The 277755-nt window shown below is 37.9% G+C and overlaps 40 protein-coding genes and 1 long non-coding RNA gene across 69 annotated transcripts in view; 21 read left to right on the forward strand and 20 right to left on the reverse strand.

Moving 5' to 3' along the window:
- The window catches only part of LOC111598630, a 2903-nt gene extending 937 nt beyond the window's left edge, over window positions 1-1966 (forward strand). Inside the window, exons 2-4 of the mRNA XM_023313971.2 lie at window positions 1010-1372; window positions 1428-1579; window positions 1648-1966. Of these exons, the coding sequence (XP_023169739.1) occupies window positions 1010-1372; window positions 1428-1579; window positions 1648-1814 (682 nt within the window). The 3' untranslated portion in view covers window positions 1815-1966. The remainder of the gene's footprint in view (window positions 1-1009; window positions 1373-1427; window positions 1580-1647) is intronic.
- A 1504-nt stretch (window positions 1967-3470) lies between these two features.
- Window positions 3471-13919, forward strand: LOC111598627 (flocculation protein FLO11). The gene is made up of 6 exons (XM_023313967.2): window positions 3471-3663; window positions 5137-5332; window positions 10799-10888; window positions 10952-11102; window positions 11179-11300; window positions 11365-13919. The coding sequence occupies exons 2-6, from the start codon at window positions 5258-5260 to the stop codon at window positions 12826-12828; spliced, it is 1902 nt and encodes a 633-aa protein (XP_023169735.2). The 5' UTR covers window positions 3471-3663; window positions 5137-5257; the 3' UTR covers window positions 12829-13919.
- On the reverse strand, window positions 13737-46237 carry LOC111598626 (centrosome-associated protein CEP250-like). 7 transcript variants are annotated; one of them, XM_023313965.2, is made up of 13 exons: window positions 44581-45121; window positions 42261-42967; window positions 42140-42186; window positions 40728-40962; window positions 37839-37952; window positions 36972-37232; window positions 29274-29486; window positions 28804-28905; window positions 28477-28749; window positions 25791-25955; window positions 23850-25556; window positions 23412-23510; window positions 19247-19343 (listed from the first exon to the last, which is right to left on the reverse strand). In XM_023313965.2, the coding sequence occupies exons 2-13, from the start codon at window positions 42732-42734 to the stop codon at window positions 19329-19331; spliced, it is 3705 nt and encodes a 1234-aa protein (XP_023169733.2). In that variant the 5' UTR covers window positions 42735-42967; window positions 44581-45121; the 3' UTR covers window positions 19247-19328. The 7 variants fall into 7 exon arrangements, with proteins under 7 accessions (XP_030081639.1, XP_030081638.1, XP_023169733.2 ...); XM_023313966.2 differs by lacking the exon at window positions 23412-23510; XM_023313963.2 differs by lacking the exons at window positions 19247-19343; window positions 44581-45121 and adding an exon at window positions 46019-46237 and having other exon boundaries at window positions 22062-23510.
- LOC111598631 lies at window positions 21214-22081 on the reverse strand. Its single transcript, XM_023313973.2, has one exon. The coding sequence runs from the start codon at window positions 22060-22062 to the stop codon at window positions 21463-21465; it is 600 nt and encodes a 199-aa protein (XP_023169741.2). The 5' UTR covers window positions 22063-22081; the 3' UTR covers window positions 21214-21462.
- Window positions 35450-40710, forward strand: LOC111598629. 3 transcript variants are annotated; one of them, XM_023313969.2, is made up of 3 exons: window positions 35450-35697; window positions 38850-39670; window positions 39866-40710. In XM_023313969.2, exons 2-3 carry the CDS (start codon window positions 38896-38898, stop codon window positions 40654-40656), a joined length of 1566 nt encoding a protein of 521 aa, XP_023169737.2. In that variant the 5' UTR covers window positions 35450-35697; window positions 38850-38895; the 3' UTR covers window positions 40657-40710. The 3 variants fall into 3 exon arrangements, 2 of the variants coding, with proteins under 2 accessions (XP_023169737.2, XP_023169738.2); XM_023313970.2 differs by lacking the exon at window positions 35450-35697 and adding an exon at window positions 38217-38501; XR_002751387.2 differs by lacking the exons at window positions 38850-39670; window positions 39866-40710 and adding an exon at window positions 37233-37280.
- A 437-nt stretch (window positions 46238-46674) lies between the features above and the next one.
- Window positions 46675-52721, forward strand: LOC111598549 (T-complex protein 1 subunit eta). The gene is made up of 5 exons (XM_023313841.2): window positions 46675-46848; window positions 47202-47462; window positions 47518-48337; window positions 48393-48716; window positions 52252-52721. The coding sequence occupies exons 1-5, from the start codon at window positions 46846-46848 to the stop codon at window positions 52476-52478; spliced, it is 1635 nt and encodes a 544-aa protein (XP_023169609.1). The 5' UTR covers window positions 46675-46845; the 3' UTR covers window positions 52479-52721.
- LOC111598548 lies at window positions 49334-51969 on the reverse strand. Its single transcript, XM_023313840.2, has 2 exons — window positions 51534-51969; window positions 49334-51074 (listed from the first exon to the last, which is right to left on the reverse strand). Exons 1-2 carry the CDS (start codon window positions 51871-51873, stop codon window positions 49444-49446), a joined length of 1971 nt encoding a protein of 656 aa, XP_023169608.2. The 5' UTR covers window positions 51874-51969; the 3' UTR covers window positions 49334-49443.
- Window positions 52722-52881: 160 nt separating the features above from the next.
- On the forward strand, window positions 52882-53905 carry LOC111598550 (transcription factor Adf-1). Its single transcript, XM_023313842.2, has 2 exons — window positions 52882-53220; window positions 53286-53905. The coding sequence occupies exons 1-2, from the start codon at window positions 53007-53009 to the stop codon at window positions 53831-53833; spliced, it is 762 nt and encodes a 253-aa protein (XP_023169610.2). The 5' UTR covers window positions 52882-53006; the 3' UTR covers window positions 53834-53905.
- A 1601-nt stretch (window positions 53906-55506) lies between these two features.
- On the reverse strand, window positions 55507-56477 carry LOC111598575. Its single transcript, XM_023313879.2, has 2 exons — window positions 56385-56477; window positions 55507-56310 (listed from the first exon to the last, which is right to left on the reverse strand). Exons 1-2 carry the CDS (start codon window positions 56433-56435, stop codon window positions 55768-55770), a joined length of 594 nt encoding a protein of 197 aa, XP_023169647.2. The 5' UTR covers window positions 56436-56477; the 3' UTR covers window positions 55507-55767.
- Window positions 56478-66125: 9648 nt separating this feature from the next.
- On the reverse strand, window positions 66126-69051 carry LOC111598596. 2 transcript variants are annotated; one of them, XM_030225751.1, is made up of 3 exons: window positions 68945-69051; window positions 68179-68452; window positions 66126-67737 (listed from the first exon to the last, which is right to left on the reverse strand). In XM_030225751.1, exon 3 carries the CDS (start codon window positions 67061-67063, stop codon window positions 66155-66157), a length of 909 nt encoding a protein of 302 aa, XP_030081611.1. In that variant the 5' UTR covers window positions 67064-67737; window positions 68179-68452; window positions 68945-69051; the 3' UTR covers window positions 66126-66154. The 2 variants fall into 2 exon arrangements, with proteins under 2 accessions (XP_030081611.1, XP_023169679.2); XM_023313911.2 differs by lacking the exon at window positions 68945-69051 and having other exon boundaries at window positions 68179-68934.
- A 1133-nt stretch (window positions 69052-70184) lies between these two features.
- On the reverse strand, window positions 70185-73663 carry LOC111598508. Its single transcript, XM_023313779.2, has 6 exons — window positions 73393-73663; window positions 73115-73298; window positions 71690-73058; window positions 71428-71632; window positions 71195-71367; window positions 70185-71123 (listed from the first exon to the last, which is right to left on the reverse strand). The coding sequence occupies exons 1-6, from the start codon at window positions 73514-73516 to the stop codon at window positions 70221-70223; spliced, it is 2958 nt and encodes a 985-aa protein (XP_023169547.2). The 5' UTR covers window positions 73517-73663; the 3' UTR covers window positions 70185-70220.
- A 341-nt stretch (window positions 73664-74004) lies between these two features.
- LOC111598522 (TBC1 domain family member 22B) lies at window positions 74005-77535 on the forward strand. The gene is made up of 6 exons (XM_023313805.2): window positions 74005-74505; window positions 74563-74770; window positions 75124-75292; window positions 75359-75890; window positions 76833-77056; window positions 77267-77535. Exons 1-6 carry the CDS (start codon window positions 74109-74111, stop codon window positions 77399-77401), a joined length of 1665 nt encoding a protein of 554 aa, XP_023169573.2. The 5' UTR covers window positions 74005-74108; the 3' UTR covers window positions 77402-77535.
- Window positions 77536-78466: 931 nt separating this feature from the next.
- LOC111598497 (exocyst complex component 6) lies at window positions 78467-81107 on the reverse strand. Its single transcript, XM_023313756.2, has 3 exons — window positions 80845-81107; window positions 79670-80766; window positions 78467-79610 (listed from the first exon to the last, which is right to left on the reverse strand). Exons 1-3 carry the CDS (start codon window positions 80918-80920, stop codon window positions 78504-78506), a joined length of 2280 nt encoding a protein of 759 aa, XP_023169524.2. The 5' UTR covers window positions 80921-81107; the 3' UTR covers window positions 78467-78503.
- A 124-nt stretch (window positions 81108-81231) lies between these two features.
- LOC111598498 (major facilitator superfamily domain-containing protein 10) lies at window positions 81232-83867 on the forward strand. The gene is made up of 5 exons (XM_023313757.2): window positions 81232-81893; window positions 81962-82309; window positions 82374-82447; window positions 83009-83490; window positions 83570-83867. Exons 1-5 carry the CDS (start codon window positions 81465-81467, stop codon window positions 83659-83661), a joined length of 1425 nt encoding a protein of 474 aa, XP_023169525.2. The 5' UTR covers window positions 81232-81464; the 3' UTR covers window positions 83662-83867.
- A 68-nt stretch (window positions 83868-83935) lies between these two features.
- Window positions 83936-92084, forward strand: LOC111598499 (ras-related protein Rab-11A). 2 transcript variants are annotated; one of them, XM_023313758.1, is made up of 5 exons: window positions 83936-84033; window positions 84236-84431; window positions 86484-86605; window positions 91361-91709; window positions 91767-92084. In XM_023313758.1, the coding sequence occupies exons 2-5, from the start codon at window positions 84392-84394 to the stop codon at window positions 91898-91900; spliced, it is 645 nt and encodes a 214-aa protein (XP_023169526.1). In that variant the 5' UTR covers window positions 83936-84033; window positions 84236-84391; the 3' UTR covers window positions 91901-92084. The 2 variants fall into 2 exon arrangements, with proteins under 2 accessions (XP_023169526.1, XP_023169527.1); XM_023313759.1 differs by lacking the exon at window positions 83936-84033 and having other exon boundaries at window positions 84059-84431.
- A 1028-nt stretch (window positions 92085-93112) lies between these two features.
- On the forward strand, window positions 93113-94665 carry LOC111598592 (protein Peter pan). The gene is made up of 4 exons (XM_023313908.1): window positions 93113-93533; window positions 93599-93963; window positions 94031-94458; window positions 94524-94665. Exons 1-4 carry the CDS (start codon window positions 93201-93203, stop codon window positions 94643-94645), a joined length of 1248 nt encoding a protein of 415 aa, XP_023169676.1. The 5' UTR covers window positions 93113-93200; the 3' UTR covers window positions 94646-94665.
- Window positions 94665-95645, reverse strand: LOC111598595 (peptidyl-prolyl cis-trans isomerase D). Its single transcript, XM_023313910.2, has one exon. The coding sequence runs from the start codon at window positions 95554-95556 to the stop codon at window positions 94711-94713; it is 846 nt and encodes a 281-aa protein (XP_023169678.1). The 5' UTR covers window positions 95557-95645; the 3' UTR covers window positions 94665-94710.
- Window positions 95646-95678: 33 nt separating this feature from the next.
- LOC111598593 (glyoxylate reductase/hydroxypyruvate reductase) lies at window positions 95679-96894 on the forward strand. The gene is made up of 2 exons (XM_023313909.2): window positions 95679-95865; window positions 95927-96894. The coding sequence occupies exons 1-2, from the start codon at window positions 95723-95725 to the stop codon at window positions 96825-96827; spliced, it is 1044 nt and encodes a 347-aa protein (XP_023169677.2). The 5' UTR covers window positions 95679-95722; the 3' UTR covers window positions 96828-96894.
- A 2965-nt stretch (window positions 96895-99859) lies between these two features.
- LOC111598513 (translationally-controlled tumor protein homolog) lies at window positions 99860-100554 on the forward strand. The gene has a single exon (XM_023313787.1). It carries the CDS (start codon window positions 99949-99951, stop codon window positions 100465-100467), a length of 519 nt encoding a protein of 172 aa, XP_023169555.1. The 5' UTR covers window positions 99860-99948; the 3' UTR covers window positions 100468-100554.
- A 1960-nt stretch (window positions 100555-102514) lies between these two features.
- On the reverse strand, window positions 102515-104293 carry LOC111598533 (zinc transporter 7). 2 transcript variants are annotated; one of them, XM_023313821.2, is made up of 4 exons: window positions 103957-104293; window positions 103677-103882; window positions 103172-103603; window positions 102515-103055 (listed from the first exon to the last, which is right to left on the reverse strand). In XM_023313821.2, the coding sequence occupies exons 2-4, from the start codon at window positions 103855-103857 to the stop codon at window positions 102553-102555; spliced, it is 1116 nt and encodes a 371-aa protein (XP_023169589.1). In that variant the 5' UTR covers window positions 103858-103882; window positions 103957-104293; the 3' UTR covers window positions 102515-102552. The 2 variants fall into 2 exon arrangements, with proteins under 2 accessions (XP_023169589.1, XP_023169588.1); XM_023313820.2 differs by having other exon boundaries at window positions 102516-103055; window positions 103986-104293.
- Window positions 104294-104528: 235 nt separating this feature from the next.
- LOC111598518 (40S ribosomal protein S25) lies at window positions 104529-105397 on the reverse strand. Its single transcript, XM_023313794.1, has 3 exons — window positions 105346-105397; window positions 104786-105062; window positions 104529-104728 (listed from the first exon to the last, which is right to left on the reverse strand). The coding sequence occupies exons 1-3, from the start codon at window positions 105346-105348 to the stop codon at window positions 104655-104657; spliced, it is 354 nt and encodes a 117-aa protein (XP_023169562.1). The 5' UTR covers window positions 105349-105397; the 3' UTR covers window positions 104529-104654.
- A 69-nt stretch (window positions 105398-105466) lies between these two features.
- On the forward strand, window positions 105467-110015 carry LOC111598620 (flocculation protein FLO11). Its single transcript, XM_023313954.2, has 6 exons — window positions 105467-105554; window positions 105624-105718; window positions 105786-105980; window positions 106038-106455; window positions 106528-109050; window positions 109090-110015. The coding sequence occupies exons 2-6, from the start codon at window positions 105633-105635 to the stop codon at window positions 109840-109842; spliced, it is 3975 nt and encodes a 1324-aa protein (XP_023169722.2). The 5' UTR covers window positions 105467-105554; window positions 105624-105632; the 3' UTR covers window positions 109843-110015.
- Window positions 110016-110120: 105 nt separating this feature from the next.
- LOC111598606 lies at window positions 110121-110944 on the reverse strand. Its single transcript, XM_023313938.2, has 3 exons — window positions 110812-110944; window positions 110583-110735; window positions 110121-110500 (listed from the first exon to the last, which is right to left on the reverse strand). Exons 1-3 carry the CDS (start codon window positions 110902-110904, stop codon window positions 110162-110164), a joined length of 585 nt encoding a protein of 194 aa, XP_023169706.2. The 5' UTR covers window positions 110905-110944; the 3' UTR covers window positions 110121-110161.
- Window positions 110945-113084: 2140 nt separating this feature from the next.
- On the reverse strand, window positions 113085-129775 carry LOC111598516 (probable serine/threonine-protein kinase cdc7). The gene is made up of 10 exons (XM_023313791.2): window positions 129589-129775; window positions 124060-125002; window positions 116392-116972; window positions 115238-115932; window positions 114575-114794; window positions 114244-114512; window positions 114011-114172; window positions 113741-113936; window positions 113500-113586; window positions 113085-113441 (listed from the first exon to the last, which is right to left on the reverse strand). Exons 2-10 carry the CDS (start codon window positions 124964-124966, stop codon window positions 113265-113267), a joined length of 3294 nt encoding a protein of 1097 aa, XP_023169559.2. The 5' UTR covers window positions 124967-125002; window positions 129589-129775; the 3' UTR covers window positions 113085-113264.
- A 4466-nt stretch (window positions 129776-134241) lies between these two features.
- LOC111598633 (PAX3- and PAX7-binding protein 1) lies at window positions 134242-138541 on the forward strand. Of its 2 annotated transcripts, XM_023313976.2 has the most exons (10): window positions 134242-134311; window positions 134371-134641; window positions 134698-135050; window positions 135567-135801; window positions 135884-136066; window positions 136185-136850; window positions 136911-137459; window positions 137525-137717; window positions 137789-138112; window positions 138191-138541. In XM_023313976.2, the coding sequence occupies exons 2-10, from the start codon at window positions 134386-134388 to the stop codon at window positions 138240-138242; spliced, it is 2811 nt and encodes a 936-aa protein (XP_023169744.2). In that variant the 5' UTR covers window positions 134242-134311; window positions 134371-134385; the 3' UTR covers window positions 138243-138541. The 2 variants fall into 2 exon arrangements, with proteins under 2 accessions (XP_023169744.2, XP_023169745.2); XM_023313977.2 differs by lacking the exons at window positions 135884-136066; window positions 136185-136850; window positions 136911-137459; ... (1 more) ...; window positions 137789-138112; window positions 138191-138541 and having other exon boundaries at window positions 134698-135055; window positions 135567-135684.
- A 1168-nt stretch (window positions 138542-139709) lies between these two features.
- LOC115483699 (PAX3- and PAX7-binding protein 1-like) lies at window positions 139710-141975 on the forward strand. Its single transcript, XM_030225761.1, has 6 exons — window positions 139710-139734; window positions 139793-140284; window positions 140345-140893; window positions 140959-141151; window positions 141223-141546; window positions 141625-141975. The coding sequence occupies exons 1-6, from the start codon at window positions 139710-139712 to the stop codon at window positions 141674-141676; spliced, it is 1635 nt and encodes a 544-aa protein (XP_030081621.1). The 3' UTR covers window positions 141677-141975.
- A 244-nt stretch (window positions 141976-142219) lies between these two features.
- LOC111598634 (E3 UFM1-protein ligase 1 homolog) lies at window positions 142220-145067 on the reverse strand. The gene is made up of 6 exons (XM_023313978.2): window positions 144910-145067; window positions 143847-144847; window positions 143322-143793; window positions 142953-143263; window positions 142534-142881; window positions 142220-142424 (listed from the first exon to the last, which is right to left on the reverse strand). The coding sequence occupies exons 1-6, from the start codon at window positions 144984-144986 to the stop codon at window positions 142282-142284; spliced, it is 2352 nt and encodes a 783-aa protein (XP_023169746.2). The 5' UTR covers window positions 144987-145067; the 3' UTR covers window positions 142220-142281.
- Window positions 145068-145356: 289 nt separating this feature from the next.
- LOC111598632 (E3 ubiquitin-protein ligase RNF123) lies at window positions 145357-150713 on the forward strand. 2 transcript variants are annotated; one of them, XM_023313974.2, is made up of 11 exons: window positions 145357-145627; window positions 145693-145939; window positions 146109-146254; window positions 146312-147052; window positions 147317-147599; window positions 147662-147977; window positions 148034-148443; window positions 148571-148684; window positions 148773-149423; window positions 149491-150097; window positions 150164-150713. In XM_023313974.2, the coding sequence occupies exons 1-11, from the start codon at window positions 145464-145466 to the stop codon at window positions 150472-150474; spliced, it is 3990 nt and encodes a 1329-aa protein (XP_023169742.2). In that variant the 5' UTR covers window positions 145357-145463; the 3' UTR covers window positions 150475-150713. The 2 variants fall into 2 exon arrangements, with proteins under 2 accessions (XP_023169742.2, XP_023169743.2); XM_023313975.2 differs by having other exon boundaries at window positions 148055-148443.
- A 1343-nt stretch (window positions 150714-152056) lies between these two features.
- Window positions 152057-161624, reverse strand: LOC111598603 (soluble guanylate cyclase 88E). Of its 5 annotated transcripts, none has more exons than XM_023313921.2 (11): window positions 161355-161624; window positions 156178-156427; window positions 155491-155978; window positions 155291-155414; window positions 155096-155228; window positions 154492-154823; window positions 154129-154426; window positions 153075-154053; window positions 152747-153025; window positions 152410-152688; window positions 152057-152355 (listed from the first exon to the last, which is right to left on the reverse strand). In XM_023313921.2, the coding sequence occupies exons 2-11, from the start codon at window positions 156343-156345 to the stop codon at window positions 152175-152177; spliced, it is 3261 nt and encodes a 1086-aa protein (XP_023169689.2). In that variant the 5' UTR covers window positions 156346-156427; window positions 161355-161624; the 3' UTR covers window positions 152057-152174. The 5 variants fall into 5 exon arrangements, with proteins under 5 accessions (XP_023169689.2, XP_023169692.2, XP_023169691.2 ...); XM_023313924.2 differs by lacking the exon at window positions 161355-161624 and adding an exon at window positions 159055-159341; XM_023313923.2 differs by lacking the exon at window positions 161355-161624 and adding an exon at window positions 157863-157882.
- Window positions 161625-164571: 2947 nt separating this feature from the next.
- LOC111598605 lies at window positions 164572-173981 on the forward strand. Of its 9 annotated transcripts, XR_003944568.1 has the most exons (9): window positions 164572-164668; window positions 165826-165973; window positions 166526-166735; window positions 168461-168530; window positions 168839-168948; window positions 171691-171897; window positions 172812-173042; window positions 173364-173545; window positions 173890-173981. XR_003944568.1 is itself a non-coding variant. In XM_023313937.2 (8 exons), exons 2-8 carry the CDS (start codon window positions 165883-165885, stop codon window positions 173907-173909), a joined length of 1101 nt encoding a protein of 366 aa, XP_023169705.1. In that variant the 5' UTR covers window positions 164572-164668; window positions 165826-165882; the 3' UTR covers window positions 173910-173981. The 9 variants fall into 9 exon arrangements, 8 of the variants coding, with proteins under 8 accessions (XP_023169705.1, XP_023169700.1, XP_023169701.1 ...); XM_023313937.2 differs by lacking the exon at window positions 173364-173545 and having other exon boundaries at window positions 171691-172059; XM_023313932.2 differs by lacking the exon at window positions 173364-173545.
- Window positions 173982-206948: 32967 nt separating this feature from the next.
- Window positions 206949-212466, forward strand: LOC111598527 (glycogen [starch] synthase). 4 transcript variants are annotated; one of them, XM_023313810.2, is made up of 5 exons: window positions 206949-207029; window positions 209664-210637; window positions 210732-211599; window positions 211669-211804; window positions 212088-212466. In XM_023313810.2, exons 2-5 carry the CDS (start codon window positions 209664-209666, stop codon window positions 212177-212179), a joined length of 2070 nt encoding a protein of 689 aa, XP_023169578.1. In that variant the 5' UTR covers window positions 206949-207029; the 3' UTR covers window positions 212180-212466. The 4 variants fall into 4 exon arrangements, with proteins under 4 accessions (XP_023169578.1, XP_023169579.1, XP_023169580.1 ...); XM_023313811.2 differs by lacking the exon at window positions 206949-207029 and adding an exon at window positions 209445-209491; XM_023313812.2 differs by lacking the exon at window positions 206949-207029 and adding an exon at window positions 209465-209482.
- A 1439-nt stretch (window positions 212467-213905) lies between these two features.
- On the reverse strand, window positions 213906-215351 carry LOC111598542. The gene is made up of 2 exons (XM_023313832.2): window positions 215248-215351; window positions 213906-215151 (listed from the first exon to the last, which is right to left on the reverse strand). The coding sequence occupies exons 1-2, from the start codon at window positions 215251-215253 to the stop codon at window positions 213934-213936; spliced, it is 1224 nt and encodes a 407-aa protein (XP_023169600.2). The 5' UTR covers window positions 215254-215351; the 3' UTR covers window positions 213906-213933.
- Window positions 215352-216343: 992 nt separating this feature from the next.
- On the reverse strand, window positions 216344-218341 carry LOC111598621 (protein transport protein SEC31). Its single transcript, XM_030225763.1, has 3 exons — window positions 218197-218341; window positions 216873-218132; window positions 216344-216611 (listed from the first exon to the last, which is right to left on the reverse strand). Exons 1-3 carry the CDS (start codon window positions 218339-218341, stop codon window positions 216436-216438), a joined length of 1581 nt encoding a protein of 526 aa, XP_030081623.1. The 3' UTR covers window positions 216344-216435.
- A 170-nt stretch (window positions 218342-218511) lies between these two features.
- Window positions 218512-219965, forward strand: LOC111598643. The gene is made up of 4 exons (XM_023313991.2): window positions 218512-218615; window positions 218669-218738; window positions 218806-219597; window positions 219661-219965. The coding sequence occupies exons 1-4, from the start codon at window positions 218547-218549 to the stop codon at window positions 219837-219839; spliced, it is 1110 nt and encodes a 369-aa protein (XP_023169759.1). The 5' UTR covers window positions 218512-218546; the 3' UTR covers window positions 219840-219965.
- Window positions 219966-220381: 416 nt separating this feature from the next.
- Window positions 220382-251558, forward strand: LOC111598642. The gene is made up of 10 exons (XM_023313990.2): window positions 220382-220777; window positions 243321-243866; window positions 245611-245727; window positions 245789-246224; window positions 246292-246540; window positions 246849-247108; window positions 247178-247319; window positions 248287-248436; window positions 248504-248681; window positions 248737-251558. Exons 2-10 carry the CDS (start codon window positions 243334-243336, stop codon window positions 251253-251255), a joined length of 4584 nt encoding a protein of 1527 aa, XP_023169758.2. The 5' UTR covers window positions 220382-220777; window positions 243321-243333; the 3' UTR covers window positions 251256-251558.
- LOC111598644 lies at window positions 226924-238471 on the reverse strand. The gene is made up of 3 exons (XR_002751388.2): window positions 238185-238471; window positions 227607-227889; window positions 226924-227055 (listed from the first exon to the last, which is right to left on the reverse strand). It is a non-coding gene; the product is annotated as an uncharacterized LOC111598644 (long non-coding RNA).
- A 1773-nt stretch (window positions 251559-253331) lies between the features above and the next one.
- Window positions 253332-254741, forward strand: LOC111598599 (protein bag-of-marbles). Its single transcript, XM_023313915.2, has 3 exons — window positions 253332-253715; window positions 253787-254157; window positions 254219-254741. The coding sequence occupies exons 1-3, from the start codon at window positions 253351-253353 to the stop codon at window positions 254734-254736; spliced, it is 1254 nt and encodes a 417-aa protein (XP_023169683.2). The 5' UTR covers window positions 253332-253350; the 3' UTR covers window positions 254737-254741.
- A 311-nt stretch (window positions 254742-255052) lies between these two features.
- Window positions 255053-256165, reverse strand: LOC111598579 (protein takeout). Its single transcript, XM_023313884.2, has 4 exons — window positions 256049-256165; window positions 255745-255982; window positions 255532-255671; window positions 255053-255476 (listed from the first exon to the last, which is right to left on the reverse strand). Exons 1-4 carry the CDS (start codon window positions 256122-256124, stop codon window positions 255169-255171), a joined length of 762 nt encoding a protein of 253 aa, XP_023169652.2. The 5' UTR covers window positions 256125-256165; the 3' UTR covers window positions 255053-255168.
- Window positions 256166-260484: 4319 nt separating this feature from the next.
- LOC111598581 (protein takeout) lies at window positions 260485-262176 on the reverse strand. Its single transcript, XM_023313886.2, has 4 exons — window positions 262069-262176; window positions 261771-262008; window positions 261578-261717; window positions 260485-260824 (listed from the first exon to the last, which is right to left on the reverse strand). Exons 1-4 carry the CDS (start codon window positions 262133-262135, stop codon window positions 260523-260525), a joined length of 747 nt encoding a protein of 248 aa, XP_023169654.2. The 5' UTR covers window positions 262136-262176; the 3' UTR covers window positions 260485-260522.
- Window positions 262177-264995: 2819 nt separating this feature from the next.
- On the reverse strand, window positions 264996-266267 carry LOC111598580 (protein takeout). Its single transcript, XM_023313885.2, has 4 exons — window positions 266067-266267; window positions 265773-266010; window positions 265459-265704; window positions 264996-265400 (listed from the first exon to the last, which is right to left on the reverse strand). The coding sequence occupies exons 1-4, from the start codon at window positions 266140-266142 to the stop codon at window positions 265199-265201; spliced, it is 762 nt and encodes a 253-aa protein (XP_023169653.1). The 5' UTR covers window positions 266143-266267; the 3' UTR covers window positions 264996-265198.
- A 3713-nt stretch (window positions 266268-269980) lies between these two features.
- On the forward strand, window positions 269981-271697 carry LOC111598517 (nucleotide exchange factor SIL1). The gene is made up of 2 exons (XM_023313793.2): window positions 269981-270233; window positions 270296-271697. Exons 1-2 carry the CDS (start codon window positions 270098-270100, stop codon window positions 271426-271428), a joined length of 1269 nt encoding a protein of 422 aa, XP_023169561.2. The 5' UTR covers window positions 269981-270097; the 3' UTR covers window positions 271429-271697.
- The last annotated feature ends 6058 nt before the right edge of the window (window positions 271698-277755 follow it).

A 277755-nucleotide genomic window follows, 5' to 3' on the forward strand; every position in this document is an offset into this window, starting at 1 on the left:
CTGCTGCTGCTGGTGCTGCCACTACTGTCACTACTGCTGGTCTCCTCACTGCTGCTATTGCTGGTGTTGTTGCTGCTGGTGCTGATGATGATGATACCGATGATAATGGCGATGACGCTGCCGCTGATAACCATAATTTTGATGCTTCTGCTAGTCATTGCTCACCCAATTTCAAAAGATATTAACACGAACAAGAGCACTCACATACGTACGCATATGTACGGCTGAGCAAATGTGTCTTATATCAACTTAAGAGCATGTGGGCATCCAGTTTCAGTAAATCCCTGCAGAGACAATTCAACACATTTCAGCGGCATTCAAAGTACGTTTCGAATTTCTCGGCTAAGCAACAAATTCCGATTTCATTTTCGATTTTTGATTTCTGATTTTGATTGCCACAGCGAAGGTTAAGCTGTACATTCAATTCAAATATGAATTACATTTACATTTGTTTATTGTCTGTAATTGCTAACGAACTGAAGATGCGGCCCTTTGAAAGACGTAACCGTGCCAAAGCCGTGGCGTAGCCAAAGAGTACATGGTATTACAATTACAAATTACGATGGAATATTTCTTTTGTTTTATTAAACAAATATAAATAGCTTCTGAATGATATTTGAGTGCTTTACCTTGCTATGCAACAGTCGGTAGACAGTAGGCAGACGGACAGACAGATAGACAGACAGACAGACAGACAGACTCACTCGTAAAACAAGCACTTGCGTTGCCTTTGACGATCTCATTACATACTTTGATTTCGATACCCCAACACAGATGCTCATGCCCAGTGTCTGCCCATAGTAAAGCGATCGTTAGGTATAGCACCCAATTTATTCGAATTTAATTGAAACTCAGCAATCGTTGAGTACATAAGTAATTTTAATCTGTATTCTGTGCATAGTATTTACTCACAATCTAGATTTGTTGTAGCTGTTTTAGTTCTCACATTTGAAAGAAAAACTTTACATAAAAAGTTTGAAGAAATTTCTTTTATATTTAATATGAATAGCAAAGAGACAAAGTCTGACGCGAGTTGCAATCAGAGCTATGAGGAAGAAAACGGCTGCAACAATAGCTACTCCGAAACCTCCCAACTAAGTGCACAGCCAGAATTAGAAGCTACTGTACGAGAAGAGCCGCCCATACGCGTGCGCGATATGATTAATTTATATAATTTTGCGACGCAAAAGAACCAGGAATTGGCGCATGCCAAGTCCATATATTTCGGTGGCAACCTTAAGAGTGCAACGTCAATGGAGCTCAGAGACTTGGAACTGGCACAGCAACAACAGGCGGAACAGGAGTTCTGTGACGGCATTTGCCTTAAAATTCCAACAATGGATGGTATGGGGCACGCCAGCAGCAATAGCAGGTAGTGATATACACGATTCTAAAGCTCTCGACTACAGCCTATGTCTATCGAGTAGCCGTCTACACAGTAAGAAAACGGGCAACTTTCGTGTGACCACAGCCAATGACCAGACATCACTGCGACAGTCGCTGCAGGCGGATGCCGCCCCCGGCGCGTCCGTTGAGAAATCATATCAGAGCAAGACAACTATTAGGCGCACCGAACAGGGTGGGTATGCATTTGAATATGAAATTTCCCCCATTAACAATGTGCACAACGTTCCAATCGATTTCTAGGCGTTCGCATTATAATTGACATCTTCTTTGACAAGAACGAGAGTGATATTGACATCGTAGGCAGTCGTGTGGAGACGGACATTCCAGAGAGCCGTATTTTGGCCGATTTCCAGCAACACTCGTTGGCCATGCGCTCACAGCAAGTCAAGCAACAACACAATGTTTAACGCGTTTTAATCAATTCCATATATATACATTTTCACTTTGTAGGATAGGACGTCACAAAATTTTTTGTTATGTATACGTATCGTTGTACAGTTTGTTTGTTCGACAACACGCATTTAGTTTATTCAATTGTAGTAGTTTCTATTTATACGAATATCACCTTCTTGTTTTGTGTTTTGTTTTGTTTTGGAAATTTTTGATTGTTTCCCCCTCCCAACGACAGCGCATTCACACAACTTCCTGCCCAGCTGCAGCATCACGACCCAAGCGCAGAAAAAGCCAAATAATAAACGCTGCTGCCGCCATATGAATATATAAACCTAGAAATGCAATGAGGCAACACCAAAGTAAAACAACTAGACAGCGCAGCAAATAGCCCCAGTTGATCCCCACCCTATCCCCCATCTCTCTATCTTTCTCTCTATTGCGGTTCTCAATTTTTTTCCTTAGCTCTTCGCTGCACGACAAAGGGCTTTGAAAGGCGGCAAAACAAGTATATAAACGGCATGAATTCAAAATGGAAATCTCATCTTACAAAAGTCACTGAAAACTGAAAACTGAAAACTGTAAACTGAAAACTGAAATCTGAAATCTGAAGACGGCGACGCCAACGCTCGAGACAAGCAGCTTTGCAACGAGTACTAGATAGTTGCTGCCTTTCGTAATCCCTGCAGCCTAATCTGACTCAGATCTTGCGCCGCAGTTGCTGTTTCGATCGCTCTATTTAGCCAACAACTGTATGATGATCCAGTAAATTAGACAAATAAACATTTGGTAAACGGTAGCATGCATACTCGATGCTAATAGCCCGGATCCCAAGCATTGAAAATGAAAATCAAATTGTAGCTGCAATGTTAACGCTTTGTTGACTGCCCTCTGCCTGAGCTATGTGGGCCCTGACTCTAGCTCTGGCGCTAACTGTGCCTCTGACTCGGACTCCAACTCGATCGGCTACCCACATCGGCTACATTTAGACGATCTTTAAAGCAGCTTCGTTTATTAACGAAGCTTCGTTCATTAACAGTGGTCGGCAGCTGTGTGCTTTACCCAAATAATTTCATAAAAATTTAGTTTACTCTGTTTTATTTTGCATTTAATTTATTTTTTAGAAATTAATACTTTTGATAACAAATTTATTAAAATGACTAAATCAATTCAAATATTACATAACTAATGAAATCCCACCTAAATTTGTGGCTTCAATTTGTAAGCCATTTTGAACAGGTTTGTGCCACTGTGCATTGTGTCGGCGTTGATGACGATCGTTTGGCGCTTCTTTTGTGCTGCGTCTAGCGGGCGGACTCTGCCAGCGGCCTAATGTGAATTTTAAGCCAAGTCGAATGCATTCGCAGCCATCAGTTCTGTACGAGACACTGTGCGGTGCGGTTGACGCAGCGGCTAAAACGACAACGACATCAAACGTTACATAGATGCAAAGTACTGAGATACAAAGATTGAGATAGACGATTGAGACGAAGACGCGCGTCTTTTGAAGTGCAATTTGCAGTTGTGCATTAACCGATAGGCATTAAGTGTTAAGTGGCGTACCGTAATAAATATATAATTTATGCCAGCTGAGTCTTGCGGATGGATGGATCTTTTTAGCGGCAACGATCGAACGTGATTGTATCTCAAGTTGCAAATTTGGCGCGTGTGCTCTTGACTTTGTTTCCACATTCGATCAGTCAGACAGCCACTGACATTTGATCTTTTCAAAAGATCGGCGAACGGGCGACTCGTGTGAACCGCGATGTGTGTTTAGTGCGGTACTCAACTTAGACCACATGGAATACCATCGAAAGCACCACCTACGTGTAGCACAGCAATTTGTTTGTTCACTTTAAGACTCAGGTGAGCCATAAACCAACTCTGATCTCTGATGGGTTCCCGCCCATTGCCAGATGCTCGTAATTCCTTCCACTCAGCTTCTACAATTAGAAAAAAAATGCCACAGTCGTAATCAACCTGTAATGCCAGCTAATTGGAATAATTGTTGTTGTTGTAGCTGTTGTTGCTGTTGCTGATGCTGCTTCTGCTGCTCTTTCTGTGGAAATTGCTGGCAAAAATGTCAAATAGGCTTCGAGTTTGGCTCGTTTCTCTCAAATTTTTTTCATGTTGCGCTGCAAGGCACAAAACTGCAATAAAAAAAGAAACAATAACAAAACCAGCATCACGAGCTGAGGATAAAGTTGCAAATATTTTGTTGCTAGTTGCCGTTTATTGTCAAAAAGGTCAAACCAAAAACAAAAAACTCCCAAAACAGAAATCAACCGGGGAAAAGCAAACTCTGCCAAATTTTTGCATGTTTTGTTGTTGAGCATAAAGTGATCTGTTAATAGCTTGAAGGAATACTTTAAATAACAAAAAAGATTTAAATTGATTTTCAGTGTTGAGAACACAATTACTTATCTCAAATGAATGTTGTTTAATTTGTGTATTCTTGTTGAGATATTTCAAGGATTAGTCCAAATTTATATGTAGAAATAAAGAATAACAAAAATATTTTATTTTAATGGCCACATTGGTTGCTTTTGAAAGTGTTAGGTGCTCAGGATATCAATCAAGGCCCAGACTTGATCACTAAAATACTCAGCGAACATTATCGAGTATTTCAGCATTGACTGGAAGCACTCAAGCAATTTAGTAATCAAATGTAGATTAAGAACAGAAAACTCGAAATGCATCTGTGCGAAGACGATTTACAGACTTGTAGATTGTTTTAAAATGGCTCGATTTATGTGACTTCAAGGAAAGCAAGTAAATAAAATTGAAAATTAAAAACAAAAAACAGCGTAAAATAGTTCAAAGTTCAAATTGACAAATTTGGAAAGCTTGGAAAGCAATCAGATACAGCACGACAAGCAACTTACTCAGAGTGTATATATGTGTGTGTGTGTGTGTGTAACTGAGTGTGTATGTGTAGTCTGAAACTGCAAGGTTGCAAATTGAATTGTAGGTGGAGGTCGAGGCAGAGGCAGAAGCAATGCGTTGCTAATTCTGCCAGCCATAAAATGGCAACAATTTATGCCGCTTGTTGGCATCAACATCAACAACAGCAACAAATACAGCAACTAAACTGCAAATGTTTTTTAAATTACAATTAATTACGAACTTAAAATCGAAAATTGTTTTCACCCTGGCTGCTGCCCTAGCCCCATTGTTGTTCGTTCCAACAAAGCTGAAGCTGAAGCTGAAGAAAGTTTGTTTCGAGCATCTTTAGTAAGCCTTAAGGTAGACACAATTGAAGTTATAATAGTAATGTAAAAGCCAATTAGTGAACACTTTCGAGCACTTGCATTTACAATATTTATTTAACACTTTCAGCCCCAACAAAACGTCCACTAAGCTGGCCCATTGATTAGGCAATTCGAGACAGCAGTAGAAAGGAAAAAGCATAATAAATAACACATAAATCGAGTACAAAGACGCCAAGCCGTTGACGAAAATGCCAGCAAATATGAAAGATTTTCATCTTGAAGCATTCGCAATATGCTGTTTCATCATGCTTATGGCCAGTGAGGTAAGTTTTCGATAATGAGCACATATCAATCACATCATGGCTATATTAAAACTATCATATTTTATCTTCTTTCGTATTTCATCTATTCTTTACTGAATATCATTTTCTTTGCATATCTCAAATATATAGATACTGACATAAGAAGTATCTTAAAGTTCAAAGTATAAATTTGCATATATTTTCATTTTATTTTACTGTTTTTTGGCGTATCTTAAACATGTGAGAATTGTTTTAAAGATATATTATTGATTTATTATTTTATTATATTTTTAGTGATTATCAATATTCTATTTTTGTTTAATCTGTTTTTAATTGCAGTAGTATTGGTGTTAGAAGTATCTTAAAGAAGTTTTTACTAAATCTGTTTCTTATTTAAAGTCAATTTTTAAAATATTTAATTTAATAAAATTGCTTGCGAAGTGTGTTAAAATATATACTATTTATATACATTTATTTGAAGTCTCGAGAATATTGTTTTCTACATTGAGTATACTCAGTCATAAATTGAAAAGAGTATATTCGTTTTGTAAACTGACCTCTTCCCTTTAATAAATAACTATTTTGAAAGCGTTAACATAAATGTTCTGACAAGTAAAATTTTACTGAAAATATATTTTAGTGATCTGAAAATAATTTATTTATTGTCTGTTCTTTATCAATCAATCTTTATGTGTATATCATTAAAGATAGCTAAATTATCTCAGACATATGGAGTTTGAGTTAAGTCTATTCTATCTATCTTCAAAATATGGCTGTACGTTATTGCATGAAATTGAAAACATCTTTAATATATGTTTATATGTATGTATAGATGTATATTTATAAATATATGATATATATATTTATATACTTATTAGCTAGGCAGATTAATTCTGAATCAATTACATGAAGAATTCAAGTTTGCATTATGCACATATCTATTGAATTCTTGAATTTATATATATAAGAAACATATATAAATATAACTATGTATATTTATTTATTGATTTACATTTATATACATTTTTAGAATAATATTTTAAAAATGATTATATAAATATTACATATTTGAATAATATATATATACATACAAATATGTAAATGGCTATACATATCTAGAAATCATCATTAACATTCCTAAGATTTTACTGTACAATGTATAAATTAACAGTCGAGTTATAGCACATTCGCTATTCAAATGGCTCATCAAATATTTTTATAGTATGTCTTAGCTATTGTATTTAGTAATTACCGCATTGGTATCCATTCATTAGTTCGTTTTACTAGCTAGATTTATCAAAAATTGATGTTCATTTGCACAGTTTAATTGATTTCAATTATTTGGAAGATTTTTGAACTTTTTTATTGAAACTAATCTTTTGAAAGATATTAAAATTACATGGTGGCATATTAAAGCCAATCTGAAAAACTATTCTTATTCTTATAGATTTATTCTTATAGATTTATTCTTATAGATTTATTCTTATAGATTTTGGAACGCTATGCATTGTTGTTGAGAATAGGGCTCGTAATACCAATTACCTAGTCAACTAGTAAATATCTGCAGTTAAGCAAGCAAATAGACATCTCGACGATAACTTAATAAAAAATTTGATTTAACATATATCGTGATAACATGTATTCTTTACACTTCCTAGTTATAGATTGAAAAATTGAGATAGCTGTCTATTCAAACGCAGTTCTATTGTAGAGAAATGCAATGTTTTTATATGTTAAGCAAGACAGCAACGACAACAATAAGAATATATTATTTCTTAATCATTTCCATTTAAAGTACAGAATTGAATAATACATCCGATTTGCTCAAATAAAATAATTATTGGAATATTAAATTCACAATTTAAATAGACAAAAAGAGAGTTAATTCTTAAATAACTATAATTAAAATGATTAAGCTTTTACCTGCGGTTCTAGCAACATTTTACTCTTGCAAGCGCAATATTTAAAACAAATTCTAATATAAATTGGATGCTAATCATTTTTGCAAAAATTTACCGCTCTACCAACTGGAAATAGCCTTTGGCTTAGGCTCTGACAGCTATTTCGTCTTGAGCTTCTTCTTATGGTTTTTCGCTTGTGGCGTTGCTTCCCAAGTGCTTTTAAGCAACGGCGGAAAGTGTTGTAATTCTGCGCTCTTTACGCTTTGTTTCATTTTTAATTTATTCTATGGTCTGTCTATGTGAGTACACCTTCTGATATGGGTATTCATTCACACACATGCCACAAAAACAAACGGCAAAGGTCTTCAAGCATATTAAAACAAAGACGTCGCTGGCCAAGTGACCTTTTTACTGACACTTTTGCAGCACAGCAAGAAAAAGAGTAGAAAAAGCAGCAGCGAAAAAATGGAACAAAATACGTAACAAAAATGTTCGTTTTCTGCCTTTTTTTTAGCCATGAAAATAAAGCGAAGATGAAGTTGAAGTTAAAGCTGAGGCTAAACTTACAGTTATGAAATGGTTGTCTTAAGAAACATCTCTCCACAGTATCCACCACTTAAAGCTATTTAAATCAAACTCCGAAAACATCAACAGTAAATGAAATGCATTTATCTATGAAATTAAATACAACTATTCGCAGCGTGTGATCAAATTGCAAATTACATAAATTAGCCCCGAGTCAAGTATTTGGTTAGTTGACTAACCATTTGCTATGCCAAATTGCTAGCCAGCCACATCTTCGAGATCTTCACAGTTTCCGAGTTGAACAATGTCTCGGTGCCCTTATAAGGCGAATGCAAAACAATTTTGTCAGCCCACAGTGTCGCAAATTAATGCTAATCACAGCACCTTATAAGCCAACGGGAAGCCTAATCAAATAACCACCAATGTAAAAGTGTTGAGAACTTTTGCTTGAAAACAATCCAAATGTGGGCTAGTTATGAGAGCGCGACTTCAAGATACCCAGTAAATAACGTAAATATTAAATAAATGCTGTCTCTCTCTCTCTCTCTCTGTTTCTTCCCCTCTCTCTGTCTGTCTCTCTCTCTCTCTCTCTCTCCATCTCTATCTCTATCTCTCATTTTAAATTTAACCTCTACAAAATAATATACCCTACCACTATAAAATAAATGGTATTGAGGCCAACAAATCTAGTTCACACTATAAATGTAGAGCTTAAGTGACGCCTCATAATAAATAATAAGTTGATTGAATTTAACCTGGGCATAAATACACCGAAAGTCAAAATGTCAGCAAATGTCTTTTATCTATTTAATGGAGCCTAAGTTTAGTCACAGTCGTCGAATCAACTGTGACACGTTAACTCAGGAATTTGAAGGGTTCAGCAAAAAGCGAACGTCCAACGAATTTATTCGTACAAAAAAATTGTTGTCCAGCACATACATATTTTATTTTTCTTGTTTTTTCCTTATTTTTTGTTAGGTTTATATAAGATTTTGTAGGGCTGCGCGGCGGGCCTCACGTGGTTTATTATATTGTTTCGAGGCAGCTGGGAAAATAATTTTTCACGGACTTTGCAGACTTGGCTACGGAAGCTTATTCGCATATTCACACGTAGCTGAAGAGGCCCAGTGGCAGATTTCGATAAGTCATTGGGCTATAATTTGCGAGAGACACATGAAGACTTTTTCTATATAATTAAACAAAAAAACACAAAAACTATGAAAAACACAACACACAAAGTTGACATTTCACACAGCAGCAGGTCGCCGCATTGGGCTCATCGACTGTTGCAAGCAGCCGTGGCACCATGTGCCAAGTTATGACATCACTTCAATTCATCAACTGGTGGACCATAGCCCAAAGCTGTGGCATACACATACAAGCCAGCCAGTCAGCCAGCTACAATAGCATATGGTCTTGGTCTTGGCACGAGTACTCAGCCCGACTATGAATAGATCTTGATCAGACAGCAGGGTACTCGCTATCATTTGTTTAGCTTCACTAATAGCTTTTGGCTTGGGAAAGCGCCGCAAGCCGTTTTCATACAGCGACTATGCATCTAAAGATATATTGCAAATCTATATTTATCTCTATATCCATATTTATCTCTGCATACCTTTACCATGATCTTCTGGCTACCATTAAGTCACATACTTTGTCTAAAATTTAGGATCATCCTGCGTTTCCTTATTATTGATAATATTGACTTTTTACTACTTTTACTTCGACTTCTACTTTTACCCTAAAGACTCCACTAACGCATAAACAGATTCATTCTTTCCCTTATTCTTATGTATACAAGAAGCCTTGAATAATCGAAACTGAAGGTCTGAGCAGGGTTCAGTAAATCTTCCGACAGAGCAGTTCTGATTATACTTGATTCGGGCCACACACTGATTCGATCTGGCCCTGGCTGTCTATCCGGGTATATGAACACGTCGATCTCCCTCTATAGCACGCGCAAATCAAGTCTCTTTCAAATAATCGCTAACTATTCTCGTTTCAATGTGATAATCTCAAGTATTTAATTACATCTTGAACAAATTTGGAATTAGATTCTCCCGATTTTGGCCGCAGTTTCATGTATTTTGTATACAGCTTTATTTTTTTTTAAATAAAAAAAACTTTACTGACATTCGTTAAGTACTACAGAAGCCAGTTGTTAAATAAAATGCTTGGTAAATTGGCAGAACCTCGTGGCAAGTGTTCCTAATGGCAACGCACTGTAGATCTTCTGCCCGCAAAAAAAAACGAAAAAATATTACTCCATTTTCCTATTGAATGGAAAAGCCTGTTTTATTTAAGAATCTTCTATATTTTAAAAGCTTAATTAATTTGGATTTGTTAGCGATGTATTGGGTATTCTAAAGGAAGGCAGCGTCTATCAGGCATACCTCATTTTGGCTGCCCGTTTTGAATATTTATACGCGGAACGAGTTTTTTTGTAGCTAAACATTTTATATTTTTTCATTTATTTTATTTTTATACATATATACAAATTATGGGGTATATTTAATTTAATATCAGTCGAGGGTAGGCTACTGTGCGGTTGTGAAGTTAGTTGTAGTTGGTTATGAAGTTAATAATTGACTTATTGAATAAATTAAGATTCGTATTTAGAACAATTTATTTTTAAATTTGAGGTAGAGTTAACAAACAAATTTGGTGTCCTTTGAGGTTCGAAAATCTTTGCAAATCCAATCTTATATTTAAGTATAAGCAGCCATTACAAAATCTAATATTTAAGTATAAGCTAATATAAAATTTAATATTTAATAATAGTAAAACTAATAATGTATAAACTAATAAAAAATCGAATGTAATATTTAATAATTAATAATTACATATAAAATAAATAAAAATATATATATATATATAAAAAAAAAATATATATATATACATATATATATATGTATATATACATATATACATATATATATGTATATTATATATATATACATATATATATGTATATATATATAATAATAAAATATAATAATTACAAAATCTAATATTTAAGTATAAGAACCTATTACATTATTAACATCTATGTTTTTTCCAGTACCAAGCTGCATTGAACGCACAAAAGACATCCTTCTCTTGCACAGGACGACCAGCGGGCTACTATGCAGACGTAGAAACTGGCTGTCAAGTGAGTGTCAATATTAAGTTTACTGTTTTATTTTTGTTATATTGTTATGCTTACCATGCTTAGGTCTATCACATGTGCGATGGCTTGGGCCGACAATTCAGCTATACCTGTCCCAATACAACGCTCTTTCAGCAGCGCATGCTCATCTGCGATCATTGGTACATGGTCAACTGTTCCAAGGCTGAGAGCAACTATGCGGCCAATCTTCTGATAGGTAAGTGTCAGTCTGAGTTTAGTTAGTCTACTCTAAGCTCAGTAAATATTATATTCCCTTCAAAAATGTTCTACAGGTCAGCGAGATAAACCATTTGTGAATGATGAGGAGAATAATTTGCGAACGCCACGTCCCGATCTGCTAGACCGTCCCTATGCACCAGACTATTCTGGCGAATCCTTTAGAAACCAATACAAGGTAAAACACCACAAATTACATAAATGTTTAAGGACACTGACCTGTTTCTGTCTTTTCTAAGCAGCAACTGACGCCAAGTCAAAATCAAATACGTGATGATTCCACAAAGAGCGCCGATAAATTTGAATCACAAATAGCACAAAATAGTCAAACACGCTGGCGGATTCCCCCACCCAGCCGTACTATCCTCCCGCCTGCCTTTGAGCCACAAATAGAGCTAGCCAGCAGCACGTTACCACCCCGACCCAGGGTAAGCAGCAGCAGCAGCAGCACCACCACCACCACCACAACCACTAGCACTCGCAGACCCGCCGCCATTACGCCTCCAGTGCTACACAAGCGTACGGAAGCTTTGTATCAACGTGCTGCGGATGCGGATGCGGATGACCTGGGCACGAGCCACAGCACACGCTACAATACCTCAGCGGACTTTAATTCCGCTGAGCTGGCAACGAATAAAAACTCCACCAAACTTGTCAAGTTCATCAAAGCGCCATCGAAAATCTATGAGCCTCCTTTCGTCTATCCCATTTACAATCAGGACGTTCAAGAGGTGCAGCCGGTCACAGAAGCATTGCGCACTTCGTCAGCTGTGCCTTTTAGCACCGCCTCGACTCAGACGCGTTTTTCAGTGGCAGTCGCCAGACCCAGCACCACTGCGAGACCACTCAGCCGTCCCACCACATACGCCGGACAGCCCTTCTCTCACAGCACGGTTGCCACCACGGCGAGCACGACGACCAATTATCGTCAAGCTGTGGCACATACAGAGCATCGAACACCCACGCCGGCGCAAGCATTTCGCCAGACCGCACCCACTTCCACAGTGGCTCCCAAAATAGGAGGCAAGGGCGAGCTGCCTTTTAATGATCTGCTGCCACCATTTGTGGACTTTGTGCCGCATGACATAGCCACAACTCAGGGACCGCCCATTTACTACGAGTGGAAGGTGCCCGCCAATGGGCTGGTACCGCCCAAACTGGATCCGCCCATAGGCGTTGACGGACGTGAGTACCCGGAGACTAAAGGTGACTACAATGTTAAGGTTAAACTGGAGAGCTTCAACTCGAAGTTGAATGACATTACCAGCCACAATGCTGTGGCAGTAGCTACTGGAGTTGCACCTAAGCGCTTGCCCATATCGCGTTCTATCAAGCCCAATGAACTGCCTCTAGGGGCCACCGAGAAGGCACAGCGACGTGCGGATGTGGTCAGCACCAGCTCCAGTTCCAGCTCCTCATTGACATCGGATATAACACAACTACGCAAACAGCTGCTCATACCGGAATACGCCTTTCCACTGGAGACTATCGGACGCACGGGCTATGCACCCGGCTCAAGTGTGGCCGGTGATCTTTACAACTCGTTTCAGCTGAAGATACCTGAGCGCAGTGCCGTAACTGGCAGCAGCAGCTCATTAGGCAGCAGTTCCACTCAAGACAGATGGTTCGGCGAGAATCCTAAGTGCCCCGAGTGCCATCCATCATTTGTTGTGCCCGGCACCTGCGAGCCCTGTCTGCGTAGATAGTTAACTTACTCTTAAGCTCCATATACCATATACCATATGCCGCACCGACGCACCTTCCTAGTATTAGATGACATAATATTCATAACCGCCCAAGAAAATCCGCCTTCGCATCTTTTCATGCATTTAAATGTTAATTTTATTGTATACACTCACAGTAAAAATAATGCGCATTAAATAAGTGAGTAAAAACTACGTATATTCAAACATGAACCACGGTTCACAATTGCTACGTTCCAGGTGGTAAGTAGTATTTGATAATTCAGTGTTATAGCGATGCAACAGTTATGCTTGCCTAAAACGGCAGACTAACCACATAGGTAACTTGATAAATTCAACAGAGATGGGCGCCGAGAAGCCTAAGAGTAATTTGTAATTTGCTGATGTAAAAGTCTTATCAATAGGCCTATATAAAATATATATGTATATAATTATTTGTGATGATATTGCCTGATATCGGTGCACAGTGACATGGTTCCGTCTGCAGTTGTTTTTTTCCTATGCAACTATTTAAGATTATCTACAATTTGACATTCAACAAGACTCAACTCACAGTCTCTCTGACTATGACTTGGTACCTTCAACAATAAAATTCAATAATGCAGTTTAAATAATTTGAATAACCTTTGAACAGTGTCATTCGGTGCTTGTGACTCATTAAGATCAGCTTCATCTATATCGTCGCGATTAACTGTAACTCTTGTGATTTTATATACAATATGCACTATGCAATTGTTGCTTTGTGACTCTGTTTAATTTCTCAACACAAATCATTTAATACAGCAAAGACTTTACTTGGAAATTTAGAAAAAAGTGTTCCAAAATATTATTTTAATAGTTAAAATCTGTTTTTCATATTTTGTCAAGACAGACAATTTCGAATTGTTACAATTTGTTCGCAATGCCTATCCATAATTTTGTTGATATGACATTCGAAAACATATATATACATATTAGTGTGTATAGAACGCGTGCAAACATTTAATTTGAAAGGCACATTTAGATAAATGCATGATGTGTGGGACTCTAATTCTTATGGTTGTTGGCATGAGGGAACACTTGGATGTCAGAGCGATGTTCCACAGTCGATCAAAGGGACAATCGATAAAACCATCGAGAGGAAACATTGAATAAGGGGAATTGGACAGAATTCGAATAGAAACTTTTGACTAGCACTTTGTTCAAGGCTCATAAAAAAAGACGCTCGGGGTCCAGGGTCGGACGGAGCCCACCAGCATTTCCGGATGGACATGCGCCATCTTAGTGTCGGGGCTACCAGGCTCATCGCCTGGGAACTCGTGACCCACCGCTTGAGCGCGCAAAATAATTTGATGCCGCTTGGTCACATCCACATTGGCCACGACGCCCGACTCGTGACGATAGCTATAAAAACGATTTGTCAAATGGCCATCCACATATATCTGATCGATTAGACAACAGCAACAGATTATTAAAGCAATCGGAGATGAATATAGAATCACTCACTTCGTAGCCACCAATGCCAGCACAGTCCTCCAATTCCCATCGGACATAGAGCGCACGACAGCCCAAACTGGAAACACTCGTAATGCTCACCGGAAAACTGTCACCCGGTGCATTGCCCATACACGGAGATGGTTGAGCGTTCTATAAGCGTCCACAAAAGTATTATAGAAATATGTATATATAAATGTACATGTGACATTATTTACCTTGGGGTTTATTTTATTCTTGGTCAACACATGATGCATGGCATGCAAGTCATAGATAATGGAGTCAATGAAAAATTTCTGCAAGAATCGAAAAAAATAAATGTTAAGAATAACTATATAGAGCTAGCGACATTTCACGTAATCGTCAAGTTGCGAAGCCGGTGTAGCAATCCGGTGTGCTCATGTCAAATGTACTCACCGTTTCAGCAACGGGATCACACGGAACTGCATCCAATATTTTAGAAACAGTCTGACACTGATTATCGCAGATGACCGCTCGACAATGACAGCACACGCAGGGGTCTCTTGGTCCATCGATGCACTCTGTGAGCTCCTCGTCCAGCCCTTGATCGTCTTCACACAATTCGCACATGCGCCGCATCATATATTCGCATAGCAGGCGCTCTCTTTCCGTAAGCGGACTCAATGCATCATCGAAATCAGTCTCGCCTAAGCAGGATGCTTTTTCCATGGCACCAGAATCTGCGGTAAGCTCTTTCGTTGATTCACATGGAAGACCTACACACTCTCCTTGGATCTTTAGTGGTGGTTCTTCCGGACAGTCACAGTCCACTTGTCTTATCAACAATGGTTCTTGAGGACAAACACACTCCCCTCGGTCTTCTCTTGATTGTTCTTCCTTACAGACACACTCTCCTCCATGGTTTTTTAGTGGTTGTTCTTTCGGACAGTCACACTCTACTTGTCCATCTAATAATGGTTCTTCATGACAGACACAGTCTCCTTGATCTTTCATTGATTGTTCTTCCTTACAGACACACTCTTCTTGGCCTTTTAATGATTGTTCTTCCTTGCAGATCAAATCTACTGGTTCTTTTACTAATTCTTCATCTGGACACACGCAATCTCCTTGTTCTTCTTCAGGACATACACACTCTCCGATGACTTCTTCAGGACACGCGCACTCTTGTTCTTCTTCAGGACATACACACTCACCTTGCTCTTCTTCAGGGCATACACGCTCTGCATATTCTTCAGGACACACATACTCTTCTTCAGGAAGGACACCCTCTTCAAATGGTTCTATTTTTAGTGATTCTTCATGAGGAATCAATTTTGATGACTCTTCTCCATAACTTATATAACTGCTCAGCTCTTCTTGGACTGGAAATAATGGACTATACTCTTCGAGAGCAATTTCCTGATCTGTTTGCTCTTCCGGTAACTTTGAAAGGACTTCTTCCTCTATCGGTATCGATATTGAAACGGATTTCCTATCACTTGTTGTTGTTGTTGTTGTTTTGCAACTACATGTTCCGAAATTGGAAATTTTGGTCTCCTCTGATTTGCAATCGCACTCTTTGTCACTTGATGGCTCAGGGGTTATGTAAGAAGTTCCGGTAACACAGGTACACACTGGAGACCTCGAGCTGGATTCAGTGTCCATTAAACAGGGCATGGGACATGGATCAAAAGTTGGATCATGTTGTAATACGACAATTTCCTTCAGTTCCTTAGGCATACATTTATTTTTATCGGGAAAACATTTTTCCACATATTTTTCCATTTGTTCCAGGCACTGCATACGCTCTACTTTATCCTTTGACCTGGGCGACTTACATGGGGGTATTCTGCCAGCAGTTACGGCCGCCATGCATTCTTCATAGCACCAAGACTTATCATCCTGAAGCTCGTCTTCCTCCTGTCGCAGCATCTGGGTTAATTCACGAAACAGTTGCTTTATAACAGCTTTGCGTTCCAGTCGACAATCGTTCACATCGTTCAATAAGTTTATTATATTTACTACATGATCATTTGATAGACCAGGACAGCATTTTTCAGATATACAGCTTCTGTAATTAGATATCTTTTCTGATGGGCACTCACAATACACATCTGGATATTGTTCACAGGGAGAAGTCCAGGTCTGTTCTTCTGATGCGCACTCACAGAACACATCTTGTCGCACCTGGCTTGGTTGTTGTGTACAGGGAGCAGTCCATCTAGTTTGAAATGATGCGCACTCAGAAGCGATTTTATTCTTCATCTGATTCAGTTGTTGTACACATGAAACACTTCGCGTCTGTTCTTCTGATACGCACTCACAAAATAAATCTTGTTGAATCAGATTCGGTTGTTTGCAAGGAGGCGCGGACCAGCCCTGATCTTGGGATATACATTCATAACAAATGTTGTAATCTTGTTGCATATCTAGTCCTTGGCGACAAGGAGGTTCCTGTTGCTGCTGTTGACTGCGTTCTTTCTGCTTCTGACTACATACGGTAAACCGTGAAGTCTGCAGCTTTCCACAGGATATTGACCTGAATGGTGTGCAAATCTTCTTTGTATCCTTGCCATGCTCCGAGGTGGTTATACAAGATTTTGAATCCTTAGCTTCGGCTAGATTGTTATGGGAACAGATTTTTGATCTGGCACTTAAGATCTTCGACATAGATGGACCCAAACACTTTAAGCAAACTGATGTTGATTGGGCTTTTGATCCGGCTATCCCATCCCCACTTTGTTGTGTTTTGTGGCCACAAGACGGAATGGTTTTAAAGTCCGACGCAGCTTGGCTCTTCCTAGCACAAAAGCATAGGGAAATTTCTGATGAAGAATAACAATCACTAAACTGTTCATTGCGATTCTGAAACACAACATCTGCACTCTGCGATACACTGCAGCTGGGAACGACTTTCGTATCCTCAATTCTTTTAAAGGGTGGGCCTTCTCGGCCTGGACATAGCTGCATCTTATCAATGGAGGAGCACAAGCACGTTACGTTGGCCATGAAAGACTGCGAACGGGACGAGGTCTTGTCCGTGTAGCCCATCGAAGATTTATGATAAGAGGGTGCTACATTTTCGTAAATTCTTGCATTGTCTTCTTTGTCTTGGCAAAGCTTACTACCCTTAATAGATGTCGTTATGTAACTGGTGTCTGCATTATAATACCGGTCACTTTGCATGCTCCTATTAATCATTTCAGACGGTAGCACATTTGAATACGTCGGATCTATCTCCAAATAGTCCTCATTTTTTATATATTGACTGTGAGCTTTAGGTGGTGGACACGGCTTTTTATCACCACGTTTCTCACCTTTTGTAGACATTTTATCAACTATGCTATCTGCGATACATTCCGATGGGGGCGGGCTTTGCCAATTTGCTACTGCGCTTGGTACATTGCAATTAGCAACCAGATCAAAGCTTTTACCGTAAGTAATTATAGTATTGACGGAGCCTGTTGGTATACCCATAGGGTTTGACTCGCAAGGGCAGCTTTGATCATCAGTAAGATCACAGAAGCCCGTTACTTGGTTACTGGTGCCCGATTTAAAACTGTTATAGCCACTGATTGCCTTCTCGCGGTTATCACCTGTTCGAGAACTTCTTTGTTGCGAGCTTCGTGGTACACCCAAAAGGTTTGACTCGCCAGGGCAGTTTTGATCATCGTTTAGATCAAAGAAACCGTTTAATTGATTATCAACCAGATTACTAGTGCCCGATTTAAAGCTGTTATAGCCAGTGATTTCCTTCTCGCGTTTACCAGCTGCCTGATAAAAGCTTTGTTGCGCGCTTTGAAAAGTTGACGCATTATCAAGTTGATTAAAGTCGCATGGCGTTTTGCTTTGCTCAGTTTTCATGTCATTGATGTCCATTCTTTTGGATGGACGAGTAGTGGCAAGGTCATCGGGTTTTGGCATTTTATTTAAGTTACAGTCCGAGCTCACGGAGTGGTACCGAATAGGAGCGTTTTGTGAATCAGGAGCATAAGACAGTTGTTCACCAACTCGTCCAATTGAACTTAGTTTATCCATGTCCAACTTTTCGACTTTGCTTGATCTCTGCGATGCAACTGTTGGAGATTTCGAGGGCTCAATACTCACTCTTTCAGGTGCGGGTTGAGCCACACTTGTTGCGAGGCAAAAATTGTCTGCCCCGATATGTGCATCGCCAGTATTAGTAGGTAAAATTGAACGGTTTGGGTCTAGGCAGTTGCAGCTTTGAGGGTCTTTGAAATCGACAGAGTTGAATTCGTCAGCAGAAAATGTAGCGCCAGGCTTAGGGATATCAGTCGGGTTACCTTCAGCCTTCGTATTGACATCCATGGCGTGGCAACTCGTTACTGGACAGTCGGATTCGACTTTTGATAGCAATAGCGATTGCAGATCCGCAGAGGGAGGAGGTGGACATAAGCATGGTAAGTGGCATACAGATTTTGAAATAGCGCTACAGTATCGTAGAGCATTATCTTTAGTTGCATTCTTACAGGAGGGGGGCTCTATGGCGGATACAAAACTTGGTTGTGATTTGGACAGACCACATTTATCTGTTTGCTGGTATTGTGGGCGAGACTCAGGCAGGAGTATTTGCCTCCAATTAGAGGATTTATCGCGAGTGGAACTTGCGCTGTCACGTTGATTTGGTTCGTCCTTACACTCACATTCATCATTCTCATCTATAATTCTGCATATGTATTGTTGTGTGGGGTAAATAATTTGATCCATGGCATTGAAATCATTCTGCAAATTCTTATTCAAGTCATTCGTCTGCGATGGCCGGTCCTGAAGAAAATTGCTACAGTGTGAATGCATATAGTGGTTATAAAGATAAGATGCATTTGTCTGAGATGGTTTGTTCGCCACAGCGGCACAAGGATTCAATTTCGGCAGTCGAGAATTTAAGGTTGGTGCATCCTCTGCATTTTCTAGCGGACTGGGCATATCGTAACAGGTGCATTGCCATTGGTTAGTAGCCCTTTGAGATTTAGTTTTCATATAGGATTGGTCGGTTTGAATTTGTTGGTTGTGGCAACTTCCGGGATCGCGGTGCTCATCCTGCATATACATCAGAGCTGGGCAGTCTGCAAGATTCATAATAGAGAAAAGAGTCTATTAGATGGCTGTTGGACATGATTTGCACATTTTATTTTGATGGGAAAGAACATTAAATTTAAAAATTAGGAAGCCATGGAACAAGGAACTGATTTATTAAGCGACAAAGCAGGGTAGGGTTGAGGGGGTATGTGTTTTAAAGACGGGATTGCGGCGGTATCTTAAGCTCCTGGATCTCTGTGAGCTGAACCTCGCGACCGCGTGTTATATTTGGAGAAGACCACATTTCACAATTGTACAATTCAAGAAACTTGGCCTCAGCCTTCTCCCGGCAAGGACAAAAATCAAAATAAGACGTCTGACTGCAGGTCTCGCGCTCATCAAAGTTCGTGAAGATGGTTCCACGCTGTACGCAGCGGCAGACCTTCACATTAACGCGTTCACGATTTTCATCTAAGGAACGTCGTTTCCATGGACACTGGCAGCATCCACAATTCCCTGGGCAAAACACATTGCCATCTTCGTCCATAAGGGGGCTGGGTTCAAAGCGGCAAGGTGAACAATTCGAGAACTCCTTATGCTGTGGTAACGCCAGAAAATATTTTTTAACTTCGCCCTCGGTTTTCGAAGGTTCTGGCGACTCCTCGAGCAGCGGTGTTACAGACCCTCGGTAAATCGATTCATCTGCTTTCTTCAATGGCTGCTCTGGTTCTGGAATTGGCTCGGGGGGAAGAACCGGCGGTGGCACGTATGACAGCGGTTCGACTGGCGGTGGTACGTCTGGCGGTGGTACTTCTGGCGGTGGTACGTCTGGCGGCGGTACGTCGACCGGCGGCGGTACTACTATAGGCACTGGTATGATCTGTCGAACTGGCTCTACTTTGGAACTTGGCACTGGCTCTGGAGGGGGTGCAGGTATTGGGACGGGTACTGGCACGAGGGGTGTTTGGTATGCAGGGCAACTGTAGTCTTTCGCAAAAGAACAGGAGCCCTTAATCAAAATGTTATCTTCAACATCTGATGCCTCTCTAAGGTTGACAAATGGTTGTTGGCAGGGATCCCTACCTTTGGACGTATACTTCGAACACACTGATGTTCCTGATTTGGCAACTGGCCGTGATGGACCAGTTGTAATCATTTGGCCCGAACACGGATCGAATTTTAATGGCATTTGCACTGTAACTGGCCTGCCCTGGAGACATTTTGGGGTGCTTTCCTTGGGATCGGTTAATAAACGTGCCGTTATCTCCAGAGTTGCATTGCAGTGACATTTACTATCGCCGCGATTCCTCTCAAAATGTCTAAGCAGCATTTGGGTCGCATTCTCAGCACGTATGAGGACAGCGCGTACAACTTCCGGATCATCATATTTGCTAGTGTTGGATGCCTGGCCACTGCATGTGGATTTACAGCTTATATTTATCGGATTAGTAAAGATGGGCTTGGCATTGGTTTGGTTGGACGGTTGCGATGTAAGGTTATCAAAGTTTTTGCCTTTGTGACCCTCTCGAGGAATATCCGTGTCGCTTGTGCTCAAACAATCAAAAAATATATCCTCGTCGCTGCGATGCGCCTGAAAATTGGGTCCACGATAAAGGACTTGGGTGGAGGGATTGATATTCTGCTGCCGCAGACTACGCAAATGGATGCAGGTATCTGGCCTTTTACATCGTCGAGCAGGACCTGATGCTTTCTTATCAGCAGTTGTTTTATTTCTGTCCTTGTCCATGGCTAAATGGACCAAAGCATCAAATGTATTCCAACTAATTTATGAATTTACATAAAATTTGTTATACGATGTTGCTCCTTGAAATAATTAAAATTAACTGACCACAAATTAAATTGTCAGGCTCAGCAACAAAAACGCTGCCTACTACTCAATTTTATTTGTTCTCTTCTATTTTCTTTATTGTATTCAAAGTACAATAAAAATCATTTCAAATATGAACGAAGTACCATTGGATAAGTAATTCAAAACGTTCACATAACTTATTTGCAGACAATTACATATCTCCGTTAACCAGAAGCTTCGGCTTTCGTAGCTTCTGTGAACATCTCGACACGCACTTGTACCTCAGAGACAGCTGAAGCTCGCAAGCGAGAGGATGTGCACATAGTTGTAATCTGCTGCTCCTTTGATCGGATTTCCTATACTTCCCAGCGAACTTTCCGCGCCGCTTTCCGGGCGCTGCCGCTACGGTAACACGGCCGCCGTATACTATTTTGAGCTAGACCATAAGATCGCCTATCACCAGCGCCCATAGCAATGCATTCGGCGGCAGTAGCCAATGTGGCGGGTGCCGGCTGAAATATGTTGACCTTGACCTGACCGCTTTGCGGATTCAACTCAATGGGGAGATTTAATGTGACCGGACTGCCGCGTAGTATGCACTGGCTTTGGGGTGGACAGCCACATGTTGATTCCGCGTGAACTCGTGCGGTTATCGCTAACGTCGCCGGATAAAAGAACTTGCATGAAGCTTGCGGCTCCTCTGCCTCAATGCATTCGCAGCTAACGCCTAGACCTCGCAATAATATTTGTGCATTATGAGCAGCACTTCTTAGTATATTCCGCATATCCATAGGTTTCTTGCATTTCTGAGGCTCGTCCTGCAAAACATCGCCATGACAAGTTTTCAATACGCCCTCGTGGACTTTATTAACAGTCTCGGGTTCATATTCACCCTCGCTGCGACAATCGTAGAAGATGTCATCCATGGTTTTTAAATCTTTACCTTTTTTTTGCATTATTTTTTTTTATTGTCTTATTTATACATACACACAGAATTTCGATAATACTATGATAATATATGGGGTTTTGAAGTGTAATCCAAGGTTTTGTACAAAAAACTAACTGAACGATTAAGATCAAAAAGAAAAAACGCGCACCGCCAGCTAAACTTAGGTAAAGCTGGGGATAGGTCCGATGAATTTAATAATCACATCTCCTCGCCAAATTTCAAGGTATTGTGCCGTTCCACCGGATAGTAGATAGTGCAATAGAACTCCGACTCCACTTTGTGATAGTGAAAATCGATCAAACGCTCATTGATGCGCTGCTCTAGCTGCTGCAGCAATTGCGAATTACCAGGCTTCAGAGCAAATTTCAGGGCACGCACGCAGCCCAACACTGCCACAAATACATCGTAACTCTCAGAGAGATTGGGTGATTGAGTCTGTTCAGTGCACAGATTCTGCAAAAGCTCAATGTGCTCTCGGAACTCTTCGCTGCCCTCCCACAGCTGCAACACACGTGCCCTGAACAGATCGCTCTCATTCTCACACTTAATGCTTTCCTGCAGCAGCCGCAGGAATGCACGCGTTCTACCCGGCAGCAGCAGGAGACGCGCTTCCACGCCAGCATTGTCAGCCTGTACGCCACAGTCCTGGGTGCTACTGCCATCCGTCTGCAACTGTTCGTCGCACATTTGAGGCGTCGCCTGTACTAGTTCACTGTGCCAGCAGATGGGTTCTGTTTGGGCATAACCATCGAATAGTGCCCGATCCCACTCTGGATCGACTATCTTCACGTACTGTGCTCGCGTCAGGTTCCCTGAGTCGCTCGAGTGTGCCGTATGCACAGAGGTGACCGAATGGAAACTGGACAGGGAACAGGTCTTGGGGAGTTTGCCATTAATTGGACGACAGGAGGCGCCAGTGCGTCGCACGCGACTGCGGAAAAGGTAACAACTTATGAAGCGTTTGCACTGCTTTCGCTTGTGAAGCAGATTCTTTCGCTGCGGTTCCTTGACTAATTTCCGCTTCTTCGTGGGCACTTCACTGATTTCTTTGATTTGCTTCAGCGGCTTGGCAATGTGGGATATTCTACGACGGTCCTTAACAGTCAAGCCGCCTCCACTCGTGCGTTGCGCGCTGCTTCTACTGCCCTCACTGCCCCTACTGGGCCTACTGCCTTTACTGCTCTTACTGCCCTTACTGCTCCGCGGTGCCTCCTCTTCCAGAGCGTCTGTGATATCTTCTGTCTTAGCACTGTCTAATTTCACGACTTTTTCTTTAGTTTCAATACCCTTAACTTCAAAGCTTCGACATACGATGGGCGGACGTTCTTCACTGGGCTCACATTCACAATCACTCACCGATGGCTTCTGAGCATGAAGTATGGTATCCGCCAGCTGCTTCACACTGCAAGCTATGGTCTGGAAGTCCTTGTGCGTGGGTAGCTCACGCTCCCGCCTCTGCAGGGAAATGAGAGGAAAGGAGCAAATCAGATACCAAATCAATATCAATTTTCATTTCGCCTGATCGACGTTCAGTTAACCCTCAAACTTTAGAAAATTTTACTGGCTATAAATTTTTGAATACATCATATACCAAATATATATATTTTTGCATTCGAATAAAGCCTCGCGTACTTAAATTCTAAAAAACAATCAAAAAAAAATATTTTACTTTTGATTTAAATGAATCACATAATAGAAAATAAAGCCATCAATCGGAATCGGAATGTTTTCAAAGCACCCTTTTTAGTTTATATGATCGAAAAGTGCACAGTATTAAAAGAGAAAGAAACCCACCTCCAAATCCCTTAGAGCACAGCCAAGACCTTGGCTTGCCGTCTCCAGATTATCGATTTCCTCTCGCTTGATACGCTTCTCGGGACTGTCGTAGAGTTCTTGGGCTAGGCTAAAGCCTTCGGGGCAAACCCCAAGCTTCTTTTCCAACCGCTGGACCAGCTCATCCTTGGTACGCAGCTCGTCCTCCAGACAGCAGGCGTGCTCCCCGCATGCCTTCAGCTGCTTTTCCATTTCGGCAATTTTGGTTTCAAGCGTATTCACCTCTTCCTTGAGCTCACCATTGGTCACCTCGGTGTTCATGAAATCCTTCTTTAAGTCGTAGATCTGCTGACGCAGGCAATCTGTTTCCGCTTTCAGCTGCTCCTCCATGCTCTGCTGCAACTTCTTGGTAAAGTTTAGATCTTCGGTCAGCGTTTGATTACGTCGTCTCTCGCTCTCCAGTTCAGTGGCCAGCGGCTGCTGCTTCTGCTCATCTGCGGCACGACTCTCAACTTCCTTAGCCAACGCAACTTTCTGTTCCATTAAATCACGATGCTCCTTGGTTAGGCGAACCAAGCACAGCTTCAGTCTGTGCTCCGATTCCTCCAGCTGTTGTATTTTCTCAGCAGCAGCACGCGAATCATCGCGCAAACAATCTTGCAGTTGGTTGATCTTTTGCTTCAAGCACAACTCTTTGGTACGGTAAGCCTGCTCTTTCGCTTTGTATTCGCGCTCTAGTTCGACCCAGTGCGAATCGGCGGTCTCCATGGCATCATAGTGTTGCGTATTAAGTTCCTTGAGGGAACTACGCAAAGTCTTGATCTCTTCCTTAAGATAGCTAATCTCACGTGCAGCATTTTCATCAAACGGGACATTCGGCCCTTTATTGCTGTCCTTACAGCTCTGTTTAATGATCTGCTTAGCTTCGTCGGAGCAGCAGGGCCGGCAGTTCGATTTGCAGGCGCCCGTCGCCCCAGCATGTGCCCGTCGTGGCAAAGACTCCTCATTGCCCATGTTACTGCTGGTGCTGCGGTTGCCACCAGCGCTGATCCTAGCCAGCTGCAGCAGTCGGCAAATGAGCAGCAAAGGCAGGGAACGGTATAAACTCTCCAGCTGCTGCTTGACACGCTGTCGCTCCGCCTGCAAATGCTCTAGCTGCCTTTCAGCTGCACAGAGATCGTCCCGCAATATTAGGCACTCGGCACGGCAGTCCCGGTATTTGGCGGCCAGTGCGTCCTTGCCAAATTCGAGCTCCACGTTACGTTGTCGCAGTATTTCCAGCTCCTCCTCGTTGCGTTGTAAATGGAAGCGTGTGTCGTTCTCAGCTTCCTCGAATTCACACTTGGCCTCGTCCAGTAGAGCGTTCTGTTCGACAAGCAGTTCGACACGTTCACTCAGCTCCTTCACCTGCTTATTCAGCTGCAACTCACGCTGCAGACGCTCGGCCAAATGCTTGGCTTGAGTCTCGCCGCTGCTTTCGTAAACGAGCAGCTTGCTCTCCAGCTGTATGAGACGCTCTTGATAGTATTGCAGGTGAGGATGTTCCGCTATTGATGTTGTTGTCGAGAGATCGCATTCGACAAAGACGCCGCTCTCGGTGAGGCTGCTATTTTGCAGTCTCTGCAATTGCTTACTGGGTGTTGTTGGTGCAGTGGGCGTGGCACTATTGCTATACGGCTGAACGGTGGCTACAATGCGACTGTGCCTGGACCGAGGTTCCGCTTTCGTCTGAAAAAAACAAGCCAGACGCAGCACTTGAATTTATGTTTATGTTATATATGTACATATATATAAGAACTGATTTATTAAAGGCTAAAAAACTGTTTTGCCTCTGCTACAGGTAAAATGTAATCTGGTCGCTTACAAAATTTTTTTTCTAACTACTGATCGACTTCTGACAACTTGTGAACAAATACACTTTATATTATATTTACATATATAGTTTGTTTATAATATACACACCGTTGCCTGCCAAGTGTCCGGCTCCACGATCGCCTCCAGATCGAGCTGCTGCACGCACAGCAGCAACTGTTGCAAGCAACGTTTGTCCTTCTCCTCCAATTGATGTGAAGTCTTGCGCAACAGATTTTCCAAGCGCAGACAATGATCCGCACATGTTCCATCCATCTGATGTGGAATAATAGAATAAAATCATGTCTTTAATTACAACTTGAAACTTAAGCGATTTCTAATTGAAGAGCAAAAGACCACAGTCCTAACACAATTATCATAATAATATCAATAATGATACTGATTAATTCTCAAATAATGGTCAGGATAATGCTAATAATATTATTCACATTTTATTATATTATAATGGGAACATCAACAATAATCATAGTCTATGAATTACTGTTGCTCCTCCTGAGCTGCTCTGATCTGAGTATAGGTGAAAGATTGCCAATCCAATTGGGTTACAATATATTTTGATTTTCTGTTGAGGTGAGTCATGCGGACAAAATACTTCAACAGGAGCGCCGCTCATGAGCTTGGGCATGAGTGAACACCTGGATATCTTGTTTATATACACACAATTGAATTGTTTATGCAGCTGCAGATTGCCTATCGAACACACAAACAAATGCTCTGCTTATATAATCACTTAAGAGCTTTTCAAGCAACAAGAATATAAGTGCAAATAGTTTAACTATTGAAATTTGAAACAGTTGCAAAATGTCTTAAAAATGTATATATTTTTAATACATTTTACAAAAGTAAACGGTTTTAAATTGTTTTTTATTTTTTTATACACTTTTTAAACTTTCTTATTTAGTTTATTTAATTTATTTTGTTTTTATTTAATTTTTATTTATTTATTTTTGGGTTTTATCAATTTTGCTTTTTATTTTATAATATAATATATTTAAAAATGTTGCTTATTAATTTTAAGCAATTTGTTAGGCACTTCTCTTGCAAACTTTGAATACAGGTGAAACTTACACGAGCTCGCAGCAAACTCTGTAAAACTGTTTTAATTGTAATGTGAGCAACTGCCTTGATTAGCATTCGCTTGATGCACCACTGATTAACAAAGCTTCATAAGTTATTTTCACTTTGCAGACAAGCCTATTCACTGAACTAAGTATACAAACAGTATGTATACTTATATTTATATATGTACCTATATATAAGGAGTAATTAGTTTTGCTTATTGCAATTAAGCAAACGAATTAGATTTTCAAGCTGAACGACTTCGCAGCTTTGGCGTTCGGCTCTAAAAATTTAAAGAAACGAAAAAAGGTGTGTAACAAAGTCATGACTAATATATGGACTCTATATTAATATATACATGCATATATATTCACAAATACTGTTTGACACATGCCTGACGAGTAGACCCTTATATAAACAAAAAAAGGCAACAGCAATTTGAACTTGTCCAAAAATGAAAAATTGAACAGCGCAAAGCCTTTTTGGCAATAGATGTGGGCTTTAAGTTATTTATCAACTTATAAAGAAATCAAAAATATAAATATTTGTATTTAGTGCCCAGTTGAGCTATGTGCATATAAGGCAATCAATCTTAACATTTGGTCAACACTCGGCAATTGCTGCACTAGTTTTTGTTGTTTGTTTATATAAATGTCCAATCATAATAATTATGTGAATGCTCATTGTTATTATTATTATTAAAGTTGCTTGAAGTATGTTTGCTCCAGTAAAAATGGATCCAGTTTTTAATCGCAATTACCGTTGTCCGTTAATCAAAATAATTTCCGCACTCTTTAAGACGCCAAACAAAACTAAACCATTGTTAAGGCACGAAGCTAGCAGCTGAAGCAGCTCAGCCAGCTGTAGCTGACACACACACACACATACACACTCTCAGTGTACACTCAATTCATTCATAAAACTCGAACAGTCTTGTGAGTCTCTGTTTTGAGTGCTTTTTGTGTAAACTGGCTTCTGAGTGTTTTTTAATACATGCATTAAATTTGTTCGGTTATTTGAGTTAGTTTTTTGAGCACTTTTTTGCAGTGCAGTTCTGAGTGTTTTTCAATGCCATAAACTCGTTGGGTTATTTGAGTTAGTTTTTGAGCGCTTTTTTGCAGACAATATCATTTTTTTGTTTGTTTGGCTTCTGAGTGTTTTTCAATGCTTGCACTAAGCTCGTTCGGTTATTTGACTTATTTTTTTGATCACTTTTTGCAGACAGTATTACATTTGTTTGTTTGGCTTCTGAGTGTTTTTCAATGCATGCATTAAACGCGTTCGTTTGAGTTAGTTTTTTGAGCACTTTTTTGCAGACAATATTCTTATTTTGTCAAGATAGTTTTTATCCCATAATATTTATAAATATTATTATATATGTATAGGATAAAAACAGACGTATATATATATTTATATATAATGGAGACTTAGAAGTAATTAATTCATTAAAATTGCGTAGTCTATTGAGTTGAGGCATTATGATATTTTTGTTAACTCATGAGACCTATTTGTCTGTGTACTGTAAATTTGGTAGAATTTCCAGTTCAACTGCAACTATATGTCTTCAATATTTATCCAATAACAATCCAGATGGTTATATGCACTAATCAATTGATTTATCATTGAGCTTCCCAGTTAATTATATATATGTCTTATGATATTCTTGATAGTATGCCGAAAACCAATTTGTCTCTACTTGTACTTTGTTTCTGTTCACCTTATCATCCTCCAGCTCGAGTATGCGAAACTCGAGCAGCTCATTCTGTTCGCGCAGCTCGCTAGCTTCAGTGTTTAGCTGCACTTGCTCCTCCTCCAAGTCCTTGATTCGTTGCAGAAGCTCATTGATATGTGTGTGATTATTGCTTGCCGACAGGGCGGCCTTTTCAGCTGTTACCAATTCCTGTTTGATCAGCTGCAATTCGGTTTGCAGACGCTGGTTCTCCTTGTGATAGATTTCAACTTCCTTTTGTAACTTGTCCAAGTCCTGCAGCTGTAAGAGAATGACATTTAATATATGTGTATGCACAGCTGCCAATATACTCACTGCTTGCCACATGACGCCGCTGTCGGCGCCACTAGAAGGCGGCTGAGGACTGATCGATGGCGGCGCTGAAGACAACGCTGAGTCCGTGTCCGAGTTGTGATCCTGCAAAATTCAAAAGTCATCAAATTGGAATTTTTCAATATGCATATGCATAATGGTATCGATCAGAAACATATTTCAATGTAATATTAATACATTCATTTAATTTTTAACATTAAATTCTCAATCATTTTCCATTTCGTAATCAAGAAACCCAAGCTGCTTTAAGTCAGTTTCCAAAGAACTTGATTACAACTTGCATAATATAGTTTTCATACGTGGAAGACGAATGAAAACAAAACCAAATCAAAGACAAAGCTTTAAAATGTAACTACTTTAATTGGTATTTAATTGTTGTTCAACAGTTTTCCACTCATTTTTCGGTTCTGACTGTAGATTTGTAAATTTGTATTTAATTGACATTTTCTCACCTTTGTTCTGTATTCCATTGTTGCTGCCTTTGGTGGCAGCGCTTCCATCCATGTTGTTGCTGTTGTTCCCTTTCCAGTCATGATTTGTTGATGATTCATCTGTTGCTGTTGCATTTGTTGTTGGCTTGTTGCTTTTGTTGTACGCATCTCTGGCTTTGATTTATGCGCATTCTTCGTGTTATTGATTAGCTCAATATTCTTGAGTTGGGTTATCTAAAGCAAAGAAAGCGAATGCGAAGGAACATGAGATGCGGTCTTTCTACAAGTTTTAGTCAAGAAGAGAAATTAATTTAGAAGCGACTTGTCGGCCGAAACCGATTGCATAATACTCGTTCACAATCTCAAGAATATGTGAATTCATATAAAATGAACATTAAGACTTTGATCTCTTTTGATTTGTTACATCGTGTTTGTATAGACCTGTAGCCTGTAGAATCAGTCAAAAGCGATATTAACTTCTTATTAATTTCTAGCGACTACATATTCAAAATTGAAAGTCTCTCGCTTCAATAGCGACCACCAATATACCCTCTTTTCATTTCGCGAGCGCGTATAAAAAGCGTGCAACATGTTGCCGTCGTCGTATACAGTTATCACTTGATTTCGTGCCCCCGAAAAATGAAACGAAATTGCCAATTCATTGTTATAGAAGGTTTACTGCTTGGTACACTTAAACGCCAACGGCAGGTCATTGACCCTCACGAATGATGCCCAAAGCAAAAGATCTATAGAACACTCGGACAGACAAAAGCACATCTAGAACTTATTGTTATACCCAGCGTATTGTTCGTGGCTAACAACATAAAAATAGGCACAGATAGACAAAGTCTGTCGCTGCCCTTCAAAGGATTGGACGGAAAACTATTTAGTTTTGGAGCTCAACCAAATCTTACAAATAGTTTTTACCTCAATTACTTATATGTATCATCTTGATTCTTTCTCTGCGCTTAATGAACGTCTACAAATGATTATAAATTTAATTAAACTGAATTTACTTTATAGTTTAATATATATAAATAAATTTGTAATAAAACAAATTTATTACGATACTCTGTGTATATTATTAAATATTATTTTAATTTAAAATTAATAAAAATTTATTTGCTAAATGTTTTGCTTAACTTAACTTTAAAAACGACTTTGTTTTGTTTGCTAAACTATGTGATACGTCCCACTGTGCCATATATATTTTACAGTTGTACGTATATGAGTATGCGTGTATATGTGTATATGTGTGTGTGTGAGAGTGTGTCTGCTCATGTGTTTATTACAATTGCACGTGTATGCACATGTGTATTTCGTGATTCCTTTCAATCGGTGGCTACACGCATGTTTAGGCACTTTTATAGTCAAGCATTTGGTACACAATCACTGTATGTATATATATATACATTTATATATATATCTATATATATATATATATATATATATATACAATATATACTATGCACCATTCGCTGTTTATCTTTGGAGCATGTCACGAATTTCACGGTCACGAATCGTGTTGGCCAAAGCTAAGAGCCCGACTCCTAGAGCCCCAACATAAATATACCATAGCATTGGTCGGACAGGCTAATTGACCCCACAAAAGTAATAAAAGTTTGAAATCACTTTCGAATCAAACACGCCCATTTTCGTATCAATTTTCCAAAGTGGCGTGGTATATGTACATATGTATGTCTATCTCTCACTTTCATATCAAATTGATTTTTATATAACACCGATTATGGTCATGTTATACGCATATAGCCAGGCATTATGCTAATTTGCAGCGCTCAATTGGAAATGGGTATGCGCCACAGTGAAATCATTAATCAATTGTGAAATGAGGTGGGCTACACCCAAAAAGAAAAACTAGTTAAGGGTCCGACTGTGAGATACCCTGAACCCAGTTTCAACTCTTTTAGCTTGTCTATGTATACACAGAAATTTCTTCATTTTTATATGAAGGGCAAACTTACAATATTGAGTAGAAATCACTTAAAACCAACTTGTGTGAGCGTTGTTACTGGTCCTGTTGCTGGTCAATAATATATATACTTCATGGCTTCGGCCACTCCTCAAAAAGATAATACCTTGCTTACACATTTTCAATGGGTTCAGGGTATAAAAGTAGCGAAGTGCAGTGCAATGACCAATCGCCTCGCATATCGTATTGTTGTTTCACAAGTGACCGACCCATTGGGCCGTTGAAAGAGCCATGAATACCTAAACAGGCCCGAAGTTCCAGGCACCAAGTAAAGTCGCGCCTGAATGCCTGCACGTCTTGCTGACTCTTGCCTCGGTACTTGGCTCACAATTGAAATGATCGGCGATGGGGCTAACCGTTATGGTAATTTCTTGAATTGATTCCAAAAGAACATTTTGCGTAACGGCACAAGTTAACGAACGATCCCAATCGAATCAACGTGGCGAGCAAATTAAGCAATTGCCTCAGACATGGCACGGATTTTACAACTCTATCTCTAGCATGCTGCTTGAATCAGAATACTACTAAAAATTGCACCCATAATCCAAACACATTAAGGCTATTTGACAGAGAATATAACTGAATATTAAGATACTAATAAACACATCCATCGCTATTTCGGAATCTGTCAGTATTGGAATAGAAAAAGTTTATTCGAAATAAATTATTTTCCCTATTTATAAATCATTTTAAATATTATTTATAGTTTTATAAATTAATAACGCCAATCTGTACATACATACATTGTTCTATATATAAACTCAAATATTCTCTTAACTGCTAGAAATGAGCCAAGCTATGAGCTGTTGCACTCCGCATGCAACACATAGCTGAGACATCTAGAACTAACTCTGTTGATAGAGTGATCAACACACCCTCATCACAGCTGCTTACTTTCACGAGTTTCTTATTCGCTTACGCACGCATCCCGATCGAGCTAGCAGCTCTCTCTCTCTCTCTCTCTCTGTCTATTCACCTGTCACACCACATGACATGTCTGCTCTCTCCCTCTCTCTTACTATTTCACTCCATGAATCGCTCGCTCTCTGCACATTTCTGCACATTTCTTCCCTTCTGAGCGACGAGTGTTGCAAAAATAGTAAAAGCATTCGCCAAGCTCATGTAAAATATGTATTCCTCAATGATTATTTTTGGAAAGAGTATCAAAGCGCAGACGAGCTTCAAATCAGTTTTTTTCGGAGCAAGCACATTGGGTGTATGAGCGGCAATGCAAGGCAATGCACAAGTGTTTGCTGGTCTTGCGGTTTGTGCTGCTCGTGTTTGTTGTGAGAGAGTCTGTTGTATGTGTTTTGTTTGTCTCGACGTCAGTTTTGTTGTTTATTTGTTTGCTTGTTTGCACTAGCCACAAGGGGCCGTTGCGGCAGTGATTGTTGGTGTGAAAGATTTTCCTTTCTGCCACACAGCGGACAGGTTTCATTCGATCGAATGCAGTTTTTGGTAGCGTTCCGGGTTCGAACCCCCGTCCCGCTGAACGATTACGTGTCAAGAGCTGCAGCTACAGCGATGCTTTATATCCAAATACAAACATATATGCGGACGCTCATATGTCTGATAAGTTTTTATGTACGTATTTGCATTTGGCATTGTAATACAGGTTTGTCTGCATAAGAAAAAAACTTCGAAAAACATATATACATATATATAAGCATTGCTTTGATTTGATCTTGCGAAAGCGAAAGTTTTATATGCGCTAATGAATTATATTGTTTATCAGTTGCCACTCGATCGCTGTAACCGAAAACCAACCTTACAACAAGCTAATTGAACTAATGAATGGGTACAGGGTATATCTGTTGACATGATGCTCATTAATTTGTATTGATAGACCTTTCCCCTGCGGTTAATCCCAATGTTTTAATCGTCTTCTGTTTGCCGTTTCACTCCAAAAACAAACTCTCAAACATCTATAATTTCTCCCGCGCTCGCTTGACGAATGAGCGTCAAAATATTATTAATCACACGTCAAGTTTTCGGATTGTTAGCGTTTAATCCGAAAGAAAAATGTGATGAATGCAAAGTCAACAAATCCATCTAATATATAGATATTAATAATAGTGCTTCTTAATATATGAAATTAAAGGTAAACGAGGTCATGGAACACATATGATTACATACATGCAACGAGAGGTAACCTTAGGTCTAACAGGAGCAATCGTTCATGGTGAAACATCGCTTTGTACCGAAGACTCATATCAATGAATGAATAAAGATTATTTAGGGACTTTGTGATTAAAAACTTCAAAATTTCAGGTCTCCTTCAACAGCAAGAAAATGCTTTTTGCTCATAGAGACTGACAGACGTACGCTAGCTGAGCGAGCATTGCAATAAGCCAATATACTCTCTTTTAATTATAAATATTAAAGATAAAAAATTAAACAAGTGTTGCCAAAATAATTTTGCAAATAATGTTAATTGGCATTCAGAACGCATCCATATCTATGTGAATATGAATTTATAGAAATAGGCAAAGAATGTGACGAAAATGATCTAACAAATTGGGTAACCAAATGGCTCTATAGCCAAGTGAGGAAACGCAAATACAGATTTCTCATCTATTCAGTAGTAAGAGCTTGTGCACACACAGATAGCGAAGCCTCTTTTAAAATTCAGCATATCCCCAGCTATTGTATGCGTAATGAGCATGAATGGGTATGAATGAATGCATGAGTAATGCCGAACAATGGGGCGGTAGTCGGATAGTTAGGGTTTATTCTCCATAGACAAAGTTTAACACTTTCAAGAATAAATTTGAATGATATTTTATTTGATTTTATTTTACCTTCACGTCTCGACACTCGTAAAAGTAATCCATTGTTCGATTGATTTGGTTATTCATCTCAAGAAAATTACGTATTTGATGCGTTTTACAACATTGTTTTCACCACCGTTATTTGCACTACAATAAAAACACGTTAAATTATGGACGAAAACACTTTTGCCAAAAGTAGAAAAAAAAATTTTGTTCAGAAAAGAAAAAAGGCAATTCACAGCGATTTGCATATGGTTCACATTTCACACACCCCGTTTATTTTCTAATATATGTTGTAGTTACTTTGCATATTGGAAACTTGGATGCCAGCTTGTTTTTTGTATTTTTTAGCAACATCATCAGCATCATCATCATCATCATCGTCTTGATCGTTAGCATTACAGCTTCACTTTTCGGAGGGGGCTACGCTTTTACTGTCGTTCGACGATGATGCTGAAGATGGCTACAGCAATTTTTTGCAGTGTGTGTGTGTGTGTATCATATTTAAAATAGCGTTAACATTTAAAAAGATTTTCACTGACCCCAATTGGAGGTACACACACTCCCCACTCGCACACACACACATACTCAGACACACATTTTTATATTGATGCTGTTGCTAGTTGACATCTTTGCTGCAGTTGTTTTTGCTGTTGTGGCTGCACTTAGTCTATGCAAATTGATTGATCCAGCTAGCGGAAAGCCCGCCTAACAACTGCCCAAAGAACTGTTAAGCAGTTAATAAAATGTAAATCGCAAGCTTCGCCATGCTTCGATAACGCGAATCGAGCAAAAGAAGGCATCAATAACACAAACAGTAACAGGCGGGCGCGATTAATGAACTGTAAAATTGAATTCAATCAGTGGAACGAAACGAAACGGAACGCTGCATAGACAATTAATTTTTCCCAATGTTTTGTTTTCAGCTTTAGCTTAACTGTGCTGCAAATTTGGTGAAATTATGAGTGCTCCCTCCCCTACCCCCTATCCCCTGCCTCCTTTCACACTCCCCTTGCCTCGTCCCCCTTCGCCCACATGGCCCATAGTGCGTTAAACTTAACAGTTTGCAAAACAATGGGAAAAAGTGAAAGACAAACTGTAAATATGTACAATGTTTTGTTGAGCGATTCAAAGGTTCAAAGCAACAGCAACAGCAACAGCAACAGCACAGTTCCAGCGATTGTTGTGTGTATTGAATGATGTACAAAAGGTGTTTTATGTGTATGTGATAGATATGTAAGTGTATTTGATTTCGGCGCGCAAACACAACCACACACAATGCACTTGATTTACTCTTTCACATTTTGCGGCACTTTTGAAAAGGCCAAACAAATTTCACCTAATTATTAACAATGGCAAAGAAGCACACGCGTTGGGCCCACAGTTGACAGTAGAATAATTTTATTTTTGATTTCATTTACTTTGCATGGGCTGTCTTATTTTTAGATGACTCCAACTTCGTCTCCAAAACATAAATAAATACTCAGTACACTTGACACTTGGCTGCAGCGCGAAAGGCGACGGACGACAGCGACGCACTGGAAAACGGGCCATGCGCACCTGCGTTGCCTGCGTACCAAAACGAAACTGAACTGAACTGAAGCTGAAGCTGAAGCCGCTTGCTTGCGGCTTAGACTTGGGCGAGCAGCGGCGAAGCGTTAACACTCTCATCACTCGCTCTCAGGTAAGAGAAAGTGAGTGTGAGTGAGTGCGACTGCAGCTGTTGTTGTTGTTGTTGTTGGTTTCGTGGTTTATGCTTATTTTTCTTTCTCTCTCTCTCTCTCTCTCTCTGTATGTGTGTGCGTGAATGCAAAACCGGCTTTTGTATGGCGCTCTCTTTTGGTGCGCCTCCCGCGCTCTCTGCAGCTCACTCTCTTGTTCGATCGACTTGCAACACTTGCGCTGCAATGCAGTTGCCTGCAGCGTGTTTGTCGTGCGTTTTTTTTCCTTTCCATGCCCTGAACCTAATGGAAATGTGTGCACAGGGTATGATGGTTGAGCCCAAGTCAATGTTATAGACAGACAGAAACTTTATATGATACACATATGTTTATTCTGTATCAGCATCAATAGCCGCGTAGCGTGCAATAAGACTAATCCCTCTAGGTGTGTAAGTATGCCTGCAGCTGATGCTCGACATGGATCTCAGGGTATCTCCTCGCCGAGCACTCACTCAGCAGAGTACTCTTGATTTTTTTATCGGTCTCACGTTTCAGCCGCGTAGCAGGTTTTCATCGCGAGACGGCGATTGTTGTCTTCGGCCGTTCTCATAACTAACGCAAAATTATATCATAGATCATGCCAATCGCGCATAACCGAGAGCAGAAAAAATGAGACACATACAAATGCATATGCCTTTATGAAGCTATCTGCAGGTAGATCTTAACATTTAACCCGCGATGTTTCACTGAAAGTGTTTTTATTTCGTACCAAGTTCAAGTACCTGGACTTAGCCACAAGAGTTCAAATGGCACTCAGCTAAAGTAGCAATTACACTTGCAGTTTATACAATAAAAACGTTGTTAAAAGGGACTGATATATCCAGTTGTGGGGGCCAGTCTAGCTTTCAGTTCAATCCAATTTCTCAAGCCAATATAATTAAGCTTGCTTAAAGCCGTCACAGCTAATAAAAAGATCTGTTATAGGAGGAGATATAAATGTTAAGCTAGTTGTCAGGATATAATCTGGATATAGGCAGCATATAGAAGTAGCTCTTAGCCGTTTCTAAATATTACTGTTAATCTTGAAGCAGTGCTGACAAATATCCCTAACAACATCACGAACCGATTGAAACTTTGGAGAACCCAACACCTTCCCCAGTTGACAGAAGTATATATAATTTTACAAAAAACGATGTACATGAATATTTGTATATGTATGCATTCAAATGTGTGTGGCGAGTTACGCAGACAGTCAGGTTGACAACCCTGCAATGTGGAATATTTGTTACCAACTCACCTCAGTTGTAACTTGAGCCAGGTGTAGGGGATTTGGTGGTAGAGTATCTTTGATGTCTGTTTCGTTTTTAGCAGTTGTTGCTATTGTTATTGTGGTTGTTGTAGCTGTTGCTGTTTTCGTAGTTGGCTTCTTAAGCTTTTGGCTTGATTCGTTCGTTTTGGGTTTCGTTCTGGCTTCACAATGTTTCTTGCCATTTTGCAGTGTCTGCAAATCCTTCTGCAGTTGTCCTATATTACGTTCTTTGGTTTTGATTTCCTCTAGCTGCAATAACACACAGGGAGGCACAAGTTAAGTTAACATCGAGACCCAGTTCAATGAGGTATATATATACTAGATATGTATAAAGTATGGCTATAAAAAATATGTGATAAACAAGAAAGACTGCTCTAGTCGAAAGTGCCCGACTGGCAGATACCCTGAACTCTGAACTTTAAAAAATGCTCAGCCTATGTACCAAAACTTTGTTTCTTTACGGAAATGAGCGAGGATTCAATTGGCTTAAATGGTATGCAAGTAATGCTGGAGAGAACAAGTAAACTCTCATCGATAATATTTTTACTTTTACTCCCTGCTTTCATGGCTTTAGCGCTTGCAGCTTTCGGAATTGCATCAATTAAACAGATGAAAAGATTAGCAAATAGACAGACAAAGCTAAGTTGAGTCAGCATAGTGATTCAAGGCGGGGGCATTTATATTCATTATTCATTACTCTTTCTGCCAGCTGCATTCATCTTAAGCAAATAGCATATACCCCGCTCGGTCACTTTCAATGGGTGTAGGGTATAAAAAGTTGCCCATCCGCTTCGACGGCATCGACGAATTGCGTTTGGGTTCCAAATTTCTCGCCGTCGTCTGTGCGTAACTTACCAAACGTGTTATTTCAATTTTGGCTGACTTTTGTAACTGAGTCAATCGGTTTTCATATGCAGTTTTCAATTGGCGCATATCAGCTGCCTTTCGTCTATCAGCTTGCCCAATGATCTGCAAGAAATCGTCACGTATACGATGTATCTCTGTTATATCTTTGCGAATGTGGAGCCAGCTTATCAGGCATCGAAAGAACTAAAACAAAAAGCTCATTTGGCATGCTGTTAGTTGCACTTAGTCGCAATTTCCATTAGCAAAACGTGACATATAACAAACAATGTAATCCAAACAAGCAAAAAATAATATTTGTCCGCTGTCAGATAGGAGAAGCATTAATTAAAGTGCACCTGGCGGCTATAAAAGGCAGGATATGTGTCCCAAATATTCGCACTAGTTCACAATGGCAGCTACGCTCAACTTGTTGTGTTTGTTTGTGCTGCTCTTCTTCCTGAAGGGCATACTCCAGCTAAGCGCAGCTGCTAATCCTATGCTATTGCCCTGGGATGAAGAGGACTCGGATCTTATGGTGGAGGTGGGCAAAATTCTATGTCGCGCCCGAATCAAAGTGCTCTTCGTGTACTTTGAAAATCAATCGACACATGATCATTCCGGCGAAATATTGCGTGAGGTTACCAAATGCGACACATCCTATATATCAATTCGGTATGCTATAAAGCGTTATTCAGTGAACCCATAAAGCAAATGTCTTAACCTCTCAATCATTCAGTATTCGTTGCTAGTTTAAATTCAAGATTAAATCCGCTTCTCGTGTGGTTCAAAGTCAAAACAAATAATAGAAGACTTTGCTATTCTACAGTTTGCTTTGCCTCTAATTTTTGCGAGTCTCAATTTATTTATTCACAATCGCAAAATTATTATAATTTTTGTGCTTTGCTAATCATTGGAATATAACAACTTCAATGTATATTTTATATGAATTTAAAATTATTTTATATATTTGTATACCCTTTTCTTATACATCCTTTAGTTAAAGTTGTATTTTCTTAACAGAAATAAATTTCTTCCGCTCGAGGCAGTCAAAGATGATGGCATATTGATGTACATGGTTATGATAATCAAGGACATATCGCAGCCGCTAAAGTTATCTTTGATCAACAAGAAGTCGGCGGCCAAGCATCTGTCCCATGTTCTGCTGCTAGTGCGAAATGCAGAGAATCTTTCAGTGAACTGGATGCGTGCGAGCTTTCGTCAGTTCTGGAGCATTTGGTTGTTGAACATAGTTATAATCTTCCATCGGGATGGCCGCCTCCACATCTATCGCTATAACCCATTCACGGATAACTTTCTGCTGCCTGTGGACGTGGCGCCGCATGAGTTGCCAACCCTACAGCAGCTGTTCCCAAAGAATGTCCCGAATATGCATCGCAAGCCGTTGCGCATATGCCTCTACATGGACGAAGTGCGTGCGATTTATGGTCCAAACGGCAAGCTCATGGGCACAGATGGACTGCTCGCCAGCTACATAGCGCAGCGTATGAATGCGACCAGGATAATCACACGCCCGTTGTTCTACAACCAAAGCACGGATATATGCTACAAGGAGATAGCCAATGAGTTTGATGACTTGGCCATGAATATACGTTTCCTTGCACCGGACACGTTCAAGAAGCGCATCGAAGCGACCATCGCGCACAATCGCGATGATCTGTGCGTGATCGTTCCCAAAGCCAAGGCGGAACTATTGTTTTGGAACATATTTCGTTCATTTGGAGGCTGGGTTTGGCTTGCCATAGGCAGCTCCATGGTGCTGTCCTATTTTTTCTGCCGGCTGCTCCTCTCCTGCACCTCATCGCTGCCCGTACACGGACGACGTGAGTGTTCTATCTTCTCCTTTTTATCTTTTTTCTTTTCTCTTCTCGTCCATTGGCTTCACTGCCCTCTTTCCAGATCACAAATTCCTTTCAACTACTGCCTCGTCCACAATTCAATTTCCCTTTCAACGATTCCCTTTCCCTGCTGCTTAGACTGAACATTAATCCTCTCTTCTACATCCTACCAACTTCTAGTCAGACATCGGCTTGGTCAGGGAGCAGCTTTTGAGCTGTACTCCTGCACCTTGGCGCAGCCCATGGCGCACGTGCCCCGTAACAGTTCTGTCTGCGTGTTCCTCATCTTGTGGCTGTATTTTGGCATGCTGATTAGCACCGCATTTCGTGGCAATTTGACGAGCATCATCGTCTATCGGAAGCCACTGCCGGACATCAATGATCTGAGCGAGCTAGCTGCTTCGTCGTACAAGATACTCATGCGACGGCGTCATAAGAAGCACATACGCCAGTTCTTGAGCATTGGCCATGAGAATGAGGCGAGGATTAAGCAACATATGCGGGAGGTGCCCGACACGGAGCTCACCGACTATTTCAATCAGAACGATCAGTCGTATGCTTATTTGGAGAAACATCACATTGGCTCGTTTCAGGTGAATGCCAGGCAGCACATGCATCTGGGTCGGCCGTTATTTCACCTCATGGACAGCTGTCTGGTGCCCTTCCATGCCGTCTACACGGTGCCCTATGGCTCGCCCTATTTGGGCTTTATCAATCAGCTAATTCGTGGAGCCCATGAATTTGGCTTCGAGCGCTATTGGGATCGCATTATGAACACGGCGTTTATTAAGTCTGGTACTAAGGTGCAAAACAATCGACGGCACAACAACAGCGACGATCCGGTCGTACTCAAACTGGAACACTTTCACGCCGTATTCTTTCTATGGGCCATTGGCCTGGCTCTGGCGTTCTTGATATACTTATGGGAGTTGCTGCAACATAACTGGGCCAAAACAAAGCGCAATCGCTAGACAGCAGCATGCATGCAAGCTTTATACATATTTATAGACAACATATACATATATAGGCAGTAGATATATACCTGGGTTTTCTCCTCTTTGGTTTTGTTTGCTTCCTTTAGCATGGCAATTTCATTAGTCAGTCTTTGGATTTCATAGTTGATTAGGCCATCGGCGGCCACATGGCCGCTGCCTGCCTCTGCGGAGGCCAGCTCGTTGGGTTTCTTTGTTCCATTTGATTTTCTGGTTGTCTCCAGAGTCTGCTGCAGCTTCTTCACTTCGGTTCGCCACTTTCGGCTGTCAGCATCATTCTGTGCCCTGCAAGCAAATCAAAATATCGTTCAGTTTGAGTCATTCTGCTGGAATGGCACGTTCCATACTCTATGAACTTTGTAATGCTAAATGAAGCCTAATTTTGATTCGCTAGACACCTTTTACTTACTAAGAAATTTTGTTGTACAAATAAAATGATTGCTTATTAGAGTATATTTCGTCATACTATAACAATGCACACAGTCCCATTAAGTGTCATTTCGCATGATTCAGCACACTTAAGCAGAACATCTAGAATAAGCTAAGCAATTGACACCCCCATCTCAGCTTCAGTGCAATCTGATTAGTCTAGTGCATGATCGAGGCAATTGAGAGATGGCCACTTCATATTAATCGGCCTCACAGCATAACATATATTTGGTTACTCTCAACTGGCCTACCTCTCTCTATCCATCTCTATTTTTCTATCTATATTTCTTTCTTTATTTCTCTGTATTTTTCTCTCTCTCTCTCTCTCTCTGTCTCTTTCTACCTCTTTTACTCTCTGTCGTTTTCTACCTCTTTTACTCTTTTTGTCTCTATCTCTCTCTCTCTCTCTCTCTCTCTCTCTCTCTCTCTCTCTTTCTCTCTCTCTCTCTCTCTCTCTCTCTCTCTCTCTCTCTCTCTCTCTCTTTCGTTCTCTCTCTCTCTCTCTCTTTCTCTCTCTCTCTCTCTCTCTCTTTCTCTCTCTCTCTCTCTGTGTCTCTGTCTCTCCCTCTCTTTTTCTCTCTTTCTATCTCTCCCTCTCTCTCTCTCTCTCTCTCTCTCTCTCTCTCTCTCTCTCTCTCTCTCTCTCTCTCCCTCTCTCTCTGCCGCTTTTTACCTCTTTCTCTCTCTATCTATATATATATATATATATCTCTTTCTGTCTCTCTAAATTTCACTCTCTCTTTCTATCTCTCTATGTCATTTTCTTCCTCTTTCTCTTTATTTCTATATCTCTCTCTCTTTGTCTCATTCTTTCTCTCTCTATCGCTTTCACTTTCTCATTCGCTCGCGCTCTCTCTTTCTCTTTCTCTCTATTTCTCTGTCTCTCTCTCTCTCTCTCTCTTTCTCTCATTTTCTCTCTCTCCCTCTCTCTTTCTTTCCCTGTCTCTCTCTCTCTTTACTTAGTGATACATGAAATATTTGTGTAGAAACAAAGAAAGTAGCAAGTGTCATCCCAGTATTGAACGGTGCATACCTCAAAGCGCGCACAGCACCACGTTCTGTTATCAGGCTGGACTTTAGCTGAAAATAGAAAATAAATAAATAAATGAAACTAAGTAGCGCAACTAATTATTTGCTATATATTATGTACGTACCTCATTCACTTCCAAACGCAGCTGCTCGGCGAGTGCGTTTAGCTTTTGTATTGTGTCCAGATTCTCTTGAAGTTTGCGCTTGAAGCGCTGCGGCGCAGCGGAGAGCACGTTGATGCCGCCGATGATAACGGGCCGCTCCACCTTGCTGGGCGGCCTGGCTGCTGCCGGCTTAGCGCCACTTAAGTCGTCTGTGCCGTTATGGTCCTTGTAACGGGGTTTAATATTCAAATTGATGCCTTCGATGCGTGTGCGTTTCTCCTGGTTGACGGCATCCCCAACGGAGGTGAGCGATGCGCTCAGCTTCTTCTTTCTCTTCAGTTTATTTTTGCCCATATCTTCATGGAAGCTCTGTTTCTCACTGGATTTCCTTTCGTGCTCCAGTTTACGCACTGCCCCATTATGGGGCAACAGGATGTGTGCGTTTCTCTCATTTAACCCTTTGCTAGAGGTCGTTATCATTTGATTTTCAGCCATTTTATCTGGTGTATTTACGTATAAACTCTATAAAAAATATAGCTGTCGTTTGTTTTTTTTTCTTTAAATATATTTTTATATATTTTTAATATATATGCTGCATATACGGTGTGGTCCGACCTACAGGAAAGTCTCCACAGACTTTACGCGATTCATGTCATATATGTATATACATATGCTAATACATATATATTGCTCAAGTCTGCACCCGCTGAGTACCATTTAGGATTTATCTGCAAGAAAATTGGAAAAGTATTTGAGAGGCTTCCTTAACATTTGCTCACAGCTAAGCGCCTTGTGCTCTTTGCTCATTTTCCTACTCGTTCCTCAAATATATATAAGAGGAATATATTGGTTCCACCTTGATGTGTATTTATACATATATTTATACTCCCATATCAGGATTATATCCTTCTATAGCCAGCTCAAAATTGAGTCAACAGTAACCCACTCGCCCCTATACCATAAACAATATAGAAAAACTCTCCAACTAGAACTCTAAACATTTAAAAAGTTACTGATGATTTCTCAGACAGATTAATTATGATAAATCGGAAAACAAAAATATAATAATTAAAGCTAACTGTATTTCAAAAGTGAACGAGTATTAAGCAGTCGGTTGCATTCGTTCTCTTTTGTACTTGTTTTTTGTTATATTTATCAACAAGTTTAGACCCCTTTTATTGATTTATACAGCAAGCGATGTGGCAAGTGCCATTGCTATTGTGTGGCATGTGGCATGTGGCACACATGCAAGTGCATAGATAAACCTACTAGTTAGCGTTACTAAGTAAGTTCTTACTACATCTAAAATGACGTCAAGCGGCACGCCTTATAACATGATATATGTGGAACCACCCGCTGGGGCGTTGCTGTACCACGCACATGAAAATTGTATTTTATGATGGGCAAATGGAACACCACACAAAATTCTTTACATTGTTCATGCATCCGCTTAATGCTAACAATACTGAAATATATATATATATATAGACTATATAGTATATATAGCAGATTGAGAGCGGTTCATAAGGCACACGCTCTCGAGCAAAATTTTAAACGATCATCTTTATCAAGGCCACCGATCTACATATGCTTCACATACTACATACTTATACATATTTGCATTGATACTAGTATATAGTAGTAGTATACATGCACTCTCGTGTGCTTTGAGTATATATAGTCGATAAGGCTGAGTCTCTATAAATTCTGCTTAAGTAACTTCTAGTTGAAAAACAAAGTAAATTTAATTAAATTTTTAATTTAATTAAAAAAGTGAGACGAAATGAATGAAGTGTTATTCGGGTTGAAACACACGACATGGTGACATCAACATCAAGCGGCAAGTCAGGCCGCCTACAACAGCCGACAACCACGGACACGTAAAATTTCCCTGCTTTGGATGTGCACGACTAAAATATACCCAGCAAGCACTTACTATGACTTAGGAAATTTTCTTCAAAATGGTATTTAACAACGTGAAACAGAGTATGATATGAAATTAAAACTATGTCTCTACAACTTACATATTCGATAATAATGGATGTACGATCAAATAAAGTATCTCTCCCAATAGAATGAAGAGTAGTATAAGAATGATAAGCGAATGACAATATTTATTGTAAGTTTAACATAAGTCATATAGCCAGCTTTAGCCATTTACAGGGTATTTTCGAAATGAACAAAAATGATTGCAAATTTTTGTTTAATTTCGAAACAACTTTTCAGTTCAAAATGAGCTGAAGATTTCGAAATGATGAGTCGTTAAAATACTTCTACAATATATCTATAGATAATTCCAATGCTGATTCATTCAAGATCATACACATATATATATACGCACCATTAGTGTTGAAAACCTTGGATATCTATTAACTAGAACAAACAGTTCGTTTTTGGTTTTGGCGCTGCTTTTGCTGGCATCTCGTAATTAACATAAAAGAAATTGTTGCTCTCACTCCACGAAAGTTTCGTAACAAAAAAACACACACGAAAATGTTTATTTACTTGTCGGTCTCTTCTGTTTCTCGCAGTGTATTTCGCAATGACGTCAATATCTATACTAAAGTTTATTTTAGTATAGAACGCGCCGCGTACTAGCCAAAGAAAATATACATATACTGAAATTGAAATTGTAATTGTTTCAATAAATCATCCTTCGAATATATTTTCGCACTTTTCACACAATTCGTTGCGCGTTCATTTCCCTTCTTCTGGGAGTTCGTAACAAGTTCAAAAATATTTTAGCTGCTGTCGAGTATCTAATGAGTATTATTCTATGTTTTAATCAATTGAGTTCCTTAATTACTTAAAACGTTCTATTCTAGTTTCGTTTTGCTTAGCGGTTGCGGAGATCTTTCGTTTCGGTCGGACACCGATTGACTAACTCGACAGAAAGCTTTTCTGTAGCTTTTCACATTTTGTTCCATTTAATTAAAGAAAGCTTTGGCATTTGTATATCTCTCTGTGTGTGAGTGTATGGGGACTGGGGTCAATCGCCGTCTGGAGGGGTGTAAAGCTCTTGGGCCAAACCAACGTAAGTGCTCAGCAGGAACCAGGCGCTGCCGGAAACACCAAATTGTTTAAATCTTAAGTTTTTGTTTTGACTGCATTCATAACAAAAAACATCAAGACAGACAACAACACAGACCGGACTACTCGACGAACTGATACCCTGCAATTTTTTTTTTGTTGGTTGCATTCGAAAAAACCAAAACAAACCTAGAGTGCCGAAGAGATGATAGTCTATAAGTTCCGCCTTTCTCCCAATATCTTTCAAATAGAACATCATTCAGGCGTGTAAATCACTGGAGCAGCTGGACATAATCGATATTTAATGCCAGCTAAGGTCGTAAATATTTATCGATAATATTCCACAATAGCTCAGAAGCACTAATCAATTTTGCGAATTGGAGCAATTACGCATAAGATAAGTATATATTTATAGATATTTGAATTTAAAAGATATTGCTTTTAAGTTGCGTGTATAAATAGTGTAATTTCAGCTCAATGAACACAGAATTTTTGGGCAGGTCACACGCTTTCTTAACATCTTTATTAGACCCCATTTCTGACAGTTTTTAATGGGTATACACGCCATGAAAACTATTTGATGCCGGCAACAGCAGCTGGAGCTTTACAAATGACACATAAATTTTTGACAACGACTTAACGACATGTTGAATGATGGACACAATTAGGACAGCCAGATTTTACATAAATAGAACTCTTAGCCAAAATCCTATGCAATCGAGTATTATTATATATCTAGAAATACTTACTTCTTGAATGCAATTACATTTCGTTATCCAAGTTCGGTGTCGTAATCAGTTTAATTTGCAAATTCACTTGACATATTTCGTTCTTTATTCGATTTAGTTAACGTTAAGCAACTAAAATTCCAATTCCATTTTACCGAATTAGACTTAGGTGAAAACTATTTGAACATCGTTTATACATCAATTGGCTTTAGTTTTTCTTTTTCTTTATTTATTTCTTTTTTTATCAGCTCCTCTGCTCGAAACGAACAACTCACTCAAGTTGAGCGGTCGGAACAAACTAAAAAGTCGCAACACATTCTAAAATGGAATATGTTGTGTGGAAGATCGCAATATTATAAAAATAGCTAGAAATAACGCAGCTATATTTGAAGTTTGTGCAAAAGGGGACAGATACAATAGCAGAGCTGCACAATTTATCTATAAAAGGATATATAAAATATTCCCTTTAATCATTTCCTTCTAATTACAAACATAGGCATATCGTAGTTATTTGAAATTTTAAATGCTCTTGTAACGGTCCCATTTAAATTATCGTGCTGGTCAGTACATACTTCACAGTTCTACACTCGATGTACAATTATTAACGATAAATATAACGCATAGTATTTTTGTTCGATACATCCAAAAAATACTCCTTTTTGACTAGTCGTCATTTTAAATGAGTTAGCAGCTCTACTTGAATATCGTTACTGCTATCGATAGCACGCTGGTCTGCCGCTTACTCATTGCGGAAAACGTGAAAGAAAATCGTATTGCCGCCTGTCTGCTACCAAAATTGATTGTTTTAGCTAGTATAAACGTATAACGGCAAATTCCATCACTCAAATATGGTTAGTTAACATGTAAATTAATATGTAAAATGCAAATGCAGCAAATTGATTAATTTATTTCAAAGAAATGACAAACATTAATTGTTAAAACACCATGTGCGCCGCGTGACTCCAGTTAATTTTTATAATTTTCGAATAAGTCTAATAAACTAATAATGTAATATACTAAAAGTACTTATTAAACTGCATTCAAATGCAGCTGTCTATCATGCGGCACACAAAACATAACCTTCAAAGAAGCTTCTCGTAAACCGACAACCCCTGCAGTGCCTTCTCTTTCGCTCTTGCTGCAAGCTGTGTGGAATGACGGAACGGCTGACTAACTTACTGTTACATTTTATTTCGTTCTACAGCAACCACAAATTGTGCTCCTGAAGGAAGGCACCGACACGTCGCAAGGCAAGCCGCAGTTGATATCAAATATCAATGCCTGTCAATCGATTGTGGATGCCGTCCGCACTACGTTGGGGCCGCGCGGCATGGATAAGTTGATTGTGAATTCACAGGGCAAGGCAACAATCTCGAATGATGGCGCCACCATCATGAAACTTTTGGATATTGTGCACCCCGCCGCTAAAACATTGGTAGACATTGCCAAGTCACAGGACGCCGAGGTAAGATTGAAGTCAAACAATTTGTTAGTCACGTGACTTAAAAATCAATCAACAGGTGGGCGATGGCACCACCTCGGTTGTACTGCTGGCTGGGGAGTTCCTCAAGCAAGTAAAACCCTTTGTTGAGGAAGGCGTCCATCCACGTATTGTGATCAAAGCCATACGCAAAGCACTGCAGCTCTGCATGGAGAAAATCAACGAGATGGCGGTTCGCATTGAGAAGCAATCGAAGGAGGAGCAGCGTGCTCTACTGGAGAAATGCGCTGCAACGGCGATGTCTTCAAAGCTTATACATCAGCAAAAGGATTTTTTTTCGAAAATCGTTGTGGACGCAGTCCTGTCGTTGGATGAGCTGTTGCCACTGAATATGATTGGAATCAAGAAGGTTGCAGGCGGCTCGCTAGAGGAATCGCAGCTGGTCTCCGGTGTTGCCTTTAAGAAGACATTTTCCTATGCTGGCTTCGAGATGGCACCCAAATCCTATGAGCAGTGCAAGATAGCTTTGCTCAACATCGAACTGGAACTGAAGGCCGAACGTGATAATGCTGAGATTCGTGTGGACAATGTCAAAGAGTATCAGAAAATCGTAGATGCCGAATGGCAAATATTGTACAATAAATTGGCCAAAATCCACGAATCTGGCGCAAATGTGGTGCTCTCCAAGCTGCCTATTGGCGATGTGGCCACACAGTATTTTGCCGATCGCAACATTTTCTGCGCTGGCCGCGTCCCTGAGGAGGATCTCAAGCGTACAATGAAAGCCTGCGGCGGCGCCGTTATGACTACGGCCAATGACATTAAATCTAATGTACTTGGTTTGTGTGACCGTTTCGAGGAGCGACAAGTGGGCGGCGAACGTTTTAACTTATTCCAAGGTACGCATCAGTTATTATTACTTATGATGCAGATCTAATCATATATCATTTGCAGGCTGTCCCAATGCTAAGACCAGCACACTGATCCTACGTGGCGGAGCCGAGCAGTTCCTCGAGGAGACGGAGCGCTCTTTACATGATGCCATTATGATTGTGCGGCGTACCATTAAACACGATTCGGTTGTTGCTGGCGGCGGTGCCATAGAAATGGAATTGTCCAAGGTTCTGCGTGACTATTCACGCACCATTGCGGGCAAGGAGCAATTGCTGATTGCCGCCATTGCCAAGGGCTTGGAAGTGATTCCACGACAGCTGTGTGACAATGCTGGCTTCGATGCCACAAACATTCTCAACAAGCTGCGCCAGAAACATGCCCAAGGTAAGTGAAATTCCTATAAAAATCTGATAGTTATTTGCAGCTTTATTTTGCTAACTATTTCAATAATAATCATGCCAAAGTTAAATATATCTTAAACTAATTTATGTTGTTGAAGAACAAGTGCTAAATAATTACATATTTTATTATAATTATTTATATTAATATTAGATATATTCTTATCAGATTGATTACTCTATTATTTTGCTTTTACTATTGAACCCATCCATAGATGTTTTTCGCAAAAAGGAGTTTAAAATGAAATCCATATGGCTCATTCCTATATGTTCGCAATTTCAAACGAAATAGGCTGAAATGCAAATTTGCAATTTATTTCTTGCCATAAATCGAATATTTGAATCACGTTTCGATAGACACCAATTTTAATGCTTATAGAACTTGTTACAGAAACCTTACATCTAGCTTGGACTTTGAGAATTTAAATATTTCAACGGAGAAATACTATTATATAAAAATATTGTTGACTTTAAATATTTTCAATGAACCGGTATACATATATGCACAGGTATATATATAATATACATTTTAATTTTTGGAAATAACAATAATAACCAGTGTTTAGTTTAGTTTTTTAACAAACCTGAAGTCAAGAATCTGGTAATAGGCATATGATTCAAAAATTTATCCATGTCTTGTCTTGATAAGATTGAAACTAGTTTTCGGCTAAAATTTGTATACGTCAAAACGGTTCATTATGTTTTTATTCGTCTTAAATTGAATGTGAAATAGTCGGACTTTTCTGTTGCTGCTGCAGTAACTCGTGCCACAGGCGAAAGCACGGATTTAGACAGAGACCCGGCATATCCGGGCAGAGTTTGCACATGTACTTAGTGAACTGTAACATTCCACCTTTGTGGCAATGCCTGCAGTTCTTGCGCGTTGGTTTCCCATTTCGCTGAATAAGTATCAATTCGTGTTTGGCTTCGGCTTCAGGCTGTGCGCTTGCTGCTGTCGTTCCTCGCTGATGGGCTCTCTTCGAATGTTGTTGCTCCTGTCGCTTGCTGTTCGCATGAGGCGTTGTTGGTGATGTTGGCGGTGCAGCAGCAGCTGGCGACGCCTGATCCTCCTTGAGCAGAGATTTAATGATGCTTACCCGAAACTCAGCGTATGTCTTCAACTTGGTGGCATCGAAGCCGCGCGTCGGCTGCGCATTGGTCACGTAGAGCACATGTGCATTAAAGACCAGCAGATTAAGCAGAAAGATTGCCAACTGCTGCTGCTGCCGCAAACCCGCACAGCTCGGCTGGCAGCTGATCAGCTGCTGTCGTGTAGACTGAGCGGTGGGTCGCAGCTGAAAGTCCAGCTCTTGTATGAGCTTTGGTCGTGCATTTATCTTCTGCATGGACATCTCCTTAGCGTAGATAGCCAGGCAATCGGAGCTGTAGAAATAGACGCATTTTTCTCGGCGTCGCCGCCACTTGGCCATCATTAGGGGCGTGGCATATCTAGTAGCTATGCTATTTGGCGATAGCTGCTGATAGATGAGTGCCTTGCTATTCCCATATCGATTTCTGTCCAGCAGTCCGCTGCAATAGGTGCCCATCTTGGCCAGCTCATGAGCCAGTCCATAGCTGCCATAATATTTACACACATAGACGCTGTGCCCGCGCTGCCCATGCGACTGGAGCAACTGTAGCGCCAGCTCGCAACGATGTGCCACCAGTTGCCGAGAATTACGCGCCAACTGTGGCGGCGGCTCCACTCGTTCCGGCAGCATACGTATAATCAATCCACTCTGCTCGCTAAGCAGGTGCAACATTAGTGCATTGCTGCGATGCTTCAAGGGCAGCTCGTTGTGGTAGTTAAATTTTCCCTTCCAGTGGACAATGGGCTCATTGAGCACCAGCTGCTGTCCGCTAGCATATAACTCCGACATACGCGCATTGTAGAAGTTCAGCAATTTGCCCGCATCTCCAGCAGCTTTACTTTCGTTTGTGCCCGCTCCTTGTAGCTTGGCAAAGCTGATCGACTGCAGCAGATCTAGATAGCGCTGTTGCCCCATTTTTGACGTGAATCCCGCGAATCCTTGAAATGTCTGCTCGCTCCAATAGTCGCTCAGTTGCGGTAATTTCATGTCACATATCAGCAAGCTCAGGCCCATAAATGTTTCCAGCTCCTCAGCGCTGGCCTTCAGTGTGGCATTGCGGCCATTGCAACCACCTGCTAGCTGGCCAAAGAACTCAACGCGATTGCCCAGCAGCTGGTTAAAGTAATACAAAGGACAAGTCAATTTCCTCAGTGCCCTGAATCCCGTTTGTCCAGGAGACGCGTAGAACTTGAATATCAATCGTGGCGTTGTTTGCTGTGCTGTCCACTCCGGGTCGTAGTCATCCACTTCATCTAAAGCAAGTGAGATCGATTAGAAGTGGGAATTATAGAAGCAGTATATAGTGTGTTTAGTAAATTACTAAATGATTAGGAGCGTAATCTGACAAACTTCTGAACTTTAATGGTTTTGGAGGAATAGTTCATTAACATTACACCTTTATTTCAATTTAGAGTGACGATTTTGATATGTATTCCATCGTAAATGTTTTTAATTACCCTCGTAAATATCACCTAGACACAAACTAAATTTTCAAATTAACTTAACTGTTCATTATAACCTCACTTATCTTATCAATAACGGCCTATATCATACATATATTATATAAATAAATATATAGTACATTTATATATTATTTATATATAATTATCATAACGCCATTTGACAAACTCAAATACGAATTGCTCTTTTGACCATATTTAATAGCTGTAAAGCCCCCGAGTATTGTTTTTCTATTGTTGTAAAATTGTTACCATCACAAAAAACATCGTGCGCTGCACCAAAGTTAATTTCCGAATAACCATCCTCGTCTGAATCGCTTTGCTGATCCAACTCCGGTTTTTCATCCTCAATTACAGATGGCACAACTGTTTCTGTTGGTGTTGTCACTTCATTATGACTTGCCACTGCGAGCTGTAGCTGGAGTTCTGTCAGATCGGGTTTTATGTCCACACAGTCGTAGTCGGCCAGGGGATAGCTGCTGGTTAGCAGAGGTTCCGTTTTAACATCCAAACTCTGACGCTTAACCGGCGAGCGGTGCACGTCCTCGCGCGGCTTTAGTTGCTGTTTACGTTTGCGCCCCGATGTTGACATTTTATTTTATTTGCGTCTATTTGTTTGTAAATTATAATATAGAATTTTCTGCTCGAAATAAGCGCGTGTCTGTCTTGGCAGCTCTTTCGTTCGGCATTTCTTGTATATAGTGTGTGCTCTTTCGCTCCAATTGCTAGCCATTGTGTGCTCTTTCGCACCAATTGCCACCATCTGCATATTTGCTGCTCTGTCTTGCGCGCGGTCGTTTTTACAGCGGCGATGCCAACTTGCTCTAAATTCTAGTTGCTTCGTTAGGGAAAGTTTAAAGATGAGCGAGTCAAGAGCGAATCAGCACGAGTAATTGAATTGTTCGATATATTTGTGAGTTGATTTTTAAAATAATTTATTTATTCATTTTATTTCCTTTTTTATTTTAAGGTGGCCAATGGTTCGGCGTTGATATAACCAAGGAAGACATTTCCGATAACTTCGAGCAGTGTGTGTGGGAACCATCAATTATTAAGATAAATGCCCTCACCGCTGCTGCAGAAGCCGCGTGCATGATACTGTCCGTGGATGAGACAATAAAAAGTCCCAAAGCCGGTGAGCCACCTATGGCTGGTGGGGGCATGGGTATGGGTCGTGGAATGGGCAGGCCCATGTAAAACAAAAAATACAATTTAAAAAGGAAAAACAGTTGAAATCAACACAAAGCTAATCATCAACCACAACACTCAATCAATGCGTTTCAAACATTCACTTGCACCGCTCGCCTAACTTAACACTCTATCACATGTATTAGTTGTCATAAAACGCAGGCTTTCTTTGTTGCACTTATTGAACAATCTATGTAATAGCTGACCTATGTCTAATAAACAAAAATAAAACATTATTTTTCATAACACAAATACAAATCTAAATTATTGCTTAATCTAAAATCAACCTGATTTCTTTATTATTAGGCTTCTGTAATAAAGTAGAGAAATAAAACTATTTAAAAGTTGACTATCTTTTTTCAACTATCTGGCAACACCATTGGCGATTGTCGTGCGCTTTGCTAGCGTTTTCATACGCGTCTCGCATCAGTTCTTAGCTGTTTTTGTAGCCAGCACGTTCTATACGCGCGCGTTTTACCCACAATCACACATACAAACACAGCCATTTGCCGCATAAACAAGAGCATTTTTATAGCGATGGGCAATCACAAGGTGTTAAAAACGGCTGGAATCAATCTGAGATACTCCATGTACGATTTTATTGAAGCTGTGAAGAAACATCACATCATTTGGGATCGAGAGCATGAAAATTTCCACAACCGCGAACTGCGCGATCTGGCCTGGCAGCAGATTGGCCAACAGCTGTGCAAGAATTTCGAAGTGGCGAGCAGTGCGGAGAAGCAGGAAATCGGTAAATTATGCTATAATTGGTCAAAAATAGAATCATCGTAAATTTGTTTAATACAATTTTTCTAGCAAAAACTTTGCTCAAACGTTGGAAAAACACGCGCGACAGCTATTTGCGCGTAAATCGGCTGCGACAAAGCGGCGAAGAGATCTGCCGCGCCTCTTACATTTACGAAAAGGAACTAAGCTTTCTACTTGATGTTAAACCAGAGGAGGAGACAGATACGCTAAAAGAAGAACCGAAGAAACGAAAACAATTTCGCATATCGCGCACCCCAGTTAAGCGCCGTCGTGCATCCGAGAATCCTGTCCTAGAGCAAGATAATAAAGCGACATTAGCGGAGGATGGTCAACACTCGGTGCTGGATCACTTGAATTACACAACAGATACCAACTCACCCCTGCCTGCCGCTAAAGGAACCGAAACGAGTAGTTCCTACACTGCGGAACTCAATAATTCATCTGCGATTCCTGCACCGGCAATCGCTGCTGACCCTGATCCAGATCAGGCATTTTTCGATAGTATAAAGCCGCATATGCAGCGCATGAGCAGCGATCAAAAATTAGACTTTCAAATCCACGTGCTGAAAATTCTTCGACATTTTAAACCAAATTAATAAGCTTAAGTACCAACTATAACTTTAAGATTAGTTATAAGCATTCCTAAAAGAGTTTCACTGTATTTATTGAAGCCAGTCATTCTTTGGCCTATCCATGTTATTTTTTTAAATATTAAAAGGAAAAAAATTGCAACAGCAAAATGAAGCTTTACATCGATATATTACAACTATCGATACATACGGGCCAGGCCTGACTATCGCCATATGATCGTAGTGGTAAATAATTATCATATCAAAATCAAACCAATAATAACAAATTTAAAAAAAAAAAACACTGATTAGTCCACAAGTTGTGGCACCGTTGTTGTGCAGCACGATTTGGTGCTGTCAACGACAGATCCCTATATATCGTCTTATGCTGTTAATGTTAACGGCGAATTGTTCTGTTATGACCCTGATCTGAATTCTAATTTATGAACAGTTTAATAGTGTTTAATGATATTCCAAGCAGGAGATTAAATATTTTTCTGAAACGTTCCGTTCTATCATCATACCCAGATCAGATATTTTTTAAGAATTTAACTGAGCTGGTTCTACCAAATATATAAGGCAACCCTCGCATATGTTGCTTAAAGTGGTTCGATCAGTTTTGGCTTAAACCTGTATTTAGATACAACTTTGGCCAGTCGAGTTATTTATATACATTTACAAATGTACCAATTTATGATTTCGCCAATGCTCAGCAGATCTTTTATATGTATACAACGAAATACAAATTCACAAAATACAATTGTCCTTATTGACATATTGAATTGACATATTGAAGCGTTAAGGGAAACTGCAAGCAGACAAGTACACCAAATGTTGTAAGTGATTGAGTATCACATATTTGAGATAAGAGTTCCACTATACATATTTAAGTACGTACCCGCATAATTACATACATATGCAGCAGTGTTGTCAAGCTAATTTGACGCTCCCGCTAAAAATGGCATTTTAATTGCGCAAACAGCGGGATTTTTAGCCTTTTTATATTATTAACTCACTGTTTCTATTCTTTCTTCCCTCTGCAGTTAACTGCTTAACGTAGCATATTGAGTGAGCTGCTCTGATATTCACAATACATACGAACGTATGTGGTGGTTGGTTTCAGGTTTCGGGAATATCAAAACTGAGGAATGGTGAGAAACCCCTATTGCACAGTCTGTTCTCTTCATGCCCATTAGCAACGGCTCTGGCAGCTGCTCGGCGCACTTTATGTGTGGCTGTCTTTGTCTGCGACTACCTGAGGTCCTCCACTTATAACGTATTCCCAGCGTGCGTAACGTATTTTCCAAGGGACCAACCCTGGGGAGATTTAGGTCAGATGAACGACGCTCTCTCCCTCTCTCGCTCTCTGTATGGCAACGTCTTCTACCTGTAGCAATGCCGAGCACTGAAGTGGAACACCAAAATGCAACGACAGGAAGTCCTTTTTTCTGAATGCCACCTTTACTTATTGTTTCACTTAATAGAATTCGGCTTTGTTCGGCCCGTTCCTTGGAATATATGAGTATGGCTATGTATTCGGCTATTAAGCTGAATTTAATTTTTTAAAAACCCTAGCAGAGAGTATTTTCATTAATACTGTTAAGCCAATACCACCTATGTATTCTTGATCCGCTTGCTAGGCAAGTAGGTTTCTAGAGCCCAATAAAAGTTACTTGCATCGATGCCATATAACTACATATATTTCAATCGAGTTCAAATTGATTGTCTCTGATATTTTGTGTTCTTAAACATAAACTTAGCTTACGCATTGTCCATCATATATTTATAATTTATATATACATCTTAAGATTGTTTAGCTATAGTAGATTCCACTCTCTGATGCTAGATGGAATTCCCTTGGCTATTCGCGTTAAGGCAATTTAGGAGCAAAATCCCAAAGGAAAATGGAGCAATCTAGAAATCTATTTGTGAAGGGTTTCTTAACTGTGGCGATGCTACTTTTAGCTTTCTGCTAGAACGATCTGTGTATTTTTATATGTGGTCCACGCGGCGTCCGCCCGCTGCAGATACTCGGCGACCTGCTGATGCTTTGCTGGCAATTGATACTTGTCCAGGGCCAGCTTGAGCAGCACAAACTCCAATGTGCGCACCCCGCCCGTGTTGTTTGGCAATTTTAGGGTATCAACAAGTGTCAGATACTTGCGCAGCTGCTCCACCTGCTGGCCGAAATGGCCATTCTCTAGACAGGCATCCACATCGTTTACATAGCGCATGGTTTGTTTGAGGCGAGCAGCCAGTTCATTGCTTCGCCCCACTAGGGGCGAGAGCTCGGCATTAAGTTCTTGCACCACGCGCTTAGTATCGATCAATAGGCTGAACGCTTCCTCAGTATATCGATCCTGCTCCAGCCACGATGAGTTTACTTTACTATCCTGTATGAAAACCTGATTGCGATCCACCAAAATGGTTTTATCTATAGGTTCAGTTGAGTTTTCCGGCTGTTTTACATTGAAATCCAGCGAAAAGTGAAATATAACATTTGCCTAAGATGCAAAATAAATTATAAGCATTTCGAATTTCTCCAATATATAATAGTTCGATTAGTTAATTCTCTTGCCTGGCTTAGATGTATGGCACCGATGCACAGTATTAACCAAGTGGGAGACATCTTGCAACGTAGCTGGAAACAGTTCAACTGGAATCTCAGTTTCGATGAGCGACTGATCACACCATTTATTATTGAACCCTCCGCTTATCGCCCCAAACACAGCGAGTTCCAGTGAACTGATAACAATTTTTACTACTCAATGAATGGCAGGCAGCAGTCAACCCACAGGTTCAAATCTCGCTGACCTCTCTGTCGGAGCCGATCGCCAAGTCACGTGGATTACATTCGTATTCCAAATTCAAAATTCTGCTGTGAAAACTGCAAGTTCTTGACCTTAAAACTCAACATATTGATTTTGAGCAGAGCCAGTTCGAGTCGGAAATGTCTTATTTGTGAATTAAGCCGAACAGAGACGAATCTAAGCCTCAAATAATATAAATTAGTCTACATATTAAATTTTATTTTATATTCTTCATCGAATAATATTTCAAACCAGATTATTTCTTATCAATGAATTCAATATCTGCATAATTTCGAGTTAAGGTATTTATATCTGAGTCACGCTGTCGACCAACATTATTTAAATATCCCGAAGTGTACTTATTTACGTATGTACATATGTATATATCTATTCATATATATAAATATATGTGTGTATGTGTGCGCTTAAAGTTTGTTTTGAATATAGAATTCACTCAAAGCCGTACATAAATGAATACCGTAAAAGCTTTTTATAACTGTGCTTAAGTATGTATGAGTGCGTACACTTATGCAAGCGCCAGTCTGTGGGCTCACAAATATGAAATGCAATAAATAGGATAAGCCGCATGACTTGGACCAATTTAACCATCGAAACAAAAGTAAATACATATTTTTTTATGTACATATGCATGAGTATAAATAAATATTTTACATACATGTGTACATATATTGTGAGTATTTGATTGTTTTAAATACGATTATGGTGGTTTTGCTTTGTCTTGCCGCAAGTCACGTAGGCCATCTGAAGTCGCTGTTTTTAATATACATTTAGAAACCGAAATTTAAATATGACCCTATATATACAAAACATACATACACAAAACGTAAATGGAAATGGTTAATATAATTTCCTGTTAGTTTGCATTTAATTAGACCACCTATATTTTTAAATTATGTTTCTTATTTTGTCGGTGTATTTCATTTGCAATTTGATTTACTTAGCTTGAGTGTCTCTTGTAGACGAAACACAACTGTACATAAATACGTACATAGTTATATATAACATGCATGCATACGTATGTAATCACATATAATGTACATAGATTCACAATATGTAAACTACATACATGTATGTACATATATATGTAAGTTCAAACATTTGTTCATACAGTGCTTTAAGCAACTACATACACACTTACACGCATTTGCATCAGACAGAGACGTTGGCTGCAATGCCAACAGCGCTGCGCTCGCAACTTTAAGCAAACAGCAAAACAAAAAAAAAAAACAAAACAAAACAAAACAAAAAAACCAGCGGGCAAATCAATAGTAGAAATTGCGCAGTAAAATAAAATAATTCCATAGCTTGAAAAGCCGTTGGCAAACGCGTCTGCAAGCAAACGTACATGCCTACATACGCATAAACAAAATACATACGTATACACATATGTATACGTATACGTATACGAGTATACGAGTATTTGTGTTCCAAAAATTATTTTTATATTTTTCAATGCTTACGTATTATGTATGTATGTACATATGTCACACCTATGTATACACTTGCACACATATGTCATACTAAGTTTGATTGTATTGCCGGAGCGTCAGAGACCAACGCAGAAAGCTTGTAATAATGAACGACGTTCGACTGCGTGCGTAAATGTGTGTGCGTGCGCGTGTGAGGGCATATTAATGGTTACATACAGACACACTTACAAAAATACGATTGTATATAAATAAATATATACACATATAAAGATATGGGTATATTTTGGTATGTGCGTATGCCTTTATTTATCTCACAGATACAAACTGCGTAGACAAAACTACGGACCACCGTTTTGCTCCCGTCATGTTGTTTTGAGTTAAAGTTTTTTCTAGGTTTTTTTACATGAACTCGTATTCGCTATCATCGCTACAACTATGGACAATGGGGCGGGAGGTGGAATTCGTGGTAGTTTGGAGGAAGGCGCTCCGTAGACGTAAACATTTGCGAGTTAACGTCAACGTCGCGCTATTTCTTAATACACATGCCTTCATATATTTGTGTACATACAGTCTGTCAAGAAACACTTTACACAGTGGAAAAAATCTCAATTTTTTGACTTTATGTAAAAAAATAAAGAGTTTTTGTTTAATTTAACTAATTTTTTTTAATGGTTAACTGTTTAATAGGTATTTTTAAATCAAATTATAGAAAACAGAAACAAAAACAATAATGGTGAAACTTAAAAAACAACAAAAACTTAGATTACTCATATTTTACACTGTCAAGAAACTCTTTACACACTTCTTATATATTGTTCTAAATTTAAAATGTAAAACTAATTATAACTAATTTTGAAATACTTAATATTTAGTATGGCCCCCCTTAGCATTCTGTACATGTTGGAGTCTTCTTTTCATTGAGTTGACCAAGTTTTGAATATACTCTAGGGGTATCTTCTGCCACTCTTCCAGTACGAAAGCTTTTAGCTGTCCACGGTTGGTTGGATTCCTTTTTCCAACCTTTTTCTTTAAATAAGACCACGCATGTTCGATTGGGTTGAGATCTGGGCTTTGGGGTGGTGTATCCAAGACCTTTCCGCAGTTGTAAAGCAACCAATTACGTACATTATACTCCTTATGTTTTGGATCGTTGTCTTGGTAAAATTTAAAAGTTGGCCGATTTTCACTAATAAAGCCAAATTTGGTTGCGCTTTGGTGTAAATTTGTCTTCAAAATTTGAAAATATTGCTCGGCATTCATTGTGTTTTCAATGAATACCAAATCACCGACTCCTTGGCTGGAAATGCAGGCCCAAACCATAACCGACAGCTTTCCAAATTTGACTGTTGGAATGATATTCGCTTTGTCGTAAGCTTTAGAGACCTTTCGCCATACTTTGGGCGGACCTTCGTTGTAATACAACATTATTTTGGTCTCGTCGCAAAATATAACGTCCTTCCAATACTCCTCTGGGTGCCTAAGCATAGTAAGAGCAAAACAGAAGCGCTTTTCCACATTTGTCGACGACAGCAAGGGTTTCTTACGTGCCACTTTCGAAGAATACCCATGCCGTAGAATAGCCTGACGGATCGTTTCGTGGGACACATCCACACCACACTCTTCTTTGAGCTCCTTGGCAAGAGTTCTGGTCGAGATTTGGGGATTTGATTTGATCTTTCGCATCATAAGGCGGCTTGCCCGATCAGATATCTTTTTTTTTCGGCCACCCACACCCTTTGCCTCAAGTCTTCCCTCATTTTCCGCGCGACTGAGAACGTTGTATATGGTTTTTCTTGACACAGAAAACATTTCCACTAATTCTGGAACTGATTTGCCCAACTGCCGATTGTAGAAGATCAATTGGACAACATCGAAGCTTAATCTCTTTCCGGGCATTATTAATCAAAATTTGTATTGCTTTTATATGTGTACTCAGCCAAATTTCGCACAAAGTGAAAAATAAACACAAAAATAGAGATGCATAGACAGATTCTAAAGGCATAGTTAACGGTAAAGCCCCGTTATTTCTTAGAATCAGAGCAAAACAGATGAAGAGAACAAAATGTGTAAAGAGTTTCTTGACAGTGTAAAATATGAGTAATCTAAGTTTTTGTTGTTTTTTAAGTTTCACCATTATTGTTTTTGTTTCTGTTTTCTATAATTTGATTTAAAAATACCTATTAAACAGTTAACCATTAAAAAAAATTAGTTAAATTAAACAAAAACTCTTTATTTTTTTACATAAAGTCAAAAAATTGAGATTTTTTCCACTGTGTAAAGTGTTTCTTGACAGACTGTATATGTATGTGTGTGTCGCGGCTATTCGTTCCACTGTATTTATCTGCACGGTTGCTGTTTGATTGTAATTATCGCAAGCAGAACCCATAAAAGAAAAAACCAACAAAACATATGTATGTTGTTTACGTGTTTTCTTCAAAACAACTTACATATGAGCTCGGTATATATGTATTTGCATATGCATACATGTATATACGTATGCTTACTTATGCATTAAATGTAAGTGCGTTTACATATTCGTTAGCATGTACATACATAATATACGTATAGAGTATTAAGCATAAAAATATATGTACAGTGAAAGCTCTACTAACAGCTTTCTAGTTACCATATGTTTTAGTTACAGGATAAACAATCGGGCTTAAGGAGTTTGGCTAAGTATACGCGTACTTACGTACATAAATACATATATATACATATTGAAATAGATTTTACGCATAAACACATACATAAGCGTGTCTGTGTATATTTCCACAGGGCATGAAATTCGTTTGTTGTTCAGCAATATTTTTTGATGTTTCTGTTTTTGTAGCATGGAGTGATTTCGCATGTTGAAACTAATGGGACATACATATGCTCGTGAATATATACGTGTGTGTATGTCGACATGTCTGCCTGCTCATACACACATATATATATATATATATATATATATATATATATATATATATATATATATTTATATATATATATATGAGCATACATGCGTATATACAAACACGCATACATCTACGCTGTAAATCCAGTTTTTATTTTGCGACAACGTTTAATAAACAACTCTTCGAAGCGATCAATTCTTCCTCTTCTTTACAGTAGGCTGCGCTTATTTCTTTAACCATGTCGCCGAGGCGAAGCTGCTGCTTGGCACGTTTACTGTTTGTTTGTTTTTCTTTTGATACATATGAATGTATATGTATATGAATATGTGTCTTTGTTCAAATAGACGACAAGCAACCACCAATGGTTTTCACAAGCACCGATGCAAATTCGCAAATGTGTGCACATATATATGCATGCATATGTATGTATGAATGTGCGTACATACATTTGTATGCAAGCCAGCTAATACTAGTTCAAAGAAACCGTGTGAAATGAGTCATATTCAAACATTTATATTTATGTACGTAAATACTTATATATGTATGAATTCATGTTAATATTTGGAGCGTAGTAGACTAGTTTTTCTATTTTTTTGTATTTTTGTTTTAATTTGACATTGGGCTTTTAAGGGGTATTACCCACTTACCATTAAGTCAAAATTCAATGATGTTTGCATAACCTCCATCGAGTCAAATCACATCACATCCGTAAAGTTGTCGTCTTGAGGAGTATTGAAAAATTTCAGTCTTTGTATCACTGTTTTGGAGGGGATTGGGTTTTGGGAATGGCTTAAATATAGTTGATATGCCTGTGCGTAGGCTGGTTAGCTTTAATTACGTTTACAATTACACCCTTGCATAATTTGTTGGGATATTTATTTATATTTACCGATAACGAAATTGAAGATCGCAATGATCGTAGATTTAAGGCGAGCAGTTAGAAGAGATTATTACTTATTTGGTTCATACTTTTCTTGTACGGATAAGAGGAAGGAAGGAAATTGTTCCGTTAGCAGCCTTTTCGCTTTATATCCACGAATAGTTTAAAATACGCAATGTTGATTATTTGTTGAAGGGTATTTTATTGTTCTTCCCTCCCAAAAATAAAGCTATACTCTTCTGCATTACAATACCATATCCGTCGTCTTCATATTCACATACATATACAGATATGTATGTACATATATGAATATGCTAAAAAAGAGAATTTGCGTTCCCCAGCAGAGCGTCGAACAAGTGAACGTGTATAACGCACGTGGAAGCTATGCGTCGTCCCATTGCAGAATGTGGGAAATGTACCACTATATATACTGTTTTGCAGGGAGCAGTGAGGAGCGAGGGTTGCTACAAATTAATCAAATAAAAACACAAATATACAGTTTTTTTTTGTTAATTATACAAAGCTTTAATAAATTTCTTTACGAAAGCAATGTACAATTGTTTATTTTTTTGTTTTTTTTTTTTTCTATTGTTTTTTGTTGGTTGGGTTGTTCTCTCTCTCATTTCGTTTCTTTTTTCTTTTGATTTGATTTTAACACAATTCCAAGTATTGCTTTTACAAATGTTTTTTCAATCGTTTCTTTACAAAGCTTTTCTTCAGTTGGTACAGTGGTCCATTTACGGTAATTGTGTATGTGGGTGAGGTTTATTTTTATCATTTTTTAATTACAATATATATATATATATATATATATATATATATATATATATATATATATATATACATATATATAAATTGTGTTTAAAATTATATAGCAAAGTATCACAAAAAATTGCAAATTAAATTGTAAATTAGATCAATGAAGAAATTAAAATATATATATAGGTAAGACCGACAAATCTCTGCTTAAAATGGTAAAATTAATATTCGAACTCCAATACAAATATTTTTATTGCTGATTTTACATTTCAAAACGTCATTAAGTAAAAAAATAAAAAAACAACGATTTTCTTAAAACTTTTTCATTTTTTTCTTTTTTTATTTAGCTTCGAATCGTGGGGCGACAGACTATGCACTGGGTGCCTGGCTCTTAAAGGCTCCCAAACTTTAAAATGGAAATTAATTTGTACTGATTGGTGTTTTTTTGTATTTAAAAAGTTATCAAAGTTTGGCGCTCGTACGACTCGAAGGTAAGTAAAAAAAATGCACACTCTAAATGTGCGCCATTTTGGTTCGGGTACAGTTTCTCTTTATAGAATTTGTTTTTTTTTTTTATTATAGGTTGTTTCAGTTTGCTTTTGGTTTTTTTCTTTTTATCGTATTTATCAAATGTACGTTTTGTTAAATTGACGTCCAGTAACAAATGATTTTATTTTTCTTCTTCTATTTTTTAATAGCTTACACTCTTAAAAAAATGCAAAATTCTGCGCGACAAGTTCTTGAGTTCGTCTCTGTTCCTACTACCTCAAACTGTACGTATGTGTAGATGTAGATGTATATGTATATATACATATACATATATACATATATATATATATATATATATATATATATATATATATATATATGTATATATATATGCATGCGAGTGAGTGTATGTGTATGTGTGTGCTTTTGTTTAGTTTTCAGTTTATTGGCTAGCGTTGAGCGCTGCTCAAACGTTGTTGCTTCATAAAATACTCTTAGTAGTACAATGTAAATATGGGTATGTATGGTACATGCATATATATGTGTGTGTATGTATGTGTGTATAGTAACTTGAAGAATACAAGCCTTAAACTTACAAGTGTTCGAATGATACATGTCTGAGTTATGTGTGTGTTGGTGTATGTATGTGTGTGTTTGTATGTATAGTAACTTGAAGAATACAAGCTTTAAAGCTACCAATATGACAACTTGCTCTCAAGTAAACCTAATCAATAGTGCATGACTTTTTTGGCTTTTCTTTTCAACACTAAAAACTAACATCATATTTTCTCTTCTCTTCTCAAAAATTTAGCTGTAGCGAAAAGTAAAATAAACTATTTATATGTTTAAAAAAATTCAAATTGTGCGGGGTTTTTCTTTCTTTTGGCTTATCACCCAAAAAGCCAACACAAACGAAAAAAAAAGAAAAGAAAATATTTGAACAACAAAACTCACGCTGCTTTAGACATTTTCTTTTGCTGTTGTCTCTTCAACTTCATTTACGCAAAATACAATTAACTTTGGGATATTTGTGGAGCGGGGTATGGGTGGGGTATACATAGACATAGGTTAGGTTGGGCACTTTATGCTTAAATAATTTACATACATATTAATTATTAACAATTAATATTAAATGCTAATAATGAAAATAAGGTACTGGGTTCAAGTGTTTTTTTATCATCTTTCATCTTCTTTCTTTTTCGTAATTTTTCTCTCTGTCTCTCGTTATTTTTAGTTATTTTCAATATATGAGCATAGTTTTACACAGAAAGTAGTATTGTTTTTATGTTTGTTTTATCACCCTCCTCTCTAACTCTAAGCATATCTTTAATCTTACATAAAGCGTATTTTTTCGGGGGGTGGAGAATTGCAACAAAGTTTCAACTTTTCGAAATTGTTAATTTATAATTATTTTTAGCTGGGGCGCAAAAACAATTTATTTGTTCAATTGAAATAAAATGTTTGCGCCTGCGCTAAAAAATGGCTCATAAAATATAAATTGTATTTAAACATAGGCAATTTCGTTTAAAATATATTTTGGTTTTTTTACAATTACATTATTTACAATTCAAGAATGTTTAAATTATAATTTTAAAGCCATTTGTTTTTGTTTAAATCATTTTACAATGTTTTCGTTTTTAAAACTAAAATTAATGGAAGTATTTATGCTATAAACATATATAAATATATATGTTTGTATGTGAGGCTGGCGGTTGAGTGTATATATATGTGTGTGTGAACACATATATATATATTTATTTATATATATGCACTTGGATATACCCAGTGAGGCTGGCGCTAGTGTGTGGTGATTGTATTATATGATATCTTAAGGTAGAGAGGCCGTTGAGTTTTCTGTTTGTGTGTGAGTGTGTGTGTACGTGTTTATATTAGGCAAGTTGAATGCATTTTGCGCCGCTGGTGCTGCAGCGCTGAGTTTGTCGTCTCTTTTCTTTACTTTCTCTTTCTCTTCTCTTCTTTTTCATTTTCTTTTTCTTTTTTGTTGAATTAGTCTTTTGTGATTTGGTGGGTGGTATTATTATCATTTTATTATTATCGTTATAAATGTTTTCCTTTTATTTTTAAGATTTTGAATTTACTTTTTATCCATACTCCTCTTCGCTGTTCTCTATGTTTGTGTGTGTGCTCATCTCTCAACAGTTACTCTTTCTTTTTTAAGGTACGTTGCACATGTTGTCCGCTTGGGGAATCTATATATATGTAAACATAAGCTGTACTTATGCGAATGCGCTTCTAGCGTCAATTGTTTAATTACTCATAAATACATTCGTACATATTTTATATAATTTATAATTTTACTTATTAATTACATTTACATTTTTCAAGTCTATTTGCGTATCACGTTTAAAAACAATGTTCAGTTGTGTGTTGCTGTTGTTGTATCCGTTATACATACATATAGAGCCATTCTCTTCTATCAAAAATTCCAACTAGCCAAGCGTCCATATATTAAATTTAATTTGGGTTTCTTTTCGTTTATTTTGTTTGCATCTTTTTTAGGTTAAGGTTTTCATTTTTTAAATCGTCGATTGGCTTTCCAAAGTTTACATATTGAAGTTTAGAGCTGAATTTTGTTGCAGTGTATTGTTGTTGTCAACGGGGAATTTTGCATCTTTTTTGTTGTGTACTTTTTGTCGTTGTTGTTTTTCATTTGTTTACTTTCCATTTGAAATTTTTCCTTTTTTTTCGTTTTTTATTTTTAGTTTCCCAATTTTGTTGCTGTTTTATGATACATTTGAGATCACAAACATTACTCATCGTTTTTTAAATTATTGTGTTTTTTTGTATTTTTTTTTTGTTTTTTTTTTTTTTTTGTTTAAAAAAGTTCAAATTTTCAGTTAAATGATTTGTAGTTTTGTTTTGTTTTTTTTTTTTTTGGTTTTTTCTTGTAGTGTAGTTTTTACAATTTTTATATTTTTTGATTTTTTCATTCTTTTATTTTTTTCGTATCCTTTTCTTTCTCATTTCCAAGTCTGACGGGTTCGCGTTGTTGGGTCCTCCATGTTCAGTTTATTGTAGTAGTAGTAATTGTTCTTCCTGTGTTACGACTGCACATTCAGCAACAGTTTCAGATTGTGCGTATCAAAGTCATCGAGTAGATTGCGCTTGGATGACTTCACCATGTATCCGCCAATGCCACCATGACCTAGCTGCAATTTCGACGCACTGCATCTGTCGCCACCGCGCAATAAACTTTGCAAGGCGGTGCCAGCACTGCTGGCCACCAGTTTCTCCTCGGACTTGGACAATGTTGTCCAGTGCTGCGGCGGCTTGGGCAATGCTGTTGGTGCTGGTGCATCAAAGCATTTGCTGCCAGCAAAATGCGTCAAGGCGGTGGGTATCAGGGGATGCTGTGGGGATATTTTCCCGCCTACACCAAAGCTGTTCGTTGGCGTTGTTGTTGGACTGCGCCGCTGCTTACGCGCGGAACCAAATGCAGCCGGCGAGAAGCCACCACCCAAAATGGTAGCCGGTGATTGACGCACATAGCAGTTGCTGCTGCCGGTTGTTACTGCTGCGGACTGTGGCGATCGGCCACCGCCTCCATTACGTCGATTATTGTTCGCAAAGAAGAAACCACCGCCGCCCATTTGCTGAGGCGATTGTCGCTGTTGGCGACTGCGTTGATTGGCGCCTGCGGATTGGCTTTGCAGACGTTGTTGTTGTTGTTGTTGCTGCTGTTGCATGCGATTGTTTGGCGTAATGGGGGCGCAGTGGATGGGCGATGTGCTTAAAACTTGCTGCTGGAAGTGCTGGTTGTTGTAGTTTGTACTGCTGGCAATACTGTTGGAATGTGCATTTACCGTGGGTGTCGCTGTTTCTATTGCTGTTGTGGTTGTTGTTGGTGGCGGTGTTGGGGTCGTGGCGCCCTTTTTCAAGCGTATGGACTTTGTTGCTGATGCTGTTGTCATTTTAATGTTGTTTCTAACACTATTGTGCGAGTATGTCATAGTAATTTCTTGCTTGTCGTTGCTTTCACTATCAAAAGCTTCTGCCAACACTGCTGCTGTTATTACTTTAATTTGAACTGAGCTTAACCCAAAGCGCGCTCTCCTTTCTCTTCTTACTTCGATCAATCTTTCTGATTGTTAAAATTTCTGCTTTTTTGCCTTTTTTGTTTTTGGTTATTTGCTAAATTAATGCTTAACGTTAAATATCACACGCACTTAAAATCAATTTTTATTTTATGTTTTGTTTTCATTTATCGATAACAAACGCGAACCTGCTGCTACGTCGCTTCCTGCAATCTCCCCGTCTCCGTTGTTTTCGTCGTCTCTTTGGTTCACTTTGACGATGCTACTGCGCGCTGTCTTCCACTCCTACTCCTCTCGCTCTATCTGACAGTAGCGGCTAACGGGTTTACGGCTGCTCACGTTGTTCCCTTTTTATATATATTTTATTTATTTATTTATTTGTTTGTAGCTGCGTTCGGTTTGTGTCTCGCTATATATGTACAGCTTTAGTTAATATACTTTATATAGTTTAACTTTATATATTGTTTATCAGTCTGTTGATTTATCTCTTTTTTGTTAGGCTATCCTTCTTAGCGCTAATTTTCCAAACTCTCTTACTTTTCTTTTTTTTGCCTCTGTTGTAGCTGTCATCCAAGCCGGGGTCCCGGGTCCTGTTCGTTGGTGTAAGTAGAAATGGAAAGAAAACAAACGGAAAAAATGGTTGAGCAAAAACGTAACGAGGGCGCACATGAATACATAATTAAAATTAAAACCCACATTATCCACATACATATAAATGCATAATAGCTCACTGCGTCCCGCATTTTATATACATGTATTTATGTGTATAAATGTGTACCATGAATGTTCTATTTACGTCCATGGTTGACACTTAAAAAACAGTTTTAGGTTTTCGAACCGTTTAAACAATGTGTCGACCTCATTTATGTCAAATAATAAACTTTTACTTATTTGGCTATGCAAACAAGTATATTGTTTTTTCTGATTGTCTATCGAAATAAAACATTTATGTGACGTCTGCAACGACGTCTAAACATGTATTAATGAATCAACACATGTAAAAGAAGTACACTAATACATTTGCGACTTACTTTGAGTTGTAAACCTTTTCACACGAATATTGTTGTTGCTTTTGCTGCAGTCTCGCTTGCTCGCACACTCACAGATTTTGGTATCGCGGTGTGAGAGTGAAGAAGACGACTGTATGTGTGTCGCAGTTACTGAATGCTTTATAGCTGCGGGGGGTTTTTTCTTTGCCACTTCTGTTATACTGATTATTACAAATTATTTGAATTTGAATTTATATTTAAGAGTTGCCTTGTTTTCACTGTTTGTTCAATTAATTTTGCTTTTGCGATAGTTATTCTATAGGGGGAATTGGGAATAGTTTTTGTTGTTGATTTACTCTGTTGGTTATGTGTATGTGTGTACATATATATATTTATATTTGTATGTATGTAAAATCACTTTCAAAATGGCGACGGGATGTTTGCTTAAAGGGATTCCGCTTAAAGCTTTCTCCTCTCACTTACAGACAAAGGTTCAAAAAATCACACTATTAACTGATTCTGATTCGGTTCTGTTTAACGTTGTATCCTTTACAATTATTTTAATTATTTTCGCAAAGTACACGGCGACCACTCGCAATCTTACTTTTGTAGTTGTACCACACACAAGAAATGTTTTTGCTTTTGCGTTAATTTTTCTTTATATATTTTATTGGTGCTTTTGCTTCTTGTTTTCTTTGTGTGCATTTAGCTTCACTCGTTGTACTTTGACGCGTATTAAAATATTAAATGTTACACAAATATTTGATTTATATCACTTAAATTAAAGACATTTACAATATATAATTACATATATATTTTTTTGCAGAAATTTTAATCAATATTCAACTTTTTTCTTCTTAGCTTATTCTTGCGCATAGGTACGCTCTCCTCGAATTTTCCACCATGACTAACTGTCTGTCAAACAGTGTGACCGGACCATGGCATGTTGAAAATACAGGGATGGAACCGTGTCACACATTACGGATATTTCAAATATCGCATGTTGAGCAAACTATTTAATTAACATTAAATTCTCATAATTGTATTCTTATTTGCTTTTTAATTTTGAAACTGAGAAATATATTATTTAGACAATCAATTAATGGTTTCGTAATATTTCAACCACATAACACCCTTAAGTTATTGCTCAGTTATTACTTGTAGATAAATCATATTCAAACTGTCAAGGATCGGAAATTTTAGTATACTTCAGTGGTATTCCTAGTCCGTTTGCTTAAAAATTGGTATTGCCTTCGTTGCTTTTTATATTTAACGAATAAATATTGAATAACAGTACCAAATGAGTAATTTATAAGAAATTCGCGGTAAAAATCTTCTGGACTTTAAGATTGACTTCTTAGTACCGATAACGAATCTTGATATTTATCGTTCATTGCAATGATGCAAAAGATTGCGATTGAAATGAATTTTGGTTTGACTTAAGTATTAGTAGGATGTACATTACATTTTTGCTTTTTGTTTTATCTTACATAAAATGTTAATAAATATAATTATAACATTAGAATGCACATAATGTATTATGTTACTGAAACAGAATATTCTAATAAAAAAATAAATATCTGTTAAGCATATACATATAAACGTCAATTTTTTCATTGAAATAAATCTGGGTAAAAAATCACGAGGTACATAATTAATGCAATTATATTGCAAGCATTTTAATTCAATTTGTGGTGGCGGCAGACTATCAATTTATCGAAATAAGAAATTCCCAGTAATGTTCTACTCATATTGGCACTGTAAGTTGAAAATGTCTTATTTGTTTAATTTTAATTAAATAGGCAGTTACGTAGTTTATTCCACCATCAGAAAGGAAGCCATCGAGCAATGCCCTGCATTTTTTACAGTTTTAATTATTTGAATTATCTTTAAGCGAAATACATAAGCAAACTTTCGAATACCTAACGTTGATTCTAAATACAATTTATAACAATAATCGATATGTGTATTGTTCTCAGAAATGGACCCCAATTAAAAAACCCCGTATTTTTAAAAAATAGTTTTTATTTTGAGAAATATAATTTTTCGCTTAAATAGATTAACATTTGAACACTTTGTCTGAATCAATAGCAATCAGATATCATATTATCATCACGTTTAATAGCATTCAGTATGTCATCCAAAAGACAAACCAAATTATCGGTGCAGTCAAACCACTCTTCCTGTTGTTTGACTAGCTTATCCAAATCAAATTTACTAATTTCCTGTTTCCATTCGCGCACAGAAACTGCAAACTGCTTATAATAGAACTCATCGATATGACGTTTCGAGGTATCCACATTATCAAAATGCATTTGCTTTTTAAATGTATTCTCCAAAAGTTGCATATCCTGTGCATTTAATATAGATTCGATAATATCGTCTGCTTGGTCAGCATTTGCACTTAGCTCAGCCTCATCCACACTTGGCTCAATTGACATCGGCTCTTCGATTGTTAATGAAGCGTTCGAACTGGCAGTGCTTACTGGCTGGGTTAGGGTTTCAATATCATTTAAAATGATCTCAAAATCATATTCATTCAGCTTATCATTCATCGCTTTGATGCCAGTCACAATTATATTTAGCACCTCTTTGGCATATTCCTCGTGAAGACACTTTAGTATTATGCCATAGTAACCATATTGCTGTACTTCAGCCAAAACTTTAGCCACACGCAGCTTAATCTCGCGTGTGGTCAGTGTAACAATCTTTTTGTGCTCCTTGGAAAAGGTAACGGTGGGAAAGGCGCCATCAATCATGCCCTGATTGTTTAGTTGACGATTAAATTCCATGCGCCAAAAGCAAAGTGCATTCACCTTTACTTCCCAATGATGATCGCCGACTACACAATAGTTGAGCGTTGAAAATAATGTGTTCTTATATTTGCTGGGTATCTTGCGATGATCATAGATCTTGCACAGCGTTAATATGGCCTCGGAGCGCACAATATCCTCATTTTCGCGATAAAGTACATAAAGCAAATGATCCTGCAATGCAAATAGAAGATTATTACATATGGCTAAATGCACGTAACTCGGTTTACAAATTCAACTTTTACCACCATATCCAATTGGCTAAGTCCGTTCTCCCATAGCGAATTGATCGGTACCATTTTCGACAGACATTTGTACGCAGAGGCACGCACATATGGCTCACTATCATGCTTAGCCATTTCATAAACAATTGTTGGCATTTTGCCGTCAATAAGAAATTGTTGGAATGCGGGAAACTCTGGTAAATATATGAATCGTAATTAGCCTATGGTTATTCAATAATGTCAAAATCATTTACTTATGCGAGAGATGCAGGCAATAGATGTGGTCAACTCCAATGCAGAGTCGCGAACTTCCCAGGCGGTATCGTGCATTCGTTTGACAATAATCGGACCCAGGCAAACCAATGCCGAACCCTGTAGGTTATCCACAAGCAGTGCCATATTGGGGGACAGAAAATGCTCCACAGACAATTGCACGAGCTTCAGAGCCTGTACGGTACACTGTAAGTAAATGAGACCTAATACCTAATGTGCTTCATATTGACTTGATCTACCCACGGTTGGATCCATGTTACAGTTCTCTAACACAAATGCCAAGCAGTTAACCAGACCAATTGTCTCAACAGACTCTTTCCACGTGATCTTAAAGCGTTCAATGAGCGTGCGCAGTCCAACCATAACGGAATGTAAGACTTTTGGATCTTTGATAATGACTTCCGAGCCACGTGGATATATATCTGAATAGTTATTCGATGTACTTGCACTATGGCAATCCTCTGGCTCTGTATGAGGACTGGCATGATTGAGTGCCACAACTTCACGTAAGGCATACAGCAAAGCCTGGCAGACAGTGACCGCCTGCTCCCGATCTAGTATATGCTCCAATGAGAGAATGCTGTGCACACATTTCCATGCCAATTCAGGCGTAAACAAGTTGCAATTAGTGCGTCCTTCAGGCGTGATGAAGGCATCTCTTAAGGAATAGCACAATCGTAACGTTTGCTCGCAAGACATCTCCAAAAGTTTCATAATATACGTATCGAATAATTCGCTTTTCGACTCATCGGCCATTTTCATGGCAAACTTCATCGAGAAAAGCAACGGCATCATATGAAAACAAATTAATTGATTCTCAAATGAAACACGTTCATCCTGTATAATGATTTCCTTGGGCACTCGATCGCCCAGCTTCTTCCAAAGTATGTGATGCAATTCTGCCATTTTAACAAAGTTAATGCCATCGTTGCGTTGTATACAGAATTTCATGAGATTAAAAAACGACAGTCCGAACTCGGTGAACTGCTCCGGAGGCTCTACACAATCGGGATTCAATATTTTCTCATGCACCAGCGTAGCAAAATGATAGCTACAAAGTGTACTGAGCATCTTTTCTGTGAAATAAGTATTGTGCGTCATTTCAACGAGCTTCCAGAGGTTTAACTCTATATTATGATGCTCCCGTAGCAACGAAACAAGTTTCGAGCGCTCTTCATTGATCAGTGTCTGCTGAAGCATATAGCATAGAAGATCCACAGTTGACGAGATCTTGTGCAACAGCTCATTATCATCCACACTAACATGTATGCGTTCCTCCTCCCCGCTGGCACTTTCACTGATATTATCAGTTATGTAGACATTATCGTGTATGGGCTTCATAATCTCTGCTAAAATTTCTAGGGTAACAGCCTCGTCTTGCATTTTGTCGCAAAATTTGTACAACATCTCGTAAAGCAGTTGTCGAGCTTCTCGAACCACATACAACGTATGCTCGTTGTTGCTGTAATGGATGAGCAACGTCCAGGTTCGTTGCATACGCAGAAACGCCAGACCCATGCTATATTTTGTGACGGCCTTCATCACGCGTATGCCGCTCAATTTAATCGAAGGACTAAAGTTGCGCTCCTGCGCCTGCATAAAGAACACAACCCTGCAAAAGTTTTTACATTGATGTCAACCAAGTTGTAGCTGATCATACGCTATTACCTATGCATAATATCCAGCTCTCGCAGCCGTAGTACCATCCACTCATTAGATGTCATGAAACTGATAAGATTCAGCATAAACGATATCACCTTGGGGTGTACTCGATGAAAATCAGCGCTGATTAGAGTCAGACACTTGTCCACCCAATCCGTGACGAAGGGCACCTGCAGTACAAAGGCATTCTCTATGGAAAAAAATACAAAATTAGAAATGCCGCCTGTTGCACACACGCACGCTCACGCACACACGCGTTCACATGCGCGCACATACTAACTTACCCTTTGCTTGCAAGTGCGTTATGAGCTTTTCAAAGTAAACACTGTCGGTTGTCGAAAAGTTGTCGCGCAGAAATAAATCGAAGATCTTTTTGAGGCGCGTTGTGATCTCCTCTTGTTTTTGCATTTTTCGGTTGGAATTATCTTCGCTGCTTATTCGTTAAGAGCATAGTTCGGTACGCAATTTTACAAAGAATAATGAAATTTGCCTCCTTATCACACACAATAATACTCGTTTCAATAGCAGTGTGACCGAATGACAAGTAGCGCTTAATACTATTAATTCCGGTGACAGCTTCAGTAATTATCATATTGCAACAAAACTGATTTATTAAAAACATTAAATATAAAAAATTATTTATTACTAAGTTAAGCTCTTTAAAATATGAAAGTTAATTAGTGCAAGTCATTGTAGACATTGAGAGTATCAATAAAGAAGTATGTGATACAAGGTGGAACAACTACATAAAATCGTACTTGTAATTAAATTTAATAACAATTCATATATTTTATATTTTATTTTCATACACTAGTTTTATTGCAATGGCAAAAAATTTTTTTAACGTTTTAGATTAATGCTCAGTGCTACCCATTCACCAAAAATAACACAAATAATAGGCAATTTAGAGTAAGCACTGTATTTTAATACTCTTACATAGCTGGTCACACCGCTACAAATGCAATGACGCTGACACTGACATCGGACTTAGGTATTTATTATGGACAATAATGTAGGACAAATAGAAGAAAAACCTAAAATTGCAACGACAACAGCAAATTCAAACGAATTAATTGCGGCGTCACATAGCGCTACTATTGGCGCCAAGTCAGCCACAAACATTCTAACCAACTCAACATCGTTCTGGAAGAACAGCGGCCGAGCAGTGCCCGGGCGGCCCAGTCCAAAACGCGATTTTCTCGACAAGACAAACACAAACAACAGCAAGTCGGGCGCTGAAGGTGGCACAGGGGTGCAGCGTGCAGATCGTGGCGCCGCTGGCGGAATGGTGTCAACCTTTCGGGACTATCAGCAGTCGGTGAGCGATGCCTGGGACACCGGTGACGATGAATTTTGCATAATTAGTAGCAATGAAGCAGCCGCAGCAGCAGCTGGAGGTAAACAACAAATATACAAAAGCGGAGTTATTAATTGCTGAACGTATACTTTCTCAGATGCCACACGTATATCGCGCCAAGTGTCACAAACTGTAGCCCTTAATGTCATCGAAACGCATTCGCGTAGCAATCAAAATCACATCGCAACCAGCAGTGAATCTATGGAAGTGCAGGCTAGCGATGCGGATCTCATTGCAGGCGCTGCTAGCTATGCGGAAGATAACAAGCAGGATCGCAGATCATCGCATGACAGCAACGAAAACAGGTGGGCGTTCATAAGTCAACATTCAACAGTCAACAGTCTTTAGCAGTTGTGTAAACAACGTATATTTAAATCATAACTGCAACCCGAACGATATTGATAAAAATATTACGTTAAATTTTCAAAAGCATGTTACGGGTTTCTTTGCAAACCTTCTGTATCCGTGCCATCTAAATAACAGCGGATATCGTTCTGAGTTCAATATCTGTGCTGTATAGAGATTTAGTATTGTCTTAGCCGATGAATTTAGTAGCCAGATAGTTTGTACCTACATCTTAACCTTTAAATAATATGGTTATACAGTAGAGTTTTATTTTTATTTACTTTAATTTGCATTTATGTTCAAATACTTACAGATCTCGGTTGCGTAACTATCCTGGTCGGCCGCAACTGCAGAAAATCAGTACCAATTCGCAAGATGGGGAATATGAGACAAAGATAGAGAAATTTCAATTACTGCTTAACTCGCCGCAGCTGGATTTGGTAGCGCTTAAAAAACTCAGTTGGTCTGGCGTGCCGCGGAAGGTAAAATCGTGAAGTGGACCTAAAAAAATCTATTAATTGTAATACTTTTTTGAATTCCTCGGGCAGATGCGTGCTGTTAGCTGGCGTTTGCTCTCCAAGTATTTGCCACCATCGGGGGAGAGGCGGAACGCGGTGCTGCAGAGTAAACGGCAGGGATATCAGGACCTACGACACAACTATTTCAAGGTAGACAGCCAGGATGAAACGCAACAGGACACATACCGTCAGATACATATTGATGTGCCGCGGATGAATCCACAAATACCGCTCTTCCAGCAACAGCTCGTGCAGGAAATGTTCGAACGTGTTCTTTTCATATGGGCCATTCGTCACCCTGCCTCCGGCTATGTGCAGGGTATAAATGATCTGGTCACACCCTTTTTCATAGTCTTTCTGCAAGAGGCACTTTCGCCGGACACGGATCTTGAGAAATACGATATGTCACAACTGCCAGAGGAGACGCGCAACATTATTGAATCCGATTCCTTTTGGTGCCTATCCAAATTTCTTGACTGCATACAGGATAATTACATATTTGCCCAGCTGGGCATACAGGAAAAGGTTAATCAACTTAAGGATCTAATACAACGTATCGATGGTAAGTTCTATTATTCAAAAATATTACCGAAGCTCGAATACCCTGTCCGTTAAAAGCAGACCCAACCGTCAATTTCGTATTTGATATAATGTCTTTACCTTTCTTACGTTTTTTTTAGTTTGGTTAGTTTGATCCTTCACTCAAAATTAAGAATGTGCATAATATGCTCGTCATCAGGTTAGCGACTCATTGGTTTTTCTACTTTTTTTTCGTATTCTACGAAACTTCGCTTATCTCTGGGGGCAAAAGCAATGATTGAAGCTTACTTTGACTGTCGACTATATGGACCAATAATCGCTAAAAATAAAAAAATCTTAAAACTTCATAAGCGAACCACACTGAAAAAACATCTAATTTGCCCGACTTGTGTATGGGGTGTAAAGCCGAGTTTTTTAAAGATCCATTATTTATTTAAAAAACTGGATGGCATTTTCAGTACAATACTCCGATCCCCATTGCTAAGTCCGTGATGTCGTGGATTCAGATTCAAAGTGTCGAGATCTTTGAATGCGCCTCATATTGCCCCAACCTAAATATCGTTGGGAATGTGTACAAATGATATACATAGAAGATGTACGAGTCTGAAAAACAATATAATATATAAAAAAGTTAATTAAAGGCATCAAGCGAACTTGGTTCACTATTTCATTAAATTATATTGCTGATTTTTACAATTCCATTCCCAATCCAATATTCAAAGCCATTTCGAGAAACGACGGGCCGCCCACTGCCAATTTGCTTTAAAATATAATATATAATAAATAATTTCATAGTAAAAAAACAAACAAATTAAAATTTTCACACATGATGACCAAATTTTCAGTATGTTTTTTTTATACTTTTTCTAAAAATATTTTTTTTTATATAGATTTATATAGATTGTAGTGAAAACTGACTAACAAAATTAATATTATTTATTTTGTGGCTTTTTTTCCTTCACAGTTAACTTGCATCGTCATCTACAAGCTCATGGCGTTGACTATTTACAATTCTCATTTCGTTGGATGAACAATTTACTGACACGCGAGCTGCCCCTCCACTGCACAATCCGATTGTGGGACACGTATCTGGCCGAATCGGATGGGTTTGCGCTCTTCCATCTGTATGTGTGTGCGGCCTTTTTGCTGCACTGGAAAGAGCAGTTAATGCAACAGAATGATTTTCAGGTAACTATCTCTTTAGAATCCAAGATGTGCTCAATGTCAGAGTTTTCATCAAATAGCTGGCATAGACGAAAGATAGCTTCGTTCCTCTTACCTCTAACTAAGCTGCTTCTATCTAAGTCAAAGGAACTCAAGCGTATTACTATTTTATCTTTTTATATATTTGTGTATCATACATGGTACACGCATATTAATATATTTTTTATTATTCAGGGTCTGATGTTGCTGCTACAAAATCTGCCAACGCATAATTGGTCCGATCGACAAATAAATGTGCTGCTCGCTGAGGCGTTTCGCTTAAAGTTTACTTATGCGGACGCGCCAAAGCATCTGGAGACGAAAAGTTGACAAAAGCAATCCGGGTCCGGAATGATGCATATACGATACGTAACATAGAAATTAGTTTACAAACTTTTGCTGGTATATATTCACACACACACACACCCAAACACAGACACACAGACGTAAACTTACATATACATTATAAATTATATATACAATTTGTTATTAGCTCTTGCTTTATTTTTTTTTTATGTTTGAGTGTTTCGTTTCTTCTTTTTTAGAGCTGAAAGTTTTAAATACGCATTTTCTGTATATAAATATAAAATTGCAAATTCCAAATTCCACATACGATTTTTCAACATTTAAATAGAATTCATATTCAAGCTAGAAAAGCTTCCATAAAGCAAAAGAAAATAACTAATACTAATGATTAATTTGTAAAAATTGAAATAACTCGCAAAGTCCAAATGAAAAATTATTAAATACTGTATTTAAAGCTCATATAAATAACAATAAAGTATAGTTAATCAAATTTATAAATTGAATATACCTTTGTGTATTCTATTTTTGAAATTACTACAAAAATGTAAAAAAATTGAAACCCTATTAAATCTTGCTAAAAACCCATATTAATTTGAGGGTTTCAGTTGATTTTTTAGAATTGCAATCTCAGTTATTATGCGACAGTTTTCCTTCATATTTTGCGACTAATAATGAAAACAGTAAGATTATAATAAAAATGGCCCTATTGTTTTTTAAATTATTATCTTTAGAAGTCAAATCACTTACTTTTGTATAAAGACTTCAACACCTTCATAATATAGTATTTGTTTGGAAACAAATTGAAATCATTGAGTGGGTGGGAGGGATCACATTAAGAATTAACTATCCTGTCACTTTAGTGGTCAGATTTTGAGACAACACAGTCGACGTTTTGCTTAGAGGCGCGTCTTGAAACACCCACTAAGGAGCTACCCTTGTAGATTAATTACTCAAGTTTTGGAGGTTTTAAAATGTTTAATACTTTATTGATTATTTCGTGCTTCCCTTTAGTATAGCGTACAACAATAAAAGCTATATATTTATTAAAGCCAAATTCTAATTTATAATGACGATCTAGTCTAATATAAAATGAGAAAAACCCAAAACAGTGTCATTTGAGGGCATCCTATGTCTGTCGCTCCGCTATGTGTCTCAGCTGTTTAAGAACTGTCTCAAGTAGCTTTTTCTTATCATTTTTACGGACGAGCGAGAAAATTGGCTTCTTGTCAGCTTCTCGTATTTTCTCCAGTATTGTAATTATAGACTGGGGTTCGACCAAATGGTAACGATTTTCCTGCTTGCCATAGTCATGGAAATATGTGCTCCATTCCTCCAATATAAGTAAGTCGAGGAGCTGACGGTTGCGTTGAAAATATTTGCTTAATTCGCCTTCGTGCAGCCCGGGCACTGGTTCCGAGGCGGCAAAAAATTCGCATTGCATCAAATCCAAATTGATTTGTGTGAGTGCACCCGTAGATATTTGCTTGACCTCTTCATCGAATAATATCAGATAGATTTTTTCGGCAATGTGTTCACAGGTGCGCCGACAGGCAGCCTGGGCGATATGTGGCAGCTTGTATGAGAAGTTGTCAAAGGTGCTCTTCAAATAGGAGATCATGTCTGTGATAAACGCGGAGGCTATGCCGGGCGGATCCACCAACAGCCAGTCATAGGCGCTCAGTTCGAAGAACTCGTCGATTTTAAAACATATACGTACCGCCACCTGCTTCTCGGCATCCTGCCGAGCCACATGAAACATGGCCGAAGGCGTTTGCGAAATGCTGCGCTCCGTATTTGTCATATGACAAACAAATTCATCAAGAAAAGGGCCGGCCTTATCCAAATATTGCGTGTCAATTATAATTTGTATTAGTTGAATGAGCGTAATGCTTGGCTGGCGAAAGACCACTGAAAGACAACCGCTAAAGCTGCGAGTGAGCAGCAAATTGGCTGCCTTTCTCACCATTGCGGCCACTTCGTTTGGTGACAGCGTGAGCTCCTCGGCAAATTTCATGCATGCATACATAAACTCCTTCGCTTGGTGATAAACCTCAGGCACCATGCGTGAGAATGGAAACTGTTTTGGGAAAGGCGCATTCTCCAACTGCTCGGAATGAAATGGAAAACGCTCGATAATGCATTCATACTCTTCTATATTTTCGACAACCATGGGCACAAATTGCTCTTTGTCCAAGATCTCACGGAAAACATGAACCCATCGTTGAAGCAGCACCTGTATGGCAAGGCAAGTATTATTTTACTGGCTATCAAAATCTAGTTTTATAAGTTTACCTCGTTGTAATGATCTCGCATATCGTGCAGTAGCTCCCATAGAATTTGTACCGTGTAGCCATAACACTTGAAGGTATTTATCGACAGCATAATGAGATTTTTGATGCGTAACAATATATTTGGATCTGTGCATGAGGAGGAGCTCATGCTAATCTCATTAACAAACTTGGTCAGCGATGTTGACCACAGCTCTTCGAGATAGCTGCTGGTGACCACATCGCCTGCCGTATTCTTCACATGATCCTCAACCACAAAGAAGCCCACAATTGCGCATATGTATGTTTTGTAGGCCTCCAAATTATCATGCATATTTGGGGGCGGTTGCAAAACCAACTTCGATTGATCGCGCCTCTGCTGGCGATAGTCCTTTTCGAAGTACTCTCGCTGACCAAGCACCATATAGATGTGCAGGCAGCGGTAAATGGGTGAGAAATCAATTAAATTCTGGGCGCTTACATTGGCACCATCATCATCACCACTACCACTATTGCTCTGTTGTTTGTGTTCCTGTATAATTGCATTAATGTCGCGTTTTTGAAGTTGTTTCGTGTGGGTGATGGCCAATTCACCAATACGCGGTGAAAATTTGCGTATGTTCTCCAAAAATTCACGAAAATCTGCCGCCGATGAGCGGCGAATGTTCTCCTTAATGATGGGTATCTGAGTTTGCATTTGTGTGGCAAAGCGATAGTTATTTCGCTGAAGTCGCGATAGGTGCTCCGATTCTAGGGTCTCTAGCGTTCGCAGTGCCTGGTAATATTGTTTGTTCTTGGCTTGTTGCGTAAATTTCATGTAGCATTCCAAAGCGGGTAGGCACGCCTTCAGCGCCTCAATGGCACTGGCCACATTTGATTCGATTTGACGGGCTCGCACCAGCTCATTTCCCTGCTGAATAAGTGATGCGCTTATGGTGCGAAGCGATGTGTCCAGCGAGTGCACTTCATCATGTAGTTGCTTGGCCTGCGTACGCACCTGCAGCAATTCTTGTATGGAGTCAATAAAGCCCTGATAATACAAGTTGCATATACGCTCGATCTCTTTATCATGGCTGCGTACGCGTTGGTCCAGCTGCTCACTGATTACTTTACTATTGTTACCTGGGCCGAGAGGAAGTGGGTGTTAATCATGCGATGATGTTAAAATGTCGGATTGAGACTTAGAAAATGTACACTTACCTTCGAGTATAGATCGAAATGTGGGCCCCCAATAATCATCTACGGCCTCAATATCCTGCACGGTCACTTTAGACATTATTTGTACTTGCCGTGCAACCAATATATTGTTACTTTTTAATATTTTGTTATATTCCAGTTGCTAGCCTGGGTGTTGGTCAATGCGCTCGGAACAGCTGTTTGCGGACGTTTTCCAACACCTATCTCGTGGAGCACGTAGACGTTACAGCTCTAAAACAACTTGTTGATTTAATTTGATGTTTTCAAAAATTGTACAGTGTAATATGATAGGATATATATCAAGTTTCTTTTATAAATTCCAATTTGGAATTGTTTTATTTTGATCATTTAAGACATTATTTTCAGCATAGCAAACCCAACACGAAATTGCACAATTGCAATGTTTATCATGCCGTCTGAACGTTGTTTGTATCTCAACACTCCTATTCAACTTTCACTTCTGTTGCTTCTTAGCGGGTTGCTTGGCGTACTGCTTTTTGTTTTTGCCAAGTTACTGGTTGGATGCATAAACAGTTATGCGGTCGACGCCGTGTCATCAGATTGAACAATAACATAATAAATTTATGTACACGCACGCAATTCAGCACTCACAATAGAATAACATGGCCACCGTTCGAAATCGCCAGAATACAACAACAATAACAACAACGGAAACGGAACAACCTTTTGAAAGCAAAGGCAACGATAACAACAATGGAAAGCCTGCTGCGGCAAAGGAGAAAACTGATCCAATGATATATATAATATTCGTATCACTCCTCTTTGATTTACTTGCATTTACCATTATCTTGCCATTGTTGCCCTCGCTCTTGGAATATTATCGTGTTAATGATAGTTCCGGTCTGTATGACTGGTTAACGACGCGCGTGCGTTGGTTCCAACAGCTCCTCGGTGCACCGGAACGCTATCTGTCGGTGCTATTTGGCGGATTCTTGGGCTCAATGTTCAGTTTTCTGCAATTTCTGGCAAGTCCCATTGTCGGCAGCCTCTCCGACTACTATGGACGGAAGCCTGTGTTGCTCATATGTGCTGTATGTTGGGAACCATTTAAGAAAGAACGTTTAATATTTCGATTACCAATTATTATTAACACTTTCAGTCTGGAATAGCACTCTCCTATCTTATATGGGCCTGCTCCCGCAACTTTGCTCTATTTGTGCTGGCGCGCATTGTCGGCGGCATCAGCAAAGGCAACATCTCCCTCTCTATGAGCGTTATCACAGATGTCTCCAGCCTGCGGACACGTGGTAAAGGCATGGCACTCGTTGGCGTGGCTTTTTCGCTTGGCTTTATTGTGGGTCCCATGATTGGTGCCATGTTTGCAATATTCTCGAATAAAAGCGCCAGCGGCGGCGCTTGGTTTGTTCTGCCCTCCCTCTTGGCTCTGAGCTTGGCTCTAGCTGATGTGCTACTCCTTGCTTTCTGTTTGCGGGAAACGCTACCCGAGGTACTTTATTTGTTCTTTAAATATGTATGTATAGTCAATTTCTTGTTTTTATTTCTGTGTCCAGGCAAAACGTGCTCACGAAATCTCGTCAGCACTGTCATATGGGCTGCAATTGCTCAACGTTTTTTCCATATTTAAGTGAGTATTATTATTATTAATTTATTGTGTATTTTTGTAATTAATTAGCGTGGCCGACGCACAAGACGTGTGACTTTTTATTTGCTTTGCCCAATTGCTAGTCCAACAGGTTATTTAGCTTTGATGGCCAATTTCGCTATCTTTGCCCTACTTGGTCATGTTTTCAACCGGAATTGATTTGATTTGACTTATCATTGTGCATCATAAAATGGGCTGACTAAACGAGCATTTATTAATCTACAATTTATTTTTATTTATAGTTTTCCACATATGTTCAACCTTGCTAAAAATCTAGACCTTATGAATTTTGAGATATCCATATTTGTATTTTACAATGGAATCAATATTCTAGAATTGCTATTCTCTAAATGACAACTCAAAGAAACTGGGCGTACGGACTTTGAAATTACAATATCTTCAACCCAAATTATTTGGCTACTTACTAATATTAAAAAGAATGCAAACAACAATTTTATTGAAGGTCGAAATTCGAACGCTTTAATTTTGTATGTTATTGTAATTGTGAAATTTATTTCCTAATATCCTTTCTGTTCTTTACAGATTTGCAGCTATCAAAAATGTGCCAAGAAAGGATATACAAGCACTACGCAGCATTGGTCTCATTTACTTTCTGTATCTCTTTCTCTATTCGGGACTGGAATTCACTGTTACGTTTCTAATGTATCATAAGTTTGGATACACATCGATGGATCAGGCTAAAATGTTTTTGACCACAGGTGTCGTTATGACTCTGCTTCAGGGGTCTGTGGTTCGCCGTCTACCAGAAGCAAAGATTAAAAGTTATGCCATATTCAGTCTGTATCTGATAGTGCCTGCATTCGTATTAGTTGGCTTAGCAGATAACAGTCGTATGCTCTATGCGGGCATGATACTATTTGCAGTCTCCACAGCGTTTGCAGTTACCTGTTTAACTACCTTAGTGTCCCGCTATGGCAACGATGATCAAAAGGGATCAGTATTGGGGATATTCCGGTCGTTAGGTGCACTGGCTCGTGCCCTGGGTCCAGTTGTGGGATCTATAGGTAAGGCGCATAGTCATATAGTCATATTTTTTATTTTCCATTCCATTTCACTTATATTAAATCTTAAAAATCTTTTTAGCATTTTGGTGTGTGGGCTCAAAGATCACATACATAGCCGGCGGACTGCTACTTGTCTATCCAGCAATTGCTTTGCAACATGCACGTATTTAAAAAGTATTTCAATCTGCTTTAAGTAGAATTAGAACAACATTTCACGTGCATATTTATATATGTATATTTACAGAACAATTAGCAACCACTAGTATTACTTGCCTTAAATACTTAAACCTTCTGTTTTTCTTGCATTTGTTTTATATATTTTAATAAACAATTTTTTATATCTTTTTCTAAGCAATGTGAGTTTAATTTAAGTGAACTTGATTAAATCAAATTCTAACGATTATGGTCTACACTGACGTCATCAAAATGGCGTTACAACTTGTGGGGTATCGAGTATCGAGTACTCATTGCTGTCACTTGCATTGTCATACATGCCGCAGCCTACTTCACGTCGCTGAATATATTGGGAGTGACTAAGTCTAAGTGAGTGTGTGTCGCGATTAAGAAAATTAATAATAAATGCATTAATAAGTCATACAAATAGGCAATTGTTATTGCAACAATAGTCGCACAACGGTTATCTTACGTCGAAACAAGATTAACAATCGAATAAAGCCCATTTTAAATCGAATTGATATAATTTTTCTTTTCTTTATATTGTCCCGATTACAACTACAAATAAAAGTGTACAAAGTGTGAGAGCAAAATACACGGATAAAGAAAAACGCATTAAGAAACGGCGGCGCGCAAGGATTATTGGATTTTACATTTACACAAACTTAGACGAAGTTATCCCAATCAGTAGGAGCAGGAGGAATAAGTCATTAAATCACACAACAAAATGGGTGCAAGGGAAGACGAATATGATTATCTTTTCAAAGGTAAAAATTATAAACATGGATTTTCGGTTACGCTTCTTGTGATTAATTATCTAGCCGGTTGTTAGTTGGTTTGACTGGTCGTGGGACTCGACAATTTCTAATAGGAACACGGTTTACAGTTTTACTGTGGCAACTATTACGCAGTAATTCAACGGCACTAATTAAAACTAATTGGCATAACAAATGCAGACATGGTATTCTAACGTATATACCCATATGCTTAAAAGTTCGTATGTTTCATTTATTATTTCCGATCGCATTATTTGGTGACAATGTTCAAGGCAATATCACACAATACGCCCCCTATCGTTGTTTAGCTGAATTCTACACGACTTGAAAAATTGTTTTGTGTTGTTGTTCTATGCCCTTTTGCTTGCTCGCGCTCTCTTTACACTATTACCGTGGCTCTCCACCGTTCCCTTTCTTTGTCTAAATACACCCGTAACTACTTTGCAGTTAAGTGCTGTCAGTTTGTCATTGCGTTTCCATTGCTGTTCGTTCTTCGCTTCTGCTGGCGGCTGCCAGCGTGACACGTTGCATAAATCGTAATAATAATCATGATAAAAGTAAAATAATAAAAGCAATTGTGTGTACTTTGATTAGATTTTAAGTTATTTTAATACTACAGAAAATATATGCATGTACATGTTTTTTGTTGCTATTTTTGCAATGGGCAGTGATTAAAAAGCAGCGTATAATAATTTTTTTCTGTTGGCTTTTGTATTGAATTTTCACAATTTCTTTTGCATATGCTTATTTCGCTCACATCTGTTGTGAGTTGGCGTTGCTTTTATTGGCGCTCTCTTGCTCTCTTTGGCCATTCGCTCAATGAACACTACAAGTTATTGCTGTTACAGAAAGTTCATATGAAGGTAAACATTTAGACGCTCAGCGGATACCCAAGCCGCTCTTTGGTGCAAGCACTGTGTGAGAAGATCAATTTATTCAAAGAAATCTCATTAACATTGTGCATTTGTATCCCTATAGTAAATTATTACTGAAAACGGGCAACCAATTGAAAAACCGGCACAAACTTCTCACTTATTCTTTGTTCGTCAGTTTGTTTCGGTATTTTGGGGTCAGCAGTTTCTCTCCCTACTCTCGTTTGCATAAGTACTTTGTATAAATTACTAATTCAAAATTCTTTATTCTCAATACAACATTTTGAGCTATTGTTTTAAGCGGAAGCGGTGTGTCTAATAAAATGAGATTGAATTTGTCCAATTATCAAAAAGTTTTTTTTAACATATTTTAAGTCTGACGCATAGTAAAAAATGCAAAAGAAACAAGATAAGCCATTAGTAGTTACTAACTAAAGATAATGACAGAAATCCAAAATTTGCAATACATTTTCACTTTGCGTAAACACGTTTAACTATTGGCATTTACGATATGAAAGAAAAACACATTAGAATCACCTCTTCTGCTTGAAATTATATGTTATTTTCATTTGCTTTTGGAGCCAGACCCCAGATCTATAAAAAAAAGAAACAAAGCTATGAATCACTGTTACTCGTGAGCAACTGCCAAGCATTCAAGAGCAATGCTGATAATTTCTGACTGAGCACTCACATTTACAACAGGAGAGCGAGAGTCAGAGAAAGAGCGGGAGAGAGGAAAGGAAAGATATAGGAAAAGAGAGATCAATTGAGAAAGAAAGTGAAACACAGGGAGTGATGAAAAGATGGAAAGAGAGAAAGAGTGAATGAGTACAGAGAAAATATTATAACACAAGATAAACAAAACACTGACATGGTGTCTATAGTAGAACTTGACAATAACAGTTATGCCGAATATTTTATCAATGTTTTCACAGTGTGGCCAAATGCAAATGTAAGAATCCACCAATTTTCCAAAAGGGGTAAGCCAGCCCACCATCATCAAAATCCCATGAGAGCATAGAAATTGGTTGACCTTCAGTCACGCACCAAGTTTTGCCAATAACTGAAACGAGAACATGACCCATGACCCTGTGTTCTCTCAACTAACATTAATTATGCATTAATTATTTTTTGCTTCAGTTAATGTTTTCTATAATCTCAATTTTTGCAGTTGTGCTGATCGGTGACTCTGGCGTTGGCAAAAGTAATTTACTGTCACGTTTTACGCGTAATGAATTCAATTTGGAGTCCAAGTCAACAATTGGTGTGGAGTTCGCCACACGGAGCATAGAGGTAAGTATCAGGTGCTTAATCTGCAAGTGGTACAAGTGGATTTCCGATGAAAAACTAAAAATGGATTACAAGTGTGGTTAACTGGAAATTAAATTCTACTTAGTAGTTGTTCAATTCCAGTTCAAATTTTAGACGAATATTATTTTACGTTTTATGTATAAGTTATTTATTTTAAGATTTCGAAATTATGTTAAGCGCGTACGGAGTATCGGCGTTAACACTTATTCGAAAAATGAGAAGACTTTGTGAATTCCGTGGCGATGACCGACGTTCTTTATTTCCAAAAATCAACTAACTCTATTTGACAATCGTTCTTATAGTAGAAGCTAGCCCTAAGCCCTGAAAACGCTGGCATTGCATACAGTACTAGGTCGCTGGTCAGCAACATTGTTGCGCGTGGACGCTTCCGCTGTTGTGCAATGTCCGCTTGAGACAGCTGGTGTCGTAAGCATTTATGCTGAGAATGCATGGTCAGCTTCAATATTTACGTTCTGCTGATCAATTGTGTTAACTCCTCCCCCACTTAGGTGAATGACGTCCTCGGAGTTCTTCAAACTGTTAATTACCGCTTGAAGATCAAGTTGACGTTTGCTCCTCTGATGTCTTTGATAAAGTTTCATTGAGGCGTGGCAGGAAAGTAGAATGATGACCACGGTTAGTCCAGATATTATTGGTCTTTTTACCAGTTGTTCTTCTATTTGAGCAATGTCCCGGATGTTTTTTATGCTTAGCTTCTGTAGGTACGGCAGGCTCGGTATTTCCTGATGATCCGTTATATTTAGAAGCGTGGATGCCGCTGGTCTCGGGGATTTCCTCACGTATTTTTTTGGATTTTTATATACGGTGCCGTTTACCTTTATCTCGTTGTCAAAGGTAAGGAGGAATGTCCCTTTCACCATTTTCTCGTCAACTATAGCCGCTCTGTCGTTGATGATGATAACGCCATCGTCGATGATGGTTAGAGGTTCAAGATGGCTGGGTCGAGTTGAGCAATGTGCAGTGCCACCTGAGTGCAGTTGTTGCGCGCACGTTGTATAGGGTAATTTCTTACAGAACGTTGTTGTGAGGGCTGTGCTACAATTTCCTATTGATATTACATGGTTGTCGCAAACAGCTATATCGTAGTCTTCGGCGAAATTGATTACAATGCCATCGTGTTGGACAGGGTATATTGTTAATTTTTTACATACTATGTTAGGCTTAGGGTATCTTATAATAAAGTGTAAAAAGTTATTATTTAGCAAGACTTTAACTTGAGATACTTCCATTAAGTCAGTAATAGTGATATTTATAGGGTGTTCATTAACAATATTTTTTAAGTCAGAAGAATCTAATATGGAGGGGTTTACAATTCCAACCTTTGCAAGTGTTACTGGTAGCATCAAGGTTTCTAGTTCTGAAATAATTATTCTGTTTCTTGAGAGCAGTGTCTCATACAAATGTTCTGTATCTATTTGCTTTGTTTTTGTTATGAGGTTTACTGTGTCGGTTAGCTTATTTATTTGTTCTTGCATTTTTGTGTTTATAGTTACTTGCCTGTTTTCTGATTCTACAAGTTCTTTCTGTGTAAATTTAAGATTTTCCAAGTCGTCGGAGTCTGGTGTGCCAGCTACGACTTTAAGAACGGAGCCTAGCATATTAATGCTCCTAGCATGTCTATGATGGATATTTACTGTGGCTATTAGTGCTTCTATATGTTGTATATCTGTGTCTAATAACTGTCTCATATGTGATCGTGGAAAGTTTTGTCTTAATTTCTTCGTGTCCTTTACTATTGCTGAGTATAGAGTAGGATTAGTTGAATGTTTAAAGATACAAAAAATAAAAAAGAAGTTTAATGTTTTGTTTACCTTTAGGTTGTCCTTGTGGACCACCCTCCCTTTTATTAAGACCGTTGTCCCCAAGTCTGCGTCAATTTTGTTTTCATTGTACAGAGATGTCAATTTGTTCCCTAAACGTCTGTTTGAATTTACAAGAACTGTATCGCCTACTTGGAATTGTCTATCGTGTCTTGTTTCATTTACCCTGTTTATTTGGAGCTGCTGTGCCTTTTGAATTTTATTCCTTATTTCAATTTCAAGTTCTGGGGAGGATGAGTGGATTATGTCGATTGGACGTTTGTCCGTTACCGAGTGAACTGTGTTGTTGTATTCAATAGGAGCCAAGTCTAAAAAATTGACCTGGTCATATTCGTCGAATTCGTCTTCAATGTCTTCTGCCTCATTTTCTGCGATAGTCCGATATTCACTACCGTCCTGTTCATATTCTGAATCTCTTGCTTCTAAATAGTTAACTCTTTGCTGCTTCGGTCCTGTGAGTCGTGCACTACTATTATTTGGTCTCTTGTTTGCTTGTCCCTGATTATTGTAACTTTCATATTTTGTGTTTTGTTGTTGAGTCGACCACTGAGTTTGCTTTGAGGGAGCCGTGTTTTGCTGGTATTGGGTCGTCTGTCCGAAGCGAGCGGATGTATCAACGTCCATTGGTTCAACTTGTTCTCGTCGTGGTGAGAATTCTTGTTTCTTATAATATGGGCTTTTCCCTGGCTGGTTGTATTTTGGGTCTTGAGTTAGGTTCCTATCTCTGCCTTGTTGTTTTTGTTCTGTTCTCTGAGCCTTTTCTTCTAAACTACGTGCAAAATTCGTGGCAAACATATACCGGTCATGATTAGACTCGACTTCTTGGGCTAATGCCAGTGCAGACGGAAGGTCAGTTGGTCTAGCTGAGAATAGGACATCACTTAAAGTTTTCCTGGTACCTGAGATGAATACTCGTAGAGCGTCTGCCCTGTATTTCTCATTTAACGAAGAGGCAACGTTGGCGTCATAGGTCATGATTGTCTTATTTATGAGTAAAGTCAGTTTCTTCTCCACTTCGTCATAGTACTGTAGTAGTGTCAGATTTCCTTGACGGAGTGTTGACAGCTCTTGTTCAATTAGGTATATCGGTCTTTTGTCTGCGTACGTGAAATCTAACCGATTTATAATGGCCCTAAAATTCAGAGGAGTGTCAAACGAAGAGAGTACCATATCGGCGGCGTTTTTAATTTTGTTTCTTAATATTCCTAAAGCTTGATAATGTTTCGAGCTACCATCATATTTTTCATATACTTTGTATGCGGTATGCGCAGCTTTCCTCCATGATACATAAGTCTCATTTTTTCCTTCAAATTCTGGAAGGGATTTCATTATGTCAAGGGTTTCATTGCAAATGACGCTTGCCCTGATCTCGGCCTCTCTAAATGTTTCTACTTCAGGAGTGCTAACTTGTACAGAACCAATACGTTGTTCTATGTCGCGTAATTTCTGATCAAAGTTTTCTTTTTGGGTTCTTAATGCGCTTGTAACTGCGCCTTCTACAATCGCTCTTAACTGTTCGTTAGATAAAGACATTTTTATTTTTTCACCTGTATCTATACTTTGAAATTTTTTTACTAAATCTTGTATCTCACTATCACTCATAACATGCAAATAAGATATGTGTAGTGTTTTTTATACAATTAAAATTTAGTTGAACAGTTGGAATTGTATTTTTACAATTTTTATTTATTATTATTCTTTTTTTTTTTTTTGAACACCCTACTTACATGTTCTTATATTATTTTCGTAGAGCTGATGGTTTGATGAATCCCTCGGTGAACTTTTTTTGTTGCGTATTAGTTGTAATTTATAATGTTTTTTTTCACAAATTATTTGTTGAATATTTGTTTAACTGAGTTCGGGTTTTTTTTTTTCACAAATTTTTTTTTAATAATTGTTTGATTGAGTTCGGGTTTTTTTCAAATTATTTGTTGGAAATTTTCTTAATAGAGTTCGGGTTTTTTTTTTTTTTTCACAAATTATTTCTTGAATATTTGTTTAACTGAGTTCGGGTTTTTTTCACAAATTATTTTTTGAATATTTGTTTAATTGAGTTCGGGTTTTTTTTCCGATTTCGTTGGGCGCCAGTTATTTATTTTAAGATTTCGAAATTATGTTAAGCGCGTACGGAGTATCGGCGTTAACACTTATTCGAAAAATGAGAAGACTTTGTGAATTCCGTGGCGATGACCGACGTTCTTTATTTCCAAAAATCAACTAACTCTATTTGACAATCGTTCTTATAGTAGAAGCTAGCCCTAAGCCCTGAAAACGCTGGCATTGCATACAGTACTAGGTCGCTGGTCAGCAACATTGTTGCGCGTGGACGCTTCCGCTGTTGTGCAATGTCCGCTTGAGACAGCTGGTGTCGTAAGCATTTATGCTGAGAATGCATGGTCAGCTTCAATATTTACGTTCTGCTGATCAATTGTGTTAACTTATATATATTTGCAGTTGTTCGTATCCATATAGAGTATAGAAATGGAGTTTGTAAATCAAAGAAAATTTGTTTATCTATGAATATTTTTCATATCCAAAACCCACTTTAGATTTTATTAAAACGCTAGTAACTGTCAAAAGCACGTTTGGCCAACCCAATAGACTATATATAATATATATATATATATATATATATATATATATATATATATATATATATATATATATAATATATATATTATTGGTGAATACCATAATCTAAGAAAGTTCAAATTTAAAATGTTACAATTTTTTATTCAACGGATATAGAAATCAAAAAGAGAGAGTGTCAGCAAAAGGGAGTAATTAGTAAATATAAATTAAGCGGCAGTGTGATTAATAATTAATAATTAGGCAAATCTTATCTACACCTTATTTTATTTTATAAATTAAATATATGTTTTTGCTTCATTCTTAGGTTGATGGTAAAACAATCAAGGCGCAAATTTGGGATACAGCCGGACAGGAGCGCTACCGAGCGATCACCTCTGCATATTATCGTGGTGCTGTTGGGGCTCTGCTCGTTTACGATATTGCCAAGCATTTGACATACGAGAATGTTGAGCGGTGGTTGCGGGAACTACGCGATCATGCTGATCAGAATATTGTAATAATGCTGGTTGGCAATAAATCTGATTTGCGGCACTTGCGCTCCGTGCCGACGGATGAAGCGAAACTGTTTGCGGAGCGCAACGGTTTAAGTTTCATAGAAACATCGGCCTTGGACTCGACGAACGTTGAAACCGCATTCCAAAATATACTCACAGGTGCGATATTCCACTTTTTGTAAAAAAAATTATTTCTGAACGAAATTTTATTCACAGAGATCTATCGCATTGTGTCGCAAAAACAAATTAGAGATCCTCCGGAAGGTGATGTTATTCGTCCCTCAAATGTGGAGCCCATCGATGTAAAGCCCACTGTTACAGCTGATGTTCGTAAGCAGTGCTGTCAGTGACCGCCCCAACGATTCACTGCGGCAGGAGCAACAACTGCCGTCTGTAACAGCCAGAACAGCAATAGCAAGAGCAAGAGTAACAACAATTACAACTATTACAATGGCATAAGATGTTATTTTTTAAACCACAGCCACAAGCAGTTTGTCATATATGCATAAAAAATATACCAACAACAAAACAAAATCAACAATCGCAACATCAACATCCGGCTGTAGTTAACAGCAGTTTAAACTGAAGTTTTAATATATATCGCATAATATATATCGCATAAAGCATCGATAACTTCGAGGTCTGATGAAAAAAAAATTACAAAAGCAAAAAGGGAAACACTAAAACACTCCAAATTCAGTTTAAGCTGTAGCTGTAACTATAATTTATATAAATATACATAAATGCTAATATTAAATATATTAATATTATTAATTTTCACAACATAAATACATAGTTGTAATTTTCAAAGAAAAAGTCAGACGACTACAATATTGCTATGTAAATTCTATTAGTTGTCGTATTGTTTTTCCAGCAAAATTAGGTATATTTAACATATACATTTATAATGAATACACTTTCGACCTGGCTTTCATTCATTATTGTCTATTTATTATTAAAACTCCAAGTTCCCCTTACCTCAACCGATTTTTCAGCGTCAAAGCTGCTTGCTTCGTTACAAACCCTTTTTTATTGGTTAATGTAATACATTTTTTACGTATGAAATAAAAGTGAAACTTAAACCTACAAAATTATAATTAGTTTTAACATTAAAAACATAAGTGCAGAAATTTTGAAAATTAAATTTAAAATTGACCACATGAATTCTTAAAAAACTAGCTGATAAAATAAAGAAGTAGTCCAACTTTAAATACAGAAACAGCAAAATAGAAAAAGTAAAAATCAGCATTTCCGTTTGCTATGTTGGTGAATATTTATAATGCAATAAAACACGCTTGCGTATCAACTGTTAACTTTAAGCTCTAGTTTTTGCGCCATTGATTTTGGCTGTAAACATAGTCGTGAAGGGGCACTCCAAATTGTGAAATAAAATTATCGATAAATTAAATTAAATATATGGTGGATATAACTTTTGTTTCGGAGTGCTCTTTTGTGTTAAATATTATATAAATATATATATTTATATATATATATTATAATTATAATAAAAAATATAGAAACCCCATCGATATATTTATAATTTTTGAATACATTTATCGATATATCGAGCTGACCAGCTGATGATACAACTGGGAGCACGTGTGGTCGTAGCGTTGATATTTGTTTAACTATTTTATTGAGAACAGGAAAATGGGAGGTGCTAAGAAGAAAGTGCATCCAAAAACGCGCACAGCAGCATTCAAAGCCAGTGAACCAAGTGAAATAGTTGAGGCCCCACACTCGTTCATTATACATCGTGGCCTGTCCTGTCCATATATCGCGGATTTAACAATTGATTTTCGTCGAATAATGGAACCGTTTACTGCATCCAATTTGCGTGAAAAGAAAATAAATCGCATAAAAGATTTCGTTAGTCTAAGCAGCTTCTTTCATGTCTCACATATGGCCATTTTCAACAAAGCATCCACACAGTTATCCTTCAAAGTGTTGCGCTTGCCGCGTGGACCATCTCTAACGTTCAAGGTAATTGAAATCAATTCGAATGTACCATGAAAAGTAATTCTTAGTATATATCGCGTGCTCAACAGGTGCATCAGTTTACACTTGCTCGTGATGTGATCTCTAGCAGTAAGAGGCAAATGTTTGACGTTGATTATTTCAAGCATCCACCTCTTGTGATCATGAATAACTTTAGTGGCGAAGGGAAACACTTAAAGTTGATGGCCACAACATTTCAGAACATGTTTCCATCTATCAATTTGGCCCAGGTTAACATTGATACCATTCGCCGCTGCCTTTTATTCTCTTACAATCCAGAAACAAAGCTTGTGGACATGCGTCACTATGCGGTGCAGGTGGTTCCAGTAGGCTTAAAGCGCGCAGTACAGAAAATTGTCAGCGGCAATGTGCCAAATCTCAACAAATGCGAAGAGCTTGTCGATTTCGTAATTAAGTAAGATCAATATCGCAAATGGTTTAATTTTGTTGACGCCTTCTTATTTACAATAACAACTTTGTAGGGATGGATATACCTCGGAAGCGGAGGCTGAGGATGATGAACAATCGCATGTGGTGTTGCCTCAAGCAGTTAAAGGCAAAGGAAATTTGGAAAACCACAAAAGCTCTGTAAAACTACACGAAATTGGACCACGTTTAACAATGCAGCTCATGAAGATCGAAGAGGGACTGCTTACCGGTGAAGTGCTTTATCACGATCATGTTATCAAAACTGAAGATGAGAAGGAAACATTACGCAAATTAATTGAAAAGAAACGGAAACTGAAAGAGCTCCGCAAAAAGCAACAGAACGAGAATCGTGAACGCAATTTACAATTGAAAAAAGAGCAAAAGAAAGAAATAAAGCGCAAGGAAGCTGAAGACAATGCTAGTGATGCAGATGATGATGCTCAATATTACAAAGATGAAGTTGGCGAGGAACCAGACGAGGGTGAGTGTTGCTATACTCATCTTATACATATATAAGATTGATCATTTATATATATCTTTTTACAGAGCTGTTTAAGTTAGACAATAAGATGTCGAGGAAACGACCCAGATTACCGTCCGGTATGAAGCACAAAAACAAGAAAGCAAAAGTAAACCAGAAGCCTTTAAAGAAATCTAAGGAAAAGTAACAAATGCAAAAGTTAAATATAAGTTATAAATAATGATTTTTTATTGCTATACGTCGTATCTGTATTTAGCTAAACATTCGCTGCACAAGCTGTTTGTAGTTGGCATTGCTGCTCTTCCAGCTTGTTGCTATATTGTCTCGCAATTTACTGAATTCACGTTTCTCTTCGTACTGGGGCACACGCTCGATCAACTTTTGCGCCTTTTCGAATTCCTTCAGGTAATAGTATGCCAATGCGCGTCGATAGATGCTCTTCTCGCTGGGTTGCTCCTGTGTTTCCACAAATTGTGTGTGGTATATGACGTGTTCGTAACGCTTCTCTAGTAGCATACAGGCAGCCAAATTTGTTTGTATCTGCACGAACAGCAACTCCAACGCATGGTTATCGATACCATTTTTCTCCTCATCCAGTTTGTCGAATGGTTTGTATGTAATTAATAATTTAGCTGCTCGTGAGAAATAGTCACAGGCAAACCTGGGATGTGCCTTATACATAGTCACACCTTTCTCTTTGTATTTTAATGACAGATTATAAATTTCCCCTGCGCTTAACTTGTCAATTTGAATATTGCTAACAATTCGATCTAGCTTTAGCTCGAACTGCAATCGCTCACCAGTTTTGGTGATGATGCTACAAGCCGAGGTTTCGCCGAGAACGAACTGTTGTAACAATATCTCTATATAGCAATCAATGGGGCTATCAGCGGTACCCATCTCCAATGTGTGTTGTGTCTCATTAGATGCCAAATATTTGCTAGGTCTGGTGCCCAAGTTCAGGCAGGGCTTTTTTACGGTGAATTCGACAGTGCTTATCAAAAGCGGCTTCTCAACTCTTTGGAATTCCAAACTTAGTACCTTCTTTTGCAGACCACGCGCTGTGTCGTTCCATTCCTTGCCAATGTACCAATCCATAACTAAATATTTCGGCAGGAAAATGCTTTTAGTTATTTCAGTTTTTTACAATCATCTGTTAAGCTCAAAAGAAACTGGAAAAACAGTGTGACCGCAGTGGGCAAATAAAATGCACACAATAAAGATAAAGTAGGTAACATTAATCCAGACCTGAGCTGAAGTTAACATGCATAAAATACAGTTACGGCATATTCAACAGGCCAAATGCCTTGTTCAACTGTTACACAAAGCAACAATGAGTTCCCTTCCAAGTGTTTTTGTAACTCGTCCAGATGTCGACAATAGTGGACTGGAATTGCTACGTAAGAGGTTGTTTATTGCCGGTGCTCATAAATTGATTTTAATTTCAATGTTTGTTGTTTTTGATTAGTTGCAATGTAACTAGCTGGTCGCAGACTATACCAGTGCCAAGAGACGAATTACTCCGCCAAGTTAAAGGCAAGGATGCTCTTTATTGCGCTCTCACAGATAAAATAGATGCCGATGTTCTGGATGCTGCTGGGGCGCAACTTAAATGTGTGGCCACCATTTCAGTGGGCTTCGAACACATTGATGTGCAGGAGTGCAAAAAACGTGGCATTCGCGTTGGGTACACACCCGATGTGCTGACCGATGCCACAGCCGAATTAACACTTGCTCTGTTGTTAGCCACCAATAGGCGTTTGTTCGAGGCCAACAAACAGGTTTACAATGGGGGTTGGAAATCATGGGCGCCAATGTGGATGTGCGGACAAGGATTAAAGAACTCGCGTGTTGGTTTATATGGATTTGGACGCATTGGTCAGGAGATTGCAGCGCGCATTCTTCCCTTTAAGCCATCTCAGATAACCTATACGACCCGCACGGCGAGGCCTGCAGAGGCTGCTAAGGTTAACGCTCAGCTTGTTGATTTTGACGAGATGCTTTGCTTATCGGATTTTATTGTGGTTTGTTGTTCTCTAACTCCTGATACTAAGGAAATATTTAATGCGTCGGCGTTTAAGAAAATGAAACCGAATTGCATTTTTATCAATACGGCGCGCGGTGGAGTTGTGGATCAAAATGCGCTTTATGACGCTCTCCTTTCCAAGCGTATACTTGCTGCAGGCTTGGATGTCACCACACCTGAGCCATTGCCACTAGACGACCCATTACTGAAACTAGAAAATATTGTTATATTGCCCCATATAGGCAGCGCAGACATTGAAACTCGAAAGGAGATGTCCCGCATAACAGCCAGAAATATTTTGGCTGCTTTGAATGGTTGCCAAATGGAGGCCGAGGTGATATAAATCAATGTTAAATGACTTAATGTCTATAAATAAAAAGCCCAATAAAAATTCACTAATAAAATATTATATCAGAAGAAATCAAATTGTTTTAGTTCCCGCAGATAAAGAAAGTTATAGTAAGTTGTAGTATTGGGTAAACCCATTTATAAGATAATCTTAATTCCGTTGACCGAGGCCAGTTTCATTGCATTGGTTAACAGTGAAACATCACTGTTAAAATCTTAAGATGAGTATATACTCGCTTATCGATTAATCAAAAATATCGTATAGTGGAATAATCTTAGAGACTTCGATTAAAAACTAGACGTTTGATTTTATTATCGGCGGTTTAATAAATCTATATTTTAGCTACCGTAACTCTTAGATTAACTAAAAAAACTATTTAGAATCGCCCGATACTAGTACTTTTCTTTTAGCTCGATCAGTATCATTAGCAAAGCCCATAGATATTACAATCATTACTTGTCGAACGTTCGGCCGAAGTAATCGAATTTCCTATAAAACCGCACAAAAATTGAGAAGCGGGTGGTTTAGCCGATTATTAAGGGAGTAGGACGTTTTAAGCGAATAATACGAGGTTTTGTTGAAAAATTTCGTAAAACGTTCAGTTATTGAGATCGTGGGCGAGTCGATGTTCTATGACCGTGAGCTTTGTACAAACATAGTCATAGCTTCTCTGAATTGACTTTGGAAATAATTTTGAAATACTTTTAAACGTTATTCAAAATAAAAGAGCAATAACAGTCTAAAGATCGTGAGTGAAGCAAAAAACCCTATATGGACCCTCTTTGATGAAAGTGTTCGACAAAATCTATGCAATTTCACAGAAGAGGTGCCAAACGTAGAATAATTGAGCTAAAGGCAGTATTCAGTGTATTTTCTAGCCGGCACTCCCAAGAAGACTGGTATTGGTTAAGACTTGACCTTGTGACTACGCGTAAGGTACAGACGGTTTAAAATGGTTCTATCTGTAAAATCGGCAACATCGAGTTCATTTTATTGACAGCCCAAGCCTCCACAGACATATTGGCATCTTTACCCGGGTATAGAATTATGTTGTTGCCATCAAAGCCGCACCTCGTAGGTATTATAATAGAGATCTACAATATCCGCAGTCACAATTGAGCCAATATCCTTGTCGAGGTATCATACATACATATATAAGGAGCTTACCACGCTAATTGATCAGTCTATTATCTTAAGTAGATGCAACAACTCATATCAAGTTTTCTTCAAATATTCGATAAAAATTCCCGTTTTATTGTTATAAATTAAAAATATATCTCGTACTGCTTAAGAGCTAGTCTCCACATTTTTTATTTTGTTTTATGTCTATTTTCTACAATTTTGATTTTTGTTATATTTTGGATATCGGCTTCAAATTTTCCCAAATTCTTAAGTTTCATTGAAATTATGGACAATATTTGAAGGGGTTTACCTTTTTGCTAAGCTGCCAAATAGTTCAATAGAATATGTTGATCATACACAGAAAATTTCATTAATTTCCATTAACACAGAAATTATTAAACAACACGTTTGGCCAATTTGCAAAAACACGTGGCAAAGGCAAAGTTGGTTCGAATCTTGGTGTCGTAATGTCGGTTTTTATTTGTAATTTTTTTTTAAGCTCGAACTATTAGAAACATTAAAAAACGCTGCTAGGAAAGGGATTATGGTATCTCCTTGTCGGGCACCCCGACGATTTATTTTTCAAAATAAAGTTTTTAGTTTTTGAAAAACAAATTAAGAACAATACAAATTCATCAAAATATGATTTTCAACAGCTTTAAAAAATGTTGAAATACGTTTAATCGACTAATTAACTATTCTTATTATTTCAATGTACGATGCATATGAGGATATGCTTTCGATGGTCAAAATAATTATCTTTTTATTTTTCTAAGAAATTCGGCCGTTATCCCGTTAAATTAAATAATTAAAATGTATTCAATCAAAATTACTAAATACGTCACATCTTGTTACTAAAAGTCATATAATGCAATATAATGGTGAAGCTCATTTATTCTTTTTGGATATAAATACCTTTTAAATACTCAAATTTATTTTTATTGAAAGGGATTGCATAGAGAAGATCCTAAAAGCTGTTGTTAAACTTAGACACTGTTTTTAAGCTTTTTTAATTATTTGGTCTATATATATAAAAAAAAAAGAAAAAACAAAATATATTTATATATATTATATAAAAGCCCTGATGGATCTAGAGACATCAAATTTGATACATGTATTTTTCTTTTGTAGACTATCGTAACAAAAAATAAATAAATTGGTCATTTAGCTACGATTGCACGGTATTCAATTAAGGGGAACTAAGTCAAAACACAACCAATACATAGTATAGAGATTTCAAAGGAAACTGATGAAAAGACATGTAAACGCACAATAGAACGTTCGTCGGATTGAGCATTACTATGTTATGTAAAGTGGTCTGTTAGCTTGACAGTGCGATGTTTCTGTTAATACACAGTAATGTTAAATATTATTTCTGTTGTGGAGTCACATTTTCGCTGTGTGTTCTGTTATCTCATCTGAAGTATGGCGGGCTCTTATGTATGTATATATGTACCACACGATACCTTATTAATTAAATATACATTTATAAGTGCAACTACATATTATGAAAACACAAAAAAAAATCAATCGCAGTCTCAAAACTAATTTCAATATAATCGATAACTACTAATCTTCAAATTTTGAAAACTTATCAGTATGCATTCCTAATTACTCATTTGACACTGTTTGTTATTACTCATTTGACACTGCTTATATTATTAATTTCTTAAATGATTGAATTAACAGGCTACAAAATATGTTTCGACCCCTGTATATTGAATCCCCATGGAAAACTACATAGATTTAGTTAAAGGAATCAATGGGAGTTGCAATATTTGCGAAAAGTAAATTAAACACTGTTTTCCCTCATTAACAGACTATTTTAACAACTGAGCAAAATGTTAAGTTAACAGCACACGCCATTTTTTTTTTGTCTCGTTCCTTCTTTTTACTGTTTCAGCGCGTGGCAGTTGTGGCCCCGGTTCAGTGCAGTTGTTAATTGCAATTTTGCCAGAAATTTGAACTCATATTTTGAAACACCGACGCCAAAATGAAAATCTACAAAGATATCATTACCAACGATGAGATGTTCGCTGACACCTACAAAATAAAACTGGTTGATGAGGTTATCTACGAAGTCTATGGAAAGTTAGTCACTCGCTCGGGTGATCAAATTCAACTTAGTGGTGCCAATCCGTCGGCCGAAGAAGCGGATGAGGGCACAGATGAAGCAGTTGAAACCGGTGTCGATGTGATTTTGAATCACCGCCTGGTTGAATCATTTGCCTTCGGAGATAAGAAATCCTACACTCTCTACTTAAAGGACTACATGAAGAATATTCTCGGAAAGTTGCAGGAGAGTGCACCCGACCAGGTCGACGTTTTCAAAACCAACATGAATAAAGCCATGAAGGACATTTTGGGCCGTTTCAAGGAGCTCCAATTCTTTACAGGAGAATCCATGGACGTCGAAGGCATGGTCGCCATGTGTGAATACCGTGATATCGATGGCCAGAGTACTCCAGTTCTAATGTTCTTCAAGCATGGGCTTGAAGAGGAAAAGGTTTAAACTGTCATCTCCTTTCTGTATGTTTCGATTTAGTGGCTAAATTGTGTTTACGGGAAGAACGAGCAACGCCCAATGCAGGCAGGACAAAAGCACCAGCCACCACCGAACATACACAAACTAACAAAAGCAAATAGGCAGACGGCGGACACACATACTCACGCATACATATAACCCATTTCAATCGGATTTTTTTAGTTACGGTTTTTTAATTTTTTGGCAGCAGTTCGATGCAATTTATGTTTATGTATAGAAAAATGAAAACAAATTGTCGAGTTAATTCCGTTATATTATTTAGAATCAATGAATGTAAATGTTATTTTATGAAATGAGCAAAATTCGTAGTTATAACAAGGAGAACCTCGAGGAAGAACAAGTTCACCAGGAGCCACACTCACACAGTAGCTAAAAATAACTAAATTATGGTAAAACTATTGTAATTGAAACAGCGTTATTTAATATTTTTATAGCAACAAAGCAATTTTGGTATTGTTTCGTTTGTTTTCAACACGGAATGTCAAAAATAAAAACGATAACCAGAAAAATTAAGAACATTTGTATGTATTAAAAACAATATATAAAACTGAAGCCATAACCAAAAACCCAAATCTGAAACATTTCTCTCCCATGGGTTCAGGTACGCACAGTTGAGATGTCATTGCAGCTGCTTTCACTGTTTTTTATGTGCACACGCTTTGTGCGGCATTGACTCAGACAAGGTCTCAGCAACCGAAAAGTTATTGACCTTTGACAGTGATACATACGAATGTACCATTGTTGTCATGCGCAATACACATTAAAATTGCACCGCCGTAAGTAAATTGTCCCATATTTTGCGTGATTGAGTAGCTGTGGAATGCATTCATACATATATAAAAAGACTAGCACATATGGGTGTTTGTGCGCTATCATTCGAGCGTATATAGTCTAGCTGCTTATCTCATACATTCACACTTTCACGGGCAAACGCTTACACATACACAGACGCACGTGTATACCTGTCAGATCGCGTGTGCCAGATGGTACAGTGCGCACTGCCTATGATAACTGCTACGCAAATATGCGAGGGATTTATTTAAAAAAAATTGTTTTATGTTAATTGATCATTTTAAATAATATTTTAATATCAATTATTATACTTCTTCAAAAAGTGAACATATTCCTTAAAGTTTAACAAGACAAATCACTAAATTTCATAGCTAAGCTACTTTTGAAATATCCAGGTTGGCAAAATTTTTTTTGTGCTCGTGAAAAAGCTATGTCCTCAACAACTTAGAGCTAGGATTTCCAAGTTATGCAGGAGAATTAATCATCACAGCCGATGAAATTAAAAAGAAAAAACAATATTTTATGCCAGCCGAAACTATTAACTAAACCACATCAAAATACCTGGAAACCCCCAAAACAATTTTGTAGCGTTCCACTAATGCTGCGTATAAAAACAATATTAACAAATTCTATTTTATTTCGTTCATAATTTTGATGCAGCAAAAACTGTGGCTTATTGCAATTTTGTTTCGCATTTCCATTAAAACAATGGAATTTGGGTAGATGTGTATTATTCAGTCAAATTTCATGAAATATGTATAGTTTGTAGGTTTGTTCTCTTGAATCGTAAAAAAGACTAAATAAATTCCATGTACTATTTAGAATGCACAAGTTTTGGACTTATATATTACAATTATGCTAAGTTTCTATAGACAGCAGTTGCTGCATTGTTGCACTACGCTCACTTTGTTTCGCTTTGATAATGTTGGAATGAATCATTTTAACAACTTTAAATAGAAAATAAATTAAAGTTTTCACAATTAATTAAGTTTACATTTTACAGCTCTGTTTTAGTTTTTGCTTTTGTTATTTTATAGCGCATTCAAGCTAGGAAACTAAAATTTGGGTAAATAAAAGCACATAATCATCATCGTACTACAAATACGCACACACAACACACGCGCTGCTCAATATACATCGTAATTATATATATCTAAATCTATATATGTATACATATATGTATATATACATATATTGCATATATATATATATATATATATATATATATATAGATATATGTATGGATAGGAGCCATTCGGATCACACATAGTCGAGCTGTATGTAGATCTGTTTCACACCCACCGCCTCAAAGATCATGCGCGTATGCGTTACTACATACGTAGGATCCACATTCTTGGATACCTCCAGCTTGATGGCACCCACATAGACATCTGAGCAGAGCGTCCAAAAGTGCGGCTCCTGCACCGAATAGACTCCAGCCAAGCCAGTTACCTTTTGGTAGCACTGCAGCAGCGAGCGATCCAATGCGTTTGGCTGCCGTTGCATCAGTATTAGTATGGATTCCTTAATCAAGCTAAGCACGCTTAGTGCAATAAGCAACGCTATGAATATGGAGCAAATTGGATCAGCTATCATCCAGCCAAACATTTGCATAAGCACTGCGGAAATAATGACGCCCACCGAGCCGAGCGTGTCGGCCAATATGTGCAAAAAGACGCCGCGCATAATTTGCGAATTGCTGCCACTACCAAGATCATGCGAATGTCCATGGCTCATACTATGATCATGTGAGTGTCCGTGGCCTGGAAAATAACAGTAGATGTAAATACAAGACAGATAGTGTTATTGCTGCGAATAACCGATCAGTATTAAAAAATCATTCAGTGGCTGTTAAACTAAGACTAGTAAAACTCCTTACCATTGTCCAACGAGATGGCCTGATGGTTGTGATTGCTGTGATCATCGTGGCTGTGTCCATGAGAGTGTCCATGGCTGGAGCCCCCACCGTGTGAGTGTCCATGTCCGCCGCCACCATGTGAGTGGCCATGTCCTCCATGATTAAAGGCGTAGATGCCCACAAGATTGACGAGGAGACCTAGCACAGATACCACAAAAAGTCGCTCATGTTTTACTTCAGGCGGCTCTATCAGACGTTCCACGCCCTCGGAAAGTATGAAGAAGGCAATGAAAAGCAGAAACAAGCTGTTCACAAAGCCTGCTAGTACCTCGGCACGCACATAGCCATAGGAGAACTTATCATTTGCTTTCCATTTCGTTATGACCGAGGCAGCCAGACCCGCCAGTAGCCCCGTGCAGTCGAAGAACATATGAAACGAGTCCGAGATCAACCCTAGTTATAAATATGTCAATCGATAGTAAATATCAATTATATATATAGGATAATATATGTGTGATATGCTAACCCAAGCTGTTTGTCCAGATTCCATAGAAGAGTTCGACGAAGGCAAAACTAAGGTTTAGCAGCAAAAAGAGAAACAAATTGCGCGAATTGCGATCAGCGAATATTAAGCGTTTCCAGCTGTTTAGTTTCTCCTTGACGCGATAGCCAAAGTTGCTGCGATCCTTGTGCGTTAACGGTATCATTATAGCGGTAAACGTGTAAAACGTGCTAAAAACCAGAGATATTAAACAACAAAAACAATTATTACTCTTGTTATCACGCAAACACACACACACACACACATAAATTTTGTTTGTAATTGTTTGCATACGTGGTATTATCGTTGGGCTAAGCCTGGGCCCACTTCACCTGCTGCTGCTTTAAACGCTTTAAGAATTTCTCTGCAGCGTCGGCGGCAACTTTTTGTGTAAATAGCCGCACGCAACGTTTCCTGCTACGTTAACGTGCCGCTCGGACAGCCGTTTATTTACACAGGTGTTGGCAGTACCGCTTTTGTTATTGAATTTTTTATTATTTTACTGAGGATTTGCAATTTAATTCATTTTATTTTTTTTTTAAATCAGTCGAAAAGACAAACCGCACCAATCTGCTGTGTTGTCATCAAAATAGACGTCTGGTTACCCAGTAAACATTTATGCCGTCAGCAGGGTTGCATAACTAATGAAATTGGCATTCACACAAAACTATCGAGCGCGCAGCCAAACTCAATATATGTATTATCGTAGTTTCAACGTATTTTTTTAAAATGCATTATATCGCCTAATCAGATTTTTATTGCTCAAAAACAATAGAAGCCCAATCCCAAAAACAAATAGTAACCTAAATGATAATACAATAAAATGTTACACTCATGTTCCTTACATCAAAAAGCAAGTTTATTCAACATTCTACTACATGCAGTAGAGCCTTGGTACCTTCATACAATCAATTGTTATATTGTAAATTTACGTGCGGCACTGTATGTGTGGTAAAGCTAAATTTACGCTTCATCACCCTTGGTGGCACGTGTGTAGATGACCTGGGAATGATGTTGCACGACCTGCTTAATGAGACCTAAAAATAACGCATGGCTTAAAAACATTGCTCCAATCACAATTTATGTTCAATTACCCTTTTCGCGCAGCTCAATCAGAGCACGCTTGGCCAATGAACCACGGATCTTCAAGCGCTCAGAGACAACCGAGGGAGTAATCAGTTTGTAAGCAGGCACTTCCTTGTACAATTTCTCATAGGTGGCCTTGTCGAACAGAACTTGGTTGTTCAGCTTATCCCTGACTTTGCCTTTGGACCACTTCTTCTTCTTGGCCTTGCCGCCACCGGAGCCCTCCTTTTTCTTCTGTGTTTTTTGCGGCTGCTTGGCCGACGACTTTGCGTCCTTCTTAGGCGGCTGTTACGAATAAACAAAAAAATAATATACTATTTGTATATAATTTCAACTTCAATTGTTTGAATTTTGGTATGTACACATGATTAAAGAACGTTCACTTTCGAGGTTATGGGCCTCTCATATTTATTTGCTTCATGCACTCGGAGTTTCTCGGTGAAATTCAAGAGTTTTTATAGCACAGCAGTTTATCAGCAGCTTGTTATAGTATATTCACCACTTAAATTTCATTATCATATTAAAAACCATCTAATAATTTAAAAAAAACTATAGCAGTCGAACCTACCATCGTGAAAACCCAATGCGGAAAGATGGAGGACGGAAATTGACAGAGTTACCATGCATTATCAAAATTGGCAGTGATGCAAGTTCCTGTTATCGTATTCAAGCTCTATTACTTATCGATAGTTAGTACAAAGGCGCAACTCATTAGAGCTGCTTCGCGTGTGTTTTGTTGTTTCACCAAGTAATGTAAAAACGTTTCATCCGACATCTGTAAGTTTTTAATTTTTCAAACATAATTGTTTAGTGATCAGATTAAATCAAATATAATTCATCCACAAGAACAAAATAATGGAACGTCGTCACAGTTACAGTTTGAGCAAGTCACCTTTATCTAAGCCCATGGCTGACTCCACATGGATTGGTGGCATGTCTGCGTATGTATAAATCAAGTATATTAATTTATTAATATACATTTTAACAAGGTTCAAATTGGGTTTTTAGGTCACAGAGATTAGTGACACAGGAAATGCAAAAGAATATTTTCTTGAAAGAGCCCAGCAACTCCAGCATTTGTTTAAGCAATAGCTACACAAATGGTTCACCGCAGAAAAAAAATCTGCATGCAATATCAAAAACATCGTCGAGTGTATCCAAAATTACGCGACAACGGCTAAATCTCAGTCAGCTGGATCCCAAGTAAGTGGTACAGGTTTTAAACGTAAAATTAATAATAATAATAATTCCAATATGCAGAACATTTGCGGACGTAAACAGCAGTGGATTAGCATCGCGCATTGTTGAATACCAGAGGGACAGCAGCGGTGATGGCCGTGGTCTGCACCGCAGCATCTCTTATAACAATGTTTATAGCCCGCTTACGCAGCCACGTCGTAGCAGCATAGCTTCATCGCCACTCTCTCATAAGCCAAGTCTACCATCGGTGTCCATGACACGTATTGCGCCACCTGAGCGAAGTTTTTACTGTGGCAATACGTTGACCAGTTTGTTGCGCTCGAATTCTTTAGTGGGCGTGGAGAAAAGAAGCGACCAACAGTTATTGAGAGAGAATCGTCCCATTATGCATCCACCTCCACTGCAGCACGAAAGCGAACCGACGCGCAGTGTCCTTGAAGAGCTAAAGGAGATTTCACGCAAGCGCATTAATAGCGGCGTAAGTCAGCGTCTAACCACTGTTGAGTGTGGTGGCATTTGCTTTGGCTTAAATAACATAAATTATTTACAGGAAATACAACCTAACGATTACAACAGCAAAAAAAGTTGTAATCGCATAACTGACTATGTGGATCATCATTCACATCAGCATCAGTATCATCAGCAACAACAGCAGCAGCAGCATCAGTTATCCATGTTGCAGCCACAGTCGAGCTTTAAGCGACAACGTGAATTGACTGTTACAGTTCCATTGCGTTCGCATCATCCGGCCATAGCGCTGACACAGCAACAACAACATCAGGCTTTACACATGTCTGCACATAATTTTCCTGCGAGCATTTCTCCACAGCAATCACCAGAGCAGTTGGCCAAGCGTCGTAATTGCAGCTACAGCAATGACATTGCAAGCTCCTTGAGTTCTAGTCAGCTGCATAGCAATAAGCGTAAGTTATACGACATGCGCTCAGCAAACAACACGTCTACACACAACGACAATGCCAGAAGACGCAGCAACAGTTGCAGCTCACCAGAGACTTCACCACGACCACAGGGGGCCAAGATACAGCGAAGTCAGCCGTCTACAACAGACTTACAACTGGAGCAATTGACTAGGACGCAGAGTACGCCAATCACTCCTCTACCGGCGACTCCAGCCCAACGTACGGTCTCCGACCCCCTAGTACATACAAACTACGAGTCGAAACCCAAATTGACACTGTTTAATGCACAACAACGACAACCGCAACAGCAGCAGCCGCAGCAGCAACACCAGCAACAAAAAGAACTGCAGCAGCAGCAGGTTGATTTAGATAGTCCCGATGTGGACGCCAACGAATATGCGGGTATACAGTTTGTGAAGCCCAAACAGGAGCACTCAATTGGCACTAGCAAGAACTCCCATTTGGAGCGTACACAGAAAACGAAACTGGCTTTAATGTTGAGTAGCCTGCGGGGTGAAATCTATCAAGACGAAACGTCAACTGATGTACTGGATGCTACTAAAGTTACAGCATCTGTTGAACTAACAACAACAAAAAATACAGCCATAGCAACAATTACAAATGTTACAACGAACACAACATCGACTAAGCCAACTATACTTGCGGCGACTACAGAACAAACAGCCCTAACTCAAAGAGTAACAGCTACAACAACAACAGAAACTACAATAGAACAAACGACATCAACATCAACAACAGCAATATCTACAATAACTGCGCCAACAACTAGCTGCAATAGCACATCTGTGCTACCATTAAACGATGCTACAAAAAAATTAAACGAAGATTCATCAACTGGAAAAGGTGCTCTTCTGGGTTTTACCCTGCCCGCTGCAACAAACAAGCAAATAACAACGGCACCTGTAACAACGGCACCTGTAACAACGGCACCATCAACAGCTATAACATTTATGAATTCGATGTCGACTGCTACAGCTACAACAGCATTCGCTGTATCGCCAGCGTTTGCTTTTAGCAAGCCAGCAGTTTCAACAGATACAAAACTGATTACAGCGACAGCAGAACCAACAGCAAAAACGGATCCAGCGAAAGCAACATTAACATTTGGAAATGTACAAGCTACAGAAACGGGATTAGGGGCACAAGCAGCAGCAACTACAGTACAAGCAGCACCAGCACCAAACCCCACGTTTAATTTTGGAAAGTCTGCAGTAGATGCAGTAACAAGTACTGCACCAATTGCAATATTGACACCTGTGCCAACTACAACAGCAGGCGTTCCAGTGGGTAGCTTAGGCAAAGCTCCAACTCAAACTATATCAGCAACAATTGAACCTGCTCCAGCAACAATCAAACCCATTTCATTTGGCAGCAGCAACACCAACAGCAATAGTGAAGCAGCAGCAGCAACTGTTGCTACAGGTACTCCTGCACCTCCGGTGAATAATATTTCATCTCTTGCTACAGGTACTCCTGCACCTCCGGTGAATAATATTTCATCTCAGCCCAAGGAACCGACGCACAGCTTTGACATCGCTGCTAAATCAGTTGCAGCACCTTCACCAGCACCATTTAGTTTCGGCAAAAGTCCTGCAGCACCAGCAACATTGCCCCTATTTAGTAGTGCAGGTGCCACAGGACAGCTCGCGTTTAACTTTGGTGGTGCCGGAGCTGTTGCTGCTAGTGAAACTCCTACTTTTGCAACTACAGCACCACCAGCAGCTGTTCCACCATCAGAAAATAGCCCGAATTTATTTGCATTTGGCGGTGCAAGCAAGCCCATTGCAAAGGCAACGCCTTTCACGCTGCCCAACAAAAGCGGTGGCAACAATCTGTTTAGCTTTGGCGCTGGTGGCGATGGACCCAAAATTGTAGGAACAACAACAGCAGCACCAGCAGGTGCGGTGGTCAACAGCTTCAACTTTAATGGAACAGCTCCCGTTGCACTCGGAGCAGAATTAGCTACAAACGCATTCAATTTCAATGCCACGCCCAAGCAGACCCCTTTATTCGGTAGTGGTAATACAACGGAAAGCAAATCATTTACCTTTGGTGGCACGGAAAATACGCAACAACAGCAGCAGCAACAACAGCAGCAGCAACAGCAGCAGCAACAGCAGCAGCAACAGCAACAGCAGCAGCAACAGCAGCAGCAACAGCAGCAGCAACAGCAGCAGCAACAGCAGCAACAGCAACAGCAGCAAGAACAGCAGCAACAACAACAGAGAACACCAGCAGTGGGCGGCTTTTCCTTTTCAACGGTGACTCCAAAAAGCGAGGCCACAAACCTATTTAAAACGCCGTTAGCCGTTGGAACTGGCGGACTGAAAACAGGTTTTAATTTTTCAGGCAACACAACTTCAGCAACAGCGGCAGCTCCTGCGGGAGCCATCGCGCCAGGCAACGGCTTTGGTGGTTTTGCGACACCGTCAGCAGCAGCAGCGCCTTCTAACGTTAACAATCAGAAACTCTTTACATTTGGCAGCAGTGCGACGGCCAGCAATGCCACAAATCCAGGTGGAAGTCTGTTTGGCAGCGCAGTGTCCGCAGTACAGAACCAACAACAGGCTAAGCCTGGCGGCTTCTCCTTCAGCGCTAGCAATCCCACCAACAGTAACACAACCAATGCCAATGTCCCATTTGCCTTTGGTGGCATCACATCGCCGCAGGCCAGCAGTAACAATGTAGCCAATAAGCCGTTCTCCTTTGGCACCAACGCCGGTAATTCAACCCCATCGATTGTCTTTGGCAGCCCAGCGCCGCCAACGAATGGCGCTGCGTTCAGTTTTGGTAGTGGTGCTAATGCTGCTGCCACGCCGACAACGGCTACTGGCATGCCTGGCCAGCAGATGAATGTATGTGCGCCGCCCAGCACACCGGAAAACCGCCCCATTAGACGAGCCACACGCCGTCTGCAAAAGTAGAACTGAATCCGACCGTCAATCTATGCACCGATTAAATTTAAGCCTTAAGTAATGCAACAGTTTCTTTGCATGAAGTTTAGTTATAACCTGCAACTATAATTAGTCACAATTAAGTTATTTGGCCAATGTTAAATGAAAATAAAAATCACAAAAAAAGTGTGTAAACGAATAAACAATCGCTCTTTTATAGTTTATTGGTAATTTGCCGATTATAGGTCCCATACATAAAGAATGTTATGTACAAATACAAAATATGTTCTTTAGTTTTTATTGCAATATTGAGGAAAAACTTAAAATAAATCTAGGGGAACGATCTTGTTCAATAAAATACCCGAAAAACTTTGAAAACAGCAATCAAAATGACCTCGATTTCGCCGTTAATCCGAACAAATATTTTATAGAAGCCATCGGGAAGAACATCCGGTGAGCCATCCCCCTTCGGCCGACATAGATTGAATGTATAAGTTGCTTTTTTCCAAGGGGTTTCCAATCTGTTTTTGAAAAGTGCTAAGTTTGAGCAGTTTCTAAAATTCGCATATATAATTTCATTGTAGTGCTTCTCCAAAAATTCGTTAAATGTGATCGATGGTATACTATATGGTAGCACTTTATAGTCATTCTCAGATCCACTGGTAGAACTATAAATGATCGTTTCCAACTGAAACACAGAAAGGTAAAGAAAGCAAAAATGGATTCGTCAATTGTTACCAAGTTAGTTTAGTAAAAGCCATATACATTACCATGGTAGTATCGTCTATATCATATTGCCAATCCCAAGTTCCATTTAGAACAGTTTCGCCACGAGAGATTCGTTCGACACGTAGATCTATTTTTCCTTTGCTTTCATCCGTAGAGTTTGCAGCTATAGACACAATTTCGACGTCATAATTGCGCTGTTAGGAAAATATCCTTGGACATAATTTTAGACCTTGTTTAATTAAAAAATTGTCGAAGATTGCATAGATTTACCTTGCTGATCGTACTGGCACATAATGATATCAATATGCCTACAAGTGCAATTGGAAACTTCATTTTGGATTGAATGTAACTTCGTTGTTGCATCGATGAGCTTTTATATAGCTAAGAACGGCATGGTATAATATTATCACATTAATCTTTAGTAGTAGGACGTGTTTGTAAAACGGAAATGTGTAATCAACCCATTTCATGTACTGAATATCACACGCCAATCTTTTGTCTTAATATCAGATCTATCAAATTTTTTCGAATTTCAAATTTCAAAGTTTTAAAGAAAACTATTAAGAGTGCTCTTGTCGATGCTGCTCGACTAGGAGATACTCTGAACCCTGCGAATAAATGATATTCCAAACATTCGACGCTTCTTTAATACACACATACAGCTACTGCGCTTGGGATCCAGTATAGGCTATGTGATGGGATGCAGAACTTCTCTTCTAAATGCTAATTTTTAATAAATTATATTTGTCTGTTTTTTACCAAAGCACAAGTCGATTTAAATACGATTTAAATGAATTTGGTTTGAATGGGATAGTTATCCAAAATCCAAAATACAAAATCCAAAATATACTAAATTCGCGTATTCATTACAAAAACCAACACAGTAGATCTGATATTTCTAGCTTTTACGGTATTCACTACACTCCCGCCCCTATTGAGGGCGAATACTTAATTGTTTGTCGATCTGTATATTTTAAGAGTAACTCACGTGTCAAACATTTGGGGTTCCAGTTCTAAATTTTTAAAATATACAGTTTAACCCAATTTCCCACGCCATAAAGTTCAAGAAAACTAAAATTTGTATAATTTTTCACTTTTATTAAAAGTTTTTATATTCATCTCAATCTGCAACTCCATTCCTTTAAATATTACGTGTTCGTGCGATTTTTGTGTAAAACTTTTGCGTTTTTTTTTTGCTAACTTAAAGTTTGTTTGACAAAAATTGTTGTGTATTAATTTTACTTAAGAGTTGTTGTTTTAAAAAAGTAATAACTTTAAATATAAAATAATTGTAAATTAAAGTGGACGTGTACGTGTGTGTCTGCGTGTGCAAAATAAAAGTAAGTATTAAAGCAAAATTGTACAAGTTTCTTATGAAACAAGAAACATAAAAAACACTAAAGATAAAACATAAAAGGTTAAGTATGTTGTATATTAATGTTAATAAATTACAATTTCTCTTAAGCATTTTATTTGCTGATTTGGATTTATGTATAGCAGATATATCAGCATATAAATATATATATAAATTTGCAAGAGATTCTATTATTATAAACAAATAGATAGACAAAACATTTGGGAGTTTTACATAGAAGAAACTTGCGCGTAATAATTTAAATTTATATTATTATTATGATTATTATACAATAAACATGCCACATAATATACTTAGTATGTTATTTAGAGTTTAATGTTTTCATAACTTTGTTGATTTTTAGGTGTAGTATTAATGTAATGCATATTTTCACAAGTGTTTGTTGTTTCTTGTTGTTGCTTTTAAGGACGCACAGCCCAAGCTGATAAAACATCGATTTTTTTCTCCAAATTTAATTTTTTACTTGAAGTTTTGTTTTTATAATTTTTGCTCATTTTTGATTAGATATACAAATGTAAATGTAACTAAATTTAACTAATTTGCAGGAGCTATTTACTTTTTATTATTTATACTGATAATGTAGTGGGTTCTTCATTTAGTAGTTCAGCAACTTATTACAAGTTTTTGTTTTTATCGCTCTAGAACATGTTTAACAGAAAGTATACACAACTCAACCTAAAATTTTGATTTACAAATAAGCTGAATAGGTAAAAACAAAAACTATAAACAATTTTATTAATCATATGTATGTGTATTCTATAACATAAAACATAGATTTATATATATATATATAAGAGAGTGATAGTAATGTAAATAATTAATTGAATTGGAGGGGCCAAACTATATAAATAGCAAACCTACAGTTAACACGAATATATATATATATATTTTTGTAATAGTAATAGTAAGCTACACAACGCTTTAAATGTGTTTATATGTATATATATACCGTTAGCTGCTAGCATAGCATCTCACTAACATTGCTTGATTGTGTTGGGTTTCCTTCGCTTAAGCTTACAAAAAACTTATCGTATAAATTATATATGTAAATAAATTGTTGTAAATTAGTTATATACGTCTAAATAATTACATATATATATATATATATATATATATATATATATATATATATATATATATATATATATATATATTTATATATATTGGTACGAAAAATTGTTGCGTTCAGTGTCAGTGTGTAAATTAAGCTTTCGTTCTGTCTTGGCGGATTTTCTTTTTTATTTTCCAGCCCTCAAATCAAAGTTTGTTTCAAACATAAATATCCATTAGTTGTTGAATTGATTTCTTTTATATCTCTAATGTTGTTGTTTTGGCTCTCGCCCGCCTCTCACGCTGTTGCATTGTTTAGCTGCTGCAACTTCACCTTTAGCTCCGCAAATGTTGGCCGTTTCACTGGATTCAAGTCCCACGCCTGACGCATCATCTCGTATATTTCCGCTGGACAACCCTCCGGTGCTTCCATTTTGTAGCCAACTTCTACATGCTTCACTACGTCCGCTAATGGCTAAAGGTTAAACCGGTTAGTGTATTTAACTTATAGATCATGGATCATATATTCTTACTATTCGGGGATAAGGCACACGTCCAAAGGAATAGATTTCCCACAGTAGTATGCCAAAGCTCCACATATCCGATTTATTGGAGAAGCGCTAAGGAATTATGAAAAATAATTAGCAAATTAGTAAGATGTTTTTGAAAACAATACTGAATCGAAGTCAAATTTGATTCAGACTAAACTTTAAGCATTATAATTTGTACACTACTATGACTTAAACTACATTTTTTAGCTTTAGACAAACTTACGCCATTTTTTAGTGCTTCGGGCGCTGTCCATTTGATGGGCAGTTTGCCAACGTCAAGATTATAGCATTCTTCGCGTGCCAGACCAAAATCGGATACCTTAGCTACACAATCCTCCGAGATAAGAACATTACGGGCAGCCAAATCTCGATGCACAACCTTTTTGGCCTCCAGATATTCCATGCCAGAGGCCGTGTCGCTGCAAATCCAAGTGCAAGATATATAACGCATGAGAAATATATATTATGACATTATATTATATTAGGGGCTTACAAGGCGAAATTGATTTGGTCCTTTTTGGTTATGTGCTGTCGTCCACGAGAACGCAAATAATCAACCAGCGATCCTTTGCTCATGTATTCGGTCACCAAGTACAGATGCTTGCTAGTGAAAACAAGGCCAATAAACTTGACTAAGTTCTCGTGTTCCAGCGTTCTATCAATGAAAATCATATGTTAATTAAGCAAGTTCTGTAGATTCTAAATATTTACAGATATATAACTTACGTCATTACCGACGCCTCAGCGAGAAATTTTTGCACAGCACCCTCATCTTTGAGCATCTTGACGGCGACTTTCTCGTTGCGTAGTATTCCTAGAAGGACATCGCCGAACTCGCCTTTGCCAATGCTTTCGCGCAGCTGGAGCTCCGATTCAGGTATAACCCAGCCCTTATCCACAAACTCTTTGGAGTTAATGCAAAACTCTTGTTTGCCCAATTTGGGCAAACACTTAATCAGTTGGGTGCATAGTCCATCCGCATCGGCCTCATAGTGCTAAAGGGTGGTCAACAGAGATTATTAATACTTATGGCTTCGGAAATTCTGTTTCGACTTACCGCAACCAGTTGTCCCAAATTCTCAAAGTATTCCTCATCGTCGATGGTTAACTTGTTCTCCAGATATTTGACACGATAATGCTCTACTTTGCCCTGAAAGCAAACGCACAGCGTGTAATCGCCGGGAAAATTGGTCGATTCACGGACTAGGAATAGCCCATCCTCGCGTGGCTGCAGCAAATGTTCCGCTTCATCCCGCGTTATGCTGCCATGAAACCAGCTAATGGAAGATAATGATTAACACAAGCATTTCAGAGTGATATAAGAGTAAAAACAGCCTTAAATTGACCTTGGTTAAGTTTTGTAAAGGCAAACCCTATCTCAGAATGTTTTGTTTTTCATTTATAGCAAGCAATATACCCTGAATTTTATGTTATATATCTGTATATCAAAGGGATGCTACAGGCGATCAAAACTCTTTCTGCAAATGCTGTAGATATAACTGGCGTTAAAAACTGAATAAATCTTATTTTTAAACTTGCATTCAGATACTTATCATATCTGTGATTTATGCTTTAAATGAAAGTAAAATAGAGACTATGAACTTTTTTACTACTTCATAGTTACTAGACCTCAGACACTCCCTTTTTATTTCGGAATCTACTATTTTTATGAATGTATGTAAATGTATATATTCTCAAGAAATTTCAATTCTCAACTTACGGCATTGCATTCAGTTTAACCTCACATTTGCGTAGGTGATGCTGCTGCGGTGCGCCCGTAGGCGATAGCGATGCGTGATTCATTGCAGTTGTGGATCCACTTGTCCACTTGTCCATGCTGCCGCCGCTGCCGTTTATATCGAAGCTATGCAGCGATGTGGACATGCCTGCAGTGCTGTTGGTGTTGCTACAGTTGCTGGTGGCGTTGTTGCTTGTATTGCTGTTGCTGGTGGTGCTCCCACTGTTAGCAACTATTGGCATGTTGTTACTGTTGCTGGTTGTGCTGTTGCTGCTACTGCTGCTCAGGACTAAGCTTTTTGGCGGCAATACGCCAACCGGCGCTTGTAGCGTTAGAGAGGAGGACATTAGATTATTGCTGGAAGCGCAGTTGGCTAGCATCTGCATATGTTGCTGCTGCTGTTGCTGTGTGACGGCGGCAACAGCTGCTGCCGTTACAGATGCAGCAGCCTGTTCGGCCTGGACATGTGGTGTTGCTGCTGTTGCGGGCGCAAACGTTGACAATATGCTATGTTGCTGTTGTTGCTGTTGCTGCTGTTGTATTGTCGTCGTCTGCTGCTGCTGCTGTTGTGTTTGATTGGGCGATTTTGGCGAATGATTGTTGATTAAATTATGACTATTTAGTGCATGCGATGACAGATGTAAAGCCGTTGCTGCGGCTGCTGATGCTGTTTGGTGCTGTAACAGAATGAGAACCGAGTTTTTTATCTATTAGTCGTGAATTTAATTCATTTGCCTATAAATTAGATTGATAATATTTATATTTTATCCCATAAACTGAATTAATTAATTCATTAGGCTTTACCTCTATTATGAGCTTAGAATAATTTAATATCTAACTGCACGTTAGATAAGATTGTTCCGCATGACGCACGTTTATATCTTATTTATAACCATTATCAATTTTATAACGCTCCATATCCATTTGAGCCCACTGCTAATATAGTGCTAGTCTAGGTGAGCATTTCTGTATCCACTTGAATTTAAAAAACAGACAATCACTTTCAACTGTAATGCACCTGCAATTATTGTGTTCTTCTCCTTCTGATTACCCCGAGTACTTTATAATTGAATTAAGAACTTAATTTAATTTAAATAGAATGTGCTTGCTGATCCAGCAATTAGCTTTTGACATACCGCATTGTTGTCGCGATGATGATGATGATGGTGCGGTGGTATGCTTGGCGGCATAATGTGTGGCTGGGATTGACTCAGCTGTTGCTGATGCAGTAGCGTTGCTGCAGCACCAACACCAACTCCAACGCCGACCACGCCCATGGAATTGGGCTGTGGTGCAGGTCGTTTATTGTGCCTCAGCGGAGCGGTTGGCGGCATTTGATGCCCAGTCGCTTGCAGATACCATGGATCGCCGGCTGTGCCGCCTGACGCGGCTGTCGCGGCAGCGGCAGCGATCGACGATGGCTGCGAGTACCCGCGATGATGACCAACGACCGTTGATTGTCCGTTCTGTGTGGCGGTCGCGTGACTGTTCATATCCTCGACCTTGCAGCTGCCAACGTTCGGTTCACCTGTTGGCGTTGTCACCTGTCCGCCTGCCCCAGCTGCTGCTGCTGCTGTTGCTATTTGGCGTTGTTTCTTTTGCTTTAGTTGTATTTGTTGGCGTTTCCCCTGCTTGATCTGAACGGTTATCAGCGCCTGGTTATTTGTTTTAGCTAAGCCTGCCTGTGTTTCCTTTGCTGATTCGCTTGCTTCTTCGTCTGTAAAAGTATTTATGTGAAAATTCATTAAGTCAATGGATAAATTCTTAGCACTTTACTGCTAATCTAATCACAACACAGCACAGCACACACCTTAGCGGCCATTATAAATTAATCTTTGACAGAGAGACCCTCAGTCACACTCACACACACGCCCGCTCGCGCAACACACATACATACACACACTGCCACAATGGCAAATATTCGCTCATTCAATTTTCAACTATTCAAGTATTACTCAAAAAATTCGCTAATAGGATTTCAAGTTCAAATTCATATTCAAGTGCAGCTCGGCATGAAGCAGATACATTTTTATTGGCAACTGAGTAACGCATGACAGGCAACGCCCTGGCCACCTACGGCATTACGAAAGTGATCTAAAAGAAGTCCCACCCAACAATAATTTACCCATATACACACACACACACACACACACACACACACACACACACACACACACACACACACACACACACACACACACACACACACACATATATATATATATATATATATATATATATATATATATATATATATATTGACACAAGTTAATAAACTATAATTTGTCTCTTTAGCTACTTTGCTTAATTAATTTAATTTAATTTTATCAGCATTGTTCACATTATCTTATATGTTAATTAGCTTTTATATCGTAATATCGTAATTCCAGCATACAAAAAAAAACAGCCCCATAGGACGAGGAAGCACTTTTTATTCATACAGAAAGAGCCTATAACAGAAAATACTCCTCAGATAATGAAAGAGAATAAAATATAAACACAGAATGCTGTATAATATGAATATATAATTATATTGAAGTGACTGATTAATGTGTATATGATATAATTTAATTTATCTAATTCATTTCTTAAAAATAATTGTGCTTGTATTTAGACACGCGCTGAGATATAGTCATTATCTTAAGTATATCAAAAACATAACTTAAATACAAGTGTTTATCAGTGTCATTGGGAAGTCGTATCACACATTTAGCTAATCCCATGCACGTTTATTTAAGCAGGTGAAATAACTTTGCTAAACAGTCGGCAACAGTTACGCAAAAAGCTAAAAAAACAACAAATATATATGTAATACACTTATATATATTTATATATATATATATATATATATTTATTTACACTAGCAAACTTAAATTGTTGGTGGAAACATTACACGCATATTAAACCAGCGATAATAAAGCGCAGCAGCAACGCCCTCGCACGCACGTAGAGAGAGAAAAAGCAGATCGAGTGAGAGCGAGATAGCGAATGAAGAGCGAGCGAGAAATATGGTAAGATTTTGGCAAATGTAAAACATTTGCATGTGACATGCACAACTGAAACTTTTACTGTGCGATTTTGTGAGTAACTTTCAGCTACTGTTCACATGTAGCCAAATACCCTGTAATCCTTGTGTATCATATAAAAAGGGTATATGACATGTTACTAATAGCCTTGAGACCTGCCAGCTAATAAAACCTTTTACATCAAGGCAATTTGAGACAATTCATATTTAGCTTAGCTTTAAGCTAATTAGCTTAAATTTACATTTAACTTAATATATATATATATATGAATTTAAAAAAAAAATATATATATATATATAGTTTTTTTTTTTTAAATTCAGTGGAGCGTTATTACTATGTAAATTTTTGCAATCGTAAAATGCTTTACATTTAATTATGCGATGAATCAGCAGTTGTCCAGGTGGGACATTCAAATACTCAAGGTATTTTTAAATGTATTTAGCCATAAATTCGCAGCATGACGAAACTTACATTTAGTTTCTGCCGTAGAACTTAAAATTTTCTAGTTATACTCGTTCAGGAAGTCAGAAAAGAGTATATTGGCTGTGACCAATGTTGCTCTTGTCTGTATTATGGCTAAGCAATATCAAAGTTTTGATGGGTTCTTTGCTGCTGAGTTCTGCTGCTGACTTACAAATTATATAAAATAATTTATTTATTGATCTATTTAGCTATTTCTAAACCGAAAGCAATTATTATACAGTTGGTTAAACTCGAGTGCATTCTTTCTTGTTTGTTTTTAGTCGTTTTTGCTTTTGTATTTCTGTTGTTAGTTCTCTGGATTCATTTGGTTCGCAATTGTGTCTGAAATCAGTTTGGGTTGGGCATGTTGTCTGTTGGCATTGCCTAATTTTCAAATTTTATGTAAATTTCATTGCGGAAACACTTTTAGCATATTTAATTTTCGATTCTTCTCATTGTGTGGCGAGACAGCGATTTATCGTGAGAGAATCGTCTTTCAAGCTGTTTACTACGTTTCAATTGTGTGAAAGGAGGTGCTGCAACTCCAATTGCTGGGGTAAAAGCCTATCAAATTAGCCAAGTTCAGCTTTGACCTTGCTCAATTCGAAATACAAATAGCATTTTTAAACCACATCCGTTGTACATGAGACTCATGCCATTTGCAATTATCCACACTTTTGTGTATGATTTATCACTCTTTTATTATTTCTTTTTGATGTTTTTGAAATTATTTTGTGCATGACTTCCCGAAAATAGGGTTTGCAGTCATCAGTCAACGTTATCATTAGTTTCCCGATCGAAAGTCACGCGAATCGATACAAAGTTACTTGTATCTGACAATACAACGAATTGCAATTACTCTAATGATCGAATTGAACAAATTTTTCGTTAAACGAAGCAGCACACACCTCAGAAGAAAAAAAAATATGTATACAAATATATGTATAAATCTTGTCAATAGACTTACTTTTTAAACTAATATATGTATATAGAAAGTCATATATGACAGATGTGTTATGATGGTCATTGAAGTCATTAGTCTCTGTGCAGTCCCATTATCTCAACTAAAATAATCTTTGTGCGTTATAATTTGTAGCTGTTGATATCATTTTCAAAATGTCACTGCAGTTAACCCCATGATAATATAAATTACGAACTTTATACGCGTTATACCCTGTAGTTAACGTCGTGTACAAGAGGACGCACCGAGCATGAACGAGCAAATACATCTCAAAAGAAATTGGGTCATTAGCTTGAGAGTGTGTTTAATGTTGTAATAATCAGTTAGAGCTAGATGTACAGGATATATATACTTATGATATATATTTATGATAAATTCTAGTCGGGTATTCTCGCCAGAGTACACTCGTTTATTTTTATCTTACTGTCTCAAAGGCTTAAAAGAATTGATGCTTGACCTTCAGCGTCATCTCGACTGTAGGATCTGAGAGAGCCTGCCCCAGCGCATCTCAATTTTAATAATTTTGCGTATTTCATTGTCGTGCATGACTCAGACGGATATATTTGTATACTCGAACAGATGCCATATGGATGCTATATATATATACATATATAAATATGTTGACGCTACAAAATTGACAAGCAAACAAAGCCAAGTCATTGTGATGCGAAGCTTAATGTAATTACACATTTACATATATGACACACGCACGATAACTGAGTTTTGGGTGGGCGGGGTAAAGAGTGTTATAACTGTCAACATAGAGCTGGCAACACCCGCTAGACTTGATGACATTATAGGTGTACCTACATTACATTGTATGTATCATGGGTACAAGTTCTCATTTGGACTCTGGCTTTTAATTAGTCATTCAACGTTTTCTATTTGCCAATTGGCACTTGAGTTTTATGCAAATTGATATGTCAGTTTCGCTGAAACAGCTGAAATGCCAATGCGTGTTATCGATATATATTTATCGAAGCATTGAGTTTGCTGCTCTGCCAAAGGCACGCACGCGCGAACTGTAAACATAAACCAAAATATATCTACCGTAACTCCAAGTCAAAAAGAGATTGTAAAAAGCAAGTAAACAAAAGGCAAATGCATAACCAAATAGTATAAAAAATATTGTACGCGTGTTTACAAAGTGTTCATTAGGTATACGTATAAAAAAACAAAGGAAGAATATGAAAAAAGCAAACAACAAACTCGAAAAGCTTCATTAAGTGCAAGTAAATTGCATGAAAAATGATCTCAAATATATTTATTGGCTGAAATTGTCGCCTGTCAGGCCGGCTGTTATTATAATTAAATGCTATATATATCGTGAGGAGTATTTGCATTGCAATTGTTGAGTGCACAAAATAATCATATATTTCGAAAGGGTTGGGGCTTTAAAAATAAAGTTAATGATCTGCCGGACATGAGTGCGAACGCATCCATAAACATCAATGATTCATGGACAATGGTTTGTTTTATTTATTTGCATACCCTATACCCATTTGAATGGGTAACACATTTGAAAGAAAGCTTATCAGATATACACACATATATTTACTATATGCACAATTGAATGTCTAGCGAGGAGCTTAACTACTCCCAGGGACTGCGGTATATCCTAGTCGACATACCTGACGATTACGTGAAAAAGGACTTTTGGGTATGTACTTGAAAGAAGTGAAAATTCATCGCACAGCTGCTCCATACAGTGTGTAGGGTATCTCTCATTCGGCACTTTTATTTTATTTTATTTTGTCACACACATACTTGAGTCAATCAATGTAGGAAGCGTGCTGTGGGTGTGTGTAAAATGCGCAGTATGCCAGGCCAGTCAACAGGCACTTGCTTATATGGCTATATTATCGGTTTAGCTATGGCTATGGATGAGGTAATTCTCATTAGGTTGCGCAAATTGCCAGACGACCACATAGCTAATTAAAAACTAAACAAATTCTAAATTAATTACGTAAGTTAAATGAGGAAGATTGCAATTGCTGCAAATAACACAATTTAATTATTATATCGCTTTTTCAAATATATATTAACTATCGATTTTCTCTTGGCGATTCTACAAAAGGAATTAACTTGCAACTAACACAAAAAAATAGATAGGAATTTTAAAAGAAAACAACTAAATATTACATGACATGCTGACGTTAGAAATATATATGTATCTGCACATATATCATTATAATCAAAGTAAATATAGTTCCACTAATAAACATAAAAAATTGCGATAAATGAAGTCACAAAAAGTACACTCAAGGAATACCAAAATGGTGGTTAGCCTATCCCTTATATTATTCAATAAAAGTACATTTACTGCTCCTAGCTCACCTATATGAAAGGATAAAAATAGTCAATAACAGACAGCCTAAGCCTAAAGAAAAAATATCTATAAAAAAATATATAAATATAATTGCAGATGTCTGTCGAACACGATATGAGAAAAATCCTTTTCAAGGACTTATTCACATTGAACAAACTCTAACCTCAAACTGATTCACAGCGGTACCCACTTGCAGGCTGATCGTCTGCCCACCTGACACACAGGTAGTACCCATGTAATTATTAATTATATAGGAGCTGATATGTGTGCATGAGTGTCTCTATATAGGTAAGTTTGCATGTTGTTTATATGTATGTAAATTGGCTTCCTTCTTCCTGCTGTCTGCTTGCGGTTTTTGCAACGTCCCGCTTTGCATGCAACACATATGTATGCAAATTGCTGGACAAAAAGGCAGCGGAGCAAGGCACTCCGTTCCCCAGTCTGCCAGTCTGCCTGACTGCCTGCCTTCTCAATGTGACTGTGGCACGCCATTCATACTATCATCATCATGTGGCCTCCGCTCGGTCCATTCCTCCATTCCTCCGCTCGTCCCATTCACACCTTTTGTTATGCCTCACTCAACTGACAGACTAACTGACTAAAGTTACTTCTTTCTTTCTTTTCATTATTATTTTACACTTTCCAGCTCGAAACTAAACAAAATTACTTTCTTGATTCCCTTACTCCCGCCCATGCTCTCTGCTTCAGCTCGGTTCCTTCCTTAACTCTGAATACAATGAGGAAGCAATACAAAAGATTCTCACGTACTTTTTACCTCTATATGTTAAGTGTTGAACTGCATATATATACTTGCTGTAGCATATACAATTTCCATCCCTCCCATTTGCTGTTGCGAGTTGCCTGTGGGGCATTCAGTCAGTTATTTAGTAAGTCGGCTAGCTTATTTTTCTTGGAAATATATTTGTATTTATCCATTAAATAACATAGAACTATAGGGTAGATTACGATGATTTTATAGTATATTTTTTTAAAGAAGGTAACCATAACTTTTTTATAAGATAAGATTAACACATTCTTTATGACCAATTTGGAATACCTCTTGTAGGAGTGTAAATAAACTACGATCCATTCACTTTCAAAATATTCACAAAAAAAAAACAACTTTAAATTTAAAATCCCAAAATAAAAAAATGTAATATTGGTTTATAGCCTCATTGGTTACTCGGCAAGCTCCCTGGAGTCGGCAACATCTTGCAATTGGACACTAACTCTTTTGGTTTTGTTAAATCCAAAGCCCAAAACTCAAAACCCGACATCAATGTCAACCAAAACAAGGCGCTGAATGTGTAGTTGGTGGGCTGTTGCCTTAGCTGTTGTCTGGTTTCGATGTTTGATGATTTACCAAGCGCAACGATGGTAACTTTATATCTTTATATGCAGCACAGCACTTGCGACATTGAGCACAGGGCTGTTTTTGTTTTGGCATGTTTTATAGAGACATAGATGTTACTTTGCGGCTTATGAAATTTCGTTGGCAAAATGCAACGCGAAGAAAAAAAATACCAAGGAGGAGGAACCACATAAACCGCAAATAAAATAGAATTTTGTATTTAAGGTGGCTTTGTTGTTGTACTTTTATGATTTATTCGTAAGCTGTTAATACATCATAATCGACTAAGACAACACCAGAACTATAGATTAGCCAGGAATTTAAACTATGTTCCTTGTGGCTCTGGTGTCTTGGTCGCTGAAATAACTATTAATAATAAATACTTCTCAAGTCAATTGGTCAATTGGTATATTTTTTCCAACCGTTGTCTGGCCAAAATAAAGCACTTAACAGCTAACAGAATTTTGATCATTTTTCTGTTATTAGAAATTAATAATTGATTAAGACACAGCTTGTGTTATTCCAGAAGTATATTGTCATATATATAGGTAGATATGTATATATATGAGAGATAACAATATACTTTTAATATAACTAAGCATGGTTACATACATTCATCTTTATATTTATTTTTAATATGTTATCCTATCGAATAATCTATTGTTATATACTAACCAAACCAATCATCGGTACTGATTATCAGCGGCAGAGAGCTGCTGTGGTTGTTGTTGCCGCTACTGGTGTTATTATTGTTGTTGCCCCAGTTCCTAGCTGAGGCACGTTCTTTGGTGTTGCTTCTGCTGTTGATTTCAGACTTTGGTTTAGTTGTTGTCGCTGATGCGGCTGCTGCTGTTGCTGCTGCGGCTGCTGCTGTTGTTACGGTTGTCGATGCTGATTGAAATCTGCGCTGTGCATTACGTAGAAAGTTCAGCAAACGCACATCGATTGGCTGCGCACTTGTGTTAGTTGCGGCTGTTGCCGTGTGCTTGACATTGCTACAGCTATTGCTATTGGTGGTGGAGTTGGAAGAGCCACCGGATGCATATTTATCACAAAAATAGAATTCCTTTCGTTTTGGCGGTGCATATGCGGCACTCAGGCTGCTGCACAGCTGCAGCGGACGGCGACGCGCCTTGGCAATTAGCTGGCCACCGTTACTAGTAGTGATTGTGGTGGTGCTATTGTTGGCTTCCCGGTGGCCCAGACTGCTGGCGCTACGCGTCAAGCTCTGTTTGCACCAATAGACATCCTTGCTGCCAAAATAATAGTAACGCCTGCGAGTATCCTGCGTGGCTGCCACGCCTCCACTTCGATGTCGACTGCAATTGGTGCGTGTGGATTTGGACTTGGTACTGTGACTGTTGTGGCTCTGGTTGGTGGCGCTTGCGGTTTGACTGCCACTACTTGTCTGCGAGTTGTCGCTGTCGTTGCTCAAACTGCTGCCAGTAGCAGTAGCAACTGCTGCTTCTGTTGCTGCAGCTGCAACAGTGGCTGCTGTTGATGCGTTCGTTTGCGTGGGCGTGAGATACGAATTGGATTGGATAAACACTCCATCGCAGGTTATTTTTATAGTTGTCACCATGTTCCACACGGCATTTCCTTTGCCCTTACCCACTCACTAGGCACATATATTTATACACATACAAAATATAAGTAATTTACAAACACACACTTAAGAACGTATGTATATTAAATATTTTTTTTTGTTTAAAACCTCATATTAATTACTTTTTTGGTGGCGCAAATTTTAATCTTCTCAAGTAGATTATCCTGGAATGTCACGGTTTTTGGAATCATCGATGACTACCTTAAATTGTTTCCAACACATTTAAACTTTAAATCGTATATAGCATTTGTAGCCAAATTTTTATATAATGCTATTAACAGTACAATACCATTTAGTATACATTTTGTTTCTCAATTTTGAAGTTTTGGCCTTTGATTTATCTTATAAAATACCTTCTATTTAAGGCACAATATTTATATATAAATATCATTAACCGTTTGCAATGTTTAGAAAACCCAATAGAAATGTTAAGTACTCTATGTTAACTGCTATAGCACAGACCATTGAACTCATCAAAATCATCATCAGAACCATTATCATCAGCATCATCATCATTATCGAAATCATTAGCAACAATGGAGAAGCTACTATAGAGACAAGCCCAAAAGAGCTCGTGTACCTGCCCCAGTTGAATCGAGGCTAATGCCTAAGGCAAACAAAGTGCACTGCAAAAATTGTATTTCTTTGTAATAATACTAATTAAACTTGGACTTTTTTTCGATTTACAAAAGAGGGGAACTAAAAAATCAATGGAGCACCGAGGCAATAAAGGAACTACAAATAATGATAATGCCCGCGACGCAGACAGTGCAGACAACAAAATGCGCAAATTAAAAATATCTATGGAGAAAATCCAAGCGAACAAGTAAAAAAAAGTGAAACAAAAAGCAGCAGCAGAAATTGTGCTCCATATTTGTCAACTAGTCGAGATCAAAGGGGCGGGGGGTTTATATAGAGCAGTAGTAAGAGTAATTGTGAAGTTGTTTTTCGTATTGGTATTTTAACTATAATTGAACTTAAGAAATAATGTATACTTGGATATCTAAGAAGTAATTGTTAGAAAAAAAATAGGGTTAATATCCTCAAATATCTTATGGTATATATATATTCTGTCTTATTCAACTTGGTGTATATATTATCGATAATTCGACTTGGTTTTAATAAGATTTCACATAGCTTTATATTGACAGTTTCTTATGTAGATTCCTGGTTATCATTAATATCATTTTATCCAAAAATTTAAAAAACATCTAGAACCAAAAATAATACTCAATAATTTCTCATAGTGGGTGCAGGGCATATAGTATCTCATACTTTAGTTTATTTTTCTATATTTGTTAATTTTTTATGGGATGGGAAAACACGCAGCACGAATTGAATTGGAATTTGCGGGAATAAATACATAAATAAATATATATATATTTATATATATATATTTACGTAGGCACATGTATTTTAGGCGTGGGAATGCAGACAACGCCCATTGTTACAGTTTTTGTTTATATAGTACATACGACATCTTAATCAAGGCAGTCAGAAATACGTTGGGAAAGTCCGCAAATAACAACCAGGTGAAATGTTTACAGTTATGTGCAAATGTCGACACACTCAATGTGCAGCTAAAAGTATTATACAAAAAAGAAAAGAAGCTCTATACGAATACGAATTGCATAGTTCACGTTGCTTTTCTATGAGCTGTTAATTGGGTGTGAATTAATGCATATTTGCATTGTTTTTTTTCTCAACTAGACAGTTGGTAGGTTAACAAAAAGAGAGAGAGAGATATGCAAAAAGTACAGTAAGTACTTTCAATAAGAGATAAAACTTTAGTTTAAAAATCGAACAGATTCAAAAATCAATTCAATCTATAATAGCGAAATAGAGTTTTGCAAGAGTCTTCTGTATTTAACGTTCATTACCAAGGCATGATTTTTCTTTAAAGATCTTTTCACTTTTTACATATGTTTTACTCTTTCTAGAAATTTAAGAACAAATGTCAATCGAGAGGGAACAATTAACTATGGAAATGAGTTGAAAGCCAACAGAATTGAGCACGTGGAAAGCGATTGCTTATCGAGAGACTCGAATTCTTTCTGGACAGGAAATAGACAACATAGAAACAGAAGAAGCAACCAAAAGAAGAATTCAAAATAAAAAGAAGCTAATTAAAAAAACAAAAACGGAAAAGCAACAAAACAGAAATATGACACAACAAGTTTTTGTTGTTGCCTTAACGAAATGCAAAATGAAAAGCGAAATCAAAATAAAAGCAAACTGACAAAAATAGAAAAAGAAAAAACCTGAACTTGAGTAAAAAACAAAGTGGGCAATAATATAAGACAATAAGGCTATAAAAACACAATAAAGCAAAAAGAAAAACAATGGGGATATCCTCAAGCGCCACTCAAATTATTATTATATTTAGATAGCCTGCAGCTTTACCTGTTGCATGAACATTCATATATATATATATATATATATATATATATAATAAATGTACAAATAGATATTCATATATTATACACATAAGAGTATATACATATATCTGCAATGCGCCTAAGTGAAAGTTGCGTTTTTTGTTTTTTACTTTGTTTTTGGTACACTGTACGTTTTGTAGGGCGTTGCAGTTAAGATTAATTAAGTATTGAAAAATTTACAATTAATTTGTAGCCAGGCAGGTACGCATAAAATAAAAACGTGTGGAAAATGTGAAAACTGTAGAAAACGTATAACACCGTCCTAATACCCTAAAGTGCGCATCACAAATAAATATTTGTAACAGGCAGCCACGCCGACAATATAAATGCGAATAGCCATGTTTATCTGTTTGCTTGTTCGTATGAATGAACGCATTGATCTTGAAACCTAGTAGAGCGAGCGACGCGAAGTTTTTTAAATATTCGTAAAACTAAAACTTATATTTTATATATTACTCTATATAATATATATATATTTATATTGAATATATAACATCATAAATAATAATAAAGAAACTTAAGAATAACCCAGCAAACAGTTTAACAAATTGCAAATGCCCCACGTACACTAAAAAAAAGAGTGTAAAAGAAAAATAAAAGCTACAAAAAGAGAAAAATAGAGGTGAAACAATAAAATGAAATGCAATTGGAAAATAAATGCGCCAATGGCCGTATGCTATTGGTTATTTGAGGGGATCGGTTCCGTTCCAATCGCTTTTTATTCATTTATTTTTTAATTTTTGTTTTATTATTTGGCGTCGTGTGCAGTGAATGGCAAATTGCCTAACTAGACAGAAAATATGTGCATAAAAGAAACAAAACGTAAATCGTAAAATAAAACTACTTAACGTGTTCGACTAGGAGATACCCTATGTTTCTATTTCTAAAACTCGATAGACGTATCTATACATACATAGTGGAAAATGCATTATTAAATGCATTGTGAAACAGCCGGAAAATTGAAGTTAACTAAGTCAAGTTTAAAATAGAGTTCATGGAAAAACCAACATGAACTCTAGCTCTTATTGGTCCACACATACTCATGGACGGAATGGACTATTGATCCTGAATAAAATATTATATACTATGGATCGTCTACTCTGAATGCTGCCTGTTACATAAATTCCATCAAAAGCAGTAGACTCTGTTTGCTTGGAGTAACCAATACGCTAAAAATTAATTCACGCGTCTGCAATCGTTGTTGTTGATATTTTGTCCACTTTCACTTGGGCAAGAGCAACTCTCTCAGGATGATGACGTTTTACGTGGATTAGCAGCATGAAAATTGTCAAAGAGGGACGTTTTAGGGGAGGGGGCAGACAGAGAAAAAGAGAGACATCAAGACAGATAGAGACGGCAAAACTAGTTACAGTTTAAGGCGAGACGGTGACTAATGCGCTGGAAAATTGAAAATGACTTTTCGCCAACGTTCAACGAGCCTCAAGCCCACGAGCTTTTTGTCAAAGACTCTCTTGCCTCTGATCTCGAGTGCCAGCACGTCGCCAAAATTAGCGTGGAAATCAATTGCGAAAAGCTAATGATTCATGCAATTGGAATAAGTTGAAGCAGAGGTTAACTATGGAGTGTGGGGTAAATAACTAAATTTCTAGGTAAACAACAGAAATAAAAATAAATTTAAAGAAGGTTGGCCATAAAGCATATGGTATGAGCGTTCAAATAGGCGTATAACAGAATATTCAAATTGGGTTGAGCCTGAGCAAAATTAAAACACATCTTTAGAGTGCCACATTTGCCAATTTATTATGCAAAAAAAAAAAAAAAAAAATATTTTAGATGCGGCCAAGGCCCACATGTAAGATTTATATAATGATCATAGATATTATTGAACAAATTTCCCTGTTTTCAATCAATATAAACAATTTCTGCTAATACGCAATAGAGTTGAAAACTAAAATTAAACAAAACACATCGAAAGCCTTTTAAACAAAAGGTTATTGCGCCACCAAAAAACTTGACTTCAATTTCATATCATATATTATATTTAATAATAACACATTTCAGAGTCAGAGTTTTGTTATTTTTTTTTTCAACAATTTAGTAATTTGCATATGGAAAGAGTTTAATCTTCCTTCAGGGCAAATAACAAATTTTTGCATGCATCTAATTAATTATTACAAAATTTTAAAATATATTTGTTACACAATCGTTTTTTGCATTATTAGGCATTTGTACACATTGCTGTTAACTTTAATTAATTGTTGCTAGTTATTGCAAAAAAGACAAAGCAATTGCAATTCGATAATTGGCAATAACGAAATCTGAACACGCGACGCGTCGCGAAAGCCGTTGCGCATAGGCGAAACGTTCCGAGCTGTTCCAACCGATCGGCTTGCTTGCAAGTCTCTAACTGACTTAAGTCTAACAGAGGTAACCGGCATCAAGTGGAAGTAGCAAGAGCAAGAGAGCCTACAGCGCAGTGAGCGACTGTTAAGTCAAGCTTAGATTGGCTGTACAAATGCGTATGCGTCTCATAGAGAGCGTAACAAGTGTAGCTCTCTTGAACACGGCCTGTGCATAGCTTTGCGTGTGTGTCTTAAATGCACTGCACGCAGACGAGAGCACAACGTGTTAAGTTCCTTGCTTAGGTTGTTTAACACTACACTAAACTCTTCAATGTTAAGTCTATAAGCAGTGCAAAAGCATAGCACTTGCTGTGGGGCTAGTCATGAAGAGAGTAACAAGTGCATCTCTCTTGAACACAGCATGCTGACGTGAGTGTGCATTGGTTTCTCGCATGGGAGACGTTCCAATTCATACCTCAGTATACATATGTGTTTTCATCAATTCACACGTGTCGCATGCTACTTAAAATTGTTACCGCTGCGCTCTGGTTAATTTTGGCTTTAAAATTAATTGCCAAAGCATAATTAACAATAACAAATGTTGCTCAATTTTCTGAGATTCTTTTTTTGGGCTTTTTGACCATATTTGTTGGCCGACAAACCAAGTTAGTCGCTTGATTTTGTTTCTGCTTGTTTTTTTTTTAACTTGTGTTAAATGACATTTACAAAAAAGCTAACGGTACGTTATGAGAGCTTAACTGTGTAATCAAGATAGTTAATATGTGCTACTCCAATTCCTTTAGATAAATATTTATGCACGCTCATCCCTTACTGGGTTCTTTCTGCAGCTGAATTTTGGGCTTTACTATAGGAAGTTAATTATTGAATAACATTTGCTCTATATACAATCTACACTTTTAGAACACAATAATGTCATCCAAATTTGCCAAATCACAAGTCTCAGGTATTTGCAGAATTTTTTTTTAATCTGGGTGAAAATTTTGGTTAAGTTAACTTGTCGTCCTGATCATTAATATACATGTGTACCTTTCGAGGTCTACTACTTCTCCTTCTGACTGTAGCTTACAATTTCACAAAGGCATTATACACTGATTTCAATTGGTTGAGAATATAATAATCATACAAATTGCAGTTAAACATAAAAACAAATGCGTTGTTTGTTATATTTGTTGATATTGTTACTGCAGTTCGTGATATTTTGCCAATTTTTGCAACTTTGCGTTTTATGTGTTTGTTCAGTTAACACAAGTGGACATGCACACACACGCACCTACCTCCACTCTCTCACGACCAACTTTAACTGTACAAGCTTAGCACTCAAATGCGAATAGAGAAATTGCATATAAAAATGAGCTGGAAGTGGGAGAGAGATATAGTCGTGCTGACGTCACTCGTGCTGGCTTGCATTGGAATTTGAAATGGAATTTAAGCAAGAGCAACATCGACATACTTGACTTTTAAATACACTTGTTACATTGTTGACACTTTTAAAACTGCAATAAAGCTGCGTATAGAAACATATAAATTGATAGATACATGTAGATACATATAAATTTTTAGTTTATATAGTTTTCAATAAATTTGTGGGGTATCTTCTATAAAAACGGATAGTAAGTTGTCTTGTACTTTTTTTTGGATATACCTAATTCAAGCCCTTTTTGAATACATGAACAATAAATACTTTCAACTTATCAGTTTTTCCGCAATCTAACTCTAAACAAGTCAAATTTGACGATGAAAAAAGTTTAACTAGCAATACTGAGACTATCACAAATTCACACACACATACACACAATTAAATAGGCATCAGCTAAATTGTGCTAAAAATAAGTCTGGTTGCAAATACACGTTAAACACAAACAAACGCCGCATACGAAGTAAACAAAGGAAACAGCGAAAAAGAAAAAAAAAAAACAAAAATCTCAGGTCAAATATGCAGCGAGAGCAATATACAAATAAATGAGAAAAATGAGCACAGCGAATATACACATTGAATTAAAAACACATCATAAACAACAATATTGCTGTTTTAACTTGCTCCGTGCTTTTACAGTAATGTGTGCGGCGATAACGACAACGATAGCGATAACGACAGGTACTCCAATGTAATTCCATGAAAACCCACGCGTCATAAAACTGATAATTAAAATATATAATGATAAGCACTTTTGCTTAAATATGCAAGCAATGTTAAATGTTTTGCTAAAAAATTCTTACTAGCTCAATTAAAAAATCAGCGAATTAAATTGTGTCTTACATAACCAAAACTTTCTGAGTGGAAGCCAGAAAGCGAATTAATCAAATGATAACTTGCTCTTTGATCAGCATTTATATGACATTTATATACGCATATGCGCATATAGAGACAGGAGTGTGTCTACAACGCCCACGCGCATTGCACTACACATAACGAAAGCTTTGGTGCAGTAGCAACAAAAACAAGAGCAGCAGATGCCGCCTTCAAAGGTGTGACGTCAGCGCTACGAACACTTTTGCCGACTGACCAGCAAAAGCAACAAAAAACAACAACAGCATCAAAGTTACGCACATATACTACAACGGAAACTACGATGCGCTACGCTTCGGTTATTGCCGTTAATTATTGCTCTGTGGTCGTTATTGTAGCTGTATTGAATTTGGTCATTCATGGAGCCGCTTGTTTTGCATGCGTGCATATATATATATAGTGTGCGTGTGAATGTGAAGCCTCGCTTGCTATTCACAATAAGCCTAAAAGGCAACAGCAGCAAAATTGCGCGCCATTGGAGCGCAGAGTTGTAAAACGTGTTTTTGTTTTGCTGTTGCTGTTTTTGTTGTTGAAATTGCGTAGTTTGTTGTTGTTTTTTTGCTTTCGTTTTTGACAGCGTCAAATACGGCAAAAACAAATATATACACACAAGCATATATGTTCCTGTGTGTATATTAGTGGATATATTTATTTCGAAGATTTCTCGCATCTTATGTATATACATAACAATAGTTTGACCTCAGACAACAAACATAAAAAGCTTGTTTTGATTTAATTTGATTTTTAGTAATAGATTTTGTTTGATTTCTTATGGGTTTTATCACTTCTGTGATAAATCACATACACATGTATGTTCGTGTATGTTTGTGCAATTTTGACATTGCAAAAATATTTTACGCAATGTTTAACAGTAAAATTATTCAAAAACACACTCATACGCACGAAAGCTGCGCTCATGTAACACATACAAAGAGAGAGAGAGCAAGAAAGAGAGAGACGACTGCCAAGACGCGCCCTGTGCGTGGAATGCGTATAGAAGGCAGATAGCAAAAAAATGAGAGCATGAAATTGCTTTAGTTCTTATTGGCACAGCAGCCTGGCTGATTGTGTTATCCTTTTTGCGCCAGCTTTCGTCACTTTCACCCACACTACGTCCTCAGGCTCACACACGCAGAATTAATGCCAGACAGACAGCACGACGCGTAAAAAGGGCGTTGGGATGTCCTTATGTCAAAACATCACCAAAATATGACATACACATACACGTTCACATTTACATTCACGTTCACATTTTAAGCCTTACCTGATTCCTATTGCTCAGCTGCGGCGGCTGCTGCTGTTGTCTAGCATTCCTCTACGCCTTCAATGCTGCTGCTGCTCCGCTTCTGCTGGCCGACCATCAAGCAGATATCGTACACATGCACATTTTGATTTTGAATATTATAAATTATTTATAAACATTTGCACACACACACACGTTAGCACACACTGATATATTTATATATATGGACATATATATATGGCCCAACTTGCTGCTGTTTTTTGTGTGGAATTTTCTACACTTTTCCTATTACCTGCCAAACAATAGCTATGTTGTTTTACTTTAAGCCGTGTGTCCGCGAAGTTGTTGGAGTTTAATTATTATTATTAACACGTATACACAAGCAACAATATTTTAACGCACGGAACGTACTAATTTTACAGCAACAAAAAATTCCATGAAAAATAAAGCAGCCATCTTTGCCCAGTACTAGGATTGTTGATATAATATCGATATCACGTCTGCGATAAATGCGATGTGTGTTTTTATTTTCTCATTTTTACAGTCTAATTTACATGATTTATCGAGTTACTAATTACGCCATTCGTAGCCATCGATACGCGATCGTGACGTCATAACTGAAATAAATTATTCTATTAGGTGTATTTATATATAATATATCTTTTAAGCCATCGATTAAATAAAGTAATCAAAAAAGTTAAGACAAAGCTAAAAGAGAACTTAGTTTTTTTGCACATACAAAGGGCGCCAAAGCTTATTAATTTAATAATTTTGAACTCGTAAAAGCTGAAGTTTTTAGTAATAACTTTAAGCTAATTATTTCCTTAACAACAAACTCGACCGTCTGTTATTATTTATTTAAATAAAATGGCTTTCATTAAAAAGAGTAGTAGGGACTGTTAACGAGTGGAGTAACATTTCATGATATGTTCTACTGCAACCCTTAATTAAATTCGATAGGCTACAATATATCGAGTCGGTGATATCGACTACAAAAGCGAAGAAGAAATTTTTTTGCGAAAACGTCTTGTAAGCTAAATTTGGATTTAGTTATTGTTAATTACTGCAATTTCCGATTAACTTAATAGGCACAAGTGTAGCAAATGTCGCTTTTTCGCAAGCCCAAGAAAATACAACGACGGGTCTTTTCCAGCAATGCAGATGAGGACGAGGATGTGTCGGCTGTGGATATTCATGGAGATTTGGAAACGCCCCCACCCCCGCCGCCAATAATTTCCGCATCCGGCAAACGTGACAAAGATAAAAACAAAAAAAAAATACAATCCGATGACAGTGGGGCAATCAGCGGATCCACCGTCCAACACAAGCCAAAGGCTCTTCTCAGCTTTGCTGACGATGGTTAGTGAAATTCCTTATTTTAAATTTTATATTGATTAATTCATTTGTTGATGCAGAGGACGATGGAGAAGTGTTTCAAGTGCGCAAATCATCGCACAGCAAGAAAGTAATGCGAATGCTGGACAAGGAACGTCGGAAAAAGAAGCGCGAGGAGCGAGCGGAAATAACGGGACACAGCGGACATTTTGGTTATGAGAATGGTAGTAATATGCAGCAATTAGAGTCGTCCAGTGCCACTTCGGCTTTGGCTTTGGCTCCGGCTTCGGGTTCTGGTGCTGCTGGGTCAGCCAATCTCTCTAGTAGATATAAATGTACATCGATAGCGAGCGACAATGCAAGCGTACAAAGTAAAAGTAAAAAGTGTGATAATGATATGATCCAAACCGAAATACGCACAGACGACTTTGTGGTAAGGTTATTATTATTCAATTTTTTACAAAAAAAGCAACAATTATTTATGATTTACGTATAAAATCAAATATGTATAAAAATAATATGGAGCAGTTTCCAGCATGAAAAAATTAAAAATAATATAATCTTGGATATGTCTTTGGCTTAATGTTGAATGTATAGATGAAATCATAAAATTGGAAATATCAAAATAAGAAAAAGCCATAAGACAAATCCTTGTCAGTAGTTTTATAATATATATTGTAAATAAGTTTACGCTTATTAGAGATTCCGAATGCATATTTAACTATAATACTTTAGCAAACCATTGCAACGTAACTAATTAATGCATGTTTTTTTTTACTAAAATTAAACACAGTTCGAGATTAGATTTGAGATGATGAGAGAGGCCTTGTTTAATCTTCTCTGTATATATAAAAGCAATCTTGGACTGTGTATAATATTTGTTTTAATGTGTTTTATCTTTTATATGCATTTAATAATATATTACTTTATTGTTGCTCCCAAAATTTAGCTTGTGGTCAAGAAGTCGGAAACTCCTGATGTGCTATTAAATGGCCGTGCTGCGCTTTGTGCTGGTCGCGACGATATGAGCGATGATGATGAATTAGATGATAGAGACCACGATAAGACGCGACACCGGTTCTCAAAGCCGGAGCACTTGAAGCAAATGCTAGAAAGTGGTTCCATACCAGATGCTGCAATGATACACGCAGCACGAAAACGTAGACAGCGTGCCAGGGAGCAAGGTAAATCCACAGTGTTATATTATTTATTGTAATATATATATATTATTATTAATAACTATAATAAAAAATATAAATTTTTCAGGAGCTGTTGACTACATACCCATCGAGGAGCCCAAGGAAACGCCAAAGCTCAGTACACGGTTACCAAGGGAGGATGTAGAGGGTGATCAGTCGGACGATGAAGAGCGCATGGATATGAACGACATAACAGGTCGCAAGGAGCGTGAAGAGCGTCGCGAACAATTCTATGCCGTTGAGAATGATTGTATGTAGTAGTCTAGATAGCTAGTACATTTTGTGCAAGACCTGACGACGTTTTTATGTTGTACTAATTGATCAGGATAAATTGTCTAATCTTTCAATACGTTCAATTCACACTTTAGTAACTGAGGAAGATTCCGATCGCGAAATGCACGAATGGGAGAATCAGCAAATACGAAAAGGCGTTACTGGTGCACAACTGGTTCACGCTCAGCATGAGACTGTGCTATCACGTTTCATGATCAAGCCGGCAGTGAACAGCGGATCAGATGATGGAGCTTTCGAATTGAATCTGGATCTAGTGCCGCCATCGACTGCGACGTTGCTGGAGCAGGCCTATGCTAAGACCAACTTAGACAAGAATAATGCAATGGCAGCCACTCTGCGTTCGACTCTCACCAAATCCAAGCGAGAGAAATCAAAGGCTACAGCTCTGCGTACACCGCAGGAGATGCGTTCCACGATTATAATGCGTCTCACAGAACTGCGAGAGCGGAATGATGAGCACAATGCGACCGTTGCGCGCATTGAGGCCGAGCTGAAATCTTTGAAGCTGCAACAAAACGAGTGCAAACAAAATGCGCCAACGGCGGCGGCTAAATATAAATTCTATCAGGAGATCAAATGTTATGTGAACGATTTGATCGATTGTCTGGCGGCCAAGTCATCGTTAATAAATGATTTGGAGAAACGCGCCCTGCAACTCTATAGTAAAAATCAACGCTATTTGGTTAATAGAAGGCGGCAAGATGTCCGCGATCAGGCAAAGGAAATGGCGGAGGCTGCAAGTAAGGGAACTGAAACAATTTTATTTTTTTACTCGGTTTATGTTTATTTAAAATTCGCAGAACCTGTGTTAGCAGCAGCACGTCGAACACCGGAATACGAGGAGCAAGTACGTCGAGCGGCTGAGCGGGAAGGTCGACGCACGCGTCGGCGTTGCGAACGTGAGCGAAATTATTTGTTAGCCACGCATCTGGATGGCATGTCCAGCGATGATGAGATAGCCGATCAACAACAGGAACAGTGCTTAGCAACGAAAGCGTTGATCGAGACGCAAGCAGCGGAGGCATTTGAAGACGTTAACGATGATTTCTGTAAAATTGATCTGATACTCATTAAGTTCTATGCATGGCGTAAAACGGATATGGGTTCGTATCAAGACGCGTTTGTCAGTCTTTGTCTGCCCAAGTTGCTTGCACCACTTGTACGTCACGAGCTGCTCCTCTGGTCACCGTTGCTGGAGGAATATACAGATATTGAGACGATGCATTGGTATCAAGCCTGTATGCTCTACGCTTGTCAGTCGAATGAATCGGTTGAACAACTCAAACAGGATCCGGATCTCAACCTTGTGCCTTCGCTTATAGAAAAGATTGTATTGCCTAAAGTGAATTGTAAGACATTATGACACTAGCATAATTTATAGTAACTTATTAAGTATTTTTTTTCAATATTTAAGCTCTGGTCGCGGAATGTTGGGATCCATTGTCCACGACGCAAACGCTACGTCTGGTTGGCTTCATCAACCGCCTGACTCGCGAATTCCCGCTCAACAGCAGCAATAAGCAATTGAAAAAGCTTTTTGAGACAATCATGGAACGCATGCGACTCGCACTCGAAAATGATGTTTTCATACCCATTTTTCCTAAACAGTATGTAGAGCACGTATTTATATCATAGAGATATAAATATATTTAAATTTATGCAAAAACCTAAATTCTAGGGTGCAAGAGGCGAAAGGCTCGTTCTTTCAACGTCAGTTTTGCAGTGGCCTTAAACTGTTTCGCAACTTTCTTAGCTGGCAGGGAATACTGGCAGACAAACCCCTAAGAGAACTAGCAATTGGAGCTCTATTGAATCGCTATCTACTAATGGCCATGCGGGTGTGCACACCAAATGATGCTATTAGCAAAGTCTCTATTATTGTGAATACATTACCAACAGTTTGGCTGCTGACGAACAGCGATACGCTAAAGAATTTGGAGGTATTCATTAGCTATATACGACAAACTTTGGACAATTGCGATGCCACCAATCCACTACTTATGTAAGTAAATGAAAAATGATAATTAACTTATAATTAATTATATATACATTATATACATATATATTAATTTATTTTTAGGCAATCCTGCGACAAGGCCAAGCAAATATTACAAAGACTACATAGCTTATAAAGTAAAATAATTAATACAACTTACACATTTATCAGAATTTATACTTAGCTCAATGATGGCTTGTGGTATGGTATTGGCTTTTGGTATGTCGAAGCATAAGCAAATAGTCCAGATAAACAAAATAGAGAGCATAGTATTAAACAACTCCCGCAATAACTGGCTGCTCTATTAAACGTCGCTCATACTTGACACGATTCGGTCTTTAAACTTATATGAGAACAGATTGTAAATACCTTTATAAGCATGTTTAATTATATAATTGAATTTTTATGAGTTTTTTAGGTAGACAGAATGGTTAAGACCAAATTTCAATTAGAAAATCTTGTCTAGCATATATATAAATTTGACCGTTTCAATTGGGACAAATCATACTGTTTCGATTGGAATGATACAAAAGTGATACAAAATGCAGAACTTTTTTATTTTAAAAAACTACTTTGATTGTATTTAGGACACTTCTGTGCATAGCAATAATAAAAACCATTTTTAAATTATATACACAATACTTAACAATTCCATAAGACCATAACCAATTAAAGTGAAATTCAATTTGAACATTTATCCAGAGTGGATTCCCGGGGTCTATTAGTTTATTGAATAAAAGGTTATTCAGCCTTGGATACGGATGCTCGGGAATAGTTCTGAGCGAGGTCCACAACCTCCCCTTGTAATGTTTGCAATTGTTCGTTAAGAGACTTGAATTCCTGACTGTCAGGCGTTGCTTGTTGCAGCATTTGCAGAACAAGATCTGCAAAAAAATTATGATGTATCAATATTAAAGTAAGAACATAAAAAGAAATAAGCCCGATATCTACGTGATCGAATATAAACCGGAAGCTTAAATGCTTCAGCCTTACCATGATAACGCAGGAGGAGCGCGTTTTGTGACTCATTTAGAGTAGCTCGAATGTGCTGCAGGATGGTCGAAACGAATTTGCCGGACGCATGCAGAATGCAGCCTGTGATTGTGGTGAAGAGTATTAGAGCTGCTAGATGAAGTAAAAGAGCGGGTTCATGACATTCTAAAAGCTGCTGCATGAGCTTCTCTTTGTGACTGATAATAAGAGCGCGATCCTTTTTCTTATCAGCCTTTTTTACGATCATACTGCAGGCTTTTAGCACCGCCTCCGTAGCGAGCTCGAAGTCCTCAATGTTCTTGTTTAGGGCTTTGTTTTGTTCAAGTAAAGCGTTGCGGTACTGTGCATCTGTTTTGTGAATGATTTTAAAAGATATTAATATATTTGAATTATTTATAAATAGATATTTTTTAATTTACCACACTCTTGTATTAGTTTAATGCGTTGATCGACGTTTAGATTGGTCGATTTGACCGACAGACTGCATTCGGCTGCCACATAGAGGGTCAGCTCATTGCAAATTTCGTTCCCTAGAGATTTGAGCAAATACTTGACCAATTGCGACTGCGTCTCCATATGGAATAGCTTTATACCCTTCTCATAGAGGCGTATGTCCACCAGCAGCGTGTTTACTCGTTCTTGAATGGCAGCATGTGTCTGGCGTCGATTCGTTTGCGGTGTTGCCTCATACAGCTCTAGTGCCGCCATCGACTGCGACGTTGCTGGAGCAGGCCTATGCTAAGACCAACTTAGACAAGAATAATGCAATGGCAGCCACTCTGCGTTCGACTCTCACCAAATCCAAGCGAGAGAAATCAAAGGCTACAGCTCTGCGTACACCGCAGGAGATGCGTTCCACGATTATAATGCGTCTCACAGAACTGCGAGAGCGGAATGATGAGCACAATGCGACCGTTGCGCGCATTGAGGCCGAGCTGAAATCTTTGAAGCTGCAACAAAACGAGTGCAAACAAAATGCGCCAACGGCGGCGGCTAAATATAAATTCTATCAGGAGATCAAATGTTATGTGAACGATTTGATCGATTGTCTGGCGGCCAAGTCATCGTTAATAAATGATTTGGAGAAACGCGCCCTGCAACTCTATAGTAAAAATCAACGCTATTTGGTTAATAGAAGGCGGCAAGATGTCCGCGATCAGGCAAAGGAAATGGCGGAGGCTGCAAGTAAGGGAACTGAAACAATTTTATTTTTTTACTCGGTTTATGTTTATTTAAAATTCGCAGAACCTGTGTTAGCAGCAGCACGTCGAACACCGGAATACGAGGAGCAAGTACGTCGAGCGGCTGAGCGGGAAGGTCGACGCACGCGTCGGCGTTGCGAACGTGAGCGAAATTATTTGTTAGCCACGCATCTGGATGGCATGTCCAGCGATGATGAGATAGCCGATCAACAACAGGAACAGTGCTTAGCAACGAAAGCGTTGATCGAGACGCAAGCAGCGGAGGCATTTGAAGACGTTAACGATGATTTCTGTAAAATTGATCTGATACTCATTAAGTTCTATGCATGGCGTAAAACGGATATGGGTTCGTATCAAGACGCGTTTGTCAGTCTTTGTCTGCCCAAGTTGCTTGCACCACTTGTACGTCACGAGCTGCTCCTCTGGTCACCGTTGCTGGAGGAATATACAGATATTGAGACGATGCATTGGTATCAAGCCTGTATGCTCTACGCTTGTCAGTCGAATGAATCGGTTGAACAACTCAAACAGGATCCGGATCTCAACCTTGTGCCTTCGCTTATAGAAAAGATTGTATTGCCTAAAGTGAATTGTAAGACATTATGACACTAGCATAATTTATAGTAACTTATTAAGTATTTTTTTTCAATATTTAAGCTCTGGTCGCGGAATGTTGGGATCCATTGTCCACGACGCAAACGCTACGTCTGGTTGGCTTCATCAACCGCCTGACTCGCGAATTCCCGCTCAACAGCAGCAATAAGCAATTGAAAAAGCTTTTTGAGACAATCATGGAACGCATGCGACTCGCACTCGAAAATGATGTTTTCATACCCATTTTTCCTAAACAGTATGTAGAGCACGTATTTATATCATAGAGATATAAATATATTTAAATTTATGCAAAAACCTAAATTCTAGGGTGCAAGAGGCGAAAGGCTCGTTCTTTCAACGTCAGTTTTGCAGTGGCCTTAAACTGTTTCGCAACTTTCTTAGCTGGCAGGGAATACTGGCAGACAAACCCCTAAGAGAACTAGCAATTGGAGCTCTATTGAATCGCTATCTACTAATGGCCATGCGGGTGTGCACACCAAATGATGCTATTAGCAAAGTCTCTATTATTGTGAATACATTACCAACAGTTTGGCTGCTGACGAACAGCGATACGCTAAAGAATTTGGAGGTATTCATTAGCTATATACGACAAACTTTGGACAATTGCGATGCCACCAATCCACTACTTATGTAAGTAAATGAAAAATGATAATTAACTTATAATTAATTATATATACATTATATACATATATATTAATTTATTTTTAGGCAATCCTGCGACAAGGCCAAGCAAATATTACAAAGACTACATAGCTTATAAAGTAAAATAATTAATACAACTTACACATTTATCAGAATTTATACTTAGCTCAATGATGGCTTGTGGTATGGTATTGGCTTTTGGTATGTCGAAGCATAAGCAAATAGTCCAGATAAACAAAATAGAGAGCATAGTATTAAACAACTCCCGCAATAACTGGCTGCTCTATTAAACGTCGCTCATACTTGACACGATTCGGTCTTTAAACTTATATGAGAACAGATTGTAAATACCTTTATAAGCATGTTTAATTATATAATTGAATTTTTATGAGTTTTTTAGGTAGACAGAATGGTTAAGACCAAATTTCAATTAGAAAATCTTGTCTAGCATATATATAAATTTGACCGTTTCAATTGGGACAAATCATACTGTTTCGATTGGAATGATACAAAAGTGATACAAAATGCAGAACTTTTTTATTTTAAAAAACTACTTTGATTGTATTTAGGACACTTCTGTGCATAGCAATAATAAAAACCATTTTTAAATTATATACACAATACTTAACAATTCCATAAGACCATAACCAATTAAAGTGAAATTCAATTTGAACATTTATCCAGAGTGGATTCCCGGGGTCTATTAGTTTATTGAATAAAAGGTTATTCAGCCTTGGATACGGATGCTCGGGAATAGTTCTGAGCGAGGTCCACAACCTCCCCTTGTAATGTTTGCAATTGTTCGTTAAGAGACTTGAATTCCTGACTGTCAGGCGTTGCTTGTTGCAGCATTTGCAGAACAAGATCTGCAAAAAAATTATGATGTATCAATATTAAAGTAAGAACATAAAAAGAAATAAGCCCGATATCTACGTGATCGAATATAAACCGGAAGCTTAAATGCTTCAGCCTTACCATGATAACGCAGGAGGAGCGCGTTTTGTGACTCATTTAGAGTAGCTCGAATGTGCTGCAGGATGGTCGAAACGAATTTGCCGGACGCATGCAGAATGCAGCCTGTGATTGTGGTGAAGAGTATTAGAGCTGCTAGATGAAGTAAAAGAGCGGGTTCATGACATTCTAAAAGCTGCTGCATGAGCTTCTCTTTGTGACTGATAATAAGAGCGCGATCCTTTTTCTTATCAGCCTTTTTTACGATCATACTGCAGGCTTTTAGCACCGCCTCCGTAGCGAGCTCGAAGTCCTCAATGTTCTTGTTTAGGGCTTTGTTTTGTTCAAGTAAAGCGTTGCGGTACTGTGCATCTGTTTTGTGAATGATTTTAAAAGATATTAATATATTTGAATTATTTATAAATAGATATTTTTTAATTTACCACACTCTTGTATTAGTTTAATGCGTTGATCGACGTTTAGATTGGTCGATTTGACCGACAGACTGCATTCGGCTGCCACATAGAGGGTCAGCTCATTGCAAATTTCGTTCCCTAGAGATTTGAGCAAATACTTGACCAATTGCGACTGCGTCTCCATATGGAATAGCTTTATACCCTTCTCATAGAGGCGTATGTCCACCAGCAGCGTGTTTACTCGTTCTTGAATGGCAGCATGTGTCTGGCGTCGATTCGTTTGCGGTGTTGCCTCATACAGCTCTTGCGCCTTAATTAAAGCCGCCTGATTCAATTGGCTGCAAATATATAAAATGCATTAATAATAAACTAAAAAAATGAATGTGCGTAGCATACTTAACGTAAAGTGCTGCAATTGGCTTGGCCAGATGCTCGAGTCCCTCCTCCTCTAGCGCGGTCTTGATTAGATTTATGATATCTGAATTCTTGACCAATTCTAATGCCCTAACGGACTTCCGCGAACTGCCTGTTGATTGTTGTGATGTCTCCTCATCATCCTCGCTGTCATGATTGTGAGCAGCCGCACGGCCACGCTGATGTTTCTTGGTTGATTTTGTTTTCGTCTCTCTGCCTTGCGCACCACCACCTGCCTTGCCAGAAGCGGCTTTTTTCCGACGCTCATCGCGCTTATCCACTTTGCCATCATCATCCGCATCATAGGTGGCTCCCGAAGCGCTACCTTTTTGCGCCAGCGTCTTTTCCACTATATATTGCTGATACACACCGTTGTCGATGGCTGCTTTGGCCAGGCCGTGGGCCATGTCCTGACAAGGTTGTATTAATTGCGTAAGATATGCCTGAGAGAAGACTACAAAAGGCAATATAGACTAAGTTAGCTAAGTTAACAATCGAATATTTTACCTATGCTCTCCAGGAAAACAAAATGACTCGGATTGCATTGCTTTTGGGCCATCACAGCGTCGAAGGCTTCCTCAATGTCATCCTCCGACAAATTCGATGGCAATATGGTAGCTAAATCAAGATATTGCTTTGTTGCACTGCATTCATTTAAAGCTGCTACAACCGTAAGCTCAATTATATGTGCACCGAGTGCCACACGTTTGAGGAATAGGAACTGCTCGTTGGGGAACTGTTTGCGAATGTAGGCTTTGGCATCGGATATACCCAACTTGTTGATAGCCTCATATTCCAGAAAGCTGTTCTGTTTGTAGAACGAGTTGACCCACTCGGCCTGCGTCTTTGCATAAATATGAGGCACATATTGTGCGTTGGCCTGCTTTGATGTCACCTGACCAGCGGGTAGGATCTCATCAAGCAACGAGTGAAAGATCTTTTCTTGCACATTGATCTGCTGCAGTATTATAGATACATTCGTGGGCTTGCTGATTGCCGCGAGTGCGCCGCGTATCTTCGCTTTACAGCGTTGAATGTACGCTTGGGTAAAGAATACACGCGGATTGGTGGTATCCTGGCGACCCTTAATGAGCTTTCCCAAATGCTTCTCCATAACATTATGCTGCAGAAACTCCGAGGGCAAATCAAACTGGGATGTTAAGTCCGATATGGAAATTTCGCCACGTTGCGCCAATTTTTCGTTGATCTCCTGCGCAATGTGCGTGATGTAGTCTTCATCGATTAGCTGTCCTAGCATCAGATGGATCTGTGGATCCTCTGCTGCAATGCGCTCTGCCAGTGTTTCAATCCGCGATAGATCCACATTAAGAGTTTTGCTGACCTCCACAAGATTGGCACGACCTCCATTTGCATAAAGTTCATCTTGTATTTCACGTTCAAGATGGTCGGGTGTTATATACTCTTTTCCATCATTCGTAAAAACAACATCCAGCAGCTGCTTTTCAAGCAGCAAGGTCACTATTTCAATACAATTCCGTTCCGAGAGTCTGACCAAAGATTAAAATATAAGACAGCTGTTAAGCCAATTTATTATTTGTCAGTCACTTACTTTTGCAGCGTAGACGTTAGCTGCGCCTTTTGGAAATCGGCGGCTAAGCGTTTTATCTCATCCCAGTCGCTACTCATTTTTTAATAATTTATTTTATATTTGTTTCAATTAATCTTATTGAAATAGATCAATCTGAAATGTGACGCGTCAACAATATTTTTTTCCTTTCGTTAGTTTATCGATAAGTCAATTTATCAGCTGTTTTCTGCCGATATAATGTTAGTATATTTTGCCTATTTTTTCGGACGGTTAATTTTAATTATGTTTTGAATTAGTTGTATGTAGTATTGTAACGCGTCAATCTTTTATAGTTTTTGTCAAACTCGTTGATTGCTATCCATAATTTATCGGCTTGCTGATTTGTAAGCAATCAGCTGTTCCACAATTGCTATAATTTTGGTATTTTTCGAACAGCCAGCATACGTTCACACCTCTCAAAAGGATTATTATATTTAAATCAAACTCGAGTCGGATTGTCGGACATAAAAATATGTAAATGGCTATGTATGTGTGCATAAAGCAAGCGATGTATTACAAACACTAACCCTGCAAAGATGTCGATTTCAAAATTATTCGTGAAAGTTTTCAATGAAGACATATTTGAGCAATTGGATCAGGATAACTACAACTCTGACTTGGAAGATGATTTGGAAGGAGCGAATTGTTCCACTATACCTGACCCGCGATCGCCAAAGCTTGAAGAGCTCTCCGTGACAAAGTGCGTTGCCACAGTTGTCAGTTATTTAGCGATACAGACAATATTATAAGCTATATCCTTTTCAGGCAAATGACAATTGTGCGGAACTGGCTGGACGATAAATTCCAGCAGATTCAAACGGACAGCAATGAGGAAATACGCAAACTTTATGTGGAGACAGAAGCGCGTATTGGTCCCGAATTGGCTATATTCGATGTAGACTATACGACAACTGTGCGTGTGTCTACTGACAGATTGGCCTTGCGCTCGCAAGGCAGTTTCAACACGGTGCGGGCTAATTGTTGCGTTTATGGCGGCCGTTGGATGTATGAGGTAATCATTAAGCCATTACTGTCTAATAGTTGGGCATGATTTGCTAGTGGTGGTTGCTTGGCCAACGGTCAATGACATGAAACAGTCGTAAACAGTTATAGGAGTTTGGGTTATTATCGATAAAAGCGCTATCGACATATTGTAATTGGAGCGTTATTTGCCTCCCTAGATTCAACTACACACCAAGGGTGTTATGCAAATGGGCTGGGCGGGCAGCACTTGTGGATTTAATGAGAATAGCGGTGTAGGTGACACTAAGCACAGCTATGGCTACGATGGCAGCAAACAACAGGTCTGGCACATCTCTACCAGAAAGTAAGATAAAATCTCCCTTAAAAAGAACTCTTGATAATAACAATAAATGTTTAATAGGTACGGCGACAAGTGGCAAATTGGTGATATTATCGGTGTCACCATTGACGTCGATAGGGAGGTAATTGAATACTATCGCAATGGACGCTCCATGGGTGTGGCATTTGACAAGATTCAGCGAGGACCAGGTATCACATTCTTTCCCGCTATCTCGCTAGGGTACACACAAGGTGTACAGGCGAACTTTGGCAATCGCCCGTTTGTCTATCCAGTCGCCGGCTTTCAGCCCCTGATGGCACGACCCATTCTCAAGCTTCGTCGTGCAAATTTAATTATGGACTATCTCCTCAATTTGGCGGGCATTTTCTCGCACTATAACGCTCAGGCCAGCAACAAAGACGACGTGGCAGGCGAAGTACGGGTGTCAACGAAGAAGACAGTCTATTGCATTTTTGCAACGCTACTTATTGAACGTTTCACGAACGAGGTATTCGATCCCTACATAATCGAGGACGTTTTGTTGTCGCGGATCACACACATGACCACTCTGCAGGCTGAGAAGGAAAATCCACATAGTGTATTAATGGGGTTATTGTCCTTGTTCTGGAACTTCATGGAGGCCGATGAAGTTAAGTTTGTGCTGCGCAAGCTAGTGAATGCCCTCTTGGCCACCTACTCACACACTGTGCAGGGCGTGGACTATGAGAAGCATCGGCAGACGTTAAGCACACTCCATTGTATCTGTTTGCATGAGCAATCGCGCAAATATTTGCTGGAGGGAAAACTGTTCAAGAAACACTGGTAATTTATCAAAGAATTTGTTAAATAATTCGTTCAATGTTTGTTTTAATTTTCTTCTTTTATTAAGTATTCAATTAGCATTCATTTAACTGTTTAAATTGAATTGAATTTAGAGCTTAAATTCCTTTTTAAGTTTTATTAATTCATTGATTGATATTTTATTTCGGTTTAAAAGATAAATTAGAGTTATTTTATTACGTTAAAAAGCTCAATAAATTGTAATTAATTTTTATTTATTATGAATTTAATTTATTATAATTTCAGCCTTGCGTTCTTTTTGTACATACATCCGCTGGAGTTTTATATAATGGAAGAGCTTCTGCCGGACTATATGACTTGGACGGAGGGAATTGATGGACCTAAGGATAAATATTTTAATGTTGTAGAAAAAGTACGCAAGATTACAGAAAGCTTGTACGCAGCTCAAAAGGACCTGCTCAACACGCTGATGATCAACTCAGATGGTGGATCCGATTCGCCTTCTAGTCGGAAGCTGTTTTTAAGCAAAATGCGACGCTATGTCATAGACCTAAGTATGGAGCAACGGGTAAGTGTTCGATGTTTACAGCCAGTTTAAACCTTGAATTACATCCTGTCCCAATTTTTCAGCCATTCCACGCCTTTTTCTTTATGCAATCCAGCATACAGCATCCGTTGGACCCGCCGGTGGCTCTAGCTTTTGTCTGTATCTTAATCGATCAGGTGCGAACGCTGTTTAAGGATGAGCTGCCCACTCATTCAATGGAGGTAAACTGCGATTATTTTTTGGATGGCACATTTGATTACATGCACTTTGATCGAGTTGGCGGCGTATTGTCGCATCTGCGTAAAGTCCATAGAGGGGACATTGACACATATTTGGGCTCAGAACGAGCTCAGCAAATTTATGATGAGGATCGTAACTCTATAAGAGTTAATGAAGTGGGTATGTATGGCGATTCGTTTATTTTCTTTCCATTTTGGTGATATACAACGTTTCAGATACTACGCTTTATCTATTAGGCGAGAATATCAACAATGTTGCGGTAATTGGACACACTCAGGGTGCTAATAATTCCACATTTACCCACTTTCTAAATCCGCGGACACCTCAATCTTTGGATGCAGCCCCCGGCAACTTGGTTTCTGAAGCTAGTGTGTGTGAGCTACTAGATATTTGCGTACTCTTCTACTATTCTGCCGGACACAAATATATAATTAAGGTAGCAGCTGTACGGGATGAAATAGCTACACTGAATGAAGTTCTCAAAGAGACAAAATACTATCGCGAGGATATTGAGCGTCGGCTCATAGCAATTGAACAGCATACGAATGTCTGTATGAATGAGAATCATCAGCATGTGATGTCGGAGTTACGCGCCAAATTTAGTCAGCGACAAAATGTGTTCGCGGTGAGTGCATTGGTTAAAATTGTCTTTCATTTGGTTATTAAATTATTAACAACTATTTTTCGAGAGATAGTCAATTTTAACGACAAATTTGGAGTTCCATTCATATTTTTACTGTTTATATCGACAGGCGCGCTCCATATCGCTGGCACGGAAACAAGTTTGGCTTCGAGCCGTAGCACTGAATAATCACCGACGATTGTTGTTGATATGGTTGCTGGAACGAATCCTGCGGTCATTAACGGTAGGCAGGCAGGCCACAGAGATTTTACTTTATTTATTTATACTTCTAATTGGTATTGCTGCATAATTTATAATTCATTACTTTACAGACCGCTTCGAGCATGGGTCCACTCTTTGCATTTGTGCCAGAGGTTTACATAAATACTTTGCCCATTTTGTTGGATAGTGTGATGGATTTTAGTCATCACGATATGCGTTCACAGTTTGACGTGTCGGATGCCGAATGTAGTTTGAATGCTGCGGCCGAATTTTTGGCAGTACATTCAGCGGATTCGCGAATTGTGCTTGCTTCTTGCAAGGATTCCTTGTTGCAAGCATTGGGCACCCTCACATGCCACAAGGCGGGCGTGCGTGCTCTCGAACGTAGCTCAAAGCGCGCTCAATCGTGTTTAGTACGCGCTCTCTTGCGGCCATACGAGAATCGAGCTTGGGGCCAGAGTAATTGGCTGCTACTGCGATTCTGGTTAGGGGAGGGCTATGCTTTCAAAGATGCACGCCAGCCCAGCGTTTGGCAAGGTGGTTCACAGCCCTTACATCAGGGTTTGTGCCGGAGTCGTTCGAGAAACGAAACGCATACTGGACTACTGCACAATGTGGCGCCGGCAAATCCATCCAAGCATTATCAACGACTAATTGGATCTAAGCTATATGAGGACGAGCCATTTGCTACGACTTTCCTCAATTCTGTGCTGAGTCAATTAAATTGGGCTTTCTCCGAATTTATTTTGCTTTTGCAAGAGGTAAACTTTTAACATCTATAAATTTCTTTTTTAATTACATTAACAGTACAACAATTCTTTGTTTTAGATACAAAATACTGCTCAGCGTCAGGAGAATACGCTATTTGAACCAAAACAATTAAAGATATGTTCCATGTGCTTTGAGCTTACTGTTTCGCTGATGCGTTGCCTGGAAATGATTATAACCGTTGCGCCGGACGTTGTGACCGATGAGTCGCGGCCAAATAGTGATTTGCTATTAAATCGTATTTGCCAGCTAATCAGTCAGGTACTCTCACGTGTCACTGTACCACCCGGCTGCTTTCAATTTGTGGTGGACATGTGTTCGGCCGATCTGAATGCAGTCACCCACTTTCCGATCATTAGTGCTGCTTTGGGCATATTGATGGCATTGCTGCGCCGTGAAATGGATAGTGATGTTACACCGCAGAAGGTGACTCGCATATCGCGTGCCTTTCTCACCGATCCCAGTTTTCAGTTTGCCACGCTGGAGTTTGCGCTGGGCGAGATACGAACGCCACTCTTGGAGCAAAAAGAGATACCACGTGGCAATTTTGATCCTTCGTCGCGACCGCACATTGATCCGCTAACCAATGATGTACGCTTGCCACATCTCAATAACTCGAAGCGCATACGCGCTGATCCACCGATCATTAAGTTTGCGCTTTCTGACTGTTAGTTGTAATCACTGTTTATACATAGTTTCTCTTTTAATTATCATTCCCCATCATCTATCTTAGATCCCACGCATGTCTCCCCGGCAGAGATCGAAGATGTTCGCCATCTAATCGAAAGTCTGCGCATCAAACAGAGTCTGCTCTCAGATATAACGCTGCCCTCGGAGGACTCGTTGTGTCCCATTTGCTGTGCCAAGCCAATCACTGCCGTTTTTACGCCCTGCAAACATCAATCCTGCAGCGACTGCATTATGCAACATATGATGAATTCGAAAGTGTGTTTCTATTGCAAGACCACCATACAGACAATCGAGCTGCTGGATGGCACCATCATCTACTCCAATGATGAAATGATTGCTACCGACAGTACTTAAGCCAAAAAACCCCACCGCAGGAAACAAAAAAATCTAGTCACCTTTAAGAAATTGCTACGCTCAACATGTGGTGATTTACACAGAAGTACATACATAGCTATATATTTTTAACTTTAGTTTCTTTTCATTTTGCATTTTGCATATTTAATGCTTGCAATTATTTGAGATGTGATATGCTAAAGTGCAATTTAGAACAGCTCTATTAACTAAAACAAAGTACACACTAAATTAAATAGTAGGCACATTAATATATATAGATATATATGTAATATGTGACCATTTTATGATCTTTGGTTTATACAATTATTTCAATAATTATTTAACGCAAACAAACTTCGAAATTCATATTTATAATTATTACATTGTAAGCAGAGTATCTATTTCTAAAATAGTATGCATTTCAAATTGATAACAAACAGTGGAACGTGTCTTTAAGTACATACAATATTTTTTCTCCTAAGTATGTTAAGATTGTTCGATTGACATTCATTTTAATTATGCTCTAGATGGTCGGGCTAGGTATGATTCATAGCAAACAAACTCCAGATGTAAACCGATTCTTAATTTTTAGACCTAACATATATATATATATATTGCTAAGAGCTGCCCATTAATAATAATTAAGCAACATTTAGCGTCGCTTTTGGCCTTGCTTTCAATTCTATATATGCTCGATTTCTAGAAAGTGCTTTTTTGAGGTTTTTATGTTAAGCCACAAAATTATGTATCCATTTCTGGATACACAAATATAAACTTTAAACTGAATTTTTAGAAAAATAATCAAGAGATTTGAGTCTTGATATTTCTAAAGCATTTACTTAAACTCGCACATTCATAGTTTAATACAATTTAATGTATCTTTTTAATACATATATATATGTGTAGAATTCAAGATATTTGAGCACATTTATGTCTACATTTATGTGTTAGGTGGTATCAGGATGTTTGAAGCCTTAATTTAAGAATTTCGTTTGTTTTGTTTTACTGGTTTTTGTATTGTCATTTTCGAGAGGTTCAGAAATTTGAATCTTGTGTTTAACATTGATTGAGGTACATTCACAAACATGTATTTAGCTATTGTATTTTAATAGTTTATACAGTGATTTTTAATCGACATGGACATAAAAGCCTTTCAACTAGCTACAGTTATTTATGTTTATGTATTTTTATTTATGACTTACATCAACTATATATATACGAAAGTAGTCTGAAACATTTCCAACCGTATAAATGAAAAGCTAAAAAAATTATTGAAAAAAAGAAAATGAAATGAAAAATTGATTTTCGTAGTAAAGTAAAGTTATTTCAATAAATATTATTTCAGACAAAAGAAGAAATTTCAATAATTAATTTTTTAATTAAATATACTGTAGATTTATATTATATTATAATATACGAGTCGTCTTAAAAATATAGTAGAAAATATAGGATTGGAAGAAAAATAGCTTAATTGAAGAACTAGAAAGTGGAATAAAAAAATATATGTTTTATATCAGTTATAGTATGAAGTATATATATTTGATTAAACAAATATACTAAGTCTAGTTACGCCTGAAATATTTCAAACTGCTCTCGTATATGAGAATCAACAGCTAACTACAGTTCAGGAGCTCAGAATTGCTGACTATACTCTATAAAAGCACATTGACGTACATATAGACGATATGACTTGGAACCAAAGATTTTCCGATTCGACGGGTCTATAGTAGGTTGCAGGCGTTGGAGTGCATGCGATGCGAGTGTCTTCCATTGCCATGACCTCCGAATCCGCTGCAGCACTGATGTGTAATGGGACCAGATCTGCGTGCATGCTGAAAGCTCTGGCTATTGCTCATCTTTGGATCGTGCAGTGAATGATGGCAGCTGGGCGCATGACTATGTCTACAAGGATTTACGTGAATCTAAGCTGTTGATGCGCACGGATCAGTATCTTACCCATGATTACAAATGCTCGAATCGGATATGGAGCTAGGCATAGTGCGACTCAGTGCCTGTGGTGGTGGGGGTGGCAGAAATAGTGGACAACCACCTGCAGCCAGATCATCGCCGCCACCGTCGTGCCCGAAAATGGCGAGACGTACATTGGCCGCTTTGGCCACCGACTGTGATTCTACTTCCTGCGCTTCCTCAATCATCTTGTCCAGCTTCTCCATGGCCTTTGTTTGTTTGGCTGCAAGAAACGCTTTGCGCGCTGCCTTGGACATGGAGTGGGGTCTGCAAAAAAATTTATTTTTATTACTAAGTTTAACTTAATTTTTTAAGAGAACCTAACCTTGCTGGCGCGGAATTGGAACGATGTGGTGGTGGTGAATGCAGAGAAATGGACGATATTGAATCCTTACTAACAGGTCGACTGTTGCTGCTGCTTGCTTGCACCACGGCTGGCGCTGTGCCCACCAAGGTCGGCGGCGACTTGCTGCGGTGCATGGGACAAGTTTTGGGCATTGAAGCCGCTTCAGCAGCAGCTGTAGCCACACATGCTTCCTTTGATGCCGTAGCAATGGGCAGATTGATCGCTTCCAGGGTGGTGCCGGTGGAAAATGTGATTTTTCTAATTAGAGTGGAGGTGGTGTCGCTCTATATTACATAGCCACACTTACTTCAGCTTATTGGCCTTGTCTCGCTCCAATGATGCGTGGGATGTGGAGGGCTTTACGCTTGCACTGCTGCATGTGGCTGATTCCCGTGCCGGCGCAGTTGAAGGAGGCGTCAATTGATCCATGGCGGCCAGCTCCTCGGGTGTAAACTTGTCCGGATTACTGGGACGTGGCTTGTGCGGAGCACTGCCAATGCGAAATGGTGGCGTAGGACTACTGAAGCCGCATGGCGATTCACAGTTGTTGTTGCTGCTGCTGGTTAATGGGCCTCGGGCGCTTTGCAAGTCTTCAAGGAACTCCTCAGTGTCCAGTATAAGTGAGCCGAAGATGTCGCTGGGCGAGCGCATGAAAACGTGACCAGTGGAATTGGAACGGGATTCGCGACGCTTATTCTGCTCTGGATAACAGGCGCTATTCCGCACTGGTGAATTGGCTATGCTTCTTCTGGCCACATCCTTGAAAGTAACCGGCGAGTAGATGCGACTGCTCCGCTCATCAGCTGTAGACGTTCCAGTGGCTCCAGCATGATGAGTCAGAGCTGTGGCCGCAACCAAAGCACCGCTAGCTCCCAACACCACATTCGACATAGCCGCCGGCGGTGGCTCAGATGGCGGCGGTGCCATGGGTGTTTGGGGCTTGGACGCCGGCAAAATGGCCTTAGGTATGGGTGTTAGCGGCGGTGCAGCTGACATGGGATGCAACTGCAGTCCAGAGGTGAGCTGCAGCGGCAAGCGATTCTCGCGTTCCTCCAGCCAGTAGGTCTTCATGGTGCCCTTGCCTTTGACATCGATTTCGCCACGCTCGAGTATTTTGTAGCTGGGTCCAATCAGCACCTTCGTTGACTCCGAAATGTGCACCTTCATGGCAATGCTGGTGGACTCCATTCTGGAAGCGGTATTGACGCTATCGCCAAATAAGCAATATCGCGGCATTTTAAGGCCCACAATGCCGGCGACAACGGCGCCCGAGTGAACGCCCACACCTGCTCCGAACATAAAGAAGAATGTGGGATATATATAGAACGTATGGAGCCTTATATAGGATTAGTTGGTCTTACGAATTCTCAAATGCTGCCCCGTTGAAGGATCCTTCAGATCGGTTATGGCATCGACCATATCCAGCGCCATATCACAGACTCTCTCGGCATGATTAGCATCCTTATCGGGCGCTCCAGCCACTACCATATATGCATCACCAATTGTTTCCACCTTGTAGACCGAATTGCGCTCGGTGAGTGTATCGAAAATTGAGTACATGGCATTCAGCATCGATACCACTTCCATGGGCGTAATACGACTGCAAATCTCAGTAAACGTGACTATGTCCGAGAATAATATGGACACACTGTCGAACATCTGCATGTTAAGTTCATAATTGTCTCTTTCAATCTGCAGATGTAAGGGAAGGTCAGGTGACTCACCTCACAGGTGTCTATGGGATTCTCGCCGCGTCTCAAACGATCCGCCACCTGCTTGGGTATCATCTGATATAGAAGCTCATCGGTGCGTCGCATTTCCTCGTCCAGCTTACGCATCGACTCCTCCAGTTTCTTGGACTTTTGCTGTTCCTGGTCCAAAGCCAATTTCAGTTCCACAGACTGCTGTGTGCCCGCCAGCATGAGGTCTCTGCTGAAGTCATGCATGGACAGATCGTTGATATAGAGACCGGTTGTGATCAAGGACGTCAGATCTGGCATTACTGGAGTGCCCAGGAACATGATCATCCGCCAGTTTTCCATATAAACCATTTGACCTGCAATACATTGCCTAAATTATTTAATTTCATAGAACATTTTAAATAATTTCTTGCTACGAACTGCAAGACTCCTATGGAAAAATAAATGTGGCTAGAAAAGGATAGTTAAAATATGTTAAATGGAATCATATTTAGGTAGTCGTGCATCTCGTTTGCCCCTCATGCTAAAGCTATTTTTGCTCTGCTATAGAAAAGTTAGTTTATTGGAAATATTTTCAAGATATTTTGCAGTATCTAGATTTGACAAGTTTTAATCTGTGCTGAGTTACCTTTCAGTCGTAGAGATTTCTCCGGCTCGCTGCCATCGTCATGCAGCAGCAGGTCCTCATTTTGCGCATCCAGACGCTCCGTAACCGGATCCACAGTAACCAGCTCGAATATGTTGTTGGTGCGATTGAGTATCTAATGAGGTACAGTTAATTAGAGGGTCAGTCAGAGCAAGGGAGAAGCTGGCAAGCACATACGGTTTGAAATTTGAATGCAATTAGCGGGCGCACCAGATCGAACCAGGCTGTAATCTTCTTGCCTAATAGCTCGGGCAATATGACCATCAAAGAGTTACCAATGCTGCGCACAACCATGTCGGCTCTGCAAGCAGGGATTAGAGTCAGTTGTAGCTAAAGCCCTTTGGAGATTTATGTAATATATGCACACAGTAGCTTACCCAAACACGATGCAAAACGGAAATATCTCAAAGAGCACGTGCGCACTGATGGGCAAGTGCTTCTCCTCACGGGTCATGGCCAGGGAGGCGAGTGTAAAGGCGCGATTATCGAATGTCAGTTGAAAGGTCACGTGCACTGTATCAAACAGAATCTCCTCACGGACCAGCTCAATGTGCATCTCCTTGTGGTAGAAGTAGCGTGCCACTTCACGTATCTGCCCCATCGTATAGTACACAAATCCCCGCCTCTTGGATCGATAGTGCAGCGTGAGACCCTGCTTGGTCTCATTCTCGCATATGAAACTGGGTGCGCGCATGCGTGGATATGAGAACTTTAGATACTCATGCAGATTATCCAGACCATTGAGAAAGTCACGCATGTGCCGGCCCAGCACAGACAACACCCGATCGTATCCATATTGACCCACAAAGCCTACAAAGTATACGCCCAAACGGTCCATAAACTCGCGCTCCGACACCCCTAGAACCTGGATATACATAGGGATATTAAATAAATTGTTTTAATTTAATAGGTAAATTTTAATATATAATAAATAATAATAATATAATAATAAATAATATAAATATAAATATATATATTTTATGTATATTTTATTTTCTTTTTTTTATTAAATTCATGTTTTTTTTTGCAAATTTTCATTTGTTTGTTTTTATTTTATTGCTAACCGTTTGCGCCTTCTTGGCCAGCTTTTGCAGCAGATTCTCGGGATACACCTGATGGACACTGAATGAAGGCGAATCGATGCCCGCCTGCCGCCTTATGTCCTCCCATTTCTCCTCGCCGTACACAGACTTGATGTACTCGGATAGATTTTCCAGCAGTAGGCCATACATCTTAGCAAAGACTCGATTTTGTTTTGCCTTCTTAGGTTTTCAACTTAGTTAGCGTTTGGCATAATTTTGCAATATTTATGGCCTGTGAATAAAGATTTCAGTAGTTAGCTAAGCTTTAAAGAATGACATTGTGCGAGTGTTGGATATATAGAGTAATGTTTTTATGCTTATAAAATTATATTTTTTGTTGGATGGAACATTATCTTTTAAACTGAATCAAATTGGATTCTAATTGGTCGCGCTTAAAGAGGAAACACCATTTACGAATTTTATCAAATTATTAGAATAGTTTATCTACATATTAAAGATAAAAATATATGTTCTCAATATTGTGCAGTTGTTTCTTAATTTTATTGGAAATTCTTTAAAATGAAATAAAGTCTTGTCTTTATTTTGGATTGCTACGTTATTTCATTTGATATTACTTCACAAAGAACTCGAATTGATTTGAACATTTCTCACATCAAGTATACGCCCCGTCGTGCGTTTCATGTAAATTGCATTCGAATTTGTGGTTAGCACCGGGTGGCTTCAGTTTTCATGGATAACTGTGCACATTGTGGGCAAATGCCCTGAAGCAAACGACCAATGTTGACATTTTGCAATGCGGCAGACACTTGGCGCCTCATAATTCATGCCAGCCGCAAAGCAAAATCAGTTGATTTTTTTCAGCTGCCTCTGGGGAAATATGTCAATAGATTGGCTCGTCTTTTGATGCGAAGTTTTCATCACTTTTTGGTTTAAATCAACAATCGGGCGGCCAAGTGAAAGAAAATTTGTGATTATTTGTCTAAAACTGTTGACATTTAATTTGCTATGGCACGTTTTCAAGATTCGCTTAGTCACGGTTCTTGAGGAAACAGCTAATAAAATTAACATGCTCAGCACCTTACCCAGACTCTTACACGCTTCAATGATGGATAACTTATGGAATCTGCAACTTTATAAGCTTAATAATATATATATTTATATATATATATCTGCTATAATGTATTATTATATATTTTAAAGTTCCGTTCTATATTTCAATCTCTGTACAAGTGGTAAAAGCAATTTATTTTGCTCGCCATTGTATTTTATTTTTATTTATTTAGCTAGTTAATTGATTTGTTAATAAAAAAGTGCATAAAATAATAAAGTTTGTAGTTGGCAGCAAATACAATTAAATTCTCCAGCAGACTGGCGAAACAATCTGAGCGAGCATATTCAATTATAACGCATACGCAGCGTACGCCGATACAGTTTGTATTGCAACGGATGGAATGCCTGTGTCTGTCAGCCATTTAAGTTAATTTGGGCTTAAATCAGGGAGAGAGCACTCGGCCGCCTTTTATTGCCTACGTAAGTGGCTGTTAATTGAGCCAAGCCAATTTATGTGTACATAGCCAACAATTAAGTGGAAATGCGCAGGACAATTGCTATTTATATAGTGTGGTATGCTTTGCTGGCACATTCGTTGGCAATCTGAGAAGTGGCTCGCCTCAAATCAACGCTAATTCAATTGCATTCAAAGGCACCTGTCGCTGCAGCTAACTAGAGACCGAGTAATTGGCCAGATATTCAAACTAACATCGCCTTGAAGACTCCTCAACACAAACTTGCATAATAAACAGCTGTGCCAGCCAGCCTGTTGGACACTAGGGTGACATTCGTTACTATTACTGTTGCAGTAGCATATGTTCGTGTCAATTGAATGTCATATATGCTTGCCATTAGTTGCTGTAAATTGAGTTATGCAAGCGAGACTCGAGACCAGAGACTCGAGACTGCAGTTGCTTACAATCTGCTGTAAATTAGGAGCAGACTGCGAAGTACATCCTGGCATAGCAGATGAGGCAAAGAGTTCAAATTGAATATATCACGTTGAAGGTGAATTCTGCAAATTATTTCAAGTGAATGCCGTCGAGAATTAGGGCACCGCGAAAGTTGCACAAAGAACATGCTCAATTACCGCTTCGCATATCCCGTAGAGAGTGGCTGGTTACATCAAAAATGAATTGCCCTTGCATAGCTTTCAGAAGACGACAAGTCACAAGGCAAATACTGAAAAAAGAAAAAAAGAAAAACAGGAAATAAAATCTGCCATTACTCTCACTTTGCATAGCTTTATTCACGCTTTACTGCCATTTGTTTTGTCATAAACATATTTCATTGTATGCTTTATTATTATCCTATCCATTCATAAATTTATCTCTCGGCGCAGAGCATAAAAATGCTAAGCTAAAAAAGCAAAAAGTATAAATAAACGAAAATAATAAATTTATGGAAAATCAAGCATTTGCATTTCCTCGCGCGTCATACTTCATTGCATTTAATGGAAATTGTGTTTCAGAAAAAGTGAAATTTATTATCATATAAATGCAATCATATTGATTTGCTTTGAACTTTATGCTTATGCTCCCTCAACTATGTGAAAGAAGTATACAGCTTTTTCACAAGGTTTATAATACATTATTGAACATCCGTTATTGAAGCCAGAGATTTTTAATTTTAAATACATATCCGTATATACTACTGCAAGAGAAAGAAGATAAGGTACTTTATCTTCTACTACTTTTAAGGCTACTTTTAAGCTTATATGCAGATTGATTTATAATTAAGAATCCACGACCAGTGGGACATGGCAAGTTGAAAAAATGTTGCATTCATATTCAGATCTATTTAGAAGTCAGATTGGTCTATGAATTCAGTTATTGTGCAGTCACTTACGGTCTTTGTCGTTTGTCTATTATTTTTGTCTATTGATCTCAGCAGTTGAATATAATTAAATTGCTCACAATATTTTAGCTAACCAAAAACATAATCCCTTGACGTCAGCTGTATAGAGGCGAAGGAAAACATTTTTTTTAGTATTTTCCTGTTCTGTTTTCAGAAATGTATTTGGGAAAACATTATTAAAAAAGCTGGCCTTAAGACATATAAATCTTTTCGATATATAGAAAACGATGCTATTTTTAAAACACAATGATGTGCAAGCCAAAGAAAATTTAAAAACAACAAAAATACATATTTAGACATGCTACTAGCAAAAATTAGACAACATTGTCAACACGGAATTGAGATAAATATAAATTAAACTAGAAACTATAATCATAACAACAACGTTCAATTTCTGCTCTAAGTTAAGCCATTTGGCATTGGGCATTGGGCATTGGGCATTGGGCATTTTGAAGACCCTCAAAACACTTGTGCCAAACGCCTCAAAACATTGTCCAAAATGCTGTCATACGTTTGTGAATTTTTCGGTTTTAATATTATTTATTTATTTTTTTATTACATTTTTGTTGTCTCGTTTTTATTGGCCAATTACGTCGCGGCATTTATTTATGAATGGAATACTCGACGGACATGCAAATATCTCTACATCTGCCCATTTGTTTATAGGTGTATGGTTGTGCTTTACATTTGGCGTGTTTAAAATGCCAACAAAATAAACAGGATGTGACTCTCTGCTGTGCGCTGTGACGTCAGCGCCCTATCAATAGAGTGCTAATCTAACTGTTAATCGAGGAAGTGTTTGCCCCTGAAAGGAAACACAGAGGGTTAGGGGGTGCACCTAAGGAGATACCAGCAAAGCTTTGCCATTTTCATCCAGAATAAGCCATTTATTTGTTTTTAGAGAAACGTGAGTATGAACGTTGCAGTTGGATATAACCGACTGCATAATACCAATTATAAAAATAATATAATTATTTGCTAATTAAAAAAAGCATAAAATAAAATATAAAAAACTACAAATTTTAGGAAAAAACAAGTAGCAAGTGGATCCGTCGATTTTAACGAGGATCTTTACAGTAGCTCAAATGCCAAATTTGGAAGTCTTAGCTCGCAAACTGTGAAAAATACAGTTTTACCAGATTTGCCAGTTCTGATTAGTCACGCGCCTATCGCTAATCCCCACTAATTAAGCTCAATAAAGTGCACCTGTCAGCAACCGTGTTTGAAAGTCCATAAAATGTGTCGATTTGACTGACAACAGAAAAGAAAACTAAACACTGAACACATCTGCCAGCGAAAAGCTGAAGGAAACGAAAAAATATTATTAAATGATAGAGATGTGAACTGTACTCGTTGCCAGCTTTTCGCGGCTTGTTATCATCAATCATGTCAAATTATGACTACATATTCCACTGACTGGCAAAAGTGCATCCAAAATTGGACATTTGCATGCTGACCTTAATGTCCTTGACCATCGTGTAACGCAGTAGATGGATGTGCAAATTTGTCATGGTCATTGACAGTGAGTGATGACGTGCTATAAGGTGCAAATTGTTTTGCACATTTTGATTTAGATAGAAAGAGTTTAATATAACTGAGTCAGTTCGCTGCTCGCTGAATTTGATTTTATGCCCGGTTAAAGCTTTAAGAGTCTCGTTTCAAGGTGTGCGCTGAATAAGCCTATTACTTTTCGGGCTTCCAAAGAACGCGCATCAGACGCAAAACGTTGGCAAAAACATTTTAATGAATTTATAAACAAACGAAATGTCTGAAAGGCAAATACATTATAGAAGCCAACACAACACCTACTTGGCAATGGGCACAATATCATCTGTATACATAGCTGGCTTATATACAGAGCTATGTACATCCATGTTCATGCATGATTGTAATTATGAGGCAAACAATTAATTTTCAAGTTCATTTGCGTGGGTAATGCCGAGAGATAGACCAAGACCAGCAGGGCATTGCTTATAGATATATTATACATATGAAAATAGAGCTACTGAGAGAAAGAGAGAGAGAGAGCGCGCGCGAAAGAGAGTGATAGACAGATACATATATGATCCGAGTGTCGTAAAATACATATATACATACAAGCACATATTTATTTTTATCATTCTTGAGTAAATGTATTTGAAAATTTTTGCGCTTTGAAGGTGGCTGCTATATGTTAAGGTTAAATATACATAGCATATAGGCTATACAATATACAATATCGAGAGCTTTTTAGTTTCGTTTAATTTTATATATTTTATTTTCCATATATACAAAATATATTCTTGCTTTACTTATCATAATGGCATGACTCAAACATTGATACGCTTTTGTCCCCTGTTTTCTTTTCTAGACAAGTTCACGTAATGTGGAAAATTGCTCATACGCCGCGTTGACATTGTTAATTTTCAGTCTCCTTTCGTTCCATTTCGCTCGACACTCGAACAGCAGTGTGCAATAATTTAGGGTACTCAAACGGATTTATTCTTTCTTTCACTGTATACAAATTACTGCAAATTTCGAATTAGTATAAGCCTATATATTATAAATATATCTATCTGTTAAGCTGGCAGTGAGGCATTTGGTCAATAGTTTATGGGAAATTATTTGGCAACAGCAAAATTACAGCTGGGATGCACTGCAACGACGAGAGTGTGCGCGAGAGAGCAAAGGCCAGAGCGAGAGCGATAGCGCGCTAAGAAATTAGCATAATAATTGACCTCATTTCTTAATTATTGCCTCTTATATATGTGAATTATTTATGGTAGGCACAGCGTGAAATTGTTAGCTTGCAAATAATTAGGAATTTTTTTATAAATAATTTATTCTGCTGACTTAAGCTCAGCTGGGTTAAGCCCGGAAGGTTACAAGTTTGCAAAAAAGAGCTAATACCATCCTGACTAATGGCTTTGAAGTGATGTTTGTCTGTTGTCGGCAGAACCAATTGGGAATTATAAGCCGTAGCTCGTGCTAAACACCTATGGGAATAGCGGCTTGTGTAACTGATGTGTTCTTATTGAAGCCCTTGAATGTATACTTTGTTTGCCTTGAAGTAAAATATTCGAACTTTAATGAGAAAGTATTGGCAGATAAATTGAATAATTTCAGGCTCAAATCCCCAGACAATCAATCAATGGTGTATGAAGCTGTATTACCCAAATTTACCAAATTTATTTAGAAATAACAGTTTTCAAACTATGTGCAATATTCTAATAATAACAATTGCAAAAATAACAGAAATATGGAAATTTAAGCCTTCTAAACTACGTTAAGAACCTCATGATCATACCATCTAAAAACACGAAAATTTATATACTCGAATAGTTTATTGTTAATATTGTGTTTATGTTCTTTTTACACGTACAGCAAATGTAAGCATTTCAAATGACGCTGAAAGATAGAGAAATTTGTTCATCATTGCTAGAAAGGCTTTTATTTGTAGTCTATAGAGAAGTGGGGCTATGCAGTCACATGAGTATTTCTATTCATTTCGTCTTCTAATGGGTTGGTTCTCTAATAGATGGCCATTTAAGGATATAAATGCAAAGCTATTTGCACTTGGCATTAAGATGAACATCAAAGCGAATAAACTACTTTTAGTTTCAATTTTCTCAGTTTTGTTGGTTTTGTTTTGGCTTTTTCAAAATGAAACCAAATTGTTTCGCTTGGCCAATTCGAATGTGTGCCAGAAAGTAAAAGTTGAAACGATTTTTAATACGAAACTTTTAGTAGGTGCAATTTTCATTTCGATTTGCCAAATCAGTTCTTTGCCAGGTATTTCCCAAGAGTTTTTCCTTTTTTCTGCGTTGTGGTTTTCGCCGAGTTGTTTTTGGCCACAAAGTCAAGATCAAGTCCACAAGTTTCGCTAGTCCCATTTGTGTATTTATTTGCTTAAGGGAAAAAGCTGATTACGTAACGTAAACAGACCGGGACAGAGTCCGTTGTAGTTGCAACAGTCTTGAAACCCTAAAAACCAGCGGAAATCAAATTTTCTAAGCCTAAGAACAAAATTAAAAACTCGTCATTATGTTGATATACTAATTCTAAGCAAATTAAGCAATGGGATAAATTAACTGAAGGGCAGCACTATAAATACAAGTATTTTTTCGCTAGGCAATTGTATAGAAACGGGCTAAGATATGCTTTTGTCTTTAGATCGGATGTCACATACGCCCACATTCAACTTGTTATATACGATTTTCCTGTTTATGTTTTCGGCGTATCTGCTTTGTTTATTTGAAATTGCGGACTTTTAGTTTACGCACGGGGCAATTTATTTATTTATTTACTGACCACATGGAGCCTTCGGCTCGCCATTCAAATTCCGATTTCAATTAGCGGGTACAGGTATTTTGCTTCATCAACAAAATGCACTCATGTAAAAATATCAAAAATGCTGTTGTAGCAATGGGAATATCATATACCCACGTAGTCTGAAAAATTGCTGACCTTAAAATTAAGACAAAACAAGATTGGAAAATAGAAAAATATAATTAAATATATATAAATAATAATAAAATGTTGGTAAAGTTTTTATTGATATAGAACTAAATATAGATTGAAATAGATAGTTAGAAATATTAAAATTATTTTATTAAATTAAATAAACCATATTGTTAGCTCAAAGTGCTCTAAGTCCCCTTCGTATATTCTTTTATTATTTATACATGTTTTTATTCTATATTTAAATTAACAAGAAGATAAAATAAGATAGAGAGATGAAAATGAAACGAGTTTCATAAATTGTATATAAATTTGATGTTAGGTCGAAGATCGAGCAGACCGCCCGGATGAGTGACTGGAAAAGCTTATTTCTTTATTTTCTAGATAGAAGTAAGCGTTTCCTTAAGAATGTTTATTGTTTTGTATTTTACTAGGCAATCTCAATCAGACCTCATATTTCCAAAGAAAATAGTCATTAATATATAATATATAAAAATATAATTTATAAAAATTATTTTAATGAATTTCAGAAAATGTTAACTAAATCGAAATTCGAATTGAAAATGAGTCAAAACCAAGTTCAATGCTCAGTTCAATATCACGATTGACGCAGTTGATACGGATAATGTTTGTTCTGAATGATTTAAGAGCGTAAATATGAATGGGACCATGTATGTAGACAATTGTACAAAAATAAAATAATATATAGACTCGTACAAAGAACAATTTAGAAGATATTACGATATGAAATGTGGTTGTGGTATGTGTGTATGGGTTAATATGGGACTTTCTTTTTGTGACCATCGCCGTCATCGCCTTCATTTGAATCCACAACAATGAGTGGGCGCTGACGCCCTCAACTGCCCACCGATATTGGCTGAAAGCTATAGCCGAACTTGCTGAGCTTTTGGCCATACACACGCACAGACTCACACACTCAATCACTGACACGCACACACACATACACACACGCATACTCGTCGAGGTATGGATATAGATATAGAGATCGGCTACCTACGCCGTAAAGGAATATCGTGCTTTTTTTCAGAAACAAATGGCAAATGTTGAAACGAGTAAAATTGGTGAGGCGAATTTCGAATGGTGTGCAGTTTGAAAAAATTCTTCGTTGAGGATAGATCGCTATTTTTTAGGAGTAAAGCAAATTGTAAGCCATAGCAAAAAACTTGAATAGAATATGAACAACAAACGCATACTTATAAATAAATATTAATTCAAATCAAAAATGGAACAATTGTATAACTGAACAATTATTGTGTAAATCAATCAACAAAGTGTATAACAAATATAAAATGTATTTTCGAATTCAAAAAGTGATCTGATCGCCTGATCATAAAACTGGGTTAATTTCAAAATGGAATTATGAAAAGATATGATTGCAAATGGCCGATTATATAAGAGCCAAAGACATTTGACACCAAGTGAACATTTATAAAGTTGATTGAAGATTAGCAAAGCAATTGTGAAGTGACCAACTCGATGCGAATGCTTGCATGGAATCTAAATTCTGAACACGGTTTTCCAATTGAATTCAAACTAGAATTTATAAACGTATATGAAAACGTATATACTCTTTTGAACAAGTCTTAACTACCGAAAGCTATTTTTTGAAAAAATAATCAAATTCGATTTAATTGAATTGAGAATTTTGGCGTCGTCTTCTTTGTCAGGAAAAATTCAACTCAAGGACATTTAAAAATAACGCAAATTTAGCTGCAGCTCGCGCCGATCTTCGTCACATAGACACACACACACGCCCAGATAGTCTGCATGTATATATAATTTTGCTAGTCAAAGATGTATGTATATTTAGAGAGTGTGAAAAATAAATGTATATAGATTTTATGATATGTATATACATACATGTGTATATATATTGCTGACGATATTTTTTGAGAAATACATTTATTTTTAGTGATTGATCTTGTTGTGGATATATATTATATATTTATATATATATACACGCACACAACTATTTTATAAAATTTTTTTGAATACTTTTCTCTGCCGTTAAGTAGCACACAGTCTGTTTATTTTCGAACTGAGCAAAACCGCCGAGTCAGCCAAGATTTGTACATCATCCACCTCTAGAGGAAAACAACTCTCTCGTGCGTGTTGACATTTGAACGATCGAATACAGAGCCAAAACGTGCGAGAAAAAATTCAGATTCGTAACTTTAGGCGTTGACAGAAAAAAAAACAAAGAAAAAAACATTTCAATTTTGGTGCAAAGTGCAAGCAACGCGAATAAACAATTGAAAAAAGTAATTGTTAATATAGTTGATAAACTTTTTGGTATTGCAGCGAACGAGTTCAACGAATATTTCTTGTGCTTGACAGACACAAAACAAATCGATCAAAATGTTCAAAAACCATTTGGAAATGATTGGGCGCAATGAGAGCCCCAGCAAGAAGGCCAAATTCTGGCAATCCTACATCAGATCCCTGAAGGGTAAGCACAATTATAATTTTACAGAAATAGATGTTAAGAAATTGAGCAGATATGAAAGAAGCAGCCTTTGAGCTACGAGTATCTCTTGCAGCTATTGTATTTTGAGAGAAGCATGCTATAAAAAGTATTATAGATTTGGTAGCTACATAAATAGCCCAGCAGCATATAGAATTTTGGTCTATTTTTTGGCAGGTGTCATTTAAAAAGCTACACTCACAGTCATATAAATGTGAAGAGCTTTTTTCGAAATCATATATAAAATATATACATATGTATCTCTTATATATGCATATTGAAAATATTTTAAATATGTGCTCATGAGCCAAACAAAACGAAAAAATGCGGCTGTTGCGCCAAGGCAAAATAACTAGGCGCTCATATAGAGAATACAAAAGAAAAGAAAATTCAAAATACGAAACACATAAATGAAATCAATTTTTTGGCAATGAGCCAAATAGCTAAAATAGCGCAAAAACCTAATGAAGTAAGGCAAACAATGGTAGTGTATATCAATTTGTATTAATATCTGATTCGCATCCAAATACTCCATAGGTTCCGAGGATATTCGCGCCCATGAAGCGCCCAGAGCTTCTCGCCCATACAGCTCGTACCTGGATTCGCCCACATACAGGAGCATCTACGATGAGCCCGCAACGGCCAACGAGCGCGTTCAGTCATCTGGCTACAGATACTTGCCAGTGAGCCGTGACACCTACGGCTACTCGCCACGTGCCATCTACGATCATCATTACAGCAGAACAAGTAAGTTGACCAGTTGGATCAACTGTTACTCTAAGTACTACTACTTTTCCTACAGCAACAGCAACCGTAACCCGCACAACTCTTATGCCTATGAGCTTTGATTGATTACTTTTCTTTTATTTTATGGCTCAATCATGCCATCAATCAGTGCATAACATATCGCAATCATGTATTTTGAACATCTTGCAGAGGACTTTCAATGATAAATGGTTGTCCCTTCACTCGTCAGCCAATCATGCCATCAATCAATCAATCAATGGACTCATTTTGTATTGTTCTTCAATCCATTAATTCAATCATTGCATATGTCCGTTATGCATTTCTATACGCCATGCCAGACTTCGCTTTGTCAAAGCTTTTGGTTTTATGACTCAGTCGGACAATCAACGCATTTCAATCATTGCATATGTCAATCATCCATTTGCATTTGCCCTGTAGCATACCTTGAATTGCTAACGGTCTGCCAAATTACGCTACATTTTTCTTTATGATTTCATAATTATATAAATAATAAAAGAGATGAAAATGAAAGAACTGCCTCACAGCCAAAATAGAATTACGTCAATGATTTTTAGTATTTAAAATTCTTTTTTTTGGCAAAGGCCCACAAAAGTTGTAGGCAAAATATACACATGTTCATAAGCTTTCTGCTGGTAAATACACACACATATACACTCATGGATATTTATATATACATACTATATAGCGGTATACATAAGGCTTGGGAGAACATTTTCTATTTGCTCATGCGTGCTTCGGATCAAATAACTGAGGCACATAATTTTAGATACACATTTTGTTTCTTTAACAATTTCGCGATTGTTGATAATTTGTCCATTTCCCTGCTCTATTTATTTAATACCCTACACACATCCCCTCTGGTGCCCCTACAGTCAAATGTACTTTTTGTTTTTCGAAACTAACCAATTTTTTCTTTCTTTCTTTTTTTTCTCACAAAATGTTTCAGAAAAAACATAAATGTTTATCGACAAAAAAATTTTAAGAAAATATATTTATAAAAGTATATATAACATACATATACATCTATATGTTTCAACGCAGCGACTACGAATTTTTTCTCTCTAGACAAAATCAACATTTTAGATATATATATTTAGTAAATACTAAAAGAAGAATCTGTAGCATTAGCTGTGTGTAGTATAATAATCAGAATGATTTATATCACTGTTTCTTATGTAGTTCCTCTGTTGGCTGAAATTCAATAAAATTATTAAATTTTTTTTAAACGATTTCTTTTGCTGTGGAAAACGTTTTTTAAATTATGCATTCAAAATTCATGAGAATCACAAGGTATTTTGTATCGCATTCCGAATTTAAGCTTCATTTGATTCCATATTCATGACTTTTTCCATTCCCAAGGCTTATTTATTTAGTTGAAATGCAACTTTTTTAATATTATACTTTCAATTTTTTCTTTTCTGCTGACTATTATTTGTTAAAACCCGCTTTTATTGGATAAATATCGTACGTATATCCAACTGCTTTCATTGACAAATGGGAATTAAATGCAAATGCAAATGCAAATGCAAACGCAAATGCAAACGCTTCGAGCCCCAATTTAACAGACTTTAATAAATTTTTGCTTTGCCTTCAAATGTAAGCATATTGAAATGTTTGTTTGAGTTACGTTTAATTTGGAATGCTTTTCACTGTGTTTTGTTTTTCGTACACTTAAATATTGACTGAAATACTTTCTTTTCACAGTTCCAGCTAATTACGATGCAGAGAAGGCATGGAATGATCATTTGAAGCGCATGCAAGAAATTGAGCGCAGGTGTGTAGACATACATTATATCATATATATTATAAAGCTGCAAATCTATTTAGCCTGAGCTAGCCTGAGCTGAAACTCAAACGAAAACACTTGCACTTATCTAACTTCAAATAGTATATCCAAGGTTGACGTATATGAATTTCATCTGATGAAATTTTCTAAAATATCTTATTTTTTTATATATCAGTAGTAGAGCCGAGTAACCAGGCTTTTGAATGTGGTTAGATTATAAAAACAACAAAATATTATTTATAAAATATAACCATACAATTGACTGCAATTATAATTATTCAACGTCTCCATTTCAGATACCCATCTCGCTATGGTCTCTACTTGAGAGACAAGCCACTCACACCAAACTCGTTGGTGCCTTTGGAATACGAGCCAGAGGATAAGCTGTTGGCTGAACTCAACAAGGGTAAGGATATCAAAGACATTTTCTAAATACGTCAAGTCAAAAAAAGAAGAAACAAACACACAAGAATATCAACACAAAGAGTAACCAATACAACAACAACATTTATATTAAAATCTACGAAATTTAAAATTTAATGAAGCGAATCAAAATAATTTGTAAAAATGTCAGCAAGTTACAAAATGTAAGCACGAAAAAATAGCAAAAATCAAGATCTATTCGAAACACAACGAAGCCAACAACATCTAGCAAACTCAACAGAATTTTTTCAAATTCAGTCAAAAAACAAATTACAGACAACAACAACAACATGAAAACACCAACTCGGAACTTGACGAGCAAATTTCTTAGCCTAAGAAATTCGCTTTGTTCAAGTTTCCATTTGACGATTTCTATATACGAGTATTTGCCTGATCGAACCACATGACTTTAACACTGTATCGTATATACTATATCTTGCAGCAATTAAAGTTTGAAGCGCTGAGCGTTTACATTCGAGAAAAGCTAACTGGTTAAAAGCTTTTGTTTTGGCTTAACTTTAGTAAATTGTAAAATTATGCAGAAATTGTTAAATCACAATTAATGATATAAATATGTCTGTAAAAAGAATCCAGCCCCAATATAGTAAATGAAAAAAAAAAACAAAAACAAAATAATTTCGTTAAATGTTTCATTGTATGATATGATGCTTTACTTAATTTTTATTTTTAACTTAATTATACAACATGAGAAAAAACAACGAAAGTAATAAAACCAAACAAAACATATATAAAATAAAAACAAATGCTAATTTTAATTTAGACATACTCAGCAGATATCATCGATTAAAATTTATATACACATATCTCTATATATATATTAAACATTTTAACTTCCCGTTGCATTCAAATCATGCGCCAGCTCATTCAGCTCCATTGTAGCCCGTCATTAAAACCCAAAATCCACATTCAACTACTTTAAGCCTTAACCATTTTTTCTAACAGCTGTACCATAGATAATTCCGAGCGCAATATATATATATATATATATATATATATATATATATATAAATATATATATATATGTTTATTCTCACGCTCTTGAACTGAACTGAACTGGCTTTTGATTACTCTGAGCGAAACTTTAGATTAATACAAAAGGAATTAATAAAAACAATTAAATAAAAACCAACTGTGTTTTGCATATAATTTTTTCGACAAACGAGTTTTTGTGTCGTATTTGTCTTGTGTTTGTCAAACTTTGATTAATTTTTTAAAATTGTTTACTTAATTTCTTTTTTTTTTAATTTTGTATTTTGAACTTTGGATTTAAAATCTTATTAATACTTTCTGTTGTTCCTCGTCCACTTTTCGATCGTCTATATCATCTCTTCGTCGCCCTCCCAGCTTCCAACTACTAAAAAAGAACATAGATACATACACTGTGCGGTGCCTGTAAATAAACTGCCAATACTTAAAAAACTAAACCTTAAAATCAAATGAAATATTTAACGAATCTTATGTTCAATGTATTCAACTTATTTGAAATTCTCTTTTGGCAGTATTCAGTTGACAAGAAATTTTAAAAACGAATATAAATCTTCCATAGAATTGCTGTATCAAATTCCAATTGTTTCGTGCCCACAGTTTTGTAATTTTGTACTATGTATTTTGTTTAGTGTGTTGCTTAGAGCTTTGATATATGTAAACGTCGTTGGGTTGCTTTGTTTCTTTTTATTTGGAACTTCTTCGGTAAGTACTAGCCTTCATTTAATATAAATATTACGACTGCAACTGCATAGAAGCGATGCATTTGATTAATGTGAAAGATTTAAAGAGCTCTAACACCAAGGCTAGTCGACCGAACGCAGCCACTCAACTGAATATTATCTTATTTGCTTCTAAGAAAAGGAGACACACAAACATTTCACTGACGTAGTCAAAAGACATGCGACTTTTCTTAGCTAGAAATGTTGCACATAAGCAAACATCTCAAGGAAATAGCCAAAGAGAATCCCTTATCAAATAGAGAATGCACATATTTATTCACGTCTCTATAAGCATGCGTGCCTTGCAGCTGCTTAGTATAAAGACTTGAATTTCACTCTCGTTTGACCTCTTTCGAGTGATTGAGAAGTGGTTGCAGCGGGACTCTATCCCTTTAGGTATTTGTGTATTAGTTATTTATATATTATAGCCGAGTTGGCTTATAAGTGCTGACATTTTACACATAGGTCTTCATATAGCACACGTTTCTGTGATCTTGAATTTTGACACTATGGTCATCTCATAGTTTGTTTAAAAATTGCATTAAATCCATTACAATCAATATCAATGCTTAGTTCTTTTAAGGCATCTGGTCGGGCTAAAGAGCTATAGTTACCAAATTTTGTATGTAAATGTGAATGAAGTTAATAAAATTAACTATAACTAGTTACTGCTGACATGCATTTTTTCAACACGGCGTTTAGGATATCTACTCGGAGACGAACTAGGCTGTTGATATTGAAAAGGATTATATGTATCGACATACATAGTAAACTTATATTGATTGACTTGTAAGCTGTAAGGTTTTATTAACTGGTATTCAATAAATTTGTAGCAATGCATAAGAAGAGAATAGCTTTAGAATCAATCAGAAGTGCGCATCTGACAGAGAAGCTAAACTTCAGTAATCGAATGACAGGGAACGTAATATTATTTTGGAAACCTGACCGCTGTCTAGTATTATAGCATTATATATTTGTGTTTAATTTTTAATTTGCAGCACGTCGCTCTGCCTCGCCGTTCCGTCCCAGCCGCACGAGCCGGGCTGGAAGCGAGCCTTATGTGCCACCACCAGTCTACTGGAACCGTGAGGGCAGCGTGCCACGTGGCGGACCATCTGTGTTCGATCGTGCCACAAGCCTGGCTCCGTTCACGCGGCCAAGCTTCCGTGCCAGCTCGCTGGAACCCTTGGATGAACTCTTTGAAAGTAAGTTGCCAGCAATTGCTGTGGCCGCGGCCGCAGCCGAGGCCGAGGTAGCAGCTGCCGTTAGGCCTTCGATTTTTGAGCGCGCCGGCTCGCCAAGTCCCACTCCTGTAAAAGCTGGTCGCTGGGGACCACGCCCCACCGAAGTCGCCTACGATGCTGAGGGTAAAAATCGAAATTCTTCTTATCTGTTTTCCTTTTATACAAGAAGAGACAAAATTTTCTCGTTGTTATTGTTTTTAATGGCAATGATGATAATGACGATACTGATGCTGATGTTGATGAACGTGTGGAAAAGTGTTGCCATATTTTTCGCGATGCGTTCGTATCTGTTTCAGTCACAGTGCCCGTCGCTAGAATTTGTCAAAATTTTATATATTTTTTTTGGCTGTTATCCAACATTTTTATTACGTACTGCCAACAGCCCCAGCAAAAAAATATATGTTAGCCCAGCAGTAAGCGGCGTGCTTAAAGTCTTTAATCTTGAATTCACTTAAACGCTTCTCCCCACCCACATTGCTTTTTGAATTGCTTTCCGTAGCGCCTGTTGCCTATCCTGTTGAAATTAAGTACTCTCTGTCCTATCAGCATATTCTCTTCTCCTACTTCTGTTTTTTGGTAATTTTTCGAACCTCACATACGCATGGAAAATATCAAGAAAAAAAATTGTTTATGTTGTCTTTTCTTGTTTTTTTTTGTTTAATTTTTGTATTTTAGTTTAAAAGCCAAGCCAAAAATATTTTTCTTTCTGCTCTTCTTGTATACATTACAATACAACAACAACAACAAAACAACAAACAACAATCAAATCTACAAATCTACAAATCTTATTGCATACCCTTTACCAACAACATGATGACTTTGCTACTTGACCATGAAACAACACATACCTAAATGCTATGTCGAACCACAAATAGGACTTCCGATCTTCCATCCACGCAACCGCTTCAGGGATATGCTGAGCCCCAGCCCCAAGCTGCCGATCTCATCGATTGTGCGCGATCCCTTCTGGTGGGATGTGGATGATCTGGTGCCCTTCCGTGCCACCTCGGTGCCCCGCGCCTCGAGCCCCGTGGCCCGTGATTCGTATTTGTCGCCGGTGAAGAACCGCTATCTATGGTCGAGACACCCAGCCAGACCTCTGACACGTAAGTAGTTGCAAGTCGATCTTAAAGTCCCAATATTTATCAATTTTGTATATACAATGCAAAGTACCCTGTATATATTTTTCTTTTGCTCTTCACTAGCAATACCACTATTTCGAAAATCATGAAAGCCATTTCAAATGCTGCTCAAAGAAAACTTATTCAAAGCATGAGCGAGTTGCATATGATAGATATGGTATCTTTAATGTAGAAAGACATATTTAGTCGAAATACAGTTCACTGAAACTCTCATTGTAATTTTATTCAAAATGAATATTTTAACATTATTATTTTTGTTTTATTTACTTTTTTTGCCAAACACAGCTGAGGCAGAGGATTTTTTCTAAAACATAAAAAAAAACATGAACATCAAAATAAAGCCAAATCACAACTCAAAATCGTTAGCTCTAATAACAACCGATGCTATATCATATAGCACTTCTGTAATTTTTTTGTACTTTAATTTACATAAATTACATGTAACGAAATGCAATACAAACAAATTGGTAAGAATATTATATACAAAAAACAAAACCCCGCAGCATGGCGAAAACTTGTTCGTGCAAACTACATTACCTGACGTGTAGTATATCCCATAGTTCCCCTAGAAGTACATTCTTGATATTCGTAGTACATTCACATACTTAACTAAATAGAAAGTAGTAGTGGTAACAATTTGACTATTTGAAGAACTTTACAAATTGTGATTAACAAACTAGAAATTACAAAATTTGTACAAAATTTGCACGCAAAATTTAAAAAAAAATATATTGTTGCTGATATTTGTTTTTTTCGATACTTTTATTAATAGATTTGATTAACGTTTATATATTTTCATAATTTCAAACAGCTCACCGCTCAATTTTGTAAACGAACGAAAACGAACTATGAAACAACAACAACAACATCTACAATAACAACGAATGCATCAATGGGGTCCCCAAAAACCAACAACGACTAGCTTTTTGGTTTCCAACTCAAGAACCGGAAATCAGTGAAAGTAGCAAAATACAAATATATCTATAGAAAGACTATAAATAGTCTTGAAATCCTCAACAACGATTGAATTTTTTCAAAACTGTCAGCCCCAGAAGAACCGGGGGCTGCCTCCATTTTAATATTTGCCATCAAGTGCCTATTTCCCGTAGTAAAAATAATATTAAACATAATAAATAACAAGAGAAGAAGAACCAAAGGGCTACCTTTTCTACAACAAAAACTCTCAATATCAATTTTTTATTTTCGATTTTATTTTTTTATTTTTAGCTCATGTCTTAGTAATAAGTGCAAGTATATGAAAAAACCAAAAAATCGATTTACATTTATTATAATAAAAGAAAAACCAAAATTCTTATGAGTCGCTCTTTAACAACCCGAGCGCCATAAATTGTTCCTTTTTTGTATATCTTAGATGCTATATATATTATAATTATTTGTATCAATAACATAAAAAATACTCGAATTTCAAGTATAAATCGTTTCAATTTCGAAGTTCATAATGAAATTAATGCTGTAAGAATAGATGAACCTTTCACTGCATATAAGAAAATAATCTGCCATATACATGAAAACAATCGAATATTGCGGCTTAGCATATTTACAATTTGTAATAAAACTACAACAAAATATGAAATTCTGGAAAAAAGATAATAAAAACTTCAAAAAGCCCACAGTGTTTTCGAATTACATATGCTTATATCCTGTATATCCTATATAAATTACAGCTCAAATAAAAACAATAAAATGGGGTTGACCGCATCAGTCGGACTCAACTGGCTGCACAATCCGTTCGCGGCTGTCTGAATGAATATAGTGTTCAAGTTTTTAGCTTTCATATTGTCTTAAATATAAATTGAAATATATAGTATATGTCGGATTAGTGTTACTTTCCATTGCGTTAGCGCAGTGAGTTTCGGTCGCACTCGAGTTTTAACAAAGACTGACTCGAGACGCACAATTCTTGTGCGTGTCTTCCACCGAACCACACTCGGCGACAGCGACAGAACGCTGTCGCCCCGCTAAAACGGGACTTTACCAAACTACAAAACTTAGGCAACCAATCACATAATGTTGCAGTTATGTTTCTACGAAAATGCTCGAAGACGCACCAATATATATGAAGTGTGACCTTCAAACATATTACCAGCACGCGCCGGCAAGGCGCCTATACATTTCTACTACCTACTCTCCGACACGGCCATCCTGACCATAACACGACCTCGTGTAATTCCCCAAAAATGTTTTACTGCAGAAATCGTTTTGTTCATAAATTATCGAATAGAATTTAACATTAACATTTTCCCTACAACTTTACTAATTACAACTACATCATTTTAGCTTCAACTTTTACTTTCTTCCAGAATTTTAATTTCATCTCTTTGTATCATTCTTAAATTTATAAAATTCTTCTTTAAATTAATTTAACTTTCTTGATTTTTTTTTTTTTTTTTTTTTTTTTTTTAATTTTTATTTATTTATTTACTTATTACCATAAACCCAACGGGTTTCGATTTTCATCATCTTATGCGCCACACGCCATGATCAAAACATTTGTTTTGCACTTGTGTTTGCATTATGACATTCTTTAAGTTTTATAACTAGCCTTTCAGGCATCCATACTGTCTCTTTCAACAGTTTCGATCATTCCATTACTGTCTCTTTCAACAGTTTCTTTTTCAATCATTCCATTACTGTCTCTTTCAACAGATTCTTTTCCAATCATTCCATTACTGTCTCTTTCAACAGATTCTTTTCTAATCATTCCATTACTGTCTCTTTCAACAGATTCTTTTCCAATCATTCCATTACTGTCTCTTTCAACAGATTCTTTTCCAATCATTCCATTACTGTCTCTTTCAACAGTTTCTTTTATATCAATACTGTCTCTTTCAACAGTTTCTTTTTCATTATCATTTAAAGCCTCTTCACTACTTTCTAGTTCAACTGGTACATACTCCTCTGGTAATTTTCGTATCTCTTCGTGAGCATACTTGTACTTTCTATTATTTGTCAATGATCTAAGGATATATCTATCTCCGTCTAACAATTCAGCTATTTGCAACGGTCCTCTAAACTTTGGGCTTAACTTTGTTTGATGCCTTTCTTCACTCTTCAACAACACAAAATCTCCTACTTTGTATCCAACAACCTTAGCCTTGGTTTTATCAAAGTGCGCTTAGTATATGCTGCCGCTGCTGATATATTTTGCACCGCTCAAGCTCTTGATTCTGCCAAATCAACCTCTTGTGTCATGTCGCATAGTGAAAGCAACCCCAACGGTCGAGCAATCTCATCCAATGCATCCTAAGACCCTTACATAAATTTCCGAAAATATGACGCCAATCCAATAAATTGTCTTAAAGCAGAGACCGACAGCACTAATATCGTAACCCAAAAATTGGACAGATGACTTTAAGAAGAAACACTTTGTAATGATAATCCAGCCTCCGTAGGAACATTTAACACAATGTGTGCCAGATCTCCTAAAGCCTATATAACTAATCGTTGAAAGACAGAAGGTTCGTTTCGAAGTCCGAATGGCATAGATAAAAATTCGTACTGTCCATCTGGTGTCACAACGCGGCATACTCAATAGAATCTGCATGTAGGGGAATTTGATAGTATCCGCTAGCCATATCCAAACATGTAAAATAATAAACTCCTTGAAGTCTATTTATTTGATCGTTTATAAGTGGAAACGGGTATCTATCAGCCACAGTGTTTGAGTTTAATTGTCTATAATCAACACAGAGCCTATCCGAACCATTTTTCTTTTTTTTTTTTTTTTTTTACCAATAATATGGGGCTAGCATAAGGTGAACAGCTGGGTCTAATTACGTTGCACGCAGTAGTTCGTCGACTTTATTTCGAACTAATTCTCGTTCACATGGACTCAGTCGATATGGTCTCCTGTTATAAAAGAATCTGAGTAGTTTGTCAACAGTGACTGCAACTTTATTTTCTCTGTCCCCTCAAGTTCAGTATCCATTTCGGCTGACTCATTGCCGGTACATAAATTAACTATTTTAGTTCTTACGATCTTAAATTGATTTGATGAGACGACAATATCAAAACCCTGATTTAGTATTTCTCGCCCAATAACAATTTCGCTTTGCATTTGAACTGTTGCCTATGCCTTTTAACATAACAATATTCGTAAATAAAATTTTTTTACTTATCTTTTCTTTCGTCAGTGAGCACTCCGCACCAGAATCGAAGGTTATTTCGAAAACTTGTCCTCTATGGTCCAGATATCCCTTGGGTACTGCAACCTACACTGTTCCACTCGTTTTTCCCGGTTGAATGTTATGTTCTTGTCAGCTTCCTTCCTTGTACACTGAGTGGATATGTGACCCAACTCTCCGCACTTGTAGCAAGTTACACTTGATTTCTCAAGATGATGGACGTCTTGCCTGCCATGTCGTTCCTTGCCATCTGTAAACGGGTTTCGTTGCGTCCTGAGTCGACAATCAATCATTTTATGGCCCAGTTTGCCGCAAAAATGGCACTCTATCGATGATTGTTTTTGTCTTTTTGGATGAATGTCAGTTTGTTGCTCCATAGGTCCACCTCTTCTTTTAGCAAAAGTGAACGCCTTCAGTTCGGACTGCAACTCGCTTCTGGTTCGAACATTTGATGTGAAGCTTAAACGCTGCAGGCGAGCATCAAAACTTGCCAGCAACGCAAGAGTCACAGACACGGCGATTTCTTCTGTTTCCATTTGGCGCCATTTCGTCGATAGTTCTGTAACCATGCGGCTTGCGTGAACTGCAAGATTCTCGCCGTCAGCCGGTCGACTTGACAACATGTTTAGAAACATGGCAGCTGGTGTTTCTATAGTGTCAAAACGCTGGATGAAAAGTTCTTTAAACTCGATCCAGGTGATATTTGCGTAGCACACATGAGAAAGCCATTGAGAAGCGCTTCCCTCTAGTGCTGTACTTAGGGCCACGACCAGTGCACCGCCTTTTAATGAATTTTCTTGTAGAATAATTTCTACAGTGGTACACCACGATGAAGCCTTGGCGCCTGCGATGTCTGGGTTAAATTTCGGCAGTTGCACCGATTTGCTCTGTCCTGCGTCAGATGCCGTTGTTTGTAAAGCTTGCACAAGTTCAATTAGATTTTTATTCTGCAACTCCATGATGGTACGCCATGGTCCATCTAATGTTGTAGGTGAAGGGCCAGATCCCACTTCTGATGTCGGATTAGTGTTACTTTCCATTGCGTTAGCGCAGTGAGTTTCGGTCGCACTCGAGTTTTAACAAAGACTGACTCGAGACGCACAATTCTTGTGCGTGTCTTCCACCGAACCACACTCGGCGACAGCGACAGAACGCTGTCGCCCCGCTAAAACGGGACTTTACCAAACTACAAAACTTAGGCAACCAATCACATAATGTTGCAGTTATGTTTCTACGAAAATGCTCGAAGACGCACCAATATATATGAAGTGTGACCTTCAAACATATTACCAGCACGCGCCGGCAAGGCGCCTATACATTTCTACTACCTACTCTCCGACATATACAGTCTGTCAAGAAACACTTTACACAGTGGAAAAAATCTCAATTTTTTGACTTTATGTAAAAAAATAAAGAGTTTTTGTTTAATTTAACTAATTTTTTTTAATGGTTACCTGTTTAATAGGTATTTTTAAATCAAATTATAGAAAACAGAAACAAAAACAATAATGGTGAAACTTAAAAAACAACAAAAACTTAGATTACTCATATTTTACACTGTCAAGAAACTCTTTACACATTTTGTTCTCTTCATCTGTTTTGCTCTGATTCTAAGAAATAACGGGGCTTTACCGTTAACTATGCCTTTAGAATCTGTCTATGCATCTCTATTTTTGTGTTTATTTTTCACTTTGTGCGAAATTTGGCTGAGTACACATATAAAAGCAATACAAATTTTGATTAATAATGCCCGGAAAGAGATTAAGCTTCGATGTTGTCCAATTGATCTTCTACAATCGGCAGTTGGGCAAATCAGTTCCAGAATTAGTGGAAATGTTTTCTGTGTCAAGAAAAACCATATACAACGTTCTCAGTCGCGCGGAAATGAGGGAAGACTTGAGGCAAAGGGTGTGGGTGGCCGAAAAAAAAAGATATCTGATCGGGCAAGCCGCCTTATGATGCGAAAGATCAAATCAAATCCCCAAATCTCGACCAGAACTCTTGCCAAGGAGCTCAAAGAAGAGTGTGGTGTGGATGTGTCCCACGAAACGATCCGTCAGGCTATTCTACGGCATGGGTATTCTTCGAAAGTGGCACGTAAGAAACCCTTGCTGTCGTCGACAAATGTGGAAAAGCGCTTCTGTTTTGCTCTTACTATGCTTAGGCACCCAGAGGAGTATTGAAAGGACGTTATATTTTGCGACGAGACCAAAATAATGTTGTATTACAACGAAGGTCCGCCCAAAGTATGGCGAAAGGTCTCTAAAGCTTACGACAAAGCGAATATCATTCCAACAGTCAAATTTGGAAAGCTGTCGGTTATGGTTTGGGCCTGCATTTCCAGCCAAGGAGTCGGTGAATTGGTATTCATTGAAAACACAATGAATGCCGAGCAATATTTTTTAACCAAATTTGGCTTTATTAGTGAAAATCGGCCAACTTTTAAATTTTACCAAGACAACGATCCAAAACATAAGGAGTATAATGTACGTAATTGGTTGCTTTACAACTGCGGAAAGGTCTTGGATACACCACCCCAAAGCCCAGATCTCAACCCAATCGAACATGCGTGGTCTTATTTAAAGCAAAAGGTTGGAAAAAGGAATCCAACCAACCGTGGACAGCTAAAAGCTTTCGTACTGGAAGAGTGGCAGAAGATACCCCTAGAGTATATTCAAAACTTGGTCAACTCAATGAAAAGAAGACTCCAACATGTACAGAATGCTAAGGGGGGCCATACTAAATATTAAGTATTTCAAAATTAGTTATAATTAGTTTTACATTTTAAATTTAGAACAATATATAAGAAGTGTGTAAAGAGTTTCTTGACAGTGTAAAATATGAGTAATCTAAGTTTTTGTTGTTTTTTAAGTTTCACCATTATTGTTTTTGTTTCTGTTTTCTATAATTTGATTTAAAAATACCTATTAAACAGTTAACCATTAAAAAAAATTAGTTAAATTAAACAAAAACTCTTTATTTTTTTACATAAAGTCAAAAAATTGAGATTTTTTCCACTGTGTAAAGTGTTTCTTGACAGACTGTATATAAACGTATAATTTTGTTAGCTAATGCACAAAGCCAATATATCTTTTCCTCGGAGATTTGCCCTTCTACGTACACCCACGGAGACTACACTTTGATCTGTTAATAAGCTGTGCGTCTTCTAATTGATGTTTCTGTTAGAAGCCCTGTTCTGTAATTTAAGTTTATCTTTATTTTTATTTGATCTTAGAGCAATATTAGAGTATTCTGCTCTATGTACATATAATTGTTTTCTTTGCCTGTCTTTTAAAAAATTTTCGTCAAGCGCGGAGCTGTTTTGTAATTTTTTCTCTCGATAAATTTACTTTTTTACAAGAACGCCACGGTCATGGCACTTAAATCAATGCAAATGAGTCAGCGTCGAAAAAGCTCGGCAGTTTCCAACACCATTTTACTTCGTAAACCACTATGATTAAGGACAAAGGACAAGGACAATACTAAAATGTTATGCAATTTATTTCGACTAAGAAACTTAGTGTTTAGTGCGAATTCAGCTAAAAAGGGATTCCTGCACATATTTATGAGTTTTATAAAAAAAAATAATATATAAAACATATAATAATATATATAATATATAATAATATAAAATACATAATAAATATGCTGTAAAAAAGGCTTTCCATATTTATTCAAATATTGTTTCCTTTATTTAGAAAAATTATATACATAGATAAATTGAGGAATTATGCAGTCCCACAGATCGAGCTTTTTTGATTAGCATTATGTGAAGACATGACTTCAGTTCATGTCAAATTTATCCGGCCAATAATGGAGACTTTGTCACGAACTTAAATTGATAAGTAATTTATCCGAATTCTGATCTATCAAAGGGTAGCGAGATATTTAAGTGAACATCAGCAAATATGAATGGAATTGTTTTGTACACGCAGCGTGTCTGACCTCTGACCTTAATTAATTTAAAACATCTAGAGCTTAGTCAACTAATGGACAGTGCTGTAAACATGTCATAGAACTGTCCATGTTTCCATTTCTTCTCTGCCAATGTCATTTATCTTTTCATTTGCTGTTGCTCTTACTATTTCCTTTTTCTTTTCCGTATATCTAACAATTTTTTGACTTTGACGTTTTTGGCGTTTAGCACGCAATTGTTTCGCACTTTTTGTTTGACCTGGTGTTGTTGTTGCTGTTGCTGTGCTGAGTCTGCAACGAGTCCTTCAGGTCCTTATGGACATATGCACACGCTCCGTTGTACTGGTGCGCCCTAATTTTCTTTTCTTTATTGTTTCTGGCCTTTGCCTAGAATGTTTTATTTTTTTTGGGTGCTTCGAATTTTTCTTCTATTTAATTATTGATTCACACCAGTTCTATTGGCAAAGGTCATTCAATGTCAATTATATTTCCTGCCTGTGTCATGTTCTTTGGAGATTTGGTCTTCATGTCGTTTTTTCTACAGTATTTCAATTACGTTTAACTGTTGTTTTGATGCGTCCCTCGATGATTTGCCAAGTGGCATACCGTTGATCCATGATGTGTTCCCCAAGCGTACGCCAAGTCATGTGGAGACCTCCTTTTCAATGTGTGCCCAAAGCGTTTAATTAAAAATTTAATCTCCATGTCAAATTGCCCGCATCCCCTTCTCCCACCCATCGGCAGTGCCACAAAGTTGTTAAAAGAAACTGTGGCACGCTTTTCGGAGCGCTTCTGTTGAAAAACATTTTGCGGCTGCTTTATTCGTTGAGGTGTAATAATTTTGCATAAAAAAACACATTTAAAAGCAAAGAAACATAAAACAAACATTGTATTACACTTGTTTATGAACTGGAAAGAGTATATTCGTTTTTTTTTTGTAATGCCTGCCATTCTGTTCGTCCGCCTTTTGACACTGACTCTGACACTGATGACTTAAAACTTCAAATATTAGCTCGTAGATACCTTCGAGATAAATATGTAAAGGTTCCATAGTAAAGGCTCTTTCACAGTTTTTGCGTCTACTGTTAACTAACCCTACTGGGTTGAAATTTCCATCTATTCAAATATAAGCGCTGTATATTTTTGTATATTTTACAATTTTATATAGCTAAAACCTGCCAGCCATCTGAACAGATGCCAGAATTTATATTAACTCGCTCGTGGAAGTATAGCAAATAAAATATTATTTATATTTCACAGCTTTAAATGAGTTACAATTCCTTAATAAATATAATTAATTCTGAATGAGTGTTATGCATAGCCATTCCGATCCAGCTATATCACAAATATAAAAACAAAAATATATAAAAATAAAATCTTAAATCAACTAACTACTGCATTTAATATTTAAAAAATTAAATTTTAATGAATTAACTAAAACTAAATTTTAATAAAATAAAATTAATAATTATTCCAAGCACTTTGCACACATTGACAATATATGGAATTTTATAGAAATTTCTGCAATCTCCATTAGAACTTAAGCTATAATTGGTTTTTGATTGATTTCATATCAAATGACTCATTTTCTACACTAACGTAGGCAAAAAGACTTTTACAAACTGAGCTTAAATAAATAAAATTAATAGATAAACATTTAACTTATAAATATAACCCGAGAGTTACACAAACCCAAGCCCTCACAGCTCTGGTGTATTACAAATATATTTGTAAACTATTTTTTGTTGGTATGCTAAATTCCGTTTCTAAGGCTGATGCTTAAATAAATTCCTTAAAGGGCCTGCTTGACAATGCCCTTGACAAAGCCCACTTATAAAGGAGTCTTTAATAATTGACATTATTCACATCTAATTTATTTCTGTGATTTACTCTGTATAAATAGTTTATTCTTCTATTTTCGATTTCTTCATATTTTTTATAATATTTCCGAATATAATTTTGGAGACTTTAGAAGGAGCATCGTTGAGATTGACTTAAATTATTTTTTCAAAAATTTCTAGCATATATATATTTATATATAGTAAGAAATACATGAAACAGTTTAGTCAAAAGGGCATTCCAAATTCTGTTGTAGCAATTATACTTTCCTCTTTGTGGTATTTGCTTGTCTTTTTCATTTGCGCCTGTTGCTGACGTCTGTACGGACAGCTTAAGATTTATATTTTGGCCAAAAGTTTCGACCACGCCAACTTTGGCCATCAGATGCATGTGCTGCTGTATCGTCGTCCTCAACTGACAGCGACTGTTGCTGCTAATTGGCATCAGTATAGGGGCGTGTGGGCGTGGTTGTTTCTTGACATGCCTGTCACATATTCGAGGCCAAAAGAATGAAGAAAAATGTTGCGAGCTTTTAGGCGCGCGTTTCCGCATCAGTTAAAAGGGTTTAATTGCTTTGCATTGTTAAAATGGAAACAATGCCAAGTCGTTTCCAGTCAAGCATTGAATTTCACATGGTTCACTGAGCTCTGGGTCGATTGCCGAATTAAAAATAACTAGAGTGCGCTAAAATTAAATCATCATTGATAATAATTGATGCATGTCAGCAGACGCCAAAAGCCGAAATGTCTGGCGAACAAAGACTGTCTGACAGCCCACAATTAAAAGTGCTTAATTGATACAAAGACGATTGGAGCTCAAATAGCAGCTACGAAAATATATTGACTGGTAGATACATATTTGAGCTGTCTGCAATGAAATTTCTATTTATTTAAACGTTGGTTCAACTTTAATTATTGCTCTGGGCGAATCGGCTGAAGCGATGGGCTAAGTGTTTTATTGAAGGTTAAATTAAAGTTAATGAAACAAAGTCGATGCTGGCAAAAGGTTTCCTGTGTAACTGGGTTAAGTTCCTGAGAGAGACACAGCTAGGGTTTCAGTTTTGGTAAGCTTTGAATCAGACGCAGTTTGTTTACTTTGTTTCTTGAGTTTGTTGAACACTTAAAAGCTTTTACTCTATGCTAACAAGGCTACACTGAGCAAAATGCATTGTTCAGCATTGGGGTAACAAATGTTAAATCTAGTGAATTTGCTTAGTTATTGCCGTATATTTCAGTATATGATTGATTTTCGAGCTGAGGGAGTTGGTGCCATTAATAGAAGACAGCTTGAACATTTATTAACGATTATATAGCCAGCAATCTACAATTAAAAAGGCGAAACTTACTAAAATTTATTTTAACCCATTTGGACTCAGATGTTCAACTAAGGGACTTATTTAATGCAACTGTCTGATTCAACTGCTCGTGGCCAACTTTTTTTCTTATTGCACTTACGCTTTATTTATATTTGCAGCATTGGTGCATTGCAACAGCTGTGTAACAATACAGGATTTGGCTTAGTTTAAAACTCAGTTGTGGTGTCTTTTATTCAGTCAGCTAATGGTGCACAAAACTTTAAGACAGGAAATAGAAGCACGAACAAACAACATTGACATTATTCGGTGCGCACCTGTAGCTATCCGCAAGTGGCAAAGTTCCAATACTTCGAAGCGAACTTTGGCTGTACTGCTCTTATCTGGCAGCTTACCAAGTTCCAGAAAGTAGAATGTAGTTTTTCAATCCGAACAGGGGATCAACTCGAACTAAGTTTATCTTAGTTTTCTCTTTCACTTCCTGTTCTCATTGAATAACGTGCAAAGGGGCATGCTGTTCTAATGCACATATGTGTAACAACTTAAGGCAAACTATATATATACGTAGTAGGATCATCTAGGCTTGCCTAGCAGCTATATTAAAGACAGCTCACTGCATGTAAGAGTTTTTGGTTTTTTTAGAATTGATTGATTAGCAAAAAGCTGACTAATGCAAGAGGCGCATAAAAAAGATGAGACGAATGCGAGGGACTATCTATCAGCCATAAGTGAAACTAGCTTGTGTCAGGACTAGAGTGGCACTTTAAGGCTGCCGCAAGAAAGTTTACAATCTATCTTAGGCATCTTCTTTTAACAATTTGCCAAGGCATTAGTGGGAAATTTACGCGTGGTCCAATGGCAACTGATGCGATGGCGACGGCTTTCATTGTCACAGCTGCCAAATCTGCATGAAACGAAGGTCAACTTTGTTTGGCTTCTGAGAATTTTGACAGTTTTGCGAGGCCAAAGCCAAAAAGCTGCAGAAAGGCTCGTGGAAGCGGAAGTGATTACAATCAGGACGCCATAACAAAGGCAATGGCAAGGGCGCCCATTTCGTTTGCAGGCTCGAACAAAAGCCCGTCTTGTGCCACGTGAATTATGACCGAGCTGCTCACACAGATGTTATGCGCCTTCTACGGCTGTCTGGCTATGCGAGTGAGCTACAGTGCTTTGTGTAATTCGAATTGGAAATTTAAAAATGTGGCCGCAACTTGTGCAAACTTGCAAATACTTCGAATTCTAACAAAGTTCAACAAATTCAGCAAACACGTAGACACGAGACTCAACGTAGTCTCGAGAAATTCCAATTACTTATTGTTTACCTATTATTAGCTTGCTCTAGTACCTGCTTGTTGTTAACAATACAAATCATTAAGAAAAAGGTAAGGTAACAGAAAACTAAAGCGCATGGGCTTGCTTGCTTAACGCACTATACATTTCTTTCATCCTCTGCATCTTTATCTATTCCTCTCAGAACAGCAGCTAAATAATATGGCGTCGAATAACTAATACTCGAAACTAAATTTTAAGAATAATAAACTTGTAATTTGATATTAAGCAAAATTATTTTGAATCTAAAAAAGCCATCATAGAAATTTCTAAGGGTCATATTTAATGGCCAGTGGAATACTGTTGACCTTCCCAAAAGGTATTCCTGGATTGACTAAAGTATTTGGTATAAGGATAAGACAATAGTATTTGACGCATGGGATTAAAATCAGCTTATAAAGATAGATTTATTTAAGCCAGAAAACAGCTTACGAGCTTATTAAGAGACTGTTGTAAAAAAGTTTTAAAACATATACCTCAGTTTGTTAAGGATTTCGTCTCAAAATGAGAACGTCCTCAGCCTGGGCATAAACATTTTTGTAATTATATGCAAATTGTTTGCATATTTTTGTGACAACTGACAGGCTTTTGAGAATTTGCTCGCTGAATGCTTAAGTTCGTGGTGTTGTCATAAAATGCTGATGGCTTCTTAAAGCACATTACCAAAGGCATTACAAAATCTTCTTTATAATCTACTTTGAAGGATGTATACAGTTATTTTACAGTAATCAGGCCTCTAGTCAGTGCAATTTGCGGGCATCCACATATTTGGTTATTGGGAAAAATGAAAAATGTGCTGCTCCTTCGACAAGTCCAATCTGTCATGTTCCATGTTTCATGTTCCATGTGCCATGTTTCATGATGAATTTTCCGTTTAGGCGAGCGTAAAAATTGAAAATCAATTCGGTGGCAGTCGCAGCATGTGAAATATGCAAAAGATAGGCAAATGTGCTGAAGAGTAAGAGAGAAACAGAACGGAGCTTAGAGTGGGAAGGTGCGAACTATAAACACACATTCATACACTCGGCTATAAAAAAGAATGAGGGTGGAGGGCACAGACAAAGAGAGAGAAGGAACGAGTCTCACCGAATGCCAGAGAGAGAAAGTGCGAACTATAGATTGAAAGACAAATATGAAAAGCATTTTGTGTGTAACACATGCACACAAACACACTGCTTCTGATTTCCCTTTTGGTGGCTATTTTCATAACCTCAAAACCGCCGGTTTTTGCACGACTTGATATGAAAATTGAAATATAAAAAGATTTATGTGGGTAAGTGATTTATATGAGCTGTATGCAGGCAATGTTCAACTTGGCCTTTAAACAGCTTACAGCTAAATGCTTTTTTATGGAACTAATTCAGTGAGGATGAGTCAGAAATTCCAAATTTTAAAATATATATAATTATATAGAAATATATAGTGAATTACAGCTAAATACTTTTATTATGGATCTAATTTAATGAGGATGAGGCAGAAATTCCAAATTTTAAAATATATATAATTATATAGAAATATATAGTGAATTACAGCTAAATACTTTTATTATGGATCTAATTTAATGAGGATGAGGCAGAAATTCCAAATTTTAAAATATATATAATTATATAGAAATATATAGTGAATTACAGCTAAATACTTTTATTATGGATCTAATTTAATGAGGATGAGGCAGAAATTCCAAATTTTAAAATATATATAATTATATAGAAATATATAGTGAATTACAGCTAAATACTTTTATTTTTATTATGGAACTAATTCAATGAGGATGAGTCAGAAATTCCAAATTTTAAAATATATATAATTATATAGAAATATATAGTGAATTACAGCTAAATACTTTTATTATGGATCTAATTTAATGAGGATGAGGCAGAAATTCCAAATTTTAAAATATATATAATTATATAGAAATATATAGTGAATTACAGCTAAATACTTTTATTTTTATTATGGAACTAATTCAATGAGGATGAGTCAGAAATTCCAAATTTTAAAATATATATAATTATATAGAAATATATAGTGAATTACAGCTAAGTGCTTTTATTATGGATGAGGCAGAAATTTGAAATTTAAAAATATAAATAATATTATTTAGAAAAGTATGTTGAATATTGCCATGAAACTAACTCACTTTTTTTTAAATATTTATTGCCATCATATGCATGCAAATTGTTTAATATTATTATTATTTTTATTATTATTATACATTGAGCTGCTTTGAAAGTATTTGTTTCCGCAACTATATACGAAATTTCATTTGAGCAATGTATTATAATTGAGATCATGCTGTTTCTGTTTGTTTGGGCTGGAAGACGGGTTTCTTCATGTGTGACAAACCCTTAATGCTTTATATGTCCGCATAGGCCACCGAAAACTTGTAGCCGACATAGCCGTCAATGACTGCGTATGTGGGTCAACAGCAGATGTATGGTGACCCTCCTGACTAATACACAAACACAAAAACACAGACACACATGCACACACGCGCACACGCTCACACAAGCATATAAAAAATATAAAGCTTTATGTAGGTTTATTTATACTACGTTTAAGCGTATTTACTTGAATTGAGGCGAGCATTGTATAGCACTCAGACTTTTATCTGTTCTCTGATGTCTGATATCATTTGTTGTTGTTGTGCACATAGATTTGTTGACAGACAGCCCGTGGATGGCAGCCGCCGTCCGTATGTTAATGAACAGTAAACCAGAATAACTGGAAGGCAACAGCAAATCACTTCAAAGTCGACGACAGCAATGACAATGAGACAAATCAAATTTGGAAATACGCACCAATTGGCCAAGTAAACAAACAACAAACAAGCAGCTTAGGAGCCTCTCATTTGTTGACATTTCAATGTACGACAAAACCAGAGGGTAGACAAATGTAATTCATTTGTTAGCGATTACCAGTTATTCCATCGTAAGTTATGAATCAATCGAAGTCCTTTCATAGATGGACAAAAGTCCATGAAACGCGAATAATGGTAGCATATGAAGTACTCAAGTGTAAATAAATCCCACAAGACAAACAAGCAAATCTCCCATTCAGCTTCTGAGTATTTGTGATAAGTTTTTAAACTTGTCAGTGACACAAGAAACAACTTAAGAATATAAGACTTTGAGACGATTCGAAGAAATGAAATTAGAAAAAGCGTAGAGGCGGTTCTCTGAATTTTGTATTTAATATTTCAGCATAAATTTGCAAATCCAGCATAATGCTAGAGAGATTTATCATCGAATACTAAGAACGGGTATCTATATTAAAGACCAGCTCCTAGGGAAATTCAAAACCTTTTTATGTGAAATTGTTGAGCACTCGATTTGTTAAAGGCTTAAATTCAGACCAGACTTCGTCCACTGAAACTTTAAGCACGTCAAGATAAGAAGTTATAGATAGACAGAGTAAGGGAAATAGAGAGAGACAGCATCCAACTCTTTCACAAAACTCACACAAAAGGTAATTTTACTTTTTCTGCTATTTGAGTTGTCTATTTACATATGGTTTCTAACCGATTAAGCATATCAAACACACACGAAGACACAGTAAAACCGGATTCAATAACAGGGCCTAAAAGTATGCAAGACTCAGCATAAACTCTGCGAAAAGCTATCAAATATTTGACTCCCTTTTAACCTGATGCTTTTTTGTGCACAATATCAATAAAACTGTCAAAGTTGAGACAACCTGGCAACTGTTTATATTGCGTAGCTGGGGATTTCGATTCCTTGGCATTTGCTGCGGTAAACAGTTTTCAAATTATTTTTGCCACTGACAAGCGTGCCTGAAATTGCAGAACCAAAGTCGAGACTTGAATTTATATCTTTTTGGCACTTTGTTCACGTCTTTTTTCCGCCTGTGAATTGATAAAGAGTTTGTTTCTCATATCTCGCATAGGGTGACCTCTTTTTATATAATTTCAAGAATTTAACCGAAGCAAACCTGTTTCCTCTGCTTGAAATACCACATTAAAGTAGAGTAAGAAGTAAAGCAGATAAATATTAATTTGTATTGATGCTCGACTAATAGATGACCTGCCCTCCAATTGATATAACTCAAATTTTATATTTTCTTCTTTATGCCCTTATTGAATTAGGCTGATACGTTTGAAGCAGATATATGAATAATATGTTAATAATGTGTACTTACCCAATAATTTATGTAAGCATATTTTTTATTTCCATTTATTCATCGATTGTTTTTTACACTGAAAGAAAGAAGTAAAGAATTAAAAAAATTGAAAGACTGAACTACGTACAACATACTTTTAAATAAATAGAAAACTAAGAGAGTAAAAGAGATAGAGAAAGTCAGCCCAACACACAAACGCACAGGATTGGAGTTCAGCAGATATGCTTTTATACATAGTCTCAGTAATTGAATTATGTGAGAGCAGGAGAGAATGGAGAGTGCGAATAGAGATACAAGGCACAAGTATCTTGTTTGACTATTATAATAGGAGGAAAAGAGAAAGAGGGAGAATAAGAGTGCGATTGAGAGACAAAGAGAGAGTGCCACAGTGACGCAAACAATAATAATCTTCTTGCCCATATTATCCCTACTTGAATTTGCTACAAGGTATTATAATTTAATTAAATTCAAATGGCAAGAAAACTAGCAACTAAACAGAAGGAAAAGCTCACAATTTAAAATTAACGCTTGACTGCAATTAAAATGAAAATTCCTCGACGACACGAAAATCTAATAAAATGTGTCAGACAATATATGTAAGTATTTGCCAGCTTAAGTTTCGGGTGGCGGCTTTAAAGAGGGTCTTTAAGTATTCTGTTTACTTTCGTTGGATTCGCTTAACACCAAGTGCCACAAATAATTTTGCCCTAAAATAATTTCCCCTGTTGTTAAATTTAAAATTCAATTTGTTCGTTAGCCTTTATTTATTTTGCTTTTTATTTGCTTTTACTTTTTTTTATTTTTTCTGCTGCTCAATTTTGATTTTCGAACCTACATAATTTAACAAACGCATTTTTCACATGTTTACCAGTTTTTTATTTATCTTGTAATTTACAGAATTTTGTTGACAGGCATATATATGTTTGCTCAATGTTCGGAAGGAGATTACATTATATATCAGAATTTGAGAGTTTCCTAAATTACCATAAAATGTTGGGGTAAAAGCTTTTCTGTGACATAATTCTAATGCTTGGCTAACACAAGCGGCGAAGCTTCAATTTATCAGTGCCTTAAGATACATTTATAATTATTTTTATACCGCTGCAGTTTGTTGTCAGAATCCGCAACTGAAACACTTTGTTATTATAAGCAGAATAATTTAGGCTGTCCTTTGGAATGTGGCACCTGCTTTCGCCACGGACTCGACTCGTGAATGTGCACTTTGTTTTTATGATAAATTAAGCATAACAAGGCTCAGGCAAACAAATTCTGTGTGACATACACGGCGTATGCGCAATGTCGCATAAGCGGCTTTCCGGCCCGCATAAAAACACATCTTCATATGTGCAGATGCGCATTACTTTCGCGTTGACAGTTGGCATTAAAATGAACGCCATAAATAATATAAGCAGCTCCCAGCATCTATTTCTGCCAGTTTCCTGAGTCTTCTGTTCCTCACTCTATGAACGACAGCAGCTTAGGGCAGCTTTAAGCCCTGGACACATTGCAAATAGGTAAGCAGGGTATATTGATTTGGTTCAAATGCCTGTAATAAGCCTAAGGAGTAGGACGAGTTTGTACTGTGGTACCATTTATATGATCAAGACAACAAACTAAGCGGATTTTCTAAAATTTGCCTGTTTGAAAATGTCTAGAACCGAAGTTATTCATATTCATATAATTCCCATAGTGTAGTCTGTGAAATACCATCTTAACCGAAGTGAGATTTGGATATATTTTTCGTTTCATTCGCAGGGTATTTTTTGTACAGTCACTGTTCATTTTTTTTTAAGTTGCTTCGTTGTCATTTTTAAATATGTTGCCCTGGGCACTAAATAGTATTTTTTCGTGTGGGTTGCTTGCTTCATTTATTGTTTTTTATTTTTTTTCAGAATTTAAGGCATAACATATGTTGCATCGTTATCCTTTTTTACCTTAGGCCTGCTTTTTTCTCTTTAACCTTTGATCTGGGCTATACTATTAGCTGGTGCTTTAATATTATTCAAGCTAGTTAGCCTTTACTTTAAAAGGCTTATAAATGTATATAATTTTCAACATTATTTTCATAGTAGTTTAAGTCCGTTTATACAAAAATTTGAGACTGCTTAAACTGACTATCAGGTAACTTTCATGCAACAACTTTGTTTCTATTCACTTGTGTAGTTAATTATAATTCTATTCTTTCTTTCACTTTCTAGGCCACTCGAAATAAGATTAGCTCAAGTGGCAAGTCCTTAAGTTCCTCTCTTAGCTGCGCATCTTCATTAAATAAGCGACCACAAAAGCTAAATCTAAGCATGGCCAAATTTTAACAGTTGCCCACAACTAATTTATGAGCTGTAATTTACTTCAATTTTAGTTTAGCCCAACTTGGCTAAAAAGATCGTCATACTAGATGCTAGTCCCAGTTGCGTAGGTTTTGTGGCATTTCCTTTGTATACTCTACACGTAGGATGAGTTTAAAGGCATACAAATTTCTAGTCATCATATGAATGTAGAAGGCTCAGGAAAGTTCTTTGACTAAAATTTGCAAAGCTGCTTGTCGTAGTCCCTAGGTGTTTATCCCTGTTGCTTAGATTATTGTACGTATAAATTAGATCTATTCATTGAGTGTCAAATATGAATACCTATGTAGAAATATGAAAGAACGTTGCTCGTTTTTGATTTTAATATTTGTCATATATTAATCTTAAGCATTGCAATTATTTCGTAATATGAATATCATATATATGAGTTACGCAAATATAATGGAAAATATAGGATATTTCTACAGCGACTACAGAACTGCAACCTTATTTTTCTCTTTTTGGATTTATTTTATTTTTAAAATTCCTGAAAATTCACTGAAAATAGAATTGTCTAACAACACAAAAAAGCTTCAGTCACATATGACGCTTGCTTGGTGGCTTATCCTGCTCCGTTGTTGTAGTTGTTTGCTTGTCTGTGTCATTGTGCACAAATATTTCACTTAGAAAAACTGAGAGATGTGAAAATAAACTCACAGCTAGATGCTGTTTATAAATCTGTTTCTTTTATTTGCACTTTGCCACATCAACTTAAATTAAAAGCAAAAGCAAACCAAAAGCTAAACACGCAGCTGCTATAAAATGGCTTCTTTGTGTGTGAGTGATTGTGGGTGTGTATCATATGAGGCGGTCCCTTTTATGAGTTTCTTTGCTGCACTAGAATATTGCTAAATGTGCTGTGTCCAGTTCGCCTTGTGTTTCATTCGTTTTACTGTCAACGGTGATTAGTTTGCATTAGTGTGTGTCTCCTCTAAATATGTGTGTATGTCAGTATGAGTGTGCCACCGCAACTTAAGCATTTTATTTGGTTAAAGGTCCAAAGTAAACAAGAAAAGAATTTAAATCAAGCCGAATCACTTAAAGAGTCTTGATGCACTTTTTGTGTTATTTTGGGTCCAGCTTACGCGGGATTTGAGTTTATTATCTTTGGCGTGGGCGGGATTTATATTGAAACAAAAGCTAAAAGGCATTTGGCAGCACTTTACGGAAATTTTTTAAGTATTCGCCGATGGAACAAAGAATTCCTTTAAATTTAAAGGAAAATTCCTATTCAGGGCAATTAGTCATAATTGAAATAAAACATCTAATTAGCTATAGGAGTTAACGTTGCTTAGCAAGTTTTTAAAGACTGCTGCAGCATGGCTGTTGTCAATGCTGATGATGATAAATTTAACAAGCGCAGGATTAACTTTTGAGCTTAGCATTAATTATGGCCTACTCAACTCAAATATTTTTGTGTCTGAGAATGCGTGCGAGTTGGTGTCTTCATTAAAAACATACATGCTGCAAATTAATGAGCGTTAAGCGTGGCAAGAAGTCGAGCAGAGAAGTCTTTCCCCCACACACACATCGGCAATAAAAGGCGAACAGACACGTGAGACAAATGCATATGAGTTTTGAGGCCTATAATGGGTTTCGCAGTTGGGCAGCTATTAAAGTGGCAAACAGACAGACGAACTCACGTTCTGACAGCCAGTCAGACACACAGTTAGAATGCTTGCTCTTGGCACAACGCCAACATTGTTCAATGTTTATTTAAACACTGTGCGACATGCAGCGTATACGTAATATTTGCTATTATGCTGCGTATGCGAAATATGTTGTATGTAACTTTGAAATTGTATTTAATATGAAATTGCTTGTTCAGCTTTTCAAATTGTTTACATTGTTGTGAAGCAACTTTCCTTCTTCCGAGAAACAAGAGTTTGTCCTAACTCTTTTCCATTTGGCCACTTGTTGAGACTGTCAATTAAAGTTATATACAAGAGACTAAACTTTACTAAGTAAATACAGCGAATATTCCAGAAAAGAGTAAAGCTTAAAAGTTTAATAAAACAGCTAAGCTAGGCTAAGTGCGTCTCGGACATCATTTCAATTTGTGTTGAAGGACACGATATAAATTGCCAATTTCTTTTTTTGTTGTCTCTGAATCAACAAGTTTGTGTTGAGGAAGGAGTACAGGCGAATTCCTTTTAGTCCTTATGAAAAATGTCTCACAATTTTGATATAATAACACACAATTTTGCAAGAAGCTCGCTGCCAGAGTAAAGCACTGCTCACAGCACGGATTTCAGCGCTTTCATTTCCGTTTTCGATTAGGCCAACAGCTAACAGCCAACAGCCTTAGCAATTTCATTTTCGTGCCACTGATTGGCTTTGCCGCCAATGTGTTTCAGCCTCCAACAAAGATATGAGCGAGTAACAGGTGTGCTGTGTTGCCAGAGTAATAAACGTCTAAAGGAAATGGCTAAGACGAGAAAGCACTACGTGGCAACAAGCTGCAAATGTTTGCATAGCGTGTAGAAAGTTTTGCCTTAGCACCTTGGTAACGACGAACATGAAGCTGAGCTCCAAGTGAAAGCTACTTCCACTCCTCGATAGCCTTTTAATTATATGAAAGCTGATTATGCAAATGGGGGAACTTGAATGCGTAAACATGTGAAATATGATATCGATAGGGTTTGAGGCTGGCCAACTAATAGACTTGGTTAACTAAAACAAGCCACACAAACTTAAGGACACCTTCCATCCACCAAGCATCTGCATGTCCTCACACACTCAAATATGTATGCATTATGTAGACAATTCATGCTTAAAGGCGAAGACAATGAAATTTTAATGATATGAACTTGAAGAAGGCCAACGGCGTTTGTGAAAGGACTTAAATCAAGGTCGCTTCGAAAGGCGAGATAAGCTCGATATGTTTTAAATAATGTGAAATTTCATTGTTTCTTTATACGAGTTTCAACTATGCAATGAAAGAAAATAAAATATTTTAACATTAATAAAAGTTCAGTAATATCAAAATATCTTTAAAAAACCAAATTTAAAAAAAAATTTTTAAAGATTAATTATTTACATTATTTGTATGAAACAATGATTGAAATGTAAAAATATACATATACTTAATTAATATATTTGTCAAATATACAAATTTGTAATATACTCTAATGTACACATTTCATAGACCATATTGAATTGCCGCACTTCTTGAGCTGCCCTCGCAAGCAGACGTTTGCTTCATAGGATGGGCAAAAGAGTAGGCCCGGCCTCCTCTTTGTCACAAGCTCTCTGACCATCTGATTACAATGCTTGCGTGTCTGTGTATATGTAGTAGTGTTATTTATGTTTATTTAATAATTCAGACTTTTATCACACAGCCACCAAACACTGACGCTAAAGGACAGATAGGCAGTCATCGAGTCAGTCGGTAGGCCGAAATGCCGGAAGTTGGTGAGCATTAAATTCACTGCTGTTCCAGAACACGGCATAACCGTTCCCACTACAAAAAAAAGCTGTGTGAGTAAAATTGCTAGAGATATGCTAGATATCGCTTACAGACGTAACAAGCTAGGGGGCTCTTCTCGGGAGTGCTCGACTAGAATTTACCCTGAGTCTTCCCAAAAATGTTTGTGAGCACGAAGTTTATACCATAACAAAAACATAACAGAAACAGTATACCTTCGAATTCAATTTTGGGATCATTGTATAAAAATGCAAATTAAATGACCAGCCAGCAGGCAGTCAGACTGGACTGGCAGGACATGGTCAGGACTCTAAATTTTGAGCATTTGGCTGTACAACAACAGCAACAGCTTTAGCCACATTAGCAATAACATTTAGCTGGGCCAATTCATGAGCGGTAAATATCTGTGTGCTGGCATTAAAATTCAGATTTTAATCAATTATTAGCCTTATTTTTAAGGTCGACTTGTGGACCCAGTCTACTGTTTTATGTCCAATAATTACACGACCCAATTTGCGAGGCAGCTGCAAATTATGCCTTTGATTTATGTAAACTCATTTGAATAATTAATTCAGTTTGATCCGCATCCTCATAAATGCATAAGTTATCGTCAATTCACGCGCTGCCTGCTCTATTGAGTGGATGAGCCTCAAATTTGACTAATGCTCCGTGTAGGCGGCATTGCTTGAGGCACGTGAGCTGAAGTTTCTGATTAGCACATAAGCAAGGAGACAAACATACACACATACATAAGCTCATACATAAGTTCGACCTCAAGTTCTACTGAGTCCTTAGCTCTGATAAGCGTGTGTGTGTGGGTGTATGCGACTTGCATTATTAAGTTCTTAGAGGTTTGCAGCAACTTTTTTTATCTACTCAGATTTGTTGGCTGAAACCAAATATAGAGATTTTTAGTAAGTAGAAATCAATAAAAAAATAAATAAAATAAAAACCATTTGACAACATTTTAAAATCGATGGTATGTAATTCACTTTCGAAACCAACTCAACATTTGAAACAAATCAATTCTAACAAAACATGGCTATATTTCACTTACTTTCAGTCAATAAAATGTATATTTTATTAGCATTTATTTGATAGGCTTTCAGCAAGTTTGAATGACTTTCAGTATATGAACATATTAACTCGCTTCTAATATTAGAGATCTATGTAGGACTTATGAATTTAATATTTTTCACTCGATTTCAAAATGCAGTCGAATCCCAACTATGGATTGGGCATTGAAACACATTTATCCAGCAACTTGACAATTAATTTTCTTAAGACAAAAGTCATCGGGACCAGTGACTGGAATGGAGAAACTGTTTTTGTATCTCAGTTAATAAGCATCATTTTTTTTGTTGCAAAAGCATTGTAATATATGTTCCAAACGCTACCTAAAAGTAAGTCAACCAGTGACATTTTTTTATGTGCTCGACGTTGAAAAAGCACGCTTTAGCTTAAACCCCCATTAAGGTATACACCAATATAACTGTAAGGCGAATCCCCTTCGTTCTGTCCCAAACGGAACACTTACTCAATTACCAGCAGGACGTGCTCTTCCTGCCTTAGTAAAATATTCGCCCGCAGACAGACAAAGCGCACCAAAGCGAAACTTTAATCAACTGTCAATAATTGATGATAATCACAGCGCAGTGTAATATTGCTTATCAGCAGATACAACAAAACCAGCAATAGCAACAGCAGCAACAGCAACAACAACCAACGAGTGATTAACTTAATAAACGGCAAAGCGAACAGGCAACCAAAACAAAGTGAGCGACGAGGCAAACATGAAACTAAATGACAAGTGGAATGCAAACACAAAGCGAAATACCTAAAGTACATTTCTATAAGATATACACGACTTTCATATACCTCATGAATAGTACACAAAGCATTGAATGTCATTATAAAAACAATATGAATAAAATATGATATAAAAAAAAAAAAACATTTTAACATAAAAACGAATCATCCCAGTCTTCATTATCTTTACTGTTTACTATGGTAGTCTTAAAAATAACTGTAATAATGCAATTTATATTACTAAGAACATATCTTCAAAACACTAAAATGTTCAACAAAATGAAATTTAAACATTTTATTTATTTATTTACTTATTTAATGTTGTATCATAGTTTTATCAATTTAAGTTCCAAGTTAGTCTATCAAGTAAGTAATCCCGACTGAAACGTGTATATCCGGCAACTAGATAATTGGACACAATTAATGCAACGTCATGCGGGCAAAGCGGAAGATAGGGAGGTTGACTGAACCAGATGGACAAAAAGTTGTATTGGTACTACTTCGATTGCTTATCATGGGGGTCACGGCTGCAGTCAGAGATAATTATCGTACTAGTCTTATCAATATAACTGTTGTCTAAAAATAAACAAAAATCCGCATAAAATTGTATATTTAGTTTCTGTATTTGTATATTTTTGGAATTGCCTCGTAAATGTAATATGAGGCAGGTTCCGACCGCAGCACTCGCTATACAAATAATGATGATGCCTCTCGTGGCGAGAGCCCAAGCATGTGAGACCGTTCTACTTAGGGCCAAGGGAGGTCGACCTGGTTGGAGCTGTCGAAACGGCATGTTAGCCCCTTTTTTCTTTTTTTCCCTCGCTGTAGATTGTAGTGATAAGGAGTCAGCCATATGCATGCAAATTGCTTGTAGGTAACATTAAATTTAACAGCCATTCACATACTCACATGCTCTTCAAAATCTTGCCCGAAAGCTATTGGGGAAAATTCAATTTTCAAACTGACTCCATCAAATTGTTATACTTGTTCACAAAGTATAAATAGTATACTCGCTTTGTGCAGACTCCGCAGTTTGTCTGCCCATTTGTATTTTTAAATTTCCACAGATTTACAGCTACACTTCCATAATCCAAAAAGTGAATTACTACTGAACTCCTATATGAAATATATGATTCGTTTATTTACACCGTGAACAAGCATTATGGAGTCGGTTGAGCCCGGTAGAGCCGTTTTTACTTGTTTTACTTCCTTTTGTGCTGGCTTTCTGTGTTTATCAACTTTAGTAGTTCATGACATTGACACAATGGCTAACAGTTCCGCTTTCTGTGTGTGTGTGTGGTGTGATAGCTCGGCGAGCCGTTAAGCAGCTGACATGGCCCTTCGACCTCACCTTCTGATGGCAACAGGTGGCAAGTTTTTGCCTTTTGCTGCTGCCACTTGATAAAATGCCTATTGGTGTTTTCTTATTGAAATGTATTTCAATTTTCGTACAATTTTTCAATTTCGTCTTTGACACATTCAACTGTCTCAGATATCAACAGACATGCGAAATTGGTTACAAAATTGTCAGCATTATTTGAAAGCAAGCATATCTAAATATACATATAGTAATGCTTGGCCTGAAATAACTTTCAATATAACACTTTAAATATCAGCCGATCATATTCCAGAGGAACAATTGTCTTAGTCAACTAATGATGTTTAAATATGCTACGCTTTAAGGTGTAGCTCATCTTCTATTTATTATATAGTACTAATAATAATGTTATTGAGCTATTTGATAATATACATAAAATTGTCAGTTGAGTATCTTTTCAATATTCAATTGCATTGCTCATACGTAACGTATTCTTTTTTTGAAAGTTTTATATCACATAGGTCATACGCAGCATATTGTCCACATTCTCAGTCTCTTTTAATAATAAACCATGTAATGATTTAGTAGCACTTCATTGAAATATTTAAAAAAAAACCCTAATATACATATTTTAATTTTTAAATGTGCTCATACGCAGCGTTGTCTGCTCTTAAGATTTAGAATTTTTGTATCGTCGCTCGTCGCTAGCAGCGCAATGGTCAGAGCTGTGATTTATCTACACGTCCATTAATTAATTTTGAATGTCACGGGTGCCGTTCGCAGATTCAATTTTATTTTTTGTATTGCTTTGCCCCTAAATAAACCACTTTAACTTTTATGAGGCGCTTGGCCGAAGTTTTGCATGGCTCGACGCATAAAACAAAATCTTGGACAGCTTAGAGCCGAGCCATTTATCAGCCATAAAAGTGTCCCAGAGTATTGGCAATAAATGTGTGGCATTTCATAAATAGTTTTATTCACTGAGCATAAAAGAATGCAGCATAAAAGCATGAAAGCCGCAATCAGCCAACAGTGTCTTCTGTACTCAACGTGTACGCGCGTTCGTGCAGGCTTTTGCTCTTTAAAGTGAGATTCACAAAATAATTTCAACAGTTTACACAATTCATTCGCATGGCCTTCCATCGGGTGAGTTATGCAAATGAGCCGGATCTGCCATGTCCTTTCAGTTTTATTGTTTCTACCGCTGAAGGCGTTGAGGCATTGGAATCTCGTAAAAGCCGCAGCCACAAAGCAAAACAAAACAAATAACACCAACAAAAAAGGATAAATATAATAAAATCAAAAGCAAAGCACAAAAAATAGCAAGCGAGAAACAAATAATAAAAATGCCTTGAAAGTTTCATACGGTTTTTCTTCGTTTTTTTTGCGCCTTTGCAGGAATGTAAGTGGGAGTGACAACGGCCGAAAGGATTCTTCCGGCAGGCTTGGCGTAATTTCATATATATGAAAGCTTAAGCATGGAATTTGGTTGCCACCAACTAGGATCTGTAAATAATATATATGCTAAGGTGCAAAGTGAAGAAAGCCTATTACAATTTGTTTGATTAGAAAAACAATCCAATCAAAAACATTATTAAAAATGGCTTGAAAAGTACTTTTTATTGATATGCAGAGTATATCTAACCTTTTCATATATAAATAACCTATATCATATATTGCTTTTATTTATTATTTTATTTATTATTATTATTATTTTATATAAATCAGATATGTGTATATTATGTACATTATATATGTGTATTCAGCAGGTTTTAGAGCAAACAAATATTCCCTCTTTCTGTACTCCAATGAACAAATAGTTTATATGATGTGTGCAATTTGGTGCGTTGTACGTATAAACTGAAAATAATTTCGTCATTTTACAGCAAACATTTGAGCCCATGTTTGACCTACTTATATATGCAAATATATTATGTAGCTGAGTCAGGTGGCCGTGAGAGAACCCTGCCCTTCCACAACTATAAAAAAATGTACGTACGTATCAGAGAAGCCAGCTACATAAAAAGCATAAAAGCTGGATAGATCGAAACAAAAAAAGAGAAATTTAAAATATGATAAAAACAGGACAAAATTTGATTCTCCTTGAATGTTTATTTTAAATAAAACTTTAAATGAAACTAAGATAAGGATTGTTTAGATTTATAACCTCAACTTTAAGAAGATCGTTAATGGAAAATAAATATCTGCGGTATTGCAATCCTAATCTAATTAAGGCCATGATCAACTAAATATCGCACATTTACCTAAATTTTGGAATAAGTTTTCCTTGTTCTCATTCAATTTTAAATCACACTGTTTCTCGCGGCGTGTTTGTCTATGCCCAAAAATGTTGTTTCTATTAATTACTTATATATTTAATTAATAATATTAAAATAAAAATATTAAAATTATACAAAGTTAAAAAGCGACGAAAGTCTTTATGTTGTCATATTAATTTAATGCAGAAAAAGGGTAGGTCTTTTAAGATCAGATAATATATGCATGCAGATAGTATAAAGCCGCCAAAAGTGTCGGACAAACTCACCAAAAAGTCGTAAAGTGATGCAGCTGCTAATTTGCTACTGGCCAAGTAAGCGCTGTGGTCTACAACTTTGGATAACGCTGCTGCTGTTTCAAGGACTTTGAATACTTGTAGAGTAGGATATCAGGCTCAGGCAGGCTCAGGCTACTCGCATGGCTCACGCGAAGATGCATATAATTGTATTTATGTTTATATGGTTTTATTTATGGCATTTAATTTGATTTTTATGTACTTGGATTTCCATTACGCGAAAGCAGATTTGCTACTCTTGAATAGGAGGATATGGTCATAAACAATATGTGAGTATGTATGTAAAGAGCTCGTACAATAAATGTATTAAAACGACGCGTCGACGCAAATACAATTTTATTTCTTTCTTTTATTTTATTTTATTTCGTTTCGTTGCGATTTGGCTTTGCTTTTGATTCTCAATTTGCACGTGTTTTTCGTTGTAATTTTGTGGGCGTGACGGTGCCAAATTATTCAGCATAGGGAATAAAAATATAAAAAAAAAAAGAAAATCTCAGCAGACGACGTTTCCGCAAACCATATAAAGAAATTTTCGTTTTTATTTACTGTTTAATGCCGCTGCTGCTCTGATGCCACGCAGCTTAAATCAAAAATTCTGAAGCGCTCTTCAATTAAATTGCCTGAAAAATTGTTGCCGTTCGCCCCTCGCAGGTCCTGTGGACTTGCTACCAAAATTCGTAATGAATTTAAATGAGCTAACGTCGGCTGCTGAGGTATTTTCTCATTACTTCCATTATTTTGGTAATTTTTATTGTTTTATCTGCTAGTGACGCGCTTTAATTAATTATTTTAACTGGTTGGCAATCGCATTATAATTGCGGTTTTTGATGTCTCTAACTCCTAAGCTTAATTACGTAATCAAACGGAATCCCCCAAGGGAAAATAAAACAACATAAATGCAAATTAAGTCAGACACAAAAATATAATAAGAGGTAAGTATTTTACATGTATATTCCATATAAAAATCACTTAAAAATAAGATTCAATAACTTAAAATAAAATTGAAAAAAAAAATTGTATGTGGGTTAAGAAAATAAAATACAATTTGGCAAGCAAATTACAAATCATATTTGCTAATCCAAAAACTGCTAGCAGACGGTGCTCGAATATATTTTTTGAAAAGAAAAAGGTTTGAATGATTCAAATTATTTAAATGTTGTCCTTAACTTTTGCGAGTTGACTAAACATGTCAAAATTGTGAATTGTCATCTAATTTTTAGTCCATTTAGTCATCAGCGATTTCTTTTGTTCGACCACCTCGTACAAATTCTTAATTAATCTCTAATCTTTTTACGGTAGCACTTAAAATTAGTATTTTCTTTTTTTTTAAATAATTTTTGCATTGTATTATGCATTTTAAATCTTTATAATTTATAAAAAGATAAACTGTAATTTAAACTTATAAAATTAATGTTTATTTTTTTTAATCTAATTTTATTCAATAAATGTTTAGTCCATTTTTCAAAATACATTTTAAGCCTGTATTTTCGTACTTTTGGAAAAACTTTCAAGTTAGTTTAATAGAGCGTTTTTTATATTTAAAAATAAATTGTTATAAATAATTATTAAGCGCATATTGAATGAAACTGTATTTGATATTTATTATAAACTCAATTATATTGTATTATATTATTATACAAATATATATTTATTGAATTATTTACGAATGTCTATTTAGAATCAAATCACTTTCACCAAGAGTTGGAGAATGCGCGAGGACGACCTTACGCCGCGAACTGCGACTGGTAAATGACAACTTGGCCACTTGTCAAGACCACAGCTGGTGCATGGAGTAGTTCGTTTTATTTACTTTGTTGTATTAGCTTATGCAAAAACTAACTGCGACAGCGAAACGCACTTTGAATACGAAGCGACACGCAACTGAGAAAAAGTGAAAAGTAGCAGCAGCGCAGGAGCAAAAAAGAAACCGCACGCGACGTGCAACAGCCGCCAACTGATGGGTTTTTATCTGACAAAAGCAGTGGCTGTGGCAGCAATCCCAGTAGCAGTAGCATAAAGTGCTACACACACACAGCCACACGCAAAGCCGCAAGCACGCTCACACTTACAACTGCTATTGCGATATACACGTGCGACATTCATTCATGTACAGCAGTAGCAGTAGGTTCGACATACACACAAACAAAAGCCATACATAATGCCTGCTGGTTGATAACAGTTTTCGAAATTCAAAAAAGTTTTCGAAATTCGAAACTGTCGTCAGCTGCTGCGTCTGCTGCTGCTGTTACCCAATTTGCGATACACACACAAATGTACCCTGTTTGTTGATAACAGTCTTCGAAATTCGAGATCGAATTTATTTTCGAAATTCGAAATCGTCGTCAGCTGCTGCTGCGGCTGCCGCGGCTGCTGCTTAGACAGCCAAGCATCAACAATAAGCTAAAAGGTTCAGCATGTTGCATATGCTACACGGCCCCAGTGCCCGTAACAATTCCAGCTGACGCATGCGCCGATAAGTAGGCAACAATTCATAATGACAACGTCCGCTATCAACGCCTTGCAAGTTGGCGCCTCTTTTTGGAAGAAATGCTCACGTTTACTGTTTGCATACCCTGTAAACAATAAAAATAAATGTGTATATACGCTTAAGACTGGAGCTATGCATTTTTTCGAAATTAAATGTGAATAAATCGAATCAATAATTAACACGAATTCGTTTTATTTTAAACTGAAAAATATATACAAGTTGTAGCATTTATTAATTTTTTAACCCTATAATATTTACAGTATACAAACTTTTAACAATAGTTTGCAAGGAAGGTTTCTGTAAATGCTGAAAACATGAGCAACATCATGAAATGCGGTTAATAAAATGAAGTGCAACTTTTTATACAGTTAAATATAACATATATATACATGTTTATATATTTATTATTTAAATTCCTTTGTGAGAATTGATTTCTAGGGTATTTCACTCTCTACTACTCAGCTAGTTTCTTCTCTGTCTTCTGTTTCTTATGGCTTTTTTTCGGCCACCACATTGGGTTATTATCTTTATTTTCGTGCAATATTAGGTTGGCCGTGAATGGAATTAGTTACCTAGGCAGCAGCACTTGACTTTGCCACCGGCCTCAAGTTCACGTGCCACTGAGACACAAATGAATTATGGCAAAGTTTTTAATGAAGCTCTTAATGTCGTGGCAATGGCACAACTGACCCAATTGTGAAGTGGTCTCTATAATAGACCAGCGATAAGATAGAATTGAAATATGCAGGCACCTCTTGAAGATATAAATAACCATATTTAGTAAAACTAGAAACAATATTTGCTTATAATACAGAAACGAGCTCTGAATAATTTTAGATTAATTTGAATTAAATGTTAACCTACGCTAGAGAAATATTGTGGACAATATGTTCACAAAGTGAAAAGCGTATATCGAATATGTACAATGCGCTTAATACGTCCGTCCGTCAATTAGCCTGTCTGCCTCCATGAAGCAAAGCATTGAAGCTGGAGAATATGTGTGTATGGGGAGTCCTTTGCTTTAAACCCATAGCGAATTTTTATATTTATTTTAGTATAAACTCTATTTCCTTCTGTTTCACTATTCGATATATAAAGCTATGTATCACAGCAATAACAAATTTTGTATAAAAATGCTTATACAGCTAATATCATATCATATCTTGTAATTCGATTCGGTTGGTCCTGCTCAATAGACATAACAGTAATAATAATAAAATAATTACTGCAAACGACTATCATGCAATCTGTGGCTTTCTACTTGTGTATTATATAATTTTTGATTTCAATTTGGATTATTTTTTGTTTTTGTATTTTAAATATATAACAATATTATTTTTTTATCATTCACTACCCTCTCAGGTATTCGGAGAGAATTTGTTGTTAACTTGCCTAAGTAACATGGCTTAGAAAATTAAAAAAACGCGAACTATAAAAACTATAAATGCATACTGCATTAATTTTAACATAAATATTGTATTTGATTGTTTAATATTCAATTTTATATTTATTTTTTATTTTTATCTTACCAATACTATTAGCCTATACAGGTACTGTAATTTTTTATTTTGAATATTGTCTCTCATATATATTATTTCAGACTTAAAGAGTTTTATTATACTTTATATATATTTTTTATTTCAATTTTAATTTTTTTGTATTTTGGTTAACAAACTTTGTTGCTGTTTATCACCAACTTGTAAATAATAGATAAATAAAACATAAGAAAAACAGCTTAACATTTTTAGTTGCTATTGAGTTCTTGTGTGCGCAGCTTTCTACTGATTTGCGGTCAAAGATTAGTTTCTGGGTATTTGCTCGTCCTTGGCTGACTAATGCAGTGACCCAACGTTTAGCTGCATGCACTGCTAAGTGTTAAGTGTGAGTGTGTGTTTCGCTGTTTGTGGAGAGCTTTAATGGCTGCTAAAATCACTAGCAATTCCTAACATATCCAGCCAGCTGCCAGCATTTTGGGTAATCAAAAATTTCAGTTAAGCGTTAATTGGAAAAACAAAAACTAACACTAAAAATAAGTGCAACTGAAAATACATGTAAACTGAACACTATGCCACAGCAGGAGGCGACTGTAGTCTGAGCTTTGTTGCGTCTGTTATCAATTGCCTAACCAAGTATACATCTACATATCCACACACCAACATACACACACACATTAAGTGCAGGCAAGTAAAAACGCGGAAAAGAAGCTTTTGTGCATGTATGTAAGAAGAAAAGAGGGGCGTAAAAAAATAATAAAGCATAAATGCCATTTGACCTTGTCTAGCAAACAGAATGTCAATTGTCTGTGGGGCAGAGCTTGATGCTGCGGCACGACTTGGTCGCAGGTTGGCAGAACAACAAATTGAGTGATGCCCTTTAATTATGACTCGGTACAATTCCAACTGTGTATCAGAGCTGAAAAATTGTTTTCGCATATTGATTAAGTGTTGGTAGAAATTTAGAAAAAAATTACCAAAAAATATAATGCGCTATTTACGAATACCGCGGTAACCCAATTACCTACACTTCCTTCCGTTTAATTGATTAGGTAGTCAAATTGAAAATTAATTGAAGTTTTCTAATACTGCAAGCCTTTTGTGTATTTCAATTATTACTAGAGCTCAGGAAATTGCGTGTTTGTCTTGTCTTGGTCAATAATTGAGGTTAAGCGAACGAGTAAACTCCATAAATGGTATTAAATTGTTTATGGAGCAAGGTTATGACTGGACCCTGGACATGTTTGAAATATGAGTTCTTATGATAAATTGCGAGGTGATGCAATCAACACAAATACCAAGACACTTTGTGCTAAAATGATAACAAAAATTCGTCATAAAATGTACATGCTTAAAACAGAATTAAAAAGAACTAAATGAAATGTGAAATATTTGCTTTGGCTTGTATTATTTTCATATTATGAATTTTTAAAAAGTCCGCGCTTTAGTCAGTTTCTAAGGCTCAGTGATACAAAATTTTTACAATTTGTATGTGGCAACTCTGAAAGCCAGGGATGAAATGGAAATTTGATACAATAAACACATATTTCAAAAAATACATATACACTAAAATCATATAATTATAAGTTATATATGTAATAAAATAACCCCACTTGAGACAAAGACTAAGAAACATGATATAATACATTATTTCGATAGGTAACATTTTCAGCATCTGCTTACGACCGCTTACACTTCGATAGCGTTATCGATGTCGCATCGTTGGCGTTGCCACGCTCGCCTATCTAAATAACTGAGCAACGCTACCCGCCAGTTGTTTGTTTTGTTTGTACCCTTTTACAACGACGACGACTGCAAGGTGAATGAGTTTTGCGTAAAATATTATAAATTAACAGCTGCGCGCGTGTAGCATGAGTGTACACACACACATATAATACAAAATTCATTATCGCTATATAATAGTCGGCGCCAATGCGAAATCATATATTTTGCACTAGTGCAAAAAGTTATAACCCATGAAACATAAACAAAACACTGATAAGCCGTAACGCTATTGCCATTATCAATACACTGCGGGTCGGTCATTTTGCAATATTCCTTCGTGTTAACGAATGCAACAACAAAATTATCAAGCTTAACTTGTTGAGCAAGTTAAACGCCCAAGAATCTACCAACAATGGTGAAAATATTTAATGCTCTGCCCATACGGCAGCGACAGCGACGCAGCCACTGACCTTTATTTGACTTTTACGCTGCCTGTCTGCGCTCGGCAATGAACAAAAAAATACAGACATTGCCTGCCACACATACAGATGTTGTGTATATACCATTGCGTTGATGTGTCGTTCCTAGTTTGTTGTTATTGTTGAAGTTCTTGCAGCCGCTATAGATGACGTCGCCGGCGACGGCACCGTCGACCGCGGCAGGCAAAGGCAAAGGCGATGTCAGCCGCGCAGCCAAAAGTTCGAATTTTTACGTGTTGTATCTATGTGTGTGTGTGTGTATGTACACATATTCTGGGTGCGCGTGCAAGAGACCCCTCGTCTCACAATTCACATTTATCAGTTGAAATAAAAATTAATTTAATAAAACCGTAAGCAAATTGAACATGTGCCAAACCATCGAAACCATCGAAATTCAATTTTCGCTGTCAAGTCTTTGCTAAACATGTAAATTCTTCTTAGTTTTTCCTCTCTTGACGCCCACAAACTTTTACTCTCGAAAACCTGCCGCTCGCTAAGTAGCGAATAATTATTGTTATCTACTTTTAATTGTTGCTAAACAGTTTCCTAATTTTTCCGTTCATATGTGACATTTCAAAGGTAGAATATCTTCGTATGTGACTTGTATTGTGTGTCTGTCCATCAACCCAACTGAACACTTTATACATCGAACAAAAAGGTACTACAAAAGAAAAGGTGAAGAGAACACTCACTTAATTCTTTCTAAATTCCATGAATGAATTGCATAAATCAGAGCACAAGAGAGGTTTTTAAGAAAGATACTTGAATATTGAGTGAAAATTATAATAGGAAACACACGAAATAGTAACCAATTATAGTAGAACTATCGAATTGGAATACAATTTAAATGGAATATTTTTCACAAGTGATACATTTAAGAAACACCATTCAAATAAATAATTTCAATAATTAAAACGAAGAGATCTCTTAAAGGTTAAAATATTCAGGGAGCAAGTTCGGGAAAATATGGTTGGAATCCGTTATATTTTATATTACAAAGAGTTCATTCAAATAAGCTTCGCAATATGTTTGCAAATGAATATTATTCGATGTCCCACAAATACAAAAAAAATATTAGCTAAAACATTTGACATGACGTCTTCAGATCTAAATGAAAATTGTTTAGTCAGTAGTTTGTGTTAACACTTGTTGGCAATTAAGTAAATAATAATAGTTTGCTAAACCATCTGAACGTAACACTTAAGCCCAAAGATTAAAAATTAATTTCAGAATGAACCAATTATTTGTTAATTCCCAAAGAAACTAATGTTTAACTGTTAAACCAAATGCTTCATAGCTGTAGATTTTGATTTAATTTTGAAATATATTATATACATATAATATAAAAAGATTATTATTATTATTATCACATACATATATACTACCAACAAATTGGCTTTCAATAAATGTTCAATTGCCGTTACATAATTTGCAATATTCCAATACCAATATGTTTGCAAAATTATTTAATGATTGTATTTCGTATACGTATTTGAATGTGTATATTCATATATGCTATGTATATATGTATATAATTTGGCAGCGTCAGCAATTCTCTTAGCTCATTTCCAAACCACCTAAATATAGCAGATCCCGAATGCGAATTATGGACGACAAATGCATAACAGCGACCGCCATGATAAAGTCAGGGCCAATGGCAGGCGGGCGATATTATCAATTGTCAACTATCAGTTCAAAGATCGAAGATTAGGGCACACCTTCACATTGTCAATTACCGAGTTGTTATACTCTGCAGCCAATGAAAATTGGTAACCAGTGTGAAAGGTATTTGTTAATAAAATAAAAACAAAATGCAATGACACGTGGGAGGAAATAGCCCTCTTTAGGGGGCTCAAGGTATCTCCTAGTTGTTCACCCCCGGCCAGATTATTTGGTTTTATGTTACTGTTGGTGTCAATGTTAATGTTAATTTTGATGACGCAACTCAAGCAGCTGGCTGGCTCTGCTTAGGCTTACAGTTTACAGCTTTACAGCTCTGTAATCTGGGTCAAGCAACAGCTAAATTTAGCTAGAATTATCAGTACGCTTCGATTGCCGGCACTAAGAGGTTGTCTAGGTGCTGAAACAGCTTTGAAATAATGCGGCGACAAATGTCTTATCGTTTTGAAGATCAAGATGCATCTCCTATGGCCTTGCGGGTTACTTGCATATGGCATATATAATATAATATTATTCTTATTTCATTTAATATATCTTACTCAATTCTTTTTTCCACACTTTCTTTGCAGATGAATCGTCGATTTTCACGCGTGGAGTCCGGCGCGGACCTAAAGGACTACTTCGATCGAGGTGATATTGCGTCGAGGGAGAATCGCTGGAACTTTGAAGTCGCATGGGAGGTAGCCAACAAAGTGGGCGGCATTTACACGGTGATACGCTCCAAGGCCTATGTGTCCACCGAAGAGATGGGCGAGCAGCTGTGTATGATGGGGCCATATAAGGAGCAATGTGCACGCACTGAAATAGAGGAAATGGAATTTCCGCGCGGAAATCCGCTTCTGGATGCAGTCAACGCTTTACGATCGAGAGGCTACAAAATTCACACCGGTCGCTGGCTTGTCGATGGCAATCCTCAGTTGATACTGTTTGACATTGGCTCCGCCGCCTGGAAGTTGGATCAATTTAAGTTGGAGATGTGGGAGAAGTGCAACATTGGCGTGCCCCATTTAGATATTGAGACAAACGATGCCATCATTATGGGCTTCATGATTGCCGAATTTCTGGAGGAGTTCCGTAACTTTGCCATCTCCTACTCCCAAAACAATGAGCTCAGTCCGCCGCGCATCGTTGCTCATTTCCATGAGTGGCAAGCCGGCGTAGGTTTGATTATATTGCGTACACGACTCATTGAGATCGCCACCGTTTTCACCACCCATGCCACGCTCCTGGGTCGATATTTATGCGCCGGCAACACCGATTTCTACAACAATCTCGACAAGTTTGCGGTGGACGAGGAAGCAGGCAAGCGTCAAATCTATCACCGATATTGCTTGGAGCGCGGTGCCACGCATCTGGCACATGTCTTCACTACCGTATCGGAAATCACGGGCTACGAAGCGGAGCATCTGCTCAAGCGCAAACCGGATATAATCACGCCCAATGGCTTGAACGTGAAAAAGTTCTCAGCCATTCATGAGTTCCAGAATTTGCATGCCGTTGCCAAGGAGAAGATCAATGAGTTTGTACGCGGTCATTTCTATGGGTGAGTCGGATCTATCTACTTGTTATACGGCGTTCGTTTCCTATTTTCACTCTTATTTGTAAAAATACAATATAATGCTATTTCTGCTTTATAGCCACATCGACTTCGATTTGGACAAGACGCTGTACTTCTTCATTGCGGGCCGCTATGAGTTTGGTAATAAGGGCGCTGATATATTTATTGAGTCGCTGGCTCGTCTCAACGCGATGCTAAAGCACGAGAAACCGGACACAACAGTGGTGGCCTTCCTTATATTTCCCACCAAGACGAACAACTTCAACGTCGACTCGCTGCGTGGCCATGCTGTAATTAAGCAGTTACGTGATACCATCAATAATGTGCAGCAGGCGGTGGGCAAGCGGATGTTCGATACATGCCTCAAGGGTCATATACCCGGCCCCGATGAGCTGCTGCAAAAGGATGATCTGGTTAAGATCAAGCGCTGCATGTTTGCGATGCAACGTGATTCAATGCCTCCGGTGACCACGCACAATGTGGCCGATGATTGGAACGATCCGGTGCTATCGTCGATCAGACGCTGTCATTTATTCAATTCGGTTCACGATCGCGTCAAAATGGTCTTCCATCCGGAGTTTTTGACTTCGACAAATCCGCTATTCGGTATCGATTACGAGGAATTTGTACGCGGCTGTCATTTGGGCGTCTTTCCGTCGTACTACGAACCCTGGGGCTATACGCCTGCCGAGTGCACCGTCATGGGTATACCCAGTGTAACCACAAATCTATCTGGTTTCGGTTGCTTCATGCAGGAACACATTAGTGATCCAAAATCCTATGGTATCTATATTGTGGATCGTCGTTATATTGGCTTAGAGAACAGCGTGCAGCAGCTGTCGAATTTTATGATGGAGTTCTCTCGTCTAAATCGTCGCCAGCGCATCATTCAGCGCAACCGTACAGAACGCCTCAGCGATTTGCTTGATTGGCGTACGCTGGGCATTGTATGTATTGATATAATACTTCTGATCTGGGCAGCTATTGATATCAATTATCTATCTCTATATCTGCAGTACTATAGACAGGCAAGGGTGAAGGCTTTGCAGGCCGTCTATCCTGATTATGTGGACGAGACCACCTTGTATGGTTCACGTAACAATTTAGTCTTCTCGCGTCCACACAGCGAGCCGCCAAGTCCTACCTCATCGCGTAAGTTGAATTAAATCAATTAAAGCGGAAAAAGAAAAAAATGCCCTATTTCTATCATATGTGTCAATTAATTTTGATTAGACAATCGGTATATTTAGGTGACTTTTTAATATTACTGTTTCATTGAGTAAAGTGTGAATCATAGCTAATCTAATTGTTGTCAAGGTGCAAATATGATCTGATGTCATTCAGAAATCATTGGAATATATGAAGTCAAAATTAAAATATATATCAGTATGTTCTCACGGGCTTAAATGCTATTTTCCCTCTATTTTATTTATAGGGCATACCACGCCTGCACCCTCGGTGCATGGTTCTGATGATGAGGACTCTGTTGATGAGGAAACTGAGCTGAAGGAATTGGGAATTAAGTAAACCAACCCCGAATCCTGGTCGTCAGCAACTGGCTACACGAACAATTCATACAGCGCAATATTACCATAAGTCTAGTAATTTTCTTTCACATGTTCAAAGGGCATGCAGTAGTCGACGAAACGACAACGCCCACACGAAGAAACTATCTACCTAATGCTACAACTGTTTTTCTTTAACAAATTTTTACGCTCATATGCAACAGTTAGAACAATTTGAGAATATTTATGCAAAATGAGAAGATTCTATTTAATGTTGTTTAGTCTATAAGCAGATGAGTCCAACACAAACACAAAAAGGAACAAAATGTTATAAAATCAAATTAAATTATTGTTATTATGGTACAGAAACACAGAAATTGGCTACTAAATTGACCTTATCACATTAACCTAAAAATAGAATGATAAGGCGTAATCGCACTGCACTTTATTTGCACTTTATTGATATTTCATAAATGAAAACTGTGGTTTAGATGAATTCCCCTAGATTATGTAGCCACACCAATTTTTATTGCATAATATACTGCCTCATATTGATAAATCAACAATTATTGTTTTCTATAAATGGACTATACACATTATAAAAGAATGATAAATAAAGTTAAATAATCTATACATCATCTCGTCAGGTTAGCTCACCCTTTTACTCGTTTGTTTTTTCTAATTTACTTTTTTTATTGCATAAGTTTTGGATTTTTTTTTAAAAGAATACTTTTTAGGACTGCTAAACAATATACACTGAATAAATCCAACTTGTGTGGAGGAACTTAGGGAACTTTTCTTTAAAGGTTTATTTTAAAAGCTGAATATCTACAGAAACTAAAGACAAAAGTTAAGTTTGCCAAATGCATATGATTGGGTCTTCCCAGTTGAAGTACGTATTTTGCTCAGATGAAAAAAATGTATTTTGGAAAACCCGAACGGGAGCAACTTTTATTTTTATGATCTCTGTAAAGAGGAGTATCCTTTGGGCCACTTGCACAGCCTAATTGGAGGTCTGATGGTGTGAGAAGCCTTCCCTTACTATGGCACCTGTAAATTGTAGTTTTGCAAAGAATTGCACTGACGTATTAAATCTTGTTTTTCTACTCTTAGACAAGTTATTTCAGAATATAAGCTGGCATTTTCAGCACTACAATGCCACAATCCTAACTGGCAACCCAAAATATCAATATCTTTGAATGGCACCCATACTGAGCCGACATAAATATCATCGGGAACTATTTATGGTTGGACAAGAAGGTGAACGAGTCCGAAACCCAATATAATACAAAAGCCAAAAAGCGACATCGGTTTATGATTTCATTAAATTACATTGCTGATTAATACAAATCGTTTCAAAATCAAATCCTGGAAGCATGGCGAAGCATCGAATCCGCCAGGTCTATTTAGTATTTCTCAGGAAAAACAGAGTTATAGACTTGGAGTGGGACAATATTTTATATACTTGCATAGATAAAGTTAGAGGATCGGAGTCATTAGAAATGCATACGTCTGCCCCTCTGCACTGTCCGAATAACTTCTTGCGGGGCATTAATAAAATAAAATCGATCGAAAAATAAGCAGTTAATCTCAAAATTGTATTAGTTATCTTAATGAGTTTTTTTTATATATACAACCACTTTCAAAGTGCAAGGTCAAAATACAGAAAAATGTAAGAAGGAAAAAATAATAATTTTTTTTTTGAAACCCAATTTTCTTAATTCTAATATTTAATGAAATTTAAGTCGATAGCTGAGAAGCTAAAAATTCTTGATATTACCCACGGCGACTGTAAAGGGAACGAACAAATTTGTCATGACGACGTCTGCGACGCTGGGCGGGCACATCGTAGTACGGATCTTCCTCCTGCTCCACATGAGCAGGGGGCGATGAGTCTTGGTTTATTACGCCATCTTTGCAGTTTACCAATTCTCCACTGGGACCTAAACATTTATCTGATTCCACAACCCAGCCACGGTCGCCCTCGCCATCCTCAATATCCTGATCAACGCCCTGCTCATCATCTTCGTTCGGCTGTGGTTGAGGCTTAGGCAGAGGCTGGTAATTATAGTCAAATCCGGGGTTCAAATAGGTTGGATAGACTATAGGCTGTGGCATCATTGGTGATACATAGGCTGGAAAGCAACTCGTGCACTCTGGTGGCATGCCATTTTGCAGGAGGTAGCCATAGGTTACATACAAACATTTCTGACAGCTGGCGCGTCTCAGTCGCATGCTCTCTCTATTGTGGCCACAGGATATAAAGGGCCACGTATTTAAGTACGTGCAATCGTCGGATTGAGTTTGGACCTGGGATTGCGTCTGGTATTTAGGTATAAATTGGGAACGGTTGCGTTTTCCGGATTTGTGACGATACATGGGGACATATTCCACCGTTTCGTGGCACTCATCTGGCTGATCCTTCTCGCATTGAACCACTCGTTTGGCATGCATCACTCGCGCTTGGCATCGTGCGCCACAGACGCGATGCCGTGAGCTCTCCTGGCAATGCTCCAGGTGCTCGCAATCGCGCTCTCGTCTCACCACATGGCAGCAGGACCCCTGCTCATTGTAGCCAAGTCCAAAGCGACCGCCCACCTTGGACACATTCTGATGCACCTGGATATTGATCTCATTCCGACCCTGAATATCGCTCTTGATAATGTTGTTAATCTCGTTTGTTAGCCTGATGATGTTGGTGGTGTTCAGCGCGGGTTGAGCGGGTGCCACGTAGCTAGTATCATTGATGCCGTGCACTAGGAGCGGCTCTTCTGTCAGTTCCGGGCACAGTGGACACTCTAATTCGCACTTCTCTCTGCCCGCACAGATGTTCAAGCAGTTCTGCCGATTTGATTGACATTCCTCGTAGTCGCGCAAGGAGGGCTTCTCATAGTTTTGAAGTGGCGTGTGTATCACAATCTTATCCTTCAGGGATGATGCATCCTCGCCACTAACCAAACTTCCAACAGCCAGCACCAGCAGCAGTATCCACAACTTATTAATATATATCAATTATATAAAATAAGAATGAAGTCCATTATATTTCGCTTAAAATTTGCTATTGCGCAGGCTACAGCAATTACAACTTACCTTCATTTTACCGATTAAGTGAAATAGTTGAAGTATGAGTAACTCGTCAGACACTTCCTTTTATATTGTTAGGCTTTCTTAGCACGCGTCCAATAGCTCAGAATTCTTTTAGTCTACTAAAGAATCAGCTGTACTCTTTTCAAAAATGTACTTCATAGTTAACTGATTAGATAGCGTTATCTGACGATATTGAATGTTTCATTTAACGGTTTTTACAGAAAGGTTCGGAGAGCGAGAGAATTTGAGTGTTAATGGTTAATAATAATTAATTTGCTACCATTTATAATTCTTTCACCGGTTCAAACCAAAGCCCAAATAATTAATTAAAAATTTAAGCGTTTGCGCCCAATCAAAAGAAATTGTTTACTAAGTACGTCATGTACTCAGTCAAAAAAAGAGCTGGCTTTTCAGTTTCCATGAAAGAAATATAAAATATAAAAATTAAGCTGAGGATTTTTTTTATATATCATATCGTGACAATTGGTGCCGAGCACAACTAGGACTGCATTCAAGTTCCCCAGAGTAAGTCCTATGTTTCCGTGTCCTAGCGCAGCGACTAAGGTGTTCTTTGATATAATTTGAGTGTTAATGGTTAATAATAATTAATTTGCTACCATTTATAATTCTTTCACCGGTTCAAAACAAAGCCCAAATAATTAATTAAAAATTTAAGCGTTTGCGCCCAATCAAAAGAAATTGTTTACTAAGTACGTCATGTACTTAGTCAAAAAAAGAGCTGGCTTTTCAGTTTCCATGAAAGAAATATAAAATATAAAAATTGAGCTGAGGATTTTTTTATATATCATATATCGTGACAATTGGTACCGAGCACAACTAGGACTGCATGTATATACATAAATATATATATATATATATATATATATATATATATATATATATATATATATATATATGTATATATATATACATATATATATACATATATATATATATGTATATATATATATATATATATATATATACATATTTCAATTCCATCCAATCCTTCTAAATAAAAATCGTATTTTATTAAGCATTCGATAACTTCTCACATAACATATTATTTGAATGGAGAAATAATTTTTTTACACTTGTTTCTATATAAATTGAGTTCTTAAAAGTTAAGATACAAATCTTTTTTATATCGTGACATCATGACATATATACGTTATTTTGCAGTCAACTTGATTAACGACGCCATCCATATTCCGGACGGCAACCCACGGATCCGGCGAATTGTGGCGAATCGCAAAATTCTTTTTGATCGTAGTAGGCACACTTCGGACTATGGCAGCGATAGTTATAGCAGTAGGATGAGCAGGATGCCATCCGACCCGAGGCACAGCCGCTACAGTCATAACGATCTTGTTGGAAAAGAATACATCAATTCAATCTGCTAGATAATCGATATTTTTCGATCATATTGATCGATTTTCGATCGATTAATATGAGCCAACAAAGTCTAAGACTGATATTAGATATTCGACCAACAAATATGAATCAGCTAGACCACAGACCTCAAACCAATCAGTATGAAACAAAGTGGTCCATGATTGTTGATCATTCAAGGAGAATTATCTTTGATCAATCAATATGAATTACCCATCAGTAAAACAGTTTGTTACCTGAGGTTGGTGGGCAGTTGCCATGCGTCTGGCATTCGGAGTTCCAGTTAGGCGGTATGGTGAGCATTCTGACATTACTGTCGTACCAGCTGCTGATCCCGGATGGTCTTAAAGCCATTTTTGGAGCACTGCAAAAGTCGTCGCAGACGTGCTGCTTGGGATTGAAACATTGCCAGCGATTGCTTTCTGATGGACGGCGACAAGTGCGTGGTGCAATAACCGTGCAGCACTTGGGCGACGGTTGAGAAATTGGTGGATCGATTACCTCCTCTTCTGATTCTTCTACATAATCTCTATAGTCCGTTGGCAAAGTCAGCGAGGCGTTGACGGTCAGATGCTGCAAATTATTGAGCACCAAGTCGTGCGGCTGCTTTGATTCCTGAATGATTGTTCGCTCGATGTGAATCGGTCCGATCTCTACGGGTTGGGGGTAAACGCATTTCTGACCTGACCAATAAGTACCCTTTGGACATCTCGGCTCTACACAATTATTACTGTCATAGACTCCACGGCCACAATAAATCAAATGGCATTCGTCCTTGATTAGCACTGTGCCCTTGGGGCATTTTCTCAATGGAGCAGGAGGTGGTTCGGTGGTTGGTCTTCTGGTGGTCGTTGTTGTGGTTGTGGTTATCGTGGTTGTTGTAGTATGCGGTTGAACGGTCGGATAGAATATGGGAGGCGGTGGACTCGGACAGGGGAGGGTTTGTGGTGGAACGGTTGGATACGGTGCAACAGGACAAGGCAGAGTCTGGACTGGCACGGCTGGGCTGGGTGCCACAGGTTGGATTGGGCAAGGCAAAGACTGAGCTGGAGCAGTGGGCAGATTTGGACAAGGCAGAGTCTGGACTGGCACGGTTGGGCAGGGTGCCACAGGTTGGATTGGGCAGGGCAAAGACTGAGCCGGAGCAGTGGGCAGATTTGGACAAGGCAGAGTCTGGACTGGCACGGTTGGGCAGGGTGCCACAGGTTGGATTGGGCAAGGCAAAGACTGAGCTGGAGCAGTGGGCAGATTTGGACAAGGCAGAGTCTGGACTGGCACGGTTGGGCAGGGTGCGACAGGTTGGATTGGGCAGGGCAAAGACTGAGCTGGAGCAGTGGGCAGATTTGGACAAGCCAGAGTCTGGACTGGCACGGTTGGGCAGGGTGCCACAGGTTGGATTGGGCAGGGCAAAGACTGAGCTGGAGCAGTTGGCAGATTTGGACAAGGCAGAGTCTGGACTGGCACGGTTGGGCAGGGTGCTACAACTCCACATGGACCTATAAATATGAAAATATCTTAGATACACTGCTTATTCTATACATTCAATATATATTCACTCACTTGTAGGCTGCACACAAGCTCCATTGTAGAGAACACAGTGTGGCAAGCACGGAGCACTAGCGGCGACCGAGCTTGGACATTGAGCACTGCCAAGATCAAAAGCCAACAGCAGCCAAGGTAGAAACAGCACTTGATAGACGAACATGCCGATTAGAAATGAGCTCAGAATAGAAAATGATGCTTTAGGTAAACGCTACAATTGTCATTTCATCAGATTACAAAAAAAGGTTATCAGAAAGCTAAGAAAATTATGTTTTAAGCGCCGTCAAAGCATTAGCCAAGCGACGCAGTCGTTTAGTTGTCGATCGAGTTTTGCTGCTAAAACATTTCGAAAATCTTAGTCGGCATCAATGTGGACGATTTTTGTAATATTCTGCGTAATATGTATTGCGGAAGGTTATCATGATGGATATGGAAAGGTATGGAAATAAAAAAATATATTTTTAAATAAATATTTTTCAAATCTTTGTAGTGGATGGAATGTCCACAAGGTTATACAGCTATTAACGGCGTGTGCTATGGTACACATCTGTGTCAGGAAGGTGAGCTAAATATGGTAATATTATTATTATAATCTCAATGCAAAACAACTTTTCTTGTCTGCGTTAGGCTACTATCTGCACACGGATGGCCTGTGCCATGTGATTAATCCCATACCTTGCCCATATGACACCACTCGAAAACCCATTGAGGTACCCACCACCAGCACCACAAGCACCACAAGCACCACAAGCACCACAACGACAACTCAGGCACCTGAAATTGAAACGAACATCATTGACGATCCAGCGCCTACACCTGCGATGATTGAAGAACCTGATGAACAGGTGCGCTGCCCACCGGGCTCAATTTACTTCAGGGATCAATGTCGCAAGATACTCTGCACCCGGGGTGAATACTATGCTGGCCGTTGTCTTTCGTCCGCCTGTCCGCTGGGTACCGTGTGGTGGGCCAAGCAATGTCAAGAACCTGGTTATATAACAACTATATTAGAGATCGATAACGTGATAAAGAACAAGAACGAGTATCGAGCAGTAACCGAAAATATCAACAAAGTGGAATATAAGACCATTAAACCCTACGACCCCAATACGGATCAAAGTTATGTACATATGGAGCCACCGGGCCAAATTGTTCTTGAAAGCACACCACCAGCTAGCGTAATTGAGCAGCCCTCGGCCGGTTGCTGCACGGTCAAAACGCCACGTATCTGCCGACCATATTCATCGACATGGGTATGCTTCAATCGGAGTCAAAAGCTGTGCGACCCAAGGGTTTGTACTAGACCAGTAATCTACCTCAAGCCACCGCAAGTTGTGCAGCTGAATGATCCGCCAATATTGGTGATGCCACCGAATCCTCCATTGTTAACTTGCATGTCTCCCGATTGTCACGAGAGCGGTACGCCTATCCAGAAATTATATTGAAACATATCCATTTTCTATAGCTTAAAAGTATTTTCAGAAATGCTCAATTGTTCTGGTTGTGCCCAGGGTCGGCGAGAGACCTGCTCTGCAGGCTGCTACAATTATTTCTGTCCGGATTATAGTTGCGAGTTCAAGAATTCCGAGGACTTTTGTTCTTTATATCCCGGCGGTTTTGGCTGCAATAAAAATTATGGCTGCATCTGGAATTGGTGTTAGACGAATCAAAATTTATTAAAGCTTTTAAAGTCATTTTCTGAAAGTAACGTATGTGAATCATGATTACAAATATAATTTCAAATTTTCGCGCCCAACTGAGAACTTTATCTGTTCCCATTGAAAGTTGCTACATGATTAAAAATTGCTTTGTCGTGGAAATATTTAATAACGTTGTAAATATGCATATAGATTTGATGTTAATTCAACCAAACTATCTTTATTTGAATGCAGATAATAAAAATTATATAATAAATATAATAACAATAAAAAATTATATTGATTTTGAATATTGCAGGATTAAAAATTTCCTGTGTTTTGCCTTTTTAATTAAAATTTATATTTTTAGTAACCAACTCCATTTTAAAATTACTAGGTTTGTCCGCAAACAGCTGTTGAAATTGATAGTTGCCATCTGATTAAAAACGCATTCGCCACTCAAATATTAAATAACGTACTAAATAAGACGGAATACAATGTTTCTCGAACTTGGCAGCACTGGTTAGAAAGTCAGCTGATACCATGTTGCCCGTTTCGGCATTGCTTTTGCTCATTTCGGTTTCAGTCGTTAAACGAGAGAGCAGGCGTTGACGTTTGATTGCTACGCGCGCGTGTTTTGTGTACAAAGTGTTAAAACACAGAATTTGTTTGTAATTCAAATAAAAATTGAGTGTGTGTGTGTATGTGAGAGTGTACGTGCAATACAGAAACAACAAAATATAAAATAAAGTAACGGTCGTTGTTCTCGCTACTTTGGGGAAGGCGGTAAATAGAAAAAGTTCAAATCAAAAACCCGCAGTTACAGTTGCCGCGTTGCACTGTGCAACCGCTCTTAACGTTGCCTTTTTGTTGGTTGTCGGTGTTTTCGGTGTTGTCGGTGTTGTCTTCGGTGGAGCTTAAAGAGGCGTCCCGCACGTCCTTTGGAGGTGCCAATACCTAAGGTAGTTTTCTATTTACACATATAAATGCCTGTTTCTGTATGTGACTTGCAGTTTTATTGTGGCGTGTTTTATTAGCGTGTTTGCCAGGGCAATCATAAAAACAACGACAACAACAACGACGACAACTAATAAACGAATCCAAATTCGCGCCTTCGTTGTATAAGCGCATTGTTTATGCCGTCACAACAACAAAAACAAATATAAATAGCATTCGCGCAAATATACATCTAAATAACTAATTGCATGAGCATGTGTGCGTATTATGATGTCCAAATGCAGCAAATCAGTTCTCGACTTGCTTTGTGCTCATCCTCCTCTCTCCCTTTCTCTTTCTCCTCCCTCGTTTTGCTAGCTAGGGTAGCTCGTTTTCTCGCACACATTCTGTGAGTGTTAATTGAAAAAAACTACAAACTTCCTGTTTTGGGGAAAGGGTTGCATCTAGCAAAGCTTAGCTACTTACCCCGCCACCGCTCAACTAATCAGCTTGCGCATACATGCATACGCACAAATACACACATATATATATATATATCTTTACATATATATATAACTGTTGCCGTTGCCGCAGACAACATGAGCTCTATTGCGGCAGCCTAACTCAGCAATGACCCCATCCCCTTTCCACATCCCATTACCGAAGGGCGCTTAGTGAGTGGGTATATGCGTGTATGTGTGTGTATATGTATGTGTGTGTGCTTGCGAAGTGGAGTCATATAGAAGTTTTGTGCTTTTTGCTGTGTTGGTATTTGTCAGAATGCGGGCGTTGAAGTTTTTAGTGCAACATTTTTTCTATGTTTCGCTTATTTCTTCTTCTTCTTGCTCCAGCGGGAGCTTTTATATTGTATGTGTGTGCTATTATTAAAATGCCACATGCACGCACATACAGAGAGGAGCAGACACGGACACAGCAAAAAGAAAAACTATTCACAGATGTTGAGAGTGTGTGTGTGTGCGCGCCTACGAGGCGTTGGCGTTTCAGCTAGAAGCAGCGACAGCAGCGTGAGAGAAAGGGAGAGACAGAGAAACTGAAAGATATGGAGAGAGAGAGAGAGAGAGAGAGAGAGATGGATAAAAAAAGAGGGAGTGAGTGAGAGATGGAGAAAGATAGAGGGAGTGAGTGAGAGTAAGAGAGCATGGGCTAAAAGGGGAAGCCGCAAGAACGAAAGAGATAAGTTAATAAATAAATCAAATAAATCATAAAAATGTAAATGTAAATTCTCAATAAGAATTTAAATGAACCCCCCAAATGCTCCCCTTCCACACATACCTTGAGCCCTGCACTTGTTAGACATAAACGCGGACGCACATTGCCATATGTGCCCGTTACAATTGTTGTTGCTGTTGCTGATGCTGCTACTGTTGTTGTTAGGATTGTAATAAAGCGTTTTACGGCCCTCCTTGCTGCTGCTTATTGTTGTTTTTATGGCAGTTAAGCTATTTTGCGTATGACATGTTTGACAGAAGCCAGCAGCGTCGCCGCCATCGTCATCGTCACCGCGGCTGTCAACGCGGCTGTTAAATGCAGTCTCTGCCAGCGTCGCTGCTAGCTAGCTCACTAGCCCCCTCGTTCGTCCCTTTATTTTGTTGCGCTGAAAGTTTGGTTGGGTTTGCTGGCGTTTTAATTTTTGCGTCTATTAGCCACGCACACACACACAAGTAAACACTCGCATATACGCTTTGCTACAGCTGTAGTTGGGTCTGAAGCAGCAAAGTAGGGGCAGGGAGGTTCCGTTTGCAGCTACTTTTACGCATGTTTTCGCACAGCGCCAAAGATGTCGGCTTGACATAAATTGTGTCTGCCAAATGTGGCAAACTACAAAAAAAAAACTAGGACACGCCTACAAAAAAAAGAAGCATAAGAAACCAACAGTCGCCTGGCTTGTCGCATGTAATTGCTCGCCACAATGTAAATGACAAAAGCATGCTGCACAGTGGGCCTTCCTCGTCATTGCTAAATTTTCTTTTTGAACACAATTTAAGCCTTAAATAAAATTCAGTTTTTTAATACAATTTTCTGAGGAATACATATTGCTATTTATACATTTATACAACGTATGTGAGTACCTCTTTAACTACATAATATAAGTCATATAATTACAATTTTAAAATATTGCCAAGGGTATGAGATTTTAAGTACTTCGGCCCACGGTGCCCAAACAAGTTGGCGGGCTGTAACTAAAAACCGCAAAAGCTTGACAACCCAACTACCCGCAGTCCCCCGCCGGCATTGCTGCCGCGGCAGTCGCTCTCACGCCAATCGCGCTGCCCATGGCTCAACGGGTCTGCGCTCTCCGCTCTCCGCTCTCCGCTCTCTGGTCTCCACTCTTCGCTCTCACACTGTCGACTTTGAGAGCTGTTGCTTCCGCTCCCGTGGTCTGAGTGTAAAAGTATCTCTTTGTTGTTGTTGTGTTGTTGTTGTTCTTGTTGTTGGTGGGCTGTACGTGGGCGGCAACTCAGCCGTCGCCGGAGCTGAAACCTTAGGCCAAGTTTCAAGCTTGAAATGCTTTGACGATGACGTCGTCACCAGCGTCGCCTTCGTCGCCGTCAATCAAATTGTGCGCTTTCAGCGCTGTTCGCCGCGTCGCATTTGGTTGCATGTGCTTTGGGGTTTGGTTTTGGTTACGGTTTTGGCTTTGGCTTTGGCTTTGGCTTTGGCTTTTGCTCTGGCTTTGCGTTTTGCGTAGTTTGCGTACTTTACACTCATTGGCACATTCACAATGCAAATTGATAGCGCAAACAAACAAACATGCAAACATTTTATGGTATTTACCTATCGAATATCGCCCGGTTTTGCTATACGTTTGTTTATATTCATTTACTCTGATCTCCAAGGAAAAAAGAGTATATTACCATGGCAGGATTTTCTTTAGCTCTTAGATACTGCGAATAGAGAAAACAGTTTGTTCCCAAAGTTAAGGAATGGCATTTGAATCTTTTCCAAGAGCTCAGCACATTTACTACGCTTTCTACTCACAAGAGTTATAACTCTGTGCACATATTCCCATTTATTATGCTTATCACAGAGTATCGTACAGTCAAGCGTTTTCCATTGCAGCGTTCTTACTTGTTTGCTTCTTCTTCCACTTCAACTGTTTTTTCGTCGTCGTTTGTCCATTTAATATTCATTTATTCCGCCAAGCTTGTTTATTTTTCTGTGTATTTGGTGTTGTTTTTGTTGTTGTTATTGGCATGTGTTGTATTTGTTTTGTGGCCGAAAGCCGTAATCGAGAAATCGCATGTGAGCCATGGCCATGATTTTGAATTTGATTTCGAATTCAAATTCAAATTCAAATTCAAATTCAAATTTGAATTTAAGTAGCTGCAACACCAAAAAAATACTCCTAAAAGGTACTTGTCACCTATTCCGCTACCCATATGAAGCCACTAAGACTATTTTCATTTTATTTGGTGTTATTATAATGGATACTGAAACTATGTGGCTCATAAGATTGAAATTGTCTAAATGAAATGCTGTGGAGCATAATACTCTTCCTAATATATTTCTTAAATTTTACATTATTTTCTTTTAATTACTAAAATTGGCTTATCGTTTATATTTTTTATTTTGTATTTAAAAATTATTAATTATATTTGCTTTGAATTTTATGAATCTTCAAATTGGGCCTATCTTTTAATATTTTTATTAATTTTTTAGCTTAGTATCTATGTGTATAAAGTTTTTTTCAAAATTTAAAACATTTGCAATTAATAAAAATAAATCGATTTTCGCTATCTGCTGTGATTTTCCAGCTAGCCGAAAGTTAATTAAAAGTTCTTCTGTAAAGTTCCAGCGTAGATATATAGCAAATAATTAGTTAAGGAACTTTCGACATATTTTAGATGATACTTTTTAAAGTCGCCGCTGCACTTACTTTCAGCAGATGCTAACACAATGAAGTTAAACAATTAACAAACAAATATGGAAAGAGAATGTTTTATAAAAATTGCTTGGCGTATGTATCTCGCGCTCTTCTTTTTCTTTAGCTTTACTGTTGATTGGCTAATTAATTGAGTTCAAATAAGCAGTGGCAACTGGTTTATCAGCTGTTTTATTTTGGTATTCCATCTAACGACTCTGAACTATGCTCATTATGGTCTTTTAAATATTTAGAGTGCGGCTGTGGTACATAAACGATGCCAATGGGACACATAAAAGATACGCGCGCGGCTCGTAGCGTAGAACGTTGTGAAAACGTGGCCACTATACTGCACCACGCCCCTATCCCCGCACCTATCCCCAGTTCTTCTGCCAGTCTCTTTGACTATTTGAAAAGTTTCGAACTCATAAATTCTTTTGTCTCTTGTTTTGTTTTAATTTCCCTTCTGCGGCATGAAAACAAAAGAGAGCGAACGAAAAAGAAAAGTGAAAATTCAGTGGGAAAATTGTCGTTTGTTGCGCTACGGTTACAGCACCAACAGCAGCAACAGCAGCAGCAGCAGCAGCCGACATACTAATTAGTTTCAGTTGCAATTGCATTGAAGCTGAATTTCACATTTAACGTGCTGCTGCATGTAGATTGAGCAACACTTTCCATCTGGTCTATAGGCCATTCGCTCTCGATTGTGCAACAGACGGCAGACAAATTCAGTTACACAGTCACTGACTGACTTAATTCCCTACATTTTAACCCCACATACCTTGCATCTGTATCTGTATCTGTAACTGCGTCAGTATCTATATCGTTGCCAGTATCTACTTCATCCGTGAGTGTGCGTCGTCTGTGTGTGCGAAAATGTATCTTGTCATGTATCTACGTATATCTGTAACTGTCTTTGCTTATGTATCTGACTCTTGTATCTGTATCTGTATCTCAATCTATATCTGCTTGCGTTTCAGTATTGGTATTTGGTATTTGCGTATATGTTTCTGCATCTGTGTATTTGTATCTATGTCTATATTAGTATGTGTATCCTTGCCTGAATCTTTTTGTATCTGTAACTAAGTATGTGTGTCTGCCAGCTTGAATAGATTGCTTTTTCATTTTCATTTTCATTGCGTGTCCATTTTGTTTCAGTTGCTTGTTATATTTCTTTTGAAGTTGACAATTTGTTAGACGTGTGTGTGAGACCACTATTAAAATGACTGCGACCTAAACTCGCCAATCAGTTGCAAGCCCAGACAGGTGCAATTGAAGCATGCTGATAAGCTGATAAGCTGATAGCGCTGATTGGCTTGGTCATATAACTATATTAGGAATAATGTATTGTAAACTCTCATACATATACTATGTATGTGCATATATACCTAACTGAGATTTGTTCATGTCTGCTATTGAAGTACAAGTAAGACCTAGTTTTTGAGTCGACATTAGCCCTTACATTCGTATATACTTACTTATACTATATTTGTGGAATTGTGTTTTCATTAAGTAGAAGCTATTTTGGCTGCATTGATTGCCTGTCACCTGAAATACCCTTTAATATAAAAAGCTATTATATAGATTTATTATCAGGCGCCATTTTACAAAACACCTGATAAGCTGTGCATGCAACCTGTTATATAGACTACGCATACTATATAATTATTGTACTTATTTATAGGGAAATCTATATTCATCTTCTAATCTATTGGAATCAATAATTAGACAATAGAGTGCATAGTCTAAGCTATTTAATGTTCGTTTGCCATCGGAAATGGTTTTTTTCTAATCTAAAATATAATTTTATGAAAATGTCTTTTAGGTAGAATTGTCTAATGAATATTCTTTTTTAATTATATAATATATATAATTATATAATTATATATTCATTATTATATTTAATCCAATTACTAAACGGGAGTTTTCCACTTCACTGTGACTGATGAGTGCCAGCAGCAAGCAGCTAATGAGTTCTTTACAGGTGTTTACGTAATGAAATCAGAATATATATAGCATAAGTAAATATTAGCCACTAATAGGATTATATACCTTTTTAACAATTTTGCAGGTCATGAATCAAACGAGAACCTGTTAATTGTTATTTGTTACTTTCGTCCATGAACTTGTATTACGCTTTTCTCAAGTCGTAAATGCTTCTTGGATAGCTTATAATTATGTAAGAAATCGGTAAATGGTAAAAGATTGATCAATATATGTATATTGTTAGCTATTGACTGTCGACTATGAAGGTCATAAATGAATATGTCGACAGAGCAGTTTCTGTGATAGTTTGTCACACTGTGCAACAATTTGGGTTTTCTTTTAGTTGGAATTGTTTTTGTTGTTGCGGTAATCGCTGCCTCGGCAGCGCAACAGACACAGTTGCTACCATCTTATGGGGATTACGTTGGCTGCAATCTGGAAAGAAAAATAAAAGCGAATCGCGTAATAAAAAAGCATCAATTGGCGCTTGCTCTTAATGAATAAACGAATGGGGCGAGCACAGCTTCGAGCTAAGCCAGCTCTGCCTAACTGACACACAGATAGACAGACAGACAGATGCCCAGCGGCTCACACGCCGACCCCCCCTTCCCCCACTCAGCCACGCCCTCACATTGTTGATGCTTATTGTTGTTGCGCTTCGCTGCGCGTTAAATTTGCCCGCGAATGAAATGAGACACAATTTTTTTGATACATTTTCATAGGAAAAAGAAAAAGACGAGCACGAAAATGACAATGCTGAAATCTTCATACTCGTTCCCTAAGTGAAAGAGGGTCGAAAGAAAGAACAGTACAGGAGAGTGTAGAGACTTCGAAATTGAAATGTAAACTCGTCTGTATTCTGGTGTTAAGATTTTTTAAATATGCCAATTGGCACGTGGCTATCAAATGAAGTGTCCTGCAGACTTAAAATATCAAAGCATAACGAGAAATGAATAAGAATATATACTTTGGAGCAGTTGACATACTATTGGCTCCGGCTCCAATGTAAACGGGTATTGTGCAGTGGGTTCTGCCCGGCTGCAGCGTTTATACTTGCTTTCCATTATTCGTGTTCGGCTTTAGCTGTAGATGTATGCAAATCAAGTAATTTGTTTCGCCCAGCGACACATCCAACGCAGATGATGCAGCCACTTCCGGTGTCAATTTTTATTTTATTTTATTTTATGTTTTTCTTTTTCTTTTCCATTTTCAGTTTTCTTATTTTTTCTTTCATTTTTTAGTTGATGCGTCTTTGTGAGTTGCAAGTCGCTTGTGGGGATGAATTTAAAAATAAATTAGGGAAAATATAAAAATAAATAACGTTGCTGTACTTGACAGCGCACTTAACTAGTAGTTACCCTGCATACAATTTTTAACGAACGTTCTGCGTTAACTTTTGTGCTTTAACAATAGAGAAAAATTACAGAAGTCAAAGATGACGAGAATAGCTGTAGAAACATATAGATACATAATTTAGATACATTTCTGGTGTGTTTATATTTTAATATATGAGTTTCAGTATATATCAAATGTATATCAAAGTGAATAGACTCTTCTGTAGAATAGGGTTTACAGCCACATACGTCAATACCCTCTATTTCTACTTACTTGTTCCACTGATATAAATTTACTCGCACTACCAAATCAATGCCAGTATACCAAGTATTTAAGCAGCTTTTAAAATACATTTTAGAAACGATTATTCAGGCTGACGATATTGTCATATCCATTCCACTCACACAGTGAATCGCTTATATATTATATATATATATATATATATATATATATATATATATTTGCTGAGTAAAAAAGGGAGTGCGGATCACTGTGTCTGCTGAGACTACGGCATTTTTTATGCAGGTGGAAGTTGTCGCTGTCGTTGGCGTTCATCTTGCGAAAGAGTTTCATCTTTGGCTGTGGCCTCGTCTCATCGCGGGGTCGGTTCCTCGCTAGCCCCTGCCTATTTCAAAGCCATTAACAAGCGGCAAGAAGAAGAAGCAGCAGAAGCAGACGTCGGCGATGGCATTATTATTTTTTCTTTATAAAAATAGCTAAAATATGCTTAATTTAGTTGCGCGTTGTGTGTGCTGTGTGTATCCCACATAATTATTTTTGTTAACTAAGTCCGACAGGCAGACAGACAAACAGACTGAAAGACTGCAAGACTGACTGACTGCCGCGTGGTCGTCACAATAGATATATGTAGGTACGAGTATATACGAACAAAATATAGCCAAAATATAAACCATTTCGAACGCCCACGCAGACGCTGAAGAGCGGAACTGAAGACCACTTACAAATGCGCCAAAGAATTATTGCTATTGCTGTAGTTTTTATTTAATAAAGTGAATTTATGCTACACTACAATGAGTCTAACGTTCATTTACACTGTGAGAAATTCCCACCCAGCGGGCCTTTGCATTCAACATGGGCTTTTCTTAGCCGGCCACTGAGAAAACTAAATTAGTTCATTTATATGTACAGCTCTTCTTTTTTCCATTTCCTCACTTGGTCAACTTTTATGGCATTGCAACAATATAATTCCGGGGGGCACTGGGTGAGAATAATTTCTGAGTAAGTCATTAAATGGAATTTGACTGACCCTTGAGCACGGATGATGTGAGAGTTGTTTGCCGCATCAGCTTTTGACTAATTTAGTCTTTTATGCGTGAGCTTAAAGAATTCAAATCTCATGAGAAATATAATTATTATAAAAGGTTATAAAGGATCATCGACTCATCAACTCTTTTCACTACCTTTATTTCCGATTCAAGTAGAGCTGAAAGTATTTAAATTTCATAAAAAGAAAGGAAAACATAATATGTAGTACGATAGTATGGGGCTCAAGCCCTATTTAACAAGTGTTCCATTTAACATTTAGTTTAAATAAAATCAAACTTTAAGATTAATGAATTGATTGAATGCAGAAATTGTATTTTCTATAATACTTAAAGCATACCCTATTTTGTTAGATTTGCTTAGTATAGGCCTTGATTCTAAAGTATAATACCATATTGGCTTCTAAATGTCATTTTATAAATAGGCATAGTTGGTACAAGTTTTCAATATTTCATGCTTGTCTTAAGTGAATAACCTCTTGCCTATATTTTTTATATTTATGCGTTCAGAGACGATTCTGTTCAATTCCAAGGCCTTACGCAATATTTTTGTCGGCCAAAAAAAATAATTATGAAATCAAATGCTATGTTAAAAACAACATTGAACATGTGCACAATACAAGACCTCTTGTCTTTATGTTCTCTATTAGACCAGAAAAGAAAATAAAAAATAAATGATAAGCATCTTGAGCAAGTCCCCTTAAGACTACGATCCTTACCGCCCACATTGACATAAAAAACCTCTTCGGACATGTGTCGTTCTGCACAAGCGGGGTTTCACGACTTCTAAATACCCTATACTATATTACACGGCGCTTAAACATATTTCTATAGTATTTTTTTATCAATTTAATATTTTGTTCATATTGAAACTTAATTATTAAATGAACTATTTTTTCCACTTACATATAACCTGGATACACTCTTTAGATTTTTATTAAATAAGTATACGATATATGGCAACGATTCAAACGAACAGAAAACAGATCGGTCCCAATCAAAATACGAAAAGAAAAGAAAATTCCAAAGTATACTATCAAGATCCAAAGCCGATTTCAAGAGAATTCTGTTTATTGCACCCAACTCTGTTGATGAAGTAAATAAGACACAAACAAAACAGAAAAAAGGCAGATACCAGAAACCAGAAAACAAGTCCAATCCGAGTGTAAAGACAAATTTAACTTTTGTGTGAAACAAGGTAAACTCGTAAGATTCAATTTTAGGGCCTGGAGGCCTTTGTTTGACAAAAAAACATTTAGTAGAATTTCCTACTCTCTCATCGTCTCATCAATATTTGTGCAGGCGCCATAAAGAGACAATCTATTGTGTTAGGTCAGAGCTGATGATGATGGCTTTTATGTACCACGAGGGATGATGAATAAATGAGATAAAGTTCGGGCGTGTGGGCCTCTGAAGTGCTGTTATGTTAGGCCTAGGTAATTCAGCTGGAGAGGTGCTTAAAACTTTGAGAGTGTATATACAACGAAAATTTCAGTTGTGCACACGACTGCAAAAAGCAACAAGAAAAATAATTAAAATAAATCTTGATAAATATTTTATATTCATTTAAAAAAATGCAAATACCTCATTATATAATTTTGCTTATAATGTAATAAAACAAATGAAAGAAAAACAAATTTTGTTTAATTATGTTAGGTCGCAATCTGGTCTAAAATCAGATAATTAATTAGACTTGGATATTAATTTATAAGCTAACTAATACTCTGCACGATTGGTCACGTAGTAACAGCAAGTAAGTTGGATAGGTTCTGTCTATAAGAGACTTCAAATCGATGTCATTAACCAACCTGTGAGCATTGTACTGGAAACTTCAATCATTCATTCATGAATTCAATCATTAAAAAATCTGAGTTACTTAAATATATAAATTAAAATATAAAAAAAGATTAGAAAAATCAGTTCTTTAACATTAACTGTAGGTCCATCTCTTAATTCTTTAGCCAATATAGGGCAAGAGAGAGAGAGAGTGAGAGAGAAAAAGAAAAAAAGAAAAAGAGAAAAAATCATAAAACATTTTTGAACATTTGTTCTTTCTGTTGAGCATTATTTTTGCTATAATCATAAAGTCACAGCATCATTTATGTTTTTTACGATCTTTCAATTTGCTGCCATTCTTATTTTGATGATTGCTCTCAAATGCGTGTTATCCTTTATTATGAAGCCAACGTTATGATTTTTATTCGAACATCGATTTTTTCTACTGTCTACGGGTTGGACGTAAAATTCAGACAATGGCATTAACCATAAATGGTCGGACTCAATTGGCACGTGACGTCTACGGCAGATGTTGCCTCTAGCATAGATAGACTTGCTACGCAGGCGTAGATATATAAGTATATATGTTTTTATGTACGAATTTATTGAAAATACTATACATTTTGGCAATTTATGGACGGCTGTTGTCCGAGTTCTTAAAAAAGTACAAAATCACATTCAAAAACGTGTAATAAAATAGAAATAATATTTATAGCTGAGACGTCGAAGGGTCTAAAAATATCGCACACATACGCACACAAGCAACAGTGATGCCAACTACCTATAGCAAAAAGAAGTCAGATGAAACCAAGTAAAAAGCGAAAATAAATTTAAAAAACTACAGAAGCAGGACTAAATTTGTTTCCCTAGTTTTATAGGCTCTTATGGAAGGTCGTCTATGACAATATATCTCTAATATATGTATTCATATTTCTTACATGATCTGCTTAATATTTTTAACAGCAGTTTTCCCCTTATTGTTGTTGGCCTTTCGCTCAGATATCAGGTCTCTTCCATCGGCATGTATGAGACAAACATATCTTATCGCAATTTGTTGTAATACTTACGGTTTTTGGAGAATTGATTAATAAAAATAAAATATTTTCATTTGTTTTAACATATATGTTTATGTCAGCTTAAAAATTATGGATTTTCGAATTGTTACGTACGAAAGTTTTTGCAAGCTCAGCTCAAAAAGGGTTAGATCTGTATAGGAAAATGCTAAATGGGCAGTACTGACGTACACACACACAACAAAGCGAATCAACAGCATCGACGAGCAGATACAGATACATACGTACACGCGCAACAAACCGAAGCAACAGCGTCACCGTCAGAATCAACGGGCTCCCATGTATTTCAGCTCTCACCCCTGCTTAATACCATTGGCCCTGGTGACCATGTGCACGCTTTCCCATTCATGCAGCGACGCGACCTGCCTCAGAGACACAGAGTGATAGACAGATATAGAGATAGAAAGCGAGAGAAAGGGAGAGAGGAAGGGAGAGTGTGACAGCAATGACCCAACTTCACATGGCAAGGCAAATCCACTTGGCAGCAAATCGCTGGAGCATTTTGATTTAAATCGATCGATTTTGTGGCTGAGCTCATTTGGCGTAAAATAAACTTGCGCCGAGTCAATAATCCCTTTGGTTCAGCCAGCCAACCACACTCACCCACCCAACGGGCCACAGCGAAGTGTTGGCCATTGTTTGTGGTATTTTGAAATACACGCACACACTCACACACACACACAAGCACACATGCACACACTCACACACATGCATAGCATTAATTTCACAATTTGACTAGCTGAATTTTTCTGTTCGCACTTGTTAACAAATCGTTGCGTGTAAACAAAAATTACTTCAGACGAACATTACAAATGCGTGGCATAAACAGCCAGACAAAGAGGTGCACAACACCAACGCATCTACACCTGTATCTCTCTGTCCTGCAGCACATTCCCATTCCATAACATTTAGCAGAGGGAGGGAATTCAAAGTGTTTTTCTGCTTTCATAGTTGGCAGTTGCACACTTTTCTTCTTCTTTTTGAACTTTTTGCTTCAGACTGAACGTGACTTTAAAGTCAAACTCAGCGAACATCATTCACTCAGTCATTCATTCATTTGTTCAATCATTTGATCCATCAGTCAAACAGTATGTCATAGTCTTTTTATACCCTGTTTGCTTAATACATTTTGGTTACCATAACAATCTCGGAACTGCCTTAGTTATCGTATCGAGTACCAGTATCGAGTATATAAAGTATAAGCAAATTAATGGGTATATCCCCATAGAATAGTTAATAATATAGGGCAAGTCGAACAAATGCTCCAACGACGAATGTTTGTAGAAAACAGCTCAGCGCTGGGTATCTCTTAGTTGAGCACTGCCGACTTGCGTTCACGTTTTGTTTGTCTGTGCGTGTGTGAGAGTTATCTGACGAAGCTGCCAGTAAACCGGAAGTTGTAATTAATGTGCGCCTTGGGGGCGTTTACTGCCAAGCTCTCCGAGTCCTTTGAGTCGGCTCTTCATCAGTGTGTGTGGGTGTGAGTGGGCGTGTGTGAGTGCTTGTATTAATAGCCATGGCAGCGCTTTGTCAGGCAAACGACTGGCATTGACGATACCTGAACATGGTTCGCACTGATAATGAATCAATAGGGCAAACTTGACTGCCTAAGGATAACTCACACTCTTCAACGTGATGAAGATGAGAGCTGCCTGTATCGGTGTATGTGTGGGTAAGTGTGTTGCTGATATTGCAATAACAGGAAATACTGCACGTTTGTCACACCTTAAACATATAGGTATCGCGTATTTATTTGCTTCTTTCCGTTGTGATCCCTAGGCAAGCTTTGTTGCAGTTGAAGCTTAATTATGGAATATCTAGTTACTTCAAAAGATGTTTAGTTAGTACAGATATCGCATAACAATGAGTAGTTACATTTGTTGGATTATAAATATCCAAAGTACATTTATCCTCTATATCAAAGCTTTTAAGTTCCCATTTTAGATAGTTATCAAATCAAAATACTATTTTTTTTAAAAAAAATCCTACGAATTGGTTCTTAATCGTCTGAGCTCTAAATATGTACAAATTTAAACTAAGTTATTTATTTCGTAAACAATTTTAATTCGTTGGAAATAGCAGTCCGGCAACACCAACTGCATAATAGCCAATCACGATCTTCAAAAAGTATGCAGTACATAACAGTTTTATACGTACAGATGTATGGACAAAAAGACGAAAATTGCAGAAAATTCAAATACTCTTTTCATATCATGAACCAATGCAACAAGTTGTGAATCCATTTGTATTTTAAGACCTTTCAACACTTGATTTCGGTTTAGAAATTGTAGGACTTTTCCATTAATGTGCTAAGTTATATTTATGTATTATACTAAATAAAATATAAAATATACTACTACTACAACTTTTGTTATTTCTCCATTATATGTTTTTTTCAATTCATAGCTATACATAATTTACTTTTCGTATTTTTTATATTTACCTAAGCTTTGGCTGATTCCTCCTAACTGTTGGTATATATGTGTATTTGCCCTTATGCGCTGCCCTGCCCTGTTTGTGCAGTGTGTTCATTCGCACGTGATTGTGCATTGGGAGTCAAAGATGACTCAAGACGAAAATAAAGATGAAGGGAAGATGAATCATTTAATCATACTAAGTACATCTGGCAGTGGATTACAGGGTTTCGCTGATTAATTTCTGCAGGTGTTTTAATTTGGAATTATAGTTTACTACTCTTTTGCCTATTTTGAACGCCAAGCCAGAGACTTGTAAAGCATTGATTCTGTAATATGAATGCGACCGAATTCTTAGTTGATTTAATATTGATTTTAATATATTCCCAAAAATCTCGAGTAAATATCTATTTATTGCTTTAAAAAAAAGGGTTCGTATGGTCTCATTTTTCCTCTGCTTTGCTTGACTAAAACTTTGCAAAATATTTGTCAACTTGTCTGCATTGGAATCTGTGAGCGCTGTGCAATAAGTTCAAAGTTATGCCATGAAGTTGACTTCAGTTTGCGATTCTGTACTTCTGCCAGGCTCCGCTCCAAGCTGTGGTGTGCTTGTGTGTGTGTGGCAAGGGTATTGGCATTGGCAATGTCAACGACATTGTTCTGTTAACTAGGCGGGAAGAGGGGTAAAGGTCAAATGGCTCTTCATTGATAGCCTAAGTCGTTCACTTGCTGCGTCTTATTGTTAGTGCCGCCTGACTGGAAACGCCCAATAGCTTCGCCCGCTCCCGCCGCCGCCCTCATTCAGCTTAGCCCCGTGACCGCAGGGCTAAATTGCTATCGGAACGCCCTCAATGTATGCAGTAAATTGCTTGCTTGCCTTCAATACACACGGACACAATCACAAACACACACACACACCCACACCTTGAAGCTCAGCTACTGCTTGATGTGAAGCATAAGCGCCTAATTCTCAAAACACAGTAGAAAACAACAAAACAGTTCACACCTGATCGAATTACCTATACTCTAAATAAAATAAATATAAATAAATGCGTATAACATTTATAAACGACATTCAACTACTAACTAACTAAATTTTTACTGTCTGTGATAAGAAACTATCCATATGGAAATAGTAATTAATCATTTCAATATTCTTAAAATACGAATCCGAAATAATGAAAAAAAAACTATATTTTTAAGGAAATGTTCAAAAGATCTAAACGGAAAGTCTGCTCGTCTATATGCTCAATACTCTATATACTCTATAAATAATGATAGAGAGATATATGAACCATGCACTGGGCTATTAGCCAATGATTACTCCATAATCTAAAAGTAATATACCCTTTTGATCAATATGGTAACTTGGACTGTGCGCGAACCTTTCTACAGGGCGGGGCACTGTGAACGATTTGTCGAAGACCAAATCGAAATGACATTATGGTTAAGTGAAAAGGCAAAGCCCGTTTGCTAAAGGCAAAACAAATGGCGCACAATTGACTTGGCCAATAAACCATAAAACCGTTAAATTCACAAAATCAATAACTTGGCCTCTATTTGAAGCATTTGGTAACTTGCCACATTCCCATGCCTCGCGTGCTACAAGCCGCATGCCACTTGCCCGAAAATAAAGGACGACAAATTGCTGCGAGGTCTCGGTCCGCACATTAAACAACTTTGCAATTTGTGTCCATTATTTTGAGCTGCCTCCAAGTCACTTTTCGCTGCGTGGGCGGCGTGTGGAGCGGCAGGAGACGTTTACAAAAATGTTGTCACCTGCTTTGGCACTGAAATGTTTCACAAGTTGCTTTTAAGCCATCTCCCGCCTCCCGCCCACTCATTGTGCGTGTGTAATTGTGTGTGCGTGTGCTCGTAATTGTGTCAAGGAGTTCATTCAAAGACATTAGTGACAGCATCGCGCCTAATTGTCGTCTCTGTATATGTATGTGATTGTACCAATGTATTGAACTATGGAATGAATTAGCAGATTTTTAAGTCTGAGAACTGTTTAAATAAAATGCGCATCTTAAGCTCTATGAAACCAGTAGTAAGATTGTAAGGAAGAATAAGTTTTTATATAATATTTCCTACAATTTAACCTCATGTTCTATTGACTCATGCATCATCTATAAAGTATTCGATATTCCATCAGATTGTTAGTTTGCTTTCTTATCCAATATTTTCCGCACACATCAAAATTCCATCTCAGTTTTTCTATAAAAATATTGACTTTAACATGTTACTTTAACATTATGTCCACATAAGACTTAAGCAAAATGAAGAATGCGTGCACTTTACTAGAATATTACTATATTTAATAGCCTCGCATATAATATAAATGTGAGTATCAACAAATGCTTACATAAATCATTCTGTTGCATAATTTAGCTTGATAGCATATTTATTTTACTTCAACATTCCCGTTACACGAACTTGCAGCTAAATGAAGCACATTTAACGAAGATCAGCTTAATAACTATTAAGACAACATTTAGCTGTTAAAACACAGATTAATGTGGAATGACTCAAAATGGTTCTATTGCATCCATTGTAGCTGCGAGTCTCATCATTTGTCGCTTGTGTCATGAGAGCAGCTGTTAATGATACAGCGCGTCTTTTATGCTCGGAACTTACTTTACCTTGAGCTGTCTCTTGTTTGGCTGTTTCTTGGTGTCATTTGGATGGTTGAAGTGTTAGTGGGCCATTTTAAGGAAATGTCGCACTTTAAAAACAAATTGCCAACTCTTATATGCGTTCAGGGATTCGCTTAAAGCATTCAAGTGCCGTCTGCAGCGAACAGTTCTTAAATTGTGGTTTAAGCTCCCCAAGTGGACTATTTGGCTTGTTTGGTAAACATTTGTTTGGACATGTGAGAGAGCTCAGTCACTTTGAATTGCACATTGATTTTGCTCTTAACGTTCAATTAACATATTGACAAACAAAATGGTCAAATGGTCGATTTACCATGTGCTGTTAAGCATTTAGCACATGTTATGTATACGACACGTTGTGTCAACATTGAAAACATTATTTATACACTCTCATATATAGAAAAACAAACTTCATAAATATTTAGTGCGACGAAGCACTATAAATTATCTGCCAAAATTACTTAACGTGCATACGAAGAGTTATTTAGTCCTGATTAAAGGTCAATTAAAGACTTGCTCTCTGATAATGTGTTGCCACAGAACTGGCTGTTAACACTTTAGTTGCCTTGAAAGAGAAACCGCCTTAAGGCCAAGAAGAGGTCGACTCGAATAATCCTCTTAGGCTTTGTGAGCAGCTCGGTTCGTGACATCAGAAAAATGATTCCACATGTGACTGAGCACGTGCTTGGAAGAAAACAAGACTCAAAGCATCATGCCTATATGAGAGAAACGAAATGGGAATGCGAAACGAAATGGAAAAGGGAATGAGTGTCAGGTCTTGGATTGAGGATGCCAGCTGATAAATGCGCTAAAATCAATCAGGGTAGTCGAAAAGCCAACCTCCATGAGATGTGGCTTGTGTACGTGAAAATTGCATTTCATTGCCCAGGTGGAAAGCACGCCACGCGGGGGTTCGTCACCATTTGTGTAGCTGTTGCATGTGACAGTTGTGTTATGTTTATTAAAAAGTTTTGTCGATACGGCATGACAGCGTCTGTCACTTACCCACTTACTCAGGGTCCCACTTACTCTGTCACGCTGTCTCTTGCTCAGTAGTCAATCAATCGAAAATGTTGCGGGCTGTCTTCGTTAGATGTGTGATTAGGTTTTGTTACACAAACTTGTTAAAAAGTCATCACCAGATCAAGCTTGCCATCCATATGTGTGTGTTTGCGTGTAGTGGTCATTGTTGCACGCGTATATCAATTAAAAGTTTTGCCCAACGTGATAAATGAAGCAACACAGCGTCTGCTTAGGCCAAAAAAAAATTTGTGCTGTGCTGTGTTATTTGTAATAGAATGTGGAACGTGTTTGTTACTTGGACAAATTCAAAGTATAACTAGAACAAGTTCTAATATTGAATTGTTCTGTGAGTTGTTTATCAGTGATATTGTTAATTTATGGCTAAAAGAGCGCAACACAAGAGGGAAAAGTATTCTTAAATAGGCGCTGTTTCTCTGCAGTTGTATTTTCTTCATAGCATTCATTCACGAACTGAAAGATTCTATTGCTATTGTGCTATATTCGTATTACTGTCCGTTCATCTGTCCATCTGCCTTACTTGTCTTTTGTAGTCACTCGCTGGCTAATGCGACGGCTTAGATTGACTAGGTTTTATTTCTTGTGCTTTGCGTCCACCTCCCACCCCTAGATCGGAAAAGATTTTCTCTGTTTTCCTCCCATACCCATATCTTCTTATCCTCTTGCGCAAGGATGTCGACGAATATCATTGCTGCTATCACCCTCAGCACCTCCAGACAGTCTGCTTTTCTTTGCATCTTTTGTCCCAACCCACCTATTAGCGTAGAGTTAAATTGCATAATTGCAATTTGACTCGGCCATCTCTGATTACCCTCTTTGATGTTCCGATTTTCATCTCTGCTCAATACCATTAAATATGAGGGAAAATGCTCTGCTCATTTTTTTTATATTTGTCAAGCTGCTGCTACTTCATCTTAAGTTTTTATCTTTGGTTTTACGTTCAGCGAGAAAGTCAACTTTTATGATTGAGTTTTTTTTATCAATGCTTCGAGCATTTTATTATGGATATTCCTGCTGCCAAGCGGTTGGAAATTTTTTTATTTATTTGTTGGCGTTGCCGACAATTTTGTTCGTGACATTTTTAAAATCACGTTCAACTACAAGACGAGCTCAACGATATATTTTGTTGACTATATGGGTGACAAGCTATGTGCGCATATTTATAACGATCTGGCTAAATGACGTGCACACGGTGGTTACTGCAATGCGGTTGTCAGGTTTGAGCTTGGTGATTCCAAACGGAATGCCACCGGTACACAGTATAACTTACCTTTTGGGCGAACGTTGTCGAGTAGGCAACAACATTTTCCACTTTTACTTTAAACGAAATGGAATCAAAATGAGCGACGGTCAACAATGACGATAGCAACAAAGTAATCGACGTCGAGCAATTCGAATGGATTAAAGTAATGCCCTGCATGAAAGCGTATTATGTTGTGATAATAAAGTCGGCTCTCCACAACAAAGGAATGTGTCTCCCCTTTAATGCCGTATTCATATTAATTCGCATTTCATACAGAAAAATCGATACAATAATTTTCTATAAGTCGGAACGTTAACTATCCTAATCTAACAAGCTTTCTTTATCAGTTATCAATTAACATAATTTTCATTATTTTTTATTTTAGTATTATTTTGTATTATTTTTGACAATGTTCATTTATAATATAATTTATTCTTGTCTTTTTATTTGGGCTTTGTTGATTTTGGTCATAATTACATTTATGATGAAAAGACGCAGATGAGAATATGATCTTATGATCTGAAACCCTAAAATATTGTTCTTATATATAATATATAATAAAAATATTTCGGACTATTGTTTTCTTGAATTCAAATCACATTTCTGTACTTAGGGTATACAAACTTTACTATAGAGCAGCAATATAACTTTCATTTCTTGATATTATTTTATTATTGTAATTTCTTTTCAATTAACAATGCGAACGACATGAAGCGTAATTGGTAAAAGCAAAAGTAACGAGCGCCATGTTGAGCTCGGGCTCCATAATGCAGATATATGTATAGATAGTGATACCCCGAACCCCTCGTACCACTGTTTGGTGGAAAATGGAAAATGGCAGCTTGGCAAATTGCTGCCCGTATTTAATAAATACAAGTGATAATGAAAAATGAGACAAAGATACTAATTGTGTTTCATTTCTTTTGCTGTGCAGATTTTTGCTTGATACTGAAATGGTGGGTTTGGGGTGTTCTGGGGGAAAGGGGTCTTTGAGCACTTGCAGGTTGGCTTTTGTCTGCTGATGAAACTGGAACGATTTATGCTATTCAATATAGCGTTTGCCGGCCGGTCGGTCCGCCGCTGCTTGAGATATTATTTGTGACATTCTTTTTTGTTGGTTTGTGCTTTCGCTCGCATTTTTTATCGCCTCATCACGAGGTGTCGACAGTCGACGACATCTTTTCATTTCTTTTCATTGCTCGCACAATTTCCGCAACGCCATTTTACAATTGTCCATAGCCGGGTCTTGCTTGATTCTTGACCAGCTACTGCCGATCTTTCTCTCTCTCTCTCTCTTTATTTCTCGTTCTCCTTCTCGCTCTCAGCGAGCATTTTACAGCTGTCGCTGCTGTTGACACAAATCATTCGCTGGAAGTGTTTCCCCTGCCACTTGCCTTCTTTCCGCTCTGGGCTGAGCTCCGTGACCAAATGTATCTAGCACTCGTATCGCTTACACTTAGGTTCAGCACAAAGGCATTTACTACAACCAAATGGCAAAATGTTAGTTTACTTCCAAGTTTTATTTGTATAGCTTTAACTGTTAGACAGCTTAATATAAATAAATATAAAATTTAACGACATTTATTTTATAAATCTTTGACTTATACCAACTTCGTATAGCTACTTCATTTAGTTTCTAATCATAGACTAAAAGTTGAATAAAAGAACACATTCGTTTTTATGAATGCCTTTAATTAAAATATATTTATATTTAATTTATTTATTTTCTAGCTATTTAAAATTTTGCCAATACACATTACAAAATTCTTTTGTGACCAAAGAACGTTTTTTACATTTTATTGGCCGCTTTATCTGCAGCTTGTGCTAGTCAAGAAACTGTTCACACATTTTTATAAATTTCTGAATGCCAGCAAAACGAAAGACAAGACAAAGTACAAGCCAAATTATTTTCGAAACATTTCAAATATGCTGGAGCAACATAAGCTACAAAAAAACTTTATCAACATTTTCGCACTTGTCTTCTTGTCCCACTCCAAACAAAGACAAATTCAAAAAGCACTGGGCAAAAAATGTAATTCAAAACATTTTTCAAATGCTCCGGTTTTTCATCGCTCTTTCTCTCTCTTTCTCTATCTATAAATGCATGTGTGTAAAGTATCTCTCTGTGTGTGTGTAGTAAGTGCATGTGTGTAAAGTTGTTTATAAAACTTTTGCACCGCAAACGAAGAAAAAAACTAAAAATATATATAAAGCAGAGGAGAGAACTTGACCATGTCGTTGCCAGTTGGCAGCAGTTGCCGTTGTTTGCCAAGCCGTTACTTAGCTGTGCCTCCTGCCTCGTCATCGTCATCGTCATCGTCATCGTTATCGTCATTGTGTTCATCGTGTTCATCATCGTCTTCGGCAGCTACTGCTCCTTAACGGCGTCGCCTAATGGACATCGCTCTGTTTGCGCTGAGCTTGTCGTGCCGCATTTATTAATGCCACCTCTCTCTTGGCACTCCAACTGCAGTTCCGACTTCAACTTGGCCAGAATGGAGTTGCGCAAGCAAACAGTCACATTGTTGTTTTGACTAGTTGTCACTCACTGGCTTTCCGTGTGGATTCATCCGGGCGTTGACATATGTATCTCTATCGATATCTATGCAGGCCACAAACGCAAAACTCGGTATAAAAATGCATTTGATTAAGGCATAGAAATAATCAACAGCAAACTAAATTCATTGCAAATTAATACAATTTCTGTCAAGGTAAACATTTGAGAAATAAGTTTTGTGGCCGAACCACAGCTAGCTTGGTAAGCATTTAATATGGTTAAGACAACCGTTACCAAGTCTCGCCACCTAGATTTATTAAAGACATTGGACTTGTTAAATCGCTTTCAGTTAAAAGTCTAATTCAAGCTGATTTAAATATATATATTATAATTAATTAATATATATAATAATTAATAATTTAAATACTAAACTTAGCTTTACTTTGTATATATTTATAGAGCCAAAATTCAACCGTAAGCTCGAACCATAACAACTGTGGCAGACTCAAGCAGCTTAGTCTGGCTAGATTACCATACTTATGATTCCCAATTCTAAGGCAGCCGCTTAAGAGCTTTTGGCCAATTACCTGAAAGCGCTTTGCAACATTAAAACTCAAAGCTGGCAGCATTAAAGCAGCTTTAGTGGAGCTTAAGTCTTTCACTGAATGCCTTTTAGCTACTTTTGGTTAAATAATTGAAAATGCTTCCCAGCACTGGAGCTTTTTTTTTGATAATGGTGGCAGCGACCAATGTTATTTACAATATGATCAACCATGAGCTTTAATAACTGTAAAGAGAGGCATGCAGCTTGTTGTCCTTGATCTACTGAGCCAATTCAGAATTAAATTTGATACCAATTTGGCGTTTGGCTCTGAGCTAGTTTGTTTTAAGCTAACTGTAAAATGCAGACAGTTTGATCTGTTATACTGGTTACTCTGATTCATTTCATTGATTTTTCGCTGAACTAGTTTTTCTGCCGTCCTGCTTCAACTTGTGCAATAGCTGCCGAAGTCCAAATCCGAAATTGTGTCATAACATTGCAAGCAAGCTGCTCAACTTGGCCTGAGCAACTTTGCTGCTGAACCTGAACCTATCCCACCGTGTGGCGGCTTGTGATCTCAGTTGTAGTCACAGCCACAGTCTGGGACTTTAGAGACGCAGAGACCTGTTTTGCAACTGCAAAAGGCAATGCCAATGCAGATGCAGCTGATATGTTGACTTATGGGCCATCCAGGCACGGCCCGACTGAGCTTATCCAGACGAGCTTGTTTGCAAAACTGGGTCAACGTTGCGGAATGTGATTTGTGGCCAACTCTTACGATAGCAAAATGTGCACGACTCAACTCCAATTCACCTCCCTCTCTCTATCTCTCTTTCTTTGCAGCGAATGTGTTTCAATGATGTTACTGCCTTCGGGGCGTTCGAATAGTGATGTATATCCGTTGCAAAATGTCAACACAACAGCAGCCTCAGCGTCCAGCGTAGGCGGATCCAAACCACTGCTACTGACAAGAACATCATCGCCGCAGTTGACGACTCTGCAAACGTTAAATGGCGGCGGCGCCAACGCCCACACAGCACTTCGTTCCAACTCCTCAGCTGCCTTTGCCGCGACATTAACACAAGAAACGGCCGGAAGTCTGTCGGGGACCGGAACACAGGCGACAGCAACGACGTCAGCAACAACGTCGACGACGACGACAACAACGGCAATCGCAGCGACAGCAACAACAACGGCTAATGTGAACGCTGTTCACACAGGCTTCGGAACTGGCGCCATCTATGGCCCAATTTTGGGACCAAATCAAGCGGGAAACGCACCCATCGGAAATTGGGGTGAAATTGATCGCCACTTGGACGCAGTCCAGGATAAACTCAAAGCTGGCTGGACAGTGCACGTGGCCAAGGATGGCAGACTCTATTACTGCAAGTAAGTAAAGTATATACGTACCTGCATATATACGTAGATATTGATTAATATATTTTAATAAATTTACAGAGGAATTTATACAAAATGCAAAATATGTATTTCGAATGATATATATATAACATATATATATATGTATAGATATAGATATATATATATATATATGTAATATTTCTATGCATGATTGTAAAATTAAATATATTAGATGATATAAATTTACATTAAATTACTAATGAATAGTCAGCTTTAGCTGTAGTTTTGTTCGTTTCAAGTAGTTGACCATAAAGGACGCTATCGATTCATTTTATATTCATATTTCTTTATAATTTGATTTAAACATTATGCAAAACTTTGAAGATATCAAACTGCTCCAGAAATTTTATGCTGATATATAGGTTAATTAAATTTTGCATTGTGTTTTAACTTAATTATCGTCGGCTTTTTGGCAATTATTATACCCTTACGAAATGATGACATCAGTGACTTATGACGAAATTTGCAATTCATCAGTTCAGGCTATTTATGAATATCTTATTAAAGTAAATTATTCAAGAAAAACAAATTTATAGTTTTATGCTTAACTCATTTAACTATTAATTGTAGATTTCGTTACTTCCAACCAAAATAATATTCAGAATTAATTATTAAAATATAAATAAACCACTTCAGTTATCTGTATTATTTCATCTGGATAAGCATTTAATAAATAAAATGTAAATTAAAATATAATTCATTATTAATATCCAGACAAAAAAATGAAATATATATTACAAAGTAATAAAAAAAATTAAATGAAAATGATGTAATATTTTAATATGTAGATATCTCTGTATTGCTTGTAGAGTATTAATAAGTCAAACACCCACGCGCACGCCCTTTGTTTCAGCCGAGTGTATCCTTTTCAAAGGATCGGGTCGGACTGTCGGGCTGACTGAATGCCTGGCTGCTGCACATAAATTGATTATGCACGAAATTCTATTAAATAATTTTACACTTTGTTGCACATCAAATGCCATAAGAGCTCTGGCCATGGATGAGTATGGGACATGAGGCGGGAGGGCATGGAAATGGCAGATGGGTGGGTAGCTGGGCGACAGTCTGCCTGTCTGAATGAATGAACATTGGTTGGGCTTGGCATCGGTTCCACCAGCTACTGGGGTAAACAGCTCTCGGCTCTCAGCTCTCAGCTCTCAGCTGTCGTACAAAGTGCAAAACTAATTATCACAATTGTATGGCACCCAGGAAATGAAGAAAGACAGCAGCGGAAGCCACCAAGGTGGCCTGACTTGGGTGCACGATTATGTCATGGACATGGACATAGGGTAGGGACTGTCCTGAGTTAGCCCGATTATGGCTGCACTTTATTGCATAGCCGAGCAAATAACCCAATTAGGTTTGATTAATCTCAATTGAAATGCATTTTGCCCGCCAGCACACAAAAATGGGGCCTTGGTCCGTTGGAGGGGTTGAGCGCTTGGCTACAAGTTCAGGGTTATGTCTTAGCTTAAAGCTTTTAGAGAGAAAGCAATTCATTTGTAAGCGTTACTCACAGCTCTGGAAATGCCATAGAGAAGCGATATTATAAATACATTAAGTAAAAAATTAAGTAAAACAAACGTGCAATTAGCTCAATCTCAGATTTTATTATATATTATTAGTATTATATAGTATTGGCTATTCTTATTTATATACTGCTCAATAGTTATTAATTGACATTTATCTTGTTCTTTTATCTTAATATTTATAGTCACTTAACGCAATCATCTGGTTGGCTGCCAGCTTGCGAGGATTGGAGCAAGCATGAGGAGCTCTCATATGGCTGGGAGCGTGCCATAGATTCCAAGGGCCGTTCCTATTATATCAAGTAACTTGACCCCATCCCAGTAGAGTTAAACCGTCATTAAAATACCCTTAACTTTGTATAGCCATTTGAATAAGACGACCACGTATGAGGCGCCTGAATGCATACGCTGGGACGAGCATCCGCCGGAGCCGCGTCTCGTTCTGTTGCAGCGCAGCGCCAGCCTAGGCTTTGGCTTTGTGGCGGGCAGCGAGCGTCCGGTTATTGTACGCTTTGTTACCGAAGGCGGGCCTAGTATAGGAAAACTGCAGCCTGGAGATCAGATACTGTCCGTAAACGGCGAGGATGTTAAGGATGCACCGCGGGACCATGTCATACAATTGGTGCGCGCATGTGAGACGCAGGTGTCGCTGCTCGTCTGTCAGCCCATGGCACACTGCGTGCTACCTGGTCGCAAGTCGACGCTGCTCTCGGCCGGCAAACGGGCCAAGCTGCGCACTCGTCCCAGTCGTGTGCGATTTGCAGAGAGCGTGTGCGTCAATGGAGCACCACTGTTTCCGGTAAGTGAAACTTAGCCCGGAATCAGCTTGGACGGTCATTAAATTGCTTGCGGTCATTTCATAACAGCCCTCGGCTTTCTCGCTGGGCGACATATGTGTGCCGCCTATGGCAAATGTGCTCAAGGTGTTTCTGGAGAACGGGCAGACGAAGTCGTTTAAGTATGATGCCACCACAACAGTGCAGGATGTGGTTAGCTCGCTGCTGGACAAGCTCTGCCTGTGCTGCGATGAGCTCTTCAGCCTGGTGCTAGAACATGTCAAGAGTCTAAAGCGCAACAAGCTCACTCTACTCGACCCACAGGAGTCATTGGCACGGGTAAGTCAACAGTCGTCCTATTACTAAGGCGAAGATCCACTCATATGGTAGATATATTGTTGAGCTAATTTACCAATACGTCCGTCTGTATAAACTCCTCTATCTCAAAAAACAACAAGCAAAGTTGAACTCTTACATTTAAAATATATATTAAAATAAGTGAAGTTTTTGTGCTTAATATATATATAAAGATCAGGGATAATTATGCCATGGAATGGTTTTCAGGTCAGGGTATCTAATACCGGGTATCGGGTATTCACCGACCAAAGTAGTTCAACTTCTTTTTATTCGTACTGTTGCCTTTGCAGATTGCTGCCCGACCGGGCGCTCACAAGCTGCGCTGCCTGTTTCGCATCACCTTCGTGCCCATTTCGGCGGCAGAGCTGGCACAGAGAGATCTGCACGCACTGGACTATCTGTACATGCAGTGCTGCAACGATGTCAACCAGGAGCGCTTTGCACCCGAGCTACAGCCTGAGCTGGCCTTACGTCTAGCCGCTCTGCACATGCATCAGCATGCGCTGGCCAACAACTTCGCACCTGCCAAGCTCACTGTCAAGCTGGTTGAGTGAGTGTGCAGATAGCCATCTACCGTTGCCTCTCTAACACTTTTATCTATTTCTCTCACTTTTATTAGGCGTGAGTTTGGTCTGGAACGCTTTGTGCCCGTTAGTCTGTTCGAGGGCATGAAACGCAAGGAGCTCCGTCGACTCATTTCACACTTCTTGAAGGTCAATGCGGAGATGACCGGGTCCAGCAAAGTTTTAACCCAGCTACAAGTAAGCAAAATCAATTTTAAAGAAACGTATAAGTAATCATGGAGATATGGTAAAGTATTAATATTATAATATATGCATATTGGCCATTCCAAGCTTGATTTACAAAATGTGATCAAAGCGTGAATCAAATATGCATAGAAATTAATATATTTTATTTTTTTTGTGGAAATACTGAAATAATAACGCCTTTATTAGAACTCAAGTAATAAGCAAATCAATGCTAAACAAGTAAGAATGCCTCAGTCGGGCGCTACCGACTGCATGATACTCATTCTTAAGCAAAACGCTGTAACATCCAAAACTATGCAAAATAGAATTTTTCCGATTGGCGGTAGTCGTAGACCTAGACATAAACTGTCTCGGTCAATTCTTAAAATAAAAGTTAAATATTGGCTCTTTAGCTGACTTTGCAAATCACGAGTAATTTTTTATACACCACGTCCCCAAAGGAGCGTAATTTTTTTTGTTGCATAGATAGAGAAAGTCAACCGTAGCTAAATATTCGGAAGTCTTTTAACATTTTTAACTCTGATGCTTTAGAAGATATAGACGTGTGCTGTTTGACACGGTCTTTATAGGCGTAGATATATATGTTTTTTATAGTTCATTATAATTATAGAGTGCAGTCCTCTCCGTATATTTTAGGTCTCTAGCATAACAGAAAATGTACAGAAAAACATTTAGTCAGATCGTTTTTTCCCCTATCGGGCGTTGATCTGTAAATTAACAGTAACTCTTAAAGTTAGGTTGCCAATCATTTATGCCTATCGTGACAATCTTAAACATTTTTCAGACAACAATACCCACGAGTCTGTATGTATTGTAGCTTAAATAGCGGCGACATAATGTGTGCTAATACGGACAGACAGAACCAATAAACTTATTTCAGTTCAAGAATAATTAAAAAAAATATAGCCTAAATTTCGATTGAGAATTGCTCAGGAAACATTGTTTTTTTTTTTTGCAGGCGAAACTCCATTATCTAGATATAATCGCTAGTTTACCAAGCTATGGCGCCAAATGTTTCAGCACAAACCAAAGAGAGGGCATGGAACGCGTTCTGCTCGTGAGTCCACGCTTCGGTCTAAGTCAAATATCCAGTGCACGCAATTCCGTGGTAAGTCACGACTATATCTAAATATAAAATAAGTAATATTAACATGAACCTTGTATTCAAAAACCAGCCACAGCCTATTTCGGCCATAGAGGACTTTACACATGTCGTCGTGCATCGCGAGGACGACATCACCTGCAGCGTCTCGATTTACATGCTGGGTGATCGAGCAGTCAAGTTTATAATGGAAGATCGCGATGCCTGCGAGTTTAGTCTGGTGCTAGGCGGCTACTATCGTCTGCTCACAGGTAATAAAATGCGTTAGACTCGAGTTGATGGCAACTCAATAACAACTTTTTTCAGGAAATATGCTGAACGTGCTGCGTGAGCGCGAGCCAAATGAGGAGGACAATGCGCCCGCCTTTTTGTCACAGCACACTGTGCTGCCCGCTGGCTGGAGCTATCTGTTGCCCTTCCACACTCGAGCGCATAGCGTCAACTTTCTGATGACGCCGCCGTATCATCCAATGCCGCAGCAGGCAGTGCTCTCGCAGCCACAGCCAGTGCAGCAGCAGTTGACCTATGCGACCGATTTGGATTTGCATAGCGTAATGGCAACCGAGCTGCTAGAGGAGGCGGCCAAGGACTCGGGCTTGAGCGACAGCAGCGGCAGCAACTATTGCAGCGAAAGCCGCACTCAGCTGGCTGTCGAGGCGAAGAACGAACAAGTGTTGCGACGAGTCCAGGAGCTGCAACAACTGGTTCAATGTTCTGAACAGTATCTCAGCGAACAAGAGCAGGAGCTGCAGCAAATACCCGTTCAGCAACAGCAGCAGAATCAGCAGCAGATGGGCCAGAGCGTGGCTATGTTAGAGTTCGATAGCGACTGCGATAGCTTGAACAGCAGCAAAGTGTCCTCCACGGAGGAGAGCAACCACATCAATCAGCCCTCGCTCAAGCACAGTGACTCGCTCACACTGCTGGCCGAGACGATTAGCCATGAACTGACCGGCATAACGCAGGGTCTCAATGCCATACCGGAGCCAGTCTCTGCATCCGCACCGCCCACACCTGCCACACCCAAGCGCAAGCCGAGCCTGTGCAGCACTTCCAGTCCACGACCACAAAGGAAGTTCAATGGCTTTAGTCAGCTGCTGAGCGATTTGCAGGCCCTGGGCACAGATTTCTCACAGAGCGAAAGCGATTCCGAGTCGGTAGCTTCGCCAGCACAATCGCCGACAACTCGGCGGCCACAGCAGCTTGTTCAGGCGGGCATCAAACAACAGCAGCATCAGCAGCTGGCTCAACGCAGCAGCTTTGGTCTGCACAGTCCTGATGGAACTCACTTTGGTGCAGAGACTAAGGATTATAATTTACGCGAGTATCTGCAACAGCTCAAAGAGATTAGCAATGTGCCCGATACAGATGTCGCTGCTCGGCAGCTGTCGGAGATTTATGGCTTCGAGGTGCGCGAGGATACGTTTATTGAGACGGATACGGATTTAATTGATTTACGTGCCATACCCCCACCACAGACGCCCGACGAATTGGACTCGCTCTCGCTGCTTAATGCGGCGCCGCCCAAAGGATTTGAAGGCAAGGCCGAGGAGCTGGATAGCTTTCTACAACAGATGCTAGTGGCGCCGCCCACGCAGAAAGCAACGCCCGCTAAGGAGCTAACGCCCGAGGAGATTATGTCCTTCATTATACCCCCGCCACCAAATTTAGAGACACAACCCGAAAAAGAATGTCTGTACAGCAATTCAGTTCAGGCTAAACGTGAGTTTTTCCAAGCCGTCGCCAATGGCAACAATAGCAACCAAAACAACAACAAGGATCCGGCAGCGCATGTCATTGAATATCCTACTGTGGAACGCAAGAGTAAATTCAGCTGTTGTCCAACATCCAAAAAGGAGGAAGCAGCACCACTCGAGGAGCCACTGCAGCCACCACCGCGCACCCCTACCACAGAGCATATGACTCCACCGCCAGCGCGTCCACCCAAAAGCGCGGAGCTGCTGCAGAGGTACTCACCTAAAAAGCAAGTTCGCATCATTGCACCGGTGGCACCGGTAAGTGTGCCGCTGCGTGAGCTCTGCCCTCCACAGCTGCCACCACGCAGTAGTCCCACAGCCAGCTCGGAGCCAGCTACGCCGCAAACAGCTATACCATCTACATCAGTGGTGAGTGCGCCCAAGAAACCCCCGCTGCCACCCATTGCCAATCGCCCACGTCCCGTCAATGGCATACCCACACCCGCCAGCAATACAACTCCACCTATACCGGCCACAGGCCGCCTACCCAATGCGCATTCCAATGGTGGTCAGCCCACGCTTCCGAAGAAGCCACAACAGTCGCACGGTGAAAAGCTATTCATCAAGAATGGACATCTAATCGATGGTGAGGCGCTGCTGGCTAAAACGGATGTGGCCATGGCTGGGCTGCTGATCAAACTTGATCAGGTGGCCGCCCAATGCTCGGCCGCTCAGTCAGCTGGCGGCGGCACCAGCATCGATGAGGATAAATTCCAGCGAGCACGCAACGAGTTAACGGAGCAAACTCTGGCTTTAGTCACAGCCAGCAAATTTCTGGTAGCCTCCATGTCAGATATGACGCTGATAACGCTACCGGATCACCTGGCCTCCTGCTTGACGGCCATCCGCCGCATCACAGAGCTGGCCCAGGACATGACCCGGCACACCTCGGCACCGCTGCAGACGCGTAATATTGTGCTCAAGGTACACGATGTAGCGAGCAGTTTCCGAGAACTTGTTGGCGTACAGATCGGTCCCATCGGAGCTGGCCAGCTGGCACTGCAGGCCGAATGTCTGGCCAACGTGTTGGCCACCCTATTGCGTAGTCTGCGCGTCTTCTCGCCCTAGAAGCCAGTGTATCCCGATCCTGAGCAAAAGCAGGAATATGAAGTCGACCATGAAGCAAACGCGACCCGATCCTAAAACTTGATCCGAACCTATCCAACAACACGAGTACGACCATAAGCACGACCACGAGAAGGACATATCGCTCGCCCGTATATCTACTCAAATATCAATCTAAATACTATTTAGCTAAATATCCTTTACAAATATACCCTACTTATACAGCATCTGCAACTATTTTACAGGTAAAAGGCAACGTCAGAGAGTCGTTGGTCTGAATTTAGGCTAACTATTGATAGTGGAAACTCGAACATAACCAAATCTATAAATACATATATAACATTTATCGTGTTCAGATGCTACACACATACACATATATACGAGTACAACCAAAGTCATATTCATATTCATACTCATATTCATATATAGCAACAATTATGTTTTCTTTACTGAATCCTATATACGCTATTTAGAAGGTGTCATATTTTATATGTAAATTAGCTTTTGATAATCTTGTTTGTAAGCTTAGCAAGAGTTGAACTTATTAGTTGTTCTATGAAATCCCCAATTTGAAGTTGTGTTCTTTTTGAAAAAGAACCATGTATAGCGCATAGCCAACATCTGAGCACGATTTTAATCAATATAATATTTAATAAATAAACTTCTATGAAACCCTCACATCTAACTGCATGCAACTAACTCGAATTTGAATTTCTGTGTAACCTCTCTAATAAATCTTATACTAGAATACAAAAACTAAAACAATAATTTCTAAAAACTCATCTTTTTACTATCTATGAATGTATCTCTCTAATCGTTAACGATAAACCAATTTAAGCAACTTCATGACTTGAGTGTAGACCAATTTATATATGTATTTGTAACAAAATATCTAAAAACCAAAAAACAAATATTATACAATGTTTAAAGAATATGTTTATTTTTAAATTACGGCATTAGTATATTTTCTTATGTACATATATATATGTAATACATATATACAATTTACATACATTTCATATACATACATACTACATACGTATACATATATCAAACAAAACAAAAAGAAAATTGACCAAACAATAATCAAAATTTTAACTTGTGATATAAAAATGAATTAGTGAAAACCCAATGTTTTGTTTAAACTTTTTTTACAATACTAGTTTGTTAATACTCCATCATGATTTATTGTTATTGTTTGTCACTTTGATGTAGTCTTTTATTGAAGTACAAGAATGCGCACTAAGTTGTAGCTTTAACTAATCTATAATCGTCTATTGTTTATTATTGCAGCAATAATAATAATTAATCAATTAGAGGAAAATATAAAAACACATTTCGCAGTGCTAATCCCAGCTAAATGGTATTTTGTTTCTATTTTGTTTTCAATTCTGTTAAACATATAATAAACATAACCATTTGCATAAGAAATTCGTACACATATACAAATATAACTACAAGTAATAATACATATTAAGTATACATATTAAAAAGCAAAATGTACAATGTAAAACATGTAACTGTTTATGTATATCATACAAAATTAAAACATTAAAAATAAATTCAATAAACATACCAAAGATACGTGAGTTATTATTAATTAAAAGAGAATCGAGATCTCTCTGAATGCAATGAGGCATTTTCAATAATGGGGCTCTTTTACAGAGCTAAGAAATTCATTTTTTATAACAACAAGTAACGAATTTAATACAGAGAATGTTGCTATAAAAACAGTATTGGTAAGCGTAACAAGCTTATGCACGCCTTCAGCTTTGTGTAGCTACAGTGCGGTAAACTTTGATTTTCGCAATTCGAGTGCTGCCCAGCCAGTGAGAATTGTGACTTATGAGTAAACTATCGATAGGCAAACGATCATCACTAAGGCTAACAGACGAGACAGTTTGACGGCAGCTCGAACTTTCGCGCGGGGTTTTTCAGTTCCGTTCAGTACTTGAGTGAAATTTGCAGAGCAGACAGATTGGCGCTCGCGGGTTTTTTTACTGTTACAAAAACCAAAGTTTTTGGCGCAAAATTATCAAAGTCTTTTAAAATGAACGCACACACAATTGACGCTGAAGATCAGCAACTAAACAACAACATGCAGCTTTTGAATTCCGAACTGTGCTCTTTGATTGATGAGAAGCAATCGCGTCCTGAACAATTTTCGAGTTGCAACAGAGGCAGTGCAGCTGGCAGCGCGATGCAGGAACTTAATCACAGGGTACGCGACTTCTCATTCGATTCCAATGCGCCACAATTCGAGTTTCATGGATTTGGTTGCATTCAGTCGCTGGCCATGCCAAAGCGTCTGGTTTGCTTGAACGACGGTGAACTTCCAAAGAAGTCAAAATCAAATGGTTGTCAAAATCAAAAACAACTGCAGAAAGAGAACATATCAAGTGAGAAGGAGTTTAACGGGCTCAGCATAGAGCAAATGCAATCTGTTGAAGTGTTCGGCAACTGGTGAGAGAGCAATAACGATTATATTTATAACGATAACGATAACCGATTAATATTAATATTTGTTCATGCAGCCGCGAACGCAATCTTTTGCTGCGTTTGATAGACTTGTTCAAGTCGCTGCATGAGCATATCAATGCAGAGTTTCCCAGCCATCAGCTGAACTCGTTGTCATCGGATTACGTTTTCGAATTGCCCAGCAAGCACTCCAAGCCCAAAGGCTGCAATATACGCCATCAAGTACAAGTGCTGTGCACCAAATTGGAACGCTTCATCGGACGTCTGCGTCGCATCTTGGAGTCCAATCGCCACTTCGACTACACCAAGTATGCCGAATGCGATGGGCTAATCAATGGAGCTGCACAGGGTCTGCGCACCCTTAAACAATTCACAAACGTGGATCTGCGCCAACGTAATTTGCAGTTTATCAGCCATTTGGCGAACGGTAAGCTGTTCTCAAAACTTGACTATAAATTCGAATCTCGATGAGGCTCGTTCATTTTCAGAAAATGCCTCTCAACTGGAAATTGTGCTACTTGATCTGCGGGAGCGTTTGAAATCTGCTCACATTCATGTATATGTTTTCAACTGGGAAATGGATATAGAGCATCGTTATTCGGCGACTATGACAACAAGTCTCGAGGAGATGAATAACAAGGCTTTATCATTGGCTGCCGCAGAGTTCCAGGCTGCGCAACCACGTGAACTTTGTTTTGAAGAGCAGTTAATCGCAGAGCACTATCATCTGGGCAACGTGGTCAACTGTGCCAAGGAGCACGAGGAATTTCTCACGGCACTGCTCAAATCGCCCGAGAACTATTTCCCACCAGATATTATTGACTTATGCAAGCCGCCCATGAACAAAAATAAAAGCCAGCTGCCACCTTTACCATCTGACTCTGTCGATGATGTCACAGATGGCATAGAGAATTTGGTCTTTGGTGGAGACATTCTCGAAGTGGCACCCTCTTCACCACCAAGAGCCAGCCATCGCTCCCATATTCCAAAGTGTTTTAGAGCTTAGAGATCTGAGCGACACACGTATAATTGACATTGCTTGAGCCAATCTTACAGAAAGGCAACCAATTTGTACGCAATTTAAGAATTTAATGGATTGCATCCCATATTTTAATCAACACAGAAAATTAAAAACCCAGAAGAATATGTTGAATTGTAGAAAGAAAATATGATATTGATATCTTCTTTTTATTTTAAAGTGTATTTGCATTATACGATTTTTATTTTAAAATGTTATTTAATAATAATTTTTCAAAAAACTTTTAAGAATATTCTTGATTTTAATCAAATTTTGTACAATAAAAAATTTGATTTAATGCCCAATTTGCCTTATCTTAAAAGCAACTATAAATCAGTCAATCCAGATTAAATTTATTGTTTTTTTAACTTATTTACAAAAGCTCTAAAAAATATGAAGCATTGATATATATGTCAGAGCTTAAAGATCTAAGAAGAGCTGCTCAAGTGGATATTTGGATAGGGCCTTATTTAAAACCGACTTAAAGATCAGACTCATACCACCGGATATATCAGCCTGGAGTTCATTAAAGACCTCGCGCCAGTTTTCGTTGATCAGAATGTGGAGATTGTCGCTAAGATCCTTCTGGCCATTAAACAGATTCTCTAGCTTGTAAGAAACGCGTGATGGCTCCAGCTTCATCTTTAGTTCGGTCGCCTTCGCATAGGTCTCCTGCGGACCCTTGGACACAGGTACGAATTTCGCAACAGCGCTTACCTTACAATTTTCTATAAATCGCATATTGAGTATAAAATATTTTACAAATTATAAACTTATACAAACCTAGAATAATTTCCGCTTTACCCTTTCCAACAATAGGCAGTATCAAAACTTTGCCTTCTATGCTGTAAGGACCTTTGAGCGTTATTTTGGGGGAGACCATATCGAAAACAACTGGACGACTAAGATCGCTCGTGAAGGAGCTAGCAGTACAAATATGATTGCTTTTTGATCATCCGCTCATTGGGGCTATACTCGTATCTATTATTCACTTACGTTATTCGCCTTACACGCGCCTCGTGGAGACCGAGCAACTCCGCGTTATTAAAGCTCAGATCGACGCTAACCGGACTATTGGGATTTTTGCCAAGGCTGAACTTCTTGATATTCAGTGGATCCAATTTAGCTAAACCCAGCTCCTTGATGCCTGTCGTAGCGAAATTCTTGATCACATAATTCATGCTGTCCATCAGGCACTTCTCATCCGCAAGCGCACATTTTTTAATATTTCCAGCTAAAAGGCGAATAGTTGAACTTTTATGAAATTCAGTTTGAATGTATATTAATATTTAGCACATACGTAGATCAGGACTGGACCCGCACGAGTATATATTCAGACAACTGATTATCAATAGCGAAATAATAAATAAATCCATTGTGAAGTTAGTTTTCTGAAATGCTTGCTGATCTGACTTCGAGAAGTAACTGTTGAAGCTGTCTCTATATGTTCACTTTTATAGGGCTTATCTGTCGAGAGCAGGCTATTAAAAATACATATTATACTGTAGTATTTAAATTTCATCTGAGCTTTCAGTTGTACAGTTGTTAAATTACTCTTTCGACTCGTTCAGTCAGCTAAGTTAACTTTTTGTGCGCCTGAGTCAGCTAAACTCAGGCACTTTAGGGAAACACACTTCTTTCATATACCTTATAATTGGGTAGACAGACATTATATTTGTTGTTGTGTTTTTAAAATTGATGAACTTAGAACAATAAAACTTTCTAAAAATTAAATGGTAATATTCTTAAGCTCTACTAGTACAGCCAACAAGATTCTATAGTACATATACATGCAATGCTTACGATGAACCGATGTTCGATGTGCTTCGATCCAATTATTTATTGTGTGCAAGAAGCAGGGTATCATCCAATCTCTCTTACATGTTTTTCTTTTTTAATGCTTATGTTGTTAAGCGAAGTCACAACCATACTTTGTGTCTGATCTATTACACTTATTTGCATTATCGATTACATTGTGCTGTTTATAGCTCGAATCCGGTTTCTATTGGTTATATAATTTATAATTATCCACTATAAATGCTAATATTTACTATACTCTTAAATTGAAAGCTAACTGAAAATTAATTATACTATAAATAATATTATTTGCAGGGCATTTACTATTCGGTACATTTTCAAAACTCTTCCCCACGTACTGGTTGAGACTTCAGACACTATTGACCTACCTAAAAGGTTCTTAATTGACTGCATCTGATAAACTTACATCATTTTTGTAATTAATTACCTGATTTCAAGCTCTGTTCTGTATTGGGCTATTACAATGTTTTGGAATAAATTTGCTCACTACTAGACAAAACGCAGTTTCGCGCTAACTATATATTCATAATTAGTATGTGACAATATAAACCCTCGATATAAGAGACTATCAAATCTACTTACGCCGAGTTGGGATATATCAACCGGTTTTCCCCGGAAAAGCAAATAACAGTATTTCAAATGGTAAATAGACCTAATTAACTTGTTTTAGCTTGTTTCTCCTTCTCTCTCACTCACTATGTTTTTAATTCTCTAATGCCGTTGGCTGTGATGGGATGGACCGAATGCACCAAAAATCAATTCAAAAGCCTTAAAGATTTTAACATGTATTTTTCAATTACGCCAAACATAAAAATATTGAAAGAAGGCTTTGTTTGCAACAATAAGAAGTTTACTTTTATTCAAGTCAAATTACTTAAGTAAAGATTGCTTCCGTATTGTATTTTTATTCCCTGAACCCATTTCAAATAAGAAATCATGGTATAATGTTTTTTTTATTTCAGAAATTATTCATATAATGCATAAAAAATAAAAAATAAAAATGTAGCTGCCGGGCGCAACTCGGCCACCTGGCTGACCTGGAATATCTGATTTGTCACGCCGCCATCAATCTTAGCTCCTTTGGATTTGACATGCTCCTATGTGCAGAAATGTGTTCACTATGTTGTCTAAAGACTCCAAATTTTAAGGCATTAAAATCAAAAGCGTTGAAAATATAACGAAATTTATACAACTCACAATATTGTCATCTGATAGTATCTGGTAGTATGCCTCCAATGGACATACGTATATATGTACTTTATCTTTTTAGTAGGCGTTGATCTCAGCGAGTGTATATTTCAAGTTTCATGCTTCAATATGGCCCTAAATATAAACTTTTTTGTTTTGAAAGACATAATTTTTCCTAACTTGTTACGCCATTAGTGTGCGTTACCATATGTTCCAGATTTCAATTCTTTAATGTGATGTGCATTCATGCAAACAGGAGCACGAAAGTTGAACAAAAACAATATACTCTTTTCGCTGCGTAAGCGAGCATAAAAATGGTATTTAAAAAGTTATTATCAGTAATGACTATATAGTATTGTCAATTTAGAATATAATATTCTCAATTTGGCTCTTTACAGTATACGAATGTCGTCAACCTATCGTTAAATTTATTAAAGCTTTGCAGCTTTCACTATGGAAACTGGTAACTCCATTGTGCACGCCAATGATAATCAGTTCTATGTGGTGACAGTACCGCAGGTAGAAGTTTAAAATACTTTGCATATGGCTAAAGCCCTGCATTCCGCTAGCAAAGAAGTTCTCGTTGCTGACGTTGACTTTACTCAAATTGAGCAAGTACGAAAGAGAATAACCATATCCCTTGGCGTCTATTATAATAAAAAAATGCACATATTTCTTGAGCAAATATCATATAATGTATTTTCTTGGATAGATAGAGAGAGAGAGGGAGAATGCGAGTTCCTACCAAGCCTAAAAGTGATCTAAAGCTTAGACCTTAATTAATATTAATTTAACGTTGTCTTCGAAAAAACTTTCTATACTTAAATATTAGCGTGCTTTCCAATCTACTTCTCCTCTGTATGCAGATTAAGGTCACGGTGAAGGGTGGAGCTGCTCACATACCACATACCACAATATGATCGAAAGACCTCGTAATATGTAATTGCTTTTTAGGCCTATATGCCTAACTCTATCGAAAGCTTCCTTCTTAACAATGAAGAATTTTGTATTACACACGAGATTTTTTGGTCGATACGACTCTTGTTCGTCTTCTGGTTTTCTATGTTTATGGTCATGATTAGCGCTATGTAGATAATTGCCCGAGTAGACACGGCTCTCAATGTGGCATTGAACACTCTATCAATGCCAGAAAACTTCTTTCTTGGTAGGGACTTGATGACTTCAGCAATCTCCTCAGCACAGGAAGGGTAAGGACATTTGCACAGGTGTCAGTAGAATCTCATGTGGTATTAAATCATCTCGTAATGTCAGGATTTTGTTTAAATGAAGCGTGTTCCATATGCTCCGATCGTGATATATATACATATACTTGAAGCATATATATATATATATATATATATAGATTACTAGTACTAAAATTGTGCAAAAGAGCTGTCTACGTGCAGTGTATCCTACCGATATGGCTCTATGGAGTGCAAATCTGGGGAAGAATTGCTGCCAAATCCAATTACAAGCGGGTTCAGGTTTTGCAGAACCGAGTACTGCGACAGATAACCAACTCTCCCTGGTATATACGCGGCTCAATACTCCACAGAGACCTAAAGCTGTTTACTGTCAAAGAGCAGATTGGAAGACATACAAGCAGACACACGGACAGACTGCAACGACACCGAAGCCTACTTGCAAGAGGTCTAATCCCTGCCAGACCCCTAAGACGACTTAAACGGCAAGGCTTTGCCAGAACGATGGGAATGCTGTAAATTGTCTCTTTTAATTCCTCATATTGTGACAGTGGTTCGGCTATAATTCCATATATACATGTGTTGTTAAGGTACTAAATTTGATTGTACAGGTTCTACACTTAACAATAATAAAATACTAAAAAAAGTACTAAGATTTAACTAAAAATGCTAGATAAGTACTAAAATTTAACTAAAAATTATCAAATATATTGCATATCTTTGGGCTGTACTTATTTACAATCCACTAAGCAAACTCCACGAAATTGTGCTATTGAAATCTACTGCAAAATATCATAAGAATAAATTTAATGCTGAAAAGACTGCAACAAATTATACAATTTTTCTCAAACTTTTGCTTATATGTATAGCAAACTCTTAACTTGAAGACCAGTATAGCTCCTGGTCGGGCACTCTCGACTAGTGCAATAAGCATTCTTACTTTTATTTACTTTGCAGAATATCGTAAATATATATCATATGAATATTGAAATTACATCTACTTAAAATCATGAAGTCTGGGTAACTGTTTTCTATATCATTACAAGAAAAACCTAATTCGATTGCGAATTGAAAATTACTTTCAACTATGAACAATTGTGAAAATATTAATTTAATCTTGAAGTCTATCTAACCAAATTACCTCGATCCAAAAATTGGATCGAACTCAAGCGGCCAGACATAGACATATAAAAAAATTTTCAATTAAGTGGAAAACGTATTAAAATTCTTGAATGCAGTGGTAACTTTAGCATAGGGTTTCAGAAATCCAGATTTCCTAATTGAATTTCAAGCAGCAGTAATAGTTTTATCAACAAGTTCGGGCAACTATATGTATGATATATAGTTATTTAATGACTCACAAGCATTGGCTTAGGTGTAATTGTAATTAAATAATTGGCAGGTCGCACACCTGTTATTATTTAATCAACCATTTATTTACTTACTGCCAATAAATGAGTCTAAGGTACTCTATTATAAACCTCAGCTATTATTAGCGAGCCATTTAAGTGCTTATGTGAAAGATATATTTGTACTATATAATTATAATTTATTAGTCAATTTCATTTACTCCTCGAAGAACTTAGCGTAGGGATACTTTGAGAAAACATTTGTGATAATCGCTTGAAATATTTCGGCAAATGCCGTTTGCATCGACTGTTGCACCTCCAAAAATATGGCCTCCCAGTTATCGTTGAGGAACGTATTCATATTGTCACCCAAGGCCTTATCTCCATTGAACAGATTGCTGAAGAGGTAATACAAACGCTCCGGCTTGGTCGAAAGCTTCAGGTTGGTTGCTTCCATGTAGGTCTCGCCATCCTTCTCCACAGGCTTGCCCGTAAAGCTCACTATCATATCACAGTTGACTACGGAGAATAAATATTATTAATAGACGCGTAACGAAGTTATAAAAAGAGTAAATTGGCATTTAAACAATGCCTGTCTTGTCGTCACTATGAAAGCTAGAGACTATGAATATCGAACATATATACACGGGATTAACTTTTTATCATTTTCTGCATATGCTTACTATGGAGGCGTGTCCAATCTACAATCTATTTAACCACATATATACTATTATTTGCGGCACTATCTTAGTCTTACAAATTTATAGACGTAGATATCAAATTAAAAAAAAAAAAATGTTAATTCACAAATTTGGTTGACGTGATCTTTATGAAGCTGCGTTACTGATAAGACCAAGGCACAGCTCCGCAGGTATGATGATAACAACCTGCTGTGATGAGCTAGCCCCGTCCGTAGCGTCTGCTAACTTATCAAAATCCATCACTCGGCTTTTAACTTTCAAATGTAGCAAATATTTATAAAATGTTCCATTCTCTGGGATGTTTCACACAATCCGTTTTGTAATACGTATTTTCAAGCACATGGATTAGTGATCTGTAACCGTTGCTTACCCTGGCGGTTTAGAAAAACATGACAGCAGAAATAAAGCGTGAAGGTGGAGACACTCGGACTTGAGTCCTGATGATATTAATTCTTTGCTTTTGTGTAAGTATGTACAGATCAAGTGGCTCGATAATGGTTCAGGATTAGATCTACTCTGTCATTGTAGAGGGCTCCTGTTTATGTTTTTATTATTTTATTATGATAATTACCCAATGTCATGTTGCTCTCTCCGCTTCCGCTGATAGGGAGTATTAGCACCTTGCCCGTGATTTTGTAGGGTCCGGCAAGGGTCAGTGTAGCCGCATTCAACAACAGTTCATGTTTTTTATCAATGCTCTTGCCGAAGCCCCTGCATTTCAAATAAGTGAGTTGATGACTCCCATGAGTTGATCCTCAACTTACTTGACTTTTCGGATCTTCATAGTGCTAATGCCGTAGACGTTGTTATCCGTAAAGGTTAGATCAATGTTGACTGGACTATCGGCGCCCTGTTTGATGTTCATCTTGGCCACAGGCAGCGGATCAAGCTTAACCAAATTTAAAGCTCGATCGCCCTGACTTGCCTTACTGCTGATCAATTCGTTAACCAGCTTTACGATGCAATCCGATTCGCCATATTTACAAGGCTTAGGATCCCCGGCTATATATATATGATAAAATTGGCAGGGATGTCAAATAGAGAATATTGAGCCTTGCTTACGGAAATCAGCACCAATAGGCACACCAAGTACAAAGCAAACAGCGATGCTCAAAATAATTCGCGACATTTTCAAAATGTAATAAAACTTAAAACTGACTTAAGTGAATCTCTAGAAGCAACTAACTGGTTTCTCATGTCTAGGTACGATTTTATAGTAAAGCGTCTAAGGCAACTGTAGCATATTAACAAAAATATATGTAACATACATATGTATATAATTAACTTATTATAAAGTGATATGTCCCCGTAAACAAATATAACCTGTTTGAATCCCATCATATACTATATAGTACTCGAATTTGGTGGACGTATGGGTAATCTACGGATTAATGTGACTAGAACTTATTTGAAAGGTTATTGTTTTTCTGAAAAATACACTTAAAAACAACTCTTTTTTATTCAACAAGAATAGAAAATAGAGACATCAAACATATTTGCGTAGACGTTGCATAATTTGCTTTTCCAAATGTCTTTAAAGTGTGGTATCTTTTTAAAATATTGTTTTATATAACCAGTATTTTTTTAGCTACCGGATAACCACCGGATAAAAATGTATAATGCTTTATATGTATATACTTAAAGCAGTACAAATCTAGGACTACTATGTATATAGTATTTAGATAAAAACTATTATATTTTCCATCCTAAGACTACTTACTAGACACAAACAATTATCCTATGACCGTGAACCGGGAACGAATATTATGCAGTCGGTGGCACCCGACAGTAACAACGTTAATTATTTTTATTACTCAATTGTTTAAATGTTTAAATAAATTATGCTTAACAAGAAGTGTTAAGGTAATTTTTCATATTAATTATTTTTATATAAGTGAGTAATGTCTAAGACTTATCCGACTCATCATAAAACAAATCATTTTAATTTTTAAAATATTTTCATATTTCAGTCAATGGTTATATTAAAATTTAATAAATATATTTTTCAGTGCAATTTGGACTTATTATACAAATTATATGATTCTTTAATTACATCTAATTGTTGTGTTTACAGCAATCGATTGTCAATCACTTCATTTCTCTACATCATACAAATACTTGTTTTTTTCTGGGTATATATTAACATAGTATCAACTGGCAGTCATCATTGAAGGTTCTGAAAACAGGAAAAAATACGTTTCAATATCACATATAAGATTACTTCAAAGTACATCTGATGTACACAGTCTACATTATTACACAATCTAAAGCTGATATAAATATAAATAAATATATATATATGTATTCGGCTTTAGATTCTGTAATATATAATGACTGATTGATTGTTGTTCATTCGAATTAGCGTGTAAATCTCAAATTGGATGTTAATTAAATTTAGAAAAATGTAAATAATTGCGTAAATATTACTAGACCAAAGTTCTCTAACGTATACCAATTGTCACCTACATATAAAGGGAAAATTAGTAAAGCAGAAAGCTCAATATATGGTCGGGTGTCAACTCGCATAAGTCAAGTACCTGTTAAGGCGAGACCATCAACAAATGTTTCGAATTGTGTTTGTCTTCCTGGCATAAAACTGAAAGCTAAAAACTGAAATCGAAATCGAAAAACGAGTTTCGCACTAATTAGCCTAACATCGTGATGGGACAACTTTTTGGGGGATAACCCCTTAGGAAAGAGAGAGCATAAGAACAGAATGCAATAATTCTATATTCTCTATTCTAATAATTTAATATTCTAATAATTTCTATATTCTAATAATTTTAAATGACCAAATAGGGTATATTTATTCTGTTAAAATATATGTAATAGGCAAAAGTGGGCGTGTAAGTATTTATATTGTTAATAGTTTGTCTACGAGTGTTCGAATCAATGTGTCGATTTATCAACCACTAATTTATAGATTGAAGTTTATTTCGTTGTCATTTCCATGACGTCGGTTTAAATATATATAATTATTTGGACACGATGCCATAATTTGCCATATATATATTCAGCATTATCTTGAAGTATAAACAAATAAATAGTACATCTTTTATCTACATGCCACAAATTGCATTTAAACCATAAGAGAAATTTGTTTATTATAGATAGAGATAAGATGTGTTTTGCCTTATATTTATTGTTGTGTGACTCTATTATCCTGAAAAAGTCTTTACTATATATATATATATATATATATATATATATATATATATACATATAGGCAAGAATATTAGAAACTTTAACTCAGGGTGCCTACTAGTCGGACACATCCAATAATCCACAATAAAGACTACCCGTAGGCAAAGCTAAATATATACCTCAGATATAGTCCACTTGATTGTCCAGTTAACCAGCCTCCAAAATGATCGTAAGCAACAATAAAATTAATAACAATAACAAGTCGCAGAACTTGATCATAGTACATACTAGCTGCATGCATAGTATATAAGAAAAGTATCCATCGAACAGTTGAGTGACTCGCGCAGCTTACATGGAAGATTTTGCGTATAGTTCCAAGGTTAACTGGCTATCAGTTGCCTCAACGCTGGCTTTACCGTTGTCTACACTTGAACTTGGCAACGGTTTTTATAGCTTTTATATGTATATATATGTATCACGCATAAACACATACAAATGTACAATTACACATACATTGCCAACCTATGGCTCAGTTGCAGTTTAGTATTGCAATTGTGAAAAAAAGGCGTCGTTGTATGCAAATGTGTCCAATCACGTGAAATTTGTGGCTTAAATTTATGCGTCTACTTTGCGGAAATAAAACCAAAACCATTATTATAAAGTCTTATTCTATATAAAAGGTTGCTCTAATGCCAAATGTCAGTAAAATAAAAAGATGATAATGCGCTGTGGGTAAATTAAAAGTGGACAGGCAAAGAGAGAATTAAAATAAAACAGATTTTTAATCCCCCAAAAAATATATCCAATTTCATACAAGTATACACATTTTAAATTTCAGTTTTTGAACTTGTTTTATTAATTAATTATTTTTATTCTAAAGATTGTTCTTAGTTATTTAAGTGTTGCTGGTTAAGACCAGCAAACAGTCCATCGAAGCATATTTGTGAAGAAAAATACTCGCACACGTACACGTTAATAGCTAAAAACTTATAGACTACGACTTTATATATATTAAGATATGTCACATTCAAAGAGTGGAAGCGGCGCTTTAGTCCTCCAAAAACAGATCCTCGTAGGCGAAACGTTTGAACAGTGTGGCCAGAATGCTTTTCATAACATCCGCAATGGCCACATGTACCGAGGGCTGCAGTTCGCTCCAGACATCAGACCAGTTCTCGTTCAAGAACTGGTTCAAATTGGTACCCAACGTTTGGTCGCCGTTAAAGAGGTTGGTCAGCCTGATGTTCATTCTAGACAAGCAATCAGAACTTGTAGTGTATTCATTTAGGTGAACAGCTCTCTACTTACTTCTGTGGCTCCACGAGCACCTTGAGCTTGTCCACACTCAGATAGGTGCGTCCATTACGCACCTGTGTGGCCGGCTTGAACTTGACCGAGAACTTGGGGTTGTGCAGGGTGATGTCAGCATCGCCATCGCCGCGTATGGGCAGGATTAGAATGCGTCCATCAGCCAAGTACTTGCCACGCAAAATAATCTTCGGGAACGCGCCGTACATTTCAAACTTGCTTGTGGCTGGATTTGAGTCGAAGCCACTGCGAAAGAAGTAAACAATGCAATAATGAATATTAAATTGTATATACAAACATAAATGTCAACTTACACGGCCCGGTCGAACTTGACACCGGACAAGCCTTCCACGTTGACGTCTCGGAAGTTGAGCTTCAGACTCAGCGAGCCGCTGCGTCCATCCGAAATATCAAAGCGCTTAATCAGGAACGGTTCCACCTGTGGAAAGGCAGCTGGTGCGTAGCCAGTACGAGCATATTGGCGCACTAAAGTGTGAGACACATTGATTATGCACTCGGTGTCGCCGTGATGGCAACGCGGCAGTTCAGCAGCTAAATAAAAATTTAATTCAGGACAAAATCCATGCAATTCGCCTCATTGGACTCACGGAAATTGGATGCGCCGTTGGCGCCACCTAGTGTCAGGCAAGCGAACAGCAAAACGGAGCACACGGCAAAAAGCATATTTAGCAGCAAATAAAACTCTTTAAACAGAAATCAAAGGCGACGCGTCGCACAGGTCTTTTCGCGAACTCCCGACCAAGTTCAATGCTAAACTGTAAATCGGCTCTGGACAAACGCAGCCATTTATAGACTTTTTGTCAGAGCTCGCCAATACAATTCGGCCAATACGTTAAATAGTTTATTCATTCTTAGCTCGTCTCGTTTCGCATCGCTTTTCTCGTTGCCATTCTTGTTCTTGTTGCTGTTGTTGTATTTGTTGTTGTTATTAATATTTTTGTTGCTGCTTTTGTCTTCTAGCTTCCCATCAGCATAGATTCGAACTCGAATTCGAATTTGCAGCTCACGAAGCGCTAACGATGTTGTTGTTGTTGCAGTTGCTTTTCAGCTTCCCATCAGCATAGATTCGAATTCACAGCACGACTAGCTGGCACCAACAACGATGACAAGCATATTAATAATTAATATTATTAACAGGTCCCACAGTGCGACAAAATCAAAAGTGATTTTATACATTTTAATTCCCGTTTCGCTGGCTAGCTTTTAACGTCTTTAAAGGCGTTTGTGTTTGTTGACGCTGTCCAATGACGAACTTTTAATACCAAACTCAGATAAACAACTCTTACGTTTACATAGAAATAGTAGTAGATAAAGTAGTAGACGTCTGTTGATATTTCAGATTCGAATTGTAGAGCGTAGTTTCAGCTTCAGTATATTATATAAATATCTAAGTACATTTACATTTATAAATGAAATCTTTCTCATTTATTCAGGATATATCTTGCTTAATGATTGTACAATCTTGCAGCTTGCTACCATTCGATCATTCGAACATGCCACATACCATATACCATACACAATATTATTACCGATTCTGTTTATTGCGCTTTTTGTTTGAAGATCTATAAATGTCAATTTTATTGTCTGGCATTCACATTGTTGACAAAACACAAAACAGAAATAACAATAAAATATATATGAATATTTAGATATATACTCGTAGATACGCGTATAATATTCATTTTGTGTTTGCGTTGACATCAGCTACATAGATATACATATGCAGTTGACGAAGGGGTTCGATTAGAGACTTATTTAGAGATTTTCGTGCGAAATTTGGCAAGTGTTAAATGGTCAGACATGCATGTCAAATATTTCTCTTTTTAAAACTGAGATCATTCAATTTTTATTTAGTTTATTCCAGTTTGGTTAAAGTCATTAGATAAAACTACCTGAAGAGTCTATTCATTTTTTAACAACTAATGATGATTTAATCGTTCAAATCACCTGCAAAACGTAGCCGTGCAGAAGACAAACAAAACAAACGTATGTTCGTAACAGCTCAAGGTGATTAACTATTTAACACAAGCAAAAACACAAAACGCAGACAGGTTGAGGAATTTCCGTTTCGGGTGATAGCCGCATCATCAAAGACAAGATCTATTTAGAAACCCGCACCGCTCAGCAATTAGAAATAACTATAATCATGAACGATATAGCGAGTAGCAGACTGGTTTGCCAATTTGCCAAACATAAAAACATCAAAAAAACAAAAATGACTAGTTTAGTCGGGAGTACCTGATAAGGAGATACCCTGATGGAACTTAATTGAGAATTGGAAAAAGTTATCGAAGGTTCCAAATAGACTAGAACTGCCTTCGGACTGAACAAAATCAACTTGGCTATTAATCGCGATTAAGAATATATACACATAATATACATACAGTTATGAATGTGGCGACGCCTTGTTCTGACTGTTACATACATTTTAACAATAGATTTATACCCTGTCTAAGAATATTCAACGGCTTCAGGGTATACAATTCACAACCCGTGAATTTTATGGCCTCACTTTCAAACTATGAATGGCATGCGACGTGTAAACATAGCAAATATTACCAAATTTTACCGAAATCTTTAAGCGTTCGTCATCAATAGTTTATACACCTGTTGAGATGCCATCTTCATACCACAACAAGTATAGGGGGTGGTTGACTGAATAATACTCGTTCACAGTGCAAAAAATTTTAAATTTGCTAAAAAACAAGTAAGAAAGGTCTAGTAGGGGTGCCCGACTAGGAGATACAATGATCCCAGTCCTCCTATCTGCGTTTATTAATATTCTCCGTAGTTTGTATCAAGTATTCAAAAAAAAAAAAAACAAATAAAAATCGACATTACACACCAAGATTCGAACCCACATTTTTTACGCAACGCGCCTCAACTCTACCAACACCGCCACTTCGTAATTGAAATAAATAAAACAATAAAAATTGTCTCATCGCCGCGAGTTTCGAACCCAGAAATTAACTGCAGCCAATGCACCGCTTTAAATAATGGTCCTATTTCCAACTGAACTTAAATATTAAGAATTTGGGGAAATTTGGAGCCGGTATCCAAAATCCACTCTAGCTTTTAAGACGTCCGAGATATAATTTCTTAACTGCATTTCTATAATGTTTTTATTCGATAACAATTAGATGCGAATAGTTATCGAATATCGAACAAACTCCATATGAGCGTGCTATACAAGGACCTACAAAAAATTTAGCTATGGAAGCTGAGATTGACGCGTTCATACATACGGACAGACAGACGGAAAGGGCTCGTTCTACTCGGCTTGTCGTCCTGCCACGCCTCCTTCTGCCTGTTATATACATTTGCAAAAAACCATTATACCCTGATTTTCCATTTTCAATGGGATCAGGGTAAAACCATATCGTCTGGTTTCCCAAGCCCTTATGGATGAACAACATAATTTATAGGTATATCTATGAAAGAGACTTTAATTGATTAACGGATTTCCATTAATTATAAGAGCCTTGATCTCAGTAAGAGTCCAAATCTGGGTCCAAAGCTAAGCCAAGGAACGTCAATAAAAAAGATCAACAGCAATTTCTACCTATAAAACTTTGGAAGATACGGATTTTTTCAATTTGATACCCCACAATAAGCTTTTTATTGCGAGCATATATTTCCAAAACCCAAGAGCAGCGATATATTTATATGAAAAGGATTTCAACAAAAACAACAACAGCAAACTTTGTGTTCATACAGACAGACGGCAGAAAGCAATATACTCATTTTACCTCGTGAGCGAGTAAGAAAGGAATGACAATAGAAGCGCTGCAGTGTGTTTATTTATACATCCAATTGGCGCCAGTGCCATATATATATATATATATATATAGATATATATATATATATATAGATATATACATATATATATATATATTATCAGATGTATATGCATATACATATGCAGATGTACAAATGTACATTTTTAATTTTTGTTTTGATTGCTATACGAATTCTCAGACGCTTTCGTAGTTTACATTCGGCGATTACAATTAATGAACATATAAACAAAAACAGACAATAGAAAACACAAGAATTTGCCAAATCATTTATGTATGTAAAGTCGCGCGTGTTTTATTGATATTGGCGTTCGACAAATGAATACATTTGAATAGATTTATAATGATAGACCAGCTACTTATATTAATAATTTAAGCTAGTGACGTACTACGAATGAGTTGTTAAAAAAACCAGTTTAAATACACAGTTACAATAGGTTTAAGTTACATTTAGCAATTGATTTAATGAATTTACTTTATAAGCTAAAATATTGTGATTAGATAATTGAATGACATATTTTTTTAAAAGGCCCTAAAGCAAATCTTATTAATTCTTTTTTTTTAATAAAAGGTTTTTTTTGAATTTCTGTTATACATTGAAATAGCCTGACCAGACTTTCAAATAAAAAATATGGTGTAGCCAGACCGTTAAATAGAAATCATGCTAGCATATCGATACTAATTCTATCGATAATGCAATTTCAAGCAGCTCACTACACATTACTGACGACATGTCAACGTATTGCAAAAAGCGGAATAACCGCATAATAAAGTCAGGATTATAAACCAGAATAAACGGTATACACATATTAACAGAAATTATGATGCATATGTCCACTGTATGCGCATGCTTGGCTGCCGTCTTGGTGCTCAACTGTCTGCATGTGTCAGCATCACAACGTGTAAACAAAACCGCCGAATTTGTTGCCACTGATGAATGGCAAGTCATAGCCGAAGGTTTTTATTACGTGTACCAATTAGGTTCAGCTCAAATGGTAGTAACATTTCTTGTCTTTTAGGTCAGGCTATACCAAAAGGGCTACATGTTCGTATAAATCTGCAGACAGGTCTTAAAGAAGCAAAGCTACTGGACCCAAGCGAACGTGATACTGCAATGCAGTCGCAATCCAGCGACAGCGATCCAGGGTCTGGATCGATAAGTGACCCTTTATCGATAGAATATAAGGCAGACATGATTGAGGAATCGGTACGAAAGGTGAAAGAACATCGCGGCTATGCAGAACTGAGGAAAGCCTATAAAGATTTTCAAAAGAACTTTCGCACTGATGCCGAAGTAATCGTGCAACTGATAGAACAATATCGAAACTTTAGCAAAACGCCGCTTGACTTAGAGATAAAGCCGAAAATGAACGCATTGGAGAATCTTGGATATCTGGTGCATCAGATTGACAATGCACTGGTTTTTATTGATAGTGGCGGACTGGATGATATTATCCTCCCAATAGTGGTGAATGACACCAACACGGCTCTCAAAGTTTCTGCAATGCGAGTATTGGGTGCTCTAACGGGGAACAATCCCAAGGCACAAATCAAAGTTTTTGAGCGTAATTTCGGCTCTCATCTGGCACAAATCATGATGAGTTCGACCAACAGTGCTGAAATCTCCTCCGCGCTGCATGCACTTGGTGCACTATTGCGCAAGTTCCCTTTGGCTCAGCAGCGTGTTCTCTCCACGTCGGGAACACAGGCTTTGATTGGTCTGCTGCGTAGCACTGAAATTGAGCTGCGAAATAAGGCCAAGGTAGTTACCTTAATTAGCGACTTAGTGCTAGAAAAACGACATGTGATTGATGAAAGCAAGGAAGAAGCTTTAGCACAATATGTACTACTCGAACTTGAGTCGTGGCTGCAATCGCACGGTTATTGTGGTGCCTTAGAGGCTGTTCTCAGCAAGGATTATGTGAGCTTGCTGGATCAACCAGAGGTGGTCGAGCAATTTGCAGTTGCGCTACAGACCACTGAGAGTCTATGCCAACCCCTATGGTCCCAAAGCCCGGCTCTGCGACATGCACTGCTAACAGTGCGCAACAGATTCGCACACAGCGAAGACGAATATCGATCGGAAGTGTCACAGGCTCTGGCGGAACTCTGTGAGCGTTTCTATGAGAAGCACAGCCATTCGGAGCTATAGAGGACCAGTTGAGATTTAACTAAATTCTTTATTTTGTAGATGTTTTTAAAGTATTCAACTGACTGTTACGCATAAGTTGAAATGAGTTCCAATTTAGGCCAAAAATTTTATGTGATCTATTAACTAAAAATACTAAGCAGCAATTAAGCACAATTCAGTCATGCAAGTGAAAAATAACCAACTCTGAAATCCTTTGACATTACAATTCCTGCAGCACCTATTTAAAACTCAATAAAGCAAGCACAATCGACCAGCAGGCCATAAAGTAAGTCAAATGTGTTGCCTGTCACTGTTCAAGGAAAGCAAAATCCATTGAGAATAATCGAATGAAAGCATGGCCCAAAAAACGTTTAAAAGTATGCAAAGGAAACATGTAACTGTACAGCAGGAAAGAAAACTTCTTAAAGGGGAGCGTACGGCCAACGCAATTATGTGTGCGAGGAGAGGTTGAACTGTGCGAGAGCCGGGCCCGGCGTCCAGTTCGAAACAGCAATTAGCGACATGCAAATGCGAATGCAAATGCAATGTCACTGAGTCATGGCATAGGAAACACAATACAGGAGCAAAAACTAAAAGCAAATGGGAGTACCTGACTAGAAAATACTGAGCAGAGCTGCTATTTGAGATAAACAACTTTTATAGCACTAATGTGTTTCCTAAACATATTCAAACGAACAAACGGACAGAACTGGCTAGATCGATCGTGCACATCATCCTATACAAGCATAAATATATATATTTTTTTCCAGCTAATATAAATTTGCACTAAAACAAAATCCCTTTTTATCCATTTTCAATGGGCTTAGGGTATCGAACCGGCTCGGCAATTATTTGGACGCCTTGGTTGCCAGGGCGAGAAATTGCAATGTAAACAGAGAGCCAGCGGCGTCTGTCTCTGCCTCTCGAGAGAGCCAGTCCAAAAGCGCGCTCCCACTCCTCTCTGGGGTGGGTTCAAGTTAAGCCGGCCCAGTCAAGCGTAAAACGGCAGCGGTTTGCTTCACGATGATATTGCAGGTGCATCCAAAACTTAAGGGTTTGTCGAGCGCTATTTTCGACAACAAATATGTAAACAGGCAAAAGACGGAGAAGTGCGAGCTACTGCCTTCTACTTATATTGGTAAATAACTTAGCGAGCCTGGTCCACTCATTGAGCGACGCAATTTGAGCTTGGGCGCGTGCGCGTAGTCCCCATCGTAGTCATAGTATCTGCTTTCAACCACTACTAGCCAACATTTGCTATTGTTGTTGTTGTTTTGTTCGTTACGTTTTTATTTTTTGTATGAGGAGCTTAAATGGAAACGCTTGACGAGTGATGTGGAAACATTTTCAACACAACAGAAACAACTGGAGGGAAGGCGAGTAAAAGCAAAAGCAATAGCAAAATATATGTACAACCCAGACCCAGAGAGTCTTCAGACGCGACTTCTGCTCACATATGTATGTATATATATACGATGAGGAGTATATGACTAACAACAACAACTGAGCAACTGAAGCAAACGCACCGGCATTACAGGCTGTTGCTGTTGTTGAATGTTGTTGTATGTTGTTGTATGTTGGCTCTAGCCGTTGTTAGGGGCTTTGGCAACATTATGGAAAATCAGTTTGTGTTTGGACCGCGTTGTGGACGCATGTGTAAAACGAGTAGCTAAACGTTAAAGTGAATAGCATAACTGCATTTAACTCTTTGTGTAAATACAAAAACCGTATTTTTAACTAAACTCACTAACTAAAATAGCATTGAAGTGTAGAGCCCAAAACGCAGAGGATTGCCGGCCAAAAAATAACCAATTAAAATATAAAATAATCAAGAATTAAATCAGAACAAAATCGGTTCTTATTCCTTACTTTTTTTTACCAATGGAATATTGTTCTGATAAATATACCCAACTTGTTTCAATAGTGTAAGCAGTTTTCCAACTTTAACCAGTAATCTAAAATACAAGTACCTTGGCTCTATTGCTAGTTCAACAACTCATTTCCAAGCCACAATACTTTGAAATTCCGCCTCAACCAGCGCCGAGCATTTTAATAGTTCAAAATCCTTTTCGAAAAACCCGCTGCACATGCAAACAAGGCTTTTGCACAGGTGAATGACTTTTTCAGTGCGCTTCCGCGACTTCCGGTCAAAAGCGTTTTCATTTTCGCCAACCTGCCAGCCACCTGGCCGTTGGCCAGTGTCGTTAGACGAGGAAAATGTTTGTTTGGCTGTGTGTGGCGTCTCCTGGCATGCCATAAATCTGAGCTAAGACACCAGCCAACCAGTACTGCCGGTTTAGCTTTTTTCCGGACAGATTTATCCTGTTTTTTAGCGGCTCAGTTGGATGTAACTTTAAAGTTAAGCTCGCTCAGTGCGGCCCTTTTTTGACCTGTTTTTCTTTTGCTGCCAACACTTGCGGCGAGCTGTCTCCCAAATGGTAGAATGCTTGTACATACCTTAGAAAAATATCTACGGCTATGTCGGAACCAAGGAGACAGCAACAAATGCCAGGCAATAAATGACTGTTGGCTAAAATGCCGCCAATTGCAATGGCAAGCAACAAAGGCAGCCAATGTGTTGGCAACCGAGCACGGGCAACATACAAGAACAACCAACAACAACAACAACAACAAGAGGGTTGACATGTGTGCGACATTTGCGGCAGAAGACAAAGGAGAACGACTGAGAGGTTGAGAGTTCGGCTAATGTTCCAGTTGCTTTGGTTTCTGTGCTAAAATGTTTTGTCTGGATAATAATCTTGTAACAATCTAGACGATTCTCTCTGTCTCCGCAGAGGCATAGCCCGCCCATACACTCTTTATAGGTCATATCACATTACAGGTCCCATTCGTATATATCTACGAACGCATGCATGCTTTGCTACAAAGTAGTGTATGCCTTGCTAATATTTACAGGTGTGCAAAAGGTAAACAAAGAAGCGGCAAAGAACTGTGCATAAATTACATATGGTAAACGGTTTTAGCTCATCGCTGATACGGAATGATATGGAATATACATACATATGTAAATTTATACATATATACATATGATAAAGCAGTCAAGGCGCCAAAACTGACTTCGTGCGAATAAGTGAAAAAGTGTTTAAATAACAAAGATATCGGCGAAAATAATAGTGTAATAAAACTCGAAATATAGAGCGAAAGTGTCTATAAAAATAAATACCAATTGCCTAAATTATGTTCAATTGGGAGCTGAACAAATTTAAAGAGAGACCTGTCTAATCCAGCTTGATTATGATACTTTAAGCTATTCAAATATATATATAATTTATATATAAATATATACATACATAACATTTAGACTAAAGATATTTCAATACGAAATAAAAGAGCGCACAAAATGTGGATTAAACTGTGCCTTTACCTTGCGATTTGTGGAATTTGTGGAATCTGTTGGCTGGTGGAAGGTAAGTTAAAAGAAGAATTAAGTTAAAAGAAAGAAAATTGATTCAAATATTAAAAGTTTTTATTTCCAAATTCTTTTAGTTCTTGGACATTTTTGTAGTTGCTGGTGCGTTACTCTTGGTTTTCAAGACGTTCGCCCGATTATGAAAACAAACAAAATAATTAGCCGCATGTAAACTTAAAAGTAAAAACTAACAAACTGAAAAATAGTGAAATTCCACAGCTAAATGACGTCGTGCAGGCTCTATAAAAATCAGAGAAAAGCTCTGCAAGAAAAGGAAAGAGAGAAATGTAAATGTTAATGCTAAGACTTTAAAACACGTCAACATTGTTCTGGTCCAACGATTTATGACGAATAAAACTATTTACGTGACTTACGGATAGGCAAAACGTAACCAGAGCTCTTCAATGGGGGGTCTATGCAAATGGCGTTTTCCTTTTCTGGAACACCACTCGAAGTGGAGTAGACAGCTCTAAAGTTATTTACGTACTGCTCCAGTTTTGAGTAGCATTAATTTCGGTTCATTACATTGTCATACATCACTGATTACGAAGATATACATATGTATGTCAAATCTCTAGAAATTCTATTCGCTACTTTAATGGCATGGTTGTCACCGTTCTTTACCGGTTCGTCGGGTTGACCTGGGCCCCAAGAATTGATTGCGACATTTGTTGTATACTTATGTTGTTTAACCGTACAGAGAGCAATCAGAGACTGGCTGAAAAACAGCCAAAAGATTGCGGTTATGGCAATTTGAACCACGAAAAGCTGCGACCACAAAGCCCATTGAAAACCAAAAGTCAGTTTTCAAATATTCGTCGAGCGAAACACATTTCATTTTTCATGATGAAAATCATCAAGCTGAACGAAAATGTATCAAAGAAAACCAAAACAAAAACCGATTGCATACAACTACGCTGAACAAATTTGTTTTTGAACTTTGGTTTTTTTTTTGTTTTTTTTTTGTTTTTGGTAATTTGGAAACTTTTCTCTGCCCAGCTAACCGAGTGTGTCCCTTTCTCTAGTAGCAAGACCTCTCTCGCTCTCTCTCTCGCTCTCTCTCTCTCTCTCTCTCTCTCTCTCTCTCTCTCTCTCTCTCTCTCTCTCTCTGTCTTTCTCTCTCTCTTCCCTCTTTCTCCCCCTCTCTCTCTCTCTCTTTTTTTTTTTCTCTTACTCTATCTCTCTCTCCATCTCTCTCCCTCCCTCTCTCTCCCTCTGTCTCTCACACATTCCTACTCTCTGAGTCTCATAATATTTATTGTAGGCGGCTTTTCACACACCTGGATAAAATTTGTTTATTTTATTTACATTTTGCAGTCACTTTCATTTAGTCAGTTTATTTTACGCCATCTCTTTGCGAAAACAAACAAAACATATAAAGTTTATGCAATGCTTGCTCATGTGTTTTTCTTTTTTTTCCTCAGTAACTACTTAATATCATCCAACTACTTTCGCGGATTTACGCTTCAGATATTTGAACCTTATGTTAGTTATTGTGGTGACTCCCAATTAGTCTTGCCATATAACTAATTAATGCAGTTATGCAACTTTTGCGCGGCACTTGTCAAAAATAAAATAAGAACGCTTCAGTCTGATGCAACGGACTGTATTATATACGCTCCTTCAAAAAGCTATGTCTATTTGTAGAGTGAGAGAGAGCCAAGCCTGAAGTTCTTGGTTCAAAAATTGTAATTATTAGTGTAATTTGCGATGTTCTATAAAGATCGCTTATTCACATTTGAATCAGCATTAAAAATCCATTGTATTGTATAAAATAGAAACTCCAGTTCAAGTTGAAAGAATTCATTATTTAAAGATTTTTCATGCAATTATACTTTGATCAGAGAAAGTCCGACTAGCGAGAATACGTATGACGAAAGATGTACTTTTATACTTTTATACTAGTTCGAATTGCTTTTCTCTCAGTTCGCTTAAAATTCCATGGGAAATTTGTAAATTACAATTATAAGAGCGCACGTATTTTCATAAATGCGAAATCTATAAACTTAACTTTCTTTTTCTTAGGAAAGTGACTTGAGTTAAGCGTGACTTATCAGCATATCTGAAAACTTTGACAGATTTTGCGAATATAGTTCCAGCTGTCAAATAATTGGATTGTCAAAACATTTAACTGCCAAAGAAAGTCTCCTTAAGATTTTATCATATGCATTGCCCAATGTCATAACAATTAACCTACAATAAAGATCTTGCAGCGGAGACGGCACGAGACTAAAAAACAAGCTAGAAGATTTCACCACATATGTGTGTGCGTACAGTGAGTCAAAACTGTTTTGGCAATCCAGCAATTTATGTTATAAAATATTTATATGTAAAAACAACTGCTTATTACACACATATATATACATGAGTATATATATATCATATTGTTGTCATAGTGAAAGAAAAAAAATAAGTTCGTTTTCAACTTGCAATTCGCTGGTGTGCCAATACATTTTTGACTCACTGTATATCATCCGCCAGCACTTAGATATGTCCATGGCTTTGCTACAAAGAGAAATTCTTGCCAGGGTCACATGATGAACCCTAACACTTTGCTCTTGAAACCACTTACCAGAACCGTTGGTTGTTATTCGAAAGAACCTAATGCATACGTATGTACATATGTGTGCACATACATATGTGTTTACTGAACAACTCAACATACAACCGGAACATAGTATAGGAAACAACTGCGTAGCACAGTTATTTATATTTTAATTAATTTTTGTTGCTCTGTCATTATGAAGAGGTGTTATGCCATCTTCTTATAATGAAAGAATTGTGTAGTAATGCAAGTTATACAGCTATACATATGTATGAATTATGCAATGGGTCGTTTAAACATAATAAACATGGGATTTGATCATGAGACCTTAGGTACTTGTAACAGCTTGAAAAAGCTAACTAAATCTACAAAT

Source organism: Drosophila hydei, unplaced genomic scaffold, assembly GCF_003285905.1.
Source record: "Drosophila hydei strain 15085-1641.00,03,60 unplaced genomic scaffold, DhydRS2 tig00008139-arrow-pilon, whole genome shotgun sequence".
Classification (NCBI taxonomy): domain Eukaryota; kingdom Metazoa; phylum Arthropoda; class Insecta; order Diptera; family Drosophilidae; genus Drosophila; species Drosophila hydei.

What these genes read in the sequence shown, in the direction of transcription:
- LOC111598518 (XM_023313794.1), bottom strand. An exon ending in GATTGAGCTGCGCGAAAAGG is followed by an intron (nt 104,729 to 104,785) that starts GTAATTGAACAT and finishes CGTTATTTTTAG; the next exon opens with GTCTCATTAAGCAGGTCGTG.
- LOC111598627 (XM_023313967.2), top strand. Translation starts at nt 5,258, where the DNA reads ATGCCAGCAAATATGAAAGATTTTCATCTTGAAGCATTCGCAATATGC. An exon ending in TGCGGCCAATCTTCTGATAG is followed by an intron (nt 11,103 to 11,178) that starts GTAAGTGTCAGT and finishes AATGTTCTACAG; the next exon opens with GTCAGCGAGATAAACCATTT. An exon ending in CCTTTAGAAACCAATACAAG is followed by an intron (nt 11,301 to 11,364) that starts GTAAAACACCAC and finishes TTTTCTAAGCAG; the next exon opens with CAACTGACGCCAAGTCAAAA.
- LOC111598575 (XM_023313879.2), bottom strand. Translation starts at nt 56,435, where the DNA reads ATGTCTCCCACTTGGTTAATACTGTGCATCGGTGCCATACATCTAAGC. An exon ending in GTGCCATACATCTAAGCCAG is followed by an intron (nt 56,311 to 56,384) that starts GCAAGAGAATTA and finishes TTTGCATCTTAG; the next exon opens with GCAAATGTTATATTTCACTT.
- LOC111598580 (XM_023313885.2), bottom strand. Translation starts at nt 266,142, where the DNA reads ATGCTTTTTGCCGTGTGCTCCGTTTTGCTGTTCGCTTGCCTGACACTA. An exon ending in CAACGGCGCATCCAATTTCC is followed by an intron (nt 266,011 to 266,066) that starts GTGAGTCCAATG and finishes ATTTTTATTTAG; the next exon opens with CTGCTGAACTGCCGCGTTGC. An exon ending in GTCAAGTTCGACCGGGCCGT is followed by an intron (nt 265,705 to 265,772) that starts GTAAGTTGACAT and finishes CTTCTTTCGCAG; the next exon opens with TGGCTTCGACTCAAATCCAG.
- LOC111598581 (XM_023313886.2), bottom strand. Translation starts at nt 262,135, where the DNA reads ATGTCGCGAATTATTTTGAGCATCGCTGTTTGCTTTGTACTTGGTGTG. An exon ending in GCCTATTGGTGCTGATTTCC is followed by an intron (nt 262,009 to 262,068) that starts GTAAGCAAGGCT and finishes ATATATATATAG; the next exon opens with CCGGGGATCCTAAGCCTTGT. An exon ending in ATGAAGATCCGAAAAGTCAA is followed by an intron (nt 261,718 to 261,770) that starts GTAAGTTGAGGA and finishes TTTGAAATGCAG; the next exon opens with GGGCTTCGGCAAGAGCATTG.
- LOC111598527 (XM_023313809.2), top strand. Translation starts at nt 209,514, where the DNA reads ATGCGGCGACAAATGTCTTATCGTTTTGAAGATCAAGATGCATCTCCT. An exon ending in ATTGGCGTACGCTGGGCATT is followed by an intron (nt 211,600 to 211,668) that starts GTATGTATTGAT and finishes CTATATCTGCAG; the next exon opens with TACTATAGACAGGCAAGGGT. An exon ending in GCCAAGTCCTACCTCATCGC is followed by an intron (nt 211,805 to 212,087) that starts GTAAGTTGAATT and finishes TTTTATTTATAG; the next exon opens with GGCATACCACGCCTGCACCC.
- LOC111598626 (XM_030225778.1), bottom strand. Translation starts at nt 21,043, where the DNA reads ATGGACAAGGACAGAAATAAAACAACTGCTGATAAGAAAGCATCAGGT. An exon ending in TTCGAAGTATACGTCCAAAG is followed by an intron (nt 19,344 to 20,379) that starts GTAGGGATCCCT and finishes TGAATCTTGCAG; the next exon opens with ACTGCCCAGCTCTGATGTAT. An exon ending in ATCGGGCACTAGTAATCTGG is followed by an intron (nt 17,937 to 17,966) that starts TTGATAATCAAT and finishes GTTTCTTTGATC; the next exon opens with TAAACGATGATCAAAACTGC.
- LOC111598549 (XM_023313841.2), top strand. An exon ending in CCAAGTCACAGGACGCCGAG is followed by an intron (nt 47,463 to 47,517) that starts GTAAGATTGAAG and finishes ATCAATCAACAG; the next exon opens with GTGGGCGATGGCACCACCTC. An exon ending in GCGCCAGAAACATGCCCAAG is followed by an intron (nt 48,717 to 52,251) that starts GTAAGTGAAATT and finishes TTTTATTTTAAG; the next exon opens with GTGGCCAATGGTTCGGCGTT.
- LOC111598579 (XM_023313884.2), bottom strand. Translation starts at nt 256,124, where the DNA reads ATGGATTTATTTATTATTTCGCTATTGATAATCAGTTGTCTGAATATA. An exon ending in CGGGTCCAGTCCTGATCTAC is followed by an intron (nt 255,983 to 256,048) that starts GTATGTGCTAAA and finishes TTCGCCTTTTAG; the next exon opens with CTGGAAATATTAAAAAATGT. An exon ending in TAAAGCGGAAATTATTCTAG is followed by an intron (nt 255,477 to 255,531) that starts GTTTGTATAAGT and finishes TGCGATTTATAG; the next exon opens with AAAATTGTAAGGTAAGCGCT.
- LOC111598517 (XM_023313793.2), top strand. Translation starts at nt 270,098, where the DNA reads ATGATGCATATGTCCACTGTATGCGCATGCTTGGCTGCCGTCTTGGTG. An exon ending in ATGGCAAGTCATAGCCGAAG is followed by an intron (nt 270,234 to 270,295) that starts GTTTTTATTACG and finishes CTTGTCTTTTAG; the next exon opens with GTCAGGCTATACCAAAAGGG.
- LOC111598621 (XM_030225763.1), bottom strand. Translation starts at nt 218,341, where the DNA reads ATGTTCGTCTATCAAGTGCTGTTTCTACCTTGGCTGCTGTTGGCTTTT. An exon ending in AGCTTGTGTGCAGCCTACAA is followed by an intron (nt 218,133 to 218,196) that starts GTGAGTGAATAT and finishes TCATATTTATAG; the next exon opens with GTCCATGTGGAGTTGTAGCA. An exon ending in CAACTGCCCACCAACCTCAG is followed by an intron (nt 216,612 to 216,872) that starts GTAACAAACTGT and finishes TTTTCCAACAAG; the next exon opens with ATCGTTATGACTGTAGCGGC.
- LOC111598606 (XM_023313938.2), bottom strand. Translation starts at nt 110,904, where the DNA reads ATGCAACAACGAAGTTACATTCAATCCAAAATGAAGTTTCCAATTGCA. An exon ending in GTGCCAGTACGATCAGCAAG is followed by an intron (nt 110,736 to 110,811) that starts GTAAATCTATGC and finishes TTTTCCTAACAG; the next exon opens with CGCAATTATGACGTCGAAAT. An exon ending in ATATAGACGATACTACCATG is followed by an intron (nt 110,501 to 110,582) that starts GTAATGTATATG and finishes TCTGTGTTTCAG; the next exon opens with TTGGAAACGATCATTTATAG.
- LOC111598631 (XM_023313973.2), bottom strand. Translation starts at nt 22,062, where the DNA reads ATGCAAAAAAAAGGTAAAGATTTAAAAACCATGGATGACATCTTCTAC.
- LOC111598522 (XM_023313805.2), top strand. Translation starts at nt 74,109, where the DNA reads ATGGACAATAATGTAGGACAAATAGAAGAAAAACCTAAAATTGCAACG. An exon ending in TCTAATACAACGTATCGATG is followed by an intron (nt 75,891 to 76,832) that starts GTAAGTTCTATT and finishes TTTCCTTCACAG; the next exon opens with TTAACTTGCATCGTCATCTA. An exon ending in TGCAACAGAATGATTTTCAG is followed by an intron (nt 77,057 to 77,266) that starts GTAACTATCTCT and finishes TTTATTATTCAG; the next exon opens with GGTCTGATGTTGCTGCTACA.
- LOC111598605 (XM_023313928.2), top strand. Translation starts at nt 165,883, where the DNA reads ATGTTCAAAAACCATTTGGAAATGATTGGGCGCAATGAGAGCCCCAGC. An exon ending in CTACATCAGATCCCTGAAGG is followed by an intron (nt 165,974 to 166,525) that starts GTAAGCACAATT and finishes AATACTCCATAG; the next exon opens with GTTCCGAGGATATTCGCGCC. An exon ending in TCATCATTACAGCAGAACAA is followed by an intron (nt 166,736 to 168,460) that starts GTAAGTTGACCA and finishes TTCTTTTCACAG; the next exon opens with TTCCAGCTAATTACGATGCA.
- LOC111598620 (XM_023313954.2), top strand. Translation starts at nt 105,633, where the DNA reads ATGGAACGTCGTCACAGTTACAGTTTGAGCAAGTCACCTTTATCTAAG. An exon ending in TGGATTGGTGGCATGTCTGC is followed by an intron (nt 105,719 to 105,785) that starts GTATGTATAAAT and finishes TTGGGTTTTTAG; the next exon opens with GTCACAGAGATTAGTGACAC. An exon ending in GCAAGCGCATTAATAGCGGC is followed by an intron (nt 106,456 to 106,527) that starts GTAAGTCAGCGT and finishes AATTATTTACAG; the next exon opens with GAAATACAACCTAACGATTA.
- LOC111598642 (XM_023313990.2), top strand. Translation starts at nt 243,334, where the DNA reads ATGATGTTACTGCCTTCGGGGCGTTCGAATAGTGATGTATATCCGTTG. An exon ending in CTCACTGTCAAGCTGGTTGA is followed by an intron (nt 247,109 to 247,177) that starts GTGAGTGTGCAG and finishes CACTTTTATTAG; the next exon opens with GCGTGAGTTTGGTCTGGAAC. An exon ending in CCAGTGCACGCAATTCCGTG is followed by an intron (nt 248,437 to 248,503) that starts GTAAGTCACGAC and finishes TTCAAAAACCAG; the next exon opens with CCACAGCCTATTTCGGCCAT.
- LOC111598550 (XM_023313842.2), top strand. Translation starts at nt 53,007, where the DNA reads ATGGGCAATCACAAGGTGTTAAAAACGGCTGGAATCAATCTGAGATAC. An exon ending in TGCGGAGAAGCAGGAAATCG is followed by an intron (nt 53,221 to 53,285) that starts GTAAATTATGCT and finishes CAATTTTTCTAG; the next exon opens with CAAAAACTTTGCTCAAACGT.
- LOC111598548 (XM_023313840.2), bottom strand. Translation starts at nt 51,873, where the DNA reads ATGTCAACATCGGGGCGCAAACGTAAACAGCAACTAAAGCCGCGCGAG. An exon ending in GCACGATGTTTTTTGTGATG is followed by an intron (nt 51,075 to 51,533) that starts GTAACAATTTTA and finishes CACTTGCTTTAG; the next exon opens with ATGAAGTGGATGACTACGAC.
- LOC115483699 (XM_030225761.1), top strand. Translation starts at nt 139,710, where the DNA reads ATGTCCACCAGCAGCGTGTTTACTC. An exon ending in GGAAATGGCGGAGGCTGCAA is followed by an intron (nt 140,285 to 140,344) that starts GTAAGGGAACTG and finishes TAAAATTCGCAG; the next exon opens with AACCTGTGTTAGCAGCAGCA. An exon ending in TGTATTGCCTAAAGTGAATT is followed by an intron (nt 140,894 to 140,958) that starts GTAAGACATTAT and finishes TCAATATTTAAG; the next exon opens with CTCTGGTCGCGGAATGTTGG.
- LOC111598629 (XM_023313970.2), top strand. Translation starts at nt 38,239, where the DNA reads ATGGCAGCTACGCTCAACTTGTTGTGTTTGTTTGTGCTGCTCTTCTTC. An exon ending in ACATCCTATATATCAATTCG is followed by an intron (nt 38,502 to 38,849) that starts GTATGCTATAAA and finishes TTTTCTTAACAG; the next exon opens with AAATAAATTTCTTCCGCTCG. An exon ending in GCTGCCCGTACACGGACGAC is followed by an intron (nt 39,671 to 39,865) that starts GTGAGTGTTCTA and finishes ACCAACTTCTAG; the next exon opens with TCAGACATCGGCTTGGTCAG.
- LOC111598498 (XM_023313757.2), top strand. Translation starts at nt 81,465, where the DNA reads ATGGCCACCGTTCGAAATCGCCAGAATACAACAACAATAACAACAACG. An exon ending in TGCGGGAAACGCTACCCGAG is followed by an intron (nt 82,310 to 82,373) that starts GTACTTTATTTG and finishes TTCTGTGTCCAG; the next exon opens with GCAAAACGTGCTCACGAAAT. An exon ending in TCCAGTTGTGGGATCTATAG is followed by an intron (nt 83,491 to 83,569) that starts GTAAGGCGCATA and finishes AAATCTTTTTAG; the next exon opens with CATTTTGGTGTGTGGGCTCA.
- LOC111598596 (XM_030225751.1), bottom strand. Translation starts at nt 67,063, where the DNA reads ATGACATACTCGCACAATAGTGTTAGAAACAACATTAAAATGACAACA.
- LOC111598513 (XM_023313787.1), top strand. Translation starts at nt 99,949, where the DNA reads ATGAAAATCTACAAAGATATCATTACCAACGATGAGATGTTCGCTGAC.
- LOC111598595 (XM_023313910.2), bottom strand. Translation starts at nt 95,556, where the DNA reads ATGGATTGGTACATTGGCAAGGAATGGAACGACACAGCGCGTGGTCTG.
- LOC111598516 (XM_023313791.2), bottom strand. Translation starts at nt 124,966, where the DNA reads ATGGTGACAACTATAAAAATAACCTGCGATGGAGTGTTTATCCAATCC. An exon ending in GTTAAACTGAATGCAATGCC is followed by an intron (nt 114,795 to 115,237) that starts GTAAGTTGAGAA and finishes ATCTTCCATTAG; the next exon opens with CTGGTTTCATGGCAGCATAA. An exon ending in ATTTGGGACAACTGGTTGCG is followed by an intron (nt 114,513 to 114,574) that starts GTAAGTCGAAAC and finishes ACCACCCTTTAG; the next exon opens with CACTATGAGGCCGATGCGGA.
- LOC111598533 (XM_023313821.2), bottom strand. Translation starts at nt 103,857, where the DNA reads ATGATACCGTTAACGCACAAGGATCGCAGCAACTTTGGCTATCGCGTC. An exon ending in AATCTGGACAAACAGCTTGG is followed by an intron (nt 103,604 to 103,676) that starts GTTAGCATATCA and finishes ATTTATAACTAG; the next exon opens with GGTTGATCTCGGACTCGTTT. An exon ending in GGCCATCTCGTTGGACAATG is followed by an intron (nt 103,056 to 103,171) that starts GTAAGGAGTTTT and finishes GTTATTTTCCAG; the next exon opens with GCCACGGACACTCACATGAT.
- LOC111598634 (XM_023313978.2), bottom strand. Translation starts at nt 144,986, where the DNA reads ATGAGTAGCGACTGGGATGAGATAAAACGCTTAGCCGCCGATTTCCAA. An exon ending in CTAACGTCTACGCTGCAAAA is followed by an intron (nt 144,848 to 144,909) that starts GTAAGTGACTGA and finishes ATCTTTGGTCAG; the next exon opens with ACTCTCGGAACGGAATTGTA. An exon ending in ATTGCAGCACTTTACGTTAA is followed by an intron (nt 143,264 to 143,321) that starts GTATGCTACGCA and finishes ATATATTTGCAG; the next exon opens with CCAATTGAATCAGGCGGCTT.
- LOC111598592 (XM_023313908.1), top strand. Translation starts at nt 93,201, where the DNA reads ATGGGAGGTGCTAAGAAGAAAGTGCATCCAAAAACGCGCACAGCAGCA. An exon ending in GACCATCTCTAACGTTCAAG is followed by an intron (nt 93,534 to 93,598) that starts GTAATTGAAATC and finishes CGTGCTCAACAG; the next exon opens with GTGCATCAGTTTACACTTGC. An exon ending in TGGCGAGGAACCAGACGAGG is followed by an intron (nt 94,459 to 94,523) that starts GTGAGTGTTGCT and finishes ATCTTTTTACAG; the next exon opens with AGCTGTTTAAGTTAGACAAT.
- LOC111598603 (XM_023313921.2), bottom strand. Translation starts at nt 156,345, where the DNA reads ATGTATGGCCTACTGCTGGAAAATCTATCCGAGTACATCAAGTCTGTG. An exon ending in GAAATCTCTACGACTGAAAG is followed by an intron (nt 154,824 to 155,095) that starts GTAACTCAGCAC and finishes AATGTATTGCAG; the next exon opens with GTCAAATGGTTTATATGGAA. An exon ending in ATCCCATAGACACCTGTGAG is followed by an intron (nt 154,427 to 154,491) that starts GTGAGTCACCTG and finishes CTTAACATGCAG; the next exon opens with ATGTTCGACAGTGTGTCCAT.
- LOC111598499 (XM_023313758.1), top strand. Translation starts at nt 84,392, where the DNA reads ATGGGTGCAAGGGAAGACGAATATGATTATCTTTTCAAAG. An exon ending in ATATGATTATCTTTTCAAAG is followed by an intron (nt 84,432 to 86,483) that starts GTAAAAATTATA and finishes CAATTTTTGCAG; the next exon opens with TTGTGCTGATCGGTGACTCT. An exon ending in TCGCCACACGGAGCATAGAG is followed by an intron (nt 86,606 to 91,360) that starts GTAAGTATCAGG and finishes CTTCATTCTTAG; the next exon opens with GTTGATGGTAAAACAATCAA.
- LOC111598599 (XM_023313915.2), top strand. Translation starts at nt 253,351, where the DNA reads ATGCAGCTTTTGAATTCCGAACTGTGCTCTTTGATTGATGAGAAGCAA. An exon ending in GTTGAAGTGTTCGGCAACTG is followed by an intron (nt 253,716 to 253,786) that starts GTGAGAGAGCAA and finishes TTGTTCATGCAG; the next exon opens with CCGCGAACGCAATCTTTTGC. An exon ending in TATCAGCCATTTGGCGAACG is followed by an intron (nt 254,158 to 254,218) that starts GTAAGCTGTTCT and finishes GTTCATTTTCAG; the next exon opens with AAAATGCCTCTCAACTGGAA.
- LOC111598633 (XM_023313976.2), top strand. Translation starts at nt 134,386, where the DNA reads ATGTCGCTTTTTCGCAAGCCCAAGAAAATACAACGACGGGTCTTTTCC. An exon ending in ATACCCATTTTTCCTAAACA is followed by an intron (nt 137,718 to 137,788) that starts GTATGTAGAGCA and finishes CCTAAATTCTAG; the next exon opens with GGTGCAAGAGGCGAAAGGCT. An exon ending in GCCACCAATCCACTACTTAT is followed by an intron (nt 138,113 to 138,190) that starts GTAAGTAAATGA and finishes ATTTATTTTTAG; the next exon opens with GCAATCCTGCGACAAGGCCA.
- LOC111598643 (XM_023313991.2), top strand. Translation starts at nt 218,547, where the DNA reads ATGTGGACGATTTTTGTAATATTCTGCGTAATATGTATTGCGGAAGGT. An exon ending in ATCATGATGGATATGGAAAG is followed by an intron (nt 218,616 to 218,668) that starts GTATGGAAATAA and finishes AAATCTTTGTAG; the next exon opens with TGGATGGAATGTCCACAAGG. An exon ending in TCCCGATTGTCACGAGAGCG is followed by an intron (nt 219,598 to 219,660) that starts GTACGCCTATCC and finishes AAGTATTTTCAG; the next exon opens with AAATGCTCAATTGTTCTGGT.
- LOC111598497 (XM_023313756.2), bottom strand. Translation starts at nt 80,920, where the DNA reads ATGTCTAAAGTGACCGTGCAGGATATTGAGGCCGTAGATGATTATTGG. An exon ending in ATTTCGATCTATACTCGAAG is followed by an intron (nt 80,767 to 80,844) that starts GTAAGTGTACAT and finishes CTCTCGGCCCAG; the next exon opens with GTAACAATAGTAAAGTAATC. An exon ending in TGCGAGATCATTACAACGAG is followed by an intron (nt 79,611 to 79,669) that starts GTAAACTTATAA and finishes CTTGCCATACAG; the next exon opens with GTGCTGCTTCAACGATGGGT.
- LOC111598593 (XM_023313909.2), top strand. Translation starts at nt 95,723, where the DNA reads ATGCATAAAATACAGTTACGGCATATTCAACAGGCCAAATGCCTTGTT. An exon ending in CTGGAATTGCTACGTAAGAG is followed by an intron (nt 95,866 to 95,926) that starts GTTGTTTATTGC and finishes GTTTTTGATTAG; the next exon opens with TTGCAATGTAACTAGCTGGT.
- LOC111598508 (XM_023313779.2), bottom strand. Translation starts at nt 73,516, where the DNA reads ATGCAAAAACAAGAGGAGATCACAACGCGCCTCAAAAAGATCTTCGAT. An exon ending in AACGCACTTGCAAGCAAAGG is followed by an intron (nt 73,299 to 73,392) that starts GTAAGTTAGTAT and finishes TTTTTTCCATAG; the next exon opens with AGAATGCCTTTGTACTGCAG. An exon ending in ACTGTAACATGGATCCAACC is followed by an intron (nt 71,633 to 71,689) that starts GTGGGTAGATCA and finishes ATTTACTTACAG; the next exon opens with TGTACCGTACAGGCTCTGAA.
- LOC111598632 (XM_023313974.2), top strand. Translation starts at nt 145,464, where the DNA reads ATGTCGATTTCAAAATTATTCGTGAAAGTTTTCAATGAAGACATATTT. An exon ending in TGGCACATCTCTACCAGAAA is followed by an intron (nt 146,255 to 146,311) that starts GTAAGATAAAAT and finishes AATGTTTAATAG; the next exon opens with GTACGGCGACAAGTGGCAAA. An exon ending in GAATCCTGCGGTCATTAACG is followed by an intron (nt 148,685 to 148,772) that starts GTAGGCAGGCAG and finishes ATTACTTTACAG; the next exon opens with ACCGCTTCGAGCATGGGTCC.